Source organism: Malaclemys terrapin, chromosome 9, assembly GCF_027887155.1.
Source record: "Malaclemys terrapin pileata isolate rMalTer1 chromosome 9, rMalTer1.hap1, whole genome shotgun sequence".
NCBI classification, from domain to species: domain Eukaryota; kingdom Metazoa; phylum Chordata; order Testudines; family Emydidae; genus Malaclemys; species Malaclemys terrapin.
The window spans coordinates 44,216,390-44,500,630 of record NC_071513.1 but is presented as its reverse complement, the minus strand read 5'-3'; the positions used below and the strand labels follow the sequence as shown (position 1 = coordinate 44,500,630).

The following is a 284,241-nucleotide window of genomic DNA, read 5'->3' as shown; positions in this document are numbered from 1 at the left end:
TACAGTGAGAGATCTCAGGTGGTGCAGAGTTCTGTAGGATGTGTCAGTAGCAGGCCTAGGGATTGCCAGCAGAGAGGTGAGCTTAACCAGGCTCCATAGATTTAGTGATGGCTAAGTGAAAGTGTTAGATGGCAGCCTGTGCACAAGGGTGATGGGGTTATAGTAAGTTTAAATGCATGAGATAAGATTGATGTCCCATCTGTCCCATCAACCCCTCAACATATAGACCCCCATCAATATTTCCAGCTCACCCTCCCCTTGTCCCTCCTATCACGTTCTGGCGTGAGGGTTGTGTCACCCCATGCCCAGTAACCCCAAGTGCTTCAAAGGCTCTGCTGGTGCAGCCATCTGCCTGGGTTGCTCACAGTCAACAACAAGCATGTGCTCTGCCTGTCCGCGGTGCAGCCCTGATCCAGTACTCTGACATCAGCAGCTTACCTTCTGCAGCAACGCCGTCGCTTCCTGGTTTCCACCAGCTTTGGTGACAAGTGGCCCAGTGACCCCAACACCACCCAGTCCTGAATTTTCCCCAAAATGTGTGCTCTGCAATGTCCAGCACTTTTATGGAACAATCAGAGGAATTATAAGGTCTGTTTGCTCCTCTAAAGAGAAAAATGCACCGCGTATCACTTTAATCGGAGTTAACATTCACCTCCTTTCAAACACAGCACTGGGCTGGTTTACATTAAAAGTAAAACAAGTCTATTAACAAAAGGAGAGAGGCTTTTAAGTGATACCACGTAGAAGGAATACAGTTAGAAAGGGTTACACACAAACAAAAGTAAAACCATGCTTTCTAGTGACTAACCCTTACCAAAACCACAGGCTTGCTTCCAGGTAAGAGTCTCACCACACCTCCTTCCCGCAAGATGGCTGCCCACCACCTCGGTCAGGAACTCCCGCAAAATCCAAAGCGCTCGGTTCCTTTGTCTTCTTAGGTGAATGATCCCTTCGGGTCCTTGCCTCCTGTATTATGGTCCAGGGAGCCTTTGAAAGTCTTATGAAGGTTCCCCCCAAAGTAACGTTAATTCAAGTTGTGAGGAAGGCAACATGGAGTCTGGTGGTGAAGGAGGGTCTGTGCTGGCTTCTTCCCCTGCTATAATGCACACTGATCTGTTCCTGCCCCCTCTCTGCAAATAAAAGGCCACTTGCCATGTGATTGCCAGGCGAATGAGGACATGTGGCTGGAGGCTTGTCCTCTGTCTGGGAGAAACCTGTTTACCACTCCCCAGACTTGTATGGCAAACACATTTTTTAGTCTCATGTTGCCCTCTGGCACTGGGATGCTCTTAGCTTACACATCTCATTAAGCTATTAGCACTTTCGGAAGCTATTATCAGGTAAAATGTTTCTCCTTGCTGTCTGGCGCCCTCTGCTGTTGTGTACATGCACCACAGGTACCAGCTTACTACAGGGTCACACACTTCCTTGGTTACATAGGCCAAACTGACACCCAGCTAGGTTCCCTTCTCTCTTCCTAGCCATGTACCCCCATCCCCACTCAGCCAGGCCTCCCCAGACATGGCCCTGCCCCTGTCCCCAGCCAGCCCCACCCTACACAGGGCTGGAGTGCACTGTAACTCTGTATTTCCAGGTTTTCAGAGGGTTAAGTTTAGCTGCTTTCTGCATTCTGGGGTGCATAAGGCTCCATTGAGCAACCTTAACTCTGTGTTAATGACGTTTTGGAGCATGTCATTTTGTTGGTTTTTAATAGAATAATTTCCTAATACCCCAGCCTCGTTCTCCTCCTCTACTGCCTCTGGCTCCTTGACAATGATAACCCCAGCCACAGAATGCACTGGCTGCATGTTAGTCCCTTCGCTGCCTGTCATTAATGAAGGGGGGTAACTCCCTTTTCTGAACACCCAGCCAGCCAGTTAGCCATAAAGTCCCTCTTGGTAGCTGTTCTCTGCTTGCTTTACCTGTAAAGGGTTAAAAAGTCCCCTATGTAAAGAAAAGGGAGAGGGCACTTGACCAAAAGAGCCAATGGGCAGGCTAGAACTTTTTAAAATGGGGGGAAAAGCTTCACCTTTGCCTCTCTGTTCTCTCTTGGCTGAAGAGATGGGGGCAGCTGCAATGCTGTGTAAAGTTTGGACCATGTATGAAAAATCATCGTCCATACCTAGAAGGATTCATTGGGACAGGGAATGTTTAGATAGACACAATCTTGTGAACTCCTCTGTGCTAACCCCAGATGTTTTTGTTTGCTTGTAACCTTTAAGCTGAACTCCCAATAAAGTTATTTTGGGTGCTTAATTTTTGGAATTGCTCTTTTAAAATCTAGCAAATGCCTAAGTTCCAAGTGTATTTTCTTTATTTTTGTTTTTAATAAAATTTACCCTTTTGAAGAACCTGATTGGTTTTGTGTCCTAAAAGGTCTGTGCATGTTTTTCAATTAGCTGATGGCAACAGCTGGGTTTTGTTTGTTTTCTTTCTTGGCTTCCCGGAGGGAGAATGGAAAAGTCGAGGGGCCTCAGGGAAAACTTCCCAAGTGAGTTTTTCCAGGATTTGCAAAAGGCAGTTTTTCACTTGGGTGGTGGCAGTGTTTACCAAGCCAAGGTCAGAGAAAAGCTCTAACCTTGGGGGTTTAATACAAGCCTGGAGTGGCAAGTATTAATTTTTAAAATCCTTGTGGGCCCCCACTTTCTGCACGCAAAGTGGCAGAGTGGGGAATCAGCCTTGACATGGTGGCAGAGTGGTGGAATCATTTTGAACCGGAAGCACAGACCTCAGGATTTTAAAAGGACACAATTCTCCTTTTTGCAGCCTGCAAAGCTGGGGAGTCCAACAAGCAGTTTATTTTTTTTTCTTTTCTTTTCTATCTTTGTGGCAATGAAATAGTTAGGCTAGAGTAGGGCAGCCTGTGCATGAGGTTGAGGTCAAGCACCGAAATCCTAGAGAAACCAGTCTTCCCAAAGTGGCACGCTATGGAGAAGACAGACCCAGATCAAGCCCAGATATCCAGCTCCATGACAGAAATGCAGGGAGGGGATGGGGGAATAGGGACTTCCCAGGAGGGAAGGGTCAGCCCTTCCCTGACCAAGATCCAGGTGCCAGGATGGAGGGATGCCCTTAACCCAGTCTGAGTTCTAACTGAGGCAGAAAGGAATCTCTTCCTAGAGGCAACCCGCTTGGAGGAGAAGAGAGAAGAGAAGCGCTTGGAAATGGCGCACTTGGAATCAGAGGAGAGGAGAGAGGGGAAGTGCTTGGAAATGAAGCGCTTGGAGTTGGAAGCAGAGGCAAAGTACTTAGAAGCAGAGGCGGAAATGCAGGCGAAGCGCTTGGAGGAGGAGTTAGAGCTGAAGCGCTTAGAGCTGGAAAGGGCTAACCCTAACAGTCCTTCTCCAGGTACCGTTCCCCATTCCAAGAAATTCCCCATACATACAAGATAGATGATGATACTGAGACCTTCTTAGAAAATTTTGAAAGGGCCTACCTTGGGTACAACACCAGTATATGGTGGAGCTGAGGCCACAACTCAGTGGACCCTTAGCAGAGGTGGCAGCTGAAATGCCTAAAGAACACATGAACGAGTATGAACTTTTTAAACAAAAGGCCAGAATTAGAATGGGGCTAACACTGAGGCTGCCCATCGGTGGTTCAGAGCCCTAAGGTGGAAACGAGACGTGGCTTTTCCCGACACGCCTAACACATTGTAAAAAATTGGGATGCCTGGATATCAGGAGCAAGTGTTAAATCTCCGGAAGATCTGTCTCTCCTAATACAAATGAAGCAGTTCTTGAGGGTGTTCCTGAGGAAATAGAAAGGTACACCCCAGATGGGAAGCCCAAAACTATAATCGAGGCGGGGAAAATCGGAACCAAATGGATGGAGATGGCGGAGAAGAAGAAAGCTAGTAGCAGTTGGTGCGGATACCAGAAGGGGCAACCTGAGATGACACCCCACCATCGGAGTCAGCCCAAAGCCTTACCTCACAAGGAGGATCCCTCCACACAGCCAGGGAGATTCCAGACGCCCTCTTGTCCCACCACCCCACTCTCCAACCACCCACCTAGCCCCAGCCCACAGTCAGCTGGGCGATGCTTTAAATGTAATGAGCTGGGGCACGTGAAGGCCAACTGCCCCAAGAGCACCAGTTGACTGCAACTCATCACCCCAGAGTCTCACCGAGAGCCTTCAAGCCCAGATGCCTCACAAATACCCCCAGAGCGAAGGGAAACTATGAGTATGGGCGGGAGGAAGATTACTGCATGGAGAGACACTGGAGCACAGGTGTCAGCTATCCACCAATCCCTGGTGCACCCCAAATTCATCGACCCAGAGGCCCAGCTGATGGTGCAACCCTTTAAGGCCAACTCTTTTAACTTGCCTACAGGCAGGTTGCCTGTCCAGTACAAGGGCTGGTTAGAAATATGGACTTTTGCAGTCTATGATGATTATCCCATTCCCATGCTGCTGGGAGAAGACTTAGCCAACCATGTGAGGCTAACAAAAAGGGTGGGAATGGTCACCTGCAGCCAGGCTAAACAGGCCTCCACACCTAATTCCATTCCTGAGCCTCGTACAGGAACCCAGCCAGAGGTGGTGAACCAGACCCCAGACCAGAGTCGAAGGCAGCAGTTGTAGATCCAGTTCCTGGGACCCAGCCAGAACCAGTCCAAGGATTGGAACTGGCGCAGCAGTCAGCACCAGAGCCCATGCTTGCAACCCCACCAGAGTCAGGGGAGCCAGCACCAAAGGGCACAACAGAGCCTACACCTGCAGCAGCAGCTAAACTGGCACAAGAGGCTGAACCGGAGCCTGAAATACTACCTAGTGTACCAGCGGAGAGAGGTTCACAGTCGACAGAAACAACCTGCATTGCTTCCAGTGGGACCAAGCCCAAGTCCACAACCCAGCGAGGAACTAATGTCTCCAGCATCAAGGGAGCAGTTCCAGGCAGAGCAGGAAACAGATGAGAGACTCAAGGGAGCTTGGACGGTGGCACAGAGCGACCCACATCTTCTCAGCTCTTCTAACAGGTCCAGGTTTGTTATAGAAGGAGGACTCTTATACAAGGAGACCCTTTCTGGTTGGCACAAGGAGGACTGGCATACTCAGAGACAGTTGGTAGTTCCAACTAAGCATAGGAAAAAGCTTTTGAGCTTAGCCCATGATCATCCTAGTGGCCATGCTGAAGTGAATAGGACCAAGGACTGTTTGGGGAAGTCATTCCACTGGGAGGGGATGGGCAAGATGTTTCTACCTATGTCCGGTCTTGAGGTGTGCCAGAGGGTGGAAAAACCCTAAGACCGGATCAAGGCCCCTCTCCAGCCACTCCCCATCATTGAGGTTCCATTTCAGCATGTAGCTGTGGATATTCTGGGTCCTTTCCCTAAGAAGACACCCAGAGGAAAGCTGTACATACTGACTTTCATGGATTTTTGCTACCCGATGGCCGGAAGCAGTAGCTCTAAGTAACACCAGGGCTAAAAGCGTGAACCAGGCATTGGCAGACATTTTTGCCAGGATAGGTTGGCCCTTGGACATCCTTACAGATTCGGGAACTAACTTCCTGGCAGGGACCAGGAAACGTCTTTGGGAAGCTCCTGGGGTGAACCACTTGGTTGCCACCCCTTACCACCATCAAACAAATGGCCTAGTGGAGAAGTTTAATGGGACTTTGGAGGCCATGATACATAAATTCATGAATGAGCACTCTGTAGCGGGGTGGTTACCTGCTCCAGCCCTGACAGGGTAGAAGCCAGCCCTGGGAGAGGGCAAGGGGCTAGGAGAAAAAGCCCAAGCTGATTGGGGAAGGAGCTACACCTGGGCCACGCCCCAATCAGGGTGGCTGGGCCTTATAAGAAGGCCAGGGTAGCCAGAAGCTGGCAGAGTCTCTCCTCTAGCTGTGGAGGCAGACTGGCCTGGCTGCAGGGGAATAAGCGGGTACCTGAGAGTGAAGCAGGGCTGGGGAAGAGCCAGAGGAGCCAGGCCCATAAAGGTACTGGCTGGTAGAAGAGGCTGCAGGTCAAACCCCTTTGCCTGTGATGAGTGGCTTTTATACTGCAGTCTGCCCCAGTGAGTGGGCTAGGTGAGGACTGGCAGTAGCCCAGATTGAGGCGAGGTGGGGGTAGTGGGTGGGGGCTCCCTGGTCAAGGGAGACCCACAGAGATTGTTGGGATATTGCCAGGCAACAGCACCTCAGAGAGAACGGACACTGGGGTCCGGGGGGGACACGGAGCTCAGTTGTGGCAGATCACCATCCTGCAGAGGGTGCTCCGGGCTGGAAATCAAGCTAATCCCCTGAGAGACCAGCAGGAGGCGCTGCAGGGGTGAGTCCACATGCTTAGAAATTCCAATGATTGGGACCTAGTGTTGCAGCAGTTGCTCTTTGCCTACAGAGCTGTACCACATCCCAGTTTGGGATTTTCACCCTTTGAACTCGTTTATGGCCACGAAGTTAAGGGGACATTACAGTTGGTGAAGCAACAATGGGAGGGGGGTTACATCTTCTCCAGGAACTAACATTTTGGACTTTGTAACCAACCTGTAAAACACCCTCAAAGACTCTCTAGCCCTTGCTCGATAAAATCTACAGGATGCTCAACAAAAGCAAAAGGCCTGGTATGATAAACATGCCAGAGAGCGTTCCTTCAAAGTAGGTGACCAAGTCATGGTCCTGAAAGCGCTCCAGGCCAATAAGATGGAAGCATCATGGGAGGGGCCATTTATGGTCCGAGAGCATCTGGGAGCTGTTAATTACCTCATTGCGTTCCCAGACCCTACCCTAAAACCTAAAGTATACCATATTAATTCTCTAAAGCTCTTTTATTCCCAAGAAACTAAGGTTCTCCAGTTTACAACCCAGGAGAAAGATGACTCTGAGTGGCCTGAAGGAGTTTACTATGAAGGAAAAAGCAACGGTGGTGTGGAAGAGGTGAGCCTTTCCATGACCCTTGGGCATAAGCAGCGACAGCAAATCCAGGAGCTGTGCACCAGCTTCACGCCAACGTTTTCAGCCACCCCAGGATGGACAGAACAGGTGTACCAATCCATTGACACAGGTGATGCTTGCCCAATTAGAGCCCAACCCTACCAGATGGCTCCTCAAGCCAAAACTGCAATAGAAGGGTAGATCAAGGACATGTTACCGATGGGTGTAATTCGCCCCTCTGAAAGTGCATGGGCCTCTCCAGTGGTTCTGGTTCCCAAACGAGATGGGGAAATCTACTTTTGTGAGGACTACCATAAGCTAAATGCTTTAACTCTCCCAGAAAACTATCCAATGCCATGCGCAGATGAGCTATTGGAGAAACTGGGACGTGTTCAGTTCATCTCCACCTTAGACCTAAGGCATACTGGCAAGTGCTGCTAGATGACCCAGCCAAGAAAAGGTCAGCCTTCGTCACCCATGTGGGGTTGTATGAATTTAATGTGCTCCTTTTTGGACTGCAAAATGCACCTGCCACCTTCCAGAGACTGGTAGATAACCTTCTAGCTGGATTTCAGGAATTTGCAGTCGCCTACCTGGACAATGTGGCTATATTCTCAGATTCAGGGGCAGAACACCTGGAACACCTCCAAGCTGTCTTCCAGCTCATAAGGGAGGCAGGGTTGACCGTTAAGGCCAAAAAGTGTCAAATAGGCCTAAACAGGGTAATGTACCTTGGACACCAGGTGGGTCAAGGGGATTTCTTGGTGTGGACCCAACCAGGCTGGTCAGCACTGTCTGTGATTTGGGGAGCATGTGATAAATAAAGAGGGGTAGCTCCCTTTTACGAACACCCAATTAGCTATCAAGTCCCTCTTGGTGGCTGTTCTCTGCTTGCTTTACCTGTAAAGGGTTAAAAAGTCCTCTAGGTAAAGAAAAGGGAGTGGGCACTTGACCAAAAGAGCCAATGGGCAGGCTAGAACTCTTTAAAATGGGGGGAAAAGCTTTACCTTTGCCTCTCTGTTGTTCTCTCTTGGCTGAAAAGACGGGGGCAGCTGCAATGTTGTGTAAAGTTTGGACCAGGTATGAAAAATCATCGTCCATACCTAGAAGGATTCATTGGGACAGGGAATGTTTAGATAGACACAATTAGGTTTATTTCTTTTATTTTCTGCAAGGCTTATGGACTCCTCTGTGCTAACCCCAGATGCTTTTGTTTGCTTGTAACCTTTAAGCTGAACCCCCAATAAAGTTATTTTGGGTGCTTAATTTTTGGGATTGCTCTTTTAAAATCTAGCAAAAGCCTAAATTCTAGATGTATTTATTTTCTTTTTGTTTTAATAACATTTACCTTTTTTAAGAACCTAATTGGTTTTCTGTCCTAAAAGGTCTGTGCATATATTTTTCAATTAGCTGGTGGCAAAAGCTGGGTTTCCCTTTTGTTTGTTTTCTTTCTCAGCTTCCCCAAGGGAGGGGTGGAAAAGTCTAGGGGCCTCAGGGAAAACTTCCCAAGTGAGTTTTTCCAGGATTTGCAAGAGGCAGTTTTTCACTTGGGTGTTGGCAGTGTTTACCAAGCCAAGGTCAGAAAAAAGCTGTAACCTTGGGAATTTAATACAAACCTGGAGTAGCACGTATTAATTTTTAAAATCCTTGCAGGCCCCCATCTTCTGCACTTGAAGAGCTAGAGTGGGGAAACAGCCTTGACACTGCCCCTGGAACATCTATTTGTCTCCTGTTTCTCTGCCTGGTTCTCCCTCCTCGGCCCTCAGCCCCAGGAGAGGCAGGCACTAGCATGGAACACACATGGTGGGGAGAGGCTGCAGGAACATTGCAGGCACTGGCATGGAGTCAGTGGGGAGATCTATTGAAGGGGAGACACACCAGCGGCATGAGAGGAAGGATGGCCCAGGGGGTCAGGACCTGGGTCTTGAGAGACTTGGGTTCAATTCCTTGCTATGTGACTTCCTGTGTGACCTTGGGCAAGTCCCTTAGTCTCTCCTTTCCCCAGTGGGATAATAGCACTGCCCTGCCTGATATATATGGGGGGGGGGGTAATTAACCCATTACACACCATGCAGAGCTCAGATATTACAGTGAGTGGGACCAGATAAGTACTTATCCTTCATTGATTGGAGAGGGATAGCTCAGTGGTTTGAGCATTGGCCTACTAAACCTAGGGTTGTGAGTTCAATCCTTGAGGGGGCCATTTAGGGATCTGGGGTAAAAATCTGTCTGGGGATTGGTCCTGCCTTGAGCAGGGGGTTGGACTAGATGACCTCCTGAGGTCCCTTCCAACCCTGATATTCTATGATTGATGGACAGTTCAGAAGAGAGAGCTGTAGCCTCCGCAACCTCTCTCATTGCACAGTTCTGACCCCCTCATGCTGAATGTTTCCATCTTAATTGATCAGAGATCAAACACAGATTTGCCTCTTTGAAAATCCCTCATCAATTTTCCCTTGCCATGAAATTACTGACAGACTCCTGGTCTCTGTCACACATGCTCCCTGGATTAATTTCACCCCATCACTGCAAGTTACAAAACAACTACTTGTTTCCCTAGGGTTCTGCAGCTGCAGCTGCTGTTCTTCCTTATCTGAAATAATTATCCTCTTTGTGACAGGCTAACATAGGGTACGGCTGCATTGCAATGAAACACTCGCGGCTGGCTCACGTCAGCTGCCTTGGGCTTGAAGGGGCTGTAAAATTACAGTGTAAACGTTCAGGCGCAGGCAGGATCCCGAGGTCTGGGACCCTCCCCCTTGTGGGCCTGGGGGCTTAGGTTCCAGCCCAAGCCAAAACTTCTGCACCACAATTTTACAGCCAGATAGCCGGAGCCCTGTGAGCCAATTCAGCAGACTCAGGCCAGCCACGGGTGTTTAATTGCAGTGTAGACATATCCATGTACACATCAAGGGACTCTGACACCATGAGGACAGCAGAGCTGTAATGTCACTTTAGCTGCCCTCATAGATTTCCAGTCTTGGCTTTTATATGGAGAGCACAAATTTTCAGCAAGGCGCCATATTTGTATTAAGATCAGATGCAGAATGCCTCTCTACCCAGAACCCCTCAGCCTGTGCGTTTGCTTTAAGTTTCTGCTTCTTGGATAAATACATAAAACCAAGAGAAAAACAACATCAATGTTTTCTTGACAATTTAATGCCAATTAAAGCACCGGCAGCAGCAGAACATGCCCATATTCACACCATGTCAGCAACAGCAGGGCTGGTCTGTTATTTGTTTCAGGGTTCTGCAGTTGACGCTAGCTATTAAGTCAGGCTTTAGAGCTGGGTTTATAGTTGGCTGGCCTGGGTCAGGTGGGCTGGGTTCAACTCTCACCTGTGTTGCGGGCCAGAAACTCAGCTCATCATCTGTAGAAGGGGGACAATAATCCTTCCGTTGGCCTGGTCTGCACTTCAAACAGATACCACCATAGCTGTGTCAGTTCGGGGGAGGTTTTACCAACAGAGCTATGCTGGTGTAAGCCCTGATGGAGACACACTTATACCAGCATAAAAGTGCATTTGTTTATGCTTATGTCTCTTGGTGAAGTGGGGTAAACTATACCTGTCAAAGTACTATTATGCCAGTATCAGCTGTAGCTACACTAGGAGGGTTTACGCATATAGTGTCACAGGGTATTTGGCCTTTTAAATTAACCAGGTCCAGCTCCCCTGGGCCAGAGCATGTGCTCCCAGTTTGGCCAGTTAAGCGAGTGAAGCAGCCCCTGTGGATATAAAGGATCAAGGAGAAGTAGAGGGGCAAGGGAGGTCTCTGAAAGCAGCTGATTTGCCACGCTGGTAGGCTAGGGCTGGAGGGAACAGTGGGAGTTGACCGTGCACTTCCAAGCCAGAGATGAGGGCTGGAGAAGATTGAATGCCAGGGAACAGCAGATGTCTCCATGCTGGAGAGATGGAGCCATAGGGCCCGAGAGGGCTGAGGGCCAGGGGAATGGAGGCAGGGCCCACCTGCTGATCTGTCTGAAGTGAGCAGTTAACCGAGATGCAGGGCAGTCGTTTCATGTATAACTATACTGGTTGACCTGGCCTTTGTCTGTTTAGACTGTCCGTTCTTTGGGGCAGGGACTGTGTCTCTGTAGGTCTGCGCAGCACCCAGCAGAAGGGGGCCTGATCCCGCTGAGATCTCTAGTGGCTACGGTCAGACAAATGACAGCAATAAGCTGCTGTCTCTTGGGAAGCCCAGTGGTGGCCTGTCCACTTGGTGCCTCGCACTCTGGCAGTGTTTCATAACACAACATTGCAATGCAAAGTCACCACACTGTGTTCGCTGGGGGGCAGGCGAACAGATGCTACAGGCTGCTGCAGGGAACCTGGGAGTCCATCAGCCAGAGCACAAAGCTGGCCTGCTCCCATCAGGTGGCTTGGCAGTCTCTTGGCAGGGTGCTGCGTGGAGTTCAGCACAGCAGCCAGAGGTGTATTTCAGACAGAGGAGAGGCGTGCGTTTCCCGCCCATTAAACCATGCGTTGTTCTAAGTGTAAGTTCTAACCAACATTTACTTAATTTGCTGAGAGTCATTTAACCAGTGACATGGATAGTAATGACATTGTTCCTGATACATTTAATATGCATGGGGGATGCAGGCACCAACTGGCAGAACTTGTCCAATTAGGGAACAGGAGACACATCTTCTTGTAACCAGAACTGACACTGATTGATCACCGTGAGTGACATTCATCTCCCTCCTGGCATGCTAATGAGCTGAAATGAGCTCTTCAAACAGGCTGTGCACTAATGAGCCATACCAGACCCTGGATGTGAAGCTGGGCTGGAACATTAGGGGACTGAATCCCTGTGATGGGAAGATTTTTAACCACCGCATCTCTGCTTTTTTTGCATTGAGATGCTTACAGGGCAAGTCCATTTGGCTCCTAGTGACTGAGGGGTTTTGAAGGGGTCCTGGGTCACTGATGGAGCTGTGGGGGCCTCAGCCCAGAAGCTTTGTGTCATGGCTGCTTGCCTGGATGAAGAGAGCTGGATCATATGCTCTCGATTGTGAGCTGGTCACTGAGCAACTTGAAGTGCTCTGAGGATGTCACACAGTTTAAAGTCAGAAGGGGCCACCAGATCCTCTAGTCTGACCTCCTGCCTGTCACAGGCCATGGAGCAGCTGGCATGCAGCCTCTATGCCATGCATTCTGTTACATCTAACAGTACCCGGTCCCAGCTGCTTTTCAGTCCACGTCTAACAGCTGCACGGTGAAGTCTCAGAGTATCTGGTATTCCATCCAAACTGTCCCCAACTCTGTGCTGCAGACGAGTGGCAAAGGTACAGGCAAATAATATCTCCCTCACCTTGTCTCTCATCTTGGGAGACTCCTTTTCCCTTAGGAGGTGCTGCTTTACTCTCTGACCACCTGTGCTCTGTGTACAAGCTACTGCATAGAATTACAAGCTACTGCCTGAGCATGTTCTCCATTCCCTAACTCCTCACTTATGCAAGGTCTCCCCTGCAACCTGATTATCTTGTCAATAAGGTTGCATCACGCTCCATATAGTGTCATTCTGCAATCCCATCAGAACTGAATGGAGGAACATGCTTTGTACAAAGGCAGGGTCATATCTTAAGTCAGAGTCAATTTCTTGTGAGGCAAACAATGATTTCTATCTCAAATCAAGTGCTCGGACTAGGAAATCCTGAGGTGTCTTTTCTGGCTTTTGTGTTGCACTTGAGGCATCAGTAGGGTGATCAGATGACCCGATTTTATAGGGACAGTCCCAATATTGGGGCCTTTTTCTTATACAGGAGCCTATTACCCCCCCACCTCCTGTCCCAATTTTTCACACTTGCTATCTGGTCACTCTAGGCATCAGGTAAAATTTAGTGGCATCTTTTTCCTAGTAATAGGACCTTAAAACGCTTCTTAGTTTTGGCAGGCTCAGATTAACTTTTCCCTCCAAGTAGTCCCTGAGGCTCAGTCCTGGGCAGACTCCCCAATTACAGTTTCCAGGATCTCTGCCTCAGTGTACCTATTTGGTGTGCTCACTGCACAGAAGAAGGCAAGCACATGTGGTATGGGTTTCAACCAGGTGGCAACATTAGTCAAATTAGAGCCAAAGTTCCTGTTGGGTGCCAGTGACTGTACTGGGCTGTCCCCCCATTGATCCTTTGCCAATTCTTGGCGCTCCCACCACAAGGGGAGCCACTCATCACCCTAGAAGGGTCTCTGGGTACCTCCTCTCAACCACTAGCAGCCCTCTCCCTTTCAGGGGTTGACGTTAGAGAGGACCTCACCCCCTTACCCAACAACACCATCCAGCACATTGGCGGGGAAATCTCCCCCAGGTAGTGCCTCGACCCCTGGTTCACATTTGCCCCCAAGGGGTTAGACATGATACCCCCATCTCATAAGGAGATGCCCACTATGTTACCTTTTTGGATCTGGAGCCTAAATCAGCAAGTTCCTACTGAGTACCTGACAAAACATGCAACAACTCTCACATAGGTCCAAACTGTGACCCAGTCCTCCACTTACCCAAAACACAACCCTTGGGTTTCACTGCAAGGAGGGTGGAAAAACCCAACCAGCCTTGGCCAATACTTCCCAGCCCCAAGTGGCAACTAGCCCACAGAAACCTAGGCCAGGGAGAGAGGGTGGCTGACTGCTGGGCACCAGCAAACGGGAAGTGGCTTTGACCATATGGCTCTTATCTTGGTTCCAGATCTCAAGCCAAATCCTGCAAGATCTTATGGCTCAAATCATGTGCCAAATCCCACAAGACCTCAAGCCTACCCCAAAAGCCCTGTGGGGGCTGGAAATCTTATTGGCCCCAGCCCGTCCTGTTCTTTTTGCCTTCTCCCATCATGATACACCAAAACACAGCCCTCTACTCAGTATAATCTAGTTGGTTGTTGAGTCGTAGGTGCAAGCCTAACTGGAGAAGCAAATTCTTTTGCTAATTACATTCTGAATTTTGCTCCCCCAAAGGTTGCATACCATACACACTCTGGGGGTAACCCTCAGGTGAGTGAGACCCTTATGTCAGGATAAGAACCCTGGTTTGATCCCCAGACCAGGCAAAAAAACGATGCCACAATACAGCAACTTTAAGAAAAGCTGGGATTTGGGGGGACCTGAATCTCAGGAACCCTTTGATCAAGTGACCCCAAATTTGGCTCATTGCCCAAACCCTCTGCCCCCAGGAAGCACACCAAATTTCAAGGCAATCCACATAACCGTGCAGATTTTAGAGCACTTAGAAGTATCAAGCTTTAAACAGAGAGCTGGTCCTGCACTATAATAAGGAAGAAATGTAAAAAGACCCTTCTCTCTGTGGCTGGGTATGGGGTGGAGGTGAACAGACCAGCACTCTTCAGAGTATGAATGATGGGGAGGGCTGAACCAATCCCTCAAAGGGGTGCAGTGTACGGGTGGGTTTGGGGCTGTCTGTACTGGCCCCTCTGCCCCTTCCAAGCCACATGACTGGAGCAGCTGAGAAGGCAGAACTGCTTTAGCAGTAAGTTTGATTTTATTTCTTCATTTAAATTCCTTAAAGTGCAATGACTTGCCACTAGGGTCATCAGCCACCCTCACTGAGAGACATAGCAGGGTGAGGAGCACGCGAGCAGAGCGAGCACTGCAAAACAGGCAGCTCCCTGAATGCCTTGACTGCTGCTTGGCTCCTAAGATTCACTGGGGCAGGGTCTACGCAGCCAGAGTATGCAGGAAGACTCAGCACTTCCCCATAGGCCCTATAGCTCCCCTCAGTAACCTAATTATGAACCAGCCCCAGGCCAAGAAAGGAACTGAACCCAGTGCAGGCCCCACTAGGGCCTGGTTTGGTGAGGTATCTGAATCCAGCCCAGTGTTCCACAGTCAGACTATGCAGCATAGCATTTGTTCCAGCAGCACATGTCCCCAGCACTCCAGCCTCCCCACTGCTACAGCCCCAGTTAGGGTGACCAGATGTCCCGATTTTATTGGGACTGTCCCGATATTTATTTGTTTGTCCCACATCCCGACCGATGTTTGGTCGGGACGCGAATTGTCCCGATATTTTGCACTCAGGCACACAGGCGGAGGGGGCTCGTGCCCCCCCCGCTCCCAACTCAGCCCCAGCCCCGCCCCAACTCCGCCCCCTCTCTGCCCCATTGGATCCCTTCCCAAATCCCCGCCCTGGCCCCACCTTTTCTCCAAGCACGCCGCATTTCTTCTCCTCCCCCTTCCCTCCCAGGCTTGCGCGAATCAGCTGTATGGCGGCGCAAGCGCTGGGAGGGACGGGGGAGAAGCAGGATGTGGCAGCCTGCTCAGGGGAGGCAGAGGAGAGCTGGTGCGGTGGGGGGAGGGGCGGGGAGCTGCTGATGGGTGCTCAACCCCCACCAATTTTTCCTATGCTCCGGCTCTTTTATTTTTTTTTTTTTGCTCCGCTGCTGCCTCTAGTTTTTTTTTCTCCGCTGGCGACCTTCCCCCCGCCCCCTCCCCACCCCGTGTCCCGATATTTCATGTCTCTCATCTGGTCACCCTAGCCCCAGTGCATGATGTGTGGGTTTCCCTGAACAGCTGCCTGGAAAAGAGCTTCGTAACAGGTGCACCAGCTCTTCCACTACCAGCATATGTGCTTTCTAGAACCAACCACGCTTTGGAGCGATGCTCTTTTAGCTGGTGGGGGCACACACTGCCCATCCCCCAGCGTAATTTAGAACAGACTCAGGGCTGCCAAGTCCTGACACTTTCTTCTGCTTTGCATTCACTAGCTGTGATATGTTCACATTTTCTCCTGCTGCAAACTGTACAAATTTGCAATAGGCAAACTGAGGTCCAGGATCTGTAAGAAAAATCTCTGGAATTCTATACTAGGCACACTAGGCTTTGCTGCATTCAGTGATGGAGGCTGCTGTTGTTGTGTATAAGGAATCTGTTTGCCAATAATCAGAATAGACTCAACAGTCACAGGGTATGTTTGATCTCCCATTCTACATAAAGCCATGCCCAGTGTGCTCCATGATTGGTCAGGTATCTTGTGCATCTCTTTGTTGAGATACTGCATGAATGTATGTTTGGCCACTACAGGACATCTTGGGCCTTGCATAGACAAGCTTCAGCATCAGCATGGCTCGTATGTACAGGGGTTATACCATTTCAGGATGCATATCTCTCACTGTCATGCATAGACAACCGGTGCCTGCTGACAGGGGACACAACCCCAGAACAACTCGAGTCACCCTCCTCTTGCAGTCCTCCCCTCCTGGAAAGCAGCAGCCCCTCTGTGCAGCTCCCAGCTGTTCCTCTGCTCCTGCCTCTCCCTGTCTGGTGCAGCTTGCTGGCTCAGCTGCCCCACAGAGAGGGGGCCTTGCCACATCATGTGACTCAGCAATCTGGGGGGCATGTGATCCCTGCCTGCCCCCACACATGCATCACCTCTGCTGTCATGCAAACTTTTCTGGACCTTGAATAATTTTTGTAGCCACTTTTCTGAACCTTCTCCAACTTTTCATCATCTTTTTTGGTGTGGACACCAGAACAGGGCACAGCATTCCAGTCAGTCTCATCAATGCTGTATACAGAGTAGGGTGATCAGACAGCAAGTGTGAAAAATCGGGATGGGAGTGGGGGTAATATGAGCCTATACAAGAAAAAGACCCAAATATCAGGACTGTCCCTATAAAATTGGGACATCTGGTCACCCTAATACAGAGGTAAGTATTGCCTCTCTACCCCTCCCTACCTCTGCTCATATTGCTCTGCTCATACTGTTGCCCCTTGGCCTGAGCAGTTAGCCAGTATTTGAGGTCTTTATTGGGGCTTGCTTCCATGAGGAGGAGAAATTGATTATGAGTCAGGTATGTTCTCTGGAGCAATTCTGTTTATTTTCAAAGAATGCCCACATCAGGGGTCTCAAACTCAATTTACCTTAGGGCCAGTGATAGTCCTCAAATCCTCCCAGCGGGCCAATAATGTCACTGAAGATGGTTTTCAGAAAAGAAGATGTTTGCATTGTATTTTTTATTTTGAATTTCTTTGAAATAATAAAACTGTCATACAACTTTATACAATTCTTCGCCTGCCAGAGAGTTTTTAGTGTTTGCCACACTTCAGTTCTGTCAGTTGTTGATGTTTGACCTCAGTGACTGAGCAGTTGAAACCTTCAGGATTGCAGCAAGGTGTGCATCAGATAGTTGTGTTCAGTATTTTGACTTGTTTATATTCATTGTGGAAAAAAGTGACGCTGCCTCCATAGCTGACTCTGCCTGGTAACTAATGATGCTACCTCCATGGCTGACTCTGCCCTAGTGATGGTATCTCTGTCCCTCTCTGTCCCTCTCCCCCAGCCAATGGGAGCAAGAGAAGTCTGTCTGTGGGCCGCAGTGGGGAGGTTCTCGGGCCGTAGATGGCCCGTGGGCCAGGACTTTGAGACCCCTGGCCCACATAGTCCTGTTCTCCTGAACACAGCAGGAACAAAGCGCAGCAGGCTTCTTGCTCACAATTCCCAAGCCTGCCTTTCCAGCCAGTCCTGTCCCATAAGCTCTCTGCATCTGCTCCCTCCTGGGGCTATGCTACTGATTGCTTCTCTGGCTCTTTCTCCTCTCTTTCTGGTTGTTTTCTGCCTCTGACACATATAACTCCAAACATTCACTGCCTCAGCCTCTGCATTTGCAGTCCCAAGGAAACCCTTCTTATTCTCCCTGAGTTAGTTTGTGCCCAGGCCTTCCCATGAGGTCCATACCTTATGCAGTGACTTCTATTGTTTCAGCTATTTCACACCATAGAAGAGCTTAATTTAGTGGTTCTCTATCTTTTGTATTGGTGACCCCTTTCACACAACAAGACTGAGTGCGACCCCCTCCCTCCCTTATAAATTAAAACCACATTTTTTTTATATTTAACACTATTACACATGATGGAGGTGAAGCAGGGTTTGAGGGTGGAGGATGACAGCTCGCAACCCCCATGTAATAACCTCCTGATCCCCTGAGGGGTCACGACCCCCAGTTTGAGAAGCCCTGACTTAATTGCTACTTCCATTCAGTCTGAATGAAAGGTGGCTAGCACACTCATCATCTTTAATGAGGCCTGGGATCACCCACAGATCAAAGACACACTGGCTGGCAGCCACCAACACTCTCCACCACAACAACACATACCCTGGAACATAGGAATTGCCAGAGCGGATCAGATACATGGTCTCTGGCACTGGCCAGCACCAGCTGCATTAGAGAAAGATGCAAGAAAGTCCGCGCTAGCAGTGGTGGGATAATCTGCCCCCCCAACACACACACACACACACACACACACACACACACACACATAGGTCTCATCCTGATCTCTTTTACTTTAAAACCAGCTTAAGCCCAGAAGCATGAAGTTCAATATCCTTTCCAAAGTGTTTGGCATTGTGTGGATATCACTGTGATCCATATAAAGAGCTAATCCTTTTTTTGACTCATGCTAAAATCTTGGTCTCAACAAAGTCCTGTGGCTATGAAGCCCACAGTCTGTCTTCACATGGGGTGGGGGTTATTTCCTTTTGTCAGGCTTGAATTTGCCACCTTTTAATTTCAGTGAAGGGAATTCTTGTACAAATACAAACACCTACTGTTCATCTATAGAAGAAGCTTGTTCTTTCACCTTGTACATTGAGTTTTGCCTATGGGTTTGACATGAAATGATTATTTTGTGCTTGTTTATTTAGATATTTTCACATAATTGCCGGCACATCAAATAATGACTTGAATCTCCCTGAAGATTAAACAGCTGCATTCTGCAAAATACAGGCTTGGAAATTCAGCAGAGGTTGCAGTGTTTTTAATTAACATTTTATATTGCAAGGGAATGTTTGAAAAATAGATTATGTCTGGAAGCATATCAGTGCTGTGTGAGATGGCATCATCTGTCCTTCCATTAAGGCAGCTAAAAGAACATTCCTCACACCCTAGGTGAAGCCCTGATGATCTCCCTGCCTGTCCATTCTCTGCTGGGCACTAGACAACAGGACTGAGTGTAAAACCTGAGTCTGGTCCTTTCTGGAGCACTAGTGCAGGAGGACCTGCAACTCTCTATTCTCCTTTTCTTTGTCCCCAGCCAGTGCCTCAAGGTTATGTCCTGAGACCAGTATTGTGTAATATATTTATTAAGGATGTCGAAAAGGGTGAACAGAGAAGTGGCAATATTTGCAGATGACCCAAAATTGTTTAGGTTAATCCCAACTTGAAAAGACTGTGAAGACAGACAGACAAGCTTAGACAGCAAGGCTATTGCCCAATACAAATGCAAGTGTAACCCGCAAGGAGTTTACCTACTTCCCTGGGTCTCTGTGTGCTGGTAGCTTAGCATGAGGCACTGCCCCTGGGAGGAAGAGGGCCAAGGGCAGATTCAAAGTCTGCTGGGGAGCCCAGAGGGAGAGAGGAGAGACGCTGTTCAGAGCGACAGGGTCCTCTTGGCATGGGGAGAATTGCAGGGCGCTCGTTCCAGGGAGGCAGGGGCAGCTCTAGCTTTTTTGCCACCCCAAGCAAGGCAGGCAGGCTGCCTTTGGCGGCATGCCTACGGGACGTCTGCCATTCCCTCGGCTTCGGCGTACCTGCCGCTGAATTGCTGCCGAATCCACGGGACCGGCGGACCTCCCGCAGGCAAGCCGCCGAAGGCTGCCTGACTGCCGCCCTCACAGGGACCAGCAGGGTGCCCTCCGCAGCTTGCCGCCTCAGGCACGTGCTTGGAGTGCTGGTGCCTGGAGCCGCGGCTGCAGGGATGGGCAGTGCCTGAGAGAAAGGACAGGGCACAGTCAAATGATCGACAAGGGAAAGCCTGAGAAGAAGAGCTAGCCTGACCAATAGGGAGTGAGATGCCTGCACTGGGAGCTCTGGAGAGGGGAGAAGTCAGTCTGGAGGAGCTGGATCCAGCCAGGGAAAGGGCAGGGCTGGCTGTGGGGGCTGGTGAGGCCCAGGCTTGCCTGCAGGGTTCCCCTGAGAACCGACCTCTGGGGCCAGGCAGCAACATCCCTCAACCTGGATGCTCCCTCTCCAAGGTGACTCCCAGTTTGGATTTGCAGGGTTAGCCCTGCAGCTCCCTAGGTGAGATCAGTCACCACATGGCGAACTCTTCTCTGGCTGTGAGTGTGTCTGAACGCTGGGATGGGAGACTAAGACTAAGATTTTAGTAGTTTTGTAACCTGCACCCTGAGCCCTGCACCACTTTGTTGGGAGGGAAATCCTGGCATCAGAAGCAGCTTGACTCCTCCCAACAGAGATCAGCCCCTCTGCAGTGACTGAGGAGCCCAGAGCCATCTCTGAACCTGAGGATCATTCGCCGAGTTGTGAGTCACCATCCTTCAGTTAGATAGCCTGTTTGGGAGACCCCCCCACACATCGAACTTTGTCCTGAAGCCACGGGTGAGGGTTTGGGGATTTTGTTACCTGCTGCCTATTAAACCTATGGAGTCTCTTGTGCTGTACTGAACCCAGTCACCCACGTCACTAACTGCTGCACAGAAGAGTCATGGTCACAAGCCATCAAGGGCCCCTACAAAGTGCACATACCAGCAGGACACTAATTTTGCATTTGCTATACCAGGTCATGTGACTGGGAAAATTCACAGGTATTATCAGTGTCAGCACCTGAGAGTAGAGTTTTACCCGGTTATGTATCAGAGGGGTAGCCGTGTTAGTCTGAATCTGTAAAAAGCAACAGAGGGTCCTGTGGCACCTTTAAGACTAACGGAAGTATTGGGAGCATAAGCTTTCGTGGGTAAGAACCTCACTTCTTCAGATGCAAGTAATGGGAAATCTCCAGAGGCAGGTATAAATCAGTATGGAGATAACGATTCAATCAGGGAGGGTGAGGTGCTCTGCTAGCAGTTGAGGTGTGAACACCAAGGGAGGAGAAACTGCTTCTGTAGTTGGATAGCCATTCACAGTCTTTGTTTAATCCTGATCTGATGGTGTCAAATTTGCAAATGAACTGGAGCTCAGCAGTTTCTCTTTGGAGTCTGGTCCTGAAGTTTTTTTGCTGTAAGATGGCTACCTTTACATCTGCTATTGTGTGGCCAGGGAGGTTGAAGTGTTCTCCTACAGGTTTTTGTATATTGCCATTCCTGATATCTGACTTGTGTCCATTTATCCTCTTGCGTAGTGACTGTCCAGTTTGGCCAATGTACATAGCAGAGGGGCATTGCTGGCACATGATGGCATATATAACATTGGTGGACGTGCAGGTGAATGAGCCGGTGATGTTGTAGCTGATCTGGTTAGGTCCTGTGATGGTGTTGCTGGTGTAGATATGTGGGCAGAGTTGGCATCGAGGTTTGTTGCATGGGTTGGTTCCTGAGTTAGAGTTGTTATGGTGCGGTGCGTGGTTGCTGGTGAGAATATGCTTAAGATTGGCGGGTTGTCTGTGGGCGAGGACTGGCCTGCCTCCCAGCGTCTGTGAAAGTGAGGGATCATTGTCCAGGATGGGTTGTAGATCACTGATGATGCATTGGAGAGGTTTAAGCTGAGGACTGTAGGTGATGGCCAGTGGAGTTCTGTTGGTTTCTTTTTTGGGCTTGTCTTGTAGCAGGAGGCTTCTGGGTACACATCTGGCTCTGTTGATTTGTTTCTTTATTTCCTTGTGTGGGTATCGTAGTTTTGAGAATGCTTGGTGAAGATCTTGTAGGTGTTGGTCTCTGTCTGAGGGGTTGGAGCAGATGCAGTTATACCTCAGTGCTTGGCTGTAGACAATGGATTGTGTGGTGTGTCCGGGGTGGAAGCTGGAGGCATGAAGGTAGGCGTAGTGGTCGGTGGGTTTTCAGTATAAGGTGGTGTTAACGTGGCCATCGCTTATTTGTTACCCGGTTATATTTATCTCCTGTTTAATATAATGACTCTGTTGAATATATTGTGTGTGTTAGTTATTTCTTGGGAGTCTCCAACTATCTGGCAAGTAAGTGGGGGTTACCCTGTGGTCAGAATTTTCCTCCCAAGCTGCCCTGGCGACCAATCCAGGAAGGAGCGAGGGGCGTGGAGGTACTGCCTAATAAATTAATATGGGAAGAAAATGAGGAAGTTACACCCTGATGAGCTGGAGGCAGGATGCAGAAGTACCTAGCCCTGTCCATCAAAAACCGTAAGGAGATTGGCGCTAAAAGAGGTAACCGGGTGAATACGAACACTATACAAGGTAATTGGAAAGAATGAACTATGCATACACATTGCTAGGATATAAATTAACTGTAACCTCTCATGAAAGAGACTAGGGACCACAGTGTACAGCTCAATGAAAACCTCTTCTCTGTGCAAAGTTATTGCTGTTATTTTCTCCAGTGCCTTAAAATCACACTTGAGTGTGTAGCTTTCCCTACTGTTAGCAACCCTGGGACTGTCCTATTGGCCCACACCAGTGGGTAGGGGGAAGTGGCTGTAGTGCTTGTGAAAGCTGTCAAATTGGCAGACCTGGAAAATGAGGCTTCTCTCCGATACATCCACACAACAGGCACAGTCAGAGGCCTGAACTGACCTGGAAACGATGGGTCCCGTTTATCTTCAGAGCAGGTGTAACCTAGAAGTGGGCTGTAGTCCACGAAAGCTTATGCTCTAATAAATTTGTTAGTCTCTAAGGTGCCACAAGTACTCCTGTTCTTCTTTTTGCGGATACAGACTAACACGGCTGCTACTCTGAAACTAGCCCAGGGTGGCTCTTTGGTCCCAATTTTCAAAGTATTTAGGCCGCTAAAGATGCAAACACATATGTAGTGGGATTTTCAAAATGGACTCCAAGGGGAACTGGGCACCTAACCTGCTTTGGCACTTTTGAAAATCCCATTCAGCACCTGTGTGAATGTTTTGGTGCGCCGCCATCTGTTTGAGAATTGGGCCCCTTATCCTCAGTGGCTATTTCACATAAGAGGATAAGAGTAGAGCTGGGCAAATCATGGATTTTTTGGTTTGCTGGCAATTTTGAAAAATTGAAAGAAAAACTTGTTTCAGGTCCAACTGAAAATGACATTTGTGAAAGTTTTCTGTGAATTGAAAATCTGAAAAAATGGAGTTAAAATGTTTTGGCAACCATTGAAATGAAATGTTTTGACTTTCAGGCAATTTTATTCACAAATGACCAGAGAAGGAACCCCCTCCCTCGTGTGCTTTAGCCCCCACAGTTAGGGCTGTCACTTGGGCTAGGGGAGATCCAGGTTCAGTTACCCCCTCTGCCTGATGTGGAGCATGGATTTGAAATTGCATCTCCCCCCTTACAAAAGAGTGCTTTAGGCACTGGGCTGTGCAATAGTCTGGGCTGATGGTTTCTCACTCTCTTCTTTTAGCTTTTCCAGTCTTGCTCTTGCTCCATTGTCATTCCTAATGGCAATTCCTAGTTATTCATTATGACAATGAATAATTATTGGGCCATATATTTTATATTAAGATTTTCCATGCATTATTATATGATATAAATACACATTAAAAAACAAAGTACAGCATGTCCAAGCAGAACAAATACCAAAAACATGGGCTTATGAGACAAGATCCCCATTTCATCCAATCTTCCAGCACCGACAAGTCAGCATTCAATCTCCATTCAGCTATAAGAAAGGAAAAAGCAAAATAATGTTGCTCTTGTTTACTATCACAGTATCTAGCAAAGGCCCTGTCATAACTATAAAGGGAAGAGTAACAGCCCTGCTGTGTACAGTACTATAAAATCCCTCCTGGCCAGAGACTCCAAAATCCTTTTACCTGTAAAGGGTTAAGAAGCTCAGGTAACCTGGCTGACACCTGACCCAAAGGACCAATATGGGGACAAGATACTTTCAAATCTTGGTGGGAGGAAGGCTTTTGTTTGTGCTGTTTGCTTTAGGGGTTGTTCGCTCTTGGGACTGAGAGGGACCAGACATCAATCCAGGTTCTCCAAATCTTTCTGAACAAGTCTCTCGTATTTCCAACTTGTAAGTAAACAGCCAGGCAAGGCATGTTAGTTTTTATCTTTGTTTTCTCAATTTGTAAATGTACCTTTTTGCTAGAGTGTTTATCTCTGTTTGCTGTAACTTTGAACCTAAGGCTAGAGGGGATTTAAGTTTGATTACCCTGTAAAGTTATTTTCCATCCTGATTTTACAGAGATGATTTTTACCTTTTTCTTTAATTAAAAGCCTTCTTTTAAGAACCTGATTGATTTTTTCCCTTGTTTTTAGATCCAAGGGGGTTGGATCTTGATCCACCAGGAGTTGGTGGGAGAAAGGAGGGGGGATGGTTAATTTCTCCTTGTTTTAAGATCCAAGGGGTTTGGATCTGTATTCACCAGGGAATTGGTGAAGAGTCTCTCAAGGCTACCCTTGGAAGGGAATTAGCACTTTGGGAGTGGTGGCAGCAGACCAGATCTAAGCTGGTAGTTAAGCTTAGAAGTTTTCATGCAGGCCCCCACATTTGTACCCTAAAGTTCAGAGTGGGGAAGCAGCCTTGACAGGCCCTCTCTATATAGAGCAAGGTTATTGTCATTGTCTGAAATCTTCACAATCTGGGTGACAGGCAGACTGGGTTTAACCTTGTTTTTCTCTTTTTAATTCTTTTTATTGTTTTACTGTTTCAATACAGCTGACACTAAGCACCGAGATACATAGACAGAACTGGGGACTGAATTGTCCCCGAAGGATCTGAGGCTATTGGATCACTTTTATATTCACAGCATATTTCACAGATGCCAATAAGTCTAGCTTCATTGTCTGTAGCTTCACATCGGGAAAACCTCCAGATATCTTAAATCTCCATCCACAATGTATTGGGGAGAGAAGCAGAGAGGCAACGACTAGCCAAGCACATCACAACAAATATTGAACAGACTCAGCAAAGATTTATTGCTGAGAGGCTCTTTATTCCTAACCCAATAAGATTTTACAAGCAGGACCTCTCATCAAATTGTAGATATTTACTCCTGGAATTTCCTTCCTCACCAGCTTCATTTTCCTCCCTAAATTCAGCTGGCACACAATTAACTAGTTTTGAGTTCCAAACATTGTAAGCTTTCATCATATACACTGGACTAAGTTAGGAATTGAAAAAGAATTCTGTTACTGGTAATTTGCATATTTTATTTCACATTTATGTCTTTTGAGGGTTTCATTTTCATATTTTATCTTTCAGCACTGATCACCCAGGAAGGTTAAAGACACATCCTTGCCCCTCACATAAAACGCGTGTGTTATTTTGAAAATCCCAAAATACCTTTTAAATTCATAATATTTGCCAAGGGGGTTTTAATGATTTGTCTTTATAGAATTTCCCATCTTCCCGTGCACTAGCTCCCCAGAGTGTAGCTAGGACTCACCAGGGTGGGAGCTGTAGATTGCAGGCATTTGCCTTTGTCTTTCCCCAATAGTTCTGAAGTATCTCCAGGAGTGGGTGTTTAAAGAGCACTGTGCTGAAGGGGACTTTTCAATCCTTCATCTCCCTTATCAGCTGTCCATCATCATAAATGCCTCCAGTGTGGGTTGCGAAGACCTTCCTGAGAACCAACTGTTCATGGTCATTGGCACAAACCAAACTGTACCCAAATGCTCTAGGACTGCAAGCCATCGGACAGAGTCCAACATCCTTTGTGTCTCCCCTCAAAGACCAGATCTCACAGCATGACAGCAATGTTAGCTGCGGCTCAGGGAGATGAGCCACCACCTCTGGCTGGAACTTTCCTACCCTTGTTGAAAAGTGCCTGGAAGCCCAATATTGTGCAGAAATCCCATGACCAAAATATTAGCATATGCTGATTGCTAATTAACATATGCTAACATGTACAGAGGAATGCGAGAGATTTAACAAAGGCTGAGAGTGAGCAGAAGCAGTAGAATGGTGTCCCTAGCAGTCCCTGGGTCAGAGCAGGTGTGGCATGGCAGTGAGAACAGAGAGGAGTGAACAAGAGGGAATCCGTCATCCATGAACTTACTCTGCTCTTTGATGATGTGTATGGGGAACGCTACCCACCCTGGTGAGGCTATAGAGATAGAAGGTGTCTTGGGTGAATGCTATGGATGGCCATGGAAAGAAGATAGAGAATATTAAGAATATTGTTATTATTTATTACTTGATTATAATGAGAGCCCTCATCATGGACCAGGACCCTATTGTGCTAGGCACTGTACAAACACGGATCGAAAATAGCGTGACCTCCCCAACCAATCCTGGGTTGTAGATGGTGACAGTACAGTTTCCCCTCACATTTATAAAGGTGCAGCTGCTGAACATACTGCCTCCTCTAAGAGGAGTCAGCCATTGATGGGTCCTCCAGACAGGGGACACCTCAGACTAGAGGACACCAGAGGCCTGACTTGCAGGTATGCCCTTCCTAGGCTTGGGGTTGGGATGGATGAGGAGAGTTGGGGAATTTAAGACACCTTTGCACTCCCTGTATCCTGGTCCCAGGCATGGACCTGCCCAGTGCCCATGTAAATTAGAGTCCATCCCAGCTAACACTTTGCTTCCTATGTCCCTGGGAAGCAGAGAACACCCATAGCGCAGTGCATCCCAACATCACCCCACAGACCATTCCCTACTCTGGGGGCTGGCAGCAGGGCTGAACTGAGTTAGTTTTTCCAGAAGCAATTTCATATGGGGCATTGAGTATCCCCCAGGAGATAAGGCAACCCTCATATCCATGGTATCTGCACAGAGCTGCAGGCAGAGACTAATCCACTGCAGCCTTTGAGGAGCACTCATTGTCAGTTGCTGTTCATGTAACTACAATGCATCTATGGCACCCTACTCCCAGCCCCTCTGTTTGTGTGATATTATGCTCTGATGGGGAGGGCAGGCAGGCACAGTCCATGCAAACATCTCTGACCCATCCTATTGGTAGCTTCAGATATACCTAGTTCCCAGCCTGAGTTGCAGCCAGACAGTGCATCTGCAGGAGATCTTCAATAACTGAGCCTCCTAGTCTCCCCAAAAAATCCTAGTGAAATCCTACAGTCCCACACAGACCTGATCTGCTTCCCTTCCATTCATATGATGTCTATCAGGCTATTATAACCACTATACCTGAAATGGTATATGGAATATACCCATATACAATATGGAATAATGCACAACAGTCTGTGAAAAGGATTTATTGCATTTGTAAAAGCACTTAACACAACTAGTTAATGTGCAATGAAAAATACCAGAAAACTGGGAAAAGGTAATCACAACTGAAATCCTGGGATGGAGTCTAGACATGATGTGTGAACACTCTGAGGAGGAGCCAATAACTGTTGGAGATGCTGCAGGGAGAAGATGCCAGGGTGTACCCCATCAGGCAGTGTCTGTATATCCTATCTCTCTGTGGGTAGCCACTGCATTTCTGAGTGACCTCTTGGGCTTCACTCGCTTCACATACTTGTGTGTGTGAGGCTATGGACTCCCTGAAGTGATCTCTTCCCTGAGAAAGGGAAAGAGAAGGAACACAGACTGAGGACCACAGTAAAATCCATCAGAACAAATTCACTGAAGTGGCCTGAGCTATCTTGTAAAGTTGGATGGTCATGAACAGTAGTGAATGGGCTGCATATGGAGAAATTAATGAATTCTGCAGGCTGGGAACCAATAACAATGTAACTAGCTCAGTATGAGGCAGTTTGTCTCCCAGATCAAGAGCAAAGGAAAGTCCCAAGACTCTGGCTACGATGGATTATATATTGCTGATTCAGCAGCCACAGAGACAAACTGGAACTTGCCATTTCTACCATCTCTCTCTAAAGATAAGACTGAATCTATTTTGAAAAAAGTACATCTACCTTGTTATCTTGTCACAAGCGGATTCCCTCATCCCTAAATGGTTCAAGGCCCCCAGCACCCATCTCCTTCAATTCTCCCCTCCCATCCCCTACCCAATCCCCAAATAACTGATTCCCATGACCTGTTCTCAGCCTCTTCTTGCCATTCCTCTCTATGGTCCTTAGACAATCAGTTCCAGCACCCACCCTATGGATCACTCTAGGAATGGGATCCACACCCAATCATGCCCCAATCCTCACATAAACAGGGTAGAGACCCACAAGCCTAGTGGAAGAGTCCTCCATGATTTCTATTCCACATGGAGCTACTGATTTCTCCAAGAGGTGAGCTCTGAGTGAAGCTTTTCCCACACTCAGCACAGTGACGGGGTTCACTCCAGAGTGGATTTGCTGGTGTGTAATGAAGTTTGAGCTCATCACACTTTCAGTGCAGTGATGGGGTTTCTCCCTTGTGTAAGGTTTCAGAGTAGCAGCCGTGTTAGTCTGTATCCGCAAAAAGAACAGGAGTACTTGTGGCACCTTAGAGACTAACAAATTTATTAGAGCATAAGCTTTCATGGGCTACTGCCCACTTCTTCGGATGCATGCCCACTTCTTCGGATGCATCCGAAGAAGTGGGCAGTAGCCCACGAAAGCTTATGCTCTAATAAATTTGTTAGTCTCTAAGGTGTCACAAGTACTCCTGTTCCCTTGTGTAAGGTATCTGGTGGACGATGGTCCCACTGCAATCCCTGGGTCTTCTTTCCTTGGGAGTTGATTTATGATTCCTCTTCTATGCAGTGTGTCTTTGCTGCCTACCTGGCCTGCACTGAATCTCACTGGAATTTTCCCAGTCAAAACTCAAGGAACTCTTTCTTTTGGACCTTGCTGCTATCACTCACTGTGGTTCCACTTCCTGCTGAGTATTCTCCTCCTCACAGTTTCTTGTGATCCCAGCACCTGCTGTAATAAAAAGAGAAACAAGACATGATTCTTTCTCTGAGCTTCAGAGAAAAGAATCTCTGACTATGGAAAGGCCACAAAGGACGCAGGCTTCCTCATTGCATGCTGTAGTAGCCCATCACTCATTCCGCCCCCTCCCCAATGCACATTCGCTCCACGGGTCACAGGTCCCTTCTGAATGCCTTCTGAGTAAGGCCCTCCTGTGCACGCTCCCCAATGAATCCTGCATTGGAGAAAGCCCCCTCTCTGTCCTGTGATTAAACAGGGCTGAACTCTTTGAGAGAGTCTCTGGCTAGCAGCTAATCTGGAAGGCAGTTAGAGCTGTTGAGCCAATGAGATGTGAACTTGCACAGTTCTGTCTCATCCCAACAGTTTCATTCAAACTCAAGCTTTTCCTCTGTAGTGTAGGTTATGTCTACACTACCATTTACATTGGTATAACTTATGTCGCTCAGGGGTGTGAATAAAACACCCCCCAGAGGGACATCAGTTACACCGACAGAAGCGCTGGTGTGGACAGCGCTATGTCAGCAGGAGACCTTCTCCCACCAACATAATTACTGTCACTCATTGGGGGTGGATTAGTTACGTCGATGGGAGAGCTCTCTCCCATTGGCATAGAGCAGCTACACTGGAGATCTTACAGCTGTGCCGTTGTAAGCTCGCTAGTGTAGACATAGGCTAGGTCTACACTACAGACCTTACAGTGACACAGTTGTACTGCTACAACTGCGCCGCTGTAAGGTCACCCATAAACCACCCCCAATGAGCAGCAGTAGCTATGTTGGCAGGAGACTGTCTCCTGCCAACATAATGCTGTGCACACTGGCACTTTTGTTGGTGAAACTTATATCACTTAGGGGGGCATATTTTCACACCCCTGACCAATAAAAGTACTAGTGTAGACATAGCCATAGACTAAAACAGCTGAAACCAGACACAGCTCATGGCACTAACTCCGGCTGCCAACTCACACTTCTGAGAGTTGGAGGAGAGGGATGGAGAACAATGGAGCCTGACCAACACTCGGATCCAGGGCTCACCCCAACGTTGCTGCTTGGTTTCTTTGTCTTTGTATTAACTGAGGCAAATGGTGTGACTAACAGAGGATTTACTGTAACTAAACTGAGAAGTGAGCACACATCAGGGTTTCAATGCCAAAGGAAACAAGGACTTAACAGTCAAATAAACAGTACTCAGAGTGCCTTAGAAGCTGTTACAGGATCCACATTTCTTATTCACTTTAATTAAGCTTATTATCCCAACTCCACCCAGCAGGGCCAGGGGACCATGAAGCCCCTTCCAAGGGGCCCAACTCTGAACTCCTCGCTCTTCCCTCACTCAAGCAATGCTCTAATTGAAATCTATGAGAGTTTGGAATGATTAGGGACTAAAGAATTTGACTGAAGGAGAGAAGCACTGAGCCTGCCAGTGGGTCCTGTCTGGAATAGGGGATTTACAGTGATACATAGAAGTCAGTACAGCCACTCTGTTCCCTCCTTCATCCCTGGGTCTTCTAGGGACACCTGCTCCCTACTAATCTCACTATTATGTTTCTGAACCAACTTGTAAATGTAAAATAGTTGGGGGAGGATGAAACATGAGCTAAAAGCAAAGGTGCAAAGCCATCAACAATGTCACGCACATTGCCCAGAGTCATGGTCTGTTGGAGCAGGATGCGATTAATGGCTCTGCAGACTTCTGTCAACACAAGTCCAATGGTCAACTTTCCCACTCAGAACTGGTTAGTGACCATTTGGTAGCAGTCTGGAGTAGCCAGCTTCCACAGTGCAATCACCACATACTTCTCCAATGGGAGGGCAGCTCTCATTCTTATGTCCTTGCGCCGTAGAGCTGGGGCGAGCTTGTCATATAGTCCCATGAATGTGGCTTTCCTCATGCGAAAGTTCTGCAGCCACTGCTCGTCATCCCAGATGTGCATCATGATGTGATCCCACCACTCAGTGCTTGTTTCCCGAGCCAAAAGCAGTGCTCCACTGTGGTCAGCACCTCTGTGAATGCCACAAGCATTCTCGTGTCATAGCTAGTATGTGTGGAGAGATCAATGTCACATTCTTCTTGCCTTTGTAATTTAAAGAATAACTCCACTGCCACTTGTGATGTGTTGGTCAGAGTGAGCAACATACTGGTCAACAGTTCGGGATCCATTCCTGCAGCCCAAAGAGGCAGGGTGTGCAGTACACAAACTGTTGAAAGATGATGCCAAATGCAGATGGAAGCACAGGGATTGCTGGGATGCAAAGCAATGGATCACGGGGCATTGGGACAAGACCCAGGATGCCCTGCGACCCTTCCCACAACTCTTAGCGGCAGAAGAGAAAGAAGTGCTCTGTCGGATAGCTGCCCAGAGTGTACCGTTCCGAATACTGATGCAAGTGCTGCAAGTGTGAACATGCTATTGTGCAGGCAGCTAACAGTGTGAACACACAACAGCGGTTTCCCTTCAACACTCTCTGAGCAGCGCTGTAACTCCTAGTGCTGTAACTCTGCCAGTGTAGACATGCCCTAAGCAAACCCTAGCCCTCTATGCAGTTAGGTACATCAATTCACACTTCAATTCTGTTCTCATATGAGCCCATACTGTGATTCACACACCCCCCCCCCAAGTTCATTATTTAACATGTCATTCATAAGTTAATTCCATGGCAATCAAGCCCACATCCTTCCCAAGCACTGGACTCCTCCACCCCCTATCAATTTGCCCTTTCCCCCCCACAAGCACATTCTTACAGGTACTATTCCCCTTCTTCCATTGGGCCATGAAAATCCATAAGGTGAGAACACAGAGCATCCCTGACTTCTGTTGCCCAGATGCAGCCAGCTCCAGCAGTGGCAGGTGCACTTTCTGTCTGAGCATACTGATTCAACTGCCCCTCACTGTCATAGGTCCCTTAAGGGGGGGAATGGCTCATCTCTGGCTTCACAAAGGTTGGGAAGAGCACAGTGAGCCACCATAATGCAGACAGCATTGATGACAGTGGAATACAAACGGGTCTGTAGACATCTCCAGTGGGATTTTAATCTGTCAAAAGCACATTCAGCAACCAGTCTACACCTGCTGAGAATGTAATTAAACCTTCTTTTGTGAGGGCCTCTGAAATCAGGGTGTGATTTCATAAGCCAAGGCAAAGGGGGCTGTGACAGGTTGGATCACAGAAACCCCTTTGGGACTGCCACCATGTGCCTAGACTACCTCTGAGCCTGTTTTCCCTGTCATCTTGGGACTTCAGTGCCCTGCCTGATTTGAGCCAGACACTTCCCTGTTACAAACACAGACCCAGGTCTGAACCATGTCCCCCCAAAAACTGCAGCCTTAACTGAAAACAGCTTAAGAAGTGTTCCTGTGTCCAGCACTCAGATACCCAGATCCCAATGGGGTCCAAACCCCAAATAAATCCGTTTTACCCTGTATAAAGCTTATACAGAGTAAACTCATAAATTGTTTGCCCTTTATAACACTGATAGAGAGATAAGCACAGCTGTTCCTCCCCCTCCCCTCCAGGTATTAATACATACTCTGGGTTAATTAATACGTAAAAAGTGATTTTATTAAATACAAAAAGTAGGATTTAAGTGGTTCCAAGTAATAACAGACAGAACAAAGTAAATTACCAAGCAAAATAAAATAAAACACATACAAGTCTAAGCCTAATACAGTAAGAAAACTGAATACAGATAAAATCTCACCTTCAGAGATGTTTCAATAAGTTTTTATCACAGACTGGATGCCTTCCTAGTCTGGGCACAATCTTTTCCCCTGATACAGCCCTTGTTCCAACTCAGGTGGTAGCTAGGGGATTTTTCATGACTGCAGCCTGGCTTGTTCTGTTCCACCCCCTTATATATCTTTTGCACAAATGGGAATTCTTTGTCCCTCTCTAGGTTCCCACCCCTCTTTCTAAATGGAAAAGCACCATGTTAAAGATGGATTACAGTTCAGGTGACATGATCACGTCACTGTAAGACTTCATTACCCACTTGCCAGCACACAGGTGTACAGGAAGATTTACAAGTAAACAGAGCCATCTACAGTCAACTGTCTTGGTTAATGGGAGCCATGGAGATTCCAAACCATCATTAATGGCCCATACTTTGCATATTTACAATAGGACCTCAGAGTTATATTTCATATTTCTAGTTTCAGATACAAGAATGATACATACATACAAATAGGATGACCACACTCAGTAGATTATAAGCTTTGTAATGATAACTTACAAGAGACCTTTTGCATGAAGCATATTCCAGATACTCATTAGCATATTTTCATAAAATCATATAGCGTGCAATGTCACAGGGGTACGTGAAGTCCCCCAGAATAACTGTGTGGACAGTCAGAGCCATCCCTTGGGTATGGCCAATCAAGATGACCGCTCTAGGCCCCATGTTTTGGGGGCTCTCGCACTTCAATGGGCGTGTGTTGTGTGGGGGCCGGTAGGCCAGCCCAGAGGGGGTGGGGTTACGGGTGCCTGGAGGGCCAGGCCAGCCTGGGGGGTGGGGTTAGGAATTTGGGGGGCCAAGCCAGGCTGGCCCAGGAGGCTAGCGGAGGGCCTGGCATGGGCAGTGGGAGTCAGGCCTGCACTCACTGATGGGAAATGCTCATTGTATTTCTTTTTCTTGGTCGCCCGCCGCCACACCAACCGCCAGCGTTCTAGTGCCGCCAGAACACACCAGCACCAGGCTGACCCCATCCATTGCCCTTCCGCCCTGGAGCCCTCACTTTTCCAGGGCCCCCCAGCACAGGCGGCTCTCTAGCACAGGTGCCACCCTGTGACTCTCCATTGTCCCTTGCCCTTACCTTAAAAACCTTTAAGGAAGGAGATTCCACCACCTCCCTAAGTAACCAATTCCAGTGCTTCACCATGCTCCTAGTGAAATAGTTTTCTCTAATATCCCACCTAAACCTCCCCCACTGCAACTTGAGACCATTGCTCCTTGTTCTGTCATCTGCCATCACTGAGAACAGCCTAGCTCCATCCTTTTTGGAACCTCCCTTCAGGTAGTTGAAAGCTACCTGAAACCCCATTCTCTCTTTAATGCCTTGCATCTTGGGGTAACCCACACGACTGACTGCCTCAGAAACCTCTACCACTGCTTTACCCACAGTTGACCTTCCAACACCAAACTAGTTGGCAACAGACCTGTAGCAGTCTAGTGTAGCCAGCTTCCAGATGCTTATAGCAATCTACTTCTGGACCAGCAAGGGTAATCTCATGTGTGTCTCTTTATATTGAAGGGTTGGGGAAAGCTGCTCACAAAGCCAGGGACTCTGGGAGATGGTTGGTCTGACTCGGTTCTGCACACTGTAGTATGGATGTCAGAGCTCCAGGTTTGAGCCCGGGTTAGAAAACATAGGGTTAAAAATCAGTATAGACACTCACGCTCAGGGTTCAAGACAAAGGTCAGCTGACTCAAGTCCCACTAACTCTTACATTGCAGTATAGACATATCCTCTGTGTCAGCCCATCACATTACATTACCAAATCCTCAACAGCAGTAGATTTTATTAACTACACTCAGGCAACCTCACTGTGGTATTTTAATCCATTTTCAGCATATAGATACCACACCAGGAAGCACTTTACCGGTGCTGATACACAGATTAGAGTAAATTAGATTACATTTTGATATTAGTTCTTGCAACATGCAGTTTTCCAGAGCAAAAATAATAAAATGTTTAAGAAATTCCTGTAATTTGAAAACGAGACAACTGTCCACCTTGAAGCAGACAGAGGCAAGCAAGAGGTGATGGATGCTATATTCTGTGACAGCCGCTCTCACTTGAGAATTCTTTCAGAGACCAGAGCAAAGTCACTATGTTTGTCTGGGGCCAATAAAAAGTGATTTTGCTGTGATGGAAACCCAGATACTGGGCAAAAGATGCAATTTCTGGCTGGGAAATGACGGCCCATTGTTGAATTCGATTTCTGGTAGTACATCACAGGGAGAGGAGGTTTTGTCAAGCAGAGGGAAGACCCTATGTGAAGCTGTAAATGAAATAAGTGTGAGTATTCAATGATGATAGCCAGGCGATAGCCACCAGAGGGAAGATGGTCCAGAGAAATCACTGCTGATTTCCTCCCAGAGTTCTTTTGACAGGTCAGACATTGGAAGTGGTTGTGTTTTACTTGCAGGAACTTGGCATGGGATGTATGTGAGAAGCATGGGTTGGGCCTACTTGTCAGTGCCTGGGCACCTGATCTGTTCATGAAGGAGCTGTTTAGTCTTGGTACCACAATGATGTTCTTCATGACAAGGCTGGCTCCAGCATTTCTGCCGCCCCAAGCAAAAAAAACAAAACAAAAAAAAAGCCGCGATCAGCGGCGGTAGTTCAGCAGCAGGTCCTTCGCTCCTAGAGGGAGTGAGGGACCTGCCGCCCCCAAATTGCCGCAGGTGCCGCCCCTCTCCCTTGGCCGCCCCAAGCACCTGCTTGTTAGGCTGGTGCCTGGAACTGGCCCTGCTTCATGAGGAAGGGCGTGTGCTTCTGGCGGCAACAAGGTTGGAATTGTGAGCCAGGTGCCTGGTAGTAGTATCCCTTTGAGGTATGTATAGGGCATTCATACACATGCTGTATGAGCCATGCTGATAGACTGAAAGAAAGTATGATAGAAATTTGTGGAACATATGTCCTGGGCTGCTTGTGCTCACTTATTAAGTCCTGGAATGAGATTTGGGTGGGAGAAGGTGAGAGAAACTCATAGATTTTGGACATGGGGGGTACAGTAGGAAGAAGGGGCTGATTGGGTCCAGAAAAGATGCATGTAGGAACTATTGCCACATTGGCAGTTTTCATATGTCATCTCAATACATGCAAGACTATCTCTCAAAGTAGCTACTAGCTAACTGAGTAGAAGGAGTGAGACCTCCAGGGAGGGAGTGAGACCCAGGGCAATGTGTACATGTAGGGGGGTCAGCTTCTACGGGCAGGGTGCAGAAGAGGGCCAGTCACCTATGGGCTGTGTAACTGGGGATGGTGGAGCCCCTGGGTAGATGAAGCATGAGCATGGTTCTAGGGGTATTTACATACAGTGGCTGACGTGTGCCTGTCAGTCACCAGGATTACTTCCCTCTCTCAGTACATGCATCCGACTAAGTGGGTATTCACCCACGAAAGCTCATGCTCCAATAGGTCTGTTAGTCTATAAGGTGCCACAGGACTCTTTGCTGCCTTCCCTCTCTCAGTGGCTTTAACAAAGAAAAGGAAACATTTCCTTGCTTTTCAGTTTCACAAATGTCACTCGCTCCAGCATGTATTTGGTTTCTTTAAATGCTAAATGGCTCTAGCCCATGCTTAACATCGGCTGCAAAAGTGAGAGATCGGGAGACATCCCTGATACAAAGCCTGGCAAAGAGCACCCCCAAGTGGACACAAAGGATACCACTCAGTACTGCAGTCAAGCTGCTGCATTTGGTGCTGGGGGGATTTAGTCTCTCTGGCTCACACACACGACTCCTTAGCACTGATGTGTTTCACGGATGTGTATTGAACGGGGGAGATTAGATGTTCACAAATTCTTCCCTCTAGACTGGTCATTTCCCCCTGTTAGTGATTGTGCTAACAGGACATGAAAAGACTTAAAAATACAGGCTGGAGAGAGCTTGCAAAGCATCTCCCCATTCCTGCACAAAATACCTGACAGCCAGTCACAGTTGCTGTCTCTGGATTCAGGAGAGCACAGGGGCTGCATCCTCATGACCCATCAGGGACTCACATTTTCCCAAATGGGATGGAATTCTTAATCTACTTCTTGCACTGATACAAGAATGTTTGAAGGAGCAAGCCCTGATGCAAGGGGAATTAAGAGGCCCTGCAGAAGGGTATGTCCACACGGAAGCAGCCTGGCGAGGATACTGTGGATGGATAGTGAAGGAAGTCGACATCTGCACTTATTTAGGGGTCCAGGCTGGGACTTCCAGTGAGGGTGGGAGGATGTCCCCCTCTTTTTACCTTCTGCCAACAAGGCAAATGGATGGTGAGCCCAGGCAGGAGGGGTAGAAGAAGAACACTAGCCCAGTAAAGATGAGAGCATGGTGTGGCCTTGGGAGGGTGCACCCTTCTCAGCCAGTGGAGGAAGACAGTCTTGGACTCCCTTTTTACCCCCAGAAGGTGGGAATGGATGTTATGATTTGGCTGGAGGGCTAAATCGTTAAGATTTAGCTTTCTCCTATGGTGCTGCCATTTCTTGGGCCACTGCCACTACCAGAAAAACGTGCATCATCCCTGCTTAACATAGCCCTTCCCATCCCCAAACATGCTGTATCAAGTGCACGACCTGGATAACATCACTGAAGTCCATGCAGTTTCTCCAAGGATGGCTCTGGCCCTTCAGATGTTTGGCAGGAAATGTTGGGCTGCTGGCACTGGGGCCACATGAAAATGGCAATTAATGGCAGCTGCTGCCGCTCTGCTCCATTTTCCAACTCATGAGCAACCAGAGCCATTTGGGAAAGGCTGTGACATCCCCACTTATGCCACTGAGAGACACTGAATAGCCACCAGGTTGACACTGTGATGCTTGGTGCTACTGACCCACCCTGAGTGTGAATGGGGGCTGTATTCAGTCTGACTGAAAGACGCTGTCACAGTAACAGGGCCAGCCACATCTCTGCTTCCTTTCTGGTCTCTCTGAATGCACCCCTCTCAGATGTGCAGTCTTGTCTCACCCTTACCTGACTCATGACAGGATCTCGTGATTCCCCGACACTCAGAGCAGGACCCGGGTACACTGCCCTGTGCATATTCACTGCTTATCACCCTGCAGGCCTGTCTCAGCTGCGACCCTGCTTGACCCTCCGTTCAGGTAGGGTGACCAGACATCCCAATTTTATCGGGACTGTCCCGATATTTGCTTGTTTGTCCCGCGTCCCGACTGATGTTTGGTCAGGACACTGGACAAACAAACAATTTTGCCCTCCGCTCTGGTGCACAGGCGGAGCCCAGAGGGGCTCTCTTCCCCCCCCGACTCCGCCCCCTCCTTTCCCCATTGGATCCCTCCCCAAATCCCCACTCCCAGCCCCGCCCCCTCACTGCCTTATTGGACCCCGAGCCGGGCCTTGGGAGGAGACGCCCCTGTGCAGCAGCCTGCGCACATGGGCCATGGCTGGCCGGGGCCGGGAGCGCTGCAGTGCAGCGTGGAGGCTGCACCAGCCCTGCAGCCTACGGGGCAGTGTGGTGGGTCCGGGGGCAACGCAGAGTGGGGCAGGGACCAAGTGGACGGCACGGCCCAGGGGCGTGGGCCGCCCACCGGAGACACGCGGCGGAGACTTGTTCCAGGCGGGGCGGCCGGCGGACAGGGGCGAGGAGCCGGCCGGGGTCCCCCAAACCACTAAACTTCCCCGCCACTGCCGGGGAGCCCCGCGCCTCTCCCGCTCAGCTGCGCTCCACTGGCTCGCCCCGCCGGGAAGGAGCCGCTGGAGTGCAGCCGAGCAGGAGAGGCGCAGGGCTCCCTGCTGGTGGCGGGACGCGCCGTATGTTCCCAGGGCGGGCCGGGGAGTGGGAGGCTCCACGGGGAAGGCAGCACACGCAACCGGGGAGCTGTGTGCGATCCAGCGGCACGGCTGGGGCCTGCTAATGCCCCCAGCCCCTGCAAAACTTTTTTTTTTTTGCTCCGCCACCATTTTTGGGGGTTTTTTGCTCCGCCCTTCCCTACCCCCTACTGTGTCCCGATATTTCATCCCTGTGATCTGGTCACCCTACCTTCAGGGAACTGTGATCATGACCAACTGCCTTTGCGAAAGTCTGTTTACTTAACAGGTGGAACAAAGTGTTAGAGAACAAGAATTTTAAAACAGCAAACAGTCAACATGCAAACTTAGCCTCATCCGGTCTTATGCTTCCCTCTGAGCTAAGGGAGACAGGCTTCTTCTCCAGAGACAGGAACAGAATTGATCCAACTCGCATTCTCTTAGAAAGCAAAGATGGCAGCCCTGTGATGCATGCTGGTCCCGGCTGACAGCAGCCCTGCTGCTCTTTGTCTGCAGCCTTGTCTTCAATGCTAAAAGTAGTTGTACCTCAGGGTAACCAGCACCTGGGAGCTACACTGCTATGTGAAGGCAAGGCACTTTGGATTTGCTGCCAGGCGAGGGCAGCTGAGCTCTCCACCCCTGCCTGGGGTTCACCGCACCTTGTTTACCACTAAAGTGCCTTGACTTCACACAGTGTTTTTACATCCATGCAGTTCACTCACCTTACTTACCCTGAGGTAAAAACCACACTATTTTTAGCAACAAAGACAAGGCCTTCGTCTCTCTGAAGGCTAAGAGAGGCCCTGCTGCCCCCTGAGCAAATCCATTACCCTAGAGCAGGGGTAGTCAATAGGCAGACCATGGGCCAAATCTGGACCACCAGACACTTTATTTCCCATTATCATTATTATTGTTTTTGTATTATTTTCTCTGGAGTCTGGACCTTGACAATACCTTGACCAAGAAATTTGGATCTTGACAAAAAAATTATTGATTACACCTGTCCTAAGGGCTCAATCCATTTTTGGTATTTTGGTGTTTTTGTTTATGGGACCAGGCGTGAAGTCTCCTGGTGATTTTCCCCCTGGGCCAGCACATCCAGAAGGCCTGTCCAAGAGGCCTGTCCTCCATAAGAGCTGCTCCATTGTTCGGGTGGTTGGACCAGCTTGGCCTTACTGAGCTGCCGTCATTGGCCTGATACCTGTGTCTCGCTGGTGGAACTATTTGAGCAGGTGCCTTCTCCCCCCCCCCTCCCCTTTGCAAGGCTGCAACCCTGCATCTCATTTTGGATACAGATCAAAATATGCCATTAATAGTGAGATACACATGGTCTCCTATTGTCAGATGCTCTAGGCTATTTCCATGGGCCACATGTTCCTCCTGAGCCGTCGCTTTTGACTACAGCTCCATTGTGGCGCTACCACTAGCCCTCTAGAGCCTTTCATTTTTCATATCGGCAACTTTAAAGTAAAAGCAGCTGATTCCTACATGACAAGAAACCCCCCACCCACGTGTGTTAGGCACCCCCAGGATGCTAGTGAGCATGCCCGCTACTGCTAAGCTCCCCTTCTCTGCACATGTGACCCCACACTTTAATCCAGCCCTTCATCTTTATTGTAACACTTTGTCCTCTGAATAAAGTTCAGCTGACTCTTCACACAATTTAGGGGTGTTGCTAGAGCTGCAGTTTCAGGTGGTACCCAGCAGATGGCTGTCAAAGTCCATCCTGTTAAATAGCCATCTTGTCAGCTCGCACTGTCATAGGGATACTCGCTTTGAAGGGACAGGAGCAGGAGGAGTTATTAAAGTGTAGCTGAAATGGGAACCATCAGTCGCCAGGCGATAACTGTCTGTGTGTGATGAGGCCATGCAGAGGCAAAGACTTTCCCAGTTCCTGGGGGCTGCTCAACCCCCACTCCGCCCCAGACTACACCCTCACTCCATCCCTTCCCCCAAACCCTCACCCCACCTATTCCCACCCACCCCTTCCTACCCTGTTCTGCCTCCTCCCCCTATCTCTTCCTGTCCCTGCTCCTCCCCTTCCCACCCAATGCCTCTTGCACACTGCTGAACAGCTGGTCGTGGTAGGTGGGAGGGCTGGAGGGAGGAGGAGAAGGAGCTGATCTGCAGGGCTGCCAATGGGTGGGCGGGGTCCAGGGCGGAAGTGATGAATCCCTCACTTCCAGGACTGCCTGCGCTGGCCAATCATGCCGGCCCACAGGGCCCCCCAAAGCATGAGACCCAGTCCCAGAATGGTCTCGCACGCTTAGGAGCCCTGCAGCCCGCCTGGACAATTTAAAAGGGTCTGGGGCTCTCAGGCGCCACTACTGCAGCAGCAGCCAGGGGCCCCCGAGCCCTTTTAAATTGCCTGGGCCCCTGGACAATTGCCTCCTTTGCCCCACCCCCACCCCATTCACAGGCCTGGATACAGTAAAGAAGGAAAAACATTTGAAATGTAAAGTATTGAGTAAGACTTTCCTTTAACACCATCCCTTGTCCCCTTTCCCTTTCGCTGGAGGGAGTTTGAGAAGGAATAAAACATTAATAAATTATCTGGAAAAGGGGGTTTGAGGGTTTACGCCCCTCATTACAGGGCAGCACAGCCTAGTGGCCAGAGTCCATATAATCGCCCCTGGTTACAGGGTAGCACGAGCTAACTACTGGCTCAGCGGGGTGGGGGCCTACCGAAATACACTGAGGCTTACCGGGGGCCAGGTACCAGTCTGTCACCTCCCCCGGGTCGCTTCCTTCCAGCTTGGGAGTTGGGGTCTCCCACAAATCCCAGGGTTCTCCATGGGTCTCCAGGCCTGTCACCTCCCCTGGTTCCTCCCGCAGTAGGGGTTCGTGCCGGCCTGTAGAAGCCTCCATTCCCAGCAGCGGCAAGAGTATCAGCTGGTCCTCTGCAGGAGCTTCCCAGTTAGGTCCTTCCCCTGCAGCTACCAGCCCAAACTGAGCTGAATTCCCTCCTTTTATACTCACAGAGCACTTGGAGCATGCCCAGTACGAACGGGGCAGGACTTCCTCCATCAGAGCTACTGGTCTGATGCCGCTGGATCTAATGCGGGGCGGGGTTACCCCGTCACAGGGGTAAACACTGAGGTGGGAAAATTTGCAGATGATACAAAACTACTCTAGATAGTTAAGTCCAAAGTAGACTGTGAAGAGTTACAAAGGGATCTCACTAACCTGGGTGACTGGGCAACAAAATGGCAGGTGAAATTCAATGTTGATAAATGCAAAGTAATGCACATTGGAAAACATAATCCCAACTATACATCTAAAATGATGGGGTCTAAATTAGCTGTTACCACTCAAGAAAAAGATCTTGGAGTCGTGGATAGTTGTCTGAAAACATCCACTCAATGTGCAGCGGCAGTCAAAAAAGTGAACAGAATGTTGGTGTCGGAGAATAACAGAGTTCTCACTTTTTGTTTGGGTACAGCAAATCAGATACTTTATTTTCTCTCTATCAATTGCATAGAGGGAGAGAGCTAAACAGGTCTCTCCACAGGTAAACAATTACAGCAAGCATTTATACCTTTTGTTACAGACAATAATGAGCAACATAGCTGCATTTTGTTTATACATAGGTCATTCTGATATCTTGTTTTGCTCACTAATGTAGACTCTTAGTCTACATTCCATATTATCTACACATTATCTACACAAGGTCACATCAACTTCTCACACAGTTCTTTCCCACTCGCCTCACACATTCCTCGCTTCTACAAATCTCGTGTTATTAGGGTTACAGTTAGCATAACTCTTGCTAATGAACTGTCATGCATTGCATCCCCTTCCTGTCAGTTCTTTCTCTGCTTCCACATTGGGAATCATTAAGAAAGTGATAGATAATAAGACAGAAAATATCATAGTGCCTCTATATAAATGGTACACCCACATTTTGAACATTGCAGATCTGGTCACCCCATCTCAAAAAAGATATATTAGATTTGGAAAAGGTACAGAGAAGGGCAGGGCCGGTGCAAGGAAGTTTCACGCCCTAGGCGAAACTTCCACCTTGCGCCGCCCCCCCCTCAGCAGCTACCCCCCTCTGCAGCTAACCCTGCCCGGGGAGCCCCCCTCCACGGCAGCTAACCCCGCCCGCCGCCCCCCCTCACCTGGGGTTCCCCCCCCCCGCGGCAGCTAACCCCGCCCGGGGAGCCCGCCCCAGCTCACCTCCGCTCCGCCTTCTCCGCTGAGCACGTTGGCGCCACTCTAATTCTCCTCCCCTCCCAGGCTTGTGGTGCCGATTGGAGGAGAATTAGAGCGGGGGCTGTGTGCTCAGCGGAGGATGCAGAGTGGAGGTGATCTGGGGAGGAGAGCGGTTCCCCTGTGCGCCCCCCTTGTTACTGTGGGCGGCCCTCCCCGCACCCCCCCCCCCGCCCCAGCTCACCTCCACTCCACCTCCTTGCCTGAGAGGGCTTTTAGGCGCCCTCAACCACTCGACGCCCTAGGCGGCCGCCTAGTTCGCCTAGTGGTTGCACCGGCCCTGGAGAAGGGCAACAAAAATTATTAAGGGTGTGGAACGGCTGCCATATGAGGAGAGGTTAATAAGACTGGGACTTTTCAGCTTGGAAAAGAGATGACTAAGGGTGGATATGATAGAGGTCTATAAAATCATGACTGGTGTGGGGAAAGTAAATAAGGAAGTGTTATTTACTCCTTCTCATAACACAAGAACTAGGGGCCACCAAATTCAATTAATAGGCAACAGGTTTAAAACAAACAAAAGGAAGTATTTTTTCACAGAACGCAGTCAAACCATGGAACTCTTTGCCAGAGGATGTTGTGAAGGCCAAGACTATAACAGGGTTCAACAAAGAATTAGATAAATTCATGGAGGGTAGGTCCATCAATGGCTATTATCCAGGATGGGCAGGGATGGTGTCCCTAGCCTCTGTTTGCCAGAAGCTGGGAATGGGCAACAGGGGATGGATCACTTGATGATTACCTATTCTGTTCATTCCCTCTGAAGCACCTGGCACCGGCCACTGTTGGAAGGCAGGATACTGGGCTACATGGATCTTTGGTCTGACCCAGCATGGCCATTCTGATGACAATCTCTTAGCTACGTATCAAAGATGGTAATAACTGTGCACTTGGGCAAAAAAGAAGCTAGTTGAAATGGGCTGGAGCTGTTGTTAAAATCCGATCCTGCTGCCTTTAAGATAAAACACGATGAAAATGGGGATAGAAAAGAACATCAATGATAGAAAATGCATCATCTGTCTCTGGTGTTGACTCTCATTTGCAATCTCACTGCTGGAGAAACAGAGGCCCAGCCCACAGTCTGATCAGCCGCTCTGAGGCCTGGCAAACGTACCAGCATCAGGCTGTTCAGGGCCTTGCTTTTCACTACCTCTCTGGTCACAGGCTTGCATCAGTGTGGCAGAATATGCAGTCTTGGCCACCTAAGCCAGACTTTCCTTAGACAACAGGGGACTGGAGAGAGAGAGGAAAGAGAAGAAATAAGGTAGGGCAGGAAAAGGACACACCAGGGTGTGGGGGAGACACAGGCTCACATCCCAGGTGGTATTTGGGAATTAGCCAGAGGAGCTGGTGATGCCATCGGGGTCCCTCTCCCTGGCCTAGTCTGGTCAGGACGTCTCTCAGGGTCACGACGACAAAGGCACAATATTGTCACTCTGGATCCCACGTTCCCAAGAGATGGGGGCGGGGGGGGGGGCAGCTGTGATGGTGAGCTCACTCCTCCCCTTCTTTCAGTCAGCCAGCATCATGGCAGCCAGCTGTTTCCTTCAGTCTTTATTTGCAGACCCAAAAAAGGTGTGATGGGCGGAATAATCTATCCCCTCATTATTTTATTTACCAATAAGGCCTAATTGCCAACCCAGCAATTTTGGTCCATTAATTTCCAGTCCCACACTTCTCTTGTTTACCAGGCATGATCTTAACACTGTCCTTGAGTTATCTCAATAGCCTTTTTGTGTGGACTAATTCAGGCTTTCTTTGCACCATTTCCCATCACCATTTATTGTTAGTGGTTACTGAGGGGACACTTTATGAACAGACCGAGCTCACAATTAGGGTACATTGTAGGCTCAGTTATCCCATCAGGGGTGGCTCCAGGCACCAGCGCAGCAAGTGCGTGCCTGGGGCGGCAAGCTGCGAGGTTGCGGCCTGCCGGTCGCTGTGAGGGCAGCAGTCAAGCTGCCTTCGGCGGCATGCCTGCAGGAGGTCCGCCGGTTCCGTGGCTTCGGCGGTAATTCAGCGGCGGGGATGCTGAAGGCGCGGCACCGGTGGACCTCCCGCAGGCGTGCCGCCAAAAGCCACCTGACTGCTGTGATTGGGGCAGCAAAAACCATAGACTCATAGACATTAAGGTCAGAAGGGACCATTATGATCATCTGGTCTGACCCCCTGCATGCTGCAGGCCGCAAGACCCTTCCCTGGACTCTACCGTTGAAGTCCCCAATCCTGTGTTTTAGTGACTTCAATCGGCTGAGACCCTCCTGCTAGTGATCCCTGCCCCATGCTGCGGAGGAAGGCGAAAAACCTCCAGAGGCTCAGCCAATCTACCCTGGAGGAAAATTCCTTCCCGACCCCAAATATGGCGATCAGTAATACCCCGAGCATATAGGCAAGAGTCTCTAGCCTGACCCTTGTTGGCCATTATGCTGTTCATGTACCATTGCTTGGTTTTCCTTGGCTACTATGTTTTATCATTAAACCATTCCCTCCATAAACTTATCCAACTTAATCTTAAAACCAGACAGGTCCGTCGCCCCCACCGTTTCCCTCGGAAGGCTGTTCCAATATTTCACCCCTCTGATGGTCAGAAACCTTCGTCTAATTTCAAGCCTAAACTTCCCCCCGGCCAGTTTGTATCCATTCGTTCTCGTGTCCACATTAGTACTAAACTGGAATAATTCCTCTCCCTCCCTTGTATTAACCCCTCTGATATATTTAAAGATAGCAATCATATCCCCCCTCAGCCTTCGCTTTGTCAGACTAAACAACCCAAGCTCCTCTAATCCATAGAGCCGCCCCTGTATCCCATCACCTCCCCATGTCAGGAAGGGGATGATGATGGACCCATGGCACCAGTTGGCACTCTGCATGCAGGGCCGGCTCTGGCTTTTTTGCCACCCCAGGCAAAAAAGCCTCTTCCCCCCCCCACCCCCCAGCGTGGCAGGGGAGGGCGGCTGGAGCCCCGGGGGGAGGGCAGCGAGCCCCGGCTGGGGCTCCGCTCTCCCCGGCGGCCAGAGCTCCGGGGGGAGGGCGGCGAGCCCCAGCTGGGGCTCCGCTCTCCCCAGCGGCCAGAGCGCCGGGGGGAGGGCGGCGAGTCCCGGTCGGGGCTCCGCTCTCCCCGGCGGCCAGAGTGCCGGGGGGAGGGCGGCGAGCCCGCCGCGGCTCCGCTGTCCCCGGTGGCCAGAGCGCCGGGGGGAGGGCGGCGAGCCCCGGCCGTGGCCCCACTCTCCCCGGCGGCCGGAGCCGGAGCACCACACCGCCCCCCTCCAGGTGCCGCCCCAAGCACAAGCTTGGTGGGCTGGTGCCTGGAGCCAGCCCTGTCTGCATGTGACAGACAGTCATGCTGCCAGCCTTTTCCCATGGACCAGTGGGCATGACTGAGAGCAGTGAGAGCAGGAATGAGTTGAGTGGCCTTGCCAGGCCCTATAGGTCCCTGCACATGCTGGAGAAGAGGAATCAGTATGATTACCACCAGGGCACCACTATTACACCCGTTCCATAGAACTTTTACCTCTCTCATGAATCGCACAACCAGCACCAATGGGCTGCGGGGTGAGCTTTGCTACTAAACGGTGCAGGGGGCATGGAACATGCTGGGTGTGTCCTTTGGAGTAGGAGCCAGCCCAGCCAAAGGCTGTTTGAGGGGACACAAATGTGCATGGTCACTAAAGGGCCTGCTCCCCCATGGTGCTGGGCCCCTGCTGGATGGTGCTGGAGACCCCCACTTTCTGGGGGCATTGAGGGGAATGGAGGAGGTACCACGCAGTGTCAAGCCTTCCATGTGTCGGATGTAGGTTGTAGTCTGTATATACCAATTTGCATCAAGTAGGGTGGGGCCTGGGTTTGTCTGAACATTTTTGTGTCACCAGCATGGGGTGCTAGACAGACAAAACTCACTCTTGTCCACACCACCCAGCATATCTTACTGGCAAGGGGAGTGATCCTGCAAATACTGAGTACTGAACATAGTGCTGGCTCCTGTGAGGCTCCCACTGGCCTTGTCTGCACCAGCTTATTTCTCCAAAAATTGCCCCTGTTGTTACCACTAAATCAGCTGCCCTGGTGGTAGCAACAGTGGCAATTAGACAAGGCTCCAGGCAGCCATGTCATATAGACCTGCTCTGAGCAGAGTTAGACTGCATGGAGCTTAAAACACCTGCAGCTGCATGGAACCCTGTCAACCCCAGCTCTCACCATTGCTATCATGAGGGGACCTGAACTGGTGGTCACAGCGATGGGAAATTGGAGGGAAAAACAAGCCCAGTGCTCACTAAGGCAATGGGAATCTTTGCTGTACTGGACACTAAGCCACCAGGAAGCAATGTAGAACCAATGGGAAGTATAATGAAAGAGAGAATCTATTTTATACCATCGTAGCTAGGCAAGGATTTCATATTTGTTGTCGTTGTTTCTCATAGACCATAACCCAGCTCTTCATTGTTGGCTGACCATGTGACTTCTATAGATGCATTCGTCTGCCAACAGGACCTTTGCAGATTCCCAGTGCCATGTGATACAGACAACTGCACAAGAAAAGGGAATATGCAGAGACGTCTGTGAGAAGGGATGGAGACCTCTTCAGAAGGGATTCCCCCGGGGACCTGTCTCTAGAGGCAGGGGAGACGAGTCAGCTTCTTCCAACAATCCAGTCACTGTCTGGCTGTAGAATTTCCCAGAGTTTTTGCACTTTTGCACATTTCCAGGCTCAGTGTTTGATGAATCATCTTTCTGGCATTGGCTTATCTCTGATATACTTCTGTTTCTAAAGTCCCGGAGAGGCCACGGATAAACATGACCTGCAAAAAGAAAGACACTGGGTTTGTCCCTTCTTTGCTTGTTTTTTAGGGATAAAGTGGGCCTAAGAGGGTTTGTTTTGATCTTATTTAAAGGTTTTTTTTCTGTTTTGTTTTGTTTTTTACAAAAATTCAGGTCATATTAACCCTTTTTATTCTGGAGGACTCTATGGAGGCCTGGAGAACTGTAGGATTAGACTGTCAAAGATGCCATGCAAGTGAAAGCTGAAGTGAGAGGCAAAGTGACCTTTAGTCACACTGTTTAAAACTCTGGGTTTTGTTTGGTTTTGTTAACACTTATTCAGCTGAGATTACTGGGAGAAAAAGTCTCCATTAAAGATTCAGCACGATGGAAAATCCCAAAGGATTGGAGAGCTGCCAGCGTTGTAGTTCCAATATTTCTAAAAGGTAAAAGGGATTGACCAGGCAACTACAGACTAGTTAGTCCAACACTGATCCCAAGTAAAATAATGGAACAGTTACTCTGGCTAAAATTAGAGGCTAAAAATATAATGAATGCCAGTCCGCATGGTTTTGTGGAAAGTAGGTCTTGTCAAACAAACCTGTTGTCTTTTTTAAAAAAAGATTATTGGTCTAGCTGGTAAAGGCAATTATGTTGATACAGACACTCCCCGACTTACGCAAGCGTTCCATTCCGGAACGCCTTGCGTAACTCGAATTTTGTGTAAGTCGGAAACATATACCCGACCATTATGCAAAAAAAAAAAAAACTATTTCTAGCTTACGGAACTTTTTCCGTAAGTGCAGATTTGTGTAAATCGGGTTTGCGTAACCCGGGGGGCGTCTGTATACAATATTTGGATTTCTCCAAGGCATTTGACCAAGTACTATATTACTTTTTGATTAAAAACTTGCATTACATGTAACTAACAGGGCACATATTAGATGGAATAAAAACTGAATGACAGCCAGGTCTCAAAATATAGTTGTTAATGGGGATAAATCAATGAGCCAGGCTGTTTCTAGCAGGGGCACAGTTCTAATTAGAGCAGCTCTCCTAGGAAGGTGTCCTCCCCCAGCCCCATCAGTTGAAGTATTTAAGAGAACATTAGATGCCTTTGTGACGGTGCTGCCCGTGGGAGCTAGCTGAGGTCACTCAATCAGGGTGAACTGCAAACAAAACGGGGCAGACAAACCCCAGAAGCTGGTGAATATTTCAATACTTAGATTTACCAAGCCAGCACAAAACCCAGCTTTTATAGTACCTCACTGGTTACTTAGAAGTTCAAACAACACAGTTCCCTTAAAGTGCCCAGCCTTAGGCCTCTGTCCAGACACACATGTCAGATATGATGATGATTACTGAAAATCTTATCATATAAAAGAAAAGGTTCTTCCACTCCCAAAGGATCGGCCACATACCCAGGTCCAATTATAACTTAGATCTTACCAAAAATACACGCTTATAGTCCATTCTTATTAACTAAACTAAAATTTATTAAAAAAGAAAAGAGAGAGTGTTGGTTAAAAGATCAATATACATACAGACTTGAATTCAACTCTTGAGGTTCAGATACATAGCAGAGATGAGCTTGTAGTTGCCAAAAGTTCTTTTAGAAATAGTCCATAGGTTATAGTCCAATGTCCATGCTCAGGGTGACTCCAGTCAGTGACTAGTCAGGGGGTAGCCGTGTTAGTCTGTATCTACAAAAACAAGGAGTCTGGTGGCACCTTAAAGACTAACAGATTTATTTGGGCATAAGCTTTTGTGGGTAAAAACTTCACTTCTTCAGATGCATCCGAAGCCATGGGACCGGCGGACCTCACGCAGGCATTCCACTGAATCCGCAGGACCAGGGACCTCCTGCAGGCATGCAGCCGAAGGCAGCCTGCCTGCTGTGCTTGGGGCAGCAAAAAAGCCCCTGCATACAGTGGGTACCTACCTTCTCCCTGGTTCTGGCCCTTTGTCTTCCTCTCTCTGCACTGAGCTGAGGGTGGGAGTGCATTGAGCACAGGGCTGGGGGTGAAGGGTCTGGCCAGGACCTAGAATGAGGGAGGGGGCTCAGGGTTGGGGCAAGAGGTTTGGGTGTGGGGCACTTACCTGGGTAGCTCCCATTTGGTGCAAGGGGTGCAGGTGGGAATGTGGGGGGGAGGGTGCAGGAGCTCCCATTTGGTGCTCAGGGTGGGGGTGGGGATGTGGGGGGGTGCAAGAGTCAGGATGTGAAGGATGCATGGGGTGTGGGGTGGCTGGGTATGTGGGGGGTGTAAGAGTCAGGGCAGAGGGCTGGGGGCATGTGAGGGGGGTGCAGGTGTCAGGGCAGGCGGTGGGGGGGGCTTGGTATGTGTGGGGGTGCCAGAGTTAGGGCTGGGGTCGTGGGGGGGGGTGAAGGAGTCAAGCAGAAGGCTGGGTGTGTGTGAGGGGGGTACAGGGCTCAGGGCAGGGGCCTGAGGTGTGTGTGGGGCTGCGGGGCTCAGGGCAGAGGGCTGTGTGTGTGAGGGGGGGGGTCAGGGCTCAGGGCAGAGGGAGGTGTGAGGAGGGGTCAGGGCAGAGGGCTGGGGGGCGTGTGAGGGGGGGTCAGGGCAGGGGGCTGGAGGGGATATGCCCCTATTCCACACACACCCTTCCCCAAGGCCCTGCCCCCGCTTCTTCTCTGCCTCCACCGGGAGCAGCGAGCATGCTGACTCTGCTCCTTACCGACCCCCTCCCTCGCAAGGACCATCAGCTGATCCACCAACAGGGAGAGAGGGACGGAGAGGAGGAGGAGGGGCAGGAAACCAGCACACTACAGGAAAAGGCAGGGGAGCCGGCAGGACCAAGCTTTTGCCCCCTGCCCCTTACCCCCATGGGGGGGAGGCGGGGAGGGCAGAGAAGAGCAGGCCAGGCCAGGCTGGGCAGAATTTTTAATGGCACGCTGCTGCCTGCTGGGACTCCGGCAGGCAGCAGCATGCCATTAAAATCAGCTCACGTGCTGTCTTTGGCACGCGTGCCATAGGTGCCGACCCCTGACCTAGACCATCCCTGACAGGTGTTTATCCAACCTGGTCTTAAAAACCTCCATTGATGGGGATTCCACAACCTCCCTCAGAAGCCTGTTCCTGAGCTTAGTTAGAAAGTTTTCCCTAATATCTAACCTAAATCTCCCTTGCTGCAGACTAAGGCCTCTTGTCCTACCTTTAATGGACATGGAGAACAATTGATCCCTGTCCTCTTTGTACCAGCCCTTAACAAATTTGAAGGCTGTGATCAGGTCCCACCTCAGACTAAAAATGACCAGTTTTTTAACCTTTCCTCATCGATCAGGTTTTCTAAACCTGTAATCATCTTTGTTGCTCTCCTCTGGACTCCCACCAATTTATCCATATCTTTCTTAAGATGGCACCCAGAATTAGACAGTCTTCCTGCTGAGGCCTCACTAGTATCAAGTGGAACGAGATAATTACCTCCCAGGTCTTAGTTACAACACCCCAGAATGATATTAGCCTTTTCCGCAACTGATATCACATTGTTGACTCATATTCAATTTGTGATCCATTATTGCCCCCAAATCCTTCTCAGCAGTATGACCGCCTAGCCAATTATTCCCCATTTGTAGTTGGGCATTTGATTTTTCCTTCCTAAGTGTAGTACTTTGCACTTGTCTTTACTGAATTTCATCATATTGATTTCAAAGCAATTCTCCAATTTGTCAAGGTTGTTTTGAATTCTAATTCTGTCCTCCAGTGTGCTGTCAATCTCTTCCAGCCTGGTGTCATCTGCAAATTTTATAAGCATACTCACCGCTCCATTATCCAAGTCATTAATGAAAATATTGAATAGTACCTGACCCATGTGGGACCCCACTATATACACCCTCCCAGTTTGACAGTGAACCATTGATAACTGCTGTATTCTTTAAATACGGTCTTTCAAGCCGTTGTGCACGCAATTTATAGTAATTTCATCTGGACCACATTTCCCTAGTTTGCTTATGAGAATGCCATGTGGGACTGTGTCAAAAGCCTTATTAAAAACCGAGATATATCATGTCTACTGGTCCTACCCATCCACTAGGCCAGTAACCGAGTCCAGGAAGGAAATTGGGTTGATTTGGCATGATTTGTGCTTGACAAATCCATGCTGCCTATTCCTTAGCACCCCATTATCCTCTAGGTGCTCACAAATTATTTAATAATTTGATCCAGCATTTTTCCAGGTATTGACGTTACACTGGCTCGTCTATAATTCCCTGAGTCCTCTTTGTTCCCCATTTTAAAGATAGGTATATGTTTGCCCTTCTCTAGTCCTCTGGGATCTCATCCACCTTCCATGAGTTCTCAACAATAACTAACTCAATCCTTCCAGAGCTTTTAGCCAGCTGGGTTGATTTTATAGGATCTGAATAGAGCTGGGTGTGAAATGTTTTTTCTGTCTCATGAAACTTTTCAAGATTTTGAAAAAGTTCCCATTCAGCATTGGGATGAAACTGGGGCCTTTTGAAGATTTTTGACAAAAATCTGGGAGAGACCCCTCTTCCTCACTCCTGAATAGCTAATAGGTTGGTGTTTAGGGCACACATCTAGGATGTGGGACACCCAGGTTTAAATCCCTAATCTGCCTGATTCAGATCAGGGACTGTAACCTGTCTCTCCTACACTCCAAATGAATGCCCTGCCCACCCCACTGAAATTCTGTCCAGGACTTGAGAAACCTTCCCTGGAAAGAGTTTAGCCCAAACTGTACATTCCCATGAAATGCTTTCGTATTTTCCAAGGACAACCTGCTCTATTTCTGAGCTAGGCCAAGGGGACATGGCACCTGCTGGCCCAACAGCAGGTAAGAAGGTCTGATGTCCCCACCCTGCTGCTTCCTATGAAGAGCAATCTGCTCCATGCACGTTGTCCTTAGTGGTTTATAATATCAGAGCCAATGGATACATCCTGCCTTCCTATACCCGTTACCCTCTCCTCCTTAGTCCCACCTCCCACTTCTCTGCTGTGCCTTTCCACACTGGGGACAAGCACACACTCTCGCCTGTGGAGGGTGCCAGTGCAACCTGCTGGTGAGTGTGTTAAGCCTGATGTCCTCTCTGAATCCTCCCGAGGCCAGCACAGCTCCCTCCAGTGCAGACTACATCTTAGCAGAGAGATTGTCGCGTGGACATTGGCCTTGGCAATCCTAGACCATCCCCCCAGAACTACAGCAGGCGCTGATATGGCACAGGGGTGGGGGGTGGGTTGCCATCTCTAGCGCATTGAGTGTGGTGTCCTTTGTGAACTGAGCTCTGCTCGCTGTCTCCTTTTGCTCTTCAGCCCTTCCCCCCTCCCATGTGTCCTGCTTCCTCAACTGGAAATGAGGAGAAGCCAGAACCATGTGACCAGTCAGCTGCGTGCATAGACCCCAGCTAGTGCTTCCTAGAGCACCGTGTGGCAGCCACCAGGGAGAGCTGCTGCTGCAGGGGTCATGCTGCTTGTTTAGCATCCAGCATCAGAAGCCTGCAGATTGGATGCAGATGGGGCAGTCAGGGAGGAGGGGGAAGGGCAGTCAGGGAGGAGGGGGAAGGGCAGTGCCCCTGAATGCCCCCTACCGACCGCCCCCTTGGAATCCTGACCATCCCTCCCATCATGTCTCCTCCAAGCCCTAGCACCCTCCTCCCCGCCAGACTCCTGCAGAGCCCTGTCACCCCCTTAGCCAGAGGGGTCACTGCTGCCCTTGAGTTCATCACACCTCCTCCTACGCCTCCCAGGCACTGCTCTCCAGAGACAGGCCCCGAGGAGGGACAGAGCAAGAAAACCTGCACGGCACCATCTGGATGCACTCAGTGTTTATAGCTCTCGCTAAGCTCCTTTCTGGCCAGGAGCCAAGTGAGATGTCTCCCCCAGGCTCCTAAAACATGGCTCTGTGTGCTGGGCTTTTGCGACCAATTGCATCCAGTGAACAGGCCTGAGCCCTGGCCCCCTCCTGTTCATCCAGGTCTGGGCCAGGGGAGGTCTCCTCCCACAGAGACACCAGTGCCAGGAGCACAGTGGGGATTTCCCCTTATCCATATAGGGGGGAGGTTCACCCATGTGAAGCCATGCGATCTGCGATGCAGTCAGCACTGCTGGATGCTGACTGAAGGGAGCTGGCTGCTGGCAGGACTGCGTGGGTTCTGTGTTCAGATCACTCACAAAGGATAACCACCCTCGCCAGGTTGGTTTTGCCATGAGCCAGGCCCAACTTCCACACACGGTCCCCCTAGTGCCCTCAGGTATGTGCTGTGCTTCCATTGTCATGTCAGGGGTGTCGTGCTGTGGGGCAGTCCAGGCCTGCAAGATGATGAACGGAGCCATCCAAACTGGGATGGCTCTCACAGGCCCCTTTACGATTGTGCCCCATTGTGCTGGGTGCTGTATGGCACACCCATTCCTGGCTGAGGTGTCCTGTGCACGGTACCCTTTCATGCATCGCTTGTACACAAAGCATTTTCCCTGGTAGGTCTTTTCCAAAGCTATTTAGGGAATGTGAATGTTGGTTTCCACCATTATGAGCCTGGCTGGCTCTACTGCCACTTTTAATCTGGCAATCATCCTGCCTTGCTAGTTATCTAACATTTTACAAATGGAACCATCATTTACCTGCACTAAGCAGAAAACACTAGATGCGTGGGGGCGGGGGACACACTCCAAAAACTTTAGGATTTTTGGGAGTCTGATTCATGATCTTTGAATGCTTGGGGTTGGCCCTACTGCAAAATGTGGCTACCTATGAATTCATTTACCAGCCCAGCCACTTAAAAGCAAGGAAATAAGTAGTTAAGAGCATCATAAATCTCACATTGCCAGCATAATAAACATAAGTGCATCCTTCCCTAGAACAAAGAAATACACATTTCACCAGAGCGTAACCTTAACTCTGACCCAGACTCTTATGCACAGATGCCTTGGTGTTTTGGGTTGGGCCTGCTGAACAATTCCCTGCACCTACAGCCCTTACACACCAGCATCACCATCCCATGAACAAGGCTGACCTGAGCACTCTGAAGGGCAGTGAGATGGCTCTGAGGGACACACCTCACACCTGACTGACTCATTTTACACTGCGTGTGTGTGCGCGCGTGCACACATGGGTGTGCACGTATGTGTGAATGTGCATGCATGTATGTGTCTGTGAGTGTGTGAATGGGTGTGTACATGTGTGTATGAATATAATTAGGTTTCTCCCCCGAGCCAGGTTCTGCTGCTTCTTCCATTCAGCCTGGCAATCAGTTCCCACTGGCTTCTATCTGATATATTTTCAATATTTTCTTTATTTCTCTGTTTTCACCACCCAAAGTGTGCTAGGGGGTGGATTTTTGATGATCGTTTAAAACAGCCTAGTATCAGAGGGTTGGTCGTGTTAGTCTGGATCTGTAAAAAGCAACAGAGGGTCCTGTGGCACCTTTAAGACTAACAGATATATTGGAGCATAAGCTTTCGTAGGTGAATGCCCACTTCGTCGGATGCAGGTATTAAAACAGCCTAGGTATTAGTCCAAATTTTACAAATGCTGTGCACCCTTCAAGTCACTGGGAGACACGGGTGTAAGTGCGAGCAGAATCTGGTTTGCCTTAAACGGGGAGAATAATCTGTCATGTGGCTGCAAGAAAAATATAAGTTCGACAACCAGGACTTACCTGCCTTCTTCCAGCTTGAATCCCAGAAAACAATTGAAAGAACTGGGGAAAAAACAGATCCTTTTGCAATAGAGGCGTTCTGGTCTACCAGGAAATCACAAGATAATGAGATCTCTGGTTTTGAAAAGCACAAACAGGCCCATTGTATGTGCATATTTTGGTTCTTTGGCAGGAGTTCGAGGGTAATGTTAAGGTCAGTTGGGGAAAGGAACTGAGCTTTCTCTGGGGACCAGTACAGTTAGTTGCCTCTAGCAAAAGCTATTAGACTAATTCTGATCACATCCTGATGGTCGCTACGGGAAATGCCAGCCGCAATCACAGGATACAATATGGGTGGCGAATTGTGCTCTGGAGTCATCCAAGTGTTTGGTTTACATTGCAGTACAGCATAGCGTGAGACCGGGAGTCAGGACTCCTGGGTTCTATTCTTGGCTCTACCACTGACTCCTCCGTGACTTTGGGCATGTCACTTAATCTCTCTGGGGCTCAGTTTCCCCATCTGCAAAAGGAGGCAATGCTAGCTACCTCTCCAGAGTGTTGTTCATTCATTAACGCTTGCAAAGCACTGGGAGATGCTTGTATGGACAGTGTTAGACAAGTGCCCAGTGTTGTTACAGCTGTTGTGTCTGAAAGATTAGTTCACTTTTGTGAATGGGGATGTAACAAAACGCTATTGCCATGTGTCTCAGTTTTATTACTGCATTGACATATTAACTTTGCTCTCTCCTGCTTACAGAAGCTTACAACTGACAGTTGCAGTATAATGACCCAGAAACCTGGAAAACCATACCAATCAGACTAACTGGCAACAAATAATAAATGATGGTAAATGGTCAAGCAGCATGAAAACAACCACTGGTGTAACTGAGACCAGCAATCGTACCGCCTCAGCTGTGCACCAACACCTCTTTCTGATCTGCAGCAGGGTGCGTGAGACACAAATCAGATCCTGCTCAAAGAACTGACTCTTGGTAGATGAAGCTGTGATGCCTTTTCTGTGTGCCCATGGCACCTCCCCATTCCTAAACACTCGCCCCAGGTTTCTCATAAAAGGTTCACATGCTGCGCTCTCTCGAGGGGATTTTACTGCTGGTCTTTCTTCTTGGAGTTTTCCTTCATCTAAAGCCAAAGTCACATTAGGCTGAGAGCAGGTGGTCCCCTCTGGACAGCACACTGAATGGCTAGCAGCAACCCAGGGGAAGGTGTCACTGCTGCATGGCAGCTGGAGCAAAGTAGTTCAATTTGCAGTTAAAATGTCCTTCTGCTCTGATCTTATACCTGTGGGCTGCACTTTGGCCCCTCACTGGGGAGTCTCAATACTTTAGGCCTCCATCTGCCATCCAGCACGGAGGGGAGCCCCCTGCACGTCATGGGAGCTGGACTGTGGGGAAAGCTGCCTGGGAACCACACACACCCTCTATCCTCTCTGCAGGACAGCTGTGTACCCATGGGTTGCGTGGCAAAAGGGACATGACCAGGCAGTGAGAGGAGCTGAGAACAACCACTCCTAGACAGACCAAAAGCCTTGTAGAAAGGACTGATTCACCAATAATTGCTCTGCTTGTCTTGAAGCCACATCAGCCAACCTTCTCACTCCCCCCAGCCCCTCAGAGGGACAGGTCTGCATGGTCAGGGTGTCACTGAGACCACATTTTCTGCTGCTCTGCTTTGGGATGTCCGGTGTTCTCTGGATTCCGGAAGTGCCACTGGGTTCCACATGGGGCCATGGTGACTAGCTGGCCCAGCTCAGATCCCTCACCAGGGAAGCGGAGGTTTGCCCTGCAGGGCTCTCTGGGGCATGACATTCAGCGCCCAGGACCAGGGCAGCGAGGGGCATTTCTGGTTCATTCCCACCGCTCATTCTCTGCTTTGAGGGACAGAGCCGGGATCTGAGTCCCTCCCAGGTGTGATGGGATAAGAACAGCAGGCTTTGAAATCAGGCCAAAGGGGTGGAGACACAAGAAGGGTCACGCACGGGGACCCTGCTGCACCGGGCACTTGCCTGCAGAGATGTGCTTTCCTCCTTCCACTGCACCAAAGGACAGTCCCCTCAGCTAGTGGCAGTGCTTAATGGCTGTAATGATTACTATTACTTATGGCCTGGACAGTCAGTGTTACCACTTGTATTCGTTCTATTCAGTCCTTTTTTCTCCCTCGCCAGTAGACAAAAGGGGAGGTTTTGACCTAGCTTCAGACTGCCCATCCCTTACTCCTTCCCCCTTAGGCCTGGCCTCCCTCCCGTCCCTTAATGAAGCTATGGGATATACAGTGAACACATGCACCCCCCACGCGTGCCTGGCCTCAGTCATTGTTAGAGAACAAGTCTCCCCAGTCCACTGTTCCCCTAACCTGAAGTGGGTCACCTCCCCCATTACCAGGCCCCATTCTTCTGGCCCTGCCTGGCATCTCACTTTTGCACAGCCAAGCCCACACTTCTGACGGTGCTGCTGCATAGGGGCTGCTGGCTGGGACAGGGCCCTTTTGATGCCTCTCCATTTAACAGTCCAGAGGAGGATCATCTCCTGACTGCTTTGCTGTCAGGGCTTTCTAGTTGTTTATTTTTGCATGGCAGTTCTAAAGCCCTCGCCTTGTGCTTAGGAATTTGATTCAGGGGGGACCCAGAAAGCGAAATCCCAGCATGAAGCTACACTACACATTCTTGTTGCACATATTCACTAAATGATGATGCAAAGTTTGCTGCGACTCCTCCATCCTGACCTGCAGCCTCTGCTATTCCAGCCCTGGGCCTCTCCTAAGACAACACTGGGTGTCCTGCCAACCTGAACCTTGCTGTGTGTTGGAAATGCATCTACTGGAAACTGCAGTGAGATGGCAAACTCCATGGCTACAGAATGCCTTTCACAGTCCTACTCTCTGCTTCAGTGCAATCGCTTAACCCTTTGACTCCTCTAGGCTGCACAACATATATCCTGCAATGCAGTGCATGCTGGGGAAAATTCTCCCTTTGGCACCCTGCATGTGACTCTCTGACTTCAAGGTAGGTGCAGGTATTTATTTGAGAGCAGCATCTAGCCCACTGTGTGTGGCACAGGGTGGCATCATGGTCCTTGCCATGCAGGGGGATCTGAGGTGAAAATGGCTTCCACTGAATTTAGAGCTGGGAGCCTAGGGATTGCTGTCAGCAATGTCTATTCATTATTGAAGTATCTGTCTGGACAACAGAGTGCAGAATATCAGGGCCCTGCCAGCCCAAAGCAGAGGGCAAGATGTGAACCCACATGCCCTTGAAGCACTGCTACAGATTGGTGAGGCTGGTGAATGGCACAAGAGATATCAGAGTGGAACACCCCAGCAACACACAGGCAGAGAGGCTAGCAAGTAATCAGTGAAAAGCTGGTGGAAGCAGCACGGTGTGGCTGGAGAAGTGCAGACGCAGGATTGACATGAGATCCATTATCAGCCTGAGGCAGGTATTTACATCGCATTTATCACTGGCATTAGAGCTGGGTGAATAGGTGATTTTTCAATTTGGTGGTCAGGCCAAAAAATTAAAAGTTTCAGATCAACATGAAATTTTCTGCAAACTGAAAAAGTAAAAACAAAAATTAGAGGCATATGAAATGTTTCATTTTCAGGGAGTTAATAAGCTTGCAGTAACATTTGAAAAGGCATTTCAAATTGAAATGTTTAATTTTGAAAGTGTCATAAATAAACTGAAGACTAAAAAAAAAATCTGTCGTTTTTAAAACAATTTGGCAAATTCAACCTAAATTCAAGCATTGTTTTGGTTGACTTGAATCTGCATTTTTGGAAGAAAAAAGGTTTTGCACAACAAATCTCATCCAGCTGTACTGAGAGAAAAGAGCTCAGACTCACACTTGATGAATAGGTAGGCTCAGGATGGCTGGACGCAGGATTGCTCTGTCACCGACCTGCTGCATCAACTTAGGCAAGTGAGGCACAGAACGGTGACATAAGTTTCCCCATCTATGCAGTGGAGTGGAAAGAACTTTGTGAAGCACCTTGAGATTGACAGCAGAGCAGCCCTTCATAAGTGAAAAGTACAGTTACTTCTGGGGTTTAGGACCAGGGCCGGATTAACTTTTTGTGGGCCCGGCGCCAAACATATTTGTGGGTCCCCATTGGGGAAATAGGGCATGTGATGGGGGGTGGTCTGCAGAGTGAGGGGCCAGTTGGGGGTAATGAGGCACAGTGGGAGTGGCCCCACTCAGTCCAGCACAAGGGTACCATTTACAAACCCAAAACTGCTAGACGTACACTGGCCCACCCAGCCCTGTGCTGCCAGCGTGCCCCTTCCACACTGCCCCAGTGCCCTGCCATTATGCCAGCGCCCCCTCATCCAGAGACTTCCCCCACAGATCCCTATGCCCAGCACCCCTTGCCTAGAGACCCCTCCCACTGACCTCCCACCACAACTGCACAGCACCCTGCACACCATACCCCCTGCCCACCTCCCCCACCCACAGATCCCCTACTGTCCAGCACCTCCTTCACAGTCCCACCATCACAGCTGTACAGTGCCCCATATTCCTGAGGGAATTCTGCATCAAATTCTGTGCATAATATTTCAAAATTCTGAATGTTTTTTTATAATAAATAAATGTGGAAGCTCCACCATGGCAGTGGGGAGCACAGGCCACTGGCTGCATGGAAGTGGCAGAATACCCTGTAGCCTCCCCCACCCCCCGGGACAGGGACTTGGTAGTGAGGCTGAACCTGACCCTGACCCAGCACAAGGGCCAGGCCTGCCACAGAAACACCCTGGGGCCCTGCCCCTTTTGTGTCAGGCACGCCAGATGTGGGCAGGGAGGCTCGGCCCAGCAGCAGGATCCAAGTGCAGAGGGACTTAGTGTGGGGGTATCCAGATGGGGGTAAGAGCATTCTGTGTGGGGGGTAAGAGGGTGCTGTGTGGGAGCAGTCCGGGCAGGCAACTCAGTGGGGGATCTGGATGCACAGGGAGGTGCCAGGCACAGGGGCAATGGGAGTCTGCATGGGGGACCAAGTGAAAGTGGTTGAAGCTCAAGGGGGGAGGCAGTCTGAGTGCAGGGGAAGTGGGGTTGTTGTACTTAAAGTACTGCACAAGATCTTTTCAGGGGAAATAAGGCAAACGCCACATTCATTGGGAATACATGCATCAATCAACACTGTATCATATGCATATGATCTATATTACACTCATGCACTCACACTCTGTCTTGTTGTTGTTACCAACTAGTTGCTCCCCTTAACTTCACTGGCCAGGTGAGTTAGACAGGGAAGGGGTGGAGCCGGGCTTCTGCTGATCTGGATCGATGCTCCGATGTTGACAAGACAAGACCCGGGGTCCTCTGCAAGATACCTCACATTTATAGCAGCTTCCCTCTCATGCAAATCTGTACCAGATTCAAAATTTGTCTGTCCGTCCTTTGTGCTGCTTCCTTCTGGGTGTTGTCCCACTGCTATTCAAAGATGGTGTTTCCAAAAGAAGGTGCTTGCTTCTAACCCCTATCTTCCCCCACCCCCGGCCATCAACTCTTCTTTAATGAGCCCACTTGACAAGTTTTATTGTCCTTGGGTCTGGCTTCCATCCCCTTTCCAACTAGCTGTCTGGAGGTGCTTGCCTTCCATGCCTTGCTCATTCATTCAACAGGACAATTGATTTGGGGGGCGGGGGGGGAGGAGGGGAAGGAGAGAGAGATCTTATTCTACTCCTAGCAAAAAGACTATAACATTATACCAAGGCTTAACACAAAGTTTTCTATAAGTTTTTCTACATAGGGATCTGATACAAAGTTCCTATATCAAAGGACTTCATACAAAGTGGTATGAAAATAGCTTAATACAGGGTTATATGAAGAGGCATAATACAAAGTCATATGAAAGTTAGGTTATATATGGTGTGACAAAGTTCCTCCTCTATCATGGTGGGTCCTGCACTTATTGGCGGATTTTCTTGCCTCAGAGATTCACCATGTGGGTTGGGGAACAGCCCAGAGACCTTTGCCTCTGGGAGAACCCACAGTCCAGGTCAATTGGGAGGTTTGGGGGGAACCCAGGCCTGCCCTCTACTCCAGGTTCCAGCCCAGGGCTGTGGACTGCAGCTGTCTATAGTGCCTCCTGTAACAGCTACATGACAGCTACAACTCCCTGGGCTACTTCCCTATGGCCTCCTCCAAACGCCTTCCTTATTCTCACCACAGGACCTTCCTCCTGGTGTCTGATAACACTTGTGCTCCTCTGTCCTCCAGCAGCATGCCCTCTCAGCTCCTTGCACCTCTTGCTCCTAGCTCCTCACACTCCCACCAAAAGCTGGGGTGAGCTCCTTTTTAAAACCCAGGTGCCCTGATTAGCCTGCCTTAATTGATTCTAGAAGCTTTTTCTTAATTGGCTCCAGGTGTCCTAATTAGCCTGCCTGCCTTAACTGGTTCTAGCAGGTTCCTAATTACTCTAGGGCAGCCCCTGCTCTGGTCACTCAGGGAACAGACAACTGTTCAGCCAGTGACCAGTGTGTTTGCCTTCAAACAGACTCTTGTCTAGGGTTACCATACGTCCTCTTTTTCCCGGACATGTATGGCTTTTCGGCACTCAAACCCCCATCCGGGGGGAATTGCCAAAAAGCCGAACATGTCCGGGAAAATGGCAGCTCTGCTCCTCCCTGACTCTTCAGCTCTGTTTAAGAGCCGGGCTGCCCGAGCGCTACCGGCTTCGGGCAGCCCTGTGCCTCCAGACCCTGCGCCGCCGGAATCTGGGAGGGGAAGTGCCCGGCTGGGGGCGCAGGGTCTGGAGGCATAGGGGCTGCCCAAAGCCCGAGCGCTACCAGCTTCACGGTGTGCTGGGCAGCCTCCAGACCCTGTGCCCCCGGCTGGGCGCTTCCCCTCCCGGGCTCCAGCTGCGCTGGGGAAGCGCCGGCTGGGGGCGCAGGGTCTGGGGGCTGCCCGGCAAACCCTGAAGCCGGTAGCACTGGGGCAGCCCTTTCCCCCTGGCTGGGAGTGGAAGGGAGGAGGGGGCGGGGCTAGGGGTGGGGAAATGGGCGGGGCCAGGGCCTGTGGAGGGACCTCTTTTTTTATTTTTGAGATATAGTAACCCTACCTGTACCTCACTAGCCTGGAGGGAGAGAGGTAGAGAGCTGTTCCTCCTGCTTCTAGGCACTGGGTTTTCCCTACAACTGTTGTCTGTTGCTGCTGCTCCAGCTACTCCCCTGGCTGGACTAACCCCCCATCCCCTGCATCTCTGCTACCTGCTTGCTGGCTGGCTGCTAGACCCCCACCCCTCCTTGGTTGTTGCTGCTCAGTCACAGCCCCTTGCGGGGGGGGGGGGCTGCTGGCCCACTCCCCGGAGGAGGGGAGGGAGGGAGCCAGCCATTGCTCCTGCTGCTGAGGACACCACCACCATCGACCACCACCTGAGAGGAATCCTTCCTGCTGGCCCCCAGACTGCCGCCTAAAGCTGCTGTGTTTGCTGCTGGGAGCTGCTGAAGCCCCGAAGAGGAGGAGAAGGAGAAGAGGACCATTGCCAGTAGAGGAGCGCGTAAGAACATACCACCGTGGAGGGGGTTCTCACGGACTAAGTAACTTTTGAACTGTGCTCTTGTGGTGGGGGTCTAGACTGTGTTTGTGGGAAACAGGAGGTCTGGCGTGGAGCCTGTCCCCTGGTCCGTGTCCCCCCCGACCACCACCATCGTCGTTGCCCCTTCCACCACCCCCACTGGCTACTTACCATCTACTTCAAGCTCCTGCCTCTGGGATTTCAGCTGCTCACCTAGGCTTGCTACGCCCTGTTGCCACCATTGGGCCTGATACAGCAGCCAGCTTCCAAGGACTTTCTTTTTGTTGCAAGCGCACGTGGGTGCACGTACCCCCCCCTTTTGACTGACCCCTTCCTCCCTGCTGCCTACCCATTTGCCCCTTGCTGCCTTTTCCCCCTCCCCCTTGCCCCAGCCTCTCGTTAGCTCCAGTTTGCCTGCCCCGCCCTTTCCCTCTGCAGCCTTTGTTTGACCCGCCCCAGCCTCCAAAGCTAGCCCCGTGGTTCCTCTGCCCCATTTCCCGCCTGGTTACTCCCTTCCCCCTGCGGTCCCCTTGCCCTGATTAGCCCCTCCCCTCGTGCGCCCATGTCCCCTCCTATGCGCTTGTGCCACTCCCCGTTTTAGTTTAATTCTATCTCACTGCACCCCCCCCCAATGCTGTTATTTCCTCCCTTCCTTGGTGCAACAAGAGGAGCCGGAAACCTTCCCTGAGTCAGTGACTGACCCCTAGCCCTTCATAGCCCCCCCCATCCACTCCCCCTTTTTTGGCGCCTTCCTCCCCTGCCTACAGCCTAGCGGGGAGGAGTGGTCGACCTGCTTCCCCTTTCCCTACCCCCCCTCCAGTGTTTGCTCTCCCCCCATCCTCATTATGGCAGGGGACGAGGAGAGTGAGACCCCTCGGGAAGACCCTGCTGCCCCTTCTCCACCCGCCCCACCATCATCCCCCCTAGCCTCTACCTCAACCGCCGCTGCCGAACCACCTACTACCATCCCTGCTGGAGCGCCGGCAGCGGTGGGTAACGAGGTGACCTCCGCTGCTGCCATGTCCCTCGCCCCCTCTGACTCTGGGGGAGTCCCTTCCTTCCAAATGCCGCCCTGTTACCTGCCCTCTCTACCCTGGGGAGGCCGATCTCTGTGGTCAGCCCTCTCCCATTGGGCTGCAAAGACCCTGCCCTCCGTCACGTCCTCTTGTTCCGCCGGCAGGTACAGTTACAACTGCCTCCGGCGGCACGTGACGGTGAGGCGCTCGAGGGGTCCTTCTTGGTTCCCTACCAGGGGACCTGCTACCGGGTACATTATTCAACGGGGGAGGCCCGGTGCTACCTCTGCCGGGCGATGGGACACGTCCGGAGGGACTGCCCTTTGGCCCGGCACGAAGGGACATCCGGGACCCCCGAGCCCCGGCAGGGTGCCGGCCCCGTCATCGCCGGCGCCCCTAGCTGCCTGGCGCCCGAAGCCGCCCCTCCTCCTTTCCGGCCCACCAATGCTCCCGCTCGGGCCCAAGGGGTATCTCCCTCAGTGCGCCTAGACGAGCGAGAGGGCCCTGCCTCTGCCACCTGCGATCTGGCGGGGCCTGCGGAGGAGGGTGAGGTAGGGATATCCCCGGGCATAGAAGAGGGCATGCCCCAGAGAGAATCCTCCCTCCTACATGCTGCCCCACCATTGCCTCCCCGAGTCCCTAAGCCTTCGCTCTTGCTCCCTGACCCAACTCCTGTTAGCCAGCCCCCGGATGATGCCATGGAGAGCTGGTCCTTAGTACAGGGGAAGCGGGGCAAGCGGAAGGCTCGAGCTCCGCTCCTTCCATCTGATGCGGTAGCCCCCCGGAAGACCAGGAAGGGGGGAACCGATGCTGAGCCTTCCGCTTTGCCCCCGGGTGGGTTTTGTCCACCATTGCCAGCTAGGGAAGACGTGGCAGCATCGGAGGAAATCACTACCCCTCCTCCGGTGTCCCTTCCTATGGAAACCCCCGATGGAGCCCCTCTCGCCCCCTTACAATCTGAAGCCCCTGCACGCACCAAGGCGAGCGTCGCTTCGGGTGCAGGAGGGGAGAGCCCTGGGGTGGTGGAAGGTGATCTCCCTTCCATTTATGAGGAGATCGAGGCCCTGGGTCTGACCCCGGTTACCCAGGGGGAGGACGACCCTCTGCCAGCGGGCCTCGATCTGAGCGACCTCGCCTCGGCCCCCCTTTCACCGTATTCCGTCCCCTTACCCACTGTTTCCACTCCCGCCTCCGAGGAGCCCCTGGACTCTTCCACCATCCCAGCTGCAGATGGCACCCCTCTAGCGGCCGCCGAACCTCTTGAGGCGACGGCCAGTGCCACGCAACTGGGACCCAAGTCGCCAGGGGACTCCCTCATGGCTGAGGGACAGCCGACCTCCTTTCCGGGTGGGGGCCCCATCGTTGATTCTCCACCTACGGATGCCATGGCCTTACCATCTGCCTTGGAGCACAAGTCTGGCATCGCCGAGGGCCCACCTCCCTCCCTGCAAATCTCTGAGCCCCTTTGTGGGGTGCCACCACCCCCACCCAGTGGCCTGGCTGCTGAGGCCCCCGATCCCACTATCGCCCCTTCCCCTGTCCCTATTCCTGACTCCGACCCTGCCCCTGTCACCGACCCCGTCCCTGTCCCCTCCACTTCCCATGATGCTATTGCCACCCTTGGGGTTGTCTCCTTCCATATCGCAGAGGATGACCCCCAAGGAGCGGCCTTTGTTTTTCCCTGTCCCGACCCACCAGGGGCTGATATTTTCCCTCCGCCGCCCCCCATTGAGCCAGGGTCTGAGGCAGGCCACGTGGCGCCAGCCCATCGGACGCCACGTCGAGGGTCTGCACCCTGCTTGCCCGTCTCGGTGGGCCACGGGGCTGTGACAGGGGCCCTGCTGGGGGATAGCCATAGATCAATAACCCCACCCCCCCATACGCTGAGAGAGGAGCTACGGGACTTCCTTGAGGACGTCCGTGGCTCCCGCAACAAGGTACAGCTTGCACTCCAGCAATGGGGGGATTTCCATCAGATCCTCCGGGCCGCGAGGGCCCTCATGGGGGAGGGTAAGAGGACCAGGAGGCAGGCCGCCGCGGCCTACCAATGGGTCCGCCTCTTCCGTGACTCCTTAATCGCTTATGGGGTAGGTCACGGATTGTTGCGCGGCCCGACGGAGGCCGTGGGTGTCTCTGCTAGTGAGGATCCCCCCCAGCCCTCCTCATGGCACCGATCATCTTCGCAACATTAAACACCCGGGGCTGTAGGATGGGTCTCCGCAGGAGCCAGGTGCTCTCCTTCTTTCAGGAGGGGGGGTACTCTGTGATTTTCCTGCAGGAGACCCATACGGATCCGGCCGCTGAAGCTAGCTGGCGGCTGGAGTGGGGGGACAGGGTCTATTTTAGCCACCTCACAGTGCGTACGGCCCGAGGAGCTGGGGTCACCGAGGCTGTGCCGGGCCGCCTGCTGCACCTCCGGGTCCACATGGAGGGGCTTGTGGTTAATCTCGTCAACATTTACGCCCCGACATTGGGCCCGGAGAGGTTGTGTTTTTATCAGCAGGCGTCCGTCTTCCTCGGCACCTTGGATCCTCGCGAGTGCCTGGTCCTGGGCGGGGACTTTAACGCCACCCTTGAGGAACGGGACCGCTCGGGGACCGAGCAACACCAGGCCGCCGCGGACGTCCTCCGGGAGATCATCAAACATCACTCCCTGGTGGACGTCTGGCGTGACCACCACCCGGATAACGTTTCGACATTCACTTTTGTCCAGGTGGAGGTCCATCGGTCGTACCACTCCCGGTTGGATCGCATCTATATGTCACGCTTCCATCTTTCCCGGGCCCACTCCTCCAGCGTCCGGCCAGACCCTTTTTCAGATCACCATCTAGCCACCGTGACAGCCTCTCTCTCTGCGCGGAGAGGCCGGGGCCGGCCTATTGGCACTTTAATAATAGCTTGTTGGAGGACGTGGGCTTCGTGGCGTCCTTCCGGGAGCTCTGGCTAGCCTGGCGAGGGCAGCGGTGTGCCTTTCCCTCGGCGCGACGGTGGTGGGACCTGGGGAAGGTGCACGCCTGGCTCGTCTGCCGTGACTACACCCGGGGCGCCAGCCGACGGAGGGATGCGGCGATAGGGCAGTTGGAACGGGAGGTCTTAGAGCTGGAGAGGCGTCTGGCCGCCAGCCCCGGTGATCCATCCCTCTGCGGAGCGTGCCGGGAGAAGCGGGAAGAGCTGCGGACCCTTGAGGACCATCGGGCCCGAGGTGCCTTTGTTCGATCCCGCATCCGCCTCCTTCGGGACATGGATCGCGGTTCCCGCTTCTTCTATGCCCTGGAGAAAAAGAGGGGGGCTAAAAAGCACGTCACCTGCCTTCTAGCAGAGGACGGCACCCCCCTCACGGATCCGGCGGAAATGTGCGGGAGGGCCAGGGCCTTCTACGCAGGCCTTTTCTCCCCAGATCCGACCGATCCTAACGCTTGCAGAATGCTCTGGGATGAACTCCCGACGGTCAGTGCGGGCGACCGAGACCGGCTGGAGCTGCCTCTCACTCTGGCCGAGTTCTCGGAAGCCCTCCGCCGCATGCCCACCAATAAATTTCCGGGCTGACCGTGGAGTTCTACCGTGTGTTTTGGGACATCCTCGGCCCGGACCTTGTCACCATCTGGGCCGAGTCCTTGCAGGGCGGGGTCCTCCCTCTTTCGTGCAGGCGAGCCGTGCTGACGTTATTGCCGAAGGGGGACCTCTGCGATTTACGGAATTGGCGTCCCATCTCGCTCCTCAGCACGGACTATAAAATCATAGCGAAGGCCATCTCGCTGCGGCTAGGGTCCGTGTTGGTGGACGTGATCCACCCAGACCAGACCTACACCATCCCGGGCCGCACCATCTTTGACAACTTGTATCTGGTCCGGGACCTCTTAGAACTCGGGTGTAGGGATGGTCTGTCGTTCGCCCTCCTGTCCCTGGATCAGGAGAATGCATTCGACAGGGTGGACCACGGGTATCTCCTGGGCACTCTGCTAGTGTTTGGCTTCGGGCCCCAGTTTGTGGGTTTTCTCCAGGTGCTGTACGCCTCCGCAGAGTGTTTGGTCAGGCTCAACTGGACCCTGACCGAACCGGTCAGCTTCGGGCGAGGAGTACGTCAAGGGTGCCCCCTCTCGGGCCAGCTGTATGCTCTGGCGATCGAGCCCTTCCTCTGTCTCCTCCGTAGGAGGTTGGCAAGGTTGGTGCTGCGGGAGCCGGAGCTGCGGCTGGTCCTGTCGGCGTACGCTGACAACGTGCTCCTCGTGGTCCAGGACCCGGGCGACTTGGTGCGGGTGGAGGCTTGTCAGACTGTCTATTTGGCGGCCTCCTCCGCCCAGGTCAACTGGGTCAAGAGCTCCGGCCTGGTGGTAGGGGATGGATGGCAGGTGAACTCCCTCCCACCCGCGCTTCAGGCCGTCCGGTGGAGCGCGGGTCCGCTGCTGTTTCTCGGCGTTTACCTTTCTGCCACGCATCCGTCTCCACCGGAGAACTGGCTAGGTTTAGAGGGCAGAGTGTCGGAGCGGCTCTGGAAATGGACAGGACTGCTCCGGTGTCTCTCCCTTCGAGGGAGAGCACTGGTGCTCAATCAACTAGTCCTGTCCATGCTCTGGTACCGGCTCAACACCCTGATCCCGGCCCGGGCTTCCTGACCACCCTCCGGACGTTGATTCTGGAGTTCTTTTGGTCAGGACTGCACTGGGTCTCTGCGGGGGTTCTCCATCTACCCCTGGAGGAGGGAGGGCAGGGCCTGAAGTGTCTGCACGCTCAGGTCCACGTCTTCCGCCTCCAGGCCCTGCAGAGGCTCCTTTATGGTGCAGGTAGTCCGGCATGGAGCGTATTGGCGCACGCCTTCCTGCGCCGCTTCCGAGGGCTCCGATATGACCGGCAGCTCCTTTGTCTCCATCCGAGAGGTCTTCCGCGAGGCCTCTCCGAGCTGCCGGTCTTCTACCAGGACCTCCTCCGGACCTGGAAACTGTTTTCAGTGACCAGGTCCGTGGCGGCCACCGTGGGGGCAGATCTCCTCACGGAGCCCCTGCTACACAACCCCCAGCTTCGTGTGCAGGTGGTGGAGTCCCCCATGGTGCACCAGGGGTTGGTCCTAGCAGAAGTCACCAAAGTCGGAGACCTCCTGGACTATGACCGGGGAGACTGGCTGGATCCCCTGACGCTCGCTCAGCGCATGGGGCTCTCCAGACCTCGTACTCCCCGGCGCGTACTTCAGGAGGTGAGGGCCGCTTTGCCGCCCGCTGCTCGGGACTATCTCGACCGGGTCCTGTGAGAGGGCACGCCCCGCCCACCCTCCACTCCGAGGCCTCCAGACTTTTTCTTCGGGCCCCCGCCCCGTGGACCCAACTAGCCCCCTCCCCGTCCATTCGCCATGAGCCGGCTGCACCATCTGCAGTCGGTTCTGTTCCGGACAGCGCCAAGGACACATCTATACACGCTCGTGCTCCATGTTCTTCATGTCCTCACCCTCGTGTCCCGCCCCGATACGAAGTGGCGGGACCTTCTGCCACCTCTGGAGGGTGAGGAGCCCCAGTGGGCCAGCCTTTATTCTGCTCTGATCCCGAAGCCCACCGGGGACATCAGTTGGCGGCTCCTTCACGGAGCCGTGAGCACGGGCGTGTACTCGGCGCAGTTTACCCCTATCCCAGACACCTGCCCCTTTTGCAGCGTGAGGGAGACCCTGGCGCATGTTTACCTGGAGTGCGCCAGGCTGCAGCCCCTATTCCGGCTCCTCATGGATATTTTGTTAAGATTTTGGTTGCACTTTTCTCCTCACCTTTTTATTTATGCACTCCCTATCCGTCGCCCCACAAAGTCACGGGACCTCCTGGTCAACCTCCTTCTGGCCCTAGCGAAACCAGAGTAAGGAGGTTGGCCGATGGAGTTTCCTGTGACTGTGGGGCGTATTTCAGGTCCTCCGTTCTTTCACATATCCAGGCAGAGTTCCTCTGGGCAGTGTCCACTGGCTCCCTTGACGCCTTCGAGGAGCAGTGGTCACTGTCCAAGGTTCTCTGCTCGGTGTCCCCGTCTGGTTCGCTTCATTTGACCCTTTGACCTCACTCCTGTCCCTGTTCTTTTATTAGTTGTCCCCCGTAATTTTTTGGTCTCCAGGTCCTGTGGACCCCCCCTTAGGCTGGGGGGATCCTTTAGCAGTGGACTTCCTGGATCCCAATAGGACTGGTCACTCAGGGAACAGAAAACTACTCATTCAGTGACCAGTATATTTGCCCTCTACCAGACTCCTGTACCCCATTGGTCTGGGTCCGTCACATATCCCTCCCCCCTGCTCAACGCCAATGGGTTGGGCAGCTTGGGACGCCAGACAGTGCACACATGACAAGCCATCAGCATTGCCATGACGGCTCCCTGCTCTGTGTTGCACACGGAACTGGAAAGGTTGGAGGGATAAGAACCATCTGGTCACCCTTGTGTTCTTCTCCTTGTTCCGCTGCATCCATTGAAGAGGGGCATGGTCAGTCACGAGGACAAATCTGCACCCGAGCAGGTAGTAGCGCAATGTTTCCATGGCCCATTTTACAGCAAGGCATTCTCTCTCCAGCACTACATATTTTTGTTCCATTGGAAGAAGTTTCCAACTGAGGTAGAGAATTGGGTGTTCCTCCTCCCCGACCATCTGTAATAGAACAGCCCCCAGCCCTATTTCCGATGCATCCGTCTGCAGGATAAACTCCTTGGTGAAATCAGGGGCTATCAGTACGGGGTTATTGCAGAGGGCACTTCCTCTGCTGCGTCAGACCATCTCACCAGATCAGGTCCACGGGCTTTCACTAGGTCTGTCGGGGGCTTGCCCTTGTGGCAAAGTGGGGGATAAATAGTCGGTAATACCCCACCACACCTAGGAACGCCCGGACTTGTTTCTTGCAACTTGGTTGGGGCCAATTTTGGATGGCCTCTAACTTGTTCACTTGGGGTTTTACCAAACCTTTTCCCACAATGTAGCCAAGATATTTGGCTTCTGTAAACCCTACAGCGCACTTGGCAGGGTTTGCTGTAAGGCCAACTTGCCTGAAGGTATCAAGGACTGCCTCCACCTTCTCCAGGTGGGTTTCCCAGTCTGGGGTATGAATGACCACATCGTCCAAGTAGGCAGCAGCATAACTGTTATGCGGGCGTAATAGCTTGTCCATGAGGCGCTGGAAGGTAGCTGGGGCCCCATGTAGTCCAAAAGGGAGGACTGTATATTGAAAAAGACCCTCTGGTGTAGAGAACGCAGTCTTTTCCTTTGTGTCTTCTGCAAGGGGAATCTGCTAGTACCCCGAAATCTGCTAGTACCCCTTTGTCAAGTCTAAGGTAGTCAAGTACCGGGCATTACCCAGACAGTCCACTAGCTCATCTATGCGAGGTATGGGGTACGCGTCGAACTGGGATACTTCGTTTAGTCGCTGGAAGTCATTGCAAAATCTTGTGGTGCCATCAGGTTTTGGCACTAGCACGATTCGGCTGAACCACTGACTGTGGGATTCTTCAATGATCCCCAACTCCAGCATTTTTTTTTTTTTACTTCTGCTTTTATTTCCTCCCTTTTTGCCGCTGGCACCCAATAGGGCCTCATTGTTACTCTGGCCCCAGTGTTCGTGACGATGTGGTGATATGTCTTGGTTGTTTGACCCAGTTTTGTCGAGAACACATCTTGGTTCCAGAAGATCATCTCAGACACCTCATTCTTCTGGTCTGGTGTTAAATCGGGAGACACTCTCACTTGTTTGGAAGGCTTGTTTTCCTGGGTTAGGTCTTTTTGGACCGTTGTGCATGCCACTTGTGCATCCCAGGGTTTCAGAAGGTTAACGTGATAAATCTGTTCTTGTTTTCTGCGTCCTGGCTGCCGCACCTTGTAGGTTACTTCCCCCACGGGTTCAACCACCTCATAGGGCCCCTGCCATTGGGCCAGAAGCTTGCTTTCTGCCGTGGGTACCAACACCATAACCCGATCCCCTGGTTGGAACTGTTGCACTTTTGCCTGGCAATTGTAATGGGTTCGCTGGGCCTCCTGTGCCTTCTCCAAATGTTCCCGTACAATAGGGGTAACCTGGGCTATCTGGTCTCGCATCCGCATTACATGCTCTATTATATTTCTCCCCTCATTGGGTTCCTCTTCCCAGATCTCTTTGGTGATATCTAGTATGCCACGGGGGTGACGCCCATATAATAACTCGAAGGGGGAAAACCCAGTTGAGGCCTGTGGTACCTCCCGGATAGCGAACATAAGGTAGGATACTAGGGTGTCCCAATCCTTCCCATCCCAACTTACCACCTTCCTTATCATAGCCTTGAGGGTTCAGTTAAACCTTTCTACCCACCCATCAGTCTGTGGATGGTAGACTGAAGTTCTCAAGGTATGTATATGGAGCAGCGTACAGAGATCCTTCATTAGCTTCAACATAAATGGGGTTCCTTGGTCGGTTAATGTCTCGTTCGGTAGCCCCATTCGGGCAAAGATCCCCACCAGCTCTTTGGCTATAGTTTTAGAGGCCATGTTCCACAGGGGGATGGCTTCTGGGTAGCGAGTAGCATAGTCCAAAACAACAAGTATATATTGGTGGCCCCGAGCCGTCTTCTCCAGGGGTCCCACTAGGTCCATGGGTATTTGCTTGAAGGGGACCTCTATGATGGGAAGGGGTACTAAAGGTGCCCTCAAGTGGGGACGGGGACTGTGCAGCTGACACTCCGGGCAGGAGGCACAGTACCTCCGCACTTCTTCATGTACTCCGGGCCAGAAGAACCATCGTAGGACTCGTGCCAGGGTCTTCTCTACCCCCAATTGCCCCCCAAAAAGATGACTATGAGCAAGACTTAATACAGCGTTCTGGTGTTTTTGAGGTACTAGGATCTGCTATACCGTCTGCCCCTGTACGGGTGCAACCTGATATAAGAGATCCTTCTTCATTATGAAGTAGGGTCCTGGTCCCTGGGTTTTTCCTTCCACAGGGACCCCATCTATTTCAGTCACCTCCTTCCTAATGTTGTCATACCTTGGGTCTTCTGCCTGGTCCCGTCCAAAATTTCCTCTCCCGGGGCTAATCTGCCCAAGATCTAGGGGCCCAGTCTCTGTTGCCTCTACTGGTTCAGAAACATTAGGGTGGGGGTCAGACTCAGGTGCTTCTCCCTCCTGCGTGGCCTCTTTTTCAGCTACGCGGGTCCGCCTACCTACAAGAGCGACCCTCTGGCTTTGGATCAGTATTCGGATTCCCAAGGCCTTAGCTGCCCTTCTTTCCCTTTTTGTCTTTCTACCCTGTCTGGGAGTGGAGAACAAATCTGGGGATATTTCAGAGAAGATTGGGGGTTGACAGTCTGCTGTGGATGCCTCACCAATTTTAGGGTCCCCATCTTTCTCCAATCCCCCTACTGGGAGTAAGTTTCCAAACCCTGGGAAGTCCCTCCCTATGAGCACTGGGTATGGGAGTTTAGGGACTACACCTGCTGCTACCTCAGTAGTGTTCCCTTGGATCTCGATTTTTACTGGGATGGTGGGGTAGTAACTAACTGTCCCATGGACACATGTTATCCCCGTACGTTTAGCTTGCAGCAGCTGACTACGCTTCACGAGCTTCCCTGAGATAAGCGTGATAGCACTGCCCAAATCAACCAGTGCCAATGGTCCCTACCACATTTAGTTTCACTGGTCTGGTATACTTATGTGGGGTTAGTGAGACCCCCACAAGGTGGATTAGGGAGCATGGATCTGCCCAGTTCCCCAGGTTACACTGCATAGGCTCCTCAGCATTGGGACACTGTGCAGCTATGTGTCCCCACTCCCCGCAGGCATAACATCTGGATGGAGCCCTAGGCGTTCCCCGGTCTCTTGGTTTGGGCAGTCTAACATCACGATCCTCTTCTCCCTCAGTGCTCCGACTCTTTGTGGCCTCTAATGGGCCTTCAGCCTCTCTCTTTTTCCACCTGGGCCCTCCTGGTGGCCTAGTCACCCAAACTTTAGGGCTTGGTGCTGCTAGTTTAACCCGGGGTGCCTCTTCCTTAACTGGTCGGGTTAGCTCCCTCGCTGTCCTTCGCCTCTCTACCAGGGCGACAACCTCGTCATAGGTGGAGGGTTCGTTCTGGCTTAACCAGGCACGAAGGTCTGGTGGTAGTCCCCTCACGTATCGGTCAATGACCAGAACCGCTAGTATCTCTTCCGGACTCCGGGACTCTGTTTGCAACCACTTTCGTGCGAGATGGATGAGGTCATACAATTGGGACCGCAGGGTTTTGTCTTCCTGGTACCCCTAACCGTGATACTGCTGGGCCCGCACTACTGTCATTACCCCAGATCTGGCCAGGATCTCTGCTTTCAGCTGGGGCTAGTCTGCCACAGCCTCTTCAGGCAGATCATGGTAGGCCTTCTGGGCTTCCCCACACAGGAATGGGGCAAGGATGCCAGACCACTGATCTCGAGGCCAGGCCTCCCGTAGGGTTGTCCTCTCAAAGGCCAGAAGGTATGCCTCTACATCATCCTCCCGTGTCATTTTCTGCAGCCAATGGCTGGCCCGTATGAGCCGCTTCCCATCATGGCCACGATTCAGCTCTGTAAGGGACTTTACCTGGTTTACCAGTTCCCACAACATAGCTCGGTCTTAAGCAGCCTGGTCCATCAGCAGGCGATTAGTCTCTTGCTGCAGACGCACTGCCTTCTGTTGGGCGGCTGCCTGGACACGGGTAGCCTCCTGCTGGGCTGCCGTAGCTTGTATCAGTGCCCGCACTACGTCATCCATTGTGGTGGGAAAAAAAATAAACCCTCTCCCTTTTTATTGTTGTTGTTGTTGTTGTTTAAATCACCCTCCTTCTTCTGCCATGCTGTGCACCCCAAGATCCCACTCCTGACACCAGTGTGACAAAGTTCCTCCTCTATCTTGGTGGGTCCTGCGCTTATTGGCAGATTTTCTTGCCTCACATTCACACCATGTGGGTTGGGGAACAGCCCAGAGACCTTCTCCTCTGGGAGAACTCACAGTCCAGGTCAATTGGGAGGTTTGGGGGGAACCCAGGCCCGCCCTCTACTCCGGGTTCCAGCCCAGGGCCCTGTGGACTGCAGCTGTCTATAGTGCCTCCTGTAACAGCTGCATGACAGCTACAACCCCCGGACTACTTCCCCATGGCCTCCTCCAAACACCTTCCTTATTCACACCACAGGACCTTCCTCCTGGTGTCTGATAACGCTCATGCTCCTCAGTCCTCCAGCAGCACACCCTCTCACTCTCAGCTCCTTGCACCTCTTGCTCCCAGCTCCTCACGCTCCCACCACAAACTGAAGTGAGCTCCTTTTTAAAACCCAGGTACCCTGATTAGCCTGCCTTAATTGATTCTAGAAGCTTCTTCTTAGTTGGCTCCAGGTGTCCTAATTAGCCTGCCTGCCTGCCTTAACTGGTTCTAGCAGGTTCCTAATTACTCTAGTGCAGCCCCTACTCTGGTCACTCAGGGAACAGAAAACTACTCATCCAGTGACCAGTATATTTGCCCTCTACCAGACTCCTGTACCCCACTGGTCTGGGTCTGTCACAATGGATAGGCTTAATACAAGGTTATATAGAGAGGCATAATACAAAGTCATATGAAAGTTATGTGAAGATGCTTAATACAGAGATTTATCTACAGGGTTCATTTGGGTGGGGGTCTAGGTGTAGGTGGTTGGGGCTCAGTGGGGAGGATGTCTGGGGGGTGCTCATCGGGGTGGTACAGATGCAGGGGAGGTGGGGCTTGTCAAGGTGAGGGTTTAATGGGCCTGCTTAACAGGGGAGCCCCAGCTGCTGCCAAGGGGATCCGCATGCTGGGCCCCCATTTCCCATATCCCAGGGATCGGCAACCTTCGGCACGCGGTGTGGGCCGGGACGGTATGTTTACTTGCTGCGTGTGCAGGTTCGGCCGATCGCAGCTCCCACTGGCAGTGGTTTGCTGCTCCAGGCCAATGGGGGCTGCGAGAAGCCGCGGTCAGCACATACTGACCACTGCATGTTTTTATGTGGGGAAGGATCAGGAGAGTGGTAGCCTGTCTGCCTCAGATGCTGGGCCTGGAACTTGATTTTCTCCACTAGCTACAGCAGAGGATCTCAGTGTTTCACGAATGCAGGAGGTTGCTCAACCTTCTTGGACAGTGAATGTTCCTCTGTAGCTTCCTGTGGGAACCCCAGCGCAGCTTGCAGAGCACTGGGAGTGGGCGGGGGGGGGGGGAAGGCCAAGCGGACATAAGAATTTGCTGCCAAAGGGCTTTTATTTAAATCTTGGCAAGAAGAAAAGATCAAATAAAAACATGTTAAAATTAGCCTGCGTCAGGCAGGGGATAAAGTTTCCCAAAGCCCTGTAGGGAGAGCATTGCAAATCTTGAATCTGAACCATCTGCTCCCAGACAGGACCTCGCTGCAAGCTCCCTGCTACAAGGACAGTGAGGCTGCAAGGCGACCAAGGTCCTCCATCACTGCCCTGGCCACTGCATGCTGAACGGAACCCACATCAGAGAAGCCCTCTGGTCCGTGGCCAAACCCTGCAGGAACTATGATTATGCAGCCCAGCCTCACCACTGCATTTGTTTATTTTCCTTTAAGATGGCATGTGCTGTGAGCATTTCAGCCTCCTGAAGCTAAGCAGGGTAGGGGCTCAGCCTGTACTTGGATGGGAGACTTCCAAGCAACATGTAAGTCTGTTACTGATTGGGAGGATCTGAGTCTGCCCCAATCCAGTGCTGCTCCAGGGACCATGGTTGGGAGGAGATATAAATAGCCCAGGTCTTGACCTCATGTCACCATTAAAGCTCCTAAAGCCTGTATTGGAGGAACAGGAGTTTGAACTCCCATGTCTTGGCTAGTTTCCAACTCTAATTCCATTCTGCCTCACCAAATCCCCACTGCAATGGCTGCTGGACACAAGACTCCTCCTTCACTTCCTGCGTTGCTCGATGCCGTCAAAACATCGCCATACTCCACCCCAGAGGTGGCTGCACTTCAGTGGTGGCTTAACTGATTTTTCTTTATAGCTTACAAAATGCTGGGGGGAATCCTTCTCTAGAAATGCCAGAGTTTAGTCACTAATTGGGGTGATGTCCTGGATTTGGCTTGGCCAGTCAGTCCCCTCAATGAGCAATGCAGTGGAGGGCCCACCCATAGTAATGGACTGTACTATTGTCACTCCCAAAATATTCGGAAGGTTTTGGAAAAGGAGGAAGCTGAAAGGCCCATGGAAGCTCCAGAGTCTCTAGTGATGTCTGTGAATCCCAGTGTTAGGTAAAAAGCAAGTCCTTACTCACCTCTCCAGCACCCGAGTTCGTGCGGAGTTGGTATGGGGCTCACAATCTGTCAGAGACCAGACACCAATTCGTTGATCAACCGGCTCACACTATCCTTAGCTTGAAAGGCTTCAGAGTAAGTGTGGCAAGTTTATTAGGAGTGAGCATCAAATATTTATACACAGAAGTAAACAAAGTGATTAACAGATCATAATGGTCATGCATAATCAATCAAGATTCTACAGGATAAAACAGGTTAAAATGTAAATTCAAAAAGGAGAAAAGGGGAGATGGCTACTTAAGGGGAGGGGGGTGTCATGAGTAGTTCGCAGGTCAGAGCTTTGATTAAAAGTTCAGACAGAGACATCAAGTCTGGGTTAAGTTTAAGCTCATCAAAAGTTAAGACTCAACATTCCTCCATTTGTAGCTTTGGGATAACTATTTACCAAAAGCTACACCCCATTTTAAGGAGCCAAGGGCCGCTTGGCAATTTCAGCCTGGGCCAACTCGAAGAGAGTAAGGCCCTTGGCTGAAGTAGGAAAAGAATAAACTGACCCACATGAGTCTATGAGGGAGGGGACACACTGAATACAGCAACACAGTATTATAAGGATTACTATGGCCCCAACAATACCCACCAAGAGTTTTTTAACCCACCCAAATCCAGGCAGCCAATTCCATAAGGCTCCCCACCAATCATAAGGTGGCTGGCCAGAGGAGTAGTTCTTAGCCATTTCCCTTAGATGTTTGGTACGTTGAAAAGTGTCAGAGTAGGTGTCATTTACAAAAACACAGCATTCTTCATTTATGAGGGCGCAAGTTCCTCCCTGGGCTGCTAACATTATGTCTATAGCCATTCGGTTTTGCAAAGCTAACTGGCGCAGCTGGGACATTTCCCCGGCCTGATTCTCAAATAGGGTCGCAGTTTCATTGGTTAAAGATTCTAGTAGTCCCTGTAGACGGATGACACCACCCCTCAAGCTAATAAGACCAGCCCACCGCTGCCACGACAAACCATCACGGATATTAATATCTCTGAAGGTTTCACGGATATTACGAACGTGGGGAAAATGAGGGGGAGTGAGGGAGATGCGAGAAGGCGGTGTTAGCCACGCTAAATAACATGACCCTGCCCAATCAGGGGAGAGAAAGTAATAAGCTTTGGGCCCGCACACCCAGTATGTTCCATACAGTGCGTTTCGGGTATTCCATTTCTCAAAGTAGGAGGTAACCCACCACCCGTTGGACCACTGTTCCCCTGGTAACGCAGAGGGGTCGTTGTGCGAACTGCAGAGGCACAATTTGGTAGTGGTGTTTTCAAAGGGCAGAGTAGTACTGCTTGAGCAGTTGTAGAAGGCAATCGTATGTCCCTTAGCAATTAGTTGGACACCCTCGTGATCCGAGCAGGGCTTCTTAAAAGCTGACTCTGAAGGCTTGCCCACCCATGAAAAAGTTGGATCGGGGTGAGGGATCCACATATGGGATAAGTGGGATACGCAAGGCTTGAAGCCAAGATTTTTACTAAAGGTGGTGCCATTAAAATACATGTTGCATTTACTTGTTCCCACAAAAGTTGACCCCTTTTCTTTAATAAAACACAGTGATCCTGTCTGATTGGTTACCCTGAGATATCTGTTAATTGGCACTCCTGTTTTGTTCCATGTAAGATTGTGTTGGACTGGATCTTTTACTCTAGCCGGTGGCATCCAAGTCATATTAGCAGTTGTCAGGGGAATGGGTGTGAAGGGGAGTCCCTGTTCTGCATTTACTGGAAATTGAGTACATAGCCAGCAATTACTTCTATTTCCTAAAATACGAGTTTTAACCTTGTGGGAATATCTAATAAAAGCATTATCTTCATAAGCAGAAAATAAACTAAAAAGGCATAATAAAAAACATACAGTTGTCAGAATAAAAGGTCCTCTCATTTTTGCCAAGTCAATTTAAGTCTGATGTCTGAAAGAGGTAAGCTGGTCCACTGGTCGGAGGCATTGTCCTCAGTGGTGGCAAGAGCTGCTGGTCCGTCACTGTGGTCCACTACGGCTGGCTTGACGTGGGAGTGGTGGATCCAGGATTTGCGTCCTTCCAGGAACGCTGCAGTTTGGGTTGTTAAAAGAACCTGGTGGGGTCCAGTAAACCTCGGCTGGAGGGTGTCGCCACGAACAAACTTTTTGGCCAGACGAAGTCCCCTGGTTGGAATGGGTGGATCTGTTCTTCCAGCGGCACGGTCTGGGAAAACTGCGAGGCTTTCCAAAGGGTACGGAGGCGAGCCTGTAGGGAGAGAAACTGGCACGCGGTCATATGATCCCCTCCCAATAGTGAAACATCAGCACGTGGTAGTGCCCCGCCTTTGAAAGGGGGGTGTCCATAGAGCAGTTCAAAGGGGGATAATCCCAATACACGGGTTGGGCGAGTACAAAGGTGAAACAGGACCAAGGGAAGTACCTGAGGCCACTTTAACCCTGTTTCCTGACAGTATTTAGCCAATGTAAACTTAAGCTCCCTATTCATACGCTCAACTTTCCCGCTAGACTGGGGGTGGTAGGGTGTATGAAAGGAGTGTGAAATGCCCAATCCTTGTTCTAAACGGCCAAGGACATGACCAGTAAAGTGAGGTCCGCAATCTGAGTCAAGCACGAGAGGGATGCCAAAACGGGGTACAATGTCTCTAAGGAGAATCTTCGCCACTGTGGCAGCAGTACAATTAGCAGTAGGAAAAGCTTTGACCCAGGAAGTCAGAGGGCAAACCAAAACAAGGAGGTGCTTTTCCCCAAAAGCCTTTGGCATATCTGCAAGGTCAATTTGAAGATGTTGAAATGGAGCAGCAGGCTCCATTTAATTTTGTTAAGAGGCGGAGCAGGTCCATTACGCTGACATGTGCTGCATGCTTTCACTATTGACAGACAGTAGGGTTGAATGCCTGGAGCATACCAAAAGCGAGCGATGGTGTCCACAAGGGCGTGCGTGCCGTAGTGACCCCCCTTATCATGGTGCCAGCGAACTGCCACGGGGTATGTGGAGTGAGGGAGGCAGGCTCGGCCATCCGGCATAAGCCAGGTCCCTTTGACCAGGATGGCTCCGAGGCTCTCCCACGACTGTAGTTCAGCAGCGGGTACTGGTACGGGGTGCAGTGGAGTAAAGGAGGAGGCTGCAATAGCCAACGTGGGCATGGCTAAGGATAAGACAGCAGCCGTCTTGGCGGAGGCGTCAGCCAGGGCATTCCCACGGGTGACGGGGCTATCATCTTTAGTATGGGCCCGGCAGTGAACTACAGCCAGGACCGAGGGTTCTTGGAGGGGGTCCAAAAGCTTGTGGATGAGGGGGAGGTGCTGAATAGGTTTACCGGCAGCTGTCTGGAAACCTCGAAACTTCCAGAGGTGGATGTGACAATGCATAACTCCAAAAGCATACTTGCTATCAGTAAAAATGGTAACGGTCTTACCAGCGGCCAACTGGCAAGCTCGGGCCAGGGCATAGAGTTCGGCGGCTTGGGCTCCCCAGTTGCCTGGCAGTGGGGTGGCCTCTTGAATGTCCCATTCAGAGGTGACTGCATAACCGGTGAAACGCTTGCCATCAACATAGAAGGAGCTTCCGTCCGAGAAGAGGATGCAATCAGGGTTGTCCAGTGGCACGTCAAACAGGTTGTCCCTTATCTGTAAGATGCTATAAACTACTTTCACACAGTCGTGCTGATCCTGGAGGACTGGCAGGTCAAGAAGCAAGGTAGCTGGATTAAGGGGCCCACACCTTTCAAAAATTAGGTTAGTGTCTTCTAAGAGTTCGGCCTCTAGCTGTTGCTGATGATGGGCCGAAAAGACTTGGGTTGTGCCCCTACACAGAAGGGCTGACAAGGCATGAGAGGTCCAAACCGTGGTAAAATGACCCAGGGTCAGGCTCTTTGCCTTTGTGATCAGCAGGGCAGCTGCTGCCAGAGTCCGGGTGCAGGATGGGGTTCCCTGAGCGACAGGGTCGATCTGCTGAGAGTAAAAAGCAAGCGGGAAATGGTGGGGCCCGCTCAGCTGGGTAAGGATGCCACTAGCAATTCCACCCCTCTCGTGGACAAAAAGGTGAAAGGGTTTGCTGTAATTGGGGGGGCGGAGAGACATGGAGGAGGCCACACTGTCCTTGAGTAACTGAAAGGCTTGGATTGTGTCCGGGGACCACTGCAAAGGGTCAGGAGCAAGGTTAGCAGTGAGTCGGTGGAGCGGTTTGCTTAACTCCCCGCAGGACGGCAACCAGGGGCGACAGAAGCCAATTAATCCTAAGAAACCTCGAAGCTGTTTCTTGGTGTTTAGCAGAGGGCAGTTTTGGATAGTCTTTATGCGGACTGGGTCCATTTGTCTCCCCTCTGGGGTTAACAGGAAGCCCAGATATCAGACCTTCTGTGAGACCCACTGAATCTTGTTAGGGTCTACCTTGTGGCCTCTGGTGTGTAGGTATAATAAAAGTGCCTTACCATCGATGCGGAGGGCAGCTTCTTCGTGGTTACCTAATAGGATGTCATCTACGTATAGGACTAACGTGGATCCCTGCGGACTGGTGAAGCCTTCCAAGTTGTGGCGGAGGCATTGGCTGAAAATCGTGGGGCTGTCTCTGTAGCCTTGAGGAAGTCGTTGCCAGACATAACTTTGTCCCTCCCAGGTGAAACCAAAGAGATACTGAGAGTCTGGGTGCACAGGAATGCTGAAAAAGGCTGATTTTAAGTCAATAACAGTGAACCACTCAGCATCCCAGGGGATTTGGCTGATGATAGTAGCTGGATCAGGAACTACTGCATGAAGAGGGACCACATACTGATTAACAAGCCGTAGATCCTGTACAAAGCGCCAACGAATAGGGTCTCCGTCCTTTTTAGGAGGCTTTTTGACAGGCAGTATAGGGGTATTACAGGGAGTGCGCTGAGGGCGGACTAGCTTTTGTGCAATGAATCCCTCGATAATGGGGCGGATGCCCTCCCGGGCTTCCAGCGACAGGGGGTATTGAGGGACTGACGGGGGGGTTAAGGAGGCCTTCACTTGAATCCTTACTGGCTCTGCCGAAAGGAGCAGGCCAAAATCAGTGTCAGAAATTCCCCAGAGGGTTAAAGGCAAGTCAGTGAGGTCAGGGGAGAGATGGGGGGGGTTTCCCAATTACCCTGAGTTGGGGCCGAATCTCCTAACACTGTCATCAATAATCCTACCCCTTCAGGAGTGCAGGTTAAAGTAGCCTCAAGCTTACAGAGTAAATCCCGGCCCATCAAAGGGATCAGACAAGCTGGGGAAAAAAGAAAACAGTGAGAAAAACATTTATCAGCATAAATAACATTGAGGCAAAGTGAGTCCCAGAGACTGTGGGTTGCCCTCCACCCCAGTTGCAGTTTTAACCTCAGAGGATAGCCAGGGAGAGGGGGCATGATTTAAAAGAGAGAAAGTAGCTCCAGTATCAATGAGGAAGGAGACAGGCAGTCCTTGGACTGAAAGGGTTAGACGAGGCTCTTTGCTGGGAGGGGAGAAAGTGAGGAAGGAGCCGGCTAAAGACATTAAGGAAATAAGACCATCACATTGTTTGTCTTCGTCCCCGGGGTACCCTCATTGAGGAGGCTGAGTTTGCTGCAGCTGCTGCTGTTGCCCGTAGTTGATCCAGGCCTGGGAAACGGGCTGAGCTGGTGGTGCAGGGGTGTATTCGTCCCTGGTGTAAGTATCTGCGGATGCGACCGGACCCTCTGGGCGTCCCCAGGGGCATTCACGTTTAAAGTGACTGGGCTGTCCGCACTGAAAACAATTTCCTGGTGGCTGGGGTTGCCAGGACCCTCTTCCCCGAGCACCCTGAAATCCCTGGCCACGGCCTCTGCCTCGAACACCGCCGCGAAAAGCTAAAGCCATCAACTTATATTCTTCCTTTTTCTCTTTCTTTTTACTACTTTCCCTTTCTTTCTCCCATGCAAAATCAGCTACGTCCAACACTGAAGTGACTGACTCACCTCCCCAACCAGGGCGAAACTTTAAGAAATAATCCCTTACAGGGGGCACTGACTGATTCACAAAAAACGAAATAAGAGTAGGGTGGTCTGCTTCTCTCTCAGGATCCATCTGAGTGAACATTCGGGCCCCCTCCAATAGCCTTGAGCAGAACTTTCTGGGTGGCTCATCAGATTCCTGCCGAATCTGCATGAACTTAGCCTGATTAGGCGAGCGGCGAGCCATTTCTTTGAGTCTCTCTAACAATCGCTCTCGATCTGTTCGCAGCTGAGTCAGCCTTGGCTGACTCCAGTCTAGGGGATTCCAGCCAGCGGCTTGATCCAGCCTATCCATCCAAGTAGTATTAACCGCATCGCTATCCCCCCATGTCCTTTCTGCCATCCACAATCTACTACGTTCCTCTCCAGTCAAAACTCTACTTAACAACTGATCTACATCCGTATAAGTAGGATTATGACTTGAAAACAATCTTTCTAAAAGTTCTGTGATCTTTCGGGGATTTTCCCCAAAGGACCCTGACAACCGTCCCCACTCTTTCAAGTCCCATTCTAGCCATCCTTTATATTCCACAATATTAGTATGTTGTAACTGGCCATCATTGCCCACAAAAGGTTGGTCGTGCACCTGTAAAGGCATTTCTCTACTTACACCTTTATCACTCACAAAAGGTTTGGCGGAGGCAGCCTCTGGGCTATCCTCAGGGGAGGGGTATGCAACCTGCTGCATCTGCTTGATCTTGTGCCTAGTAATTACTCCTCCCGAGGTGTGCCCTTCCATTTCCCCCTTATCCCTCTGCAGAGATTCCGATCTGGAGTCCTGCAAATTCCCCTCTGCGCCCTGGAGAGAGTCCCCCTGCGGAGGAATAGGGGCAGGGGCAGTGGGGACCAACTGACGAGTCAAAACACGCCGTGGTTTACACCCTTCATCGAAATAACATGGAGGGGGTTCACTCTCAGGAGAATACCTGACTGCCATAATTTTTAAAGATTTCCACAGCTCTGCTGCTGTGTCCCAACAAAACCAGTAACATAACTGTCCCGGATGGTCTTTTTCGATCTGGCTCCTTACTCCTCTTAAGGCAGCCTGTTCGAAAGAGCCATACGAAGGCCACCTCATCTCCGGGTCGGCCAATACCGCGGTATACCCAGTCCAATTCCTTACACACAGTGTGTACAACTTCCTCCTAGACATTCCTGTCTGTACTGGGAGTTTCCCTTCATTCCATAACTTATTTACAATCCCCAACGGACTCTCAAGAGGCACGCTAGTCCCTTGACCCATGGTGTCTGACAGGAGCCCTCCAACTGGCGTTTATCCTGCTGTCCAGTACACGACCCCTCAATATTGAATTGGCTGGGAGAAATCTCCCGTGGCGCCTGCCAATTCGTATATGAGTGGTCTGACCACTGGACAGAGGCACCGCACCAGAAGGAAATCCCGGATGAGCCCCCAAATTTTAGGTAAAAAGCAAGTCCTTACTCACCTCTCCAGCACCCGAGTTCGTGCGGAGTTGGTATGGGGCTCACAATCTGTCAGAGACCAGACACCAATTCGTTGATCAACCGGCTCACACTATCCTTAGCTTGAAAGGCTTCAGAGTAAGTGTGGCAAGTTTATTAGGAGTGAGCATCAATATTTATACACAGAAGTAAACAAAGTGATTAACAGATCATAATGGTCATGCATAATCAATCAAGATTCTACAGGATAAAACAGGTTAAAATGTAAATTCAAAAAGGAGAAAAGGGGAGATGGCTACTTAAGGGGAGGGGGGTGTCATGAGTAGTTCGCAGGTCAGAGCTTTGATTAAAAGTTCAGACAGAGACATCAAGTCTGGGTTAAGTTTAAGCTCATCAAAAGTTAAGACTCAACACCAGCATCCGGCAACATCTCTCTTCTTAGTCTCAGTTTGGGAAGGAGCGACCCTGACCCCTTTCTCCTGGTTCAGGCCAGCCCAAACTGGCACCTCCTCATCATGGCAGGTGTGTGATGCCCCAGCAGGACCCACCCTCGTGCAGGAGCAGATGCTCAACAGTGCATGTCAAGGCTCAGAGAAGGCCAGGATTTTATGTCTCTGTTTCACTGTCTTCTTATGCCAGCAGGAATCATGGGGCGGGGGGGAGGCTTCCAAAGAGGAAAATGTTTGCGGCAGGTCCAGCATAAACATTTACTTTAGCGTACGCTGAGCGGTGGGAGGAGGGCAGAGGCACGCAGCTGCTGGGGGGGCCAGGAACACTCACAGGAGAGGAATGCCAAAAGAATGCAAGCAGAACAGCTCACCATGTTTTCCTTGTTGCAGGCCTCCGTCCCCATGTTCCCATCCTCGGTCAGAGTGAGCAACGAACCCCCATCAGACCTCCCTGGCTCTTCCACCCCGATTTCAGGGGGAACAGGGCCATGGGAAAGCCAGGCCTCCACCCTGCTAGCCAGGTCTGGTGGGTGGCTCCCATACGGCACTGGCAACACAAAGTGTGCAGCTGCCATGGGCTGCTGCCCAGGCCTAGGGCTACCATTCACAACACACACACACACACACACACACACATACACACACACCAGCTGGCCAGTGCAGTGGCAGGAAAAGGACTAAAGAGCCACAGCAATAGCTGAGAATAAATAAACAGCCACTGAGCCAGGTTGTGGGGCCGGGCCTGCCCAGCAATACAGTCTCGTCATTCCACACACCTGGTCACATCTCTGCGTGTCAGTGCCAGGCTGCAGCCGGCAGTCTGACCCTCCTGTGCCTTTCCCAAGAAAGGGGTCAGGGAACAATGTGTACAGTGGCAGTGCTGAGAGCCATTGAACCAAACTGTAAACCCTGCATATGATGGAAACCACTTCAAGCCAGGGGGTGAGGCAGCTCCCCCCACCCCCAGCACCCCTAGTTCCAGCATCTATGGCCTTTCCACCCCTTTGGCCTGCTTTCAAAGCCTGTTGTTCTTATCCCATCACACTGGTGCAAGGCTGCTTCTGGCTCTGTCCCTCAGAAGCAGAAAACGGGTGGTGGGAAAGAACCAGAAATGCCTCTCGCCTCCCCTAGGCTTGGCACACCTAGAGAAGAGCCTATTCACTGGGGGCCAGACCCACCCAGGCCAGTGCAGCAGAAAAGGTGTTTTCCAATAGCTCCTGGCAGCCTGCGCTGTGACTTGGCTAGTAGATGACACCATGGTGATCAGCAGGAGCAAACCTGAGGCTTTCAGGATTAAAAGCCCTGCACCCCCAGAGCTCTCTCCTTCCCATGTCAGTCATGAGCTGCAGAGTCACCACAGCAGTCACTAGAGGGAGACATGATCGCAGGCACCTGGCTAGTGAAGGCAGCCAAGCCCAAGTTCCCACCGGTGTGGATGGGAATTAGGGGTGCTGGAGGGAGCCCGACAGTTTCATCGCTCCTGAGTTTGCTTGCACACCATGTAACGGGGCAGCTCGTTCCCCAATGAGCCAAACAGCCACATCCACAGCATAGTCCCTTCCTCGGAGTGGGCAAGGCCCCTGACTTCTCCCTCTTCAGAGGCTCTGTGGCTCCCTTTAGGACGAGTGAGGCCTAGGTTCTCCGGTTGCCTTTTCCCCATCCCCTCCACAGCATCTGCAGGGAGCAGGGTGAGCCCTACAGAAAGGGAGGATAGCCACAGAGAACTTGAGACGGACAGAAAGAAGGGAAAGGAGCTGTTCAGGAAAGGGAGCCAGGTGGGTTTAACTTAGTGCTGGCTACCTGAGCAGGGCTGCCCAGGGATTTAGGAGCACACTTAGCACATGCCTTCCAGAGTGGAGGGAGGGGAAAGAATTTAGAACATGTGAGGAAGGCTAAAGCCGAAGGCCAGGCATGTCTGCAGGATCAGGCTGTCCTGACAGGATGTGCACTAAGGAGTCCAGGACTGTGGGATCTGAAAGGGAGGACGGGGGTGTTGCTGAGGGTTTTCTAATGTTATTTGTATTGTTTCAGATTCCTTGGTATCATCGCAAAACCCACCCATGCTTGGAAAGGAAACAGCCCTAGGAAGGCGGAAATCACTTACCGCCGAGGAGGGAATCACATGGATACCATGACAGGAGTGCTCTGATTCTGCACCAATCCCTCTTCCTTATGGCACCAGGCCTGACCCTACTCCCCTGGGCCCCTACTCCCTGGGGGTCTGTCCCCAGAGTGAGCTCAGGACAGTGTGAGGAAGGATGGCAGCACATGGCCCTGTACACAGTGCTCCTAGACAGTCAGGGTTACAGAAATCTGATCCCCCTCCCTTCTGGCACCTGGTGTCCAGTTACCCCCATAGCTACTCTTCACTGAGCCCTTCAAGGCAAAAACCCTGTCACCCTCCTGTGTGGTCTTCTAGTAGGGCCCGATGCTGCAGCCACCACCAGGCAAAATCAATAGGACTCATCACAACAATAAGCAGTATGGACGGAGGTATCACAGGATCGGGTCCCTGTAATTTCACTGCGAGGCTGTCTGCATGTAGCATCTGGCACAGCACCAAAGCAATGTTGGAACCAGGGTAGGGGCTCTGGAGAGAGAGTGGTCTGGAGGAGGGGACAGGGACAGCCACCTGGGTCAAGTCCTGGCAAAGCAAACTTCCCCTGCAACCTGGGCCACTGCCTGCTGCGTCCCTGGGCAGGATAGTTGCCTATTGAGGGCCCGATCCTGAAGGCACTTGCACAGACAGGGAGCCTCTCTGGCTTGAGCTCAATGGGAGGGAGTGCTGCTGCGGCAGGGGCTTGCAGGATCGGGCATTTGCCTCCGTCCCAGGCTGGGAAGCGCCTCATCCACCCCACGGCTGGTCCGGAGCGCAGTGGGCACAGCACTCATGTCTCCGCGGATCTCAAAGGGCGGCACAAACACTACCCCCCCCCCCTCCGGCAGAGGGGCTCCCTGGCGCCGCGCCCCCAAGTGTCCCCGCGCCCGGCGCCGGGGGAGGGAGCGGCCTGGCAGGCCCGGCGCTACAGCCAGCCCACACCCCTCCCTCGCCGCGAGGTTGGCTCGGGAAGCCCCGCCGGCCAGAGCAGCCTGGACTCCGCGCTGCGCGCAGAGGCTCGGCCAGGCAGGGCGCTGCGCTGCGCTTCGGCGCCCTGACCATGCCGTTCTACCGGCGCACGGTGCTGCCCCGCAGTCTCTGCCCCAGCCGCGCCACGCTGCAACTGGCCGAGCTGCGGGACGTCTGCAGCCTGGCCTCGCTCACCCTGCTCCGCCAGCTCGCCGACCTGTGCGGCCACTCGCTAGCACTACTAGGCGAGATCGAGGGGCACCTGCTGGCGCTAGGGCGCCGAGCCGGCCGGCTGCGCCACCGCATGAGCCGCCTGCAGGGGCTGCTGCACGGGCGCCCTCACCCACGAGCGCCAGGTAAGAGACTGGGAGGCTCCTGCTGCGCGCCCCCAGCCTTCCGACTGCCCCTCCCCAGCCACCGCCCTGGACCCGAGCCCCCCCTCGCCTTTCCTCCTCTCTCTCGGGAGCTGTTTCCCTTTAAAAGCAACTTCCCTTCTCCTCTCCGCGTCCCCCGCCCCCCGGTTCTCCTTCGGCTGGGGAATGGGTTTCTCTTCCAACTTGGCCGGGCAGAGCTGCCGCCAGCTCGTGTCCCAGCTCGGTCCCTCTCTGCCCCTTGGAGTGCGGGATCCAGCTGGATCCACACGTCCCCTGCCAAGGGGCTATTCTTTGAAGGTTCCCCGGGCTGACGGTGTGGCTGTCCTGAACGCAGGACTCGTGGGCATTGCTGAGCCCTGGTGGTGCTGGGCACGGGGGTGACGCAGGGGTGTGCCTGGGTCCGAAGGGGTACAGCTGCATGCAGCATGGCGGAGGCACCTGTGGCCTCCTGGGGAGGGGCTGGTTGTCATTTCTTCCCTAGACCTAGTACTCAGGGCTTTGGCACTTAGCCCTTTGTGAGGCTTCCTGGCCTGGTCCTGGCTTCACCCATAGTCTCTGTTGGAGCAAAGCTGCCACGTTCTGGTGGCTTTGAGATTTTTTAACCTGCTTTAATTTGTAAAGGGATTAATGTAAAAACTGGAACTGTCTCTGGTGTGGCTAAAAACAACTGCACAATCCAGTTCAGATCTCCAGGAAGGGGCTGCTCCTGATGTCGCCTTCATCTGGATCTGGCTTTATGATTATTTCTGTATACTAACCAGATCCCTGCTGAGCTGCCATGGGCAGCTATCCTGTGGGGAATGGGCTCCTTGAAGTCTCTGTCTGATTGTCCTAAGAATTTACCCTATCACCTGTTGTGGCTGTAGTACAGGGGTGGGCAAACTTTTTGGCCCAAGGGCCACATCTGGGTATGGAAACTGTATAGCAGGCCATGAATACTCACAAAATTGGGGGTTGGGGTGTGGGAGGAGGTGAGGGCTCCTGCTGGGGGTGCAGGCTCTGGGGTGGAGCTGGGTATGAGGGGTTGGAGGTGCAGGAGGGTGCTCTGGGCTGGGACGGAGGGGTTTGGAGGGTGGGAAGGGTTGGGATGCAGGAGTGGGTTGGGGTGCAGGCTCTGGGTGGCGCTTGCCTCAAGCAGGTCCCGGAAGCAGTGGCATGTCCCCCCTCCAGTTCCTATGCGGAGGCGCAGCCAGGCAGCTCTGCGGGCTGCCCCATCTGCAGGCGCCGCCCCTGCAGCTCCTATTGGCCTCAGTTCCCAGCCAATGGGAGCTGCAGGGGTGGTGCTTGGGGCAGAGGCAGCGTGTGGAGCCCCCTGGCTGCCCCCTCATGGAGCCATGGCTCGCGCAGAGCAGGGCAAGCGCCCGATCTCACTCCCTGCCTGGAGCTCGAGGGCCGGATTAAGAGGTCTGAAGGGCCGGATGCGGCCCCCGGGCCATAGTTTGCCCACCCCTGCTGTTGTATCTGAGCACCTTCTGTGTCTGATGTAGCAATAGCAAAGTCTCTAATGGGCTTAGTTGTCTCTCTCACCCTTCCCCTTTTTGTAGTGAAAGCTCAACTATGGTCGGGGTGGGGGGCTTGTTTACGAGGGGTGTTGATGGGTGTTTTTTGAGCAGAGGAAGTGGCAGCGCTGGAGGTAGCAAAACTCCCCATGATTTATGTGGGGGCAGGACTGGACCCTTAGCCCCTGGCTCAGCCCCGCCGGGAAGGAAATCGCCTGAGGGCTCAAGCGTAGCCCTAGTAAAATCTGAGTACAGTGACAGAGCATTGCGCAAGGCAGCTCTGGGGCATCCTAGCCCTTGCAATCAGGCAAAGCTGCTGGTGCTGGGAGCAGAGCGAGCAGTGGGTACAGCCCAGTGTTTCTCTGTTAGTGTGTCGGTTGCCACGTAGATCCGCTGTGTGCTCTGTCACACTGGCACACGCCCAGAACACCCACACACCCTGTTCTGGGAGATTGGCAGGACACCCGCCACTCATCTCCAGGAGGGGCAGGGCCTGCAAAGCCCCATCTGCTCTTTCCCCACCTGCAGTGGAGCTGCGTTGGGCCTTGCACAGGTACATGCTATGCTCAGACTTTGTGCCTGCCTCTCATGCTAGCACCTGGCACCCATCCATCATGCTGGCAACACCATCTCAGTGGGCAACTGCTACACTTACACTGACGATTCCGATTCACGTCTTGGCTTACGCCCGCCAAATCCCCAACCTGCCTTCATGTGATGTCAAGTGTCTCACTACATGGAAGAGAGAGACGCACAGGCGTTCCGTCACTATCCGGCGCCTTGTCCTGCCCCGTAACATACCCAGGACCCCGGGCATGTCTCACCCGGTGCAGAAGCAAGGCCTAGTGAGGGTGGGCTGAGGACAGAGCAACAGCAGCAATCTGAATCCTGCCTTTCTTTGACAGTTGTCCAAATACTGGGCATTTTCCAGGCTGCTGGCCAAATGAATGCAGTACAGGGAGCTCCTTAGATCAAAGCACTGCTAGTGACTCCACACCAAGGTGTGTATTGTAGTTCTGAGTGTTAATACTCTGTCTGCACTGCTGGGCATCCATGCAGCCCATCTTGCCATGCACCGGATGCAGCATAAAGCCTGGGCTGGATTTTGTGGGGCGGGTTGCTTCTCTGGTTGTCCCAAAGCCCTGGTGTGGGATATAGAGATAAACTTCTCCCATAGACAACGCCCAATCTAAATCACTCTCTTTAAAGACTCCCTAAGGTGTGTCCATCTTTAGCTATTCAACCTGTAGCTGAGGGCTCTCTTCTACTAAGGAGGATGGATTTTTGCTGGAGTCTTGTGCTGCTGCTTAAAATGACAAGTTGTACCCTATTTGTCCTGTGTGCCCCCATCTGATCACCTCTGCATTGGAGCTGTACTGGCGGGTTTGTTTTTGTAGTGCTTTTATTTTCACTTTCAAATGGTAAGTTTTGGCATAGATGTCTGTGTTGGGACAGAAATGGGCAGTGTGTTTTGGACAAGTTTAAATACGCTCATTTAAGATTTGCTTGTAAAGGTTTCTTTGAAAATACTTCTTAAAATTGTGTCAAGCGCATTCCCTCTGTAGACTCTGCACTTTCTTCAGGCCCTTTGGCAAAGGTTGTGCATCTTGTGTTTTCCGCATTCTCTTGCATGTGCTCTTTGTTGCTACTTTGGAGGGCTCTGCATGGAGCCAAGGGAAGTAGCTGCCAGGATCCTGCAGCTTGTTTCCTGTATGCAGAGAGCAAACCAAAGTTTTCAGAGTTGGCCTTTGAGACATGTTTGTGTTGCAGACACTAGTATTATAATTAAAAAAGCTACCAGGGCAAGCAGAAACAAAGGCCAAAAATCCTTCATCTCGGGTACAAACTCTGAGGCAAAGCGTTGACAGATTAATAGATTTTAAGGCTAAGGGCCATTATGGTCATCTACTCTGATGTCCTGCTTAGCACAGGTCAGAGAATTTCACTGAGTATTTCTTGCATCAAAACTGTGATACGCTGCATTTAATTCCAGCCAACCAAGTGAGATTGACCTCAGCTGGCAAGGGTGAGCAGAGGATGCCCTGTGAGTTTAGCAGTCTAACCCAGCTTGGGCCAGAGGAGATTCAGAAGTTTCTTCCTATAAAGGCAGGTGACCGGCTTGGAGCAGCCTCAGCAGCTGGGGGCGGGGATGCTGGGTGTGGAGGTTGCCAGTACCGCACAGGAGAGCTGCCTGGCAAGGGAGGGAATGCACCTGCTGCTGTGTCCTTGCCTGCAGGAGGACCAGGGAGATAGGAGGGCTGGGTTCTCATTCACTGGGGCAAGGAGCGGGGAATCAGGCAGGGCTGTGGGAAACTGGAGAGAGAGGAGGAGGGCTGGCAGCTGCACGTGTGTGGCTCTGTCCTTCACTAGTTCTGCGGGTGAATATTCAGACGGCGGTGGAGTCATGACCAGGATGTCTCTGGATTGGCTCTGATCACCACACTTGGCTTTGCAGTCAGCGTCAAGTCACCGCTGCTCCATGTCAAAATCGCACAGTGTGTCAGTTGTGAGGCCAAGCCACTTGCAAGCATAGGCGCAATGTCACTTTCTGCATACATGTGTGCATGGTGGTGGATCCTCTGCTGCTGGCGGATGATCACATTGTAGCCATGACCAGTTCGGCTTATACCACCTGTGTCCCTCCAGGAGGTTGCGACCATTTCTTATGGATGGGGCTTGCTCCCATGACCCAAGCCTTTATCACCTGGAGACGAATTAGTGCAATGCTTAACATAAGAACAGAACATACTGGGTCAGACCAAAGGTCCATCTAGCCCAGTATCCTGTCTTCCGACAATGGCCAATGCCAGGTACCCCAGAGGGAATGAACAGAACAGGTAATCATCAAGTGCTCCAACCCATCGCCCATTCCCAGCTTCTGGCAAACAGAGGCTAGGGACACCATCTCTGCCCATCCTGAATAATAGCCATTGATGGACCTATCCTCCATGAATGCATCTAGTTCTTTTTTGAACCCTGTTATAGTCTTGGCCTTCACAACATCCTCTGTCAAGGAGTTCCACAGGTTGACTGTGCGTTCTGTGAAAAAATACTTCCTTTTGTTTGTTTTAAACCTGTTGCCTATTAATTGAAATTGGTGGCCCCTAGTTCTTGTGTTACGAGGAGTAAATAACATTTCCTTATTTACTTTCCCCACACCAGTCATGATTTTATAGACCTCTATCATATCCACCCTTAGTCATCTCTTTTCCAAGCTGAAAAGTCCCAGGCTTATTAATCTCTCCTCATGCTTCTGGGTGGGGCTGCTTTTGGGGTCAATCCAGCAACCTTGAACTCATAGAATCATAGAAAATCAGGGTTGGAAGGGACCTCAGGAGGTCATCTAGTCCAACCACCTGCTCAAAGCAGGACCAATTCCCAACTAAATCATCCCAGCCATGGCTTTGTCAAGCCTGACCTTAAAAACCTCTAAGGAAGGAGATTCCACCACCTCCCTAGGTAACCCATTCCAGTGCTTCACCTAGTGAAAAAGTATTTCCTAATATCCAACCTAAACCTCCCCAACAGCAACTTGAGACCATTACTCCTTGTTCTGTCATCAGGTATCACTGAGAACAGTCTAAATCCATCCTCAACTGGTGTGGAATGCAGCACCTTCGTGCTATGCGGCACCTCTCAGGGCTGCATGTGTTATTAAAGCTCCTTAATCCTCACTGGGCTGCCTCCCGGCTTCTGGCTGGAGATTAAGTTGCTGGGTTTGATCCTTGAAGCCCTAGGTGGCCTGGGACTGGCCTAGTGGAGCTGCCTCCCTGCCCGAGCAGTTCGGTCAGCAGCAGAGGCCATTGAACTCAATCCCCTTGTTGTAACAGGCAGGGTCTGCAGGCAGAGTACTCTCTGCCAGGGTCCCCTCCTTTGGAATTCTCCGGCTCCCAGGGTCTGAAATAGCCTCAGTCTGTAGGTCTGTCAGGCTCACTGCCAAGCCCATCTGTTTGAGCAGGTGTTTGGGGAGGGGGCAGGGAAGGTGGGTTTCGGGGGGGAAAGCGGAGTGTGCTGGGGGTGTTGCACTGTATGAGTCACATAGCTTGGAAGGAGCAGGGTGAGGGGGCAGGGAGGAGAATGCTGCTGCTTTACAGGGTTTATGCTCTAACTCCTGCCTTGTTGTGGTTTTAAATGTGGTGTCGCAGCGCCCAGGGCGTCAGACGGGGTCCTCGGGGCGGAGTTTCTTTTGCAACAAACTTGTAATATAAAAGCCCTGTGTCAGTCCTGTGTATGATGTAATCAGAAAGTACAGTGGGGCCCAGGCAGCTGCTCCTCTTTAGGGTGGGGTTAATATCCCTTGTCTGCAGATGTGAAGTGCTTGCTTTCTTAAGGCTGGCAATCAAGACAAAGAGTATAGATCTGAACTAGTCCAATCTCCTTGCCGTTGTTACTAACTCAGTCTTTTCAAACGGAAGGGGTCCAAGTCACTGTGCACATTCCCCGATCTCCATTGTTTATTTCTAAACCCTCTGTCACTTTTACCACTGAGGCTGTTTGCTTGGTTTTTGTACCTCACTCAGCCCGGAGAGGGAATCTGAGTGGTGAGTTTCTCTGTCTGTTCCTAGTCAATCTGGTGTAACTCCTTCCTACTCTCTGGAAGGATGCTAAGGTATCTGGGAATTTATGTCACCCGAAAGGAGCACTGAAATCCCAACCTCTTTCCCACTGTCTTTATTTCAGTAAAAACCCTAAATCGTGAAAACATTTCTATTGATGTTAGTTTGGGCAGTTTTGTTTTTCTAAAGCTCAAGCGTTTGGTATCTAGTTGCTGGATGCTTTCCAGAGAGGAGGAAGGCGGCCTGTAACTCTGCTAGCATCCCAGCAGTGCAGTAGGAACAGGCGAGAGCTCCAGCATGTCCAGAAATGCTTTACACAAGACAGTGTTGCTGTCTGCAAGTTGCCTGAATTAGTAACGAGTCCACGGGCCAAGGTGTTTGATTGCAATGCAAAACCTTCCATCTTCAAAGCGTGCCTCTTGCTTTTATACCCCAGTGTCCCATCTTGAGGAGGAAGCACTGGGTGGGAAATGAGGGGTTCTCTTTTCAAAACAGAGTAGAAAGAACATGTGTTGCTTCCAAAAAACACAGGAAACAATCTCCCTAGGCCACGTTCTGATACACTTGAATAGCACCAGGGATTTCAATAGGACTGTGCCAAGGCATGTACTGTGGACACTTAATCTATTTGATAAGTAATTTTCCTGGAACTCTCTTAGGAAGCAGGAGCCTTGCAGCTAAGGAACATGCCCTTCGGCTTTTGCTCCATTGTGCTGAAGAGCAGATTTTGCGCCCCACTCGGCCCTACAGCCCCAACAGATGGGGTTTTAGGAGAACTTTGTTCTCTGCATCCTGGCCCACCGAAGGCTTTATGCACTGGAGGCCGAAACAGCTGGCTTTTTATCTTTGCATATGATGCACCAATGTGCACCTCTGCTTTGCCTGTGCACTATTGCCAAAAGGGGAAACATTTGGGAAATAAGTTTAGAAGCTCATTGTATGTGCCCTGTCCTGCATGGACTAAGGGCATGAGGGGGGCACTGGTGTGAGCTGCTGATTGACAGTTGTGGTGAATGAAGTACTCCATGCACAGCGTAGATACAGTAAGGCAGGCATCCCACTAAGCTTCCTGGCCACACTCCCAGCACATGTACACTCCCACTCACTCCGGGAAAGAACCACCTCTAGGAGAGGCAGGGGAGTTCATACAACTTGCCCTGTATACACTCAGTTCCGTGCTCAGTCAGGCATTTTCTCCACTTCTAGTTTCTGGGAGAATCTCCAGAGATCTCTAGTGGTCAGTTTTTGTCACATCCTCTGGTTTTTATCTGATCCCGTATGGGAACAATCAGATATTTCTGTGGTGTTATACAGTGTGTGTTTCTATCCAGATGCCGCAGAACTCTAACTGTAAACAACAGTCCCCAAGTACTTGTGAAAAAGCAGGTTGTTTATCAGCCATGCAGAGATTTAACAATGGTGCTCCCTCTCTTTTCCACTTGATCAGTTTCATACTAAACTTTATCTTCTTCACTTCCCCTAAAGATACTTCCATCTCTTTCCTGTGAGGCCACTTGGCTCTCTGGGTCCTTCTCATAATTCGGATTCCCCATTAGCAGCCATATATGGCAGATCAGAGAGATTCCAGAGGTCGTTTCCAGCAATCTGGGCAATTTCATGTTCTTAGCCATGGGATCCAGTCCTCTTGTTACCCTGGTCCAGAATGGAAGTGCATGTGTGTTTCTGAAACTGCACTTAAGATTTCATTTGTGTGCCTCAATTGTCATTCCATCATGACTGTTCAAATGGGAGAGCAAGGTTCTGCTGCAGAGCTTGAATTCAACCTACTAGTTAAGAGACTGAAATGACAGAATAGATACATGGTTGCAGGAGGAAAGAATTGTGCTGCTGAAGGCCAAGCATTTAATCAGAACCAAAGACTCCGAAAAGGCAGGTGCTGGTTCCACTGTAGGGTTGAAGACACTGACTTTGTTTTTACTGTCACTGTTGCTTAGTAATGAGACTTCGCACTGCTTACCCAATGCTCTCAAAGCACTTTACAGACATTTGTTATCTCAGCTGCCCTGTCAATCTACCCACTTTACAGGCAGGGAAGAGAAGGCTCGGATAAGCTAACAGGCTTGCCCAGGGTCATGCTAGTTGGTGGCAGAGCTGGGAACAGAACCCAGGAGTTCTGGCTCCCAGTGCTATGCTCTTGAGCCCTAGACAAAGCCTGCTAGATGTGGAACTAGAACTCAGGACTTCTGACTCTGCCTCCAACCAGTTTGTCTGATGGAGGCTGTTGTAACGTAATGAGTGCTGTGCACTGGCTGAGTTGAAAAGCTGCAATCTGATTGACAGCCCTTCAGCCTGAACTCACCCTTTCAGAAAAGCAAGGTACCTTTAAGCTCTCGTGCTTTTACTGCGGGTTCCTGCACTGAGGTTCTGGTCTGGAGGCTGAGACGCGAGTCCCTTGGCATTGGCCGTATAACAGCAGCAGAGCAAGGCACCCGTTTTTTCCTCTCTCCCCACGCCCATTGAAGTGACTGGGCACACAGATTGTCAAAGACAAGCTGTCACGGAGTCCCCGGGCGATGCTCTGGAGCTGCTCCCCACAAAGCCAGTCAGGACTTTGGGGAGCCTCCTCTCCCATGGAGCAGACTGTCCTCAGGGCAAGAAGCTTACACAGCTTCACCTCCTGGGTCTGACCTTGGAGCATTCAGCATCCTCTGCCCCTCCATGCACTTCCCACAGCGAGTCTGCCCAGGCGGGGTCCTGGGGAAGCCAGAGGGTCGTGCACGCACCCCCACTTCGCAGTCAGACGTGACTCTGAGCCAGCCAGTAAAACAGAGGTTTATTAGATGACAGGAACATGGTCTAAAACAGAGCTTGTAGGTCCAGAGAACTGGATCCCTCCGCCGGGTCCATTCTGGAGTCCCGCAAGCCAGTCTGTACTCACTCCCCGTCCCCAGCCAGCTCCAAACTGAAACCCCCTCCAGCCGCTCCTTCTCTTCTGAGTTCCTTTCCCGGGCCAGGAGATCACCTGACTTCTTTGTTCTCCCACCCCTTTAGCATCCCCTTGCAGGGGGGAAGGACCTGGCCATTAGTTGCTAGGCGACAGAAGGTTGGCCAGAAACTGAGGCACCCACACAGTATTCAGAGGAAACATTAAGATAGGGCTACCATACGTCCGGATTTCCCTGGACATGTCCAGCTTTTCGCTCTTTAAATAGCAGTCCGGGGGGGATTTCTAAAAATCTAAAAATGTCCGGGATTTCCCCCTGGTCGGCTATTTATCGACCGAAAAGTGGCTGACAGGGCAGCCGAGCGCCGCTCGCATTGGGGCCTCGGCAGCCAAAACCCCTTCCCAGCTCCCACCATCCCCTGCAGCCTTAGCACACCGCCCGGCAGCACTGGGGGGCGGGGCTGTGCGCCGGTGAGGGAACACGGCGACGAGGCTGGCAGCGGCGGCCAGAGCCCCTCCCCCGCTTCCTCCCTCCTCCACAGCCTTTGCACGCCACCCAGCAGCGCTGGGGGTCGGGGCTGTGCGCCTGTGAGGGAACGCGGCGGCAGGGCTGGCAGCGGTGGCCAGAGCCCCTCCCCCGCTTCTCCCCTCCTCCACAGCCTCAGCACGCCGCTCAGCAGCGCTCAGGCAGGGCGGGGCGCTCCTTGGGGCACGGAGCCAGACACCTGCTCTAAGCCGAGCGGCACGGTAAGGGGGTCAGGAAGTTGGAGAAGTGGGGGCAGTCAGGGGACAGGGAGCGGGGGGGGTTGGATGGGTCGGGAGTTCGGGAGGGGTTGTCAGGGGGGCAGGGGTGTGGAGAGGGTTGGGACAGGGAGCAGGGGGGGTTAGATGGGTTGGGGGTTCTGGGGGGGTTGTCAGGGGGGCAGGGGTGTGGAGAGGGGTCGAGGCAGGCAGGGAGCAGAGGGGGTTGGATGGGTCAGGAGTTCTGGGGGTCCTGTCAGGGGGCGGGGAGCAGTTGGATAGGGCGTGGGAGTCCCGGGGGTTTGTCTGGGGGCGGGGGTGTGAATATGGAGTGGGGGTGTGGATAAGGGTCGGGGCAGTAAGGGGACAGGTAGGGTCCTAGGGGGGCAGTTAGGGAGGGGGGTTCTCAGGAGGGGGCAGTCAGGGGACAAGAAGCAGGGAGGCTTAGATAGGGGGTGGGATCCTAGGGGGCAGTCAGTGGCAGGGGTCCCAGGAGGGGGCAGTCAGGGGACAAGGAGCGGGGGGGGGTTGGGGGTTCTGAGGGGGGCAGTCAGGGGGTGGAAAGTGGGAGGGAGTGGATGGGGGCGGGGCAGGGTGGGGGCGGGGCTAGAGCGGGGCTCCCCCCCCGCACATGTCCTCTTTTTTCATTGTGGAAATATGGTAAATGTGACGTTGTGCAGTCTATATGGTTTTATAAAAACATGATAATAAGTGAATATAATGTAACTGGGATAGCTTTAGAAAAATATGGTAAAAAGTGAATATAATGTAACTGATATGCTTCATGCAAAAGGTCTCTTGTAAGGTATCATTACAAAGCTTATAATCTACTGAGTGTGATCATCCAATAAATGTACCACTCTTGTATCTAAAACTAGAAATATAAAATATAACTCTGAGGGCCTATTGTAATTATGTAAAGTGTGGGCCATTAATGATGGTTTGGAATCTTGATGACTCCCATTGTCTGCAGATGGCTGTCTTTACCTGTGAGTCTTCCTGTATATGTGTGTGCTGGCAAGTGAGTAACGAAGTCTTGCAGTGACATGTGATCATGTCACCTGAACTGGAATCCATCTTTAACCTGGTGCTTTTCCAGTGAGGGGGGGGTGGAAACCCAGAGGGACAAAGGGTTCCCGCCTTACGCAAAAGATATATAAAGGGGTGGAAGAGAACAGAGAGGAGAGAGGAGCCATCATGAAGAATCCCCTAGCTATCACCTGAGCTGCAACAAGAGCTGTACCAGGGGAAAGAATTGTGCCCAGGCCTGGAAGGTGTCCAGTCTGAGAAAAAACTTACTGAAGCATCTCTGAGGGTGAGATTATCTGTATTCAGTTTGATTAGGCATAGATTTGCGCATTTTATTTTATTTTGCTTGGTGACTTACTTTGTTCTGTCTGTTACTACTTTGAACCACTTAGATCCTACTGTCTGTATTTAATAAAATCACTTTTTATTTAGTAATTTACTCAGAGTATGTATTAATACCTGATGGAGCAAACAACTGTGCATATCTCTCTATGAGTGTTATAGAGGGCGAACAATTTATGAGTTTGCCCTGCATAAGCTTTATGCAGGGTAAAACGGATTTATCTGGGTTTAGACCCCATTGGGAGTTGGGCATCTGAGTGCTAAAGACAAGCACACTACTGTGAGCTGTTTTCAGGTAAACCTGCAGCTTTGGGACAAGTGATTCAGACCCTGGATCTGTGTTAGAGCCAGACAGGAGTGGCTGGCTCAGCAAGACAGGGTGCTGGAGTCCTGAGCTGACAGGGAAAACAGAAGCAGAGGTAGTCTTTGCACATCTGGTGGCAGCTCCCAAGGGGGTTTCTGTGATCCAACCCATCACAGTAACCTTACATTAAGAACAGTCCCACTTCATCACACAAGCGCTTTAAACGTAAAGGCAGCCAGTCCCTAGGAGCCGTAGGGGAGCAGACCCCAGTCTGTGCTCGCAGAGATGAGCTGCTTACCGTAGGGTGACCAGATCACCCAAGACAAATATCGGGACGCGGGGGCAGGAAGCGGCCATGGCGCTCCGCGGCTGCAGCTCTGGCACCCCTGAACCCTCCGAGCCGGGGCCTGCTGCGGGGACCCAGCAGCGCGCACGCTGGGCCCAACCCCTGGCCAGTCGCGTCTGGGCTGCTGCCCAGCTGGTGCTATCCCGCGGCGGCCCCGGAGTGGGGGCAGCAGGCCCCAGCCCCCCCGTCCCGCAGGGGAACTAACAGGGCTGGGCGGCCGATGCCTCTGCCCCGGGGCCGCCGCGGGATAGCACCAGCTGGGCAGCAGCCCAGACGCTGGCCAGGGGCTGGGCCCAGCGTACGCGCTGCTGGGTCCCTGCAGCAGGCCCGGGGGGTTGGGGGCGCCAGATCCGCAGCCGAACGCCATGGCCGCTTCCTCCCCCCGCGGCAGTGGGAGCTGCAGCAGCGGCTGCTCCCGAGTCCCGCTGCCCGGGGGGACAACAACAGCCGCCGCCTAGCCCCGCGGGCTGCCCCCCTCCTCTCCCAACCACCCAACTGGGTCCTGCCTGCTCGGGGCCAGGCCGGACTGTTACTCACCCCGGCCCTGCGCTTCCCCTGCGTCTCCCGGGCCTCCCTCCAGCGCTTGCGAAGGGAGGGGGAATGGTGAGCCCGGGGAAGAGGTGGGGATTCGGGGCGGGAGCCAATCGGGGGAGGAGGGTGCGGAGTCGGGGCGGCGGTGTGTGTGCGAGCACTTCCAGGCTCGGGGCATTTCCTTGTTTGTCCAGTGTCCCGACCGCACGTCGGTCGGGACGCGGGACAAACAAGGAAATATCAGGACAGTCCCGATAAAATCGGGATGTCTGGTCACCCTAGCTTACCGGTTTTGTAGAAAATATGTGATGTGTTGGCTGCCCTCTGACCTCCCAGCCTGGGCCTCGAAGCAAACATTTAAACAAGCAGAGCAAGAACAAGAGGTCAGCTCCAATGCCCCAAAATGGCTGGAATATCCTCCAGCAGCCGTGCGATACAGCCTCCCCCTGCCCTGCGGGGTGTGCGCCCCCAGGCCAGGGAAAGTCAGGATGGGTTTCCATTGGCACTCCTGGCTGGAACCCAGGTGGCTGGTAAATGTGCAGCTGTGGAGGTTCTTCCCCAAAAACGCTGTCATTGTCTTTTCTTTAAAAAAAGAAATGGGGTGAGTGTAGTGAATGAATGACATGGAATAACTAACAACAGAGCCAAATACACCCCAGGCAAACACCATGCCAACTTCCCCATACACTGTTATCTGGGGGGAGGGATAGCTCAGTGGTTTGAGCATTGGCTTGCTAAACCCACAGTTGTGAGCTCAGTCCTTGAGGGGGGTACTTAGGGATGTGGGGCAAAATCAGTACTTGGTCCTGCTTGTGAAGGCAGGGGGCTGGACTTGATGACCTTTCAAGGTGCCTTCCAGTTCTAGGAGATAGGATATCTCCATTAATTTATTTATTTTATCTCACCGCACAGCTCCCCTGCTGGTCTGCTCCTGCCCAACCGAGCTCTGCCGATGTTCCTCAGTCCTGGCTTGAAGCGTCCCTGCATTCCAGACCTGTCCCCTGCCCTCAACTCTGCCTGTGCTGCTCACTTCCCCCTGCTAGTCCAGTCCTGCCCCCCCAGCTCTGCCTGTGCCGCTCACTTACCCCTGCTATTCCAGTCCTGCCCCCCAGCTCTGCCTGTGCTCCTCACTTCCACCTGCTATTCCAGTCCTGCCCCCCAGTTCTGCCTGTACTCCTCACTTCCCACCACCCCTCTGCGGAAGGAATGTTCCCGGACGCCGGCCTCATGGGGTTAATTTTCCCTGCCTCTCCATTATGGGAAAGCCAAAGCCCGTTCTCTGGTGCTGTGAGGGAGAGGCCAGTGGGAGGGGGGCTGAAAGCAGCTGTCCAGCCCAGTCCCATGTGCAGATGAGTCAGTGCACTGCAAGCTCAGCATGCTCAAAGAAAAGCAAAGGAACCAGGAGCGGAGCCCTGGCTGCTCCAGCTGCTTTGCTGAGCTGGCCCCAGCCAAGTCTGCCCTGCTACTGCTATCACTGATTGTCCCTGGGCCAGGACCCTGCCTGCTTTCGGATGCCCCTCCCTTCCTGTCCTCTCGCAGGAGGCGGTGAAGGGCAATCTCAGGTGCTCTTCTGCACACACAAGTTCAAGGAAGCCCACTCCCAGCTGCAGTGTAGACATACCTTAGAGGCACACCATCAGGGTAAAGATCAGATGATATCAAACTAGTTCCTACATACAGTGTTGCAGATAACACCTCCTAGAGCAGGCCTGCACAACATGCAGCCTGGGAGCCGCATGCGGCCCGCGTGGGCTCACTGTGCGGCCCGCGGGGGTTGAGTAGATGGGTTCACTGTGCAGCCCGCGTGGGGGTGAGTAGGCAAGTGGCGGGTGAGGGAGGGGGGCTGAGTAGGCGAGCGGGCGGGCAGTGGCGGGGAATGAGTAGGCGAGCCGGCCGGGTGGAGGGCTGAGGAGGCGAGTGGGCGGACAGTGGCGGGGGGTAAATAGGAGAGCCGGGGTGGGTGGGGGGCTGAGGAGGCGAGCAAGCAGGCAGTGGCGGGGGGTGAGTAGGCGAGCCGGGGGAGGGGGGCTGAGGAGGCGGGCGGCGAATTGGTGACTGACCTGTTCTACTGATCAGGTCTGGCTCCCATCCCCTCTCCCAGGGCTGGCTCCAGGCACCAGCAAAACAAGCAGGTGCTTGGGGCAGTACATTTCTAGGGGCGGCATTCTGGCACCGGCCATCTTAGGTGCTGACTCCAGGGCATGGGGAAAAAGTGCCCTCACCGCCCCAGCTTGCCTCCGTTCCACCTCCGCCTGCCCCCCTGAGCGCACCGCCGCTGCTCCGCTTCTCCCCCTTCCCTCCCAGGCTTGCTGCACGCAAAACAGCTGTTTAGCGCAGCAAGGCTGGGAGGGAGGAAAAGCCAAGCGGCGGGGCACTCGGGGGAGGCGGCGGAGGTGAGCTGGAGCAAGGAGTGGTTGCTCTACCCCCCCCCCGTTACTTCCTGCACCCCCCCACCCTAGCTCACCTCTGTTCCGCCTGATCCCCTGAACGTGCTGCTGCTCCGCTTCTCCGCCCTCCCTCGCTGGGGGGGGAGAAGCAGAGCGGCGGCACGCCTGGGGGAGCAGGCGGAGCGTAGGTGAGCTAGGACGGGAGGTCACGGGGGGGCCGCAGGAAGCAATGGGGGGGAGAAATGTGGCACGCCGGGGGAGGAGGCGGTGCTGGGGATTTGGGGAAGGGGTTCGGAAGGGGTGGAGTTGGGGTGGGGCCGAGGGCAGAAGGGCACAAAAAAGAAAGGGGAGGCGGCCACATTTTTTTTTGCTTGGGGAAGCAAAAATCCTAGAGCCGGCCCAGCCCTCTCCAAGGGTTGCAGATGTCTGGAAGTGCCTGCCTTCCACGCCTTCCTTATTCACACCTCATTCATTCAACAGGGCAATTGATTACAAAGTGGGGGGAAGATCTTATTCTACTTCTAGCAAAAAGACATTTTTCTTTTACCTTAATTATACTATCTTAGGGGCCTGCTATAACATATTTCCGAGGTTCAATACTGCTGTTTCAGTGGAGCGGCGCTGGGGAAGGAGGGTTTGTTTCCGTGGGGCAGGTGGCGCGGAGTCTGTGTGTGTGTTTCGGCGGCGCTGGGGTGTGTGTGTTGTGTTTCAGGGGGGCTGGGTGGCACTGGGGGGGGGTTGGCGGCGCTCAGGGGGTTTCGGCCCTCACCTGTTTTCTTTGGAGTAATATGGCCCTCGCCGCTTTACGAGTTGTGCAGGCCTGTCCTAGAGAATTATCCCTGACAGGCAGTTAAACAGTTACTCTACTTGTATTGAACTCTATTTATTCTGGTTTTTAAATGATTCAAACCTGTAATCCCAGCAAGCATTCAAAGCAGGGAAATTGAAAAAGAGCAGATGTGAGACCTCGCAAGTGTGAGTTGTTCAAACTATTAGACTGAAACATGCCTGCACTTTGGGGAAGGTCCCTGCTAAGTGGGTTTCCTGGGGAATCCCTGGGGAGTGGGTAATGCAAATTACACAACCCCAATTATGCAAAACCCCAGCCTTTTGAAGCTATGCCCTGAGGAGAGGGCCACTGATTGGTGATTACTTGCGCCAAGAGCCTGGAGATCAAAGAGCCAAGCTGGATAAAGAACCAGCTGTATTGTCCAGGTCAAATTGTTCCTGATCTATAAGTTGCATCCGAAGAAGTGAGAAGCTTATGCCCAAATAAATCTGTTAGTCTTTAAGGTGCCACCAGACTCCTTGTTGTTTTTGTAGATACAGACTAACACGGCTACCCCCTGATACTATAAGCTGACATGAACTTGTAACCAAGGGGGCAAACCCTTTTGAAAGACTGACTCATACCCGAGCCCTGTGGTGGCGTTGGGGGTGAAAATAGATGTAAGCAGAGTCAGGATGAGCTCTACCCTGACATCTGGTGGTGAATTATGGCGAGTGTGGAAAAGAACTCCAGGGGCTGATCTTGTTTGCATAGGCACACCCACTCGCCTGGCATGAAACAACAGCAACTCAAAGTGGGTACTTTGGCTGGTGTGGGATCCCCAGTCTTCTCTGTTATTGGGGCAGGAAGAATAAAGTTTTGTTACCCTGATTCTGTGAATCAAGGGCAGTGAAACTGTTGTATGACAGAAGGACTGAGTGAGTCCTTCACCATTACCTAAGTAGCACTTGCTTGACAAGGGGCATGGGTTACAACCCCCCAGTGAATGGAGAGAGGATGGGGATAGGTATTTGTATCTTATGGTATGGGCTTCTCTCTGAGGGGTTGAAACACCAATTGCACTACCTCTTCTCTCCACTGTTGAATATGAGAGCTGACTTTGATTCCATTAGAAGTCTAGTTACAGACTGCTAAGCTGAATTCACTTTGGGCCAATGGTGCAGTAGCACTAGCAGTGGGACTCCCCTACTACGAGCTGAAATCACAAAAGAACTGAGATCACTGAGGCTGTGTTAACTAGTGGGGGAGCCTGAAGCTATATTGCTAAGCGGCTGGCAGAGCAGCTAGCACAGTGGAGCCTTGCGGGACGGTTGGAGTGGAGCTGCGCGACTCACAGGTCGGTGAGCGGAGTGGAGTGGCTGGAGGAGCAGCTAGCAGAGCGGAGCCTTGTGGGAGCGGCCCAAGGGATGGTTGAAGTGGAGCAGAGCTGAGCGGCTCACAGGTCGGTGAGCAGAGTGGAGCAGCTGCCAGAGCAGTTCGTGGGGTGGCGGGAGCAGCTCACGGGACAGCTGGTGGAGTAGAGCGGCTCGTGGTGAAGGCTGCGGCGGAACCCCATCAGCCTCGGATCACATAAGGTGCCCCTTAACACCCTATGTGCCCCCCCCCCCGAACTCTGGGGCTGCACTGACCAGGGACAGAGACTTTGGGGGGTTGTTGGACTTTTGGGACTTTGGTGATCCTTGGGTTGCTGGTTTCAAGAACCCAAGGGAAAGGACACAGCTCAACTTGCTGGGGTGGGTTTTTTGCTCATGGTTTGTGTTATGACTCCTGTTTGTGGTGTTTTTCCAGTTTAATGCTGATGTCGTTTACCTCATGTTATTAAACATTTTCTGTTACACTCAGACTCCGTGCTTGCGAGAGGGGAAGTATTGCCTCTTAGAGGCACCCAGGGGGTGGTATGTAATTGTCCCAGGTCACTGGGTGGGGGCTCGAGCCGGTTTTGCATTGTGATATTGAAACGGAACCCCTAGATACAGAACCCGGCCCTTGTTGCTGCCAACTTAGATGGGCAGAAGGGTTACATAGGAAAAACTTTTTCACCAGGAGGGTGGTGAAGCACTGGAATGGGTTACCTAGGGAGGTGGTGGAATCTCCATCCTGAGAGGTTTTTAAGGCCCGGTTTGACAAAGCCCTGGCTGGGATGATTTAGTTGGGGTTAGTCCTGCTTTGAGCAGGGGGTTGGGCTAGATGACCTCCTGAAGTCCCTTCCAACCCTGATAGTCTATGATTCTATAAAACCTCTGGTAAGCTTTTAGCATGCACGGAGGTTCTCTTCTTGTTTTTAAATGTTGTCTCTATAATGCTTTTGACCTAAGAATGAAGGCAGTGTGCTCTGTGAAGGCTGGTTGGTAGCTGGTGTGCACTGTGGTAGCCCATGGGCCTGGAGAAAGTTAATCACAGGGGCTGGACCCTGCTCCAACCTGCTGGCAAGTCACAGTGATGCGCAGAGGCACTGCAAGTCTAAAGGAAGTGAGACCTGGGAAGCCTCAAGCAGGTGCCCTCAAAGGAGACCAGGGGGAGAGGGGTCAAAGATGCAGTGAACCCTGAAACTGTGACAAGCTCCTCCTCATTACAGATCCTAATCCATCTACCTTATCTTCAGTGCTTTAGATGACCCCCCGTCAGCCTCACAGCCACACACACCCGTGCTTCAGGGTATGGCTGTTATGGGGATGGGGAAACGGAGGCCCAGAAAGACTCAGGCCTAGATCCCCAAAGGTATTTAGGGACCTAACTCCCAGTGAAATCAATAGAAGTTCAGTGCCCCTGTACCTTCCAGGGTCTGGTCCTGGGACCTGTGGAGGAGCCAGGAATTGTCATAGGCTAGTGCTCTAACCGCAAGGCACCTGTTAGCAGGTGCCCTACTGCTAGTCGGTGTGGAGGGACGTGTGCATGCCTCACGTGTGTAGAAGGGCAGGGCACGCAGGTGGGGATGGAGGGGGCATTGACCTTTCACCGCTAAGGCGGTTTGCTGCCTTTTTGCATTCCACCTGAAGGGAGAAAATAGTCCAATCAGTGCACTTGGTATTCTGGCCAGTTTCACTTCAGGGGGCCCAGTCTAGGCCTGCAATGGGAGAGTTGTGGGGGAAGGTCTGGTTAGTAAAATTTCCATTGCAGTTACATCCCCTTGCCCCCATAGAAACAGGGTTTGTTCTGAGGTTCTGCAAAAGCTGCTTCTGCCAGAACTTTGGACCAACTTTTTCGTGAAATCACCCCTTCAACAACCTTCCCACTGATCCCGATCGACTCCCCCTGGATCAACATGGGCAGATGTCCTTTGTTCCACCTCTGTGGCGCTGTCTCCCTTCTCCACTCTATGCTGGGATCCCAGGGGGGCGAGGAGAGGGGCAGTCAGAGCCAATTCACAGCAGCAAGTGAAGTGATTAGTCAGTTCCATGGGGTAGTCCCTGCCCCCGCCCATCCCTGCGGAGCTGGGAGATAGCTGCTGCCTCCTGATGGTGGTGTGAGCTCTTCACTCAGCAGAGAGATCCCTGGATGGGCGCAGTGCTGGGAAGCTCCCGGTGGGCCTTGCATGCGTGGCAGGTACAGGAAAGATTTGTGGCACTTGGCCCTACCAGCATTGGTTTCCCTGATAGCAGCTGGGGAGCAAGTCCAATGGAGAGGGACCCACTGGCCCTGTTGTTCCAGTGCCTGGACAGAGCAGTGCTTCTTGGCGGCAGGGGCAGAAGGAGGAGCATGTGGGCTGGTTCTGCAGAGCTAGGGGGGCTCAGGAGCTTTGGCTGGCCCAGCATACGGCTGGGAGGGATGATGCAAAGCCAGAGCCTTTGGAAGGAGAGGAGCTGCCCAGCCACAGACTGTGTGGGGTGTTAGTTAGTGGGGGCTGAAGGGCTCGGGTGCTCCAAGCTCCGGAGAGTTGTGTGCTGGGCCAGGCCTGAATTGGATCCAAATTGCAGGCTGTCGCTCCAGCATCCCCAGCAAGTGGGCCCCCAGCTTTCTGTGTTCTTGGCCTAGGGGCAGGCCCATGGAGAGCGTGAGCCTGAGTCAAGAGTCTCCCACCTCCTGGCAGTGGCTGCATCACGGGCCAGTGAAACGGTGGCCCGGGGTTGTAAGGGCTGTGGGTCACTGGCTAGGCCACGTATAGCTCAGTGTTTTGAGCATTGGCCTGCTAAACCCAGGGTTGTGAGTTCAGCCCTTGAGGGGGCCATTGAGGGAACTGGGGTAAAAATCTGTCTGGGGATTAGTCCTGCCTTGAGCAGGGGGTTGGACTAGATTACCTCCTGAGGTCCCTTCCAACCCTGATATTCTATGGAAAAAAAAAAAAAAGATGGGGAGAGTTGGAAGCTGGGCTACTGGTAGCACATGCTGCCCCAGTGTCGTCCCAGGGACACTAACTCCAGAGGTCATGGGCCTCCTGGCCCAGGGAGCAGAGCAGCTCCATGCAGGAGAGGGAGGCTGACTGCTGCGCTGAAGCCTCTCCAGGACCCATGCTGGGTGTGGGCCCAGGGCTCACTTAGAACCGGGCAGGGACTCTGCCGCAGTGGGGAATGGGCTGCAGGTCAGCTTGCAGGCTCAGGTCCCCAGACTTGCTGGTTGCTGGCAGATCAGCCGAGGAACTCACTGCACTGCAGGGTCAGCGGCCAGGCATCAGGAGAACGCAGCCGTAGACGTCTGGAGACCTCTCTGCTTGTTGGTAGACACTAACGAGGTTGTGGTGATCCCTGTGAATAGCTGGGCCCCCTGGAAAAACACATGCATCAGCAGTAATTGCACCTGCCATGGATGAGGCAGAGAGCTGGTATCTGCAGAGCCTGAGCCTGGGCCTGGTACTGTGCACCTGCGGCTCCTCCGCTTGCAGGGGCAGCTATGCCTGGGGCTCTGGGAGCTCACCCTGCTCTGCTGTGGGACATGGAGACGGACTGGCCCCGACCTCCTGCCTTCTGTGCAGCTAGAATCCCAGCTGTTTCAGCGGGCGGGCGCCGCTCCCCGCCCCCCCGGCACACACTGTGCCCACCCCAGCTCTCCAGCTTCTGCTACATAGCCATGGGCCCCACCTCCTGTCTGGATCAGGGTGCAGCTGTGCAGAGTGCAGCTCCCAGCGTGCACGTCGGCCCGACTGCTGCATGTTGGGAGCTGTGCTCTCCGGAGACTGCGTCCTACTCCGGGTTAAAGATGGGGCTGGTAGCAGGCTCTGTGGAGAAGCTGGCAAGCAGGGTTTGGGGCATAGCATATGGAGGGGGGCTGTACCTCCCTGTAAGGAAGGGGATCTGGGCCCCCTCCCGACTTCTGCCTGACCTGGAGCAGGTCCCCTCCCCGCTTGGTGCCTCAGTTTCCCATTGGATACTGACCCCGTTCCAGGGGTGTTGTGTGGCCTGGCTGTCTGATATCGGTAACGTGGGGTGAAGTATCAGAGGAATAGCGGTGTTAGTCTGTATCCACAAAAACAACGAGAAGTCCGGTGGCACCTTAAAGACTAGAAGTGGGTTTTTTTACCCACAAAAGCTTATGCCCAAATAAATCTGTTAGTCTTTAAGGTGCCATCGGGCTCCTTGATGTTTTGTGGGGTGAAGTGTAGATTCTTCTCTGCCCCCCCCCCCACCGCCCGCTGCCTCCTGTGCCACTCAGAGCACTTGGCTCGCTTGCCCTCCGAGGGAAGGGGCTGCTGACAGGGCAGTGTGCTCAGGGGCCAGGAACGTTTGCCGGGTTATGCTCACAGAGCCAGTGTGGGCCAGCAGTACCCGTGGCCTGGGGTATTCATCTCTCCAGCGGCCATGGTGCTATCAGTGCCATGGCTCCAGCCAGCAGCAGGGTTAGCGCAGGAGGAGGGTACCCCGTCTCGCCTGTGTGGGGGGGGAGCCTCGCTCTGACCTCGCCGTCTGTGCCATGGCTCATCCCAGGAGGGGGAATCAGTTCTGCTTGGACAAGGGTCCCTGGGCCTCTCACCAGCCTCTCAGCGCCCAGCCCCAGACCTGCCAAAGGGAGGGAGCCTGGCCTCAGTACAAACACCAGAAGAGCATCCAGACTGGTCTCTCCCTAGCTTGATTCCCCCCATGTACCCAGGGCCAGGTAGCATCTGCAGCACAGGTGCCAGCCCGGCAGCAAGGGAGGGGCCGTGAGCACACACAGCAGGCTCATAACTCCGGACAGCGCGGATGGGGTGTCTGCGCCAGGTGCTGCGGAGGAGAAGGCTCTTGCACCACCTGCAGCGGGGGAGGGGGAGAGTGGAGGCCAGTGCTAGGTGTGCTGAGGGCAGCGAGGCAGGGGACAGTTTTGAACTGGACCTTGAAATGAATGGGGGCAAGTGGAGCTGCAGGGCTGGTGGCTGCATATAAGGGTAGTGAGCAGGCTGTGATTGTTACAGTTAACCCTGTAGATTGCAGCAGGGCCAGGGGCACCGTCCAGGCCCAGATCCCGTTGAGCTGGGCATGTGCCATGGTGGCTGTGTGGGGGGCCAGGGCAGCCTGCAGAAAAGGGGTGCGATGGGAGAAGGTGTGGCTGAGGCCCTGGGGGTCACAGGCAAATTGTGGGGGACAGGGCTGGCCTGGCTCCCATGCACAGGAGTTAGCAGGTGCCTGGCTTCCAACTTGCTGCCCAGGTCCCTAGAGCAGAGCAGAAGGGAGAGGCCAGCTAAGCACAATGACCCACTGACCTAGGGAGGGAGCCAAGCCTGTGTTCTCCCAGGACTGGAGCTAAGAGTCCGGGAGTGGGAGCAGCCGTGGGCCCCTCGGGGCTGGGCATGGCTGGAGGCTGGAGGCTGCAGCTGGGTGCGGGGGATTCCCCTGGCAGCCTTACGTGCCTCGTGGTTGCGGGACCCAGCAAGGAGAAAGGAAGAAACGCCATGTGAATGATCTGCAGCTCCCGGGAGGCCTCCCTGGCTGCTCACGGGGAGGGGGCTGCCCAGCTCCTGGCACTGGGGGCTGAGCTGACACCCCTGCCAGTGCCAAGCAAACGAGAGGTGGGGTCACTGGACCCACAAATATCTGTGGGAGGTGGCACAAGGGGGCAGGACTTGGCAGAAGGGGGTTAAACTGCTGGGCGAAATGCAGGCTGCCAGCATGGCGAGTGTCCAGCAGCGAGGTCTGTGGAGCAGCGTCCCCGGGGGAGGGCTGGGAGCCCCATTGCTTGGGGCTGTGCAGAGCCCTGGGCATGACCCCAAGGGAGCAACTCTGCCCTGTTTGGACCTTCCTGTCTGGGATGCTCAGTGAGGCTGTCCCAGCCCAGAGCCCATGAGGCAAGGGGGCAGCTGGCACAGAGCCCTGCATGGCATGGAGAGGGCAAGGGTGCCCCAACAGGGAGGTTGCAGCAAGGGCCGAGTCCAACAGGGTTTGTGTTCAGGGACAGGGCAGTAACCGCGGAGCCATGACAAAAATACAGCCTCTGCCACCCAGGAGGGGCATGTGGCTGGGGCACTCCGGCGGCTCCGCTGGGCGAGGGCAGGCAGATGGGTATGGGGCAGAGTTCAGGGCAGTGTTTGCAGCAGACACATCTGGAGTGGGGAGAGCCGGGGGGGTTATTTTGTGAGAAGGGCAGGGGCGTCGGCACACATGGAGTGGGCATGTGCAGTCTGGGCAGCACTGGGGGTATGGGCAGAGATGCATGGTCAGGGCAGTGCCAGGAAAGATGGGCATATGTGGTCTGGCCAGTGCTAGGAGGGTGGGCTCACGGGTGCAGTCTGGGCAGCACTGGAGCAGGGGGGTGGGCAGAGACACACAGTCTGGGAAGTGCCAGGGGTGGGCATGTGAGCAATCATGGAGGCACCTTTGCTGGAGGTTTTCGAGAAGTGGCTGGAGCCATCTGTCGGGGTGGTTTAGACACAACAAATCCTGCATCTTGGAAGGGGCTAGACTAGATGACCCCTGCAGTGCCTTCTAACCCTCTCATTCTGTGATTCTCCATACAGTCTGGGTGGTGCCAGGGCGGGTGGGCAGGGATGTACGGTCTGGGCAGTGCCTGGGATGGGCAGAGACACGTGAGCTGGACGCGATCTGGGTGGTGCTGTGGAGGATGGGCAGGGACACGCTGTCTGGGTGGACTTGGGGGGATGGGCAGGGACACGTGATCTGGGCAGTGTTGGCGGGAGATAGGCAGGTATACGCGGTCTGGGCGGACCTGGGGGGTAGGCAGGAACACACAATCTGGGTGGTGCCGGGGGGATGGGCAGGGACACGCAGTCTGAGTGGTGCCGGGGCTGAGCACACTTGGGCTGGGCGGTGCCGGGGCACATCAGAAACCATGCATGTTGATGCCATGAACTAGCCAGAGAGAGGAGCATTTAATCACTAAGCTAGGTCACCCTGTGCACACTCCCATTCCCACTAGCCAGGTCCCCCGTGAGGCAGCTGGGCTTGGCCCCCAGGCCCCGCATGGGCTGGCAGGGCATCCCTGGGCAGAGTCCTGTCCCCGCAGGCCACGATGTTGCCCCCTCCCGCTGCCATGGAGCCTGCTGCTTGGAGCAGCCTTGGGAAGAGCTAGCAGCAGGTTGCCATGGCACCCAGTCTGCGGGCCCCACGTGCTGAGGCTGGGCAGGTAAACATGGGAGAGTGGCTGGAAGGGGCTGGGGCTGTGTAGCCCTTCCTCTCGCTGCCACCTGCTGCTCACGCCCCCTCACAAGAGGGCAGTGCTGGTTGTGATGGGCAGGAGGCAGAGAGGTGCCACCCACAGCTGATGCTCCCAGGGCGACAGAAGCTCTGGTGGTATTGGACATCCCCTGGGCGGGGGTGGACATAGCCACCTGCACAAGGATGGTATGAGAAGAGGTCTGGATGAGTCCTGGGCTTCTCCTCCCCCAGCTCTGCCCCTCAGGTGCCCCTCAGTCCTGACCCATAGTCCCCTTCATGCTATTCCAGCCTTGTTCCTCTTCAGAGAAGGTGCACATCTGTGCTGAGCTGCATGTTTGTTTTTTGATGTGGATAAAGGATTTCTAAAACTCACAGCGAGCTCATCACCCTGGTATTACTGGTGACACAAGCCTCTGAGCCCAGGCTTGTGCCACCTATCTGACCAACCCCGCACACCAGACGCTGTCCCTCCACAGTCACTCATGGCTGAGCTGCAGCCGCTCCACCAGGGCTGGGCTACGCACAAGCAGCAAAGGTGACTGATTGAGACCTGGCTCTCCCCATTCCCTGGCTAACCAGATCTCTCCCACCAGCACAGAGACAGCTCCCTGCCTGATCCCCACCCTCCTGTTCATGCTGCCAGCCCTGGGCAAGGGCGAGGGTCCCTGGGGTCACCCAGTCTCCCTGTGGTGCTGCAGAATGAGTGTGAATGTCTCCATCCTTGGGCAGAATGTTTCTTCACCTGCCGTTATTTCCTGCTCCTCGTGTGGGCGTCTGCAGTTCCCGCTGTGCAACGCTGGGGAAGCGCAGCATGTGTTTGCCAGGGGCTCCAACAGCCGAGCCGCTGCAGCCGCCCCCCATGCCACCCCCAGCCCAACTGTCTCACCACCCCCTCGTCTCCTCTCCGTGTGCAGAGCCAGGCTCCGCTCGTCTGTGCTGTGAGCAGCAGGTGAATGGAGCCGCAACACTGAGCCAAGCTGCTCCTTCCTTTTGCTGCCAATCCCCCGAGCAGCAGTGCGGAACCGGGAACTGGATCCATGCGCCAGACCAAAGGTAACGCCATGGGCCTGGGGCTGGCAGCCAGGCTGTGGGGCCATGCTGGGAGGACACATGCCACCTGTGGCACACACCACTCTAGCCCCAGGGATTCAGTGGGCACCTGTATACTGGCTAGTCCCTTTCCTCCCTGGCAGATGCATCTCTGGGCTCTCTTGCTGCGGTGATCTGCAGTTCGCTGGGTGGCACTCGCCTGTCAGGGGCAGAAGGGCACATGGTACTGGTAGAACAGGCTCCCAATGCAGTGCTGGCAAAGCCGGGAGCTCTGCACGGTTCCTGTCTGTGTCAGCAGCACCCAGTGGTGTCGTATCTGGGCGCTCAGTGCCAGGTGTGCTACAGTAGCCCAGCAGGGAGCACTCGCCCTGCTCCTCCTGCGGCAGGGCTCTGTGTGCGGAGCCCTCTGTGCTGTTTGTTACAGGGAGCAGGCCAAGGCAGAGTATCATCTCTGCAGTAGAATCACGGGGGTGCTGGCCTACGGCATCGTGGTGGCCCAGCTATCTCTGGGATGAGCCCCAGGGGCCCACTCTCCACAGCCAGGCTCCAGGCTGAGGTCTCTGACCGGCGGGAGAGCTGGTGTGGTTAGACATGGTGGCTTTGTAAAGTCTCTGCAGGACAGTTGCCGAGGATTCAGGCCAAGGTCTTGACACCAGTTGAATCTCCTGGACAGTCACTGTGCTCTGACAACAAAGAGTCTGGTGGCACCTTAAAGACTAACAGATTTATTTGGGCATAAGCTTTGACAGGGCGCGTGCCCTGGCCTCTGCCATTCAGGAGCGTGATGTTCGCCATCTGGACCTTTAGAATAAAGACACCATGTAGGAGGGGCGCAGAACAAGGTGTGTGCCCCCCCAGAGGCTCTGGCAGAAGCATTAGAGTAACTCCCTGTGCCTCGATCGCTGGGCGGCCTCGCTAACTGACGCGTTGGGCTGGTATGAGAAGGTGCTAGCCGGGTCCGTGAGGATGTCCAAAGCAGCGCGTCAATTTCAACTTCATCCTGCTGTGCAGGGTGGCGTATGCACTGGCCAACTGGAAAAGGAGACACTCTGGAGGACGGGAGGCCTGGCTCTGCTCCCTCCTGTGGATGCAATCGGGAGAAGTGATGCTGCCAGTGATGGTCGCACTGGGGGAGGTGAAAGCCAACTCCGCTCTGTGGGCGTCACAGTCGGTAGGGACTGGCGCACACCCTGAAATGGGAAGCCAAAGGATTTGCCTGTTGTAGACTCCAAGGGCAAAATTTTGGTTTCATCAAGTAAACCCTCTGTTCCTGTGCAGTGAACGGCTGCAGGGTGGTGGGGTTACTTTGCATTGCAGCACATAGATTATATGGGTCTGTTCACCTGGGCGATGGGCCCTGGGCACCAGCATGTGAGAGTCTGCAGCAAACCAGCCTGGAAACAGAAATTGAAATTGATACCTTCCTCTTCCCGCCCAGCAGGGAAGGGCAGGAACTGAGCAGCCTGGTGGGTAAGGATTCACTTGATTGTCTGGGGGAGGGGGGGTCAGTCACATGGGAACTAGATGGTTCATGTGGAAGATGCTGGGGTAGGGCAGCCTTGGCAGGCTGTGAGGTGTGAGACCTGTTTCTTCCCTGTGTCTCGTTAACAAGGCATCCGGCCGTCTGGAACTCAGGCAAAAGCCAAGCTGGTCTCTGCCATTGCACTTTATATTAATAATGGACGGTGCCCAGTGTCTGGACTAGGGTCCTCCAGCCCCTTTGCCATGGGCACTTGGGGGCTCCCACCTGCTGTAAGCCCTGCCCTGGGAGTGCCTCTGATGGAGGGGGCTCCCGGGAAGGTGCCGAGCTAGGGTTGCTGGTTCCTCTGGCACCAGGGATGTGACAGAGTGGGAGAGTGCATTGCCAGGATGTGCCAGAGCCCTGGCAGTCAGTCTGGGGCACATTGCCTCCCCTCTCAGGCCCCAGACTGGCCTGGGCATTGGTACAGCCATGAAGCAGGGGCTGGTCTCTGCTCTGGGGGTGAATTCCTGAGAGCAGCGAGAGCATTAGCACCCGGCGCTCGCAGAAACCCAGCTCACTCCTGGGGACATTTCTCTCTCGTTCATCCTTTGCTCAGGAGAGTGTGCCAGTCCTGTGCCATGCATAAAGCTCTGGTGTCGCCCCAGCATGTGTGTGTGTGTGCACTCGCACTCCCTGTATACACACCCTGCTGTGCCTTTAAGAGACCATGCTAAAGTTGTGGTGCTTTGTCTTGAGGGAGCACCTGAAGGCCTCAGTGGGGGATGGCTCCAGGTAACATAATGGCAGCGGTCCCAGCACACCAGCTGCCCAGCCAGTGCCAAGCGCTGTGAAGGCAGAGGGCACGAGGACGGGAACAAGGCAGTGGCTTTGCTGGATTTTGCAGGGAGCATGAGGCCATGGCGGGAGGGAGTAGGGGTGTGTCACAGAGTGTGGGGGGACACAAGGCACTGCACCCCCGGCTTCCTGCAATTCACCATGACTCTCAGCCAGCCAATAAAGCAGAAGGTTTATTTAGATGACAGGAACACAGTCCAAGACAGATCTTGCAGGTACAGACAACAGGACCCCCCCACCCCAATTAGGTGCATCTCAGGGTCCCAGGGCACCACAGCCCCCTTGGGAGGTCAGAGTCCCATCTGCCTCCCAGCCATTCCCCCAGCCAGCCCTGAAATTCTCTCTCCCCTTTCTTCAGTTTCCCGGGCAAAGGTGTCACCTGGCCTCTAATCCCTTACATGCTCAGGTATTCTCCCTCACGGCCAGTCTCCCATCCCCCAATGCAGACCATCCTAGCCACGCTCCCCTCTCAGCATTCAAAGATCACATTAAGAACAGTCCCAGTTCGTCATGTCTCTCCCCCTTTGAGACCGAATTGAGCGGGGTCACTTCAGCCCATGACCTGGGGAAGTTCGAACCTACCCCCGTTCCCGTGGATGCCCCAGCATCCCTCCCATTCCTTGGTGAGAATTACACCAGGCCCTTCCAGTTTCACGCCCCCCATTAGGTCGGGTGTGCTCGATGGCACTCATAGTTCGCATGTGGGAAGGTTTATGCGGCCCGTGCCCTTTTCCCACCCCAATACCCCTGGGGTTCCAACTGGGCTGGGGTCTTTTCCCAGCGTTCCAGTCTGGAGGTCTGTGATTCGGGCTCTCTTGGTTCAGAGCCCCCCTTTTTACCCTGGCCCCCTCTGGAAAGGTTCCTCTATGATGGGCAAGGGTTCTAAAGCCGTTTTCCCCTTGTCCCGGGCCTTCCTCACCCTCTGACAGGGGTCACAGGATTGGCAGTACTGTCGGACAGTAATAAAGACCCCAGACCAGTAAAAGTTCCATAGCAGCCTCCGTTGGGTACGCCAGGTTCCCTGGTGCCCTGAGAGGGGAATGTCATGGGCCCAGTACAGCAGCTGGCGGTGATACTTCTGGGGTACCACCAGCTGCCTCCTGATTCCCCCTGACTCCATTTTCCCTGGGAGAGCCCATTCTCGGTACAGGAACCCCTTCTCCCACAGGAACCTTTTCCAGCAACCTCTCCCCATGGTCTGTACCACACTGAGATCAGCCAGGTCCCTTATCTTCCGCAAGGAGGGATCTTTCTGCAACTCGGCCTGGAACTCAGCGGCTGGGACAGGGATGGCCACCTGCTCTCTCTCGCCAGCTGGGACTGAAGCCGCAGCCTCCCTGAGCCGTGTCCCTGGGCGTTCCCTCCCCACCAGGTTAGGGTCCTGCGCCTCAGGCAAGGCACCCTCCCCAAGGTCAGGGCGCAGTGCCCCTCGCTGGCTCTGGCTACGGGTCACAACCAGGGCACCCTGGGGTTTGCTTGGCCAGTCCTCCAGGTCCCCCCCCCCCCCCCGTCAACACCTCAGTGGGCAAATATGGGTATACCGCCACATCCTTGAGGCCCTCCTTGGCCCCCCACTTCAGGTGTACCCTCGCCATGGGCACCTTGAATCAAGTCCCGCCCACCCCCGTCAGGGTCAGGTAGGTGTTGGGCACCACCCGATCTGGGGCCACCACCTTGGGCCGGGCCAGCGTCACCTCTGCGCCTGTATCCCAGTATCCATTGACCTTCCTCCCGTCCACCTCCAGGGGAACAAGGTACTCTCTCCGGAGGGACATCCCCGTGCCCACCCTGTAAACCAAAAACTCAAGAGTTTGGAGCATCCAGCGCCCCAGAGGAGCTGGCCTGAAGCTTTCCTCCCTCCTTAGCAGCTGGTATGCTGCCAGCCCCCCTTTCCTGGGAACACTGCTTCTCGCCCGGCTGGATCTCTACCCAGTCAACCCTCTGTGGGTTGGGTCCGCTCAGTCTGTCCCAGAGCCTGAGGCACTGGGCCCTTATGTGGCCTCTTTGGCCACAGTGATAGCAGCCCATGTCCCGTGGGTCTCCTCGAGCGGGTCGGACGGACCTGACACTGGATGTTCCCCCTTGGTGGGGGTTCTCCGTATTTCCCCGCTGGGAGGTCCCCTGGTGACTCTCTCTCTGCGTTGTGGTGGGACTGTTCCTTTGGGAGTCCTCCCTGTTATCCCCTACCCGGTGGTTCACAAACTCGTTGGCTAGCTGGCCTGGGTGCTGCGGGTTCTCTGGTTTTTGGTCCATCAACCATCGCCTCAGGTCAGATGGGCATTGCTCATACACGTGCTCCAGTACACATAGGTCAAGCAGGTCTTCTTTAGTTTGGGCCCCAGCTGTCCACTTGCGGGCATACCCCTGCGCCCGGTTGGCCAGTTGTAGGTATGTGACCTCACGGGTTTTACGCTGACTCCAGAACCTTTTCCAGTACATCTCAGGAGTCAGCCCAAATTCACGGAGCAGGGCCTTTTTGAACAGTTCGTAGTCCCCTGTCTCCGCCCCTTTCAGTCGGCTGTACACCTCCCTGGCTGTGGAGTCCAGTGAGGAGCCTGTCTGCAGGGTCAACCTGGTGCAGCTCGCAGATATTCTCAAAGGCCGTCAGGAAGGTATCCATGTCCTCCCCCTCCTTACACTGGGCCAGGAAGCACTTATCAAAGCTCTTTGCAGTCTTGGGTCCCCCCTCACTCACCGCAGCTGGGGCCCCACTGCTCCTCAGCCTGGCCAGTTCCAGCTCATGCTGACGCTGGTTCTCCTCATGTTGACGTCGTTTCTCCTTCTCCTCCCGCTCCTGCTTCAGTTCTTGCTTCCTTAACTCAAGCTCTTCCCGTCTCATCTCCCATTCATATTCCAGCCGCATCCGTTCCAGGGACGGGGAGCTCCGCCGGGACGATCCCCTGCTGGCCGCCAGGGTCAGGGTGCCCTTGGTATTCGCTGGGCTTTCCCCAACCCCTCCCCTAGGTATAGGTAGGCAGGGTCTCGGGATGTCCTCGACAGCAGTCTGCCCCCTCCCAGCCATGTCATGCCCCGGGGCCCCCGCTGCATCTGCCGGGCGGCTTCCCTCAGGGACAAGGCTGTTCATCCAAGCGATCCTTCTCCTCCAGCTGGGCAATTAGCTGTTCTTTGGTGGACCTCCCAATGCGCAGCTCCCTCTGCCTGCACAGCTCCACCAGGTCACTCTTGAGGCGTTTAGCATACATCCTCCTGCTGGCCACTCACCAGCCTGTGCTCTCCGCTTTCCACCATTCCAGGGAGACCCCTAGTGTGCCAGCCTTTTTTCAGGTCACCACCTCTCTGCCAGGGTTGAGCTGCAGACTCCTCCGCCCCTGGGACCGCTCGCTGCGATCCCCCGTGGGACCCTGTTACTGCAAAAGTCCTTCTCTCTGGTCACACATTCCCAGGGGTTAATCGCCCCCTGAAACAGTCTCTCTCTGACTCTTCAACCCACCTGGTCCCCGTCGATCCCCCTTCGTTTTACTGCTCCCCAGACACTTACTGCAGGAAGCGCCGTCCACGGGGTGCAGTAGATCCCACCTCTCCCACCAGTTGTCACGAAGTGTGGGGGGACACAAGGCCCTGCACTCCCGGCTTCCTGCAATTCACCATGACTCTCAGCCAGCCAGTAAAGCAGAAGGTTTATTTAGATGACAGGAACAGAGTCCAAGACAGGTCTTGCAGGTACAGACAACAGGACCCCCCCCCAATTAGGTGCATCTCGGGGTCCCAGGGCACCACAGCCCCCTTGGGAGGTCAGAGTCCTGTCTGCCTCCCAGCCATTCCCCCAGCCAGCCCTGAAACTCTCTCTCCCCTTTCTTCAGTTTCCAGGGCAAAGGTGTCACCTGGCCTCTAACCCCTTCCTGAGTTCTCATGTTACATGCTCAGGTATTCTCCCTCACAGCCAGTCTCCCATCCCCCAGTGCAGACCATCCTAGTCACACTCCCCTCTCAGCATTCAAAGACCACATTAAGAACAGTCCCAGTTCGTCACAGGGTGCCCAGGGGTATTGGTTGGTGGGTGGGGAAGGGGGCCCAGAGGGAGCAGAGGAGGGATGCACCATGGCCAAAGCGGTCAGCTGGCAGGGTGGGCACTGCAGCAGCGGATCCCCCACCCCCATGGGCCTAGTGTTGTCAGTGCCACCTCTGCAAAGATGGTGTGAAATGCTGCCAAGCCAGTGCCCTCCACCCACACCGTGGGTGTGTTGCTCGCCTGCTCTGCACAGGTGTGAATGGTGTCACAGGGTGCCTGGTGGGGCAGGATTGGGCCTCAGGGTGGGGGAGGGTTGGGCCCGCCATGTACCATCGTGCTCTGCGGGCTTAGAGGATGAACCAATTACACCCACCCTGTCACCTCACACTAGCTCTTGACTATGGTTTCAGCTCTTTTTTTTAAAAGGAACAAATGCCCTTTTCTCCCCCACCAGCTAATCCCTGCCCCCATTGTCCCTTCCTGACCTGCCTTGCTCTCCTGCAGCTAATAAATAACGTAGCAATAAAGCCCTCTAATTCACTCCTAAAGCCGCCTTCCCCCAACCCCTTCATGTGCTGTGTGCTGTTGCTGCCTTCCTCCCCAGAAGTGGCTGCATTTCACTCACACTGAGTGTATGCAGTGCAATCCTTACTCAGGTGAAACTCCCCTGGGGTTTGGCCAGTTCTGCATGTAATCCTGGGGTTGGCAGGGATGACCACGAATGCAGCAGTTCTTGTGCTAGCCGATTGGTACTACAGTTCCCAGCATGCCCCTGGGCCCTGTCACTACCCGGTCTGTTCTACAGGAGACCCTGGCCTGATGGGTGAGAGATAGCAGAGCTACACATTCACTGACCTGGGGGCTGAATGGATCTGTGCCCCATTCCTGCAGCTCCGAGCCGAGGGATCTCAGTGGGCGTCTCTTCAGCTGCACTGGGGTCTCTCTGGGAGTTCAGCAGCGATGGAAGAGGCAGGGCAGGTGTTGGAGAACCCTGGCTTGGAAAGGGTGTGTTGGGGGGTTCTGTTTCCCACACCCCCAGGAGGTGCCCAGATGTGACCCACAGTGACAGAGAGCAGCATGCTGCGTCCGCATGTGGAAAATCAAGGATTTAGAGTAGGCGAGCTCACAGCTAATGTTCTGTGAGTGCAGCCAGGAGGGGAGACCATGCCAAGCCTCTGCCACCCGCCTCATCCTCCATACAGACACGGTTAAAGCAGGTTCTTTGCATCCCGAGCCCCATGCAGGCAGAGCGGGCCTGGGAGTGCACTCTCTAGGGAGCTCTGGCAATTCTGCAAGACAAAGGCTTCCTCTGCGGGCTGTGCTGGGCAGGGGCTTGGCTCGGGGGCTCTGGTTTGGGGGGCTGGGAATGAGAACCCCCGCTCCCAAAACATCGATCAGAGGGACCTTCTGGGCACGTCTCTGCTTGGCCTGGGATCACTGGTGTAGCTGGGGTGTCATTGAGCGACCAGATGGTGCAGGGTGGCCGGCTAGGTGGGAATCACATGGGAGCTATAGGCCATGGGCAAGGAATGGCTCAGCCCATGTGTGCACACGTCAGATGGATGGCTGCACCCTGCCCACCCTCCCCTCAGCTCCCTGGCACAAAGCCCTTTCCCAGGTCACTGGATTATCATCACATGTGGGGAGAGCGATGGAGGGCTTGTCTCCGTTCCGAAGGGAACCCGAGTTAGGGTAGGGTGTGAGTTTAAAGAACTGTAGCTGTTCCTGATGTGCATGTGTGTGTGTGTGTATTCCAGATGTGTGTGTAGCTATTCCAGATGCGGAGGGGTGTGTGTTTGTGTCTGTCTGTGTAGCTATTCTGTGTGTGTGTGCGCGTGTGTAGCTATTCTGGATGCAGGGAGGGGGTGTATGTGTGTGTATAATACAGATGCAGGTGTGTGCATGGGTATAGCTATTGTGTGTGTGCGTGCGTGCGTGCATGTAGCTATTCCGGATATGGAGGAAGATGTGTGTGTGTAGCTATTCCGGATGCGGAGGGGTGTGTGTTGGTGTGTGTGTGTGTATTCCAGATGCGGGTGCGTGCATGGGTATAGCTATTCCATGTGTGTGTGTAGAGCTATTCTGGATGTGGAGAGAGTGTGTGTGTGTATTCTGGGTGCGATTGTGTGTGTGGGTATAGCTGTTCCCTATGTGTGTGAGAGAGAGACACACCATGTGGATCAGGCAGTGCTGGGAGGCAAAGGGCCCTGCCAGAAGCTGCTTCCAATCCAGCTTCTGGCAGGGCTCCAGCTGGGTGATCTGTCTCTCCCCCGGGTGTCTCTCTCTCCCCATGCCTGGCTCCTGGAGTGGAGGGAGACTTGTGGGGCTTGCCTGGTTGATTGTCAGGGCCATGGCGCTGTCAGCCAGGCACAGGCTTCCAAATGCACCTGGCTGGAGGGGAGCTGGGCTGGTCTGTGGTTGGGGGGCTGGGGGGAGGGGAGGCCTGGCCATCACACTGCCCAGGGAAAGGAGATCAGTGAGTCTGCGACATCCATGTTTGTGGTTCCAAGGGAAGAGGTGAGCAAAGACCCCTCCACTCTCCGAACACCTACTGAGGATACAGCGGGTTGGCAGTGCTTGGTATTGTGCCAGGCTCACCAGGGACCTGTCACTGGGTAGCCTCCCCCCATGCTAGACCAGACACTGCAGTCACCAGTTCGCCGTGCTGCCTGTGCCTGTGCCTGTCTCCCCAGTGACAGGCAGGGCCAAGGCTGGACCCTGGGATCAGGGGCATAATTAGCCGTGGGAACAGTATACCCAGGAGCGCCGGCGATGCTCCAGCACTGTCAATGGTTCTGTCCAGCTCTGCTGTTTTTCTGCAAGATCTGCTCCAGGGGCAGCAGGATCACAATGGGCCCTCCTGGCCTTGGCCTCTCTGAGGGAGCCAGCAAGTGAGCCAGAGACTCTCCTGTCTAGGGCCAGCCCAGCCCACCCGGGGGCGCTACAGCCTGGACGCGGTTTGTGCGGCACCAGGATACAGCATCTTCCAGCATCTGGTGAAACTGTCGGTCTCACTGACTCGCCCGCTGTGACCTGCACTGCCCTCCCCCACACCTCCCAGCCCAGCGGACACTCGTCTCCTTTGCCACAGGACCCTCCGGGGCAGGCCCCTCTTGTGATGCTTGTAAAGCCCCAAGCACCAGGCCCTGCTCCGAGCACAGCTCCACCGGGGAAATGTGGAGCCATACCAGCGAGTCCAGAGGAGGCTTGAATCACCCTCCAGGGATGAGCTGCAGCCCTACTGGCTGCAGGGGCAGCGGTCCAGGGAGCGATGTGCCCACCTATTGCACCAGACACAGGCCTCCTGCAGGAGGATGTCTCCAGAGAGACTGCCGTGGTGGGGGCTCTGAGTGTAACTAAGGGCTGTGCTGCATCAGGACCCTGCTCCCAGAGGGCAGAGTTAATAATGACTCAATTCAAACCTTCAGGACTCTGACCTGACTCTATTTACCAGTGTCCTGAAGCAAGGGGCATTTCTCCACAGAGTACCAAGCACAGTGTGCCCACTGGCCCTGTGCCAGGCAGCAGGCCCGCTTGGGCGTGCATACAGAGGGCATTGGCTGGCAGCACAAAGTGGGGATTAAGCAGGAGTTGGCTGGCAGGCTCCACTAGCAGCAACACGCTGAATGGGAGCGAGTATGTGCTCCAGAAGAATTGGCTCTTCTTCTCGCATGTGCGTGTGTCGGGGTTGGGTCCCCTCCTCCGGAGCAGCTCCAGGGGGACTGAATGGGTGGTTGTCAGACAGAGCAGCCTGGCCACTGGAGACCTGGTCGAGCCAAGACACAGCACATGGGGTGATAGAGAGGACACCTGTCTGCATAGATTTACCAGGCTCGCTGCCTGGCCAGCCTGGGATGCATATATCAGGGGAGCAGACTGGCCATGTGTGCTCAGGTGGATCCTGGACTAAAGGTAATTGTGTTTGTGTGCAGATCTCTGTGTATGTGCAAGCACATGTGCGGGTCTGTGTGTGTGTGTGTGTGTGTGTAGATCTGGGTGTGCAAGTGCATGTGTGGGTCATTGTGTGTGTGTGCAGGGGCAGGTGTGTGTGTGTGTGTGTGCAAGCGCATGTGTGTGTGTGTGTTTGTGTGCAGATCTCTCTGTGTGTATGTGTTCATTGCCAAGAGACTTTAACCCAAGTGCCTGTTGTGGGTACAAACCTGGCCCGTTGCTTTGCGGTGCCAGGTGAGAGTCCCCTGCACTCTGGTGAGTGTGAGCAGAGCAGCCCCACAGCAGCCTGGTAACTCTGAGGAACTTGAACAATAAGGAGATTGCACGAGCAGGGGCCCGACCCGCAGCATGGCTGGGTGGGAGTCTAATGAAGGTGGAACGGAGCCACTAGCGGGAATGAGCTAACTCCCTCCGTTAACCCAGCAACGCAGTTGCCGGTCTCACAACTCCATGAGACACTGAATTACTGAATTGCTTTACACGGCGCTAGCAGGGTCCTGGGTGAACGCATATGCAGTGTGCCGACTGCCCTGGGACCAGGAGAGCAAGACTGCTGGTGGCACCCTAGGGGGATTTTCAAATCAAGAGAACACTGCAGCAGGTCAGCAGGAGTGTATGCTGCTGGGACATGACCAGCGATGGCAGGAGCCCAAAGGCCAAGTTTCCCTAATTCATAAATGGTAACAAGTTAGCAAATGACCCAGGCACATGTTATTTCCCACCCCAGGAAGCAGAAAGGGTTTCTGTAATAGCCACTGATGGACAGTTCTTCTCCCCTCCCTGGACCTGCGGTTGTCTTTGCAAATGAGCATCAGACCCGACTGCCAGGGGAAGTGCAGAAGTCTATGTGTCCGTTCAGCATGCTCAGGGGGAAAAGACACCCAGCCAGGGGCATCCGGCGCAACGAGTGTAATGGAGCTGTGCCAAAGTCATCATCCTGATTTGTGAACTAAATGCAGATTCCGCACATGCATGAACACACATGTGAACACACACGCACACACCCTGTGTTCGTGGAGCAGGACAGGGGAGATTCTCCCAGCATTGAAGTCTGGGAGGGGAGAGTTGTGGCAGCCCCTGTTCTGTGTCCCTCATGTACAGATATCTGTGTGGTGCTAGGTAGGGTCACTATGTCCTTTCTTGATGCAGGGGGCTGGACTTGGGGACTTGTCAAGGAGCCTCCCGGTCCCGCGTTTCTGTAGCTCTGTGTGCGTAAGGGAGTGGAAGCAGCAATGTGTGTGTGTGTATATGTGTACCGGAGGGTTGTGTGCACAGAGGTGCAGAGTGGAGGAGTTCTTTGCTGGGGGTGTACGGAGTTGTGTACTGGGTGCTGGGTGTTGTGTGTGTGCAAGCTTTGTTCCCCTTTCACCTTGATGGCTCCCCTTGCTCCTGTGCACACTGCAGTCTGGGGGAGAGGCTGGGGGCACACAAAGGGGGGCAGGTACTGATTGGCCACCTGTGTCTCGGACACAATGCTGCGCACACTCTCCCTCGGGCTCTCTGGACAGCCCTGGCCCCCTTCCCCAGCCCAGCCCCTGGGTTCTTCCCATTCTCCCTGTATTTCCCTGGCACTCGTTTTCAGTGACAAAGGCCACCCTGCAGGAGGGGCCAGGCAGTCTTGTGCTGGGGGGAGCTCCTACCTCAGCTCAGCTGCACCTGCAGCCATTGGGAGCAGCTGCAGTGGGGTGGCTCCCACGGACCCTGCTATGACTGGGACTGGAGCTGGGACAGGAACCACGCAGGGCAGTGGCAGCTCTTCCTTGCAGGCAGGCGGATGGGGCGAGGTTGCTTTGGGTGAAGCCAGGTGCCCCTAACGCATCGCAGCTCTCACTTCATGCTGGCGGGGTCAGATCTCACCAGCTAGGTGGGGTTTGGGCCTAGTTCATGCCTAAGGGCAGGCAGTGGGATGGGTGTCCAACAGGGGGCATTTCTCCACGTTGGTGCTGCCCCACCCTGGTGCTTGGGGTGCTGTGCTGCAGGAGATGCCGGGCATGAGGTAAGAGGTGGAATCAAGGGCCTGTCTGCCCATGATCATTAAAGATCCCGGGGCATTTGCACAAGAGCTGGGGCTGTTTGTCCTCGGCAAACCCCAGCGCTGGTTATTATGTTCTGTCCCCCTGAAGTCTGCTGCAGCATCAGCTGGGTACAGTCTCAAACTGGTGCTGTGTTATTGTGTGCTGCTGAACAGCTGCCATGTGGTGCCCCAGAGGCAGCTGCATTTCAGTGGTGCATGGCGTGATCCCAGTCCCTCCAGAAGTCCTTTGGGGTCCTGTGGGGTGACAGGTGCGAGGGAAAGGGCAGGTGATGTTGTTCTTGAGAATATGCTGCCCTGGGGCTGTAGAAAGGGCAGCATCTGCAGGCAGATGCCATGGCCCAAGGCTGGTGCCATGGGACTGAGGAGCTGTGTGTAGCAAGTAGGCACCTGCCCCATGGCTGCACCCCAGGCTCCCACCTAGCTGGGTCCCCGGGGAAGCTGAGTTTGGAGTGTTTCCTATTTGGGGCTGGATGGACCCTCCCTCTCTGGGCAGGAAGTTAGTATCTCCTTCCAAGGATTGCAAAGTGCTGAGAGTGAGTCAGCTTCTCCTTGCTAGTGGCCGGGAGCCAGCACTGCCTCTCCCCCAGCCTGGCAACAGGAGGGACCGTGCATCATGGGGCGGTCCAAGGGCAGTGCACCGAGTGGGAGAGGGATCAGACTGAACATGTGGGGCTGAGCCTGATGGACAGGCACCGGGGACAACCAGTTGGGTTGGTTTAGTGCATTTCGAAGGGACTCACGGAGCCAGGTCCTGTTGCGCTGGTGTCACTCCATGTGTCAGCGGCTCACCATACTATCCTGCAGTACTCAGATCTCAGGGAGCGCCCTGGAGATCTGAGAGACCGTCCCCAAGGGCTGGGCTATTTGGGCCGGGGGCATGGATAATGCCCATTACTCGATACCATGCCTAGATAGCAAACCATGGATTGCCCCAGCATTGTGTCTGTTGTGGGGCACCTCAGCTTAAGAAATATGCGGGATTGCTGAGACTGAGAAGGGCCAGAGGGTTGGTCCGGCCTCCGAGCCACAGTTATTTGGCACTCAGGAGGAGACATGGAGAATTCAAGGTTGCTTGGCAATGCAGGGGAGCTCAAGGGGTGTTCAGTGTTATGAGTTGGCAGAACAAGCGCTGCTCAGCGTCTCCTCCCTGTCATCCCCTGCCCATGAGAACAAGAGACCACAGGATGAAATGAATGGTGGGGACACTTAGACCAGATCAAAGGAAGTGCTGTTTTAAGTGGGGGTAGTAGTCAGAGCTATGGAACTCACTGCTGCAGGGGGGATCAAGTCAAAGGACTCCACTGGAGCGAGACTATTTCCTCTCAGCTGGCTTTGAAAAGGGACTGGATAATGGTGTGGTTAGTCATGGCTTTGGTAGCTGAACAAATCTCATGCTTCAGAACAGCAGGGTGATTGCAGCAGGGATCAGGAAGGAGTCTTTACTGAGGCAACAGAGGGTCCTGTGGTACCTTTAAGACTAACAGAAGTATTGGGAGCATAAGCTTTCATGGGTAAAAACCTCACTTCTTCAGATGCAAGAAGTGAGGTTCTTACCCATGAAAGCTTATGCTCCCAATACTTCTGTTAGTCTTAAAGGTGCCACAGGACCCTCTGTTGCTTTTTACAGATTCAGACTAACACGGCTACCCCTCTGATACTTTACTGAGGCAGTTACCCCTTCCCTCCAATGGAACCAGGATTCTAGACTCAATGAGCCAGTGTCTGATGCAATGTGTGTGCGTGCTGCCGTGCTGTGTGGTGGCTCCCAGGTCTGAACTGGGGTGGCACAGCCCACTGCTTTGTTCCCTGAGGGAGGTCAGAGGAAGAACTTGTGTTCCCCCACCCTAGGGCTGGCAGCTGGACCCAGCCCTGATCACATATCCCCAGCCCATACGGAGAGACCCGGATGGTTAACTCACACTCCTGGGGCCAAGCCTCCTGCTGATGTAAATCAGCCCAGCCCCATAGACCTGTGCCCGCTTACACCAGCACCTTTGTGGATGTGGCTGAGGAGCAGCTGCCTCATACATTAGGTCCAGTCGGTTGTGCAAAGGCACGTGTGACAGTGACACATGCACGGCCAGCCCAATCCCAGCACTGCCTGATGGGCATGGCAGGCATCGTGTGTACAGCACCGCAGGTGTGCATTGCGCTGTGCGCACCATCAGCCTGAGGGTTGGACAATATGCACGAGGCACAGCTCAGGCGAGCACGTTGTGGGTCCAGCAGGGGAAGCTTGGGAGGGGCAGCCCGTGGGCTTTAGACTTCCTCTTTGCCTGGGCAATGTTACATGTTACTGAGGTCTATTGAAATATCTGGCTGGGCTGGGTCTGTCCGTGGCCTGGAGCAAGTGGCGTGAGATGGGTTGGAGCTGGGCTTGCTGTGCTGCTGATATGCAGCCGGCGTTTATTGTAACGTGGCTTGGAGCCTTCCCAGGCCATGTGCAACAGAGTGTCTAGTTCCCCGCTCTTGGCTGCGCAGTGCTGGGACCAAGGCTGCTGCAGGGGTACAGGCAGATGCTTGTGATTAGAGCCCCAGTGCAAAGGCAGGGAGGGAGGGAGCTGGCAGCTCCCGGTGTGTGAAATCTGCCTGCCTGTGCTAGTGAATATCTGCCATGCAATTGAATCAGGCCGATGGCGTGGGGAGGGTTTGTTTGCCAGATGTTCCTCACCCCTCCCCAGGCAAGGCTGAGCTCTTGGGGCCAGGGCAGAGGGCCAGGAGAATATTCAGTGCTCAGCTGAGTCCTCACTGGGGGTTTGTCACCGGTCCTGCTGCCGCTGCCCTCCTCCTTCCCCCTGGTACCTTGCCCCTTAGCCAGAGATGTGGGAGTAGGAAGGCCCATGCAGTAGCATTAGGGTGTCTTGCAGCTCCATAGTAACTCGCCTGGCGCCATCCCAAGAGAAGCTGCTGTCTCCTTGAACAGTCAGTAAACAGAGGCTCCCTGTGAGCCCTGGACAGGGTCTGGCTGGGAAGGGGTTAATCTGAGCCTGCCCCCGACTGCCTCTCCACAGCAGGCACCTGATGCCAGGGCTGGGACAGCTTAGCTCCCAGCTGGGCTGCAGCTCTCCGTGCAGGAACCCCGGCTCCAGGGCAAGGCAGGTGGGCAGCTGGGGCGCTGTGCAAACTGGGTACGCTCCCCCCAGGGTCCAATACCAGCTGGCACCACCCAGCACATTAAGGGCTGCAGGGTGGGTATCAGCCCCTCCAGCCCCACCTTGGAAAATACCCCCAGCCTGAGCATCCCTCTGCAGGAGACAGGTCCATGCAGAGTGAGTCCAGGGCAGCTGAGTCCCCACTTTTGTATCACAATCCTGAGGGAGAGCTGCCAGCTTCCAGTTCAGTTCCCTGAAGTGTCACTGTCAGCACACGAGCGCTGGCCAAGGGTACAAGAGACTCTGCAGAGAAGGCTTCTCTCAGTCTCCTCTGTCCTCCTGGCTCCTCGCTGGGCTCAGACCGGCATTGCACCTCCCAGCTGGCACCTCTGCTCGCTGGTGGTGCTGGGAAGAGTCAGCGATGGCTTTGCCTGTGGCACTGCAGGGAGGCTGTCTGAAAGTGGGACAGTTCAGTGCAGGGAACCGGACCAGAGGAGCCGCACTCGGCAGGCCCACAGGAGTGAAGGTGTCAGCTACGTCCCTTCTGTGCCAGTGCTGTCCTCAGCGCCAGCCCTGCGGTGAGTCTGGCCCCAGCAGAGTCAGGGAGGGTCCCTGAGATCCCAGGAAAAACCTCCCCCAGCCACCCCCATGTCAGCTCCATCCCCCTGTGACCACTCCCCCTCCCCCACAATGTGGGGACACTCAAACCCCTGTCAGTAGCCGGGTGGTGGTGACATGTGTGAAGTGCCCCCGTCACACTGACTGCCCTGCACATGCTGCCAGCAGTCACTGATTGTGCCGGGCTGCACCCACAGGTCTGCAACAGGGCAAGCTGCCAGGGCTGGCTTGGGGGAGCTCTCTGTGGGCCGGGGGAGGGCCCAGCCTTCTTGCCCTTGTTGCTGTGAGTGCCAGTCAGATGCCAATCTGTGTCTGCTGCGTGTTTGGTGACATGGGCACCTGCCTGCTGGGATGTGGGGTCATTTGGCTGGCAGCTGTCCCATGCTGCGTGAGGGGTGGTCCCTGGCTCAGGTGGGAAAAGGGAGTCTCCTGCCCCGTTGAAGTAGAAGTGCTGCTCGGTGAGGGATTGGGGACTTTTGTGTCCAAAGTGGGTGCTTGGGGTTCTTGCTCCTGGGCTGGGAAATGAAACCTGGCAGGACCCTCGTAAGGGCAGCCATTTCTGTCACTGACCAGCTTTGCTGGCTGTGAAGTGGGTGTTGTGCCTGCACATTGCATGGGTCACATGTCCCGCTGTGGGCTTTGCTCCGCACTTCACCAGGGAGGCTCGGTGTATCTGATCATGATGGGGGAGGATAGCTCAGTGGTTTGAGCATTGGCCTGCTAAACCCAGGGTTATGAGTTCAATCCTTGAGGGGGCCACTTAGGGATATGGGGCAAAAATCTGTTGGATGATTTAGTTGGGGATTGGTCCTGCTTTGAGCAAGGGGTTGGACTAGATGATCTCCTGAGGTCCCTTCCAACCCTGATATTCTATGATTCTATTTCAGACCACCACCAATCGGCCCTGCTGTGGTGAGCTCGAGCCCAGAGCCCCAGTCCGACCCCTCTGAACTCCGGGTCGGGCAGAGACAGACCCCAGGGCTGCAGCTGGCCCGGTCCAGTGTGGCCCCATTGCACCCAGTGACACACTGCCAGGAGTGTGATCAGCTGCTGCCACCTACAGGAGAGGATCTGAAGTACAGCTCTTTGGCACCAGCTGTTCTGTTGTGGGGACAGTTCCATTCCTTGGCATTCGCTTGCCTGTGTCTTGCATGGAGGGCATGATGGATGGCTGGGAGGCAGGCACAGGAGAGTACTGGCTTGGGGAACTGGGCTGTTAGATGCACGCACACACCTTGACAGTGCTTGGTTTGTGGGGGGAGGGCGAGCTAGACTTACTTAGCACGGAAGGCAGGACGTATTCCCATTAGCTCAGGCCTCGCCTCGGGGATTGGTGCTGCTTATCTGGGCAGGGGGACTCCTCACCCCCATAGGTGCAACTCAGGGCATAAGAGGCTGCCTGATCTCCTGGAGAAGCACCAGTCTCCTGGGAGGAAAGGCCTGCTCTAGAGAGAAGACCCAGGGGAGCCAATGAGCAAGGGTGAAACAAAACTACTGTTCTCTCCAGCTGATCACTTGCTGGAGTTCCTGTCTAAGAACATGAGAATGGTCCATCTAGCCCAGTGTCCTGCCTTCTGACAGTGGCCAATGCCAGGCACTTCAGAGGGAGTGAACAGAACAGGGCAATTATTGAATGATCCATCCCCTGCCCCAGCTTCTAGCAGTCAGAGGTTTAGGGACACCCAGAACATGAGGTTGCATCCCTGACCATCCTGGCTAATAGCCATTGATAAATATATCCTCCATGGACTTACTAATTCTTTTTTCAACCCAGTTATACTTTTGGCCCTCACAACATCCCTGCCAACAAGTTCCACAGGTTGACTGTGCATCGTGTGAAGAAATACTTCCTTTTGTTTGTTTGAAACCTGCTGCCTGTAAATTTCCTTGGGTGAGCCTTGGTTCCTGTGTTATGTGAAGGGGGAAATAACACTTTCTTATTCGTTTTCTCCACACCAGTAATGATTTTATAGACCTCTGTCATAACCTTCTTAATAATCTCTTTTCTAAGCTGAACAGTCAGAGTCTCTTTAATCTCTCCTCCTATGGAAGCTGTTCCATATGCCAGATCATATTTGTTGCCCTTCTCTGCACCTTTTCCAATTCTAACATACCTTTTTTGAGATGGCGTGACCAGAACTGCATGCAGTATTCAAAATGTGGGCGTAACATGGGTTTATATAGTGGCATTGATATTTTCTGTCTTATTATCTATCCCTTTGTCTGCCTGGCCAATGTTCGCCCTGCCACTCCCGGCCTTCCCACCAGCCTGATCCCCTCTTAGTGACACTAGTGTAAATTAGGAGTCACTGCTCTGGAGTCCCACTTGGGTAAAGTCTTTGTGAGAAAAGACTAGGTGCTAAGCCCGATCCTCTGTGCCCCTCTGCACTTTCTCTTGTACGCCACACACCTAGACCAGCGACAGTAGGCAGCCCAGTCTGGGGAGGTGAATGACCTTACACTAATGCACAGTCCAGGACGCACCCTGTGTGTGAGTGCCCAGCAACTCTACACACTGCCCCAGCGTGCACTTCCTTGCTGCTGCTAGTGCCAATACACAGAGCTGGTCCTGGGCCAGCCAACAGTGCCTGACACTGCTGTGGGGAAGGGAGGCCACTAGAGGGTGCAGTATACACAGCTAATAGTGTCAGAGGAACAGCTGGCCTGACTCATAGATTCCAGGCCAGAAGGGAGCACTGTGATCACATTTATGCCTTTTTTACAGTCTGAATTTATCTAGCTTCAACTTCCAGCCATTGGATCAAGTTAAACCTTTCTCTGCTAGACTGAAGAGCCCATTATTAAATATTTGTTCCCCATGTAGGTACTTACAGACTCTGATCACGTCTCCCCTTAACCTTCTCTTTGTTATGCGAAATAGATTGAGCTCCTTGAGTCTATCACTGTAAAGCCTAATTCTGTAGTTGTTCTTGTGGCTCTTGGCTGACCCCTCGCCAATTTATCACCATCCTTCTTGAATTGTGGGCCCCAGAACTGGACACGGGATTCCAGCAGTGGTTGCATCAGTGCCAAAGACAGAGGTAAAATAACCTCTCTGCTCCTACTTGAGATTCCCCTGTTTATGCATCCCAGGATCGCATTCGCTCTTTTGGCCACAGCATCTCTCTGGGAGCTCATGTGCAGCTGATTATCCACTCCTACCCCCACCCTCCCCAAAATCTTTTTCAATCCTGGCTTCCCAGGATAGAGTACCCCACTCTATAAGTATGGTCGAAATTCTTTGTTCCCAGAGGTACACATTTACATTTAGCTGTATTTAAACACATATTGTTGCTTCCACTCAGTTTTCCAAAAAAAGAAGAACAGGAGTACTTGTGGCACCTTAGAGACTAATAAATTTATTAGAGCATAAGCTTTCGTGGACTACAGCCCACTTCTTCGGATGCATCCGAAGAAGTGGGCTGTAGTCCACGAAAGCTTATGCTCTAATAAATTTGTTAGTCTCTAAGGTGCCACAAGTACTCCTGTTCTTCTTTTTGCGGATACAGACTAACACGGCTGTTACTCTGAAACTTGTCAGTTTTCCAAGCAAGCTACATCGCTCTCTATCAGCGACCTGTCCTCTTCGTTATCTATCAAACCCCTGATTTTTATGTAATCTGCAAACTCCATCAGTGAGGATTTATGTTTTCTCTGTTTTATGACTAAATGAATGTGAAGCCGGTTCCTTAGTGTGATTTGGTCTGTAGCAGACGCCAACCAATACCCAGTCTTGTGCTTTCTCTAGTAGGACATTGACCCATAAGCATTCAGGATCCTTTTCTTCTGAGTTGTCAGACACTCAGAAACAGGTAATGCCATTTTTGACACAGAGTACCCCTCCCCGTTCCCTTTTGTCTTCGATCCTTCCTAAATAGGTTGTAACCATTGATTTTAACACTCCAGTCAGGGGAATCCTCCCACCAGGTTTCAGAAGCACTAAGTTATTGAGTGCCTGCAAGGACCTTCCCCAGGGCTGGTTGAACTTTGAACTATGCTCTCAGATCTCCAGGCATCCCCTGTGCTGCTGCCCTGTCCTCCAACAGGAGTTGGCAGCTCCATGCTGATAGGAACCTCCTGACCCTGAACTTTCCTTCTAAACCAGGAGCTGGGATTTGAAAAGATGTATCCCAGGCTTTGCCCTCACTCTATGACTGCATGGCATGTCCATTCCGAGGATGTACCTGGGACACCAAGTCACAAGAGGGTCTACATGGACCTGCTGTGTCCAGTGGCCTTTAAGGAGGCCAAAGGTCCCGTCAGTTGCCTTCTCCTGGCCATGAATGGCAGGCTCAGTACTGGCACGGGCAGACTGCCACAGCCCTTGGATCTGAACTTGTTTGTTCCCAGGCTGTGTTGCTCTGAGAGGCTGGGCGGTGTGCATCTCTGCTAGGCAGGGAGGGCCGCACCTGTCTGCAGCTCAGAGAAGGCTGGACATGATCCAGATATAACGTGTTGAAAGAAAATCAGTCAGATACTGATCTACCATGGCAGCACACAACAGCCAGCTCTGGCCTGAGTTGGAGTCTTCCCATATACACCCAGCTTCCCCCGGGATTGGTAGTAAGGGTGAAGTCGCACAAGGTGGTTGCTCAGGCTGGAGGCCTAGAGGCATTAGCACAGGCACTGATGGCCTGCAGCATCTCCTCAATGATGCATTTAGTAGGCACAGGAGACGTGGGCATTTCAGTGTGGCCAAACGGGACATTCCAGGGGGTCTCCAGTTGTGCCAGGACTTCGGTGTTACAATTCCCTTTGGGCTGAGGTGAGTGAGCTGCACCTTCTTGGGGATGCGCTCCATGTCTTCATTTCCTCCCAATAACACTTATGGCGAGCACCTTTCATCACAAGGGCTGCCAACAACATCCCCCACCAAAATGCTCCCACCTCTGTGTTGGTAACTGCTGCTTGGGACGCAAGGACCTCTTGGTGCCAACTGGGAGAGGGCACAGGGGGATACAGGGATACCCTTGAGTTCAGGACTTTGGAGCGGAGCCCGGAGCTGGAGCGCGGAGCAGCTCTGGAGCAGCGGAGCTGCAGGTTTTTGCCTGGAGCAGGAGCAGAGCCGGAGCACAGCTCCAAAGCCCTGCTTGAGTTCACCAGAAGGGACGTGCAAGGTCTCTGCTGAAAGCTTGTGTAACACTGGTCATCATAAACATTGTGAGACGTCTGTATGTGAATACATGAGGGGTTCTGTATATATGCTGGACATTATGTTCTCTAGGCCTTGTAGTTAAAGGCAGAGCACTCGAAGGCAGCATGCTTTGAGAGAAACCTCTCCAGACAGGAAATGGGAGACACCTTTCTCCCTGTGGACCTTTGTGTATTGGGGCAGTCTATTAGCATGCTGAGTTACATGCTAATGAAGAGCTTGAAGTGACTTCAGAAGGAAATGAACAGGCACAGATGACCAGCAGGAGGTAGTGGAGGAAGAAGCTAATTTTCAGGTGAAGCTCAGTGGTCTGGTCTGGTCTGGTCTATCTAGGGTGCATATGAAACCCCAGGTATCCTTCAGTCTGTGAAGGCAAGCCACCAGCGGGCTTGATCTTACGAAAGGGGGATCTCAACCTTCCTGGCTGGAAAATGCTGGGAAAAAGACTTGGGTGAAGTATCCTGTAGGACAGGTTTCAGAGTAGCAGCCGTGTTAGTCTGTATCCGCAAAAAGAACAGGAGTACTTGTGGCACCTTAGAGACTAACAAATTTATTAGAGCATAAGCTTTCATGGACTACAGCCCACTTCTTCGGATGCATATAGAATGGAACATATATTGAGGAGATATATATACACACATACAGAGAGCATGAACAGGTGGGAGTTGTCTTACCAACTCTGAGAGGCCAATTAAGTAAGAGAAAAAAACTTTTGAAGTGATAATCAAGCTAGCCCAGTACAGAGAGGTTGATAAGAAGTGTGAGGATACTTACAAGGGGAGATAGATTCAATGTTTGTAATGGCTCAGCCATTCCCAGTCCTTATTCAATCCGGAGTTGATTGTGTCTAGTTTGCATATCAATTCCAGCTCAGCAGTCTCTCATTGGAGTCTGTTTTTGAAGTTTTTCTGTTGTAATATAGATATAACCGCATTTGCTCCAATCCCTCAGATAGAGACAAGCACCTACAAGATCTCTATCAAGCATTCTTAAAACTACAATACCCACCTGCTGAAGTGAAAAAACAGATTGACAGAGCCAGACGAGTACCCAGAAGTCACCTCCTACAAGACAGGCCCAACAAAGAAAATAACAGAACACCACTAGCTGTCACCTTCAGCCCCCAACTAAAACCTCTCAGCGCATCATCAGAGATCTACAACCTATCCTGAAAGATGATCCTTTACTCTCACAGATCTTGGGAGACAGACCTGTCCTCGCTTACAGACAACCCCCCAACCTAAAGCAAATACTCACCAGCAACCACACATCACTGAACAAAACCACTAACCTAGGAACCTATCCTTGTAACAAACCCCGATGCCAACTCTGTCCACATATCTATTCAAATGACATCATCATAGGACCTAATCACATCAGCCATACCATCAGGGGCTCGTTCACCTGCACATCTACCAATGTGATATATGCCATCATGTGCCAGCAATGCCCCTCTGCCATGTACATTGGCCAAACTGGACAGTCTCTAGGCAAAAGAATTAATGGACACAAATCTGACATCAGGAATCATAATACTCAAAAACCAGTGGGAGAACACTTTAACCTGTCTGGTCATTCAGTGACAGACCTGCGGGTGGCTATATTACAACAGAAAAACTTCAAAAACAGACTCTAACGAGAGACTGCTGAGCTGGAATTGATATGCAAACTAGACACAATCAACTCCGGATTGAATAAGGACTGGGAATGGCTGAGCCATTACAAACATTGAATCTATCTCCCCTTGTAAGTATCCTCACACTTCTTATCAACCTGTCTGTACTGGGCTAGCTTGATTATCACTTCAAAAGTTTTTTTCTCTTACTTAATTGGCCTCTCAGAGTTGGTAAGACAACTCCCACCTGTTCATGCTCTCTGTATGTGTGTATATATATCTCCTCAATATATGTTCCATTCTATATGCATCCGAAGAAGTGGGCTGTAGTCCATGAAAGCTTATGCTCTAATAAATTTGTTAGTCTCTAAGGTGCCACAAGTACTCCTGTTCTTTATCCTGTAGGAGACAGGGGAGAGTCTTGTGAGTATAGCCCTTCTGCCAGGTGCAGTCGGCAGTGACAAGGGCCAGGTTCAGTATCTAGGGGTTCCTTTTCAACAATACAACACAAAACCGGCTCGAGCCCCCACCCACCCTTGGGCACCTCTGAGAGGCAATATTTCCCCTCCCGCAAGCACAAAGTCTAAGTGGAGAAAAGAAAGAAACACTCCCCCTGTGTAATGCTGACAGCCCCCAGGTGGTGGTGGTAGACAGGATCAAACCTGGTACCTTTGGCGCTTAATGCCTGAACTGCTACTGCATGAGCTACAAGACACATCTCTCTTAGCTAAAGCTGTTAACAGGCTCATCAATCATTATCTGGTCAAGCTGCCACTAGAAGGGGAAAGAGCGCCACACTGAGCAGGCATGGGGGACACGAGTTAAGTTTATGCTGTAGAAAGAAAACATGTTATGATTTTTTTTATATGTGACCGTTTGTTTCCAACATTCTCACTTACTCTCATTTGCTCTTTGATAACAACCTCAGGCTTGTTTTCCTAGTGGTGTGTCTAAGTGTTGTGTGCTAAGGGGAGTGGGGATACTGGGGTGTACTGTACCCAAAGGAGTAGAAAATTGGTGAGTTCTGTGTGTGCCCAGTGGGCCAGGGGCTGGGCACTCCAGGGGGATGCTGGAGGCTGGCGTGTGCCTATCGCTACTTGTGCAGAGAGTGAGGCCGGTGAGGCACAGCAGGCAGCACTTGTGCCAAAGGCTGGTGGTGTCAGGGAGATGACCCCCCTAGCAGGCACAGACAAGGGCAGGTGCTGGCGTGGTGCCCCACAGCCCTGGGGGCCCCAGGAAGTGCCACCTTGCTCTTTGATCTGCGGCAGGTCCAGACTGGGAGTGCAGGGGACTGTCAGGGCCTGAATCTGAATCTGGCCAGATGTTGGAGCTAACATCCCCATTCCCAAAGACAGCGCCATGGTATCATTAGTGGCCACGGCCTTGGCTGTAGGTCTCCTCTGAAGAAGGCCCATGCTGGATGATGTCAGGGTGTTGTCTCCTGGCTGGTTTTACCTGCAGTGTTTTCTCACTTGTCCTGCCCCTCTCCTTGCCAGTTGCTCTCCCTCCATTGCTCCCCCTCTGGGCAGTGCCAGAGTCCTGGCACTACAGTGGCACCAAACCCCTGCAGGGTCATAGTGTGCTGGGTGAAGCACATGACAGCAGATTTGCAGCATCCCCCATGGATGCGAGGAGCTAATCAAGCGAGCTCAGCTGGCAGCTCTCTCCTGTGCACTGCTGGCTGCAGGGCCTGCACCACTGCTTTGGGCACCCCACGTGCAGGCTGCAGGGTGGCAGACGGGAGGGTACTGAGGCACGGACAGGGTCCAGCTGGCTGCCCAGGTGGGGAGTTGTGAGGAGAGGGTGGACAATGGTGGTGGCCCAGCATTATCCCCTCTGGCAGCACAATATGCCTCAGTCGGTGGGTGTGACCTGCCATGTCCAGCTGTCACACTCATCCAACAGCCCCTGAGCTGCAGGGCCAGGCTCAGTGACAGCGTGTACTCATGCAGGCTCTGCAGGCCCAGGGCTGAACCAGGACCACACCATGCTGGGAGGCCCCTGCAGTGCTGGAGGAAGCCCAGCTTGTGCGCCATCGAGGCAGACGCGGCTTGACTGACCTTGGCACTGTACAGGAGCCACTGTGAGGTCAGACTGCGAGGAGATGGCAGCATCTTACCCCCCACCCTGCTCCTCCAAGTGAGGTAGGGCACGGTGTGCAGGCAGCCTCCGTGCGGGGAGCCGAGGGCTTGCGGGAAGGACTGCGGAGGAAATTGCCGAGCAGCCGGGGTGCCTGGAGTTGTTCTCAGTAAAGTGCTTTGAAGCCAGCCAGGAGTGAAGGCCCTGTGTGGGGGCAGAGCTGAGTGGGGGAATGACAGGATGTGCCCCTGCAGGGAGATCATTGCTGGCATGGCCCCCAGAGGGTTAACCCCTCGTGCATGGGAGGCATTCTGAGAAACAGGAATGGAAGTGCTAAGGAGAGGCTGAGAACCCAGCATGGGCCCTTCTCAACTCCAGCTCCCTGGGTGCCATGGTTCCCTAGGTTCTTTCCCTTCCTCCTCTTGCAGGACGAGTTTCACCTGCTTTTCTGCTGTCCTGGTCCATCCTTAGTCCCTGCCAGCTCACCCCTGGCATCCTGTGGTGTCAGGGCCAGCAGTCCAGTCCCCTTAGGGCACCAAAGAAACCAGCCCACGTGTCCCGCGCCTCCTTTCCTCTCAGCCTGGTTCCCATGGGCCCCACGGACACCGGAGAGTCATGCAGGGTCACGATGGGCTAGAGGGCTCTGAACCTCCCAGTGTGAAGCTGGGGCCTCTCAGTGGCTGCTGCTGTCAGGAGAGGATGCCCACCCCTCCACCCCCCACTAGCCTTCTGTTAACCTGGCTCTGTCTGAGCAGTGTGTCCTCATCCCGGTAGGGTAGATGGGGGACCCTGCTGTCTCTCTGGGTGGTCCCTCCAACAGGGAAGCTGTGCATGGGGGTCTGTTTGTGTGGGCCCAGCTAGGTTACGGCATGCGCAGGGAGGCCAGCCAAAGTGGCCCCTGACAGCTGGAGTGGTGTTCTAAGAATGGCCTGTCTGGCGGCTGTGTAGCGGTGGCGGGGTGCAATGGGCTGGGGGCAGCTAGGGGATCAGACAGCTGCGATCCATGTCATTTCTGGAAGGTCAGGCAGGAGAGCAGCAACTCTGGCCAAAGCTTCTCCCTGGAGGGCACAGCCCCTGCCCCTAGGTGAGAGACCTTGGCAGTCAGCCGTGGGGATTGGGTCCTTCTGCGACAGGGGCTGGGGCTGGCTTTCCCTGCCCTTTGGGAAGGAGACACAACCCCGACTGCTTCAGGTGTGGGGGGAAGGCAGGTTATAGCCGAAAAGAAGTGGGGGGTCAAACAGAGGGACGAAAGCACGGCACCCAGCAGCTATAGCCCATTGTCGGAGGGGCATCGCAGCTCATAGCCTGGGGAAGGCCTTATACCAGCATGTCCAGAAGTGGGCACTGACACTGGGTGCCCGGGGTAGGGCAGGCTGCAGAGGGCTGAGCCTGAGGGCGCAGAGACTGCTCCTCGTCTCTGATTTGTCAGGCCTCTGAAGGTGTCTCAGGCTGGGCACCTAAAATCTGACCTGCTGAGAACCCTGTTGGAGAACACTGGCTTTGCCACCCTGCTCAAGGGCCAAGAGGGCCCAGAGCCAGAGCCTGAGCCCACACTGGAGCAGAGATGTCCTGGCTCCCAGCTCTGTGCTAAGCAACCACCACTCAGAGACATTCACTGGGGCAGCAGGCATGTTCTTTGTAGGATGGTCCTGTTTATAAAGGGTTAATGAATACTGAGTAGCCAGTAGGCACGTTGCAGCCAGGAGCAGAGTGTGGGCAGGCGGCGTACATGTGCATAGAGTGCAAACAGCTCTTGGCCCTCCGGGACACAGTCTGGGCTTTTCACAGCAGAGTGGCTAAGCTAGAGGAGCGAAGGGAGAGAGGTGCATAGACCAGACTTTCTGGGACACAGTAATGCGGCCCCAATCCAATTCAGGCTGTTGAGGAGGAGGGATTTAACAGTGGCGTGGTGAAGCTGGAATGCAGTTCCAATACTATCCGCTTCCGTGTGAGGTGAGATTAAAAAGACTGGGACTGCTCAGCTTGGAAAAGAGATGACTGAGAGGGGGTATGATAGAGCAGTCCTTAAGTTGTAACAAACGCAATTTTTTTACATTCGTAACTGATGCAGCAAGCCCATATGTGCTGGGGCTCTGAACTGCCAAGCCCAGAGGTGCCTAATTAGGCACTAGGATAGAGGTCTATAAAATTATGACTGGTGTGAAGAAAGTGAATAGGCAGGTGTTATTTACCCCTTCACATAACACACAAACTGAGGATCACCTGACGAAATTAACAGGCAGCAGGTTTCAAACAAACAAAAGGAAGTATTTCTTCATACAAGGCACAGTCAACCTGTGGAACTCATTGGCAGGGGATGTTGTGAAGGTCAAAAGTCTAACTGTGTTAAAAAAAAGAATTAGATAAGTTCATGGAGGATGGGTCCATCAATAGCTGTTAGCCAAGACGATCAGGGATGCAACCCCCATGCTATGGATGTCCCTAAACTTCTGACACTGCCAGAAGCACCTGGCACTGGTCACTGTCAGAGACAGGACAATGGGCTAGCTGAACCATTGGTGTGACCCAGTATAGCCATTCTTATGCTGGATGTTATAAGGACATCAGCAGAAGGGCTTAGAGATGGTTGCAAGTGACCTATTGATTCTTCCCCTTATCTTGGTCGACACTGTCCCTAGCTCTTTGATTGGAGTAAGGGAGGGCTCTTGTTCTCCATGTTCCCACCAGGCTGGTGCATGTTACAGTTTGCAGAGCACAGGGTTGTCTTTGTAAATGGTTAAAACTAGCAGCTGGAGGGCCATGTGCAAAAAATGTGTGTGCAAAAGGCCATGCACACCCTGCATGAGCAACAAGATTATGTGTGTGCAGATGACTGCTCAGGCATCAGGGAGTTTGTCCATACAATGCGGTTTTGCACTCACCTTTTTTTTTTTTTTTGGCCTTCAGAACTGGGCTTTGTTTTTCTAAACATGTTTCTAAACATCACTGCCAGTGTCTAGGTAACAGAGCCAGCTGGGGTCAGTGGCCTTTATCATCACATGCACTTTCCTGGGGCTCTTCTGACTCATTCACAATTTTGCTTCCATCTCATTGATCACCTATCAGGTGTCTCTAGCCTCCAATAGAATTATCCAATGAAACCTGCCCCAGGGATCCACCGGGATCCGGCAAAGGGCGCACCTGGTGGTGTCTGTAGTACAAATGACTCGGGACCTGCAGTTGTGATCAGATTAAAGGAAGGATCAAACCAGTGATTGTGGAAATGGTTCTTCCCAGCATGGCCACCCACACTGGGGACTTCTGAGCCAGGCAGATTTGGGGGTTGGGCTAAAATGCCCCCCCTCCCCGATTGGGAACTTGCCGGAGGGATCTCATTGCAGACTAGCAGTGAGGGCTTTTCCAGCTCAGCTGGCAGGGGAGTTGGTATTTGCATTCAAAATAACTGAAATAGCAAAGCATGTATTTAAAATCTTCCCTTCTGTTTCCTCTCTCTCAATGTAAAGGCTGATTTCAGTCTCTAAGCCAAATGTATATGTTTGGGAACTGATCTTCGGGCTGGGGTGTTAGTGACCTTTCCTGACCATTCCCAGCTGGTCCCTTTGGAGGAACAAAGACAGGAGGTTGGTCCTAGCTCAGTGAGCAGCATTATAAGAGAGAACAGTGACCTCTTAGAAAGCCTCTGCCTTTGCTGGAGAATGCTGCACTGCTGGGCAATAACAGATGCTAAATAAATGGCTGATTATTATTATTTATTATGTGTATTACCATAGCGCCTAGGTCATGGGCCAGGACCCTGCTGTGCCAGGCACTGTACAAACACAGAACTAAAAGACGTGCCCTGGCCCAGAGTTTACAGTATATAAGACCAGGGGCGGTTCTAGCTTTTTTGCCGCCCCAAGCACGGCAGGCAGGCTGCCTTCGGCGGCATGCCTGCGGGAGGTCCCCGGTCCTGCGGATTCGGTGGCATGCCTGCAGGAGATCTGCCAGTCCCGCGGCTTCGGCATACTTGCCACCGAATCCACGGGACCGGCGGACCTCCCGCAGGCAAGCCGTCGAAGGCTGCCTGATTGCCGCCCTCGCAGGGACTGGCAGGGCGCCCCCCACAGCTTGCCGCCCCAGGCATACGCTTGGAGCGCTGGTGCCTGGAGCTGCCGCTGTATAAGACAAGAGATAACAGATGGAGATAGACAGACGGTTGGGGGAGTACAAGGAAACAATGAGGCAATATTGGCAGTCTCCGCACAGCAGCAGCCTAGCCATGAGCAGCTCTCACGGCAAAGGAAACTTTCCAGGAGGGAGTTGAAGGAGAGTAATGAGGTGGTTTTGCAGATGCTTACAGCAAGCTCCTCCCAAGCGGGAGGGTCAGGAGGGGAGAAAGCACGCAGGGGCTTGTTGGAGAATTTAAGAAGTGGGCAATGGAGGCTGGTGTCATGGGCGGGAGCGAATGAGAGATGGTCGTTCGGGTGGGGATTGGTTGTGAAGTGCCTTGGAAGTGAAGAGACATGGCTCGCATGTGATGCAATGGTGCAGGGGGAGCCAGCGGAGGGATGGACAGAGAAGCATGGCAGTGCCATTCTGAATGGATCTGAGTGGGACAGGGTGCCTTTGTCAAGGTCCTTAATGGAGACATGAGTTGAGAGACGCTCTGCAGGAAGTCAGCAAGGAGTCCCATGGCTCTTGGAGGTGAGGACCTGGAGAGGGCCCAGTTGAGGATGAGGCCCAGGTTGCAGGCCTGAGCGGTGGTGTCCAGTGATCAAGGCAGGAGGCGAGAGAGCCAGTGGATCATTGATGGGCATCCCCAACATACGTGTCTGTCCCTGCCCCGTGTGACTTTCTGCAATGCTGTCATCAGCCTCAGTCACAGGCCTGCTACCCTCAGCAGAGTGAGGCTCCCACCCTCACCTCAAAGGGCAGCACCCCCGGCAGAGGCCAGCCCAGCCGGATCACGCCGGGCTCTATGGGCTGCCCCCATGGCTTATGCTGAGGTGCCACCTTTGGGCACTACAGCAGCCAGCCTGTGATGCTTCATGTGGACGTCAGGCACCCGCTGGCAACCAGGTGGTGCAGCCTGGTGGTCAGTGTGCAGTGGGAGGGGAGATGCCATCATTGCCTCATGAAATCTAGGGATGGAGTAAGGGCAGCATGCACTGAAACCGGCACTGCTCACCTACTTGGGTTGTATGTTTTATAAGGGTGGGCAACACTGTGCAGACTGCGCTGTTTCCTAAGCCTCCCGTGTCCCCAGATCCCCGCACTGCTAATGAGGTCTGTGGATGTGCCATGTGCCACTACCATCGTCCATGGCTGGGCTGGGCTGGGACATGCACTGCATGGAATTTGCAGCCCATTCCATCCAGGTCATTATAGCTTGGACGGGCAGGACAGTAAACACAACAATACTGTGCAAGGAAATTGCTCCTTTCCTGTTTACATGGGGCTCTTGGCTAGATGGATGCAGCCTCGGCAGCTGCTGCTGTGCTGAAAGGAGGCAATGTGCTGGGGAAAAGTGCCGGACAGCTGGAGGCCTCTGGTCATCCCCAGCAGAGCAGAGTTCATGTAGCAGCATGCCAGCCCTGACTGGCAGGGATACGGGTAGGGGGAGAAGGCAGGATGGTCTCCTGGGTCTGTTCAGGCCTTGCTGGCCAGGGAGACTGCCACTGCAATCATGTGCAGAGGCTTTTTCTCCACCAGCAGGGCAGCCTTGTGGGGCTGTTTGAACACATCTGAGGGGCACTCAAACGGGTTTTCAGGCTAGTGAGCATGGGCTCAAACTGTGCGAGGCGGGTGTTCAACAAACATGCTCCAGTCTCTGTCCCCACCCAGCTGCTGTAAGGCAGCTTGGGCCCATCTCCACGGCCAGGCCAGCCTGGGTTGGAGCCTTCTTTGCCAGCACAGATTTTAAAGCTGTGCTTCAGGCAGGTGTGAAAGTGCAGGTGGGGCTGTAAATGGGGCCTGAGCCCTGTGGTGGCAGAAGCAGGTGTGCTCTCACCCTTTCCCAGGCTAGACTAGACTGTGACAAGAAATGCATGGGAGATCACAGCTTTCAGCCACTGCTGCCCAGTGTCGATTCACTGTGGTGTCCTCGGGCCTGATTCTCCTGCCCCATCTTACCCCTTGTGTTGTCACTTCCACCAGTGCAGAGTGGGTGTGAACTGTAACCTCCAGGGTGAGTGGAGAATTCTGCTGCAATTTGCCCTTCCCTGTGCCCTGCATACAACACTGCATGCAACCCACAGGGGAGAGCCAGTCTGCTAGAATCTGAAGGCTGAGTAGCCTGTGCCCAATCCCAGACACAGACAGACCGGCAGGACGCCCTGTGAAATAAGGCCACTTCTGCTCTCAATGTTGTCCTGTTTTCAGATACCATTGTCACAATTCTGGAGTTCTTCAGGAGCCCTGTATCCGCTGGTGTGGACAGGTTGTTGCTTTGGGGGGATGATGTGTGGTGCCATTATAAAAGAAAGCCCTTTCTCTACAAGCTATTACAGTGGAGTGACCTGGTGATCTGGAGCAGATCTCAAGACCTGATCTCAAATGCTCTGTCAGGACATAGGAATGCTGTGGGGAGCAGGGGGTAGGGGAGATCGAAAGGGGCTCAAAGGTGTTTTTAAACTCTGTAAGCTGCCAGCTGCCTATCACCTTGGTCAGGCAACACAAGTGTAATGAACCAATGTGCAGAGACCACAGACATAATTACCAGATTAGCCACCGATGCACATCCACCCACCCCTCTACTGGGAGCCGGCACTCAAATGCTGATCCTTCACTTGCCAAAGCACAGGCCACTAACACGCAAATTAGAGATTAGCACTGCCCTGAGCTGAGAGCAAAAGCAGAACCCCAGACCTTTCAGTGGGCCGAGCGACATCACTCATGCAGACATCCAGAGCTACTGTGCACCCCAGGCTGTTTTTTCTTCCCAAGCAGGACTAAGATGCTCTGAGTCTATACAAGGACTGCTCTTCATGTGTGTGCATGCACACAGGTGTACAGCATGGAATGTGCATATGGCTGTGTACACATGTGCATGGGAATGTGCGTGCATTCCCCTGCGTGCACTCATACAATAAACTTGCATGCAGCTGTCATGTTGCAGTTGCAGGAGCACTGCTGTGTTAAAGCTCCTGGGAAGTCTCTCTCCCACCCACAAACTGCTGGCATTTTATTCCTACAGCACCATGGGGTGCATGTCTCCCCCTGGAAGCCCAGTGCCCCCAGCAGAGGTAGCTCTGCCGTGTGCCAGGCTGCATTAGCCACTCCTGGAGGTGGTAGGTGGAAACCCCCAAGACACTCCCTGACTGTTTGCATAGATGACTTGTTGGGCAATTGTTTTTGCACTTCTCCCTTCGCCCCAGAGCCCCCTGGACAGGAAGATTTCCCAAGGCATCAGTGTGGTACCCCAAGTGCTGGAGTCTGGGCCTGATGGGTCTGAGGCGATTGTGTATCATGTCATGAGAACAGTGGCCCTGCCTGCGAGGCTCCCTTCCAAGCACAGGCTCCGAGCACATTAACCCAGCGATGTGGGGGGATGTGTGGGGGTTGGATGTGGGGTGTGTGTGGAGTGGATGTGATGGCTGTGTGGATGCAATGTGTGAGTGTGTGACGCATATATGTGGAGGGTAGGTAAGTGGGCAGTGTGGGGGGAAACGTGGATATGGCGTGGTGTGGGGGGGTGATGTGTTTGTGGATGTGGGGGAGAGGATGGTGTGGCTGAAAGGGGGGATGATGTGGGGGGAAGTTGTGGTGTGGGGGGGAGGATGTGGTGTGTGTGGTGTAGGGGGGAGGATGTGGTGTTGTTGTACTTAAAGTACTGCACAGGATCTTTTTAGGGGAATAAGGCAGAACGCCACATTTATTAGTAGTACATGTATTTATTAACACTGTATTATATGCATATAATATATTACACTTACGCTCACACACACACACAAACCCATTCTGTCTTGTTGTTACCAATTAGTTGCTCCCCTTAACTTCACTGGCCAGGTGAGTTAGATGGGGGAGGGGGTGGAGCCGGGCTTCTGCCGATCCGGATCGATGCTCCCATGTTGACAAGACGAGACCCGGGGTCCTCTGCAAGACACCTCACTTTTATAGCAGCTTTCCTCTTATGCAAATCTATACCAGATTCAAACTCTGTGTCTGTGTCCATTGGTCCTTTGTGCTGCTTTCTTTTGAGTGTTGTCCCAATGCTGCAAAGAGGGTGTTTCCAAAAGAAGGTGCTTGCTTCTAACCCCCGAGGCCGTCAGTATGTCTGCTTGTCTTTAATGAGCCCACTTGACACGTTTTATTGTCCTTGGGTCTGGCTCCCAGCCCCTCTCCAACAGTTGAGGCTGTCTGGAGGTGCTGCCTTCCATGCCTTCCTCATTCACACCTCATTCATTCAACAGGGCAATTGATTAAGAGTGGGGGGTGGGGGGAGAGCTCTTGTTCTACTGCTAGCAAACAGAAATTTTTCTTCTATCTTATTCTATCCTTAGGGGCTATAATATTATACCAAGGGCAATGCAAAGTTTCTAAATGAAGCTTTGATATAAAATCCCATGAAAACAGAGGTCACACGTGGGTAGACCCACCACAAGGTTACATGAAGAGGCACAATGTAAAGTCATGTGAAAATTATCAAAGATTTATCTACATTGTCCCCCTTTTGACCTCTCAAGAACAATTCTTGAGTGGTCACCATATAAATCTTTTGTATTTGTTGCAAACAAACCAAACAATTATAACCAGGTGAATATAACTAAAACCATTACAATTGACTAAACACCAGATATAACATAAACACAAATGCAAACAATTATAATTATAATAATTGGAAATACAACAAAACCATTACCATTACAATAATTGGGTACATTGACAAACAAAATGAGGCCCAAGTTTGATGCTGCAATAGCCATCAAACAATAAAAATCACTGAGGTCAGGACCTTTTTAAGCACACACAACAAATAAGATTTTGTAGGAGTACCACAGTTGTTATGTAAGGTTAAGCTGATTTGGACTTAAACTAACGTTTAGTTGCCAAAATGTTGCAGAATTTCCTATTTTTAACAGTTGTTTTCAAGAGGTTTCTGGGGACCTGAAAGATGGTGCCCTACAATCATGGGCCAAGGTTTTACAGGTTATGGGGGCCCAAGAACTATCCTTCAGGGCTTGGGGAAATAGAACTAGAGTGCATAGAGGAAAGTGTGGAATTAACAAAAAAGCAAATGTAACTAACAATACAAATGTATCAAGAACAAAAATTAACAACAAAATGATTATTAGAGAACCTGACAAAACAAACAAAATAACCCTGATGCACTGGGGACTAAAGTTTTTTGGACACAAGGGGTGATTGATAAGTTGGATGGACATGGGGGAAGTAGAGAGAGGAAAAGACATTTGCCCTGTCTAGTGTAGTATCCCCTCTTTTTCTAGACCCAATGCTAGCACAGGACACCACTAGAGACAGACACAGAACATGCAACACAGAACACTGAACACAGACTTTGTCATGACACTATAACCATGGTATTTTATAACTCTTCAGCTGGTGCCAGCTCTCCTGATGTTCTGGTTCAGAGCCTGAAAGACAGAAGCTTGGAAACAAATTAGCACAGTGCTTTCACCATGGCAGAACCTGCTTGGTCTCTGCCACAGTGTGTTTGGTACTTGGGGCTGCACAAATGCTAATTAAGTGGTGCATTTTTTGTGAGTGTAAATTTTCCCTTTCTCTCAGTAAAAGGGCGTTAACACTCCATCTAGAAAAAAATTTCTGTTTTAAAATCTCCAGCCATTTTGCCATGGCCTGGAGATCTGAGGCAGAAGCAGGCACTGTTGTTAACTGTTTCAATGGCATTTTGGCCCTGGGAGGAGAAATTTACCCAAATATCCCCCTTCCCAATCTCCAGAGGGGTCCCAAAGGTCTGCCCCCTTCTGGGGTCTCAAATGTTTCTTCTCCTGATCTCACTGCTGCTTTAAGATTTGAGAGTGCTGTTTTAACTCTCTGTACCCAACCTGTTTTTCAGTTTCTTTATCTGTTGCTTGCCTGGGCCCGATCCTGCTTTTTTCAATAAACAGTTTTTTTCCGTGGGCACAAGCCTTGTTTCACTACTAATTTAGCAAGGAGGGTGGGCTTTTCAACTAGCCCCCACCCTTCCTGGTCCTGTTTCTTAAACATTTTTTTTAAATTGTGAAATTACCACAATATTACTTACAAAAAACAAACAAACATAAACCACACTACACTGCCCAAACTCCTATATCCTTCAGAGTTTGGTTTAACAGAACAAGATCTGCATCTTATGATTTTAACCCACTCTGGGCCAGAGGGAGAGACGCTAAGCTTCCCTCTGTATTACTCGGTCTGCTACCACCGAGGGTTCATACACCAATTATACAAATCCTTCCCCGGATCAGAGTGAGAAACACTAAGTTCTCCTCTTTAGCTCAGCCTTCCTATGGCTGAGGGTGTATGTACCTCTACAACACAATTGAAACCTAAACTCCTATATCCTTCAGAGTTTGGTTAGATCCTTCCCCGGATCACAGTGAGAAACACAATTTAAACCTAAACTCCTATATCCTTCAGAGTTTGGTTAATTAACTGAAAGTTTACACTCTTTTTCCTATAGTGCCAGGCTTGCTAAAGCTGGCGGTGTGCACACCAGTTTTATAATAACTGTGGATTCTATGCTTGCTCCCCCTTTCGCATTCTCCACCAAAATGTTGTACTTAAAGTACTGCACAGGATCTTTTTAGGGGAATAAGGCAGAACGCCACATTTATTAGTAGTACATGTATTTATTAACACTGTATTATATGCATATAATATATTACACTTACGCTCACACACACACACACACACACACAAACCCATTCCGTCTTCTTGTTACCAATTAGTTGCTCCCCTTAACTTCACTGGCCAGGTGAGTTAGATGGGGGAGGGGGTGGAGCCGGGCTTCTGCCGATCCGGATCGATGCTCCCATGTTGACAAGACGAGACCCGGGGTCCTCTGCAAGACACCTCACTTTTATAGCAGCTTTCCTCTTATGCAAATCTATACCAGATTCAAACTCTGTGTCTGTGTCCATTGGTCCTTTGTGCTGCTTTCTTTTGAGTGTTGTCCCAATGCTGCAAAGAGGGTGTTTCCAAAAGAAGGTGCTTGCTTCTAACCCCCGAGGCCGTCAGTATGTCTGCTTGTCTTTAATGAGCCCACTTGACACGTTTTATTGTCCTTGGGTCTGGCTCCCAGCCCCTCTCCAACAGTTGAGGCTGTCTGGAGGTGCTGCCTTCCATGCCTTCCTCATTCACACCTCATTCATTCAACAGGGCAATTGATTAAGAGTGGGGGGTGGGGGGAGAGCTCTTGTTCTACTGCTAGCAAACAGAAATTTTTCTTCTATCTTATTCTATCCTTAGGGGCTATAATATTATACCAAGGGCAATGCAAAGTTTCTAAATGAAGCTTTGATATAAAGTCCCATGAAAACAGAGGTCACACGTGGGTAGACCCACCACAAGGTTACATGAAGAGGCACAATGTAAAGTCATGTGAAAATTATCAAAGATTTATCTACAGTGTGAGTAGGGAGACCAGATGTCCCGATTTTATAGGGACAGTCCCGATTTTTGGGTCTTTTCCATATATAGGCTCCTATTACCCTCCCACCCCCTGTCCCGATTTTTCACACTTGCTGTCTGGTCACCCTAGGTGTGGGAGGAGCATGTGGTGTGTGTGGTGGTGGGGAGGACGTGGTGTGTGTGGTGAGGTGGGGAGGATGAGGGGTATGTGTATGTGGGGGGAGGGTCTGGGGTGGTTGGGGAGGATGTGTGTGTGTGGTGGGGGAGGATATGGGGTTGTGGGGGAGGATGTGGGGTATGTGTATGTGTGGGGGAGGGTGTGGTGGGTGGGGGAGGATGTGGTGTGTGTGTGGGGGAGTGTATTTGGAGGGAAGGGGGGATGTGGCATCTGGCTGATCTCCTGGTGTCTGACTCTGGTCTGTGTGGTGATGGCAGCTGGCTGGCGTGTGACCCTGGAGGGCGTCTCTGTTCCATGTCAGCCGTAGCTTTTGTATTGTCCTGTTTGCAGCCCCAAGGTAGGCGGGTAACATGACACTCCCTGCGGTGGGGCTGTGCCACACCAGGATATCCCCCCAAACTCATTGCCTGGCAGCGTTGGTAAGGGCATGCTACAGGGCAGAACTCAGCCTTGCTTTCAAGAGCAGGGCCCCAATCCAGTAGCACCAGCGCCTGTGGGGCTGCTGCTATGCACAGAGCAAAGCAGACACGGAACCGCATCCCCAGAGCTCCTGCGCGTGCATGCCTGTGCCCGGTTCTGATGTCCTTGGAGCCAGCTCTTCCAGGGCCCCCCAGGGAACTCGTGTAGGCAGGGCATGGTCACCATGCAGGGATACTCAGAGGCCTCCAAAGTGCCAGCCACAGAGTGCATCTGCTTGGAGAGAGCCCCACTGCCCCAGGACAGCTGCTGGGGGCTCTGAGACTGTGGGTTGGGGGACGGGACTCTGAGGGGGTCACTCTGTGGTCAAATCCACACTGATGCTGGGCTGCAACCTGGCCATTCCCTTGAGCCCGAGCGGCTTAGGCACGGCCACTCCTCAAGGCGAACACAGTGGCCCGGCCCAAGTTGAACAGAGAGAGAATCCATTCCACACCCAAGCACTTCTCTGCAGGAAGGATTTTGGCACTGCAATAATGAGGGGGAATGGGGGGGCTGTGGGTCTAGATTGAGGGGCAACGGCAGAGCTGGGGGAGGAACCCAGCATTAGACTAGCAGGGGACTGCGGGTCAGGGTTGAGAGGCAGCAGCAGACCTGGGGCAGGCGGGGAGCTATAGATCAGGACTGCAACAGGGCATTGATGGAACAATAGGGGATCCCAGGAATGGGGGACCTGCAGTCAAAATGAGCAGCACTGCAGCTGTGAGTAGGGCCCCAGGATGGGAGCAGCAGGGGGAAGGCACATTGCCCTGGCAGAGCTGGGGGGGATACCAGGGAGCAGCCTGTCCATCTCCTGCCAGCCCTTACCAGGCAGTGATCAAAGCAGCCAGCCCCTCCTGCTCCTGGTCACTGAAACACCGCAGAACAAGGGCCAGGAATGATGATACAGGGGCAGGTTCATCTCTCCCATTGTGCCCTGGGGAGCTGCACTGAGTCAGCTGGAGTGTTGGGCTCCTCTGCAAGTGGCTCACGTGTGACCAGCCCCTGCTAGCATGGATGGGGGCCAGGCTGGCATGGAGAGGCCGCTGGTGGCTGGGCTCACTGCTGCTGCCAGGCAGTTCAATACCTTGTGAGAGCTTCGCTGGGATCTCGCCTGTCCCTCTGCCCTCAGCCTAGAGGGCTGGCTTTAGTGCAGCAGCAGGGCCAGGACCAGGCTGGGCTCTGTGCAGCCCCGTCTCTGGCCTCCCACAGTGCCTGGCCCTTGCTGCTCAGAGGAAGGCTCTAGAGCAGGGGTCTCAAACTCAAATGACCATGAGGGCCACATGAGGACTAGTACATTGGCCCAAGGGTCACAGAACTGACACTTCCCCCCACCGCTGCCCTTGGCCCCGCCCCCACTCCACCCCTTCCACGAGGCCCCCCACCGCCCTGCCTCTTCCCACCTGTTCCTCACCCCCATTCCAACCCCTTCCCCGAAATCCCCACCCCAACTCTGCCCCCTTCCTGCCCCCAGGGGGTGCAGGAGGGGTGTGGGGGGGCTCAGGGCAGGGATTTGGGGTGTGGGGTGTAGGAGGGGTGAGGGGTACAGCAAGGAGTCAGGGTGCAGGGTGCTCAGGGCAGGGGGTTGGGGTGCAAGAGGGGTGCAGGGTGCGGCAGGGGGTCAGGGTACAGGAGGGGTGCGGCATGGGGCTCAAAGCAATGGGTTGGGATGCAGGAGGAGTGCAGGGTGAGGCAAGGGGTCGGGGTGCAGGGTGTGACAGGGGGCTCAGGGCAGGGAGCAGGACAGGCTATCTGCCTGTCTGCCCTGCCCCCGCAAGAGGCTGGAACGTGGGGAAGGGGGGGCGGAGGGGTTGTGCCTTTCTGTTGCTTGAGACACTGCCTCCAGCAGCTCCCATTGGCCGCGGTTCCCCGTTCCCGGCCAATGGGAGCTGCTGGGGGCGCTGCCTAAAGTAACAGCCTCTTCCCGGAGCTGCGCAGCGCAGGCAGGGAGTCTGTCCTGCTTGCGGTGCTCGTCCGGCCACTCTGGCAAACACTGGGGGGGCTGCGAGGGGCTTGCGGGCCACAGAAAATCACCCCGCATCCCATGTGTTTGAGACCCCTGCTCTAGAGGCCATCGGGTCAGTTCTGGAATTACCTGCCCTGGAGAGTGTCCTCCTGTCCCCTCCCCCAAGTGTGGGACAAGGGACTGTGTTCCCTGGGTGGGGCCTGGGACCAAAAGCCAGGACCCTGCCTGCTCCTCCCCCCATGCCAGCAGGGGCTGGGGCTGTGTCTGAGCTTTGGAAGCTGCCCCCACTCAGTGCCCAGGACAGGAACTGCAGTGCTGGCCTGGCTGAGCTGTGGTTCTCAGGCCTGGCCCTTGTGGGAGGCATCCACATGGCTATAAGCCCACACTCACTGACTTGGCCCCCTGGCCTGCAGCATTGGCCCAGGGAGGGGCCTAGGTGTGAATGGGCCATGGAGCCTGAGCTGGCCTCGTCCCTCGGTGGCCAAGTCGCTGCCCTGTGCCACAGAGAGAAGCCATCAGCAGCACTGAACTGGCTGATCAAGGGGAAGGGGGACATCCACTTCCCTGCCCCCGGGGTCTCTTTCAGGAAGGGCTGGGCCCTGTCAGCCCCCTGCCCTGGGCTGTGTGGGTGAGGGTGTGGACCTTGGCTGACTGCTGCTGGCCTACTGGCTCCTGCTGAGGCCGGGTGCTCTGTGTTGGGGGGAGGCAGGTGCAGGGGGCTGTAATGACAGACTCAGTGGCACTGGCTCTTCCCCCTATGGCATCCCCAGCCACAGATGCCAGTGGGGACCACCTGAGTGTGGGAAGCAGGGCTAACAGGGGGAGAGAGGATGCTGCAGTTTGGTGTGAGCCACATGGGGGTGTGTTGCAGGATGCTAGCTCAGCCTCCTGGCTGGATATGGAGCCCGGCATCAGGCCCTGGCAGGGAGAGGTTCTGGCGGGGGCAAAAGTCCCCTCTCTGGTCCTGTTACTGGGTCCGGTTTCCTGGGATGCTAGGCCAAACCCTCAGCAGGGCACCGGGCTTGCGGGCTTGCTCGGGTCTCCCCCCCCAGATGGAGGTCAGGGCTGGATGAGCATGCAGCTCTCACGGAAATGCTGCCTCTGGGCTCCAGTCACAAGAGCTGGGCAAAGTCCCAAGTAAATAACTGGATCCTGCTGCCTGATCCCAGTTTATTAAAGGCGATGGGGGAGGGACACTTCATGCTCCCAGGGGGAGGGTGCAGTATGACGCTCCTCAAGCTGGCATGGTATTGCCCTGCATGGACTGGTCTGTGCAATCTCTGGCAACCTTCCACTTGCCCTCATCCCCTCCCCTCCTCTCTCTCCTGAGCACAGGCCTGCTCAACCTCATGAGACATTGCCAAGGGCACAACATTCAACTATTCACACATTTTTTCCATTTCACTAGTATCTCTGCAGGATGTTAAACAGAAGCTGCTAAAGTCAGACACTTGTATATCAGCAGGTTTAAAAAACTTGAATCCAAGAGTTTTAAAAGAGCTGCCCAAGGTGCTTGCCAGACCATTGATGTTGATTTTCAATGTGTCTTGGAGCACCGGGGAAGTTTCAGAAGACTGGAAGAAAACAAATGTTGTGCTGGTACTTATAATGGATAAATAGGATGACTGGGGTTATTATCGGCCTGTCAGCTGGAAGTTGAAACTAGACAAATTTAGTCTAGAAATAAGCAGTACATTTGTAACAGTGAGAGTAATTAACCATTGGAACAACTTACCAAGGTTCATAGTGGATTCTCCATCACTGACAATGTTTTAAATTAAGTTTGGATTTTTTTTCTAAAATACCTGCTGTAGGGATTATTTTGGGGCAGGTCTCTGTGTTATCCAGGAGGTCAGACTGGATGATCACAGTGGGCCCTTTTGGTCTTAGAATCTATTGGAATAGTATCAAAAGGCTGATAACAAGGACTCCAAGCTGCTCTCCCTCTTTGGCTTTAGACATTTTGGCCCTACTAGGCCCTGAGCACACTTGCTATAAAATCCATGGAAAAAGTCCCAGATACCTCACTGGGAGCAGCCTGGAGTCCCTGGCCAAAGCATTTCCCCAGTCGAGCTTGTCCAAGAAAATTCAGGCATATTTTCTGCATGCGGCCAGTGCAGAAATACATTCCTGAGTTCCGAGCGGCACCCTCCAGGGACGTGCTCACCAGCAGCAGGCACCATTGAAGCTGGTGACCGGCAAAGGGTAAACATCTCTGTGCTGGCTGCTCCCTGCAGCAACGTCCATTTCACCTCAGCAGATCCCCTTCTGGCTCTGGGTGTGGCTCATAGTGCTCGTATGGCCCGTGCAGGCCTGTGGCACGGTGCATGGAGTGGGCCGTCGTGACAGAGCATGGCCCGACGCTGTCTCTGGCGGTATGTGTCTATGCTGGCGGAAATGCAGAGGCTATATCTTTAAGAAGGGCCCGGGCTAGGGGGTGGGGGAATCAATTTCATGCAGTTTCCCTTAAAGCAAATCTGGATTGAGTTTAGGAAGTGAGCAGAGGGGATAGAGGCGCTCTGGCCGCTCCCCCGCCCTGCGCTCAGGCATGGTGAGCAGCAGCCTGCTGCTTCTTTGCATAGCCTCGGTACATGGCCCGGGGTCAGATGGTAGGTTACATGAACCAGCTGGGCACAGGACAGCCTCTTCCCCCTGCTGCCACTTGCTGCCTGTGCCGGGTTCCTGGAGGGGAAGGAGCTCCAGAAGCTGGGTATGTACAAGTTTTCTCCTCCTCCCCTGCCTTCTGAGACTTGGTCTGCCAGATCTGTGAAAGGATTCCGGCCATGACAGAGCGGCTGGCATGGGCATAGGGCAGAACTGCTGTGCCTCACACCTATGGGCACAGGGGTGAGACCTGTCAGCCAGTCACCCTTACAGAGGGGAGGGGGCACCACGCCCTGGCTTTGTGGCTCCATGGCGGGGTCTGGGTGTGTGTGGAGCCGCTTACTCTGGTTTCTTGCATGTTTCCTGTGTGCTTCTCACAGAACTAGCATGTGTGAGAGAGCTGAGTACTCGTGAGTGGGGATGGAGGCTGGCGTTGAGGGGCTGTGCGGGACTCTGGTAGTGTTGGGGCTCACGTAGGGTGCAGTGGGGACTAGTGAGGGGAATTTGAGGACCTGTTGTAAAGCGCTGGGTTGGAGAGGAATAGCTGGTTGTCAGGATTGTGGACGTGGGAGGATTCTTACCTAGCTGCTGTGGCGGCTGGAATCTCCATACAACAGAGGCTCCCAGGCTGGGCTGGGCTGCACAGGGACCTAAGTGAGATGGAGCTTGGGAGTGATCATAGAGGGGTCAGGTCTGTCATGTAAACTCAGCTGCTGCTGCTCAGGGCGAGCTGTGCGGCAACATGCACACACCTCGTGCCAGAGATCAGATCCACCACCACATGTGTCACGGGGAGCACCCTGCGCCGCATGTTCCTGTTTCAGGAACAATCCTGCTGCACGATCTCCGCTGCCACGGGCAGCGGCATCAGCCCGTTGCACTGGTGTGATCCCCAGGGGGGGGAAGGGACTTGCCTTAGGTCACACAGCATGTCACTGGCAAAGATGGGAACAGAACCCAGGAGTCCTGACTCCCAGGTCTATGGTCTAACCAGTAGAGCCAACTTCTGTGATGAGAGGTGGGAGATCCTCTGCATTCCCATGGCACTTTCAGTGTAACATCCCCTGGCACCCTCAGGCCTGTAATGGGTTTGTGCCATGCTGCTTTGCAGATCCTAGTCTGTAATAGGCGACTCTCATGAATCCTCTGCAAGACTGGCTCAATCTGGGCTCCCCCACCCCCATGCCCTGTCCTAGCTGGGGATCCTTTTCTGACCCATCCCTGGGAGGGGACATGAAGCCCCTCAGTACACTTGCTGGCATTGCTGCCTCCCCTCCCTGTGGCTTCAGCGAGCACGAGGCTAGCTCCTGGCACGCATCCTCCATTTCCAGATGCTCATCACGGGGGTCTTTCAGCAGTGCTGGGCTTCCACCAAGAATGCAGCACATTCCTGCATTTCTCACTCACTGCAGAGGGGCCCTGTGTGAGTCCTGGAGACCTGCATGCTGGGAATCCAGGGGACTCAGGCACTAACACCAGCCCCAGAACTGGCATGCCTCTGGCCTGCCCTGGCACCTGCAGCAGGATCGGCTTGGCCGTGGGTACTGGCCTCCTGGTGCATGTTCTGCGGGTCAGGGCTGAGGCTCGTTGGCAGGGGACACTGTGAGGAAGCTGGTGGACAGAGGGCCCAACTCTTGGTGGTTGGGAGTGGCTCCCAGCCCTGGTGCTGAAGTCCCAGTTGCTCTCTTGCAATCCCCCAGGCTGGTGGAATCAGGCTGTGTTTCCTGTTGTTCAGACGCTGGATGCAGGTGACCTGCACGGGTGCTGTCTTGCAGGGGGTCACAGGGTGAGGTACTGCATTCCTCACATCCCAATGGCCATCCAAGGTGTGCCCCTCCCCAGATGGGGAAGGTACAGCTGCACCCAGTCAGCAGCTCAGGGGATCTATGCACTACCCCACCAGAGAGAAGCTTATCAAGGGGGCGTGTAGAGTAGGTCTCAGTGCAGGGAGGGGGCCGCATTATCACAGCTTTATGCCTAAGGGGCTGAGTGCCTCCATCCCCCAATGGGGGTTGTGGGCAGCTGTCTCTGGGGAGTGCGTGGGTGGCTGAGTATGGCATGGCCCTGTAGCTGCGAGTCCAATGGTGATTCCTAGTGCCAGCCCTTGTCACTGGGCTGTGAAGCCTGTCACCATCAAAACAAGCTGGGATTCCCATTAGTGTCATGCCCTGCAACAGCTGGCGGGTCAGTGCCTCCCCCTTCCATGGTTACAGACACCGCTCACCACGCAATGGGCCCATAAACCCCAGCCTGACTGGTGATCAGATCGCGGTAAGCTGTGGGAGTCGGGGTCTGTAATTATTTTATTTGCCTCAGATTTCACAGTACATTCATTATTCCCTGGCAAGTGGCAGCTTTAGCTGAATGGTTGGATCAGATGCAGGGTTATTAGCAACCTGGCATAGCAGAGACAATTGACAGCTCTGCCTGCGCCTAGTCTTAGCTGTGCTTTATTTACAGAGTAAGGATTGTGCCTCCGGGTACACTAGTTAGGAGACAGGCTACAGGGGCTCTGGAGCCTCATGCATCAGTCCACAGACCATTGTGCCAGGCAGAGCGACCACGGCTGACGGCGTTGCACCAGGCATTGTGTAGTAAGGTTCCCAGCTCTGGCTCAATCCTGTGACTCTCTTCTCTGGGGTGGCCCTGCAGGCGGCCCCAGACAGAGTCAGGGCATGTGCCCTTTTGCGTGCTGATGGAGCGTTTGAGAGCACGGTGTGCTGGGTATGCAATGTCACTTTTGAATATGATGAGCGATTGAAGGAAGGCCAGAGCTCTGCAAGACTAACATTTTTCACAGTCAAACCACTTTATGTTCAGGATTTGGTGCTGACAGCTCCTCTGGAGTCATGCCAAGTCTGCCTGTAAGAGGATCCACGTTTCTGACTCATATAGCAATATAGGAGCCTGGCTTTGGGGTGTAAATAGATCATCAGCCAGGGTCAGGGAGGAACCCCCTCCTTGTATACTGCACATATGTGGGGCTTCTCCATACACAAGAGCAGCCGGATGATTTCAGCATGAATGACTTTTATTTTACATTAAAAGAATGTCAGTCAAGTCTGGCTGAGAGGGAGCACAGTGTGTGCGTCAACTCAGGAACAATCTGTGCTGAACTCAATGCAGTGGGGCTGCCTGTCTGCAGACAGCAGAGGCCTTAGAGATTAAAAGGCCACAAACAAAAAAATAATGAAACCAATCACAGGGTTAAATAGACATGAACTATGGGAAGCTGACAGCATCAGACACTGGCCACTGTCACATCTACACTACAGCGGGGAGTCGATTTAAGATACGCAAATTCAGCTACGTGAATAGCGTAGCTGAATTCGACGTATTGCAGCCGACTTACCCCGTTGTGAGGACGGCGGCAAAATCGACTTCTGCCGCTTTTTGTCGGCAGCGCTTACTACCACCTCTGCTGGTGGAGTTAGAGCGCCGATTCGGGGATCGATTGTCGCGTCCCGATGGGACGCGATAAATCGATCCCCGAGAGGTCGATTTCTACCCGCCGATTCAGGCGGGTAGTATAGACCAGACCTCAGTGTGGATGACTCTGGTCTGCTCTGAGGTGAGTCTACATTTCCTTTTATCCCAAATACCCAGCGACCTAACAGCAGGGCTGTCCCTACAGACAGCTGTCAGCAGAAAAGCTGAGCCTGGGGAAGTTCTCTCCACGTTACAGAAACAACTCTCTTACTGGTCCCTGTTACTGGCTCCAGCTGTGCATGCTGTCCACCTGGTCATGGGGTCTTGGACACAAGTATAAATGGCCACTCAGGGGTCTCTGAAGTGTCAGAGCCCTAATTCAACTGCAGTGAACCCCAGAGTATATGCCTGTAGGCTCTCTCAAGCAGGGGCTGGCCAGTGATACTGATCAGGGCTTCTAGGTACTATTGTAGTCATCAGCATTCTTATTACTGACGATCATAAAATTCCAAAGCATTTGCCAGCTGGGTCAGTGGCTCAGTCCATATCACAGACAAGCAAAGAAAGGCAGGAGAACAGCTCATTCCTGGGAAACCGCCTCCAGATTTCTGGCCTGAAACCTGAGTTTTCCCCCGTAATAAATACTCTGTCATGTGATAATTCAGTGAGGTTGTTCCTGAAATGGATGCAGCCTGTAGCCGCATGTTTGGAACACGGATATTTTCCTCCTCTTGCTAGGATCTTGTCTAGTAAAAACCAAAACAAATTGGAAACAGCTGCAGTTTGCAAACTCCTTCAGAGATGCTTAAAGCAGGACTGGTCTTGGGGCAGGGGAACAAGGGGCTGGCAGGAGAGGGCCCATGGAGGAGTGGCCTCAGAAACATGAGGTGAGATCCCATTTCAGATCACAAGTGAAGCAAGTTTGGCAGTGTCGGTCTAGTCACTAGTGGAACTGTGTCCATGTCATTAAAGCAGCATGCCATCTGGTGTGAATAGGGACTGGGAGTGGCTGGCTCATTACAGAAGCAGCTTTTCCTCTCCTGGAATTGACACCTCGTCATCTATTATTGGGAGTGGACTACATCCACCCTGATTGAATTGACCCTGTCAACACTGGTTCTCCACTTGCGAAGTAACTCCCTGCTCTCCATGTGTCAGTATATAATGCCTGCATCTGTAACTTTCACTCTATGCATCCGAAGAAGTGAGGTTTTTATTCACGAAAGCTTATGCCCAAATAAATGTTAGTCTTTAAGGTGCCACCAGACTCCTTGTTGTTTTCCTAGCTCATGAGACACCCAGCGTCAACCAGAGCGCCCCAGCTCCTCAGACACCTGGCGTCAACCAGAACAGCCCCAGCTCCTCAGGCACCCGGCATAAACCAGAGTGCCCCTAGCTCCTGAGAACCTGGCATCAACCAGAGTGGCCCCAGCTCCTCAGACACCCGGCATTAATGAGAGCACTCCTGAGACACCCTGTGATGGTGTGTTCACCCCACACACACCCTGGAGAGGTTAAAATGGCTCAGGAGCAGTGACTTGACAGGATGGGCTGCCCCTGGGTGAAGTGTGGGCTGGGTATTCAGCCCCAGCTGGGCAGTTAGAAGCCAGGGAGAGGAGAGCAGAAGGGGGCGGTGGGGGAGAGCGTCAGCCCTCACTCTCACTAGGAAGGAGCAGAGGGAAAACAGCAGCAAAGGTGAGGCCGCAGGGGTGTTAGCTACTGATTGTAGGGTCCCCAGTGCACAGGGCAGGTCTCAGTTCCCTCCAGCCATGGGGGCTGGCATGGGACAGGCCAGTGGACTTTGCAGGCTGCTTCTTGAGGCAGTTTATTTAGAGAGACTTTGATACCCCACCGGGGGAAACTCTAGTGACCCACTGGGGGGCCAAGCCCTGGAGAAGAAGTGCTGCAACTCATGGGCAGGAGAGAGGTGCCCATGGAGAGATTGGGACAAGGTGCAGAGAAATGCAAGAGACTGTGTCAAAGCAGCGGTGAGCTAATCCCCAGATGTGCCACAAGGAGGTGCCACGGTGGGGAATGGTGTGAACCCTGTGACACGCCCCCCGTACTACACCACGCCGAGAGACAGATGCCTGGGGACAGCCCGGGAAGCAGCTGCTTCAGTTGCTGTGTCCCCAGCCGCACACAGACCCTGCTGCAGCTCAGGGTGCCCGGGCAACCTGCTCTTTGCTCACTCTTGTCCCCTGGGAATCCCAGAGGCTCCATTGAACCTGGCCAGCAATTGGGGCTGCTGGTGGAATAAAGCTGGGGCTGGGGACTGACTGGCTAAGCAATAGTTCTGCAGAAAAGAACTTGGAGATTACAGTGGACAAGAAGCTGGATATGAGTCAATAGTGTGCCCTTGTTGACAAGAAGGCTAACGGTATATTGTGCTACATTAGTAGGAGCATTGCAAGCAGATTGAGGGAAGTGATTATTCCCCTCTATTCAGCATTGGTGAGGCCACATCTGGAGTATTGCATCCAGTTTTGGGCCCCACACTACAGAAAGGATGTGAACAAACTGGAAAGAGTCCAGCGGAGGACAACGAAAATGATTAGGTGGCTGGGGCACATGATTTACGAGGACAGGCTGAGGGAACTGGGATTATTTAGTCTGCAGAAGAGAAGAGTGAGTGGGGATTTGATAGCAGCCTTCAACTACCTGAAGGGGGGTTCCAAAGAGGATGGAGCTCGGCTGTTCTCAGTGGTGGCAGATGACAGAACAAGGAGCAATGGTCTCAAGTTGCAGTGGGGGAGGTCCAGGTTGGATATTAGGAAAAACTATTTCACTAGGAGGGTGGTGAAGCACTGGAATGGGTTACCTAGGGAGGTGGTGGAATCTCCATCCTTAGAGGTTTTTAAGGTCAGGCTTGACAAAACCCTGGCTGGGATGATTTAGTTGGTGTTGGTCCTGCTTTGAGCAGGGGGTTGGACTAGATGATCTCCTGAGGTCTCTTCCAACCCTAATCTTTATGATTCTATGATAATCCAGGAGTGCAGAACCCCAAGGTGGCAGAGCAGCCTCTGCCTTTGGCTGCAGCTTCTCCTTCACCCAGCTGGTCCCCTGCAGACTGCGCCGGATTTAGGGGCAGGTGACCTCCTGGGGTGCTGGGTTTGGGGGGCACCAGGCTCGGAGTGCTGTTTTTGTTGTACAGACCCTAGTGTGCAAATTTATCATCTTATATGACGGATAAAATTGACATGCATGCAAATTGTGCATTGAAGTTGTGAAGTGGGCTACAGATGCAATATTTAGGTATTTGAAAGTTTAATAAATGGAGCGGGGGCACCAAAGAGGCTCCTTGCCTAGGGTGCCATTTAGTCTAGGGCCGGCACTGTGTGCAGAGCAGGTACAAGAGAGGATGGATGTACAGCTCTGTCTGTTCCTGCTACGTCGGGGCAGGGGAACGGGGAGGCTGCTCTGTGGCTAAGCCACAGGACCCGGAGTCTGGAGTGCTGGTTCCATTCAAAGCTCTGCCACTGATTCACTGCATGACCCTGGGCAAGTCCAGTCCCCCCTGTGTGCCTCAGTTTCCTCCTCTCTAATACAGATAATATTTGAGATGGGCTAACTGGAATGGGGTGGGCATGGCCCGGGTTAGGCCCGGGGAGGAGGGTGGGGTACGGCCCTGAGGGGTAGTGTGGAGCATGGGGTGGCCTCAGGGAGATGGGGTGGCGCTCAGCCTGGTGGAGCAGGGTAGGGTTCCACCAGGCTGCTCCGGGTAGGTGCAGTCCAGGGAGGTGGTCTCTGGTGGGGATAGCAGGGCATGGCAGGGCACAGCCTGGGGAAGCAGGGCAGGTCACAGCCCAGGGAGGTGGGCTCTGGGGGCAGTGGCTGGGAGAGGCAGATTCTGGAGGAAACAGGTCTGCCTATCACTTCCCAGTCTCCACTCCCTCCCCTCCACCCTCCGGGGTGATGCCGGGTCTTGCATCTCAGCCCCAAAGGCCGGAGCACGCTGGAGCACGGTCCTTTCCCTTTCAGGAACGTGTGTGGAATTCTGCTTTCCAGGCTCTTTCTCTGCAGCGCTTGGCTCACACCCCAGCCCATTGTTCTCCAAATGAGCTCATTTCACTCTCTGTTCGTTTTTAACATAGTTTCTTGGCAGAAAATTCTGCTTGTGCACATAGAGGGTGTTTATGACTTCTTCAAAGACATGGCTTTCTCCATCAGCTCAGAAGTCTGCAAGGCTGCTTTCGACACGGAGGTGTGTGTGTGTGGCGTGGCTCCTCTGGGCCTACTGACATACAGAGTCAGACCCACCCACTCTCGCTCTATCTCGGCCTGGGGGTCCGGCTGTCTGCAGGGGAGAGGGGCTCTGCATATCTCCAAGCTGCCAGGTGGGAGCTGTACAGGGGATGATCTCTGCACATTCAGTGCAGCGCTGAAGTTAATACGACCTTAGGTCAAGATCAAGCGCTCAGATGTCAGGTAAGGTCAGGCCGCACCAGCCCTGTTCATTCAGGCCTGTTGCAGAGAACAGCTCCCTCCAGCCAGGACTTGAAGTAGAGAGGGATGTCTGCCAGATGCTGGGTCACATGACCAAGAGTCTAACTCCAGCCCCTGCCTGACAGCACTTCTCTCCTGAGCTGTGGGAATCCCCCGGCCTGCACCTGTCTCAGAGCACCCAGCTGCCGAGTTCGCCCAGCAGCTTCTGCCTGCCAGAGAGCCAAGAGCCTGGCCAGCTGCGAGGGGCTCCCCAGTCCTTCATGCACATGTCCCCTCACTCCAGCCGCTCTTATTTTTCTGTGCAATGATTGTATCATGCACAGTGCATGTTACATCCGAACAGCCTGGAGACGTACTGGGTCTAGTCAGATCCCCACGTCAGGAGCCTGCAGTGCACGTTTCAGGGCTGGCCTCCTGTTTCCCTGCAGCGACAGCACTTTGGCTCCCTGCTGGCCCTCCCCATCGCTTCTGCACTGCCGGGAGCCTGGCAGGATGCTGCTGCCCACCTGCTCTCCAGCCTTGTCTCATCTCAGACACCAAGGCTGAGATTCAGGCCACCCGTGATCCCAAGCACAGGGCCTCTGGAGGTAGGGGCTTATCTGCAATCCCGTCTGCTGCCAATAAATGGCCAAGGCAACCTGCCAGGAGACAGGGTGAGGACATGCTGACCCAGAGCGTCTCCCTAGCAGCTTCTGCCAGCCGGGCCGCTTCCTTGGTTCAAACTCCTGTGCAAGGGGCCAGGCCTGTACAGTAAAGGTGACTGGGCTGGACGGGCAGATGGGAGCTGCCTGCGTCTCATTCTCTGCAGTGCCTCTTGGCTCCCATGCACATGGGCAGCTGGATAGATGGAGGCTGGGAGGAAATCTATTTTCAGATCAAGCAAACAGCCCCTCTGCAGACCTATCCCGGCAGAGGGCCCATCTCCTGGCAGAGAACCAATGGCTCAGGGACACCAGGGGAGGCTGGCTAGGTCAGGGTCATCTGAACAGCAAGTGCCCCTTCCTGCAGGCAGTAAACGCCGATCTGTTGTGATCCGATTGTCCTTCCAGCAACTGGTCTCTAAGCCCCAGGATAAGCAGACAGCTGAAGGCAGTAGGGTTTCCTGACCCAGTGGGACTCAGACACGATCTTGGCACATTGCAGGCAGGAGCTGTGTAAACACTGCACAGTCTGTGACAATCTGAAACAAGGCTAGAAAGCTGTGGGTGGGCAGCCCTTTGCCTCCCAAACGCCGTCCCGCATTCTCCTGCAGCCGCTAGAATGCAGGTGCACGCAGAGGGAATCACTCTGCCCTGTGGAGCGTTCCCAAGCACCACCAAACGTGGACTGAGCTGCAGGCCTGTGAAAATGGTGGATCAGTGCCATTCCCCCCCCCCCCATGAAATGGGCACAGATGGGTGGAGTGACCGGGCTGAGGCTGCATGAGTCCTTGGCAGAGCTGGAGTTAAAGCAGGATCTTCTGACTCCCAGTCTTGTGCTCTGATCACTGGGCATTTGAAACAAATTGCTTGGCCTTACAGTGGGGTCATCTCTGGTGTGGGTCCCGCCTCCCTCTCATCCCTAGGCATTGCTGCACCAGTGCAGGCCCGCAGGGGCTTTGCTGCCAGTCCCCAGAGGTGCTCTCCTGGGGCTGGCAGCGGGGCATCATCAGCAGGAAGCCCTCGGTCCAGAATTCCCTTCCCCTCTTGTTCCCCAGAGATGGTTTGTCTGTTTCAGGTCATGGGCTGAGGCATGTCCATTCATGCAAGCTTGTGCCCCAAAGGGTGCCACGGGGTGATGTGCTGGGTCAAACTGGGGTGGACACGGCTCCTCGGATTCATGTCCTGCCAGCGCGTTGTGTGCATCACAGAATTCTCCTCCAGGTGGGGGGCATCGCACAGTCAGGGTTCAGGAGAGGGAGGGGCTAAGCTCAGACCCTAATCACATGTGGTATGTGATCTCCAACCTGTATGGCCTGAAGGACCCAGGGAGCTGGTCTTGGGCAAGCATGTGGCTAAATAGCACCGAAGTGCTGAGTTTACCTACGTCACAGGGCAGGGAGGGCCAAGGGCTGCATCTGAACCAAAGAATCTTTATTATCAGAGAGGATGCATGAGCCCAAAATAACCCACCTCGGCTCTGATCCAAGCAGCGTTTGCACTTGTACGCTGAGTGCGTCTGATCTGGAGTCACTGGGAGGTGAGAAACTGGGAGGCCACAAGGATGACATTTATAGAGTTACTTATCAGAGAGCAGCACGTGCCTCAGAGCTTGTTGTGGAGGGGAATCAGGAGAAAGACATTTCCACACGGTTCAGGTCCCTGGTTCTAAATGAACCATCCCAGGTGTGTCCAGGTTGCTCATCCTCCTGGAAGCCAAGAGCACGCTGCGGGGTTCCAATGACCAACCAATTTTTGTTTTTCCCTGCTCCACCACCCATGGAGATTGATCGATCCAAGTCACTTTCTGATGTTCCTATAGTCAGCGAGTCCTAGTCTGTTCTATAGAGGTTCTCATACCGTGCTCATCACTGTAGTATCCGAGCCCCTTTCAGCCATGCATTAAGCAATATGACTAATATCTGGCTGGTCTCTCATCCTCTGCCCAGTGGAATGTTTCGGTTTGGAATTTGTTTTTATAATGTAGAGCCACACAGAGACTCTCACACGCGGAGAATCACACGCATATTGCTATGTGTTTAGATTAGAGGAGGCAAGGTCAAGGAAATATGCCTAGATCTTGGAGTGGAAGGTGGGGAGGTTTAGGGTGGCCCTTGCTTCCTGGGGGAGGTTGTTTCCCAGGCTTGGACTGATTCCCAAGAAAGTTATTGTAGAGAGTTCCATCAGATGAGCGGAGTTAGTGACCACAGTCTTCATCCTGGAGCTTGAGGCTCATTTAGATCCCCTGGGCCTAGGCAAGGAGTCCCTTGAAGATCAGGACCGAGACCTTGACTTGCTATTCTATGGGGAGTCAGGGTTAGTCTATGGGAGGACAGCTCGGAGGAAGCTTGTGCTGCTGAGGAGATGCTCTGCAGCGCTTTGTATTAGTTGGTGTTTCCTAAGTACTGATGGCTTCCTGCCCAGGTGCCCCGCATTGCTGTAGCCCAGCCCAGTGGGGATGAAGGCATGAATGACTGAGGCTGGGTCAACATCCGACAGGACGGGCTGGAGCGTCCTAGCCAACCAGAAGTGACAGAAAGCGTTCCTCACAGGTGCTGCTATGTGAGAGCTCAGCACCAGCGAGGAGTCCAGAAGCCTCCTGAACTGCAGACTGAATTGCCTAATTGTGTGGGCGGTGAACCTTCGACAGGACACTGCACCATGGCTACAAACTCCTCAACATGCTGATGACCTCGCAGGGTAGCGCGACTCTTTGCTCCTAGACTCTCCACAATGGTTCCCTTGTGCCCTCTCCCATGTACATTGCCCCCAAGGGTAGAAACCTGTAACAGAAGAAGTGTACAGGCCAGAGGGGAGAGCTCCAGTGGCGGCTGCTTCCGAAGGCTGATCAGTCATGGCCTAGAGCAATTGTCAAACTCTGATGATATGGGAGAGGCAGAAGCAGCTTCCTCTCCTCCACGCAAGCATCTGCGCAGGTTTGTCTGGGTGGAGTCCCCCAGATGCTGGACAGCCTGGGGAGTTGTGCTGCCCTCGACTGGAAGCAGATCTGAGTGTTCCTTGCTGTAAGGAGTGGCCAACTGGCTTGGGCTGAGATTGGCCTTGATTGGGACTCGTCTGAGCCTGCCTCCAGGCTCTCTGGTTGAGTGTTGCTCAGTCTCAAGGCCTGAGTGTTTAAATGGGACATACAGACTGTCTAGCCCCAGTGCCGCCTTCTTTCTGGGGGAGGGAGAAGGTTCCTGCAAAGATGGGCAATCGTTGTTGAAATCAAGCTGCAAATTGCTGTACTGAAGTATCCTGTGGGGCAGAGGGTTGGTGCAGCATGTCCTGTGGCTGGGTGACACTGCCGCACCCATGCTCGGGTGCAGGGCTGCCATGCACACCTGCAGCCATTCACGCCCACCTGTGCCCACGTCAGTCAAAGAGGAAATTTCTTTTGCCAACTTATGCTAAGTACTGATTCAATTTGTTCCTGTTTCCATAACAACCCTCCCAGTGCTTTCTGGTCCTTTCTGTTGTTACAGAGACGCTGAGATTTGGCGTCTAAGTGCTCCACAAAATTCATCACGTTGGGAAAGAGAGTCAGGCTCTGATAACAAATAATAATTCCCAGACCCTGCAGGCTGGGAATGGGCCCAACCTCTGCCAGTGAGCCCCCCATCTCCTTGCCCTGTGGGGCGGTGCCGGTGAGTTCAGATCATTCTGGCTCAGCTGCTGCTGCACCGCCCACCTGGAAGGCATTAGTCTAGTTTTCTTCCCTGCATGCCTGAGTGGAGCTGACGAGTTTTAGAGATTGTGAAGATGAGAGGCTAATAGCAGTGATTAGTGCCCAGTTTTCCGGGGGCAGGGGCAATGGGAGCTTCCCCACCAACACGGCACCCGTCGTCCTTACCTGCAGGCCCTTGGGCTCTCCGCAGCCCCTAGCTTTGTCGGTGCCCCTCAGTCCCAAACCACAGCCCCTGCTATTCCAGCACTGACCTCCCTCCCCCCAGCTGTGTGAGTGCTCCTCAGTCTTGCCTGCAGCCCACCGCCCCTCCAGTTGGAGGGGCTGAGGGCAGAGTTTTGTCTGGTGTATTTTAACTCTGTAACTGCCACCTAGGGGGTTGGACAGCTATTGGAAGTGGTCAGGGGAAAGTTAAACCCACTGATGTTTGCATAGGCCTCCAGAGTTCCTCTGAGCGTGGGGTGTTTCTGTCTATGAGGGGGGGGCTGTGGGGTGAACTATCAAATACACGAGTCCCAGGCAGTGACCGGGCTCCCCAGAGAGGCAAGTGATGTCTCCTGGGCTCTGTGCCCAGCTCACTGCATAACCCAGAACCCCCCTCTGTCTGCATGCCCCTATCTCTGAAGGGGGTGCCGATGCAGATCTTCCCAAGGGACACTAGGAGGGTGCGCTCAAGAGCACTAAGGATTTCCATGCTCCGCAAGGCTCCTGTGCTCAGTGATCTGCGCTGGCTGCCTTCTCCTAGCCCAGGTAGAAGCTGAGCTCTTGGCTCACATCAGGTCCAGGCCGGGCAGCCTTGGCCATGCCTCTGACCAGTGACCCTGCTACAGTGAGGAGCTGATGGGGGTGCTGGCTGGGCATGCTCAGCACCAGGCAGGCTGGATGGCAGGAGACTGGCACCTTTGAATGTATTTCCATTGATCCTGCAGCATGTGCTGGGCCTGCCCCTGACATCCACTGAGCTACCAGGGCACCCAGCAACGGCACTAGTGTTGGGAGGAATAGCCCCCAGGTGCAGTTCTTAGGGACCCTGGCACCCTGTGATTCTCCCCAGCACAGGCCCACCATTAACTCAACACCCACACAGATGCAGGGGTGTCCATTCTTATTTGCATGGTATTTGCTCCCACAGGGAGAGAAGACCCCAGTGACCTCCAAACCCACCCACTGCCTTATCCCTGGGCTCATGGCCTCAGCTCTTCCCCATGCCAGTGGCAGTACATCTTCAGGATGGGCTCCCCAACACAAGGGGTAAAACTCCAGAGAGCCATCCCTTTGCTCTCTAGCTGATGATGCCCCTTGGCATGGGCTGGCCACAGAACAATCCTGCCATGCTGGAGCACTAGACTGGGTCTCATGACACCGAGCTCTATATCCAGGTCACTTCCTGTCTCCATTTCCCCTCCTCCTCTTTGTCTGTTAAAGTGGAAGCTCTTTGGGGCAGGAGCCCTGGCTGGGTGCCTGTGCTGGGCCCTGGTCTCACCTGGCTGCTGCTAGACAAATGATAAACATGGATAGAGTGGTTTCTGTTCAGTCCCTAGAGGCTGGGCAGCTTGATCCCTGTTCAATTCAGTTGTGCCTTTGCCCTGGGGGGGAGCAGCAGGTGGGGCCATGGGACTTGCTGTAGGGTCACCATTTCCCAGTGCGGCACAGGTATCTCCAAGACCAAAGTCTGGAAGTGTTGGGGAGCAGCCCAGGCTCGGGTCCTGCCCCCCCCAGCAGATCTGCCAGGGCAGGGAGTAGCCGAACCTCCCAGCCCCCCGAGCCTACAAAGCCCGCAGCGGCCCCGGGGGAGCAGCGCTCGGTGTGGGGGTGTGCACACACTCTCACACGTTTACATTCCTAATGGGGCTGCTGAACGGAGCCATGCCATTGGCTGCCAGCGATGCAGCTCCTGGGTATCCGGCTTCGCAGCTCCACGAACAGTAGAGACTCCCTCGGCACAGCAGTGACCGGCCTGGCTCCCCGGAGAGGGGCAGGGTCTGATTCCGATCTCACTCCAGTTCCACACCTGATTCCCCTGGGGCTCCTCCCAGGTGTCCCTGGCCGGAGCGTGGCCATGGGGTGTCAGTCCGGAGCTACTGCTCCGGCGCCAAGTGGCGAGTCCCCGGCGCCGTGGGCGTGAGCGCTGCAGAGACCCTCGCTCTCGGCGCGAGTCCGGCTCGGCGGCAGGTCCCCATGGTGTGAACGTGCCGCGGCTGGGGAGCCGCAGTCTGGCGGGCCCCCTGCCTGGGTCCGGTGCTGGGCCGCCGACGTGCCGGAGCGCGGCGCGGGGGCCGGGGAGCGCGCCGCGGGCCACCCTGGTCCGGCCTAGCCTGGGGCGGCATGAAGGCCGGCTGCCCGCTCCGCGCCCCGGCTCCCGCCCGCCCCCGAGGCCGCTCCCCTCAGCCCGGCGCGGCGCTACTGGACCCCCGAGCTGGGGAATGATGCAGCCGGGGCACTGCGGCGCCGAGGCGCGGTGACCCCCCCGGGCGGAGCCACCGGCGCCCAGGGATGGGCAACTCTCAGCGCAAGCCGCCGCGGAGCCCCCGGCCCTGCAAGATGGACTCGGCAACAGGTACCGCCGCGGCGCCCGGGTTGGGGGGGAGCGGGGGCCCCTCTCCGTGTCCGGCTCCCCGGGACCCTGCCTGGGCGCGCTCCGCAACCCCTGCCCCCCATCACACCCTCGCTTTCTGGCTGTGTCGCCCCCAGCACTCAGTAGCCTCCCCCCCCACCCTGCCCCGTGCTGCGGGTGCAGGGTAAGCCCCTGCTCTCCCCCCTCCCTCTGGCATGAGCCATGCAGGTGGGATCCTGCACCTGCCTGGGGGAGGGTGTGAGCAGCACCACAATCCACCTCCCATATTGCCTCTGCCACGGTGTGTTACCCAGCCCAGCACCAGTGCCGGGTGAGGCTGCCCCAGCCTTGGCAGCCCAGGCACCGGGCTCCTATCAGGCTGCTCCTTGCCTGCCGTGCGCTCCGTGCCCTGCGCCCTAATCCTCCTCCTACAACCTAGTTTGCCGTCCTGTTGCTGTCACCTCACACATGCTCCTGCCAGGTCACAGGCGAAGCACTTCCTCCCCTTGTTTGGCGCCCTCCCTGGAGACCCCTCCTCCTCCTCCACCTCCTCCTCAGGCCAGACAGGGACAGGTGGGGAGGCTGCCTAGCTGGGCTGCAGGCTCTGTTCCCTGGAGTGCTCTGAGTTGCAGTGGTGAGGGGCGGCTGACAATACATGCTGAGTATCTGCAGGTGCTCTGGGGTTTGCTATAGCAACAGGAATGACATTGGGCTGTGTGCTCCAGGTTCCCCAGGGAGCTTTCATTCCCTCTTGCTGTTGAGCCTGCTGCATGCAGCCCCCTGTTCTAGCTGTGTCACATCTGGAGAAAGGTCTAAGGGACTTGCTCAATGTCACGCAGTGAGTCAGAACCAGGTCACCTGGGTTCTGCTCTTGGCCCAATCGCTAACTAGAATGTCACCTCCAGGTTGTGTGTGCGCAAGTGCTGGCTTGCTGCTGCCCTCTATTGGCTGGAATATGGGTGACCTGCTTCAGTGGCCCGGGGTCACCCATAACCAGCCCAGCTATGTTAGGAGGGAGGAAGGCTTCTCTGTGTTGTGCTGTAACACCGTGTGTGGGAGAGAGAGATGCACTGCTGATGCCCTCTGGTGTTTGGGCTTGCAGAGAAGATAAGGCACTGCTGTTGCTGCCTGCTCAGGGAGCTCTCCTACATGTTTGGAGCTGACCAAGACTCGTGTGCTGGGGCAGTGACGATTCGGGGAGGAGTTGGGCCGTCTGCGGCACTTGAATTTGTTGCACATGTGCAGTGTGATGTGGGGTCCATATCTCAGCACTGGTCATTTGCAGGGAAACTCCAGCTGGAGGGCCTGGGATCTGTTGTTCTCTCCCCCCACTGTAAAAAGAACAGGAGTACTTGTGGCACCTTAGAGACTAACAAATTTATTAGAGCATAAGCTTTCATGGACTACAGCCCACTTCTTCGGATGCTGTAGGGCTGTAGTCCATGAAAGCTTATGCTCTAATAAATTTGTTAGTCTCTAAGGTGCCACAAGTACTCCTGTTCTTTTTGCGGATACAGACTAACACGGGCTGCTACTCTGAATCCCCCCACTGTGTGAGTGCAAGTCTCTTGCCGACTCCTGGGCTTGAGTCAAGCACCGTAGAGGGTATGTTACGACTCACTGTGTCACTGGAGAGGCCCACAGGCAAGGAGGCAGTGACAGAACCTACCCCCAAGGGGCCTGTGTACAGGTTACCGGGATTCACTGCAGAGCTCTTGGACTAGCACAGTAGTCCAACCTCATCTAGCCCTGACCTTACTTCACACAGGGCTGTATGAAATGAGGGGAGGGATAGCTCAGTGGTTTGAGCATTGGCCTGCTAAACCGAGGGTTGTGAGTTCAATCCTTGAGGGGGCCACTTGGGAATCTGGGGCAAAATCAGTACTTGGTCCTGCTACTGAAGGCAGGGGACTGGACTCAATGACCTTTCAAGGTCCCTTCCAGTTCTAGGAGATGGGATATCTCCATTAATTATTATAAACAAGTAGCACCTGTCTATTCACTTCTCTGCCTTCCCCTGGGCTGATCTCGGCAGTTCAGCAACTTGGGAATCCTGCCTCCACCTCTTTCTGATCCCTGGCTCCAGGAGATGTGAGGAGGAGCTCTGCACATGCTCAGATCTTGCTGGTTTTCCAGTGCTTGGGCTAACCTTGGTCAGGTCTCCTCAGACTGTTCCGCATTCAGCTTAGACCATCCTTAGAGTTCGAAATGCTGCCCTGTCTCTTACGGATACCTAGTGAATGGGAATATGACGGCTCAGGAAGAACCCCATGCCTAGGAGTCCTGGCTGGTGCTAGCCCTGCAGAGCCTATACAGCTGAGAGAGGGGGAGCTGGAGGCTAGTCTGGCTAGATGCAGGAGAAGGGAAGGGCCTGGCTTGCCTCAGATCCCTGGGGAGCGTGCAGGGCCAGCTATTTAGAAAACAAACCTGTATCTCTTTACTTGTTAACTGAGCACATGTATCCCATGGAGTCATCCCCACTAACATGACCCCTCCCCAGTGCTGTGGTTTAATTTTGGGTAACTTCTCACAGCAAAGCTGCCCTTGGATCCTGGTCGATGTGCTATGCTGAGGGTTTTAGCTAAGTCGTAATTGTGAATTTGCCTGCTGGACCCTAGAGAATTTTCACACTCATCTCATATGTAAAGTGGGGACAACTGAGGCACACACAGTCCTGTTAGTGCTAGAAGGCTGTTCTCTGATGGCCCAGGCATTCCTCCTAGAAAGGTACTGCCCTAAAACCTAGGCTGAAGGCAAAGCTTTATCTGCTGAGTAAGAAGCCATTGAAACTCGATAGCCCTTAGTGCCTCACGTCCCCAGCAGAAAGCAGGACTTTGGTGAGTCCCCTCCCCAGACAGGTCAGAATCAGATCAAGTGATTGCAACACCTTAATCACAGGGCTGAGCAGTGGGACTGCAACCAGTCTCAGATGGGCTGTGGAAGCTTCCATGGACCGGTTGGGTGGGGACATGTTTCCTGACCTAGGAGGGGTTTTTCCAGCAGTGTGGGCAAAGCCCTAAACCAGCCCCTGGGAGCAGAGGAGAAAGGATCCATCTTGGGAGCAGCAGGGCAGGATGCATGGCTGGAGTCCGACCTGCAGCTGACCACTACCCAGGAAAAGTCCTGGCTAAGGGTAGGAAATGTCTTGGCTGGCCTCCCCTATCCAGTGAAGTCTAGTGCTCACACAAGCAGCCTGTGCTGTGTGCTGTGCTTGCTCCTTGTTATCTCCTTAAACAGCTCTTTGTTCTCATCAAATATGCATTGGTTCTGACTCTTCTATCCCCCAGAGAGCTTGTCAGTCACCTGCCTCCTTTTCAGCAGAGGTGGGGACGGAAGGGGCTAAGGCCTGTTGGCTGAGGGGAACCCAGGTCAGAACTGACCCCCCCACCACCCAAGATACTGTCGCAGGCTGAGTTCTGACCACGTGGACAACAGCAAGTATGTGGTCTGACCCAGTATGGCAGGGGTGGACTGCACTGATGTTCTGTCTGGTCCAGTGCGGCAGGGGGTGGCCGTGCCGATGTTCTGACCCGGTGCAGCAGGGGGTGGCCATGCCGATATTCTGACCCGGTGCGGCAGGGGATAGCTGTGGAAATGACTGTGCCGAACTTCTGACCCAGTACAGCAGGGGGTGGCTGTGCCAGTGTTCTGACTCAGTGTGGAATTTCCTATGTCCTTATAAAGACGAAGTGACTGGCAGGGAAAGGCCAAAGCTTTGAAGGGGAGGGGCTCTGTAGTGAGCAGATCTGTCTGTTGTAACTGGTCACAGTAATATGGTCTGTGGGAGTTACTAACCACAGCTCCAGAACTCTCAGTAACGTGCAGCCCCCCCCCCAGTACTGTGCAGTGACCGCCTGTCCACCAGCGTGAGGGCAGGGAAATGCTGGTGACATGTCCCCCAGGTTGTTTCATGGCTGAGATGAATGGCTGGGACATCCAGCACTGGGGGTCTGATCTCAGCCCCTCAGGAGGTCAGTGCTGCAATTCAGGTTGCATCGTGACACTGCATTCCTGCATATATGCTGTGGCCTCATTGCAGAGCGACACAGCATGCATGGACAGTGACTGCACACTCCAGGCATCTTTGTGCAGTGTCTGTGTAATCCAGTGCTGCACAGAGTGACCCTGGTTACCATGTGTCACCTTGGGGACCTAGGGCTTTAAGGGCATGTCTGCACTGCAGCTGGAAGTGTAATTCCCATCTCAGGCACATGTGCATGTGCTAACTCTGCTCACGCTAGCGCACTAAAATCAGCAGTGTAGCTGCGGCAGCCTGGACTAGCCACCGGAGTCCAATCCACCCGATCCGTGGGGTATGTACTTGGGAGGCTAGCCTGAATCACCTGTGCTGCTGCGGCCACGCTGCTATTTTCAGCACTCGAGCAGAGCTACTGCGGGTATGGCTACCCAAGCTGGGAATCCCACCTCCAGCTGTTGTGTAGGCAGGCCGTAACTGTCCTTAGAGCCCCCAAAGTGAGACAGACCCATGGAGACTGGTGGGATGGGTGGAGGCCTCAAGTCTCTGGCCCTGATGGGTGAGTGAGTGAAGCAGAGCCATTTTTTGACTGTGAGGCTGTCATTTGCAGCTGAAGCTCTGGGCCACAGTTCACTGCCTAGCCTTGAGATGTCTTGGCTGAGCAGGCTGGAGATTGCTGACCTGACAGTGCATGGGGCTGGCTGCTCGGCTGAATGATAGACTTTGGGGCGGAACTATACCACTGCAGTCAGTGGAGGTACACTGGTGGAACTGAGCAGAATCGGGCCATCTGTATCTAGCCACGGCTTAATCCCTTACATTTAAAGTCCTTTATGTGGGGGGGGGGGAGTGGAAGTGCACAACAGCCTCTGCAGACAGCTCCTCTGTGCATGCCTCAGTCCAGGACAGAGAGCAATGCAGGAAGGAGTCTTTTAAACTATTCATATTGCCACTCACATTTACAGCTATTCCCCAGTAATGGCTGGCTTAGCCAGGAATACATGCTCAGACACAGCCTCCGCAAGGTGGAGCTAACGTTGTTAAATACATATCCTAACTAAAGGTAAAGCATAGGCCTTACAAGAATGCATTGGGGTTAAAAACCTACGTTGGAAAGCCAGGACACTCTAAATTAGCATAACACCTTAAACAAACGTCACTGTTTGGGACCCTCTGGTAACCTTAACTCTGCCCTTCTCCATTCTCCACCTCCCCGTGTGTCCTCAGTATCCGGTAGAGAGAGGTCTGTAACAAGCATCACAGATTGGTGCAGGGCCTGGTGGCCTAGTACACTCACAGCTCCTCCCCACTTCACCAGGAAGGGTGTGTGTGTAAGTCTCCTTAAATTTCTTAGTGGATGGTTCCTAGGGTGGCTTTGTGAAGCGGGGGTGCCAAAGGACAGTCCTTGTAAGGGATTTAGCGTTACCAGGGATGCTGTGTGGATCTGCAGGAGTCCTTGTATCAGCTTGACTCTGCATCAGCTCTGCAGGAACCCTCCCTTTGAGGTTCCACACACTGATCTGTTGTATTGCAGAGGCTCCCTCTCCTTCCCACTTCTCCTGTACGAACCTGGAACTTCTCTCCTGTGTCAGGGTCCTGGACGGCACAGCTTCTGCAAACAGCCTGGAACAGAGATTATAGCGTATGCCCGAGAGCCAAACCCAATCAAATAATTTACGTGCATCACTGCCGTCCACTGGACTCAGTTCTGCTCGTTCTGGATAGAATCTGTCTCCCTCTAGTCACTGGAGGCCTGCAAAGAGGAAGAGGCTGAGTGAGAAGCTATTGGTTTTGGAGCTTGTGGCTTGGTTCTATGGCTGATGTCATGCATGCTGTTTGTTTGTGGATGTGCTAGTGTGTGCCGGGGCTGATTAGGGAAAGCTGCCTTTCTCCCAGACTGTTTGCAGTGAGCAGTTCATGGGATGAATTAGCCCCTCTCCCTGTTTGTGGATTAGCCCCAAACAGGCTTTGGTTTCATGGATGTGTTGATTAATCCACAAGTGGCTGTGAAAACCTATTTCAGCCTGTGGAATGCTTGTGAATGCTTCACTGCCACTATTGCTGAATATTTGTGCGGTGAGGTTAGTCACAGAGTTGCATGGTATTGTTTCAACTTCCCAATTTGAGTGTTGCCAGGCCTGCTAAGAACTTTAAGATGGCCAGAGGAACACGGCCATTGTGAATAATGATGCACACACCCTCATGTGCAAGTATGCCCAATGCTTTTAGTTTCCACAGGCTTCCTTGAGGACAATGTTTTGCTCACGCAAATGTGTGCAAAAAGTGACCGAAGAAGGTGGTGGCGCCCGGGAGGTGGTGTGTGTGTGTGTGTTCTGCCTGATTGTCTGAGGACATGTTGCAGCGTTCGCCTGCTGCCTGGGCGCAGGGTCGCTCGATTCTAAGAGATTGATTGCAAAGGTAAGCCATGCAGCTGTGGAGCATGAGGGCTCGTGCAGGGTTGGAAATGGAATTCCGGCACTGCATTGTGAGCCCTGCACAGAGGTCGCATCCAGGGAGCTGCTTCCCTTCTCTGTATTTTTGACATTTTGCTTGTCATGTTAGTTGGTTCAGAGAAAAACAAAGAACAGCGAGGAAGATTCAGTCCTGCAGCTACGTGGCATGCTAGGCCTGCCGTAACCTGTGGAAGGATGCTGGGGACATGGCAGCAAACACTAGCTCAGCAACACCAAGTCAGCAGCAAGCAGGGTATGTGCTGAGAATCAATTCCAGGTGGGCAAAGGAATCCAGTTCCAGTCCCTAGTCTATGTCCAGATGAATTGCAGGACAAGAGCCCCCCTTCCTGTCCCACACTGGTGCAGATCCTGCTAGCTAAACTGTTTGAGCTGTGATGGTCACATGTAAACTACGGCCTGGATAACTTGTGTCAATGGGAAATGGGTTCTGCTCGTATTTCCCCACACCTCAGCCACTACACTGGTATTTCTTTGTATTACCGTAGCACCTAGGAGCCCCAGTGATGGGGCAGGACCCCATTACGCTAGGTGCTGTGCAAACAGAACAGAAAGATGTTGTCTACCCCTGAGAGCTTCGAGTAGGCATCATGGCAAAGGAAAGCTGGGAGGCAGGATCTGAAGGAAGAGAAGGGGTCACTTTTGCAGATGTTTACAGCGAACTCCTCCCAGATGTGGGCACAGCAGGGGGGAAAGCATGAAGGGCTTGTTTGAACATGTAACCCGTGAGCGATGGAGGCTGGATTCATGGCTCGGCTGGAGGTGAGCCTTGTCATGATGAGAGGTTGGGTGGGAATTGTCTGTGGAGGTGCTTGGAAATGAAAACAAGTAGCATCCTGTCTGATGTAGTGGAGAAGGGGGAGCCCATGGAGGGATGCAGAGAGAGTCTGACATGGTGAAAGCTGCAGGCTAGGAGAAGGAACCTTGCAGCAGCGTTCTGAATGGGCATGAGTGGGACGAGTGGGCGTCATTGGTCAAGGATGGAGAGATGGCTGTTGCAGTGGGTGAGATGCAAGATGAGAGCCTGGGCGAGGGTTTTAGCTGTGCGGATGGCTAGGAAAAGATGTAGGTGTTGCAGTGCCCAAGTCTCTTTGGAAACAGGCCTTAGACACCTGAATCACTTAGGTGCTTTCAGAAATGTCGCCTGTTGGCCTCACAGCTGGGAGATTGGTCTGTGGCTGAGGCAGGATCAGGGGTGATTGGTTTTGTGCAGCCTAAAGATAGAGGAGTTGGTCAGAGTTCAAAACTCCTTCTCCTGTGTTTTTTGCCTCTTGGTAGCAAAAAGCCCCATGAGAAGGCGGCTCCCTGGTCTGTCCCCGCTGGGACCGAGCACCTGGCCCCAGCGATCGGGGACTAGGCACTTACTGCCCAAGTTATGAAATGGGAGCATCATCCCAGGCAGCAGGAGCTGGTGATGTTGGCAGGACTGGAAGCAGGAGTCAGCCCTACGTGGGGGCACCACTGAAATTAGCAAAGGAAAAGGCCCATTTGGTTCCTGACCCTGCCAGTGCAGGAGGATCCCTGACTGTACCAGGGGACTGCATTGTCCAGCCTAGTTTGAACTGTCTCAAGCATTGGAGCTCCTGGAGAGACTGCCCCTCGGCTGGATAGGACTTCTCCAATATTTGGCCTAAATTTCCCTTTAGTTCCACCCTCCTGACCCGCCCCAAATAATTTCTCTCCAATTCTGCAGCTCGCATCTTTCAGCATATGCAGCCTGTTCCCATGTCTCCACCTAGCTGTGGGTCCTCCAAGCTTGTATTGCCTGTACACACACAGAGCTAAGCATGCACACTGCCTGGCGGGGATGTGTAGTAGCCAAGAAAGAACAAATACAAAGTTTTCAGAAGAGTGATTGAGAGCACAGTGTGTGTGTCACCCTTCCTGCACCCCCTCCCAACCGGCTGTCATCTCACATTTAAAGGGGAATGACACTAAAAAGTACACGTGCCCCGTGAAAGGATCTGAGTCTGCATCGCTTAACCTACACCCATTTATCAGTCCCTCTGGATCCCAGTCACATGTGAGTGATGTGCTCCATGCCCATCCTCCACATTTCTGCTATGAAAGTGATTGACAGATACAGAGCTGGCAAGGTCCATGCCCCTCTCTTCTCACTGCACAGAGCAGAGCGGGAAGCAGATTACCCCAAATGAAAGAGGGGGGAGGGGAGGGGGAACCTTTTTACTGGGTGCAGCTAAACCCCAGGTCTGACTCTGTCTGGCTGCAGCAAGCTGGAATCCTGACCCAACTCAGCACCCCTCCAAGGGAGACTTTTGAGCTGTGTGTTTGGATTCAGTCCCCTCTCTACTAATGAGCCACAGCTGGAGCTCAGATCCTGGCCCAGGGCTTGGACCCAGGCCTAGCTGCTGTGGGATGTGGCTGTTTTTTTTGCTGGGAAGTGAGCTGCGGTTCCCCAGCTCCTCCAGCAAGAAAGCCCCAGGCTCATTCCTAATTCCCCCCCCACCCCCCAAGCTGAGGGGCTGTAGGAGGAGGAAGTGCAAAGAGAGCTTGGGAATGGGCTCTGGGCCTCTCACTGCTCTGGGCCTGGTCTGGAGTGACTGGCTGGCTTCCACTGGAAGGCTGTTCTGAGCTCTGTGGGAGCTGCGCTGGAGCAGTCTCCAGCCACACCTCATGCCGGCATTAATCAGGGGTAGCATCAACAGAGAGACCAAGGACTGAACGTGCTCCAGAGCTGGGACTCCTACTTCCCCAGGCGTGATTCCTAGGCGGAAAAGCCATGGAGGGAGGCAGAGTGTTCCCTGCCTGTGCTGTCCGTGCCCTAGGGATTCACAGGCTTCCCTCTCCAGGGCTGGCAGTCTGGCTCCCGCCCTGGTGCTCAGTGCCCCTTGCAGTGCAGTCACTCTGGGGTGAGGGGCCTGCAGGCTGGGTGCTGCTGGTAGGTGAATGCGGGTAGGGAGCCAGCTGAACACCCCGTCTGGCTGGCTGGGGGGTGGCAAATGAGCCATGTGATGTGGGGCTAATGAAGAGTGAGGGCTTGGTTCACTGCCCCACGGAGCTCTGGGTCCTTCTCCTCTGAGAGCTGCACGCTTCTCCAACCGCTTCCTCCCTGGGCCGGATTACACCTAGGACAGGGTCATTTGGGTCATGGCTTTGCTAGCCGGGCTCTGCTGCGCCCTGCGTTTGCAGCATGCCTTTGGAGTGACTGGAGGGGGGCTGTGACTGCCACCCTGTGTGGAGGGACAGCCTGGCTGACAGAGGCCCTGGGGTTCTCCCAAGTGGGCAAGTTGCCAGCACCAGCAGTGCTAGGGGTTCGGCAGGGATCAACCTCCCAGTAGCACGCTCCAGGCAGAGGCCTAACGCTTTGGCAGGTCTCTGAACTTCCCAACTCCAGAGCTGCATGGAGCGCCCCCCACCCCCGCTCACCCAGGGTCGAAGGTGGTGCCTGCATCTCTCTAGGGCAGGGGTGGCCAACCTGTGGCTCGGAGCCACATGCGGCTCTTCAGAAGTTAATATGTGGCTTCTTGTATATGCACCGACTCCGGGACTGGGAGCTACAGGCCCCCAACTTTCCAATGTGTCGGGGGGTAGGTGGGGGTGCTCACTGCTCAACCCCTGGCTTTGCCACAGACCCTGCCCCCACTCCACCCCCTCTCCTGACCTGATGTGCCCTCGCTCCTTCCCCACCCCTACCCCACCAGAGCCTCCTGCATGCCACAGCTGATCGGGAGGTGGGGGAGGGAGCAGGAGGCACTGATCGAAGGGGCTGCTGGTGGGTGGGAGGCTCTGGGAGCGGGGTGGTGGGAGCTGCTGTGGGGGCTGCTGATGTATTACTGTGGCTCTTTGGCAATGTACACTGGTAAATTCTGGCTCCTTCTCAGGCTCAGGTTGGCCATCCCCGCTCTATGGGCTGCCTCATGCTCTGCAGGCCAACAACCCACAGAGCAGGAGCCCTGAGGCAGCCTGGCCAAGCGAGTGCTGTGGTGCTCCCTGCTCCCTCCTGCGCCATGGATAGCCCACAAGGAGGTCAGGCATGTGCAGATAGGATGGGACAAACTGGGGTGGCCAACAGGGCTGAACCTCTGGGAAGAGAAGGGGTGGTTGCGCTGCCGTGCGACTCCCCACATTGGCCCAGAAGTCTTTGCGCCAGTCATGCAGTCACCTGACTGCCGTTCCCCACCCCATCCCCTGCACACACAGTGCTGAGCAGCCTTCTCTCCCACTGACTTTTGGGGTTGAGGGTGCTCAGCACCCATCCCCTGCCTAGGGCACCCATCGCTGTGGCAGCTGGGTGCAGAGAAATGGCCCTGGGAGTCGACAGGAGCATTTTGGGGCACTAGGAGGGCTCCAGTTCCAAGGGCTGGCATTAACCTATGGCTCTGGGAGCTGGCAATGGGCTCCTTGGGGGAGAGCCGCAGGCCAGGAAGCATTGCCCAGCAGCCGGGAGGGGGAGGGTAACGGTTACTCTGTGGGACTTTGACCTAGACTCAAGGAGGGGGTAAAGCATTTCCTGTATCTCCCTCCCCCGACCAAACTCCTGCCGCATAAGACAGCACCCGGAGCCTGGTGCCTGAGTTGCAGGGAGTTGCCCCTCCATGCAAGGGTCCTGCTCCAGTCTTCTGAGAGTAGAGTGACCAGATAGCAAGTGTAAACAATCAGGACACTTTTTTGGGGGTGGGTGGGGGAGGAGGGGAATAATTGCCTATATAAGACAAAGCCTCTAATATTGGGACCTTTGGTCACCCTAAGCCCAGGGCTCCCTAACACAGCTCAGCTAACTCAAGTCCCACTAACCCTGCGCTTAAACTGTGGTGCAGACTCACCCAAAGTGGCAACTGACTCTCCCGCCTGGCTTTATAATCACCCCCACGCCTGCTGCGGGAGATAGTTGTGGGGGGAGGGGCGCACATGGGAAACTGCCCCACATCGAGGCACCACCCACCCCTGCTCTCTGCCACGGACGCCTCGGTGCCCTCCCTGCCTCCAGCTGCTACAGGCTGCAATCCCCGGCCACACGTCCTTGTTGGGTCATGGCTGCTGGCAGGCAGCGGCCTGGGCAGGGTGGCTGCGTGGGGGTGGCATGGCAGGGGCCGGGGAGCTATTTACCCCGCTGGCTGGTGCGCACGGCGCCCAACACTGAACAGAACCTGCACGCCGCAGGGAGCTGTCTGCATGGTGAGTGGGGAGCAGAGCTACACGGTCTGCGGGGTGGTGCCAGGGCCCCCTCCAGCCGCCCAGAGCCAGGCAGCGGCGGCTCCCACAGTGGCACTTTGCCGCCTCTTTGGGGTGGGCTTCTCCCCCATCTCGCAGCTGCGCTGGCTCGCTGTGCTTCCCGGGATGGCAGGAGCCCGGGGAGGTGCTCTTCGGTGCTCTGCGCTGCGCATGGGGCCCTGACCCTAAGAGCCAGAGGGACCTGCCGGGGGGCAAGATGGGGAGTCTCGGCGGTGCTTAACTGGGGCGGCTCCTGGGAAGCATCCGGCATGTCCCTCTGGCTCCTAGGGTCGGGTGGGGAGGATGGGGGGGCAGAGGGCTCTCTGCCTGCTGCCAGTGCCTGCAAGCCCCGCCCCCGCAGCTCTGATTGGGCAGGAGGGAGCCGGTGCAGCATGCGGAGACCCCCTCTGCCTCTGTGCCTAGGGGCCGCCAGCACTGCAGGCTTCTGCCAGCGGACGGGCCCACCACTGGGAGCTGCCCCAGGAAGCGCCGTCACACCAACCCCTGGACTTTGGCAGTGATGGTGAGCGGTCCCCGATATCGGGACAAAGGGCGTCCCGACCGATGTGCGGTCGGGATGTGGGACAAATGTGTTAAAATCAGGACTGTCCTGATAATATTGGGACGTCTGGTCACCCTACCTGAGAGCATCTTTTCACTGCAGAGCCTCAGATGAGCTTGGAGCCATAGGACAGAGGAGGGAAAGGGGGGTCCTGACTGAGGCACAAGTAGGGGTGTGAGGAGTCCTGGGTTCTAGTCCCAGTTCTGCCTGTGTGGCCTTGTGCAGGTCCCTGCCCCTCTTGGTGCCTCGGTTTCCCCATCTGCAACATGGGGACCCATGTCCCAGGGCACGGTACTGCTCAATCCAGGGTGTTTGACATGTGAACCCCTCTGCTGACATTGCTAGGGAAGTGCATAGTGCCAACAAGATGGTGCCGGGGTCCAAAGTGCTCCGGCTCATTATGCTGCAGCGGGGTGGTGCTGTCCATGGCGCCGGGGATCTCAGGGGCATGCTCCTTGTTCTGTGGGCACTGGCCCTAGGGGCAGCCCTGGGGTGAGCAGAGCAGGCTGCATCCCTGATCCTCTGCTGCGGGCCGGGCCAGCCCCTTGGTGCTGCTTGGGATGGGAGGTTTGATGTGGCTGTGGCAGGGGAGCAGGTGAGGGGCAGCTCTGCTGCCGTGGGTGGAGCTTCCCTGATTCCCAGTGGCTGGGCATCTGGCCATCAGTGTAGGACTATGGACAGGCCCAGCCTCGCACAGGGGCTGGCTCCAGCTAGGGACCCTGGGAGGGATTTCTCTGCCCGGGGGTAACAGCCCAAAGCAGGGTCCAGATGTGTCTGAGGAGGGAGGACTAGGGGAGGGAGGGAGAGACTGCAAAGCAAGGCCCCTCCCCCAGCCTCCTGTGCACTTGGGAAGGAAGAGGGGCCGGGGCCAGGACAATGGGCTGCAGGGAACTGACTCCAACAGCCAGTTCCTGGCCATTTCCTCCCTCTGTCGCTGGGGAGGGGCGGGGAGACAGAGGAAGTTCACCCCTCGTGGTGTTTATGACACAGGACCCTGTGGGCACCAGAGGCAAGCGCCCTCCAGCCTGTGAGCGGAGCTGTGGGGACCCCCAGCCAGAGGAGCCTTGGCTGCCGGGGCCGGCTGGGGGACCCCCCCTCCTCTCCGTGCCTGGCTGGAGCGAAGTTGACCCGAGCTGTGGGGTGTGGCCAGGGGTCTCCGGTGCAGACTCTTCTGTCATGCTGGATCGTATGTTCCCATAATCCCTGCTCTGCCGCAGGGCGTCAGCACTTTATGTGGAGTCATGGGCAGCTGCCGTGCGACCATGGACTGGTCCGAGTCGCTGGTCCTTTCCCGGCACAGGGCAGGTAGGATGGCATCGCGGTGAGCCCCATGCCAGTGGGGTGGAGGCCAGCTCGGCGTTTGGTGAGGAGTACGGGTAGGGCACCAGAGAAACCCTGGAGCGTTGGGGATGGTTTGGTTAGGTGCCTGTGATGAGCTTGGCACTGGACATGGCACATACAGGGGCATCTTGCTCTCCAGTGGGGCAGCATGGACTTGGGGCCCCTCCAAAGATTCTGGGGTAGACTCTGAATCTGGTGGGGTGTCCCCCTGTCTGGACTGGGCCCAGGCAGAAATCACTGAACTTGGCCTGCGTATTGGAGGCAGTTTCGAAGCCATCAGGCTGGTTCCGACTGCTGGTGTGGGGGATGCAGCACAGGGAGGCAGCTGTCTCCCTGCCTTTGCCAACAGTTTTTGGGGTTTGTGACATGGCACTGGGTCCTAATCCAGGGGTTCCCTTGGCAGGGCAAGGGGGGCATTGGTGTGCACAAACTAGCCCCTCTCTATAAAGCTGTTCTGGGGCGTGCTCAGCACTGGGCTGGAGTCCTGGGCAGGATGGTGCTCACTGTGTGCTGAGGGCTGCACCTGGTGGCGAGTATCTGGGATAGCGAGGTGAACTTGATGCCAGAGGCAGCTTTGGAGCCAGGCATGGCACCCAGCACGTCACCCCGCTGCAGGGCAACAGGTAAACGACACTGGAAGCCCCCACTCCCAGGGACACTGCGGAGCTGCCGGGTAGACAGAGTAATAATGGCCCGTTGCCTTGGGTGTTCCTCTGTCGGGGGAAGTGGGGAGAGTCCTGGATCCAGGTGCAGTGAGTGAGTCACACACCCAGAATGCAAACTGCCTCTGCTTCCTCCTGCCCCTCTAATCATTTCCAGACTCCACAAATAGCCCTCACTTCACTGGCAGCCAGGGCGGGGAAGCCACCTGCCCTCAGCCTGTCTCGCCTCCATCTCTCCAATGGGCTGCTGTCTCCAGAGTGGCCTCTGCAATGGGGGCTGTGGCTATGCTGACACACCATAACTTGTGTTCATTCTGCCCCACTGATCCTAGCGGGTGGGGACAGTGCCGAGATGTGGTGTGAGCAGCAAGCAAGTGCAGCAAAGCACCACTTGGAGAGTGTCCTGTCTGGCTGGGAACTGGCAGCTGCTCCCAGAGCCCCTCTCCTGCATATGCAATGGGAAGATCTCAGGGCCAGATGGTTGGTGGGGCGGGGCATAATACAGGCTGCTTAGAACCAGAGTTAGAAATGGGATGGTTGAACCTGCCAGAGCCCAGCCAGGTCCATTCAGCTCCAGCGTTGCCCTGTCAATGGGCAGTTGGTCTGGCTAGTTAACTTTAGTTACTGTGGGTGGCACTGTGCTGTGGACACTCAGGATTTTGGATATTCCAGTTAAATGAGGGTTCATATTTAGGGTCCTGCTGCTCTGGATTCTATGGGGCGTTCCTTCATGTTCTGGTACAGGCCAGAGGCAGAACGTTGGGCTACGTGGACCGGGGGTCCGGTCTGACGTGGCAGCTGGCGGGGTGCAGGGCGGATGGACCAGGGGTCTGACCAGGGCTAGACCACATGGAGTCTGGTCACTTGGCAGGAGGCAGGTTTCCAGTCCAGCTGTGTCAGTGATCTGATTGGGAATGGTTGGAGTTGGCTACTGGGCTGGATGGGCCAGGGGTCTGATCTGTGCAGGAGCTGAGAGATCAGTGGGTATGGAGCAGCAATTAGTACTTCATGCAGCTGCTATGGTGCATCCCCTGGGTTGTCCATTGTGCCTTGGGGACGTATTTGGCGCCCAGGGCTCGCACTGATGGATGGTGCAGGGTTTTCATAGATTCATAGGCTCTAGGACTGGAAGGGACCTCGAGAGGTCATCGAGTCCAGTCCCCTGCCCGCATGGCAGGACCAAATACTGTCTAGACCATCCCTGATAGACATTTATCTAACCTACTCTTAAATATCTCCAGAGATGGAGATTCCACAACCTCCCTAGGCAATTTATTCCAGTGTTTAACCACCCTGACAGTTAGGAACTTTTTCCTAATGTCCAACCTAGACCTCCCTTGCTGCAGTTTAAACCCGTTGCTTCTTGTTCTATCCTTAGAGGCTAAGGTGAACAAGTTTTCTCCCTCCTCCTTATGACACCCTTTTAAATACCTGAAAACTGCTATCATATCCCCTCTCAGTCTTCTTTTTCCAAACTAAACAAACCCAATTCTTTCAGCCTTCCTTCATAGGTCATGTTCTCAAGACCTTTAATCATTCTTGTTGCTCTTCTCTGGACCCTTTCCAATTTCTCCACATCTTTTTTAAAATGCGGTGCCCAGAACTGAACACAATACTCCAGCTGAGGCCTAACCAGAGCAGAGTAGAGCGGAAGTATGACTTCTCGTGTCTTGCTCACAACACACCTGTTAATACATCCCAGAATCATGTTTGCTTTTTTTGCAACAGCATCACACTGTTGACTCATATTTAGCTTGTGGTCCACTATAACCCATAGATCCCTTTCTGCCGTACTCCTTCCTAGACAGTCTCTTCCCATTCTGTATGTGTGAAACTGATTTTTTCTTCCTAAGTGGAGTACTTTGCATTTGTCTTTGTTAAACTTCATCCCGTTTAACTCAGACCATTTCTCCAATTTGTCCAGATCATTTTGAATTATGACCCTGTCCTCCAAAGCAGTTGCAATCCCTCCCAGATTAGTATCATCCGCAAACTTAATAAGCGTACTTTCTATGCCAATATCTAAGTCGTTGATGAAGATATTGAACAGAGCCGGTCCCAAAACAGACCCCTGCAGTACCCCACTCGTTATGCCTTTCCAGCAGGATTGAGAACCATTAATAACAACTCTCTGAGTACGGTTATCCAGCCAGTTATGCACCCACCTTATAGTAGCCCCATCTAAATTGTATTTGCCTAGCTTATCGATAAGAATATCATGCGAGACCGTATCAAATGCCTTACTAAAGTCTAGGTATACCACATCCACAGCTTCACCCTTATCCACAAGGCTCATTATCCTATCAAAGAAAGCTATCAGATTGGTTTGACATGATTTGTTCTTCACAAATCCATGCTGGCTGTTCCCTATCACCTTACCACCTTCCAAGTGTTTTGCAGATGATTTCCTTAATTACTTGCTCCATTATCTTCCCTGGCACAGAAGTTAAACTAACTGGTCTGTAATGTCCTGGGTTGTTTTTATTTCCCTTTTTATAGATGGGCACTATATTTGCCCTTTTCCAGTCTTCTGGAATCTCTCCCGTCTCCCATGATTTTCCAAAGATAATAGCTAGAGGCTCAGATACCTCCTCTATTAGCTTCTTGAGTATTCTGGGATGCATTTCATCAGGCCCTGGTGACTTGCAGGCATCTAACTTTTCTAAGTGATTTTTAACTTGTTCTTTTTTAATTTTATCTGCTAAACCTACCCCCTTCCCATTAGCATTCACTATGTTAGGCATTCCTTCAGACTTCTCGGTGAAGACCGAAACAAAGAAGTCATTAAGCATCTCTGCCATTTCCAAGTTTCCTGTTACTGTTTCTCCCTCTTCACTAAGCAGTGGGCCTACCCTGTCTTTGGTCTTCCTCTTGCTTCTAATGTATTGATAAAAAGTCTTCTTGTTTCCCTTTATTCCCGTAGCTAGTTTGAGCTCATTTTGTGCCTTTGCCTTTCTAATCTTGCCCCTTCATTCCTGTGTTGTTTGCCTATATTCATCCTTTGTAATCTGTCCTAGTTTCCATTTTTTATATGACTCCTTTTTATTTTTTAGATCATGCAAGATCTTGTGGTTAAGCCAAGGTGGTCTTTTGCCACATTTTCTATCTTTCCTAACCAGCGGAATAGCTTGCTTTTGGGCCCTTAATAGTGTCCCTTTGAAAAACTGCCAACTCTCCTCAGTTGTTTTTCCCCTCAGTCTTGATTCCCATGGGACCTTACCTATCAGCTCTCTGAGCTTACCAAAATCTGCCTTCCTGAAATCCATTGTCTCTATTTTGCTGTTCTCCCTTCTACCCTTCCTTAGAATTGCAAACACTATGATTTCATGATCACTTTCACCCAGGCTGCCTTCTACTTTCAAATTCTCAACGAGTTCCTCCCTATTTGTTAAAATCAAGTCTAGAACAGCTTCCCCCCTAGTAGCTTTTTCAACCTTCTGAAATAAAAAGTTGTCTGCAATGCAGTCCAAGAATTTGTTGGATAGTCTGTGCCCCGCTGTGTTATTTTCCCAACATATATCCGGATAGTTGAAGTCCCCCATCACCACCAAATCTTGGGCTTTGGATGATTTTGTTAGTTGCTTAAAAAAAGCCTCATCCACCTCTTCCACCTGGTTAGGTGGCCTGTAGTAGACTCCTAGCATGACATCTCCCTTGTTTTTTACCCCTTTTAGCCTAACCCAGGGACTCTCAACACTTTCGTCTCCTATGTCCATCTCTACCTCAGTCCAAGTGTGTACATTTTTAATATATAAGGCAACATCTCCTCCCTTTTTCCCCTGTCTATCCTTCCTGAGCAAGCTGTACCCATCCACACCAACATTCCAATCATGTGTATTATCCCACAAAGTTTCAGTGATGCCAACAATGTCATAGTTGTATTTATTTATTAGCACTTCCAGTTCTTCCTGCTTATTCCCCGTACTTCTTGCATTTGTATATAGGCATCTAAGATACTGATTTGATCTTGCCTCCCAGTTTTGCCCTGACCCTCCTTTCTCTCTGTTAATATAGCCCACACTCCCTCTCGTTTCCGACCCATCTCCCAGGTCTCCATGTTCCCCACTTACCTGTGGGCTTTGCTCACCTGTCCCCATCGAACCTAGTTTAAAGCCCTCCTCACTAGGTTAGCCAGTCTGTGTCCAAATAGGGTCTTTCCCCTCCTCGAAAGGTGAACGCCATCTCTGCCTAGCAGTCCTTCCTCGAATAGCATCCCGTGGTCTAGGAAGCCAAAGCCCTCCTGGCGACACCATCTTCGCAGCCAGGCATTCACCTCCATGATGCATCTGTCTCTGCCCAGGCCCCTACCTTTGACAGGAAGAATCGAAGAGAATACCACCTGCGCTCCAAACTCCTTCCCCCCTACTCCCAGAGCCTTGTAGTCACTCTTGATCCGCTCAGTGTCACACCACGCAGGATCATTTGTGCCCACATGGATGAGTAGCATGGGGTAGTAGTCAGAGGGCTGGATAATCCTCGACAATGCCTCCGTAACGTCTCGGATACGGGCTCCCGGCAGGCAGCATACCTCCCGAGATGAAATGTCAGGATGACAGATGGGCGCCTCCATCCCCCTCAGCAGAGAGTCTCCGACCACCACTACCCTACGTTTCCTATTCGCAGTGGTGGCAGCAGACCTCCCAGCCTTAGGGGTACGAGGCTTCTCCTCCTTTACTGTAGGGGGTGATTCCTTCTTTCCTGTATCAAGAAGAGCATAACGGTTACCTATTACCACAGCAGGAGGGTTCGGAGCAGGGGTGGAGCACTGCCTGCTGCCAGTAGTAACCAGCTGCCAGCTCTCCAGCTGTGCTGTCCTCTGGGCCTGTGGAACTATCCTCCTCAGCCAGGTGATGGGGCTGGTGCTTGGCTGTGCAGGCCAGCCCTGCTGTAGTCCTTGCCCTGCTTTCTAGTGCTGCCCCCATGCCCCAGGGTTGTAGCTCAGTGCTGCCTTGCTGAACCTGGCCAGGAGCATGAAGTTTTTCCTTCTCCTTCAAGTGCTTGTTTGTGTTTCCCAGCCCCATGGGATGTAATTATTCTGCTGGAGGCTGTGAAAATGGCATGGAGCCCTGCCGAGCATGCATTTCCACCCATCCGCTAGCACTACAGCAGGCTCACAGGTGGGGGTCTGAGAGCTCTGAATCAGGGACTGGCTCCCTCCTGCACTCGTGGCTTGTGCCATTGCACTGTCAATACTGTGTGGATGTGCAGTAAAGTACATGGCAGCACCTTGACCGGGAGAGCAACAGTGACCGACTCAGGGACTTCTGCGTCCAGATGAATGGGAGCACAGGGTGGTCTCTGTGCCGCGACCCATGGTCTGTGGGGCACGAGGAGGAGGGGGATACAGAGTGGAGGAGGATATGGAGCAGTCAGAGGGGATGGAGTGGGAGTCAGAGCTGAAATCGTGTTGGGAGGATCCAGAGCTGGGAGGCGAGAGAAGGAAGCTCTTTATAGCTATGGGAATGTGCCCCCTTGCTGCTGAGAGGAGGGTGGCACTATTGGCATTCAGGGCACGTGAGCAAGGAGGTTCTTGGGACTCTGGGCTTCTGCCCTGAAACAGCTTACACAATAAACTGAAGAAAAGGGAGAATATGGCTCCATGAAAGAGACCCAAATGTCACTGAAAGGCAAGTGCGTTCCTGCTGGGTATGTGGGACCTGCACTGGGGAGTGCAAGGGCTGAGCAAGGAGTTTGTGTGATCACCAGTGGTGGGGGTGCTTGTGTGATGGCCAATTGGAAAGGCATGTGTGCATTGTGAGTGGGGTGTCCTAGGCTGGGTGTCATCTGGCTTACCGGACAGGTGTATGTGTCTGAGGCGCTGGCTGGCTGCCTGGCCTGTGGGAGGTAAATGCTGGGGTCCCAGAGCACAGAGTTTGCAGCCCCTGTGTCCCGGCTCCCCTCCTGGGCTGGGCTGGGCTGGGAGTGCAGGGCTGTGTTATTTGGGGTGGGGAGGGGGTGCTGGGAAGGTGCAGGCAGTAGAGCGTCTGCCCTGGGTGCTCTGGATGACTGAGTGCTGGGCATTGCTAATGGCTTCCAGCCGATTGTCCTTACAGCTGGGTGCTAACACTGCGTGCTCTTCCACACAGGCCCCACTTCTCTTTCTGTTGGGTAATGGCGTTCTCTTCCTGTCCTGTGCTGTGTGCTGCTAACAGCCATTGCATCCCCCAGAGGCAGCTGCAGGGCTGGGGAGAGGATGGGGGGCAGGACCTTCAGGCAGAGCCCTTTGCTATAGACTTGGGGATTGATGTTATTGCAGCAGCTGCTTGCGGGGTCAGGTGTCTGCCCTGCCCTCCTAAGCCCTTTCTGATCCCACGTGTTGCGCCCCTTGGTCCGATTGCCCAGCCTCATTCCTCTAATACACAGAACTTCTTTATGCTGCCCTTGGGGACGGACGAGCCTGCATTGCCGTGAGGGTAGCAAGGTTCACGGGGAAGCACCATCTTCCTGGAGCCTCGGGTTCCCCGCAGCGTGTTAGCGCCCAGGAGCTGCAGCTCCCACAGTCAGCAGCAGCCAGCACCTCTGCAAGGGCAGAGCTCAGCAGTGACTGTGGTCGCAGCGCTTTTTTGGGGGATCCTTCCTTTGTGGCAGGGCAGATACAGTGCTGCCCACGAGAGCAGCTGTCCAGTGATGGGGGTGCACCCCCATCGTGCCCGCACACTGCCCTGCCAGTGCGCCTCAGCCATGACTGGGGGCATCTCTAGGGGGAGAGGAGAGTCCAGCCTCAGCAAAGACTGATAAAACAGCCAATGGTGGTTTTGTGCCATGGACACCTGCCATCTAGGATCTGCACTGAGCCCTCCCATCCCACAGGGCACTGGGAACCTGAGCAGTGACTCCAGCCTGAGCTCCATGCCATACGCCCAGCCCCAGGAGTCCCTCACCCAAGTCCCTGCCCATGAGCCTAGGTCTCCAGCATGGCAGTGTAGAGCCTGTGCTGCTGCTAGGCCATGAGGCTGGCATGTGGCCCATGCCCAACACAGCTGTCAGCCTCCCCTATTCCATCATGACAGGAGAAGCCAGGCTTTCACTGCTGGCCAGTTTGGTACTGGCATGGTGGGGTACGTGCTGCTTGGGAACTGGGAAGTGCAGCCTGCGGGCAGCTCCCACATCCTCTCCTTCCCCTGTCCGCCCTCTATGGACGAGTTGACAAGCAGCCCTTTTGGCGGCTCCCTCCCCACCAGTATGCTTCCACTTTCCTCTACACGAAGCTATTTGGGGATTCTGTGCACGGGAGAGACTCTTCTGTCTTCTCTGTGCACTTGAGACACAGACAGCGTTGCTGGCCACTGGGGAGGGGGGTGCAAAGGGGAGATCTAGGAAGAGCCTCCTCCTCACAATAATAAACCCAGGCCTAGGACAGCGAGGCCTGGCTGGGACAGCCTGAGTCGCTCTGTGCTGTGTGACCGTAAAAGCATGATGTGGTGAGTTAGAAATACAACAGCTGTCTTTTTATTATGTGCTACATGCAACTGAGGCCTGGTCTCTGTGCAGAGTTGTACCAGTTTCCCAATGAACTGGTTTTTATAGAAAGCAATCAAGTGAAGCTAAGTCGATAGGAGCCAGATTTAAATTGAATTTGAGTGTCCACACAGGGCTTTGCACCATGGTACCGAAACCAGTTGAAAATCCTGGCATTAGTGAAAGCAGTGCCATGGGGATTGCAGGCGAGGCCTGAGATGTGCCCAGGCAGAGTTCAGATCTAGATCCAGACCTGCCCTGAGCGGGTCACATCTCCCTCTAGGGGCTGGGCCCTGGCCCTGTGACAGTACGCTGCAGCTAGAAGGCTCTCCTATGACAAAGTGGTAGGGCTCTGTAGGCTTCCCTGGAGCTCTCAGGTTCAACCCTGGGGTGACTGTGTGTACCTGGCCATGTGCTCTTACCTTTGGCCTGGGGTTTGGTTGTGGTCTGTTTTGAGAAGTTGGTGTAAATAGATTGCTGTTGGTTGCAGGGGGGTGGCTGCAGCGCCCAAAGGCCCCCTGGGGAAGGCGGAGGGCAGTGACCGCCGGGTTCCCTGGAGGAGATGGGAACCTCTTGGTGGTGCCAAACCAGCTGGAAGTGTGGGTGTCGGTTTTTTGTTTTAAATTAATAAAATTAGTTACTCCCACTGCCCCCCTGGGGCTGATCTGGGGGGATCCCTGGAGCCTGATCTGGCGGAGTGGGGACCTGAGCTTGGGGGCAGGGTGCAGACTGACCCTTTTATCTCATTCAGTTTCCAATAAATTCAACCCCTAGAGCTGCTGCAGGGTGTGAAGTGACAACGCCCTCAGACAATGAGAATGCAAGCTGGCCTCACTGCCATTGGCCCAGCCCTGACCCTGGGGGCTAGTAAGCTCCTTCCTGGGGCTAGTCTGGGGCTCCCAGGCAGGCCCTTCGGCCCAGGTCACCCCTCGCTGCATGCCTTGCCCTGGCTCGCTGTTGGCTGGATGGCAGTCACTGTGCCAGTGTTTGTGGGCAAGAGCTGAATGGGGCTGCCTGTGCCCACAGGGGCGGGAGCTGCCACCAGCCCTGTGCACGGGCTGCAACTCAGCAAGGTGCCCCAGGCGGGATGGCCAGCAGGGTGCCCACCGCTGCTCTGTGCTGGGCACTGTCCAGCACTTCATGCAAAGCTCTGGAGCCCCCTGGTGCACTGCTGCCTGGGAGGACATGTTATCCCCCTACCCCCAGGGGTTGTTCCCCAGGGGCTCATGGCAAAGGGTTGTTCCGTATCCCTTACAGGGGATTGGCTGCAGTGGGACAGGTGCCTTCCCTGTGGACGGAAAAGGGGGCTGCTTGGCGCTGGAGATACCAGGGTGACCTGTCCTGCCTTGCCTGTTTCTGCTGGAGCTGTCCTTGGAGGATCAGGGGTCTGAGGAGGTACTTTCCTTGCCGTCCAAGGGCTGGGAGGTGGAATCTGTCCCAAAGAGCTTTTCTCCCAAGGGAGGAGTTGTAGGCAACAAACCTTCTAATAATGAAACAAACAGCTTGAAGCAGCCTGAATAAAACTACTCCCCCTCTGCAGTGCTCAGTGAGATCCTGCAGCTCTCTGATTGTCCACAGGGTCCTTCAGCAAAGTCCTGCTTTTTCTTATGTAAAATCAGGTTGAAAAACAGGCCTAAAGCCTCCAGGAGTTAAAAGGGCACAGCCCTCGTTCTTTTCCTTTCCTAGTGATCCTTCAAGCCTTGGGTCTGTGGATCCAGGGGGTAGCAGGAGAGGGTACAGGAGATGAGTGGCTCGATTTGGCTTTCCTGTCTTGGGGGATTGCAGCACCTGGTACCTGCCCAGGGGACGGGGAGGATGAGAAACCAGGGGACAGAAGTGGGAGCTCCCTGCATACACAGCCTTCCTTTGCACTCGGAATGAGAGCGGCACAGAACTGCCCTGTCCCAGCACTGGTAATACCCGGTGTGCAGCTTGATCTTGCCCAGTACTTGTGAGCTGCAGTGCCATCAGCAGCCCTGCACCCGGCTATTCCGGTTCTGGCTGGACGTGGGACAGAATCAGGCCCCCTCCTCGTAGCTTTTGGCCGTTGCTCCCTTGAAGGGGCTGAATGAGGTAATTTGATTAATGGCCGCAGTACTAGGTCAGGATGCATGCCACTTCCATTTCGCACAGCAAGAGCACAAGACATGCTGGGCGTGATCCTGTGCCATTGGCTGACTGGGCCAGCTGCTCGGATTGGGTGAAGCCATGGATCAGTGGCAGTTCACCCCAGCCAGGGTCTGTGGCTCCAGACTCAGATAAGCCAACTGTGGCATTTCAGTAAGCTACAGGGACTCTTAACAGGATCTGAGCAGCAGGCAAATTAATGCCCAACTTGTTCGCGCAAGCAGAGGGGGGCGTATTCCCAAGCTGCACCCAGCCTACTCCCTGCCTAGGCTCAGCCCCTTACCAGCTCCAGCTGCTAAGTGATTCTTCATACTCTACCTACAACACTCCCCTTAAAGGGGCAGTGACCATACAGCCACCAAAGTTCCCTGCTCCCCACCCAGTAGCACATCCTCACTGCGCATCACTCCTGTTACGGGTTAAGGTGCACTAATTTGCCTATGGCCAAATCTCCTGTTAACCCAGGAGGGTTATGGCTGGCTTCTGCCCTACAGCATGAAGCTTCTGGTTGAAAGTTGTTCAGATCTAGGGGTGAGGTCTGGCTAAGGTTGCCAACTGTCTAATCATACAAACCCAAACACCTTTGCTCCGCCCCCTGCCCCTTCTCTGAGGCCCCGTCCTATTCACTCCATCCCCCCTCCCTCCTTTGCTCACTCTCCCCCACCCTCACTCACTTTCACCAGGCTGGGGCAGGAGGTTGGGGTGCGGGAGGGAGTGTGGGCTCTGGGAGGGAGTTTGCATGCAGGAGGGGGCTCAGGGCTGTGGCAGGAGATTGGCGTGTGGGGGTGGGTTTGGGGTGCTGGCTCTGGGAAGGGGCTCAGGGCAATGTCAGGGGGTTGGGGTGCAGGCTCCGGCTGGGAGGTGCGTACCTCGGTCAGCGATGCAGCAGGGCTAAGGCAGGCTCCCTGCCTGCCTGCCTGCCTTGGCCCCAGGCCACTCCCGGAAGGAGCTGGCATATCCCTGCGGCCCCTAGGGGAGGGGCCAGGGAGGCTCTGCGTGCTGCCCGTGCCCACAGGCACTGCCCCTGCAGCTCCCATTGGCTGCAGTTGCCGGCCAATGGGAGCTGCGGAGTCAACGTTCGGAGGGAGGGCAGCGCACGGAGACTCCCTATCACTCTTCCTCCTCTCCCCCCTCCCAGGAGCTACAGGGACGAGCCAGTTGCTTCCAGGAGTGAGGCCAGGGCAGTCAGGGAGCCTGCCTTAGCCCCGCTGCGCTGCCAGACTTTTAGTGGCTTAAAATCTCCCAGTTTGGCTTCATTAGCCTCCGGGAGATAGAGCCCGATTCTGGGAGACTCCTGGCGAAACTGGAAGGGTTGGCAACCCTAGCTCTGGCTCATTTACAGAGATCACGGTCATCGTAAAGTCTGGGCTGAAGGTCAAACATGGGAGGTCTCTAGAGCTGGGGTTTTGCTGGGCCAATCTGTGGTGGAAACACCTGGGCTGGGGAGAGCCTCCAGTTCCCAGAGTATGCCGGGCTGCTTAGCTACATACGGATCCCTGAAAGTGGGGTCAGCTTACAGCTATTCTCTGCCAAGCGGGGGTGTCAGTGGTGGGAGCAGGCAGGGGCGTGCTGAGTTCTTTCCTACACTGTGCTGTGTGAGCACCCGGAGAGGATGGCATTGTGGTTAAAGTACTCTTAGGTTCTAGTCCTGGCTCTGATACTGATTTGCTTGTGGCCTTCAGCAGGTCCCAGTGCCGTCTTGTGCCTCAGTTTCCCCACCTGTAAAATACAGCATGCACTGGGACATTACAAGGCTCATTGAGGACTAATGTTTGTGAAGCACGAGGATGGTACTGTTGGGAGCACAATTCAAATGCCTAGAAGTAAAATACTGTTTTCCTTGTGTTGGCTTCCAGTTTCTTACTGGGGTGGGTGCAGCGTCCAGCAACCCAGGTTGCAGGGCAGGCAGAGAGAAGACCGTTTGTGGCTTGCTGTCCCACACATCCCCCATACTGGAGCGAATCATCCAGCCTGGCATGTGAACAGAATCTGGAGTCCCATTTCCTCTGCTCTCCAGATTCGGGAGGGTGGGTGTGAGAAAGTGCATGACTTCACCTCCTTCCCCTCCCCTGGGGAGCAGGGGAGCTGCAGGAGGGGTTTGGACAATGTCAGAAGGCAATGCTCTGAGTCAGGCCAGTCGCTGCCCTCCCTAATCCAACTGCTGAGCAGAGAGTGGTGGAAGAAGTGCTCACAGCAAGCAGCAGTGAGGATGGTGGGGCTTTGCCACAGTCCACACAGGGCCCGTGAGCTTTGCCAGGCGTTACATTTTGTAAAAATGCCGCGTTTGACAAGGAGGACAACCAGATTTCCCCTCTCTAATGGTGACCATGGAGCGTCTGGAGCTCTACAGAATGGACCATTTTGAGACCCAAGCAGGATCTGGGTCCTTTAAAAGAGCTACCTCATATGGAGCACCCTCAGGATGGAAACCTGCCTTGGTCTGTTCCGATTTCCTGACAGGAATGAATTAATTCTCCTGACTCTGTGAGATAGGACGGAATCACGAACACCATGTTACAGGTGGAGAAACTGAGGCACTGAGTGGGCAAGGGACTCACCCAAGATCACCCAGGGAGTCAGTGGTGGAGCTGCAGATAGAATCTGGGCCTCCTGATTCACTCATTCCAGCTCTAACTACGAGACCCCCCTCCTCTCCCAGAGCTAGGGATAGAACCCAGGAGTCCTTACTCCCAGCTCCCCCAGCTCTAACCACTAGACCCCCCTTCCTGTTAAAGAAATCAATCTTTATTGTCTCCTTTATGATAATCTCCTCTCCCACCCTCCATACCCCACACTGCGCCTCCCCTGGGCAGTCGCCCAGCTGGCCTGTGTGGGGCCATGTCCAGCTGCACTGTGCCATGTGGTCTCTAAAACTGTATCCCAGGAGGCTCCCAGCTCCTTGACTGGCAGCGTCTCTTTGGCTGTCGCTGTTTTCACCTTTTATGGCTGTTCTGTCCCTGAGAAAGTGACAGTGCTCCCATTGCCATGGTGACCGCTCCCGAGTATTGGGGAGCCTCCGGGCATCCATTGCTCCTGCCAGGGCTCTGGGAAGGAGGGCTGAGCTGGCGCGGGTTTCAGGCCAGCCCAGTGGAGCCTGAACATAGGGCACCTGCCATTGGAGGTCCGGATGGCTTGGGGCATTGGGAATGCACAGGGGGCCGGGTCGCAGGCTAGTACAGCTGGTCAGGGATTGCTGGAGATAGTTTAGGGGTCAGTGGAGGAGGCACTTGGTGACCCCGTGTCAGCAGAGAGGCCAAGGACTCACCAGGCCATGGAGACCGAAGTCCTAGCTGAGGCTCACGGGTAGGGTGGAAGCTGTCCCTGGCCCATGGATAAAGACAGACTCTATGTCTCCCCACCACTGAGCTGAATCAAAGCTTTCATTGAAAAAAATGTTGTGTGTCTAGCACAAAGGAGACACTGAAAAATATGAGTTTGCTTACAAATCAAAATAACGGTCTCTCCCCCTTCCCAGGCTTGAGAGGAAACAGTGGGATGACCCTCTGCAGAGTGGGGGGTGCAAAGGAGTTAGTGAGGGAAAGCTAAATCAGAGAACAAGGTCAGCATAGATTTCTGGGATCTGTTAACTGAGTGTAACTGCTACCATGTCACCTTCATGAATTTGCAGCTTGAGAGGGGTGAATTGCCCCATTCGTCTCAATGATATGTTAATTCTGAACCCTAACGATGCTGTAAATACTAACCTTAACTATTGATGAAAATTTTAGCAGAAACAACAACTAATATGCTTATTTCACAATCCCAATTTGTCTCCCACCTGCTAAATGCCACAAATGTCCCTTACTCAGCTGCCCAAACCGTTCACTTCTCCCACGACAGCTTCGCCAATGCAGTTACCTCCTGCAAGGAAAAAATCAGCTGCATAGTGAACAGTGGAAATGTAGGACCGGTGTAAAATCCAGTTGTCACGGAGTCCCCGGGCGATGCTCTGGGACTGCTCCCTACAAAGCCAGTCAGGACTCCCCCCACCTAGATACCTAAGAAATGTATAGGGGAAACTGAGGCACCCACACAGTACTCAGAGAAAACATTAAGAACAATCCCACTTTGTCACATCTCTCTCCCCTTCGAGACTGAACTGAGCGGGGTCACTTTAGCCGGTGACCTGGGGAAGTTCGAACCCACCAACGGTTCCCATGGATGCCTCAGCATCTCTCCCCTTCCTTGGTGGGAGTTACACCAGGCCCTTCCTGTTTCACTCCCTTCCTGAGGTCGAGTGTGCTTGATGGCACCTGCAGGCTGCATTTGGGAAGGTTTATGTGGCCCGTACCCTTTTTCCACCCCAATACCCCTGGGGTTCAAACTGAGAATGGGTCTTTTCCCAGCGCTCTGGTCTGGAGGGCTGTGATTTGGGCTCTGTTGGTTAAGAGCCCCCATCTTGACCTTGGCCACCCTCTGAACAGGTGTCTCTGTCACCAGCAGCTCGGCATCAGCCCCTTTCATTTCATGCAGCCACGTCAGAGGAGAGGGGTAGGTATACACAGTAAAGCGTTGCCCAAATAGATACAGCTGCAGCTTTGTAAGGGCCTGCACCATGGCCAGGAATTTTTTCTCTTAGGCCTCGTAGTTCTACTCCCGGGACAGCAGTTTCTTGCTCAGGTACCCGATGGGGTGTATCTCCCCCTTAGCATCAGCTTGCATCAGCACCGTGCCCAGCCCTGCGTCTGAGGCGTCGGTGAACACTGCAAAAGGCTTGGCAAAGTCTGGGTTTACCAGATTTACTGGGCCCTGGATTAGAGCCTCCTTCAGTATACAGAGAGCCCTCTGGAACTGCTCGGTCCAGACCACCTCGTCTGGCTTACCCTTCCCATATAGCTCAGGCATGGGGGTAGCTAGGGGGCTAATGTGGGGTACAAACCTCCAGTAGCACCCCGCCATCCTGATAAAGGCCTGGACTTGTTTCTTGCTCTGGGGAATGGGCCAATCTTTGATCATCTCCACCTTGCACTTTTCAGCTTTTACTGTCAGTCCTGCCTCCTTGAGGCAGCCCAGCACCCTCTTCACCTGGGACACATGTTACTCCCAGGTCTGGCTAAAGACACACGTCATCGATGTACGCCAGGGCCAAGTTCTCCATCCCCCTCAGCTTGTCTAGAATCTCCCCAGGCCTAGGCATGGGGTAGACATCAGACATGGTGATGGCTTTAAGCTTCCGATAGTCCCCACAGAACCAGATCGTCCTGTCTTCCTTGGGGACCAGCCCCACGGGTGAGGCCCATGGGTTGGTGAATGGCTGGATCACCTCTAAAGCCAGCATATCCTTGACCTCTCTCTCCAGGTTCTGGGCTGGTTTCCCAGTGACTCTGAATGGGGAACACCTGATGGGGAGATTGGCTCCCACCTTAGGGAAGAGATCCACCAGGGGATCTTCCCCCTTCTCCTCCCAGTCTTCCCTTTCCAGGTCCAGGGGTCCCCTCACTCTCCTCCCATACAGCAGCTTGAAAGGGAAGAACCCTGTGGATTCCTAGGGCACCACCAGCTGCCTCCCGATTCCCCACAGTTCTACTTCCCCTTGGGGAGCCCATTCCCAGTACAGGAATCCTTTCTCCCACAGAACTCTGTCCCTGCAGCCTTCCCCAAGGGGGTTTGCAGTGCTGTGGCCAGCAAGTTCCCTCAGCTTCTCCAAGGAGGGATCCTTCTGCAGCTCTGTCTGGAATTCAGTTGCTGGGGAAGGGAGTGGGACCTGTTCCCTCTCGCTAGCTGGGCCTGGGGTCACAGCCCCCCTGAGCCCTGTGTCTGGTAACTCCCGCCCTGCTGTGGAATCACTTCCCAGCAGCATGTCTGGACCAGGCAAACCTGGTTGGCAGCCGACCTGCCCTGCCTGCGTGTCCCCCCACTCACCTGGGGTCTCAGCTCCCACCATACTCAGCACTGCCCTTGCTGTCCCAGTGGGGGCAGGCAGCAAGTCCTCTGCTCTCCTTACAGCATCAGAGCCAGCAGGGCCGGCTTTAGGCCGATTCACCTGATTCCCCGGAATCAGGCCCCACGCCTAAGAGGGCCCCGCGCACTCACCCCGGCGGCGGTCATCTTTGGGGGCCCCTCTTCCCTAGCCAGAGCGCCGGCCGGAGTGCGGCAAGCCCTGCGGCCCCACTCTCCCAACTGGAGCTCCAGCCAGAGCGCAGCAGTCCCGTGGCCCTGCAACGCCGACCGGAGTGTGGCTGCCCCATGGCCCCGCAACCCCATCCGGAATGCGGCAAGCCCTGCGGCCCCGTGACCCCGGCTGGAGCTCCGGTGGAGCACGGCAGCCCCGCAGCTCCACAACCCTGGCCGGACTGCTGGCCGGAGCATGGCAGCCCCATGGCCCCGCAACCCCGGCCGGAGCGCGGCCAGCCCCGTGACCCCGGCTGGAGCTCCAGCGGAGCGCGGCCAGCCCCGCGGCCCCGCTCTCCCAGCTGGAGCTCCGGCTGGAGCACAGCAGCCCCGCAGCCCCACGACCCCAGCCGGAGCGTGGCAGCCCCGCAACCCCGGCTGGAGCGCCGGCCGGAGCAATCCAAAGTGCCGCCCCAGGAATTGGGCCCCGCACTTGCTAAAGCCTGCCCTGAGAGCCAGCGCGTGAGCCTCTTCTCCCATGTGCAGCGGGGCGGGGACCATCTCTCCTTCCCACTCAGCCCCAGGGGTCTGGTTACAGGTAGGCAGGAGTCCTGATCCTAGGAGCTCCTTCCCCCTGCCAGCCAGGTCATTTGCATTTTCACTGACCATTTCCACCTTAGCCAATTGATTCCCTGGATTCAAATTCAAATCCTTGGCCTTTACAGGAGCAGGGCCTGGATCCTGTCTCAAAGAGACACAGTCACCCCCCAACAGGACCTCACAGCTGATATCCTGGAGAGCCCCAACTACCAGCCAGCCCAACCCCTCTTGGGTCTGCCCAGGGATCCGGGCCATAGGCAGGGCAAGGGGCTTCATCCCGGGGACCTTCACTCAGGTTACACAGTCCTTCAGCACCTGGTGAGGCTGCATCACCCAGGGCCTGACAACCATTCTCTCTGTCCCAGGATCTCCCCATCCCAGGAATGTCTCCCCATTGACCACCACCTTCCGCTCCCACTGGAGGTCCGAGGGGCCTGAGCCCAGGAGACTCCACGCAGACATATAAGCCGGGGCCAGGAGTGGAAGGAAGCCTGTCCACCACCCCACCCATCTGGCTGACAGCGTCTATGGCCTTGGGTCCCAGCAAGGGTCCCCCTGATTCAAATCACCAGCCTGCTCGACGGCAGTGCAGTGGGCACCCACATCCCTTCCCTCCTTAACCGGGGCAGCAATTTAGTATCGAGGTTCTCTGTGGAACTGGCAGCCCAGCGTCTATCCTCACTCACCCCTGGGAAGTCCCCTATGCCTCTCTGCTCCACCATTGCTAGTCCATGCTGCTGCTGCTTCTTCTGCAGCTCTTTCTCGGGCTCCTGCTGTCTCTCACGGTCCTCTCACTCTCTTGGACTCAGCTCCAGTCCCATCTGTCTCCGATTCCCTGATGGGGAACCCGATTGTGAAGACCCCTGTCTGGTTGGGGGCCAGACTCTTGGGGATGCCTGGCTACTGCTCCAGCTGCTCCCAGATCCTCTTGTAGTCCCATCTGGGTCAGGAATCTGCTCCTTAGAGCGGTCCTTGTCCTCTAGCTGCACGATTAACTGGGCCTTGGTGAACTTCCCAATGTGTAACCCTCTCTTTTTGCATAGGATTACAATGTCCTTCTTAAGGAGATGGTGATAGGCTGTCATTTCACTGTTCCCAAGTTGCTTTGGACTCACAGGCCTGTGTGCTCTTAGCTCCCCCACGGTTTCCAGGAAGACCCCTAGGGTGCCAGCCCTTCTCGAGGTCATCACCTCTTTGCCAGGGTCGAGCTCAGACTCCTCCACCCCTGGGACCACTCGCTACAATCCCCAGGGGAACCCTGTTACTGCAAAAGTCCTTCTCTCTCCCAGGGTCAAGCTGCAGGCTCCTCCGCCCCTGAGATTGCTCGCCACAGTCCTCAGGGGGACCCTGTTACTCCAACAGTCCTTCTCGGTGGTCACACATTCCCAGGGGTTAAGCGTAGCTCCTTTGCCCCCTGAAACTGCCCCTCTCTGAGCCTTCAGCACGCCTGGTCCTCGTCAGTCCCCCTTCGTTTTACTGCTCCCTAGTCACTTACTGCAAGAAGCGCCATTCACAGGCTGCAGTACATCCCACCGCTCCCACCAGTTGTCACGGAGTTCCCGGGCGATGCTCTGGAACTGCTCCCTACAAAGCCAGTCAGGACTCTGGTGAAGTCTCCTCTCTGTGAGCAGACTGTCTTCAGGGCAAGGAGCTCACACGGCTTCCACCTTCCTGGGTCTGACCGTTGGAGCATTCAGCCTCCTCTGCCCCTCCGTGCGCTTCCCACAGCGGGTCTGCCCTGGTGGGGTCCTGGGGAAGCCACAGGGTCCTGCACCCCCACTTCGCAGTCAGACGTGACTCTTAACCAGCCAGCAAAACAGAGGTTTATTAGATGACAGGACCATGGTCTAAAACAGAGCTTGTAGGTACAGAGAACAGGACCCCTCATCCGGGTCCATCCTGGGGGGCAGCGAGTCAGACACCCACCTCTGCACTCACTCCTCATCCCCAGCTAGCTCCAAAACTAACTCCCCAGCCCCGCCTCCTCTGGGCTTTGTCCCTTTCCCGGGCCAGGAGGTCACCTGATCTCTTTGTTCTCCAACACCTTCAGTTGGCATCTTTGCAGAGGAGGGGCCCCGGCCATTAGTTGCCAGGAGACAGAGAGCCGACCATTCTCTGTGCAGACAGTATCACAGGGGCCTTCTTCGGCTCTGCAACAAAATTACACCCTGATCCCCCCACCTAGATACCTAAGAAATGCATAGGGGAAACTGAGGCACTCACACAGTATTCAGAGAAAACATTAAGAACATTCCAACTTCGTCACACCATTGAACTGAACAGTAGATTAAATAGCACAGGGCCCACTGTCTGGATTGTATTAATATTGTCATTGAATTGCATCAGAAGCTCCATTGTTTAATTGAAATGAAGCCGGTGCAGAAGTTCCAGCCCACTGCATCGGAGTCCTACAGCATGCAGTAATTTTGCCATGGAATTATCGGTGCTCCTGGTTGTCCCACTGGTTGCTGCCTGATACTTTCTAAGCCCTTGTTTTCAGTTGCTTATACCTTTGCAAGACTTTAACCAGACAGGCTGAAATGTCCCATGCCAGGGGTCTAACTTAGGCTGGCTGAGTTTCAGCTCAAACAGTGCAGCTGTTTCTGAGATTAGGGGGAAATATGCTGTTTTGTCTGTGCTAAACCATTCTTCCAAATTTCATGGGGAACGTCTAGCACCTCCATGCTGTTGAGCAGGGGCTTGAAATTTGGTGAAGAAGTTTCCTTTGTGTCAGGGATGTGCATTAACTATCCCCTTGGGGAAATGCCCAAACTAAGCCAAGCCTTTGAAAAATCTCAATTTTCACATGCTCAGTAGAAATTTGTTAAGAGTTTGGTAGCTAAATTCTCCCAAGAGTCTACCTGTGATGAGCGTGCTCTAGCCCCTCCCAGCTCCTAGTGCTGATCAGACTGTGCAGGCCTGCTCCATCCCCAGATCGGGTCAGAGCATGCTCCAGCCTAGGGATGCAGGGGCTGAGTGGGACTACTCTGCAGTTGCTGTCCTGGACTGTTGAACTAAGAGCAGGGAGTCTGTGTCCTGTGCTCTGAGACTCCCCGACTGGCACCTTTGATAGCTTTGACGGGGATGCGGAGGGGCGAGGAATGGAGGGGAAAAGATGAAGGGGACGGGGGAATAGGAGCCTGAAGAGGAGAGGGGTTAAGTGAAGGAGTGCGGGGGGAGCAGAGGGGGGCAGAAGCTTGGATAGGGGTTGGGGAGAGGTGGGGCAGGATCTGGGGGTGGGGAAAGGATAGGAGTAGGGGAAGAAAGGAAGGATAGGTTGGTGATGGGGCAGGAGTCAGGGAGAAGGAGATGGGAAGGGTAGGAGTTGGGCATGAGCTAGTGGGGAGAGCAGCAGTGAAGGGGCAGGAGCAGAGGGAGAGCCTGATGTGCAGGGGCAAAAGGGTCTGTAACCACCAGAATGCACTTTCCTACCCAGTCTGGAATTGAATGTAACGTTTGAGTCTCACCAGTCCTCTGCTGTCAGCAACTAGCAGTGAAACCCCACAGCAGTGTGTCTCTCATTCCACTCTAGTGGCAGGTCCCAGCCTTCTCCTGCTACCCGTCACTCCCTTAGCTCAAGTCATGGATCTAAAGATCCTCGCCCTGTCTGTATGGTTCACAGAATGACAATTTGGGGGTTAAAAAAACCTTGGAATTTGCATCCAAAACATTTACATTAAAGAACATTATTAAGGTTGCAAAGCCACGCACTGAAAACGTAGGAAATGCCAAAATGAAGGTTGCCCTACAGCCTTAATTTGGTCCCTTTGTGCATGTGCATTATGATACAATCTTCAGCATCCAGGGCTGGTAACCTGGCACATTTCAGTGGGGCAGCTGCACCAGCCTGTGTATGAGTTCAGCATGAGCCAGGCTTCAGATGAGAAGCGTTCTGTAAAATCCCTTCCAAATCCTGTTGGTTCCTATTTTCTGCTGCTCTCCCACTGGGCACTGCAGTGTGTGCGTTTCAGCTCAGGTATCTCAGTGAATGTAGTCCAGCTCTGCTGATGGAGTGCTGGGGCTGCTTCTCTTCTCGCTTATGCTGGAGGAAGCTGAAATCAGTGGGGCATACCGGAGGAAGAGAAGGCCTGTTATTGCCTTGGCGTGCCCAGTGGGAGCGAGTGGCAGGAAGGGGGTGAGCGTAATGGCTTGCCATTTTGGTGCCTTTTATTTCCATTACTTGAATTCAGATTGAGGTATGGGCAACGACTGTAGAGTGACACCATCAAATGTTAACATTACTCAGAATGAAAATGACCCTCAAGAACTCTGCTGAGCTTTTCTTTAGGAACTGGTGATGCCCAGGCACTAGGGAAAGGCTTGGAGAGTCCCGTGGGTGTGATTCCCAGGGGAACCCTCGCGGGGGGGGGGTACACACTGTGACGAAGTGGGACTGTTCTTAATGTTTCCTCTGAATATTGTGTGGGTGCCTCAATTTGCCCTATGCATTTCTTAAGGCTCTAGGGGGTGAGATTGTTGCAGAGCAAAGGGCCAGTGCACATAAATGGCCAACACTCTATCTCCTGGCAACTAATGGCTGGGGCCCTTCCCCCATGTAAGGAGATAGCTAAAGGCGTTGGAGAACAAAGAGATCAGGTGACGACCTGGCCCGGGAAAGGAACAAAGCCCAGAGGAGGAGGGGCTGGAGGGTGAGTTAGTTTGGAGCTAGCTGGGGACGAGGAGTGAGTGCAGACGTGGGTGTCTGGCTCACTGCCCCCCATGATGGACCTGGATGAGGGATCCTGTTCTCTGTACCTACAAGCTCTGTTTTAGACCATGGTCCTGTCATCTAATAAACCTCTGTTTTACTGGCTGGCTAACAGTCACGTCTGACTGCGAAGTGGGGGTGCAGGACCCTGTGGCTTCCCCAGGACCCCGCCAGTGTGGACTCGCTGTGTGAAGCGCACGGAGGGGCAGAGGATGCTGAATACTCCAAAGGTCAGACCCAGGAAGGTGGAAGCCATGTGAGCTCCTTGCCCAGAAGACAGTCTGCTCATAGAGAGGAGACTTCACCAGAGTCCTGACTGGCTTTGTAGGGAGCAGTTCCAGAGCATCACCCGGGAACTCCATGGCACACACATACACCAGTCCAGGAATGAGATGGTCACCCAGCCTTCAGGGCATGCCCTTCTCCCAGGAATCTCAGCCCAGCACCAGTGCCTAGCTCCAGGCACCAATGCCTCCTCAAGGATTGACACTAATCACAGCCCAAGGCAGAGAGCACACACACCTGTTGCTAACACAGCTCCCCCTGCCCAAAGCCTCACAAACCACAGTGCAGTGCATCTTCCAAAGACTGAACATTTGCTTGAACACTGCAATAAAAAACTTGGAAGACTATGTTTTGCAGCACCATCTGGTGACACCTGTCATGCCAGTGTTAGGTAAAAAAGCAAGTCCTCACTCACCTCTCCAGCACCCGAGTTTGTGCGGAGTTGGTATGGGGCTCACAATCTGTCAGAGACCAGACACCAATTCGTTGATCAACGGGCTCACACTATCCTTAGCTTGAAAGGCTTCAGAGTAAGTGTGGCAAGTTTATTAGGGGTGAGCATCAATATTTATACACAGAAGTAAACAAAGTGATTAACAGATCATAATGGTCATGCATAATCAATCAAGATTCTACAGGATAAAACAGGTTAAAATGTAAATTCAAAAAGAGAAAAGGGGAGATGGCTTAAGGGGAGGGGGGTGTCATGAGTAGTTCGCAGGTCAGAGCTTTGATTAAAAGTTCAGACAGAGATATCAAGTCTGGGTTAAGTTTAAGCTCATCAAAAGTTCAGACTCAACATTCCTCCATTTGTAGCTTTGGGATAACTATTTACCAAAAGCTACACCCCATTTTAAGGAGCCAAGGGCCGCTTGGCAATTTCAGCCTGGGCCAACTCGAAGAGAGTAAGGCCCTTGGCTGAAGTAGGAAAAGAATAAACTGACCCACATGAGTCTATGAGGGAGGGGACACACTGAATACAGCAACACAGTATTATAAGGATTACTATGGCCCCAACAATACCCACCAAGAGTTTTTTAACCCACCCAAATCCAGGCAGCCAATTCCATAAGGCTCCCCACCAATCATAAGGTGGCTGGCCAGAGGAGTAGTTCTTAGCCATTTCCCTTAGATGTTTGGTACGTTGAAAAGTGTCAGAGTAGGTGTCATTTACAAAAACACAGCATTCTTCATTTATGAGGGCGCAAGTTCCTCCCATTGCTGCTAACATTATGTCTAAAGCCATTCGGTTTTGCAAAGCTAACTGGCGCAGCTGGGACATTTCCCCGGCCTGATTCTCAAATAGGGTCGCAGTTCATTGGTTAAAGATTCTAGTAGTCCCTGTAGACGGATGACACCACCCCTCAAGCTAATGAGACCAGCCCACCGCTGCCACGACAAACCATCACGGATATTAATATCTCTGAAGGTTTCACGGATGTTACGAACGTGGGGAAAATGAGGGGGAGTGAGGGAGATGCGAGAAGGCGGTGTTAGCCACGCTAAATAACATGACCCTGCCCAATCAGGGGAGAGAAAGTAATAAGCTTTGGGCCCGCACACCCAGTATGTTCCATACAATGCGTTTCGGGTATTCCATTTCTCAAAGTAGGAGGTAACCCACCACCCGTTGGACCACTGTTCCCCTGGTAACGCAAAGGGGTCATTGTGCGAACTGCAGAGGCACAATTTGGTAGTGGTGTTTTCAAAGGGCAGTGTAGTACTGCTTGAGCAGTTGTAGAAGGCAATTGTATGTCCCTTAGCAATTAGTTGGACACCCTCGTGATCTGAGCAGGGCTTCTTAAAAGCTGACTCTGAAGGCTTGCCCACCCATGAAAAAGTTGGATCGGGGTGAGGATCCACATATGGGATAAGTGGGATGCGCAAGGCTTGAAGCCAAGATTTTTACTAAAGGCGGTGCCATTAAAATACATGTTGCATTTACTTGTTCCCACAAAAGTTGACCCCTTTTCTTTAACAAAACACAGTGATCCTGTCTGATTGGTTACCCTGAGATATCTGTTAATTGGCACTCCTGTTTTGTTCCATTTAAGATTGTGTTGGACTGGATCTTTTACTCTAGCCGGTGGCATCCAAGTCATATTAGCAGTGGTCAGGGGAATGGGTGTGAAGGGGAGTCCCTGTTCTGCATTTACTGGAAATTGAGTACATACCCAGCAATTACTTCTATTTCCTAAAATACGAGTTTTAACCTCGTGGGAATATCTAATAAAAGCATTCTCTTCATAGGCAGAAAATAAACTAAAAAGGCATAATAAAAAACATACAGTTGTCAGAATAAAAGGTCCTCTCATTTTTGCCGAGTCAATTTAAGTCTGATGTCTGAAAGAGGTAAGCTGGTCCACTGGTCGGAGGCAGTGTCCTCAGTGGTGGCAAGAGCTGCTGGTCCGTTACTGTGGTCCACTACAGCTGGCTTGACGTGGGAGTGGTGGATCCAGGATTTGCGTCCTTCCAGGAACAGTGCAGTCTGGGTTGTTAAAAGAACCTGGTGGGGTCCAGTAAACCTCGGCTGGAGGGTGTCGCCACGAACGAACTTTTTGGCCCAGACGAAGTCCCCTGGTTGGAACGGGTGGATCTGTTCTTCCAGCGGCACGGTCTGGGAAAACTGCGAGGCTTTCCAAAGGGTACGGAGGCGAGCCTGTAGGGAGAGAAACTGGCACGTGGTCATATGATCCCCTCCCAATAGTGAAACATCAGCACGTGGTAGCGCCCCGCCTTTGAAAGGGGGGTGTCCATAGAGCAGTTTAAAGGGGGATAATCCAAATACACAGGTTGGGCGAGTACGAAGGTGAAACAGGACCAAGGGAAGTACCTGAGGCCACTTTAACCCTGTTTCCTGACAGTATTTAGCCAATGTAAACTTAAGCTCCCTATTCATACGCTCAAGTTTCCCGCTAGACTCGGGGTGGTAGGGTGTATGAAAGGAGTGTGAAATGCCCAGTTCTTGTTCTAAACGGCCAAGGACATGACCAGTAAAGTGAGGTCCGCGATCTGAGTCAAGCATGAGAGGGATGCCAAAACGGGGTACAATGTCTCTAAGGAGAATCTTCGCCACTGTGGCAGCAGTACAATTAGCAGTAGGAAAAGCTTCGACCCAGGAAGTTAGAGGGCAAACCAAAACAAGGAGGTGCTTTTTCCCAAAAGCCTTTGGCATATCTGCAAAGTCAATTTGAAGATGTTGAAATGGAGCAGCAGGCAGAGGTCTTTCACCCTTAATTTTGTTAAGAGGCGGAGCAGGTCCATTACGCTGACATGTGCTGCATGCTTTCACTATTGACAGACAGTAGGGTTGAATGCCTGGAGCATACCAAAAGCGAGCGATGGTGTCCACAAGGGCGTGCGTGCCGTAGTGACCCCCCTTATCATGGTGCCAGCGAACTACCATGGGGTATGTGGAGCGAGGGAGGCAGGCTCGGCCATCCGGCATAAGCCAGGTCCCTTTGACCAGAGTGGCTCCGAGGCTCTCCCACAACTGTAGTTCAGCAGCGGGTACTGGTACGGGGTGCGGTGGAGTAAAGGAGGAGGCTGCAATAGCCAACGTGGGCATGGCTAAGGGTAAGACGGCAGCCGTCTTGGCGGAGGCGTCAGCCAGGGCATTCCCACGGGTGACGGGGCTATCATCTTTAGTATGGGCCCGGCAGTGAACTACAGCCAGGACCGAGGGTTCTTGGAGGGCGTCCAAAAGCTTGTGGATGAGGGGGAGGTGCTGAATGGGTTTACCGGCAGCTGTCTGGAAACCTCGAAACTTCCAGAGGTGGATGTGACAGTGCACAACTCCAAAAGCATACTTGCTATCAGTAAAAATGGTAACGGTCTTACCAGCGGCCAACTGGCAAGCTCGGGCCAGGGCATAGAGTTTGGCAGCTTGGGCTCCCCAGTTGCCTGGTAGTGAGGCGGCCTCTTGAATGTCCCATTCAGAGGTGACTGCATAACCGGTGAAACGCTTGCCATCAACATAGAAGGAGCTTCCGTCCGAGAAGAGGATGCAATCAGGGTTGTCCAGTGGCACGTCAAACAGGTTGTCCCTTATCTGTAAGATGCTATAAACTACTTCCACACAGTTGTGCTGATCCTGGAGGACTGGCAGGTCAGGAAGCAAGGTAGCTGGATTAAGGGGCCCACACCTTTCAAAAATTAGGTTAGTGTCTTCTAAGAGTTCGGCCTCTAGCTGTTGCTGACGATGGGCCGAAAAGACTTGGGTTGTGCCCCTACGCAGAAGGGCTGACAAGGCATGAGAGGTCCAAACCATGGTAAAATGACCCAGGGTCAGGCTCTTTGCCTTTGTGATCAGCAGGGCAGCTGCTGCCAGAGTCCGGGTGCAGGATGGGGTTCCCTGAGCGACAGGGTCGATCTGCTGAGAGTAAAAAGCAAGCGGCAAATGGTGGGGCCCGCTCAGCTGGGTAAGGACGCCACTAGCAATTCCGCCCCTCTCGTGGACAAAAAGGTGAAAGGGTTTGCTGTAATTGGGGGGGCAGAGACACATGGAGGAGGCCACACTGTCCTTGAGTAACTGAAAGGCTTGGATTGTGTCCGGGGACCACTGCAAAGGGTCAGGAGCAAGGTTAGCAGTGAGTCGGTGGAGCGGTTTGCTTAACTCCCCGCAGGACGGCAACCAGGGGCGACAGAAGCCAATTAATCCTAAGAAACCTCGAAGTTGTTTCTTGGTGTTTGGCAGAGGGCAGTTTTGGATAGTCTTTATGCGGACTGGGTCCATTTGTCTCCCCTCTGGGGTTAACAGGAAGCCCAGATATCGGACCTTCTGTGAGACCCACTGAATCTTGTTAGGGTCTACCTTGTGGCCTCTGGTGTGTAGGTATAATAAAAGTGCCTTACCATCGATGCGGAGGGCAGCTTCTTCGCGGTTACCTAATAGGATGTCATCTACGTATAGGACTAACGTGGATCCCTGCGGACTGGTGAAGCCTTCCAAGTCGTGGCGGAGGCATTGGCTGAAAATCGTGGGGCTGTCTCTGTAGCCTTGAGGAAGTCGTTGCCAGACATAACTTTGTCCCTCCCAGGTGAAGCCAAAGAGATACTGAGAATCTGGGTGCACAGGAATGCTGAAAAAGGCTGATTTTAAGTCAATAACAGTGAACCACTCAGCATCTCAGGGGATTTGGCTGATGATAGTAGCTGGATCAGGAACTACTGCATGAAGAGGGACCACATACTGATTAACAACCCGTAGATCCTGTACAAAGCGCCAACGAATAGGGTCTCCGTCCTTTTTAGGAGGCTTATTGACAGGCAGTATAGGGGTGTTACAGGGAGTGCGCTGAGGGCGGACTAGCTTTTGTGCAATGAATCCCTCGATAATGGGGCGGATGCCCTCCCGGGCTTCCAGCGACAGGGGGTATTGAGAGACTGACGGGGGGGTTAAGGAGGGCTTCACTTGAATCCTTACTGGCTCTGCCGAAAGGAGCAGGCCAACATCAGTGTCAGAAATTCCCCAGAGGGTTAAAGGCAAGTCAGTGAGGTCAGGGGAGAGAGATGGGGGGGTTTCCCAATTACCCTGAGTTGGGGCCGAATCTCCTAACACTGTCATCAATAATCCTACCCCTTCAGGAGTGCAGGTTAAAGTAGCCTCAAGCTTACAGAGTAAATCCCGGCCCATCAAAGGGATCGGACAAGCTGGGGAAAAAAGAAAATGGTGAGAAAAACATTTATCAGCATAAATAACATTTAGAGGCAAAGGGAGTCCCAGAGACTGTGGGTTGCCCTCCACCCCAGTTGCAGTTTTAACCTCAGAGGATAGCCAGGGAGAGGGGGCATGATTTAAAAGAGAGAAAGTAGCTCCAGTATCAATGAGGAAGGAGACAGGCAGTCCCTGGACTGAAAGGGTTAGACGAGGCTCTTTGCTGGGAGGGGAGAAAGTGAGGAAGGAGCCGGCTAAAGACATTAAGGAAATAAGACCATCACATTGTTTGCCTTCGCCCCCGGGGTACTGTCATTGAGGAGGCTGAGTTTGCTGCAGCTGCTGCTGTTGCCCGTAGTTGATCCAGGCCTGGGGAACGGGCTGAGCTGGTGGTGCAGGGGTGTATTCGTCCCTGCTGTAAGTATCTGCGGATGCGACCGGACCCTCTGGGCGTCCCCAGGGGAGGAGTATGCAACCTGCTGCATCTGCTTGATTTTTTTTGCCTAGTAATTACTTCTCCCAAGGTGTGCCCTTCCATTTCCCCCTTATCCCTCTGCAGAGATTCCGATCTGGAGTCCTGCAGATTCCCCTCTGCGCCCTGGAGAGAGTCCCCCTGCGGAGGAATAGGGGCAGGTGCAGTGGGGACCAACTGACGAGTCAAAACACGCCGTGGTTTACACCCTTCATCGAAATAACATGGAGGGGGTTCACTCTCGGGAGAATACCTGACTGCCATAATTTTTAAAGATTTCCACAGCTCTGCTGCTGTGTCCCAACAAAACCAGTAACATAACTGTCCCGGATGGTCTTTTTCGATCTGGCGCCTTACTCCTCTTAAGGCAGCCTGTTCGAAAGAGCCATACGAAGGCCACCTCATCTCCGGGTCGGCCAATACCGCGGTATACCCAGTCCAATTCCTTACACACAGTGTGTACAACTTCTTCCTAGACATTCTTGTCTGTACTGGGAGTTTCCCTTCATTCCATAACTTATTTACAATCCCCAACGGACTCTCAAGAGGCACGCTAGTCCCTTGACCCATGGTGTCTGACAGGAGCCCTCCAACTGGCGTTTACCCTGCTGTCCAGTACACGACCCCTCAATATTGAATTGGCTGGGAGAAATCTCCCGTGGCGCCTGCCAATTCGTATATGATAGGGTTACCATATCTCATAAATAAAAAAAGAGGACCCTCCACGGGCCATGGCCCCGCCCATTTCCCCACCCCTAGCCCCGCCCCAACTCCGCCCCTTCCCCCACCCTAACTCCGCCCCCTCCTCCCTCCCACTCCCAGCCAGGGGGAAAGGGCTGCCCCAGTGCTACCAGCATCACGGTTTCCCGGGCAGCCCCCAGACCCTGCGCCCCCAGCCGGCGCTTCCCCAGCGCAGCTGGTGCCCGGGAGGGGAAGCGCCCAGCTGGGGGCGCAGGGTCTGGAGGCTGCCCAGCAAACCGTGAAGCCGGTAGCGCTCTGGCCTTGGGCAGCCCCCATGCCTCCAGACCCTGTGCCCCCAGCCGGGCACTTCCCCTCCGGGGCTTCAGCGGCTCTGCGTAACTTACACTGTATAAGTTACACAGAGCCGAAGAGGAGCAGAGCCCCCGCAGCTGGAGGCTCTGCTCCTCTTAGGCTCTGTTTAAGAGCCGGGCTGCCCCAGCGCTACCGGCTTTGGGCAGCCCCCGTGCCTCCGGACCCTGCGCCGCCGGAGCCCGGGAGGGGAAGTGCCCGGCTGGGGGCGCAGGGTCCGGAGGCAAGGGGGCTGCCCGAAGCCGGTAGCTCTGGGGCAGCCCGGTTCTTAAACAGAGCCTCCAGCAGCTGGGGCTCTGTGTAACTGACCCTGTGTCAGTTACACAGAGCCCCGGGGGCTGGAGGCTTTTCTCCTCTTTGGCTCTGTGTAACTGACACTGGGTCAGTTACACAGAGCCCCGGGGGCTGGAGGCTTTTCTCCTCTTTGGCTCTGTGTAACTGACACTGGGTCAGTTACACAGAGCCCCGGGGGCTGGAGGCTCCAGCCGCCTCCGCTCTGTTTAAGAGCTGGGCTGCCCAAGCGCTACCGGCTTCGGGCAGCCCCGTGCCTGGAGACCCTGCGCCGCCGGAGCCCGGGAGGGGAAGTGCCCGGCTGGGGGCGCAGGGTCCGGAGGCAAGGGGGCTGCCCGAAGCCGGTAGCGCTCCGGCAGCCCGGCTCTTAAACAGAGCCTCCAGCGGCTGGGGCTCTGTGTAACTGACACTGTGTCAGTTACACACAGCCCCGGCGGCTGGAGGCTCCAGTCCCCGCGGCTCTATTTAAGAGCCGGGCTGCCGGAGCGCTACCGGCTTCGGGCAGCCCCGTGCCTCCAGACCCTGCGCCCCCAGCCGGGCACTTCCCCTCCCGGGCTCCAGCGGCGCAGGGTCTCCAGGCACGGGGCTGCCCGAAGCTGGTAGCGTTCAGGCAGCCAGGCTCTTAAACAGAGCCGCCATTTTCCTGGACATGTTCCGCTTTTTGGCAATTCCCCCCGGACGGGGGTTTGACTGCCGAAAAGCCGGACATGTCCGGGAAAAAGAGGACGTATGGTAACCCTAGTATATGAGTGGTCTGACCACTGGACAGAGGCACCGCACCAGAAGGAAATCCCGGACGAGCCCCCAAATTGTTAGGTAAAAAAGCAAGTCCTCACTCACCTCTCCAGCACCCGAGTTTGTGCGGAGTTGGTATGGGGCTCACAATCTGTCAGAGACCAGACACCAATTCGTTGATCAACGGGCTCACACTATCCTTAGCTTGAAAGGCTTCAGAGTAAGTGTGGCAAGTTTATTAGGGGTGAGCATCAATATTTATACACAGAAGTAAACAAAGTGATTAACAGATCATAATGGTCATGCATAATCAATCAAGATTCTACAGGATAAAACAGGTTAAAATGTAAATTCAAAAAGAGAAAAGGGGAGATGGCTACTTAAGGGGAGGGGGGTGTCATGAGTAGTTCGCAGGTCAGAGCTTTGATTAAAAGTTCAGACAGAGATATCAAGTCTGGGTTAAGTTTAAGCTCATCAAAAGTTCAGACTCAACACCAGTACCTATTAAGCAAAGCAGTGCATGCTGGACTGTTAGCCTGGTAACCCATTTAATGATAGCGACATCAGTGCAAGACCCCTGAGTCTATGTTTGTGGTTGGTACCTCTAGCATGGCTTTATCCTTAGCTGCATGCATGCGGGTGTGCGTGCAGAGACCCCCTTGTATGCACATTTTGGGTTGTCTCTGGAGACGTCTTCCATTTAACCATGTGGAGCCAAGTCCATCCCTGGTACAAATGTTGATGAAAGTGGGTGTAACTTGTACTAATGATGGATTTTTTAACCAATATGGAAAACTTCCTCAATTGTGGGATTGTGGCTTTTTGGATGTATAGTAAAGTATTCTTAAACAATTCCCAATTATCATTCACATTTTCTGATTAACTTCTTCCTTGCAGTTGTCTCATAATTGTTTTCAGCTTTGTGAAATTGCCCCTTTTAAAGCACCGAGTACATATATCACTGGTCTGGAATTTATTCTGTTTGCACATTATAAATGTGATCACATCATGGTCACTTGTTCCTAAGGGCATGGCTACACTTGCAGATGTAGAGCGCTGTGAGTTAAACCCGCCTTTGGAGAGCGCAGTAGGGAAAGCTCTGCAGTCTGTCCACACTGACAGCTGCAAGCGCACTGGCGTGGCCACATTTGCAGCACTTGCAGCAGCATTGGGAGCGATCCATTATGGGCAGCTATCCTACAGAGCACCTCTTCCCATTCTGGTGCTGTGGCTTGTGGGAAGGGGGCGTGGAGTGCCGGGCATTCTGGATCCTGTCCCAATGCCCCATGATGCATCGGTTTGCATCCCAGCATTCCCTTTGCTTCCATCCACATTTGGCACCATCTTTCAACATTTTTTGTACTGTGTGCTCTGTCTTCTCTTTCGGTCTGTGGAAATGCCTGAACTGCTGAGGAGTATGCTGATGAGTCTCGCCAGCACGTCACATTTGACAGTCGAGTTATTCCTGATGATCCAAAGTGACAGTGAGAGCTCCGACGATGATATTGACTCGAGTAACGCATATGACACGAGTTTGCTTCTTGCATTCGCGGACATGCTCACCACTGTGGAACGTCGCTTTTGGGTTTGGGAAACAAGCACTGAGTGGTGGGATCACCTCGTCATGCAAGTCTGGGATGACAAGCAGTGGCTGCAGAACTTTCAGATGAGAAAAGCCACTTTCATGGGACTGTGTGAGGAGCTTGCCCCCACCCTGAGGCACAAGGACACAAGATTGAGAGCTGCCCTGCCTGTGGAGAAGCGGGTGGCTATTGCAATCTGGAAGCTGGCAACTCCAGACAGCTACCGATCAGTCGCTAACCAGTTTGGAGTGGGAAAGTCAACTGTTGGAATCGTGTTGATGCAAGTTTGCAGGGCCATTAATTGCATCCTGCTCAGAAGAACCGTGACTCCGGGTAATGTGCATGACATTGTGGCTGGCTTTGCACAAATGGGTTTCCCTAACTGTGGAGGGGCGATAGATGGCACGCACATTCTAAATCTGGCACCAGCCCACCTAGCCTCTGAGTACGTTAATCGGAAGGGGTATTTCTCGATGGTTCTCCAGGCGCTTGTGGATCACCGTGGGCGTTTCATTGACATTAATGCAGGCTGGCCCAGAAAGGTGCATGATGCATGCATCTTTCAGAACACTGGCCTGTTCAGGAAGCTGCAAGCCGGGACTTTTTTCCCAGACCAGAAGATCACCGTAGGGGAAGTCGAAATGCCAGTTGTGATCCTTGGCGATCCCACTTACCCTTTAATGCCATGAAACCCTACATAGGGGGCCTTGACAGCGGTGCAGAATGACTGTGGAGTGTGCTTTTGGCTGTTTAAAGGGCTGCTGGTGCTGTCTGTATGGGAAGCGGGACCTGGCTGATGACAGCATCCTCGCGGTTATATCTGCGTGCTGTACCCTCCATAATATTTGTGAAGGGATGGGTGAAAGCTTCACTCAGGCATGGAACTTGGAGGTTCAACACCTGGAGGCTGAATTTGAACAGCCAGAGAGCAGGGCTGTTAGAGGAGCCCAGCGCGGGGCTGTAAGGATTAGGGATGCCTTGAGGGAGCAATTTGAGGCTGAAAGCCACCAGTAATGTCTGGTGCCTTGCACGGGAGTGAAGTGCAGTGGTTTCAATATTAGTAGGAATCTGTTTGCTACACTGACTTGCAGTGCCTGTTTCTTTCCTGGGCTAAGGTATCTTTTACTTTATGCAATAATAAAAAATGTTTTCAAAGCCAAAAAAATCCATTTATTGAAAAGAAACACAACTGCTTGGGAAACAGAAAGGGCAAGGGGGTGGGGAATGGTACAATCACAGATTTGCGTATGTCCTTTTATCATACTCAGCCTTCCTGTCTGGAGTGCTGTGCAATGAGTACTGCACTTCAGGAAGGCTATAATTCATGGTGATGGTGGTTGAGTGCAGTGGGTAAGGGTCGTAGTTTTCAGGGCTGGGTGATGAAGCTACAGGTGTTGGAGGCAGCTGGTGGCGGTAAGAACCTGGATGTTGGGGAAAGTGGGTTGGCGGTGATATCGAGGCACAAGGCAAAGAGTTTTGGGACAAGGGTTGCAAGGTGGGGGGCGCGGTAGTGCTCCGCCTGCATTGCTACGAGCGCCTGTATCGAGTCTGCTTGGCTCTCTATGATGCTTAGCAGCCACTCTGTGCTTTGGTGCCGGCGATCTGCATTCTGCAGGCGGACCCTCCTTTCACTCTCCCGCCACTCCTGGACTTTTTGATTTTCATTACTTGAATGCTGCATTACTTCATGAAACATGTCTTCCTTGCTTCTATGTGGCCTCTTTCTGATTCTTTGGAGTCTTTCGGCTGGTGATAACATGGACGGCTGAGATCTCAAGGTTGCATCTGTAAAGGCAAAATTCAACACTTAACAGAGGCAGCATTGTTCACACCAGACAGAGCAATAATTCCCCCATACTTAAGGGCAAGCACAGTCTACACAATAGCATAATTTGCCCATCCCAAAGCGAGTGCACATAACCCACGGGAGCCCCAAAATGGTGAGTAAGCACAGGGTCAAGCGTGACTGATTGTTTCACAGCCGTACTGTCCTCTGGGTTTCTGTGCCTTGGGGAGAGCCAACAGCAGCAGGGGGCCCCTATACTGAACACTGTCCCCACATTTTCCACAGGAGTTTGTCCTAGAAGATATCTTGCTGCTGAAGGTGACCCTGGGAGGGTCTTTTACTGCAGAGCGGCTTCCGCCCTGGCCCATATGCAGCTTGCTTGTGTGCAGCAATGGTCCCCTCACCCCTCATGGCACAGTGGCAAGGACAAGTTAGCCTGGCTGGGACAAGGACCACAGTGCCTCTCCCAAGAAACATGCGCAAGTGCATTGCCCAAGTTCTGGATGAGACCTTTGAAGAGATCACTGAGGCTGATTACCGCAATGTGAGAAAGCACATAAATGCCCTATTCCGCATCTAAGCATGCATGCAGACCTAACCCTCCTTGCCCCAAGAGCCCACACTGAATAACTTCCTTCCCAAAATAAAAGCCGCTTACCGGGAACCGCCTCTGGTGTTTGTCCTTCTCCAAGCACCGGCCACAGCGACTGGCTACCTTCCTCCTGGCTTGACAACAGCTCCTGGCTGCATGCATCTAGGGATTCCGGGGTGTCTTCCTCCGCCTCAGCACTCTAGCTCCCGCTTTGCCCCTCCTCTTCCTGCCTTGTTGGACTGGACTCTGAAGTGTCCATGGTGGTCCCTGGAGTGGAGGTAGGGTCACCCCCAAGTATCGCATCCAGCTCTTTGTAAAAATGGCAGGTCATGGAGTGGCAGTTTGCCTCACGGACTTTATGGTAGGCATTCCGCAGCTCCTTCACTTTAACCCTGCACTGCAGTGCATCCTGATCATGGCCCCTTTCCATCATGTCCCTTGATATCTGCCTGAAGGTATCGTAATTCCTACGGCTGGAGCACAGCTGGGACTGGATAGCTTCCTCCCCCCAAACACTGATGAGGTCCAGCACCTCGCCATTGCTCCATACTGGGGATCGCCTGGCGCGTGGAGACATGGTCACCTGGAAAGATTCGCTGAGAGCACTCCACGCCTTGCTGAGAAAACAGGAAGGGATTTTTCAAAATTCCCAGAGAATTTAAAGGGCGGGTCTGACAGTTGGTCACCTGAGGGCAGGGCAGTAGAGTTCAAAGTGATGACCAGAGTGGCTAGCACAGGCATTGTGGGACACTTCTGGAGGCTGATCAGAGCGCACTATAGGACCAGGGCGCAGCAAACATTATTTCACTCACCGAGGTAGAGTACCAGCAGCGCTGTAGCCACAGACTCAGAGTGCTCCACGTGCCTTGCCAGTGTGGGCAGGGAGTGAGTTAGAGTGCAGTGGGCGGCTTTAGTGCGCTCTAACTTGCAAGTGTAGCCAAGCCCTCAGTTACTCTTAACTTTTAGTTCTGTGATTAATTCCAGACTGCGATCTGTATTTGAATTCTCCCATGTTGGATACACCCTTTGGAGGTAGGAAATAGAAAATGGCTGCTGGCTGTAGCGTTTCAGCACCTCCTGCCCTATCTCCAGCTGCGTTGCCCCTTCTAATCGTCACACCCTGCAGAGCGAGGGGGGCTGTCCGAATCCAAGCGGAGGAATGAACAGGAGCTGCCTCCACAGCGGGAGGCAGCCCTGAGCCCTGTCCTGCTTCCGAGGATGGGGTCAGCAGGGTGGGGCTGAAGAGACAGTTGCAAGCCTGTTTTGCTAACGCTGCAGCTGTCGGATGCCTCCCTGCATCCTGTGCAGTGCCCTACTTCCCCCTTCTCCTTGCACAAGAAGGACTGTGGCTCAGCGCTGCGGTTTGCACACATGACCAGCTCTGAGGGTGGGGCTGGAGGGAGCCCACTGCCCTGCAGCACTTGCCACCCCTGCTCCAGAGTTGCCTGGAGCGGCTAGGGCTCGCAGGGAGTCCGGGATCGGGGGCCAGTGGACACGTAAGCAATACCCCTAGAACTTTCACACCCTGCTTCCTGTGGTGGAGGGTAGTTGCTTGCACATCCCAGCTGAGGTAGCTGCAGCTTCCTTGCTTGTGTCTAGGTGTTTGAAGGTACCGGGGTCCCAAGAGGACATGGGAGGTGAGTACCCCTACCAGCTGGCAGGGAGCTCTGAGGGTTCAAGCAGTGCCAGGCTGCTGCTCTCGGCCAATGAGGGGTTCGTTTCTGGAATGCGGTCCTGTGTCTGGGCACTGGTAAATGCCGGTTTCCGGCCCATAGGCCAGTGTCACCGATTTGGGCTCCCTGTGCTCAGCCTGGGTCATCAGTGTGCCTAGCTGCAGAGAGCTTAGCGCAGAATGACCGGGTATTGCCATCCTGGGGGGTGCCCTGGGCCAGGAATGTACTGCCAGTCTGCCACTGCTCTCCCCTTGTTCCATGTGGGCTCCCAGCCCTGCCTCGACCTCAGCATGCTCCCTGCTACCCCTGTCCAGGGAGCGTTTCTTTGGAAAACCCTGCTTGCCTAGATTTGCTGGAGAAAACTCTGTAAGTAATGCTGTGTCACTGGGGGAATGTAAGACAACGCTTCCATCCGTGTTCAAATTGCAGGGAGCCAGACTTCAGCTAGTCTGTGCCGACTGGGAGGAGAGGCAGAGCCATGGGCCCTCTGTCCCCAGGATAGCATTTGATGCTGCTGCATCACAGCTGCAGACCCTACCATCACCCCTCTCGAAGTTGCCACAGGTGCCAGGGCTGCAACCCTGGACTCCACCCCATTCTGTGTCCCACTTGCTAGAATCAACCCCGCTCTTTGGGCTCCTAGAGGGTGGGGTTTCTGTTGTGATGCTGAAGCAAACCAGTCATGGCAGACAGCATTTCCCATGTGACCTGAACCACAAGGGATGATTTGGGTGGAGCCCAACAGTGCGGGTTAAACAGCAGAGCCACCCAGAGACCCCCCAGAGGGGCTGGTTGCAGAGATTTGCCTGAGTAGGCAGGGCTCAGCACCACTGCTGCCGGACTACCTGGGAAAGCTGGAGCCAGTGGCATTTAGAGTGATGGTAGCTATATGGTTAAGCTAGCAAGCAGGGCAGCTGGGCCCACGCTCGTGACGTGCTGCTCAAGCTCTCGCTGACCCGTAGAGACACGTGCCCAGGTGTGATCTGTTCAGCAGAGGCAGGGAGCACATACACACTAGCCAGTGCAGGGCTAGTGCAAGCAGGGCCAGGGCCATGTTAGTGCTGCGCACGCACCGGCCAGCATGCCATGGGGCTGTAGCGTGTCCCCTTGCAAAGTACCTGCAGCCCTTTCCCCTGACCTACCAGGAGCTGCTGTTCACCTGCCTGTGGGCCGCAACCTGCCTCCTAAACGGTTTGATCCCCCTCTGCAGTGCAGCAGCCTCACACATGCCCGATGCCCAGCCATGCTGCTGGCCCAGCGGGAGAATGTGGCAGCCCTACCCCTGCTTTAATCCATCACTGGGAGCAGCACTGCGCAGACACACACTGCTCCTCACAAACCCGCAGGCGATGCTCCGTGAGTCTCCTCGCCCTCGTCCTGAGATGGTTCGGTTCCCAGGGTGGGACCCCACCAGCTGGCACTGACCAAAGAAGGAACATGCCTACCAAGTACTTTCACAGAACCTTACTGCTCCCTGGCACCTTCCCCTGCATTCTGTGGGCACCAGCTCTCCCACTGGAGTGAAAGGCTATGGGGCCGGGTAGGGGATGCAAGATCAGGTGCTATGGGGCAGATGGGAAGTGCAGGAGCAGGCGCTGGGGGGGCGGGTGGGGAGTGCAGGACCGAGCGCCAGGGGGAGGGTGGGGAGTGCAGGGGCGGGGCGGGAGGGCAGGCAGGTGGGCAGTGCAGGTGCCGGGGGGTGGGCGGGAAGGGAGTGCAGAAGTGGGCGCTGGGGGAGCGGGCGGTGAGTGCAGGAGCGAGCATCGGGGGCAGGTAATTAGTGCAGGAGTGGGCACCAGGGAGTGGGCAGGGAGTGCAGGAGCGGGCACCGGAGGGTGGGTGGGCAGGACAGGAGTGGGTGCTGGGGGGCGGGCAGGGAGTGCAGGAGTGGGCAGGGAGTGCAGGAGTGGGGGCAGGTGGGCAGTGCAGGAGCGGCCGCCGGAGGGCTGGCGGGCGGACAGTACAGGAGCTGGCAACGGAAGGTGGGTGGAGAGTGCAGGAGCGGGTAACGGGGGCGGGCGTGTGGGGAGTGCAGGAGTGGGCACCGGAGGGCAGGCGGGCAGTGCAGGAGCTGGCACGGAGGGGGGGGGCAGGAGTGTGGGAAATGCAGGGGCAGATGGGGACTGCAGGACCCATCCAACCCTGATATTCTGTGATTCTGTGACCAGGCACCAGGGGTCGGGTAGTTAGTGCAGGAGCGGGCGCCAGGGGGGCGGGCGGGGAGTGCCGGAGCAGGTGCTGGGGGAGTGCAGGAGTGGGTGCCAGTGGGGTGGGTGGGGAGTGCAGGAGCGGGCGCTGGCAGGCGGGTGTGCAGGAGCAGGCACCAGGGGGGCAGGCGGGGAGTGCAGGAATGGGCGCCAGGGGGGCGGGCAGGTGTGCAGGAGCCAGCGCTGGCAGGCGAGCTTGCAAGACTGATGGGGGGCAGGTGGGGAATGCAGGAGCGGGTGCCAGGGGGGCGGCCGGGTGTGCAGGAGGGGGCACTGGCAGGCGGGCGTGCAGGAGTGGGTGCCGGGGGCAGGCGGGGAGTGCAGGCGCAGGCGCCAGGGGGGCGGGCGGGTGTGCAGGAGCAGGCGCTGGCAGGCGGGCATGCAGAAGTCAGTGCCAGGGGGCAGGCGTGGAGTGCAGGAGTAGGCGCCAGGGGGCGGGCGGGCAGGCAGGAGGGGGTGCTAGCAGGCGGGCGTGCAGGAATGGGTGCCGGGGGCAGGCCATGAGTGCAGGAACAGGTGCCAGGGGGGCGGGTGGGTGTGCAGGAGCAGGCGCTGGCAGGTGGGCATGCAGGAGTGGGTGCTGGGGGGCAGGCGCGGAGTGCAGGAGCAGGAGCCAGGGGGGCGGACGGGTGTGCAGGAGGGGGTGCGGACAGGCAGGTGTGCAGGAGTGGGTGCTGGGGGGCAGGCGCGGAGTGCAGGAACGGATGCCGGGGGGCAGCCGGGTGTGCAGGAGGGGGCGCTGGCAGGCGGGCGTGCAGGAGCAGGCGCCAGGAGGCAGGAGCAAGTTAATGGGGTTTGGTCACAGATGTGTCAGCAGTTTCCATCATCGCCAGCAGGCAGCTCTGGTTTTGCCCCAAGCGGATGTTTGCAGAGCTACGCCCTTGCCTGGGGTGGTTCTAACCCTAGCGCAATGCTCTGTGGATGCCTTGACACAGTCCCAGGAGCCGTCGCAGGCAGAGGCTCAGCCCTGCTCCCCCTTTCTCTCCCCCCACTCCCCGCACACCATCTCTCTCCCACGTGAGCGGAAAGGATTTCCTGTCGGTTGGTGCCACCGCGCATCTTGTCCTCTCGCCACAGTGCTGAGAGGGCAGCCTCGCATGCTGCCCAGAGCCAGTAGCTCACTGTGTGAGGCAGAAGGTCTCTACGTGTCCCGTGAGAAACCACGTTCCTGGCAGAAATGCAGGAGGCCCATATTGAACTATACAGAGCACGTTCTGCCCTTCCCACTTTACCCCTGGCCAAACACTCGTGACACGAAATCCGGGTCGCACAACTCTGCTCTGCGGGGCAAGAGCACTCGCTCCCCTGCGTGGGTCTCATGGACATGTCCCGACTGGGGAAAGGCCATTCTGCTCCGTGTTTTTTTTACACACGTGTATGCGCACACATATGCACGTGCACACATGCACACACATGCACATGTGCACACATGCATGCACACACACGTACACCTACATGTGCACCCATCTCACTGTTGATATGGAAACGAGTCAAATTATTTAAAGAATAAAAAGTCATCTGCTAGGTGCCGTCGTCATGGGAACATGAATTGTGGCAGTAGCTAGGCGCAGGAGATGGCATGTTGCTTTTTGATCCCAAGTTTTATACATACTCCATGGCTCAGCAAAGCCCCCACAGAAGTGGCAGGGAGAGGGCTTTAGGCCGATTCCCCAGAATCAGGCCCCTTAGGCGCCTTTTTAATTTTTTTTTACTCACGGGGCGACAGTCCGCTCTGCGTCTTTGGCAGCACTTCAGCGGCGGGGGTCCGCTCCAGGTCTTCGGTGGCATTTCGGTAGCGGGGGGCTCTGCTCCGGGGCTTTGGCGGCACTTCGGCAGTGGGTGGTCCACTCCAGGTCTTCGGCAGCACTTCGGCGGCGGGGGGTCCGCTCTGGGACTTCGGTGGCATTTCAGCAGTGGGGGGTCCTTGAGTGCCATGGAAGACCTGGAGCGGACCACACGCCACCGCCGCCACCGCCCCCGCCGCCAAAGTGCCACTGAAACCCCAGAGCGGACCCCCCGCCGCTGAAGCCCCAGACCGCTGCCGGGTATTCGAATCAGGCCCCGCAGTTCATAAAGCCAGCCCTGCGGCCTGGTGGGGACAAGGGGAGGAAGGGCCGGGGAGGCCTGGATGGTCTCTGGAGCACAGAGCTTCTGATGCTGATTCTCATGTCCACTGTGCCCAGTGCTGGTGTGGCAGTGCTTTGAGGATATGCTCCCACCCTGCTGTGGGTCCTGTGCCCCCCGGGAAGCAGGGATAGAGCCCAGGTGAAGCACCTGTGTATGTAACAGATATGACCCATGATGGGCCTGCACTTGTTCCCAGTGTCAGCCCAGCCCCCCTTTCACCCCCAACTCCAGTGGGAGCTGAGGCAGGTGTTAGTGATGTCAAATGCTTTGGGGCCACTGCGGGAGGATGAACCATATGTATCAGTACAACCTGTGGGTCTGTGTGTCAGGGTGTGTGCGTGCACCTGTATCAGTGTGTGATTCTGTGCATCTGTTTCTGGGTGTGTCCCTGTCTCTGTGTCTCCCTCTTTGTGTGTGTTTGTCCTGTCTCTGACTGTCTGTCCCTGTCTCGGTGTCTCTGTGTCCCGTCTTGGGTGTGTCCCTGTCTCTGGGTGTCCCTGTGTAGTTGTGTGTTTGTCCCTGTCTCTGGGTGTGTCCTTGTCTCTTAGGTGTCTCTGTCTCTGGGTGTCCCTGTTTGTGTGTCTGTCCCTGTCCCTGTCCCTGGCCAGGCCTGGGTGTCCCTGCAGCCAAGCAGAATAGCACTTTTGTGAAAACCATGCCCAGGCCGGCAGCTCAAGGTGTCACTCTCTCTCTCCCAGCAAAGGGGTCTGGGAGGCGCTGGGCACTCAGAGAAGGAGGTTCCTCACGTTGCTGTCTAGCGACCCCCTCTGGCCACTGTAGGAACAGGATGGCCAGGCTGTGGAGGAACCGTGCCCTGTCTAGACTAGTCAGGTCAGAGGATGGTCGCTACAGGGTGGGGCTCTGGGTGAAGCGAATTAGCAGGGGGAATGTGGAGGAGGGGATTCTGAGACTGGGGGACCCAAGGGTTCCAGGGTTGGGGTTCATCCATTGTAGAAACAGGGCCAGCCCTCCTGGAGTTTGGGCATACCCCAGTCTGCCTGGGGCTGACACATACCCAAGCAGAGGGTCGAGGGGGGCCGGCACTGACAGAGCAGGGTTGGGCCGACTGGGTTTTATCCATCTCAGTGCTCAGAAGCCAGTCTGCCTCCCCTGGGGCGCCCGGCCTGGGGGAGCGGGGCCTGGGCCATACGATAGCACCAGTAGCCATTCTTTGGAACTGCCTCCCACAAGTGAGTTCTGCTCCACAGCAGCCACATGTGGAATTGCTTTCCCACATTTCCTCTCCAGAACCCTCCCAGGGGGTGTGCCCTTACCCAGCTGTTGCGTTCCACCCCAAAGGCGGCTGCCTTTCATCCATGGGGACAGTGACATGATCACCTCATTGGAGTGAGGCTGTAACTCTGCACCTTACTCTGAGGCCTGCGGAGGGTGCGCTGTCAGTCTGTGAATAGGACTGGTGGGCTCTCTTCCCTATTGCCATTGGCACTAATTAGGGTCAGGCATGCGGGGCAGGGAAGGGCTCCCCGCAGGCAGCACAAAGCAGTAGGCTGCCTAATTCTGCTTGCAGTCAGGTGGCTGCATCTGAACTCATTGGTTTCGGGTCAGGGAGTCTGGAAAATACCAGCAGGGTGGGAGCTGGAGTGGGCTGGGTTAGTGACTGGGCCTGGCTGTGTCTGCCAAGGCCACACAGGGAAAGATGAGACCATCTGTCTTCCTTTAGGCTTGCTTAAGAGGCCACTCGGGCCACTTCCCATCTCCATGCTCTGTCAGGCCTGCGTCCTTCTAGGGCTACTGCAAAGTCCTTGGCAGTGAGGTGGGGACTTGCTCTGTCCCCTGGGGGCACTGTTCTCATGGCCCCTGCCAGCACCACACCTCCATAATCAGTAACTCGTGTGAGCTTGGTTGCCCATGTGGCTCACTGCAGAGTTCGCTGGCTGCCACGGTTGAGTAGTGTGTTTCAGGGGAAGGGTTAGTGGTAGGAGCTCTGCTTTCTGCCGAAGAGGGGTTTCCTGCACTGACGCTGAGTGACCCGGGGCCTGATCCTGCCTTCTGTGTGAACCCAAACCTCCCGCTGCCACCTCTGAGACACTGGCTAGGAGCGGTGCAGGGCCCGATTCTAGGTTTGGGGGAAGGACCCAGGTCAGGCGCTGAACCAGACTCTGCAAAAAGGCAGGCCTGATCCTGTTTGATACCTCTTCAACAGGGGTCTGAGCACCCCCAATTCCCATTGACATCAGTGGGAGCCAAGGGTGCTCAGCACTCACAGGATCAGCCTCTCTGGAACAGGCTTCTTGGATAGTTTTCCAGACTCCTTGCTCCTGCTCAGCAAGGTGTGGGTGGCTGGTAGGACAGGGAGCCAGCACACCCAGGACTGCTGCATCCCGGCTAGTGCAGGCTGGGACCTGGACAGCCAGTGAGCCCCACAGGTGTGTCTGTGTCCAACAGCCCCTGGACAGTGCTCCCTTTCTCTTCACTGCAGCCCGCCCCTGCTCTACCATGAGGACACTTCGCGTTGGATGGGGTTTCAGCCTGATACCTCTGGGGTGGGGGAGAGGCAGGACAGTCCCTGCGGAGGGAGCTGGCTCCCAAAAGTGCAGGGGCTCATGACAATGGAACATTACAAGGGGAGGGGGTGGGGGAATAAACGCAGGAGTTTCGGGTTTCCAAGGGTGCTGTGATTTGGGGCAGTTTCCTGGCACTTCCTATTTATCAAAAGCACCTGCTCCCCCTTACCCAGACCAGTCCGCCCATGTCTGGCCCCTGTAGGCTTCCTCCACATGGCAGGAGGGCTGGCTTGGGAGCTGCTAAATATTGCTTGGAGATGGGCTCAGAACTGCCAACCCCAAGTGTGCAAAAATCATGAGTCAGGGCCCCCAGCTCCCAAGATTTGCTTAAAAGTCAGGAGATTTTAACAATAATCAAGGCTGGGTTTTTGTATTGGTCAGACCCGAATGGGGTTCTGTGCAGCCAGAGGGCTAGGAACGTACCCTTCTTGGTGCAATTGAAATTCTCACCTAATCACAGGACTCCCAGAGCTGCGGCTTTCATTAAATACCACATCCTGCGAGCCATGTGATAAGATTGTGAGAAGTGGCCATGCTGCTGAACTGATCAGCAACCAGGGTGCAGGGGAGCAGTCGATGTGGGCTTTTGTTCTGGAGATGGTGAGCCTGGCTCAGCATTTGGATTTAGCTCAGAGTTCAAGTGTGGACATCGTTTACATTCTGCTGCACCACAACTGAAAGGTGGGGCCTGTTTTCTGCATCAGCTGGCCCTGGGCTCGCCCTGCTCTCTCCTGGCCCATGCCCCAGGCTGGCAGGGCCGCGCACTGAGTGCGGCTTTGGTTTGTTTTGTTTAATGCTCACTTGGGTGTCTGTGCCATTAAGATGACAGTGCCCTGGTTAACTCAGCAGTGGAGCAGGTTCCCGGACAGCCAGTGACTCGTTGAATGCCCGGCTTTACCCACAGCTAAGTGGTCTGACATGGAATGGGAGGGGAATTGTCCAGGCCCTGCTGCCGTGGGCTGTGCGTGGGCTGTAGGGGGCTGCCAAGGGCTCCCAAGCATCTCTCACTGTTGTGTTTGTGGCCCTGGCTTGCTAGTGCAGCTTGGGCTTCTTTTCCCCCTTGCCTCTTAGCCTTTGTGGGCTACATGGGGAAGTGAGGCCAGCATGTGGAATCCAGCCCCAGCTGCCCCTGTGCTGCTGTCAGGAGCCCTGCATCCCTTGGGCATCCCACGACAGCCAGCCCTAGGGTAGACAAGGCCTTAGTGAGCAGAGCCATACCGAAGGGGCTCGTTTGTGGGAGACACTTACACAAACACACACACATCCACGATTTGCATGTGTGTGCACGTGTATCTTTGTGTGTACCTCTGTGTGAATGTGTGTGTATACCTCTGTGTGAATGAGTATGTATACCTGTGTGTCTGTATACCTGTGTGTGTGAATACATGTCTCTGGGTGTGATTATACCTCTGTGTGAATGGGTGTGTGTGTGTGCACTTGCACACGCATGTGTGTTCTGTGCATGCATTTCCATGTACACGTGTCTCAGGACAAGCCTGTCGTGTGTGTGTGTGCAGGGTACATTGCGTGGAGGTGCGTGTGGTGAAGACCTGAGGGCAAAGGAAGGGTCCTTAGAGACTGTCCTGTTCCCCCTAAGGGCAGCTCTGTGCCCGGGCCCGGTGCATTGTGGGCAGGAACAACACCCTTTCCTTCCCACTCTTGACTGGGCAGGGTGCAGACCAGGTCATTTCCAGGTGGCCTCATGTGACCCTGCTTGCGACTGTGAGTATCCCGGTGGGGCAAGGCCTGTTGCTCCATGCGCCGGTGGTGCGGCAGCTGTAAACAGACTGGGTGGTCATTAGGGGAGCCATGCATGGCAGCCCGGTGCTGGGCTTCCTGCAGTGACAATGAGCCAGGAGCCCTCCCACAACAGCTGGCACCATGCCTCTGCCCTGCAGAGCTCAGAGCCCACGCAGAACAGGAAGAGAGTGGCAGGGACCAGCTCCCAGCTGAGGGACTCGGCATCCTTGGACCAGGCTGGGAGAGGGGGCAGGGACCCCCAGATACACGTGTCAGCCCCCAGCACCCCCTAAAGTCAGGGTTCTGGGGGACAGAGACTGGCCACAGGGGGCCAGTGCAGGCTCTGAGCCACTGGAGCTTGCCAGGTGGGATGGGGGATGGGTCTCCCAGGCTCAGGGCATTGGGCTCTGCTTTGGCTGTCTCGGAGCAATCGGACTGGGATCAGGGCAGCCAGCAGCCACAGCAAGCCTCGGCCAAGCTGGGGTGTAACTCAGGCAAGCCCACCCAGAGAAGTGTGCTGAGTGTGGCAGTGCTCATACCCCACCCCCCGTTCCTGTTAGTGCAGAGCCCCCGTTTCCCCCCCAGCGAGCGCACAGAGATGTGATAGCCCAGGAGCTGTGGGGCAGCCTCAGGCTGAGAGCTGGGGGTGGTCCCCAAAGAGCATGCCTTGGAGAAATGTGCTGGGTTGTGCCAGGTCAGTGGCCACATTTGCAGAGAGGCTGTGATCTGCACACATGGCACGGGTGCAGACTGGTCTGGGTTTACCTGGCAGAGGATGCAGGAGGGGGCTGTGCATGCCTGGCAGAGGGACCTGGGCGTACCTGGCAGAGGAGCCCAGCAGCATGTGCAGAGGGGCATTGGCCTGCCTGGCAGAGGAGCCTGGGTGCATGCTGTTAAGATGGGGCCTCTGGCACAGGGTCCCCAAGGTGGTAGATGACGGGGCTGTTCTTGACACCAGCGGGTGCCACTTTCCAAGTTCCCTCTCTCCGGCCCCAGCCATGCGTGTGGTGGGGCTAGAGTCCTGGACAACTCTGCTGGCTCCGATAAGTGAGGATCAAGGGGGAGCTCGCCCCCCACCCATGGGGGCACTGGGATTCGGTGGCATGTGAGTGCCCTGGCTGTCACTCCCATCCCTGCTCTGACCTGAGGGTGCGGGTGGGACCACTGAGCCCTGTCAGCCCCGCCTCCTTTTTAATCGATCAAACCAATGGCGCACAACACTCTCACCTGCCTCTAGCCCTCTCCAGCTGCACCACTGACTTGCTTCAAACTTGGCTTGTTTTGTAGATCTCCTTAAGACCCAAGAACCCTGGCAGGACAGCTTGGGCTGGGCTGGGCCTTACTGGACCTAAGGGTGAGGGGGAGATTCTGGCTGGCACAACAGATTAATGAACAATTTCTCCTGCTGTAAAAGAGGCCATGTTTTAAGGCACAAGCGCAGGAAGCAGAGCTGGGGCTGAGCTTTCCCCTTGCCTTCAGCTCCTGACTCCTGAGCACTCAGTGTCTCAGGGCGGTGGGTTTTGTACACAAATCCTGTGGATTGCACAGCACTTTGGGAGCTGACTGTTTTTACTGGAGTTCTACTGTCCGGGGGCCACCCAGGCTAGTGGAAGCAAAGCAAGCAACGAATCTCCTCCGGGTCTGGGCTGCCGGGGTCAGAGGGATAGCCTCCCTTGGGCTCACTGGGCCCAGAGACCGCTGGGCAGGGTTCTCATGCCCTCCCCCTGGCCATCCCTGTGCTAATCACACTGGCAGGAAAACATTCTCACCAGGAAATCCGCTTCCCCTTCTGTCCAGCCGCTTCCCTGCAAAGAGAACTCTGTGCATGGCCCCGTCCTCTTCCTGGGGCGAAGTCAGTCCCAGGAGTCACTCCCTGCAGGGGGCAGGGCACCGACGCTGCTACGGAGCATATCTAGCATGCCAGGGGTCCCAGGGACATGCACCCACCTCGGGGCGGCACGCAGCAGCTTGGAACAGCCACGCACACAACATGAGAAAGACTCTGGTATCCTGCTGAACCTGCAGGAGGGATTAATGGAGGCAGGACACAGCCATGCCTGCAGGCACTGAGTGGGTGTCACACGGGGTCACTGCTGATGTCAGCTGCAGCCTGTCTGTGCACTGCCCTCCTCTACTTTGCCTGGAGCAGCCCTGGGGGCAGGAGATTGGTGTTTGTGATGCCCTGAGCCAGAAGATTATGGCACTTCTGAGAGCACCCTGTAGCCCCTTGCTGCTCCAGGGAGGCTTGGGCTGCCTGGCGCCCCCTGGTGGAATGTCTGATCCACTGGCGCAACTCACCTGCCTTTGCCCTTCACCCCGCGGGAGCAGCGATGGCCTGGACCATTAATGTTGATTTTCAAATGTCTTGGAGCACTGGGCAAGTTCCAGAAGACTGGAAGAAAGCTAAGGTTGTGCCAATATTTAAAGAGGGTAAACGGGATGACCAGGCTAATTATAAGCCTGTCAGCCTGACATCAATCCTGGGCAAGATAATGGAGCAGCTGATATGGGACTCAATTAGTAAAGAACTAAAAGTAATTCATGCAAATCAACATGGGTTTATGGAAAATAGATCCTGTCAAACTAACTTGATAGCTTTTTTGATGAGATTACAAGTTTTGTTGAAAAAGGTAATAGTATTGGTGTCATATCCTTAGACTTCGTAAGATACTGACTTGGTACTGCACAACATTTTGATTAAAAAACTAGAACAATATAAAATGAACATGGCATCCATTAAATGGATTAAAAACTGGCTAACTAGTAGGTCTCAAAATATAAATGTATACAACTAATTGCCATTGAATGGGTCTGTTTCCAATGGGGTTCTACAGGGATTGGTTCTTGGCTGTAGACTATTTAACATCTGTATCAATGACCTGGAAGAAAACATAAAATCATTACTGATAAAGTTTGCAGATGACACAAATACTGGAGGAGTGGTAAATAATGAAGAGGACAGGTCACTGATACAGAGCGATGTAGATCTCTTGGTAAACAGGTTGCAAGCAAACAATATGCGTTTTAATACAACTAAATGTAAATGTACACACCTGGGAACAAAGAATGTAGATCATACTTATTGCATGGGGGACTCTATCCCGGGAAACAGGGACTCTGAAAAGGATTTGAGGGTCATGATGGATAATCAGTTGAACATGAGCTCCCTATGCGACGTTGTGGCCAAAAGAGCTATTGCAATCCTGGGATCCATAAACAGGGGAATCTCACAGAGAGGTTATTTTACTCTGTATTTGGTATTGGTGCAACCGCTGCTGGAATCCTGTGTCTGGTTCTGCAGTCCACAGTTCAAGAAGAATGTTGATCAACTGGAGAGTGTTCAGAGAAGAGCCATGAGAATAATTAAAGGATTTAAAACGTGTCTTGTAGTGATAGACTCAGGGAGTTCAACCTGTTTAGCTTAACAAAGAGAAGGTTAAGGAGTGACTTAATCCCAGGCTATAAATACCTATACGAACAAATATTTAATAATGGGCTATTTAGTCTAGCAGATTCAATGGCTGGAAGTTGAAGCTAGACAAATTCAGACTGGAAATAAGGCATACGTTTATAATCATGAGAGTAACTGACAATTGGAACAACTGACCAACGGTTGTGATGGATTCTCCATCACTGGAAATTTTAAATCAAGATTGGATTTGTTTCTAAAAGATCTGCTCTGCGATTTCTTTGGGGGCAGGTCTTTGGCCTGTGTCATGCAGGAGATCAGACTAGATGATCACAGTGGTCCCTTCTGACCTTGGAATCTATGAAACCTATGAATGCACGGTGCTGTGGTATTCAGTGGTGGTGTAGCCATGCTGGTTCCAGGATATCAGAGACAGCGCGGCAGGGGAGGGCGCCGAGCCCGCCGCGGCTCCGCTCTCCCCGGCGGCCAGAGCACCGGGAGGAGGGCGGAGAGCCCGGCCGGGGCTCTCTGCTCTCCCCGGCGGCCAGAGTGCCAGGAGCAGGGTGGAAAGCCCGACCGGGGCTCTCCGCTCTCCCCAGTGGCCAGAGCGCCGCAACTGGGCTCGCCGCTCTCCCCGGCGGCGAGTGCCTGGCGGCCAGAGTGCCGGGAGCAGGGCGGCGAGCCCGGCCGGGGCTCTCTGCTCTTCCCGGTGGCCGGAGCGCCGCGGGGAGGGCGGCGAGCCCAGTTGCGGCCCGCTCTCGGGCCGGAGCGCCCCGCCGCGCCGCCCCCCTCCAGGCGCCGCCCCAAGCACATGCTTGGTGGGCTGGTGTCTGGAGCCAGCCCTGATCAGAGAGAGAAGGTGGATGAGGTAATGTCTTTTATTGGACCAACTTCTGTTGGTGAGAGAGACAAGCTTTCGAGCTACACCGAGTTCTTCATGTATGGGAAATGTATTCAGAGTGTCACAGCTAAATACAAGATAGAACACATTGTTTAGCATAAGTAGTTAGTACATATTTCAAGGGACCATTCCAGGAGAAGTGGCCTGTAAACACCCCTCCAGACACAGGGAAGAAAGGAACAGAGAGAAGAAACATAAGAAATGAAAAAGGCAGTTGTTAGTGGGCGGATATCTGATTGTTGTAATAAGCCATGAATCCACTGTGTCTGTTGAGTCTATGATTTTTAGTGTTTAGTTATGAATTTAAGCTCCCAGGCTTGTCTTTTGAAGGTGTTGTTCAGGTTTCCTTGGTGAATGAGTACTGAGAGTGATACAGTGGTTGTTTTGTGAGAAGTGTTGGCCCATGGGTGATAGGGTGTTTTTGTCTGTGTGAGTTAATTTGAGAGCGCAGTGATTGTCCGGCTTCACCCACCTAGTTGTTTTTGTTTGGGACAGTCAGTGACTAGCTGAGGTACATCACACGTTGTGACAGGCATGGATAGGTAGGACCTATTGATCTTGAAAGGTGTGTTGTGGGAAATTATAATCGCAGCAATGGAGCTACATTTGCAGGTTTTGCATCTGTTGTTCTGACAGGGTTTGGTGCGGCTTTGAGTTGGTGGGTCCTGGTCTGTGGGGAGCTTGCTTCTGATGATGAGCGTGGCAAGGTTGGGGGGTTGTTTGAAGGCCAGAATAGGGGGTTCAGGAAAGATTTATTTCAGGATGGGGTCCCCATTGAGTATGGGTTGTAATTGTTTAATGATACCCCCTCTGGGTTCCAGTGTGGAGTGGTAGGTGACCATTAGGGGTGTGTGGTCAGAAGGGGTTTTATTTCCGTATTGAAGGTTCTCTCTGGGTATGTGGGTGGCCCGTTCCATGATGCGATCTTCTCATGATGGAGTCTCCTTGTTTGGTGAAGGCGATTTTAAGTGTGTTAAAGTGTATATTTGTGACTTTGTCCTCCAAGCATAATCTATGATATGAATGCCTGGCTGTGGCTAAAAGATTTCTTGATGTGTTTGGGTTGGTTACCAGATCTGCGTGATGATCTATGGGTTTCTTGTATATGGTTATCTGTAGGGTTGCATTGTTGAAGCTGACTGTGGTGTCCAGGAAGTTGAGGCTAGTGTGGGAGTGTTCCAGAGAGAGTTTAATGGATGCAGGGTGGTAGTTGAAGTTGTGGTAGAAATCTATGAGGGAGTTCAGATGTTCTGTCCAGAGCATGAAAATATCATTGATGTATTTCGGGTTTCATGGTGCATTTGTCCAGGAGATGCATTCTTCCTCAAGGTGGCCCATGAAAAGTGTGGCGTATTGGGGAGCCATCCTAGTACTGATGGCTGTTCCTATGGTTTGGACAAAGTGCTGTTGTTGAATGTAAAATGGTTATGGGTGAGGATGAAATGGATGAGTCTGGCGCAGTGTTTGAGGTGCTTTCTGAGGGGTGTCTATTGTTTTGTAGATAGTTGAGGCAGGAAACAATGCCGTCATTGTGAGGGCTGTTGGTGTATAGGGAGGTGACATGCATGGTAGCGAGGATGGTGTTCTGAGGAGGGTTATTAATGTTGCAGAGTTTCTGGAGGAAGTCAGTTGTGTCCTGGACAGGGTGGATTTGATTTAAATCACTAGTCCAAAAGGCTTGATTTAATCATGGTTTTCTACATAAAAGTGCATTCTTGTTGGTTGTTATAACCTTAATATATATTCTTCACAACTCAGAGATGGATGTAGGCTTTCATTTTTAGAAGGTAAACACTATACATTATTAAACAGTAATTTATTTTGAAAACTTTTCAGATTCGTTTTACAGCTATATCAGAAAACGAATGATTGTTTGGTTATTTCATTTACCAAAGGTAATAGAAGCAGATATTTTTGATGTGATTGAGAGGTGAACTATCTCCAATTCAACAGGTTAATCATTAATATTTGGAGGATTTTCTTGCCATGTTGTATTAGGAGGAGAACATCACCAGACAGACATTTAAATAGTTTTATTTAACTAAAACAACAACATTAAGTATTCTGGACTTTTGTCTTCAACAGCAAACATATAATATTTTAACAAAACAAGCATATGTCCCTCGCGTCTCACATTTATCTCCTGACTTCTTCTCCTTGGTATTGCCTCTGTGTACACAAATTTGCAGCGGGACAATAGAGTTGAGGTCTGTTTTTTCTCACCTCTATATATTATTTGTTTATTTAAATACATTTTTGCTGTTAACAAGCATGTTACTTCTGGAGACACAAATCCACAGTTTGAGAACTGCAAAACTAAGCATCTCTGATGGTATCTTCTAGTCTGAGCACTGAGTCCCATTGGGTAGATAGAAAGATTAACCTAAATAATCTATACAGAAGCCTGTGGAACCCCATAAAATTGGGTCCCTAATCCATGAACTATTGGAACTCATTTACAAAACTTTTCTTAAATGTTACATGAATATATTGTCTCATACTAGAGAATTAGAATTTATAATCCCTATTCCATGATGAGATATCTTTGAGCTATAATGTATCTTAAGTTTTTTTCCTCAAAAAGCATTTTATAAAAAAAAATCCGATTTAAATAAAAAAAATCATTGATTTTTATCCACCCTAGTCCTGGAGGAACTCACCCTTTGTGTGGTGAGTGGTCCGAGGATGGTTCTATGAGTCCCCATATCCCTTCAGCAAGGGTTCCATGGCCAGATATGATGGGTCTGCCTGGGGGTCCTTTGTCTATAGAAGGTCTCTGGGGATGAGGTTGTCGAGTTTCTCTTGGAGTTGTTTGGGGAAGGATTCGATGATATCCCTTAAATTCCTGGGTGGACTGTGGCGTGGGGTCTCTGAGTTCTTTATAGTAGGCAGTGTCGGAGACTTGTTGGTTGGCCTTGTTGCCGTAGTCATCGTGGTTGAGGACTGTGATGGCACCCCTTTGTCTGCTGATTTGTTCACTGTGTGGTGGTTGAATTTCAGGGGCTGTGTAGCTGTCCTCTCCGCGGTGGAGAGATTGTGGCTGCAGTTTGGTCTGCTGCTATTTAGTGCCATCTAGTGGCGTCAGGGTGAAAAGCAGGCAGGAAACCCCAAAGCAAGCTCCGATACCATTGTGGTGTAGGGTCAAACTGGGGTGTCGGGGGGAGGCTGTTTGTTTGCTAGCGAGAGTCCGTATGTGCGTTATTTATTACAGCCAGTGCCTGGCTGGTGTGACTGCCTCAAATCCTTTGCAGTTCTTTTCTGTTGACATGAGGCCCGACCCTGCACTCTGGGAGGGGGCTGGATAATAACAGCTGGCACTGTCCATCCCTAAAGCCCAAAGTGCCTTGCAAAGCCAGGACAGCCCAGAATTTCCATGCTACAGAGGGGAAACTGAGGCACCCAGTGAGCGGTAACAGAGCTGGGAACAGAACCCAGCTCTCCTGGCTCATAGTCTGGTGCCCAGTGTCAGGTCATGCTGCTGCTTCAGGTGCTGGGTTAGAGGCTTGTTGGTGCACAGGGAGGGATGGGGTGTGGGCTGGAGCCAGGGTCCGTGACTCAGGGCACTGGGGTTTTGTTCCCAGCTGAATCATCCGTGGGCAGGTCCCAACCCCTCGCTGCCTCAGTTTCCCTCTCCAAGCATGGGGATAACACCACTGCCAGGCTTAACTTGCCCTTGATGAAGGGCTGTGTCCCAAGTGTGCACGTTGGGGCCTCGGGCTTCGGGCTTGCAGCTCACCCTTGGCTGGGGAGGGATGAGAGGGTTTGGGGAGCTGCAGCCCATGTCTCACCCCTCCTCTCCTCTCTGCAGCCACCTCTAACCTGGACCTGGAGAGCAAGAAAACGCCCCACTCCAAATTGCCATGGCAACAACCCGTGAACGTGTTCCTGGCCGCGGGCAGGTCGCCCTGCGTGGAGGAGCTGCACCAGGAGGCCCAGTTCAATCTCCAGAGCTTGCTGCAAGGTACCCCACGCTGAAGGGAGGGCTGGGCCGCAGAAGGAACGCTGCCTGCCTGGCTCTCGGGGCATGACACACCCATGGGATGGGGTGGGGGGCAGGCTGTTTCCACAGCTCCTGGTACATGGGGCAGCAGAGAGCAGACTGTCCCATTGCTGCCAGGAGGGGAGGGGAGAGCAGGGAGCAGAGTGATCCATGGGGAGGAAGGAGCAGATTGACCCATCGCATGTGGGGGGGAGGGAGAAGCAGTGAGCAGACTGACCCATTGCTGACAGGAGAGCAGGGAGCAGAGTGACCCATGGGGAGGGGGACAGGAAGCAGATTGACCCATTGCACACAGGGGTGGAGGGGGGAGCAGGGAACAGACTGACCCATTGCTGACTGGAGGGGGCGGAGTGCTCTCTTCCCCCTGTCCCCTTGTGAAATTGGCGTCAGCTGCTCCCTTCTCTTATCCTCCCCACACACACACCCTCATGCAGGGTGTGGGGCCATGTGGGTCTGTTAAAGTATGGATTGAATGAATGGACTATAAGGTGGATAGAAAGCTGGCAAGATAGTCGGGCTCAACAGGTAGTGATCAATGGCTCCATGTCTAGTTGGCAGCCGGTATCAAGTGGAGTGCCCCAAGGGTCGGTCATGGGGCCTGTTTTGTTCAATATCTTCATTAATGATCTGGAGAATGGTGTGGATTGCACCCTCAGCAAGTTTGCAGATGTGACACTAAACTGGGAGGCGTGGTAGATACTCTGGAGGGTAGGGATAGGATACAGAGGGACCTGGACAAATTAGAGGATTGAATCAAAAGAAATCTGATGAGGTTCAACAAGGACAAGTGCAGAGTCCTGCTCTTAGGACGGAAGAATCCCATGCACTGCTACAGACTAGGGACCGAGTGGCTAGGCAGCAGTTCTGCAGAAAAGGACCTAGGGGTTACGGTGGACGAGAAGCTGGATATGAGTCAACAGTGTGCCCTTGTTGCCAAGAAAGCTAATGGCATTTTGGACTGTATAAGTAGGAGCATTGCCAGCAGATGGAGGGACATGATCATTCCCCTCTATTTGACATTGATGAGGCCTCATCTGGAGTACTGTGTCCAGTTTTGGGCCCCACACTACAAGAAGGATGTGGAATAATTGAAAAGAGTCCAGCGGAGGGCAACAAAAATGATTAGGGGGCTGGAGCACATGACATATGAGGAGAGGCTGAGGGAACTGGGATTGTTTAGTCTGCAGAAGCGAAGAATGAGGAGGGGGTTGATAGCTGCTTTCAACTACCTGAAAGGGGGTTCCAAAGAGCATGGATCTAGACTGTTCTCCGTGGTAGCAGATGACAGAACAAGGAGTAATGGTCTCCTAGCCAGGCTGGGCAGCTCCAGTGGGGGAGGTTTAGGTTGGATATTAGGAAAAACTTTTTCACTAGGAGGGTGGTGAAGCACTGGAATGGGTTACCTAGGGAAGTGGTGGAATCTCCTTCCTTAGAGGTTTTTAAGGTCAGGCTTGACAAAGCCCTGGCTGGGATGATTTAGTTGGGGATTGGTCCTGCTTTGAGCAGGGGGTTGGACTAGATGACCTCCTGAGGTCCCTTCCAACCCTGATATTCTATGATTCTAAAGACATGTGGGTCCCAGCGAGAGCTGCTTCCTCCAGCCAGGGCAGTTGTCTGGTTCCTCTGCCTGCTAAAGCACGTAGCTTACTAGCCGAGGAGGAAGAATACCCACATGGGGCCAGTGCCCAGAGGCCAGAAGCCATGTCCAGGCGCTGGCACTCCCCCCATGCAGCTGCACGAGGCCAGCACAAGGCTGCTGTGCCCAGTGATCCTCGGGAGCTGCTGCTGCCCCCAGAGAGACCTGGGAGCACTTGGAGCAGTGGCTCCCATGTGCATCGCAGCAGGCACCTGTCCAGCGCCTAGGGCAGCCAGGCAGCACTAGGCCGGGCCCTACCCCACACAGCTCCAACAGTGACACAAATACAGGCCGGGGGAGGGGAAGATGAGGTGTCCAGCACAGGCAGCGAGCAGAGGTTTGCCCGCAGCAGGGCTGCCAACTAGCCAGGCTGGGCAGCGCTTTGTGGAGTGCTTGGAAGCAGCTGGGAGCTCCTCTGGGCTCTTTTCTCCATGTGCAAGGGGGGGCAGAGAGCAGGGCCCCATTGCTGTGAGAGGGGCCCAGAGAGTGCATATTTGGCATATGCCCAGTGCATGTCCCACTAGCCTTTGGCTCAGCACTGGGGTGGGGAGGGCACAGCGCATCCGAATCCACCAGCTATGGAAATGCCCTGGCTGCTTGTATTTCAGAGGAGTATGAGGAGCAGTACACAGAGGCTAGGGTCACTGGTCAGACCTTCCGCTACGCCAGCCACCTGCCCCTGGACACGCCCCCTGAGCCCTCTCCCAGGTCCCTGCCTGCCAAGCGCCTGGAGTTCGTGTTTATGGTGAGTCCATCTCTGTACAGAGGCAACCCCAAGGCGCTGTGTCTCAGCAGCCTTCCTACGGTCATGGGCTCAGGGATAGAGGGTATAAGTTCTGCCTGATGTCACCCAGAGAGGTTACTGCAGAGCAGTAGGTGGGGGCGGGGGGGAGCTGTGAGTCATCGGCAGAGCTGATGGTAGGGGAGAGCGACTGGCTGGGGTAGTGGGGGGCTGTGGGTCGGGAGTGAGGGGCATCGCAGAGCTGGCCCTGTGCTGGGATTGCCAGGGACTACGGGTCGGGAGTGGCACAGGAGGGAAGGGGATAATCCTACCTACAAGGTTTTTGACTCAAACCATCACTCAGTCCCTTGTTCTGAGCACTAGATTCCTGCCCACACACACAGTCACCTCCTGCTCCCCACATGCCCCCTTCTTCCCCCACACTCCCACAATCCCTCCCTTCCCCACACTTATTATCGCCCCATCAGGACACTGGTGTCTCAATCCATTTCCTTTGTTCCCTGGCAGCCCGCAGCCCGGCGCGTGAATGAGGACGAGGCCACCACACTGGGGGTGAGGCCCCCAGAGCCATTCCTGAGCCTGCCCACCACCCCAGACAAGCAGCCGGCCTGGACCCGAGCCTTCCCTTTGCCCACCGTGGAGGAGAAGAGGTGGCACCAATCTTGCTCCTTCCAAGCCAACATTGTCCCCATCAATGTCTCTGGTAGGGCTGTGCCCCTTCCAGGCCCCCCTGGGAGTGTGTGTAGAAGCATGGGGGGCAAGGAGTTAAATCTTTTCAGTCAGCTCCCAGCAGCGGCGCTGGGGTTCTGTGGCCTGCGCGGGGCGGCTTTGGGCACAGCAAGTGCCGCTGGCTCTGAGCCCCAGGCGCTGTGATGCCACCGCCAGGGAAAGTGCATAGATCCTGTAAAACCGAAATGCAGCAATGTGGGGAGGCGGGGCCAGGCACAGGGAGACCTGCAGCGATGTGGGGAGGTGGGGCCAGGCACAGGGAGGTGGGGCTGGCCTGAAGGGATGCTATTGGCCCATATGTGCTGTGGGTTATAAAGAGGCTGGGATCACGCTCAGTAGCCGGGCCAAGGGGAGCGCTCAGGGGGCAGTTTGCAGGGCAGCATTTCTGTGCTTTGTTTTTGCCCATGTATTTTACCGCCTGTAACATCACCCTTCATTTTTGAGCTGCTAGCCACTCTCATTAAGTTAATCCAGTCTCATCTGCATCAGCTAACGAGTGTCTCCGAGCCAACTGGTTGGTGTGTTCTGTGGTCACCTTGGTTCTTCCAGTGGTTGGGACCCATCCATCCGTGCAGGGGAACTCGTGTGTTCGGCAGGAACGGGAGGCTGCAGGGCACTGGCTGCGGGCAGCAGCTCTGCTCAGCATGGGGCCTTCAGCAGCACCAAACTACCTGGGTTCTGGAGGAAACTAGCTCCGCCCGCCCATGCCCTCCCTCCCCAGGCACTGCATGAGCACCCTGCTCCACCGCTGGCTGGGAGGGCACATACCCCTGTGTAACGATGCGGTTCTGGCGGGACCCAACTGAGAGTGCCAATTCATAACTTCAACTACAAAATTGATACACACATATAGACAGCATAATCATAACCAGCAAACCATAACCTTGTCTTAGACACCTCATTTGACCCCCCTTTATGCAAGATTTGGTGCCACTACAGGACTTTGGTTGCAACCATGTTCTATATGGTCCCACTTCAAATCAATAACGTGACACCCCCAACGCAAAATGGATGCAGGAAGGGATGACACAAACATCACTGACTGCATCCCAAGAGCTCCCCATCCTTGGGTCTGTCTCACTACAGCTAGTATTGGGTTAGAAGCCGCACCAGTGTATAACAGAAATGGTTCATCAAAGTCATGTTCAATAACATGATTGAATTTCTTTACAAACTCAAGGTAAAACTTAGTTAGAACAATAGTGGATTGGATCTGCTCTTGCAGCATGGTTCCTGTATGTCTTATGTGATCTTGCCAAGAACTAAAGAAAACAGCTACTTTATCCATACAAGCTCTGGCAAATGTTTGGAACCCAATTAACATCAAATCAATGTAGATATTAACATTGTTTATAGCATAGGAATTTTGACATTTAGCCATGAAAGCACTATGGTAGTGTGCCTCAGTTTCCCTTTTCAAACATCACATTAGGTCTGGAATGTCTTTTCCCCTGTGAAAAGTTCCAATACTGTTTACAGGCATTAACTGTGAAACATCAGTATAACAAGGCCTTTTAACATGAAGTGTGTTTTCATGTACTCCTTTTAACATGTTCAAGGGATTTTCCAAAAGATTAGGCACATTGTATATTTTTACAGTTTTTGGTAATAGCAACACATTAGTTACAAAAATTACCATTAGCAATAACAACAAATTCATTGCAAGTGTCCATTTACAATCATGTTTGTCATACCACACCTTTGGCTCATTACCATTGGGATTTGGGCCTTTTAGGGTTACTCTGTGACTTCCCTTAGCAACCTTTGCTTCCAAGGGGTTAGATGTTAAGTTCACTGAAAGACCACAAGTCATATCCAAAGTGTCTAGAGATGAGAGTACACTTACCATCCCCTGCATTCTCAAGAGATTAACTACACAGCTGTTCTGCTCTGCAGATGCAGCTACCCAGTTTTCCCTTTGAACCAGAGACACAATCTGTTCACTTACAGAATCAGCATGGAGACATTCCTCTCCCAACAACCTTGTCTCCCTGACAAGCTGGCCAAACACAGCCACTTGGTTATAGGACTGTTTAACTTTCTTAATAGCTTTTACTCCATCTGAGACCTTTTCAAAGCTACCCTCACTGGATCTTTCAAAAGGAATGTCAGTGGATCCATTCACAACAGAAAATTTCTGGCTGTTAGGAACTGACACTTTCTTGATTAAATCACTTTCACACCCTTCAGTTGCAGTAAACTGCTTGCACAGATTACCATGAAGGTTCCTTTCCCCAGGAGCTTTTCTAAGCAACAGTTCAGCCTTCACAGAAATTTTGCCCTTACCCTCTTCACCTAGGGCTTGCTCTAAAGGAACACTTCTCTGCTTGCTCCACAGACAAAGAAGAGCTGGAGACACCTTCTTCCTTACCAGACACACAGCTACTCCTAACAGATAAACTGCTGCTCTTTTCACTACACTGAGCTACTTTTAGCAAATCACAGTTACCTTTTTCAGGTTCACTTTTACAAGCTGTGCTAGCCCCCAATATTTCACCCATCAAAAATCTACTCTTTCCTTCCTCAGTTAGGGCTTCCACCTGACAATTTACTTTAATCTGCTCCTGAGAAACATTTTCCTGACCAATTATTTCTTTCTGTGCTTGATCTAATTCCAGATTCACTTCTGAGACATTAGATAGACATTCAGAAACTCCATTCACAGACACACTGCTTTCTTGCACAGACAAACAGCTATTACCCACCAGGTTAGAATCCCCCTCTCCGTGGCCATAGCAAAACTGGTTAAACACAGAAAACTGCCCAGAGTAATACCACATATCAACATAGTTATAAACTGGATTTTCAAAAGGATACGGTTTCTGCTGTTCTTCCATTGCTTTTTTGACTTGGAGCTGGAGTCTAGCTGTCTCCTGTTGCATCTGTTGAGCTTTCTTCTCAGCAGCCAGAAGCTCCTTACGTGCTTTTTCTTCTCTTTTAGCAGCTTCTTTCTTTCTCTCATCAGCTTCTTTCTCCAGCTGGGCCAAGGCTTGCTTCTCTTCCATTCGAATTTCTGCCAGTTTTTGTTCATGTTCAAATTGCAGGCTGTCCATTAGGGCTTGCAGTTTCATTGCTTTTGCTGGTGCTTTCTGGCTCATGGTCATTGATCTTTAACCAACAAAGCTCTCAATACCAAAATTCAAATTTGGATAGCGTGGGGTTCTGACCCAAAGCTAAATTGACCTGGTTCTGTGGATCCAAGCACGACTACGCCACTGTAACGATGCGGTTCTGGCGGGACCCATCTGAGAGTGCCAACTCATAACTTCAACTACAAAATTAATACACACATATAGACAGCATAATCATAACCAGCAAACCATAACCTTGTCTTAGACACCTCATTTGACCCCCCCTTTTTGCAAGATTTGGTGCCACTACAGGACTTTGGTTGCAACCATGTTCTATATGGTCCCACTTCAAATCAATAACGTGACACCCTGCACCCTCCTGCTGGCCTGCTGAGGCGCCTGCCCCTCCCTAGCAGCAGGGCCGGCTTTAGGAAGTACGGGGCCCGATTCGAACAGTTTCGACGGGGCCCCGACAGGGATGACTAAAAAAAAAATAAAAAAACATGTTAAAAAAAACATGTGGGGCTTGTACACAACGGGCCGTGCTCCTAGTCTTTGGCGGCGGGTCCTTCACTTGCTCCAGGTCTTCGGCGGCACTGAAGGACCCGCCGCCAAAGACCCAGAGCGAGTGAAGGACCCGCTGCCAAAGACCTGGAGCGCCGCTGGGTGAGTAAAAATTAAAAAGGTGCCTCTAGCCAGGGAAGGGATTCTCTGCCACTTGCCCCCCACTCTGGGCAACCCTGCCACTGGGCACGGGGCCCTCTTAAGCGCGGGGCCCGATTCGGGGGAATTGGTGGAATTGGCCTAAAGCCGGCCCTGCCTAGCAGTGTTCAGGCTGCCATAAGGCCCTGTTGGAGATCAGGGCTGGAGCCACACGAGACCTGTATGGAGCCCCAGAGGAGCCTGCTCGGCCCCTTGACTCCTCCCTTCACACCCCATCAGACTCCTGGAGCCAGGCCCTCAGCCCTGCCCAGGGGGCTCTGAGCCATGTGGCCAGAGCCCCTCTTGTGGGGAGAACCTGCCGAGCATGTCTCTGGCCCTTTGTCCCTGGACTGCCCCTGAGCCCTCCTGCCCAGCACCAGGGTCTCCAAGCAGGGTGGGGACGGGTCTCGGTGGTTTCCGATACATCGTGTCTCCATCAGCACATCTCCATTGTCTCCGTGTTCCCCCTGGCTGGCTTGCCCAGCAGCATGTGTGAGGCCCCACGGGAGTCATTCACCCATCCATCACTCCATCTCTCTCCAAAGGCCTGCGTCTCACTGCTAACTAGCCCCTCTCCCTGAGCGCCAACCTGATCCTGGCATCGAGCCCTCAGCCTCCTGGACAGCCACGGGCAGGCAGGGGGGATGCAACACGGCTGCACGCCAGGGGTGACCTACTTCTCTGGCGCTGCCATTGCTGGCCCTTGGCAGCCACAGCCCCCTCAGGCAGCACTGCCTAGCCATGGCCAAGAGTGACCCTCCCCCGCCCAGTGGGGCCTGCCGTGGGCCACCAGGGCTGGCTCCCAGAGCAAAGAGCAGGGACTGGCCTGACCGCCTTCTCCCTTGTCCAGCAGGCAATTATAAAATGGACATTGACTTGCCACCAGGAGGTGTGGTGTGATCCCTGGGGAGATGGGGTGAGGGCGCCTGCCCCAAAGTCCAGCGCTCCGAACCAGCAATGGGTGTGAGGGCCGCTCGCCAACACACACCTGAGCTCTATGCCGTAGGGAGCCAGCAGTGCCCTTTCCAGTGGGACAAGGCCTTGGTTTCTAGCCCTGCAGCTTGTGACCTGGTGTCTGCCCCGTCAGCGCCTTTCTGGGGGTCTTCATATTCCTCTCCTGAGGCCATGCAGTGGGGCCCATGAGAGTCCGGCACCTCCAGATAATGCCCATAAACACACTCTGGCTGAGTGACAGGTCTGCAGAGCGGCTTGTCTGGAGTTCCTGGCGAAAGCAGAGTGGGGGTGGGCAGACAGTATGTGGGTGACCCGTAGGATTCCCCTGGAGTATGTCACTCATAACTGAGGCATGCGTCCCAAGCACATGCCCAAAACGCTGTACCCAGCAGCATGTGTCTACCTCACACTCACACACGTGTAAATATGTACATATGTGACCACACGCCTTGTTCTGTGCGTGTCCCCACACCTTGCCACATGTGCTGCCCTGCAGCCTGGCTGGCTCCAGGACAGTGGCTCACCATCTGTGTTGCTGTGCTGGTGCTTGCAGTTTCCTAGTGTGACTCCCCTCTTCCCCCCCAACTCCCCCGCACATGCCTGGTACCTCCCCAAACACCACTCATGAACCCTGGCACCCCCTCCCTGCCCAGCCCTTGCCCCACGGCTGCCTGCATGCTCCAGCAGAGAGCCCTCGAGCTCACGTAGGAATGGGAACAACACAGGGGAAAGGGCAGAGCCCTTTGTTATAAATCCCAAGAGCCAAATTCACCCCAGTGCAACGCAGGCTTATGCAAGTGAGTTGGGGTGTTAACGCAGGGAGAACGTGGCCTGAGCAGCCAGGCCAGGGCCGGGCTGGGCGTTCTCCATACCCCCTGCTTGCTGCCACGTACAGTGTGTTTGTTTTGGCTACAGGACAGCACTTTGATAGGCACGCGAGTGTGCGGCACTCCTTGTTTAACACAGAGACCGCGGTGAACCCCAAGTCCACGCTGCGGCGGAGACGGACCATTATCGGATTCCCTAACCTCACGCTGCGAGACCAAGGTGACAACAACAACTGTATGGCTGCTCTCCCCCTGTCCCAGGCTAGAGAGCACTCCGAGACCGCCAGGAACGTGGCTCCTACGGGCAGGTGTCCCCAGGCCATGCTAGGGGCCGTGCAGCCAGAGCCGAACGCAGGCTGCCCTCATTTGCAGGCGGGGCCACTCCCGCTGCCAGAGATGTGCTGGCTGAAGAAGCAGCCTGGGACTCCACACAGAGCCTTGGTTTAACACCCTAGGGAGCTCAGGCCAGGCTGGACAACTCAGAGATCTGATCAGCCTTCTCCAGCTCTGAGGCCAGGCAGCCAGAACCCCTCTTCCAGGGGCATGTCCTACATTCCCCTGGCTGCCCCAGCCCAGGAGCTACAGCCTGACACCCTGAGCTGGGGAGCAGGGCTGGCTGGTCCATCGTGAAGGAGGCTGGAACAGGTGCCCAGGGTGGGATTCCTGACCTCACTTGGGCCTTGCCGTGTGACCGTTTTCTGAAGTGCTCACTAGTTCTGAGGGCCCTGGGTGCGGGTGCCCCGGGTGAGCACCAGGGGCCTGGCTGGAGGTGTGCTGAGCACCAGGAGAGGTGGGTGTGCAGCTCCTCTCGGATCTGAGCCCTGGGGAGCCCAGGCTGAGGACAGAGTTCAGGGTCTGCTGCCCTGATGGCCCTTGGTTTGCAGCACTGGCTCCCTGCTGGATTTGGCAGTGCAGTTGCTGGGAGTGTGAGGGGAGCTGTTGCCAGGAAGCCAGTCTTTTTTGTTATGGGCTCACGCTCCTGACAGCTCCTCTGTGAAATGCTCTCTTGACAAGCGATTAGGGATAATTTGGGCTCTGTTCACACTGGCTCTTGGAAGGGAGTGGAGGTAAAATGACAGCTAGATCTCTGGTGCACAAGCAGCTTCTTCCCCAGAGAGTTGCACCTCACAGCCCTGGAGTCCAGCCTCTTCCATGACTCCAGAGCAGGATGTCGGGAGCCACCCAGCAGCACTGGCTGGTTCTAGGGAGCCCAAGGGAACCTCATGGGGTGAGTCCTGCAGCCTGGACACAGAGAATTCCCTTTCGCTGCAGCCCAGCCCAGTCCTGGCTCTGCTCACCACCAGGGCTGGTGCTGCTGGCTGGGCTGGGCTGGGCAGCAGTTAGCAGGCGGGAGGGTTCCTCTGGGATGGGAGATCACTCACGGCTGGCCTGTACTCCAGCTCAGAGGGGAGAGGCCTTGGCACCACCCTCCAGAGAGGCCAGAGGGAGCTGCTAGCTGTGGGCTGCAGGGCAGGAGTCACCCGGCAGGTCAGGAGTGAGGAGGCATGCTGCAAGCCATGGGAAGGGAGGCTCCTTGGGTCTCGGGACCTGTCCTGCTCCCCACACCCCTCATGATAACACCATCACCCCACTCACATTGGGCTCTGTGTGGGCCAGGCCAGGCCCGGCCCCAGAGGAAGCTGTGGCTGGGATTGGGATCCATCTCAGAGACAGGAACCTGGGGAGACAGCAATCAGACTTCCCCACCCCACGGCTCAGGATGCATTGAGAAGAGCATTGGAGCTGGATTTGGCCAGAACCTGGTGAGAACAGCTTATGAGACTTCAGCCCAGCCAGATCCTGCCCCTAACCTGACTGCAGCTGTAAACCCCCACCCCCCACAACCAGTCCAGGGCAGGAGAAGCTGGGAGAGCAGCAGTTACATGGCTCCGTGTGCTTGACCCAGGGAACCCGGTCCTGCGAGGTGCTGCATGCACAGCTGTCACTGGGAGCAGAGGCTGCTCCACGCTTCTCAGGCCTGGCCCCTCGTTAGCCCAGGTGCTGTTGTGCTGTGCAGGGAGCTCTGCCCTGAAAGCTCTAGGGATGAGCGGGGAGCAGAGCACAGGAGGGTGTCTCGCTTTGCCAGGAGCTCTGAACAGCTAACTCAGGAGGGAGGGCAACTCTGAGGCTGGTCTCACCAGTGGGGTGAAGTACCTCCCACCTTAGGAGTGGGGCAGAAAGTGAGGGCTGATGCCTTTATCAGGGCTCCTGCCCTCCCTCACCCCCGTTGGAAAGGCCCCTGCTTTGGCCCGGCTGGGGGGAGCCCCTCTGGCACTTGCAGACCTGCGTGGATTCACCGCGGGGGACCGCAAGGCCCAGCAGACAGTACTGGACAATGGGTGCTCTCCCATCCCTGGGGTAGGGAAGCGATGCCAAAGCCTGCGCCCAGGAAGGGGGCTTGCATCCAGCCATGTTAAATCTGCAATGTTGGGGGCATCTGGGGGGTTCATTCCTGTGCCCCTTCCTAATGCTCAGGGATAAGCTGCAGGTGCCAGTGCAGGGCCCTTGGCTTTCCCCAGCATTCGCTTTCTCTGCCCCTGGTGGATTTGGGGCACTTCTGTTCCCCACCACCTCCAGCAGTGGCTCTGATTCCCTGGGAGTCAGCAGTCCCCAGCCACACATTCTGCTGCAAGGCAAGGGCTGGGCACAGCTCTAGACCAGCTATGCCTTTAGACCCGCATAGCCAGGTTGTCCAGACTGGAACCCGCCGGTCAGATCCTCCCTAGGGGAACCCTCTATGCAGGCTCCCAAAGCTGGTGCATCCCTAAGGGTCTGCCTGGACCCCAGGGAACAGGGTCATTCCTACAGGAACCCTGGCCTTCCACACTGGCTCCACTGCAGCTGACCTAGCAGGGCCAGGGTCTCTGCTCCACTATTGGGACAGGAGGACAGAGAAGTTCCCAGGCCGATTTCTGCAGAGCCTCTGCCCTGACCCCAGCTCATCCATCCCCCTGCCTGCTCTGTCCCACCCCTCCCGTACATGAACACAGGACTGTGGAGAGTGGGGCACTGATGCTGCAGATGGCTGAGCCCGCCTTGCATGGCAAGAAGGAGATTGTCGCGTGGAGGGTCCCCTCTGTTCAGGGCGGGCCCAGCTCTCGCTCTGTTCAGAGGCCAGGCAGAGCTCAGCACCACGCTGACACCCGGTAGCGGGTCAGAGTGCAGGCCAGCCGGGGCTCTGGGTGCCGTGCAGACCCGCGCCTGCCGAGTGGTGCGGATAGGTGTGAATGTCGTTCCCAGGGCTCTCTGTGGGCAGTGGGTGAGTGTGCAGTTTGCTAGCCCATCCTGCGGCCAGAGCTCCACTAGCCATTCACTCAGCGCTGATCTGTCCTTGTGTCTGTCCCTGCAGGCAGCAGCAACGGCCCCACATTCACGCCGCACGCAACCATCGGGGAGTCAGTCTCCTGCAGCTTTGTCCCCGAGGCTGCAAATGGGAAAAGCGTGCCCCGGCAGCCCTGCACCCCACCGCCCCCAGCAGCGCCACTGAGAAAGACATTCAGTGACCTTGGGGGAGGCCTGCAGGCACGCTGCTACCAGCCTCCTGCCAGGATGGAGAACACAACCACGGCTTACACCAGCCCTGCCTGCAACGGGCCAAAGGACACCACCTTCTCTCCTTCCTGGAACACAGCTTCCTTCAACTGCTTGAGCCCGGCTGAGGAGGACGCAGCGTATCCCTCGCCCGGCGGCTCCCCGAGGTCCCCAGCCCTGGGTTCGCCTGAGCACTGCGACGGTGTGGCCTCCTTCTTCATCGCGAAAGATGAGCAGCCAGGAAGCAATGGGCCCCATGCGTTCTCCTGCACTGCTCCAGAGTCCCCACTGAATGCTGCCAGCAGCCAGACGCCTGAGGGGAGAGAGGCCAAGGTGACCTTCTTGGCCGGTGGCGCAGAGGAGGCTGCACCCTCCCGGCTGGAGCTGGGGGGCAGGGCCTGCCCGTTCCGCGAGAGGTCGCTGTCTGTGCCCACAGACTCAGGCTCGCTCTGCTCCGTGGACATCACTTACCCTGAGAACAGAAGAGGCAGCGGGACCTACGCCCTGAGCTACCCCAGCGTCAGCTCCGAGGGCAGCACCAGCACGGAGAATGTCTCCCTGGGGGTGGAGCAGGATGCCCAGCAGAGGCGCCGCTCCAAGAGCATCTCTCTCAAGAAGGCGAAGAAGAAACCGTCTCCCCCCATGCGCAGCGTCTCACTGATTAAAGACGGGCAGGGGCTCAGTGCAGAGCCTGGCACAGCGCTGCCGAAGGAGCTGCGGCCCAAGAGCCTTTGTCTCCCCTTAGATCCTCAGGGCCGTGGCATGGTGCCCACGGACACCCAGGGTAACACAGCAGTGCCTCCTGCCAGGGACCTGGACGGCGGGCATTTTTCCCAGCACTGGTGCCTCGCAGACTGGAAAGCCAGCGATCCCTACCGGTCCCTGTCCGGTTCCAGTACTGCCACGGGTACCACAGTGATCGAACGCATGAAGGCCCAGGGCAGCTCCGAGTCCCTCCCCTCCCCTTCCATTTCCAGGGCCACTACGCCCTCCCAGCTCTCCACGGAAGTGGAGCTAAAAATCTCCTCCCCAGGGCGGCCCGTGAGGCTGATGTCCCCCTCCAGTGGCTACTCCAGCCAGTCAGAGACCCCGACACCCACCATCCCCACCTCGGCGATTCTCGGGCACTCCCCCCACCAGACTGTCAGGGTGAGGCCGCTGGTGCCCGAAAGGAAGTCGTCCCTGCCCCCCCCATCGCCCATGGAAAAAAGCCCCAAGTCCCGGCTCTCCTTCGACCTGCACGTCACACCCCTGACGCACCTGGACCTTTCTGGGCTGAAGATCTCACTCAAGGGGAAGACCAAGGTGAGCAGGCATCATTCAGACTCCACCTTCGGGACCAAGCTTGGCCCAAAGACGAGCCCGATCCAGCCCGTCATGCCCGTGGTCACCCAGTCAGACCTGAGGTCCGTGCGCCTGCGCTCCATCAGCAGGTCCGAGCCAGAGGATGACCTGGACAGCCCAGACCACGCCGAGGAGCATGGGGGCGACGCCATACTACTTCCAGGAAGGAAAGCGAAGCCGCCCGTTGCAGAGAAGCCACCACTGGCCAAACGTCCCCCAAACATCATAGCCAAGCCCCCGCCTCTGCAGGAGGAGTCTCCCCTGGTGTCTCCCACCTCCCCGCCCACGCCACAGGGCATCTCTGCCCAGGAGAGGGGGCTGCAGGACATCTACATGGTCATTCGGAAACCCAAGCCTAAGAGGAGCCCAGAGGCCAGGAGCCCCGGAGAGCCCCCCTCTCTGCTGGAGCCCTCCCAGGGCTGCCCAGGGATCTTTTTCTCAGGACTGCGGCGACTGTCCCAGAGCAACCTGGAGGAGGAGCCCAGAGCCCAGCCGGAGAGGAGTGGCGCCCCCCGTGGGCCCGAGGGGGAGAAGAGGAAAGCCAAAGTTCCACCCCCTGTCCCCAAGAAGCCCAGTGTGCTGTACCTGCCACTCACCCCTCCTCCACCCCACCTAGGAACTTGCCCGGGGGATCCCAGGCTAACGCCCAGCCCCATCATCACCTTGCACGAGGACACCAGCTGCTGCGACCCAGACGCAGACTACCTGCCATCACCCGAGGCCATGGGGAAGAACTCGATCCCCCCAGCTGCTGCCATGTCCAGGGAGATTCCTGCAGGTCAGTGTCACAGCTGCTCTGCCTCCCCCCCAGCAGCCTGGGCATGGCTTGGGAATCACTGCCATGTGCAGCTAGCCGGGGCATCTGGCTGCTGCCTCTGCATGGCTCACTGCACACCCGGGCATACAGCCTTGGCCACGCAGCTCCTTGCGGCATGGCCAGACACCATTCGACAGCGTTGGTGTTAGACCCCAGAGCTCCACCCACACCGCTGCACAGGGATCGCCCCACCCAGCCCTGAAAAGCAGCCATCTCTGTGGCAGAGCATGGCTGCTGCTGACTAACCCAGAGATGTAACAGACCCAGTAGAGAGAGGAATGTGTCTGCAAGGGAAGTGGGCTGCCCCAAAGGGCAGGGTGGAGTAAGCGCCGGCAGGCAGGTAGCAGCTGACTAATCTAGCCCTGGTCCTGGCTTGCTGGGCTCCTGTCAGCAGGTCTCTCCTGGCCTGCCCGCCCCAGGGGCACTGGAAGGCTCCCTCGGCTGAGGAGGGGAAGGGGGTTTTATTAGCTAACATGTCCATTGCAATGGTGCCGACGGGCCCTGCTGTGCTAGGCGCTGTACAGCCACAGCATTGCAGACAGTTCTCATGGTCCATTAGCCAGGGCAGACATGGGGAAGGGGTAGAACACCCCAGCAGAGTGACCCATGGCAGGGCAGCAAGTGGGGCGGCACTCAAGAAGGGTTCAGCTACTTGGGTGGGAGAGGAAGGGTAAGAGGGCGGATGTGGAGTGAGGCTGAGGGAGGAAGGGGGGGTTAGACAAACAGTCAGTGAGCACAGGGCAGAGAATGTCCAGCCGCGCCGCAGCTGGTTCTGTGCACGTGAGGAGCCCGGGCTTTGGCTGCAGCGACTGGCTCCTCTCTGCCGCGTTTCCCCACAGCCCACGCAGGGTGGGGTGCGTTCCCCTAGGGGGTATAAAGGTGGGAAGCTACCAATGCCAGGATGTGACCAGGGCACCCTGGGACGCCCAGCCTGAGACCTCCCATGGCCAGCAGCCAGAGCTGTCTGTGCGAGGACTGCAGGATCAGAGCCCTGCCTGCTCATTGCCTGAGTCTCACTGTAGCCCAGGTGTCTCCCAGGCGGTGCGTGTGTGCAGGAAGCGGAGCTACACACTCATGCCATTTGGTCAGTCGCAGCGCTCAGGGAGGCGGGCAGGACAGGTGCTGCTGTTACTAACTCTGGGATTCTGCTCCTGTTGAGCCACAGGAATGTGCAGAGCCAGGTACACATATGGATACAGGTATCCTCAGCTTGCTCCAACGGGCTGACTCCACGCATCTCCTGGGAAAGGCCACCGCCACGCTGGGGACATTCCCCTCCATCCTGCTCTCAGCAAGCCCAGCTCACAGCTCTTCTTCCCTCTGTCTAGGCAATTCCGTGGAGCTCAGCGCTGATGAGAGGAATTTTGTAAGTGACAAAACAGCTGAGTCGATAGTGGAAGAGGATGATGATGTATTTGTGACGACCCGTACGACAGAGGATCTATTTACCGTCATCCACAGGTACCAGCCCACGTTGTGAATGGAAAACCCACACCCCCGTCGCGTTTACCCACCATAGAATCATAGAATATCAGGGTTGGAAGGGACCTCAGGAGGTAATCTAGTCCAACCCCCTGCTCAAAGCAGGACCAATCCCCAGACAGATTTTTACTCCAGTTCCCTAAATGGCCCCCTCAAGGATTAAACTCACAACCCCGTGGTTTAGCAGGCCAATGCTCAAACCACTGAGCTATCCTTCCCCGCCCCCAACTGTTGGCCTCTGGGAGTCTCCAGCCCAATTATTGGGGGCTGGTCTCTGCAGAGCCAAGGACTGAGCAAGCCTGAATACAGATAAACTCATCTGGGTGAGGCCAGTCCCGGCTCCAAGGATAAACAAGGCCCCTCTGTCTCCAGGGCTACTGGCCTGACCCCCACCCCAAGCACTGAGTGCCCTGAGCAGACCAGGGCAAGAGAGATGGCCATGGCACCCCGGTTCTAGTTGTGTGTCTCAGGGCACTTGGGGTCTTCTGCAGCAAGCCCTAGCCACTTTGGTGGTGCTGGGCCTGTTGCTCATCGAGAGGCCGGTGTGACGGGTTGGATCACAGAAACCCCCTTGGGAACTGCCAACTGATGTGCCAAGACTACTTTTGCCCCTGCTTTCCCTGCCAGCTTGGGACTCCAGCACCCTGTCTTGTTGAGCCAGACATGCCAGTTGAGCCAGACTTAACTGAAAGCAACTTAAGAAGTGTTCCTGTCTTTAACATTCAGATGCCCAACTCCCAATGGGGTCCAAACCCCAAATTAATCCATTTTACCCTGTATAAAGCTTATAAATTGTTTACCCTCTATAACACTGATAGAGAGATATGCACAGCTGTTTGCCCCCCCAGTATTAATACATACTCTGGGTTAATTAATAAGTAAAAGGTGATTTTAATAAATACCGAGAGTAGGATTTAAGTGGTTCCAAGTAATAGCAGACAGAACAAAGTGAATTACCAGCAAAATAAAATAGAACATGCAAGTCTATACCTAATACAGTAAGAAACCTCAATACAGATAAAATCTCACCCTAAGAGATGTTTCAATAAGTTTCTTTCACAGACTGGACGCCTTCCTAGTCTGGGCACAGTCCTTTCCCCTGGTACAGCCCTTGTTCCAGCTCAGGTGGTAGCTAGGGGATTTCTCATGATGGCCACCCCCCTGTGTTCTGTTCCACCCACTTATATAGCTTTTGCATAATGCAGGAATCCTTTTTCCCTCTGGGTTCCCACACCTCCTTCTCAATGGAAAAACACCAGGTTAAAGATGGATTCCAGTTCAGGTGACATGATCACATGTCACTGTAAGACCCTAAGCCTTCATTCCTCCCAGCCTGACTCACGGGAAAGCCTGCAAACAGCCATCCACAGTTAATTGTCCTGGTTGATGGGAACCATCAAGATTCCAAACCACCATTAATGGCCCACATCTTGCATAATTACAATAGGCCCTCAGAGTTATATTTCATATTTCTAGTTTCAGATACAAGAATGATACAGACATACAAATAGGATGACCACACTCAGTAGATTATAAGCTTTGTAATGATACCTTACAAGAGACCTTTTGCATGAAGCATATTTTAGTTACATTATATTCACACTCATCAGCATACTTTCATAAAACCATATAGAGTGCACTGTCACACAGCTCAAAAGCCTGGACAGATTTCTCTCTAGGACGCTGGGCGGCGCTCCACGAAGAGCCCTGGGCAGCCAGCTGCCTTTATTTCAGAGCTTGTGTTCCTGGCCCGCTCTCAGCACAGGACCAAACATGGAACCTGAGTCTCACCCTGTGCCCCCAGGAGCCCTTTGTGCCTGGGACTGGCCCAGCCACAGAGATGACCCTGGGAATGGCACCAGGCCAGGGCTCCCGTCTGTCTGCACTGGCTGAGGCAGCAGCCCTTTGGCCAGGCCCCATTCAGTTCTGCCAGGGAGCCAGGGCTTGTCACAGGAGCTGGACGGCTCTGTGCTGGCGGGATTGTGGGGCACTCGGAGACTGGGGAGTCTGTAGCTCCTCGCTGGTCATCACCACCTGCTGGCTGCTCTGTGGCCTCTTGGAAGGGAAGTGGGTGTGTTCAATGCAGTTCCTGCTATCCACAGCGCATCCCTCCCATCACCAGTGGCACCAGTTGTCTCCCTTGCTGGCCAAACACTGGATGTGCCAAGTGACCTAGAGGCTGAACTCCCCTCCCCTCCTGGTCCGGGCACTGAGTCAAGCAGGAGGGTAGCACCATGGCAGAATTTAGCACTCCCTGCTTCTGCCTCTGCTCTCTGCATCCAGGGGGAAGAGGGTCAGGGTCCAGAGCTGCCAGGCCAGGACCTCTCACCGGCCTGAGAGTCCTTTGCAGGCAGTGTTGGGCCAGATTCATACTTAAAGCAGCACCACTGACTTCAAGGGCTGGCACCAGGGGTGAATTTGGCCTATTCTCGGTGATGTATATATATTCTCTATGATTCTGTGATTCTATGTTATGCCATGGAGCTCAGTGAAGTAACTGGGTTCTGCATTTTTCGGCACTGATTGGCCATGCTGGATTTGCTGTTATACGTAAGTTTCCAGTGGATGGAACATTTCCGGGTTGCAGTGAGGGCACGGCCACATGTCTGGGGGTCAGGCATAAACCACAGTTATGGGTGGGATGCAGCCACCTGCCTGTGGGTTGTGGGGAATGCCCCTTTGTGAGCGCCCCCACCTCAGGAGCTGGCACACACCGCCACAGCCACACCAACCACAGGCTTCTTTTGTCTTTAGGTCGAAGAGGAAGCTGCTGGGCTGGAAGGAGCCAGGAGACGCCTTTGGCAGCAGGCAGAATTCTCACTCCCCAGTGAAGAACCCAGCCGGGCTCCCGGCCTGCGAGTCCCCCCCAGCGGGGGGTGGCCCCGGCAGAGCCTCCAGTCGGAATGAAGACTTCAAGGCCCTGCTACAGAAGAAAGGCAGCAAGGCCAGTCCCGGGACTCGCACCTCCGCAGCAGAGCTTCTCAAGAGCACAAATCCACTGGCTCGGCGGGTCATGATGGAGTTTGTCCCCGAGTTAGACAACCCAAGTGGTGCCAGAACCCAGCCCTGACCACCCCGAGTTCATCCTGGCCAGGGAGGGGTGGAGACAGCATTGCTGGGAGTTTTATGCTGGCTCTTCAAAGCCCAGCTCCAGCTGCAGGGGCTGCACCCTCCCAGGCTGGGTGCTGTGAGGACATCCTGCTGGGATTTGTATAATTTTTTCCTTTCTTTATTGGCAATTTACGAATCTTTTTTGTGTCTCCCTGGGGACTCCAGCAGATGGAAGGTAAATGTCTTAACTACAGAGCCCGCCCCCCTGTGCAGTCAGCTCCTGGCATTGTTTCCGGTGGAGATACAGTGGAAGGAGATGGCTGTGGAATGGAGAAGGCAGACATCGGTCATCATGAGCAGGGCCATCATCAGATGATAGTGGGCTTCCCATTCATTCCCAGGGTCTGATGACAAGTGTGGACTTCCCTCCTGCTCTTTGGGGCTCTGCAAACCGACTCCAGTTCAGCCCCAGTTGTAACCCAGTGTCCACGACGAAGCTAGCTTGAAACAGTTCAGTCGCTTCGGCAAGTGGTACTTTAAATGGCTTTGATCATGCAAAATGTTGATGATGTTTTTTCTCTTTCATTTGATCTTGTAATTTTCATTCCCTGGGCAAAGTCCCCAGTGTTGAGTTGAGCTGAACAGATGGAAATTCCCGGTAGCAGAGACGGAAGGGCCAGTTAGAATGTAGGTTGCTTTGGAAAAACTGAGATGCTTCAGACCCATTGTTCAACCAAATTGACCCTCAGTCACTCACTGGCCAGGTTCTAACGCTCTTCTGAGAGCTTCCACCGGTGCTGTCAACTCGATGCCAGCTGCCAGCCCCTGGTGATGCTGCAGGGAGAGAACTGGGCCTGTTGTCAGCCAAAAGGAAGGAACATCCAGCACTGATGCTCAGAGAGGGAGCAAGCCCAGGCCAGGCCCAGCTCTGCCATGAGTGCTGTATACTCAGCCCAGTGGGAATCTGTCTGGGCACAAGGGGCCACATGCTCTTAGCAGGACCAAGGCCTGAAATGGCAAGTGCCTGGGGCAAACTGATCCTTGGTGTAGCCTGGCTACCCTTGGGATTCTGTTCAGGATGACTTTGGCCCAGCCCACCTACGAAAGGAGGTGCTTTTCTGCAAAGGAAATGTGAAGGCTGAAGCAACTTGCTGAAGACCGACTTAGCTAGAGACACTTGGTGAATCATTGGCAAAATGGCTTGTCTCCCCTCCGCTGGCTCTGTGTGTCTCATAGGATTGAAGGGCATCATAGGAGGCCATGGACTCAGCCTCACCAGGAATCTTCACAGCCTGGTTCCTCCTGCCCCTGCTGGAAACAGTCTAGAGAGTCTAGGGTCCTACTGAGAAAGGCATGGAGCACGGGAGGGACTCACGGCATGGCCCTCCCTGCCCAGACACCAAGCATCCCAGGGACCAGCCCCGGGAGTTCTGCCCAAACCATATTGTAGCTGGCCTTGAGGAATGAGACAACTCCTCTCCTGTGAATCAGATGAGAGTCGTGTCTCAGGAGGTGCTAGGCATGGCTTATTTTCCTTCATAAGACAAACTCTTACCTATCAATCTGATCTGACCTCAGCTATCTCCCACCGGCCCGCCCGCTTCCCTCTAGGATATCTGAGGAGTCCGTCACTTTGCTCACTAAACGCACTTTACCCATGCTCTGGTGTGTCCCTCCGACGCAGGCAGGCTGCCGTTCGGTGGAGTTATGCCTGGGCTGAGCCAGGCGCCATGTTCCTGCGACACAGGAGCATTGTATGTGCGCACAGCTGGGCCATCCTGCTCCGTGCAAACTTGTCACACGCACAGTGGGTGCTGCTGATGTGACAAGGATGCACAAATCCTGGCCAAGTCGTGTACAGGCTACTTGGCAGCAGCCCAACCCCCCTTGAATGCCGTGACAATCACTGAAGAGCCGAGGCCCCAGCCTGCTTCCATCCCCAGCCCCAAACACACACTCAGACAGTGCCCTACTCCCCATTAGCACTTGCACTGCAAGCCCCCGGGCTGGCTGGCCTGCTCCCTGCTAGACAGCTTTGGGTTGTCTGAGAGGTGCCTGAGCCATAACTGGATTTCAGACCCCTCCGAGGTGAGGGGTGTTGGGTCAGGGGTTTGCTCTCGCCCCATTCTTGACTTTCAGATAACAGATTCCCCTCTCCTGAGCTTCCTCCTGCTGTGCAGACCTGGGTCGGATACAAAATGCCCCCAAATCACAACGGGCTTTCACAAGTCCGATTTCTGTGAATGCATTGGTCCCCCCCTTCACACGCATAGCTCTGTGAGCTCCCTCGCGCGCAGCCCCTGTGCTCTCGCGGAAGTGAATCAGCAGTGGGTTTGGGGAATTGCTCGCTTTAAAGCAAAGCTACTGAAATGTTCTCAGCACCAAGTGCGGTCTTTGTATTGCTGAGTCGGGGCCCAATCCTGGGAGCGCCCTGCACTCCTGGTGACTCAGCCCCTTACAGAGTCCCAAGGGCCTGTATTGATATTTTACCAAATGAGATGCTTTCCCCAGCCTGCTTTCCCCTCACTCCCTGTCAGTCCTGAGAGCTGCTACCGAAGGAACATACTGATCAGAGACACCCAGCCTGCTCACTTAATATTTTTAACATGATAATAATAAAAGTGGGGGGAAACAACCTGCCAGTGCTGTGATCAAAGGTGCAGCTGTCTGCTTCCCATCAGCCCCCCCGCCAGGCTCTGGCATGCTCCATGCAAGGAGCACACAGCAGGAGACGGGGTGATGGCAGCAATGAAGGAGCTGGCAGCATGGAAGGAGCCAGCAGCACATTCATCTGAGGGCAGCCCCCAATCCTCAGCATGCCCCCAGAACTAGCTGCTGGGTCTGATTCCCTAGGCAGCCCTTCTGCAGCAGCTGGGAGATCCAGGCCCTGGGGAGACGCCCGGAAGGAGTGGGCAGCAATGAGTAATCGTGTCCCTGTTCTGGTTATATAGCACTTGCTATGCATGATGCTTTGCAGAGAGGCAGAGACAGTGGACATGTGTGTGAGGCTACAGGGGTGCAGAGAGAACTCCCTGCTGATAGGCCAGGATGCTGCCACACCACCGAGAAAGAGCTTCTAGTAGCCAGGGTCAGCGCGAGCAGTGAATTGTTCTGGCTACACCTAGTGGCAAAAGGAAGGAAAAGCAGACATAATTGGCAAATCCATGAGTTGTTAGGAAAGGCTCAGAGACTGAGCCCTCTACAGACCAGAGCTGGGTCTGCCACTTAGGGTTACCATTCGTCCGGATTCCCCCAGACATGTCCGGCTTTTAGAGTTAAAAATAGCGTCCGGGGGGAATTTGTAAATGTCTGGACTCCCCCCCCCCCCCCCATGCAGAGCGCGTGCGGCTGACAGGGCAGCTGGCCGGATGGTGCCACTTACATGGGGCTCTGACAGCCAGAGAGAGCCCCTCCTCCACTTCCCCCTCCTCTCCCCTGCAGCTGAGAGCACTCCCTCCCTCCCTGCATTCACAGATCACCAGCCGGCCGGCCGTTCGCACCGGCAGTCTGGAGCTCCTCCCCCTGCTCCTCCTCCCCAGCACGCTGGTCTGAGCGGCAGAGTAAGGGGGCCAGGGGTCGGAGAAGGGCAGAGAAGTTCTGGAGGGGGCAGTCAAGAGACAGGGAGTGGGGGGGGGCTTTCTGGGGGTGTGTGGAGAAGGTTTTGGGCAATCAGGGTACAGGTAGGGGGTAGGGTCCGGGGGGGCAGTTAGGGTGGGGGGGGTCTCAGGAGGGGGCAGTTAGGGGACAAGGAACAGGGAGGCTTAGGTCGGGGGTGGGGTTCTGGAGGGCAGTTAAGAGCAGGGGTCCCAGGAGGGGTGGTCAGGGGACAAGGAGCGGGGGGGGGTTGGGAGTTCTGGGGGACGCTGTCAGGGGGCAGGGGTGGGGAGAGGGATCGGAGCAGTCATGGGACAAGGAGCAGAGGGGTTTAGATGGGTCGAGAGTTCTGGGGGGGGGCTGTCAGGGGGTGGGGAGTGGTTGGATGGGGCGTGGGAGTCCCAGGGCTCTGTCTGGGGGTGTGGATAAGGGTTGGGGCAGTCAAGAGACAGGTAGGGGGTAGGGTCCTAGGGGGCCAGTTAGGATGGGGGGAGGGTCTCGGGAGGGGGCAGTCAGGGGACAAGAGGCAGGGAGGCTTAGGTAGGGGGTGGAGTCCTGGGGGGCAGTTAGGGGCAGGGGTCCCAGGAGGGGTCAGTCAGGGGACAAGGAGCGGGGGGAGGGTTGGGGGTTCTGAGGGGGGGTGGGAAGTGGGAGGGGCAGGGGCGGGGCTAGGGCAGGACAGGGGCGGGGCTCCTCCCGTCCTCTTTTTTGCTTGCTGAAATATGGTAACCCTACTGCCACTGAACTAAACATCACAGCTAGGTCAAGTACACCTCTACCCCGATATAACACAAATTCGGATATAACGTGGTAAAGGAGCACTCCGGGGGGGGGGCTGCACACTCTGGTGGATCAAAGCAAGTTTGATATAACGCAGTTTCACCTATAACGCGGTAAGATTTTTTGGCTCCTGAGAACAGCGTTATATCGGGGTAGAGGTGTAATAACTAAAAACAAGGCAGGTGAATGTAGTGGGAGCCAGGATTCTGCTGAGATCCACGCACTTTCCTGTGACTGCGCGCAGGCCAGACTTGTGAGGAACGGGAAATCAGTGGGGCAACGAAGTCAGAGCTGACCTGCTGTGATAGGGTTATTTATTCTGGTGCAGCACAACTCTGCCTGGTAATTTCAAGGCTGCTGTTTGTGTAAGCAAAGCTGTCACAAGGGGGGCGTTGTTGGTAGGCATTTGGCAATGGCCAGGCATTCGGGAAATGCCTCACGGATACAATGTCCCAGAGATTGAAGCACCAAGGTTTATTCACCCTGCAAATGGTGTGATTCCTGAGTCGCCTGCTTAAATAGTTTGTCATCCAAAAACACTGCCATGTGCCCAGTCTCACAAACGAGGTCAAGCCAAGTTAGGTAGCCTAGGAGTGACCTCCGGTTTGGGCATTGTCACAAGCAACAAACCAGCTCCTAGAATAGGGCTCAGGGCTCGCAAACCAGAGAGCCAGTTCCAGGGATCCCCACACTCAGCCAGCTCAGCCCAGCATTTCAGGGGCGCTTGTGCAAACCTATTGTTGGTTCAATTCCCACGAGGAGGGCCGTGCACGCGCCTTGTGCTGTCCCTGCACTGCAGCTCTGGAGAGGACGGAGTCACAGCAGTAACTTTCATGTCTATGTTGTGTGCAATGTCCGTGCCTGGCACCTTCCCACTAGCAGCCCCAGCAACATGGGGGAGACAGTCCTAACAGGCGCATTACAGCTGTGCTAATGGGATGGGAAGTGCTCCAGGCTTTGACCCTATCCAGGCTTTTCTTTGGAATCTCTCCTTCCATTTCTAAGAATTAAACCCCCAAAACCTAGCCAGGTTAGCCAATTGTACTGTAAATCCTAAAACCTACTGCCAGGAGCTCCCCACAGCCAGGCCCCGGGCACGTCAGGAGGTGTTAGTGACCAAATTAGTGCCTATGTGTAGCCGCAGTGTCAAGTGGGGGCCAGGCACTGAAGCCCGGCCTAGGGTTCAGATGGCAGTGCACTCAAAATAGCTGGCCCCTCCTGCCAGGCCCGGTGCTATGGCTACACCACTATTTTTAGCGTGCCTGCTCGATTCCAGCTAGCGCAGGTCTGGCTGCCTGAGCTAGAAATTCCCTCTCCAGCTCCAGTGTAGATGTACCCACAAAGACACCATCCACAATCCACACACAGCACAGTGTGGGCCAGCTGCGGGTGGGGGAAGGCAGGCAGACAGTCACATTACAAACATCCCCATTCAGAGTCCAGCATTCACCAAAGGGGAAAACTAGAGACCTGCTCAAAAGCAAAGTCCAGATTCACCAGGCCCAGACCCCTGAGGTGGCCCTGGCCTCTCAGGCCCTGCTCTAGACAAAACATAGACACAGTGTTTGAAAGTGGGTCTCACAAACTGTGGGGCGCAAACCACAGCATGAATAACTGGCTTGACCAGGGGGTTCCCAACCCCTGCTAGGCAAACTGGTAGCAGCAAGACTTGCCTTGCTCATTTACCTGTCCCAGTTTGCAGGGTCTCCACTGAAATCCAGGGGTTCTCTATCTAAACATTTCCTTGCTTGACTTCAGGGCCAAACGTCCATTGGCTCAGAGCTTGCATCACACACGATCCCTGGAGGACAGGACATTTCAGCTGGAAGCCCCCAGAGTGTGAGGCACCAATAAGAACCTTGCATGGCCCATACACATCTACCTGATCCCTAATGATCAAACCGTGACTTGAGGGACACAGGGTAGTTAGTAGTTGCTGTCTGATGACTAACGGGTGGACAAGAACTTGACATTTAATGGAGGATTTTGGGGGGGGGGACTGGAGTTTGCTTCCTTCTGTATTTTTCTAAATACCAATGTGCTGTTGTGTATGACCCTTTGCACGTGGTGAAAGGAACTCATCGCAGCAAGTGAGCACATGTCCAGCAGCTCCCCCACCTCATCCAGGACCGGCTGAGGCAAAACAGGTGCGGGGTATCCGAGAGGGATGCCCTACCATGAGTGGCCTTCCCTTTGGAATGTGATGGTACAAGGAGGACCCTGCAGCAGATCAGTGACTCAAGGTCCTGATCTTGTCACGCTGATTCCAGCAGGAGCACTGGCACTTAGAACCAGAGCTGGCTGTATAATGCAAAGAGCTGTGATATTTTCACAGACAAAAATGCTGGGTTTGTGGGGCCATTATTGCCAGCTGGTGAAGATTTGGATTCCAGTGGGGTATGCGGGAAGACACCAGTCCTGGTGGCACCATGCATTTTGGCACAGGTGGGGGGTTTGTCTGGATAGTCATGCAGGTGAAGGACACGTTAGGTGGTGGGTGCTGTTCTTCTGTTTTAAGTTTCAGGTATCCAATCAGAGTCAAAATGATGCCATGTGACTTCAAGGACCAGTCACACCCCACGAATAACAGCTAGTGGCCAGTCACAGTAAAGAGCTCACAACCCAGCTGGAAATCTTTGGTCCAAACTAATCAGCAAATATTTGTGAAGGCCAGAAACCCAGGAACCGCTTGTGAACCGGTAAAAGGCTAAATTCACAATGAATCATTCGACCCACTTCCCTCAGGATCTGTTCAGAATCGTGCCCTTTCCATGAGTTCTTAGGCTACTCACCTATCAGCCAGCCCAGGGGATAGCAGATGTTTCCATCTTCATAGCATGCACCATGGGCAAGGCCCTGTGGAGTGGACGCTCCATGGACACTCTGCAGTGAGCATGGGCGTTAGCTTTATGGCAGCCCTCAGTCCATGAACAACTATGGATTGTAACATGATGCTAAAAGCCCTGCTGGGAGATTTCATGCTGAAGGGTTTCCTGGCTCACCAGTCACCGGTTGCTACCTCTCCTTGCTGTACCTGACCATGCAAGGTGCTGCTCCTGTCACCAGCACAGCAGCTGCCCTGAACTGAGCTCTGGTGATGTGGTATGTCTCTGGAAAAGCAACCAAGCTGGTGTCACAGGCTCCTGTGTTGAAATGAATGAACAGTCCCTCTCTGGCACAGGGTGTGGTACATGATTGACACAATGGGCCTGTTTCTGTTCTCTCTCTAATGGATTGTACTCAGCTGACTGTGCTAGCCTGGTGGCTGTGTGAGGAGAATCAGGCCCCTGCGGCTCTGTCAGGAAAACAGGCTCCAAACTCAGTGCAGGGGGAGCTGGGATTGTGCCCATTCAGCAGGGAGGAAGTGGGGGAGTCAGGCTGTGAAAATGGCAGGGCCATGTGTCCTTAGCAACAGGTGGGTTCCTGCAGCCTGGGAAGATGACATGGGGGTGGGGCTGTGATCAGGCTCAGTTTTCACTGCCACTCTCAGGTGAATAGGCTGCTGAATCCAGCACTGGCAAGAGTTCTGAGCTCCAATCCCCAGCAACAGCCCCACTGCATCTTACAAGTTCCAGTCCCCTGCAAGCTGAGGGGTCCACACAGCATGGTGATGGTGTCCATCTTTGCAGTGCTCCTGGCGGGCACTCACATGGCCTACGCCTGCGGCTGGTTCTGAGCCCTGGGGGTGCAGACAGAGGATTGGTGCCTAACCCATCATTCTGGGGAAGGGAATAACCCACGTGAGTGGCTGTAGCAGAACCTGAACTGGATTCCGGGAAGAGTGTGGGGGGGTGCCCCTGTTCCAGATGAGACCTGACAAAACCTGGGTGTCTTGCATTTGGTGTTGGACAGTTTCCTCCCCACTCTGATTTGACTGAAGCAGCACTAGACAGTTATCTTTGGGGGACCAGTCTGTAGAGCAAAATTATACTCTTAGACCCTGTCCTAGAACCTCCACTGCTTTCCTGGGAACGCAGCTCACCCAGAGCAGAGAGCCGGCTCTTCTCCCTCAGCAGGGAAGTCCTGCTGGAGAAGCACCAGGCTTTCTTGTGTTTACACTTCGCTCTGTCTTTATCCCAGGGGAAGCATTGCTGGCCCATTTTTACCAAGATGACTTTGTACTTTGCTCTAAAGGAGGCTCAGCTCTTCATGCTGCCAGTTCTGTTCTCTTTAATTACATGTTATTCCTTCCATTGTCATGGAATTGCAGAATTTCAGCCTGTAATTAACATCCAGACTGAGAAACTCAGGAAAAATAGATCATAAAAATTTCTAAGCTTCACTGTTGTTTCTTCTGCCTCTGCCACCAATAGTCTTCAACCTGCTGTCTCCAGTAGAAAGACTTCAGATGCCGCTGAGGCTGAAGATTCTCCCAGCTGCATGGTAGTATCTGTCTCCCATCGCAGACCTCCTCTCTCTGGAGTTCACATCCCACATGTTCCTGGAGATGGATTCAGTGGCCCAGAAGGACTTTCCCATCTCTGTCCCCTGTGTATCTGAGACATGGAATGTGACTCACAAAGTTGCTTACGTCACATGAAGCGAGGCAAGCCAATCACTGTGCTCTGTTGAATAAGCGCACCTGCCTCAAGGTTATAAAGTGCCACATGTAATCACAGCCATGTTGAGAAGGCAGGCGAAGAGTCACTACACACACATCAGTCAGCTGGGTCTGTCACCATGGCATGGGCTCCTGCTGTTCACATGGTTGCTGACTCCAGTGCCAAGGAGCTAGCTTATTTACCTGGTCTCATTTGTGTTGACTGGGTCCAAGCATCATGGGTTGGGGCTTGAAATGTGGCCCAGCAATTGGTCTATGCCTAATATCTCCACCTTAAAAGGAAGGCAAAAGACACAGCACTGGAGCTTCCTGTTAGATTTGCCAGATGGCTCCTCCAGGGCAGAGTTTAGAATCGCTGCTCTTCATTTCAATTTCATGCACTGAACTGTGGCATTTTGCAGGATTTTGGCAGCAGATCAGCATCCTGCTGAGGCCCATGTCTGCCCCCAATTAAGGCCCCAATTTTATTTTGGTTTTGCCCAAACAGGACCTCCGAAATGGTGTCTGGCGTAGGAAGAACAGGTGAGATGAGAACCCAGATTTCTCTTGGAACTGCTACCCACCTGGGAATGTGCCATAGCCCGTCTGCTGCCAGCGTCCCCTCACTCGGTCAGTGGAACAAATGAAGAATGATTCCTTCGCCCTATTAACATGCTGTTGACCAATTAGAATGTAGTCTGAGGTCATCTGATATTCCTGCTCGGTTCCAGTACCTGGATTTGTGGCTGCGAAAACCAGCACCACCTGGGTTCCAGTCCTTGAACAACTCGAACAGTTTGTGCAAAGTTGTTATACAATGAGCTTCATAGATGCCTCAGCATTTCCATAGACATTTATTCCTCAATTGGCTTTTGGCCAGGCAGAAACGTAAGCCTTAGTAGAAGCAACATGTCCTTAGGGAAGTGTTGCATATTGCAGGGTAAAATCTGAATGCTTAACAAATAACATGTTTAGTTGCATAAAGTTAAAGAGAAGCTACTGCTGGAATTTATGTCCAAGAAAAAATGCCAATAACCATGTAAAGTATTGCACACGATTGCTCAGGAAAAAGATGCTACACACAGCAGTTAGCAATGGCTTTGTATGACGTGACTGAGGTGTGATTTTTAGCACTTGGATTGTAAATGTCCTGCAAGAAAGGGACTTTGCAAAGCGATTCTAATGAAAATAGCTGCTTCAGAAAAAGAATCTTCCCTTGATTTTCTTCACTATCAAAAACTCACTTTTTTTAAAACAAAAAAATAAAAGTTTGAATCACCACATCCCAGCCTTAAAAACCTGTGGGTGAAATCCTGGCTCTTGTGAAGTCACTAGGAGGTCTGCCCTAGACTTCAGTGGGGCCAGGGCATCCCCCACACAATGCTTTAACAGAGAACGCGGCTCTTGTTTTGCCAAGTTCAACACCTGCACCTAGGATAGAACTGTCACTCTGCAGATCTGGAGCACTACAGGGAATTAATTGGATTGCTAGGGATGGGTTTCCTTATGTACCACCCAACTGAACTTAAGATGAAATTCTCAGACTGGTTCTGTGCAGCAAAGACTGAAGTAAGCCCTATAGATATATAGGACTTGTTTGTCCTAAGTGGGCCAGCCATGGGCGAGATGAAAGAATGTGAACTATTTTTGTGTGTTATGCAAACATTTCCTCCCCTCTCCTCTCCTCTTCTCCCCACCCCCCGCGTAAGTGGCCTCTTTTGCAATGTCAGCCCAATCCCTGCCCCCGACAGCCCTCAGAGATGGGGAAACCACATTTTTATATTTCTGAATGTTGTACTTTTTAACTATTGCAAGCTTGGTAAACTCCAATAACTGTCAGATCCACTGGCTGTGTGTGTGCTTTTCTTCCTCAGAGCCCTTGCATGCAAAGGTCCTAGAGTCGAGCTCTGAGAGGGCAGGGTAGAGGGGGTTCAGACATTTTAAACACAGTGGAAATATTAAAACCCTATTGACTACACAGTTCCTATCCCAAGCCTTGTCAGGTGCACTTGTGTGAAGTGTAAACTATGGTGTGTGTGTGTGTGTGTGTGTGTGTGTGTGTGTGTGTGTGTGTAAAAGCAGTTATAGTGTGCACTTAGCTAGCACTGTCCAGCCAAAAGACCTCACAGAGCTTTCCAAAGCTGGTGTCATTAGCTCCATTTTACAGATGGAGAAACAGATCCAGCGAGGTAAAGCAGCTTGGCCAAGACCACTTAGGGTATGTCTGCACAGCCAGGTAAGCCCAGTTCTGAGCCTGAGCTCAAGGCAAATCCCCCCTTGCATCTGGGCTGTAATTGTGCTAACCTAGGCCTCGGTCCCAGGTCCCTGTAGGGCTGGAGGGACTGAGCCTGAGTTAAGCTGGGACCTAGGGTCTGAGCCCTAGTGCTTTCCTGTGCGCACAGCCCTGGCTTGACTCAGATCCCGGGTGTCGTCCGGATGTATCGCACAGCTCCTGGGGGCAGAGTGCACTGCAGGCAGCCAACGCAGCGGCCAAAAGTGCCATTGCTGCCTGGCTGAGCCTGCTCTCCCTTCCTGCTCCAACTTGCTGTTGCCTGGAGTTTGCCTGGAGCAGAGATCAAAGTTGCCAGGCGCTAGCCCCAAAACTTCCTTGCAACCTCCTGGGGTGCAGTGGGGGCAGGGATAAGAGAGTGGGGCAGAGGTGCTGGAGCACACTGCACCCCAATCCTTGGGGGTGCACTTCACCACTCCGCAGCTGGCAGCAGCCAGGCTGGGTGTGTGTTTAAGGGACGGGATCTTTAGAAGGAGTGCAGCGATCCCCCAGCTGTGTCATGTGGGCTGGGGCCACACATCCTGGGCAGAGTGGAGCAGGAAGGAAGTAGCTAGTTCTGGGGCTCCCGGGGGGGAGTGCCAAGCACTGAAGACCTTGATTATTAGGCAGACCCATGGGTCAACCATGTTGCTGCTTCAGGAGACTTGTCAGTAAAGTGGGAGTCAGAAGGCACACTAGGGGCTGCTTCTGCACCAATGTCCAGCTGGGCCAGGCTACAGGACATTAGTCAGATGCGGTGTTTCTGATGCAGTGTATGTCCCACTTGGGGCATTCCTCTGCAGTGGGGGTGAGCTGTGGTTGGCACACGCACACTCAGAGCCTCCAGGGTTTCAGTGCAAACCGATAAGCTTGAGCCATTTTGTAAAGCCATTGTGCCCCCCTCCACCCCACCCCCAACCATACATTTATTTTCCATCATGTCATTCTGTCGTACACTACATGGCACTCAAGACCCACTCCCCTCCTCCCCCCAGCACTGCCCTCCTGCCAAAAATGAGCCATCTTCTCCCCCGCCCCCCCCCAGCTCATAACACCATTTATTTCAATGGCATTTGGTGGGAATAGTGGCCCAGCTGGCCCATGAACATAGACAGTAGAGTTTTCCCACAGTGCGCCACATTCCTAGGCCTAGAGTGTCAATGGGGGGAGGGGTGAGCACTAGGCATGCTGGGATATGGTTACTTTGCCCGGGGTATGTGCACTGCAGTGTGGCTGCCAGACCCTAGGTTCAAGCATGGGTCAGGAAATTCTTAATCTAGGGTTAAAAGCCAGTGTAGACACTCCAGCCCAGGATTCCCTGACATGGGTCAGCTGACCCAAGTCCCACTAACCTTAGGCTTACATTGCTATGTACACACAGCCTTAGTGAGTCAGTAGCCAAGTTAGGCATCCTGCATGCACCCAGGGCCTACAAATTACCGGGGCCTGGCAGTCCGGAATGGGGCCCGGCCAGTCCGCCCTTGCTGGGGGGCCCGAAAAAAATTTTTCACCGGGGCCCGAACCCGCTCTCGGCGGCCCTGCATGCACCTGACACATCATAGGAGTCCAATCTGATTACGCATCTATAATGGCCCACACGGGGTAGGTCCTGGGCATGCTGGTATGGCCTGGGGCAGGACAGAGCTATGTCTGTGGAGGCCAGGCCTGCTGGGTTAGGAACCCATCCCATGCACTGCCTGGGGGGAGCAGCACCGCTGCCACTGGGAGAGACTTCCATCACCTCTGATGGGCAAGAGCAGCCCCCAAGTGCACTGAACTGGCTGCCTCCTGGGAGACCCAGAGTAAGCAGTGACCCTGTGGCAGATTCTCCCCTGCGCCACCCTTGAGCTTCCAGTGGTTAGCCACATACTGTCGGCAGCAAGCTGGGGCTCCAGGGGCAGGGAGTACGAGCCACCGTGCTTCTCGGGCAGTGGTGCCCAAACTTTTCCTGTTGGTCCAGTAATGGAATCTGTCCACAAACCACCCCCCACCCCTCATTACTGCATAGTTGGCTCAGCAGAGGAGCTGGAGCTGGGGGCTGAACTGGGGATGAGGGAGTAACTGGCCTGGGGGCGGAGAGGAATAAGGGCAGAGCTGGGCTCAGGGTGGAGTGAGGGGGATCTTCCTCCGCACCCTTTGGGGGGGCTGGCCCAGCCCACCTGTGAGCCCCCAAAATGTCCCTCTGCCCCCCCCCCCGGCTTAGGGGAAGCGCACCCCACCGTTGCGGGACCGCTGTTCTAGGCAGTGTGGCTGAAGAGGCTGGTGTGTGCAGGTACATGCTGCCCTCTGCTGGACAGAATCAGACCTGCTCAACTATGACTGGGAGCCTGAGCTGAAGCTACTGACTCCTATGGAGATGCTCTTTGAAGTCCCGACCCCATTTAAGCCAGTGGGCGTTTTTCCATTTACCTCAGGAATTGCCCTTCCTTGCTCGCCAGTGTCCTGGCATTTGGCAACACAGAGCCCTCGCTTCTCATGTGTTGCTCAAGATAGCAGATATACTGGGGAGGGGACTATTTAATCACTGGGCTGATATTCCCCTAGCCAGCACAACCATAAGTGGCATCTAGACCAGAGAGTTCAGTGGCAGCTGGAAACATCTGCTGGGAGGAGATGCAGGGACACTGCAGAGGGTGACTAGAAAGCAAGGGGTAGGAGCAGAGAGGAAAAGTGCAAGAGTCAGCAGCACCTTTCCCATGAATGACCCAACAGCAGGGGAAACGTAAAGACCCATTGAATCCGAGCCTGGGAATTGGTGTGAACAGAGGACACGACCCTGTTGTCTCTGAGAGCAGCCCCTCTGGGCTCCCACAGTGAGATCAGAGCTGGGAGCAGCAGCCAGCCTGGCCCATCAGCATCTGGCCAAGGACATTGGGAACGTCTCAGAGACCCAGCTGGGCAAAACTGGGACATAGGCTGATCTCAGTGAGGTGAGGAGATGATCAAGCACTTTATGAGGCGCTGCTGGGATGGGAGGGAAGAGGAGAGAGGATCATGAGGGGCAGCTCTAGGAGACAGCAGGGTCCCTTCCTCACACCAATTCAGAGGTTCAGATTCAATCAGTCTTTAGGCTTCCTCTCATTTGTGTCTTTCCTGGGAAATCGCTAACCAATAACTACTAAAAATGTTTTTTCCCTTTCCCTAATATGTGTTCTCCTACTCTGTACAGATAGATCAGCCTAGCGCTGTCTTTTCACTGCACAACTCCACAGGGTCATAGCTGGGAATGCAGCTTTTTTTTTTTCCCCCAGGCTTTTAAAACTCCAAGAAACAGAAGTGCAAACATCTAGCTCAGTGCAACTCCAAGGCTGCCCAACTCAAAAAATACATACATACATAGAACAATCAGGAAAAGTAAAGGTGGGTTTTTTTTCCAGGCAACAGGAACTCAACCACTTCCTGCAGAGGGAGCATTTTATATGATTGGTTAGAATACTATATATGCTGTAAATCAGTTTTCATTAGGTACAATCTGGCTGAGTTAATATTGCTATAGCAACTTTTGTTTGTGCATTTTCTGACCACTGTGCTACAATTTTCACTCTTCCCACTGGATTAGTGGAGGTTTTATCAACAAACGAGTAGATGAAGAACCAGTTGACATAATTCACTTGGAGTTTTCAAAAAGCCTGAAGCAACGTCCCTCAGAAGAAGCTATGAAGGAAACTAAGCAATCTGGGGTGAGAGGCAAAGTTCTGTCTGGGTCAGAAATTGACCAAGAAACAAAAGAATAAGAATAGGTGGTGGAATCTCCATCCTTAGAGATTTTTAAGGCCCGGCTTGACAAAGCCCTGGCTGGGATGATTTAGTTAGTGTTGGTCCTGCTTTGAGCTGGGTATTGGACTAGATGACCTCCTGAGGTCTCTTTCAATCCTAATATTCTATGATTCTATGAATAAATGATGGATTTTCAACATGGCAAAAGGCTCAGACTGGGGTCCTAAGGTTCTGGAGTTGTGAAGAGTAGTGTAAAGTCAGCTCTAGTGTGATAAATCGGAACTGTATGGAATAGGAGAATGTGCATTTCATTGTCAGTCTGAGCCACCCAGAAACAGGGATCTGGGAAAAGGAGAGAATGGGGAGGTGGCCACATTTGCAGTTGACATAATTATTTAGATTAGTCAAGACTGGAGAAGACTCAGAGGAACTTCAGAAGGATCTAACCAAGGTAGGAGAATCGGAAGCGCTGGCAGATGAAGTTCAATAGCAACAGATGCAAGGCAGAAGGAATCATTTGAACTATGCATCCACGATTCTGAGAGCTACATTGACTGACCATTCAGAGAAATGAGCTGGGAGTCACTGTGGGCAGTTCAGTTCAGAATTCTGCTCAACGCGCACCAGCAGTCACAAAGGCAAACAAAATGTTGGTATATTATATCAAATAATGGGACAAAGTACTGAGAATGTTCTAATGCCATTCCATGTACACTAGTGGAATGGCCTCAGCTGGAATACTCCCTTCAGTTCTGGTCAGCCTCGCTAAAAATAACCCACCAGACACAGAGTGGGGTTCTGAGATAGGGACAAATCAGCAGGAATGTCCATGGGAAGATAGATAGATAAGGCCTCCATTTCAGGAGTCAGGTGAGCTGAGCAGAAATTCCACTCACTGAAAGTCCCCTATATACACCACTACATACCTAGATAGTTACATAGCTGCTTTCTCTCCTTCCCTCAGCAGCACCTAAAAGCAAGATATCAATAGTGAAAGCATGGCAATAATTTTACCCAATAGCACATCCTTTACAGGTGCGGTACACATGTTGCAACATGGCAAACAAGTCTCTAAATTTAAAAAAAAGGAAGTAAAGAAGGGAAAAAGGCACGTAAATATAAAGAATGTCCCTGAGATTGTAAGGTGCCCTTGTAGTAAGTGTGATAAAAATGTGAATGCTTAAGATTATTTTTTTAGTTATTGAAAAGTAAAGCTTGACAAAATACAGTTCTCCCAAGGTGAGGAAGAGGAATGATTATATAAGGAATCACTTGTTATAAAATGTTAGTTGTTGTATCAACCAGGCAAGGTACTAACAAACTTCAACAGGACTTTTATTTTTACAGTGGAAACCTCTTTACCAAGCTGCTGCAGTTGCAGCCTCTGTAACTCTCACTCAGCCTCAACTTCTCCCCCCTCCTTCCTCTCCTTTCAGACTCCCAACAGCCAGTGCTCCCAGTTCTAATAATCACATGCAGCATCTAAACACCACACTAGTCATGCTTATTGTTTTTATTTCTAGAACACCTAGATGTGTGTTAAGTGCTCTACAGCCTCCTAATGAGTTGAGGCACTCAGGCGTTAGAGGACTGGCAAGGCGCAGACTCAGGATACAATACAACGCCATACAAGAGATCAGGAAACATTTTCTTCTCATTGTCTCATCACCCTGCCCAGATAATCTGTACAGTTGGGCAGTGAGAGCCATTGAACCACTTCAATCCAGGCATTGCAACAGCCCATTGTGGGGGGCCGGGCCCAGTCCCATGGGGGGGCAGAGCGGGGAAGGGCGCTGGTCGGGGTCGAGTCCCATGGGGGGCAGCGGGCGGGGGCCTCCGCGGGCGCTCCCCGCGCTGAGGGCGGGGGAGTCTGTGCCGGGATCCGCGCTCCCAGCCGGCAAGCGGCCGTTCCCAGCGGGCCACGAGGCGAGCCGCCGTGTCCCCGCCAGGCATTTAGCGCGGACAGCCCGGGCTCGGGGTGCGCCGCGCTAGGCCGCCGGCTGGGTCCTGAGTGGGGCCCTCTAGCTCTCAGCGGCGTCACGTGCGCGACTCCTGGCTGAGAAGATGCCCCCCAAAGGGAAAAGCGGCGGCAAAAGTGGGAAGGGTGAGGGCAGGCGGGCTGTAGTGCCCTGGGTCGGGGAAGGAGGGAGGGATGGGTGCGCGGGCGGGCTGTAGCGCCCCGGGTCGGAGCAAGGGGGGATGGGCGGGCTGTAGTGCCCCGGGTCGGGGAAGGGGAGATGGATGGGTGGGCGGGCTGTAGCGCCCTGGGTCGGAGAAGGGGGGAGGTGCGCCCCGGGTTGGAGGAAGGGGGGGGGGGTTGTAGCGCCCCGGGTCGGAGCAAGGGTGGGCGGGCGGGCTGTAGCGCCCGGGTCAGGGGAGGGATAGAGGAAGATGGGCAGTCGCCTTGATGGGGTGACCATAGTCCATTCCCCCAGCCCAGGACAGTCTGTGTCCTCTCCAGGCTGGCCCTGGTCTGTGGCAAACCATGGTGCCACCCCAGGAGCCAAGCCCTGTTAACGATGGTCTGGTTTGTTTCTAAGGAGGAACTGCTGGCGGCGGGGGCAGGGCTGAGAGGCAGGCCCCGGCCCTGAAGGGTGGGGGCAGCTCTGTGAAGGTGAGTGTGGACATGGAGGGGTAGCAGGGCTATAGGCTCATCTTCCCAGCTGCAGCCTTCAGCCAAGCACCTGGTGTGCACAGGTGGCACAAGGCCAGCTATGAAGGATACCACAGTTTGTGTGCCCCCAGCCAGGGGCTGGAGTTTGGTCTGGCTCTGGAGTTGAGGGGTGTGTTCCGGCCCACATGGCAGCAACCCTTGACTGCTCAGTAAGATCCAGAGGGATGAAGGTGCCTCTCAGAGGCAGCTGCTAAGTGCAGTCTGTCTCTGGGACTGGGTGCAATGCTTGGGACTGGGCCACTGCCAAGCTGGTATGCCACTTGCAGCAGCAGGAGGCATGCTGGGCAGAGGACTCACCCGCTCTGCTCTGGCTGCTGTTTGGGACAGCAATTGAACGGAATGTCCTGGGCTGGAGGTGGGAAGCCCTCCAATGGACTCAGTTTTACTGTGTTGAGAAACACGCTGACGGGAACCTATTCAGTTAACTGCAATAAAATGACTGTTTTGTAGGGAGCCAAGCCCCCAAAATGTAACTTCCCTCTGTTTTTGCATTCTAGGTTAGACACATCCTATGTGAAAAGCACAGCAAAATCATGGAGGCCATGGAGAAGCTGAAGTCTGGAGTGCGCTTCAGTGAAGTAGCCTCACAGTACAGTGAAGATAAAGCCAGACAAGGGGTACATATCACTGATTGTCAGGCTTGTGCTGACAGCTCTTAGGTGGACTACCTGATGTCCGGGAGGCACTATTGGCTAGTATAGAGGTGGCCACACTGCGGCACGTGAGCCACATGTGGCTTTTTTACAGTTAAAGTGTGGCTTGCGAAGCCTCCCCACCCCCACCCACTCCCTCCATTCTCCACCTACCAGACTGGGGCAGGGGGAGCTCAGGGCTTCTGCCTGTGGCAGAGTTGTGGGGCTAGAGGCTTCTGCCCTACTGGGGGGCAGGGGGAGGTCTTGGGGCTTCAGCCTTACAGGAGGAGCCTGCTGGGGCTGAAGCCCTGAGCACCAGCAGGCACGTCCAGCTCTTGAACTTCTGAAGAGGGTCAGTAAGTTTGGCCACCCTCATCTAGTCGTTAGCAGGAGACTGGGACTCTGGGAAATCTACCAAGTTCCCTAGTACTTATCAGTGGTGTCATAGCACTTAGCAGATAAATGAGATTGCATTGGGAAGTCTCATAGACTCATAGACTTTAAGGTCAGAAGGGACCATTATGATCATCTAGTCTGACCTCCCGCATGATGCAGGCCACAAAAGCTGACCCACCCACTCCTGGAATAATTCTCTCCCTTGACTCAGCTGTTTGAAGTCCCCAAATCATGATTTAAAGACTTCAAGTTGCAGAGAATTCTCCAGCAAGCGACCCCTGCCCCATGCTGCGGAGGAAGGCGGAAGAAGTCTCTTATTGACTTCTTGGATCTCCTGCTCTTTCCCCTTCCTTGAAATAAGTCTTTGCCTGGGCCATATTTCTCCACCTGCCCCATCAATCTAGTTTTGCAGGGAAATGCTCTGTCACAGAGGAGGGTGTTACAGTATGCACTCAAAGTACTTCGACTTCACATTAATCTGATCCTCTCAGGAAACTCAATCCATAGCCAGACCCCCTTGACAGAACACTATCTCTAGCTCTTTACTTCTAGGGGAATTCATCACCAAAAAAATTAAAATTCTGCTCACATTTTAAAATTCTGCATATTTTATTTGTCAAAATAACACAATATAATCACACCAGTTTCAATTATTTTAGTAATTTATTTCAAAATACCTGTCAGCAAGTATGTCTAGCAATACACAAAAACAATGAGGAGTCCGGTGGCACCTTAAAGACTAACATTTATTTGGGCATAAGCTTTCGTGGGTAAAAAAACCCCACTTTTCAGATGCATGGAGTGAAAATTACAGATACAGGAATAAATATATATTGGCACATGAAGAGAAGGGAGTTACCGTACAAGTGGAGAACCAATGTTGAAGGCCAATTTAGTCAGGGTGGATGTTGTCCACTCCCAATAATTAATGAGGAGGTGTCAATACTAAGAGAGGGAAAACCGCTTTTGTAGTGAGCCAGCCATTTCCAATCCCTATTCAAGTCCAAATTGATGGCGTTAAGTTTGCAAATGAATTGTAGCTCAGCAGTTTCTCTTTGAAGTCTGTTTTTGAAGTTTTTTTTGTTGAATGGCTACTTTTAAATCTGTTGTTGTGTGTCCAGGGAGACTGAAGTGTTCTCCTACTGGCTTTCTACCATTCCTGATGTCTGATTTGTGTCCATTTATCCTTTTACGTAGAGACTGTCCGGTTTGGCCAATGTACATGGCAGAGGGGCATTGCTGACACATGATGGCATATATCACATTAGTAGATGTGCAGGTGAATGAGCTTCTGATTGTGTGGCTGGTGTGGTTGGGTCCTATGATGGTGTTGCTAGAGTAGATATGGGGACAGAGAAGGCTACGGGGTTTGTTACAGGAATTGGTTCCTGGGTTAGTGTTTGTGTGGTGTGGTGTGTAGTTACTGGTTATTTGCTTCAGGTTGAGGGGCTATCTGTAAGCGAGGATTGGCCTGCCTCCCAAGGCCTGTGAGAGTGGGGGATTGTTTTCCAGAATAGATCGTTGATATGCGCTGGAGAGGTTTTAGCTGGGGGCTGTACATGATGGCCAGTGGTGTTCTCTTATTTTCCTTGTTGGGCCTGTGCTGTAGTAGGTGACTTCTGGGTACCCGTCTCGCTCTGTCAATCTGTTTCCTCACTTCCCCAGGTGGGTATTGTAGTTTTAAGAATGCTTGATAGAGATCTTGTAGGTCTTTGTCTCTGACTGAGGAATTGGAGCAAATGCAGTTGTATCTTAGGGCTTGGCTGTAGACAATGGATTGTGTGATGTGTCCTGGATGGAAGCTGGAGGCATGTAGGTAAGTATAGCGGTCAGTAGGTTTCCGGTATAGGGTGGTGTTTATGTGACAATCACTTATTTGCACTGTAGTGTCCAGGAAGTAGATCTCTTGAGTGGCCTGGTCCAGGCTGAGGTTGATGGTGGGGTGGAAATTGTTGAAATCCTGGTGGAATTTTTCAAGGGCCTCCTTCCCGTGGATTCATATGATGAAGATGTCATCAATGTAGCAAAAGTAGAGATGGGGTGCTAGGGGACTAGAGCTGAGGAAGCATTGTTCTAAGTCAACCATAAGAATGTTGGCATACTGTGGGGCCATGTGGGTACCCATAGCAGTGCCACTGACTTGAAGATACAAGTTGTCCCCAAATCTGAAATGTTTGTGGGTGAGAACAAAGTCACAAAGTTCAGCCACCAGGTGTGCCGTGGCCTCATCAGGGATACTGTTCCTGATAGCTTGTAGTCCATCCTTGTGTGGAATATTGGTGTAAAGAGCTTCTGCATCCATGGTGGCCAGGATGGTGTTTTCAGGAAGATCACCAATGCATTGTAGTTTCCTCAGGAAGTCAGTGGTGTCTCGAAGATAGCTAGGAGTGCTGGTAGTGTAGGGTCTGAGGAGAGAGTCCAAATAGCCAGATAATCCAGATAAGAGTGCCAATGCCTGAGATGATGGGGCATCCAGGATTTCCAGGGTTATGGATCTTGGGTAGTAGATAGAATACCCCTGGTTGGGGCTCTAGGGGTGTGTTTGTGTAGATTTGTTCCCATGCTGTAGCAGGGAGTTTCTTGAGCAGATGGTGTTTCTTTTGGTACTCCTCAGTGGGATCGGAGGATAGTGGCCTGTAGAATGTGGTTTTGGAGAGTTGTCTGGCAGCCTCCTGTTCATAATCCGACCTGTTCATGATGACTACAGCACCTCCTTTGTCATCCACTTTGATTATAATGTCAGAGATGTTTCTGAGGCTGTGGATTGCGTTCTGTACAGCTGAGGTTATGGGGCAAGTAATGCTGTTTGTTTACAATTTCAGCCTGTGCACATCTGCAGAAGCACTCTATGTAGAAGTCCAGTCTGTCATTTTGACCACCAGGATAAGTCCACACAGAATTCTTCTTCTTGTAGTGTTGGTAAGACGGTTCCTGTAGGTCAGTGCTCTGTTCAGTGGTGTATTGAAAATATTCTTTGAGTCGGAGATGGTGAAAGATCACCATCAGATCACCACAGAAATGTATCATGTGAGTGGGGGTGGTGGGGCAGAAAGAGAGTCCCCAAGATGTTTTTATGGCTGACTTAGAACTTCCTCAGTTCTTGTCCCCTAGCATCCCTCCTCTGCTTATGCTACATTGATGACATCTTCATCATATGGCCCCACGGGAAGGAGGCCCTTGAAGAATTCCACCCGGACTCCTCGTTGTTTTTGTGGATACAGACTAACACGGCTGCCCCTCTGTATTCTAACAATACAGACAACAAAGATTCAGGAAATGTTTTTGGTGGGGTTAAATAAGCTGTTACTACTCAAGGAAGACATCTTGGAGTCGTGGATAGTTTTCTGAAAACATCCGCTTGATATGCAGCAGCAGTCAAAAAAGCTAACAATGTAGGACCCCTTAGGAAAGGGATAAATAATAAGATAGTAAATATCATAATACCACAATATAAATCCATGGTACGCCTACACCTTGAATACTGCATGCAATCCTGGTCACCCTATCTCAAAAAAGATAATTAGAAATGGAAAAGGTCCAAACAACAAATATGATTAAGGGTATGAAACAGCTTTCATATGAAGAGAGATTAAAAAGATAGACTGTACAGCTTGGAAAAGAGATACTCCTGGGGGAATTCTGCACGCTGCGCATGTGCAGAACTCATGTTCCCTGCGGATTTCTTTGCTTCCCCGCAGAAAAATGACTTCTGATGCGGAAACAAAGGGAAGCCCACAAGAGCGGTCATGTACCCTTCCCTGGCAGCGTAGGCAGGTTGGTTCGGGCGCCCAGAGCAGCCAGTAGAGACGTAAATAACCACTGGGATGGGGTCGGAAGGCTGGGCAGTCATGCATGTGAGAGGGAGAGAGACACTGTCCCTCTTGCTCGCTATTGCGGCACGTTCACTGTGGAGAGTTTTGGCTGTGGGGTGTTTCTGAGGAGGTGGGCATGGGGCAGAACAGAATGTAGCAGCCTGCCTGCTTAGTGAATTGTTCTCAATGTCTTTGTGAATTCCCCCAGGAGTATAAAACAGGTGTAAAAGTTTTAAGGCTCCTTTACATTGCCAGAGTGGTGTAAAGGACAGCATGGCCTTATAAAGTCTTATGGTGCTTTAGTGACTAGAACTGGTCTAAATTTTTGGACTGAAAAAAATTCCTATCAAAACGTGCTCCATTAACTGTTTGGTACTTACCTTCCTGGAGATGGTCAGTAGCCAATATAAATTGTGAGTTTCATCCCCCAGTCCTCACTTGCTCTTCAGTTGCCTATGATGCAACACTGACCATATGGCTGCATATATTTGTTGATTAATAACTAGAAATAAAGGGTCAACCTGTCTACATTACTATCAGACAAAGGGGGTTTGGGGATTTCCTCCAGTGCTCCCCACTCCCATTCTCCACCCATTGTATTGTAGTTTAAATAAATCACCAAAATAATTGAAACTGGCATGATTATATTGCATTATTTTGACAAAATGTGCAGAATTTTAATTTCTTTGGTGTAGAATTTTTAATACTTTGACACAGAATTCCCCCAGGAGTAAAGAGATAATTAAGGGGGGGATATGATAAAGGCCTATAAAATCATAAATGGTATGGAGTATTAAATGCCCCTTCACTTAAGAAGCAGGGTCACCCTATGAAATTAACAGGTAGCAGGTTTAAAACAAAAGGAAATACTTCTTGACACACTGCACAGTCAACCTGTGCCACTTGTTGCCAGGGGATGTGGTGAAGACCATAACTAAATTTAAAAAAATAACTAGATAAGTTCATGGAGCATAGGTCCATCAGTGGCTATTAGCCAAGATGGCCAGGGATGCACCCATTCTGTAGGTGTCCCTAAGACTTTGATGCTGGGACTGGATGACGGGATGGATCGTTGATAATTGCCCTGTTCTGTTCATTTCCTTTGAAGCATCTGACATTGGCCACTGTTGGAAGACAGGATGCTGGGCTAGATGGACCATTGGTCTGACTCAGTTTGGCCATTCTTATGCTCTGTTTTATATAGGATTTTATACTGCGCACATTGCCATAGTATCTGATGATACTGTCATTCCACGCACATCTGTGCAGTAGTAGACAGCTGCAAAGTTTAAGGTTCCAAGCACTGAATGGAAAAAGGTCATTTGTTCTTAAAAACCCTGTTTGTTGGATTTTTCTCTCTGCTTTATAGAAATGTTACCCACTCTGTCTCACAATGCAGCTCTGGGCATGTTTTGAAATGGGTTTTTCAGACCTGGCCATTTTTGTTGGCTCTCTTTCAGGGAGACTTGGGCTGGATGACCAGAGGTTCTATGGTGGGACCTTTCCAGGAAGCAGCATTCGCCTTGGCTGTCAGCAGTATGGATAAGCCAGTGTACACAGACCCTCCTGTCAAAACGAAGTTTGGATACCACATAATTATGATTGAAGGGAGAAAATAAAATACAAAAAAGGGTGAAGCTGACACTTACTGTTCTATTCACTGATTAGGAACTTCCCAGCAGATTTGTTGTGAGAGTTGTTAGGGTTGGGGATCTATAGGACTCAGGTGTGTATGTGCATGCATGCAGCATGTTTGGTGATGGTGTCCACACCATTTCTTTTGTACAATTTTACCCCAGTTTACAGATTATAGATGTGGCAGGGTGGGAGCCAACAGAAAGAAGTTGGAAGTACCTAGCAAAGCACTTCCACGTAATGTCTTCAGGCAGTTATTGAAATCTCCTTTGTTGTGTGGGGCATGTGAGATTCTTACTTCATGAGAACTGGAGCAGTTGAGTAGCCCTTGCTTTTCCTGGACTGCTGACGTGGATGGGTTGACCTATTGGAATAGTATTAGTAGACTTCATATAAAATCCATGGAAAAAATCTCCTTGCAGTTGCAACTTTGGGTCCATGGAGAAAGCCATTTTACCAGCCTAGTTTATCCAGGAAAATCCAGAAGTCTAATTCAGCCTCAGTTTGTAAACCTAGATGGTCTAAAGTAGTAAAGGTTTCCCTACAGTGGATTTATCAGCTGTATGACAGTTGTGCAGTAGTTTCACATTCCATTTCCATGCAAGGGATTTGGCAAATCAGAGGCACCACAATGCAAAGCAGTCAGATTGGAAGGAGATTTCACTGGGAGCAATTAATGAACATAGGGAGAAACAGTCACACTCACTCCATTATATAAACTGGCTTCCTTCTTTTCCAGCAAAGGGGGAAGTATTAAACTCAAGAACTCAAAACCAACAGTCCTTGCATACATCAGGAAACAGAATTAAAAAGGAGCCCTGTCTCAGCACTTCCCTGTGGTTCCCAACCATTTCTCTCCAGGACAGAGAGAGGGGAACATGATGACCCCAGCATTCCTGCTGAGAATCCCCTCTTCTTAGAAATTAAAACTAAAAGCACTGGACTTTAAGGAGCCCATCATATCACTGGAGCTTCTCTTGCCAGTGGGGAGTGCTCTGGATTTATTCTGAAAAGGAGGATTCTGGACTGGCTTTGTAAATGGTTTGCAGTGAGAGGTGCCCTAAATACCCAAGTATAGATCAGCTTGAGAGATTTGTGTTAAACATCCTTTGGGTGAAGTGTCTGTGAGCCAGTGTTGCTATGATCACTAACTAGCCAGCTAAACTGAGGCCCTACATTCTGTTTAATGGCATTTGTCTATAAGGTGATAACTTTTGAAAACCACATCTGATCAATTCCAAGCATTAATAGGCAAAATCCTATTGATTTGGATGAAAACCAAAAAAGCCTGATTTCAAGTCAAGTCCACAGAGTGCCTGTTTGGTACTGCAGGCAGAGGAAGCGCTCTGGCACCCTCTGCTGCTGCTGCCCACATACATCACAGGCAGCAGTAACTAGAGCATCACACACTTAATTGCTTATGTAGGTAAAGCTGTATATCCTTTCCCTCAACTCCCACCAATCCCCTTCAGACCCTCCAGAGCGCACTCTCCTCCGCCCCACACCTGCATGCACTTAGAGCTCAGCCTCCAGGAGCAATTAAATGTGCAACCCTCTTGTAACACATTTGTAATCTGTTTCCTATCTCTTGAATCTAATACATAGGATTACTTTATTAGTGTGTTGGCGGCTGCTTTCGCAACGTGCAAATGAGAAGCCAGCCACGTAGATGTTGGTGCTGAGAATAGAAGCATATTTAAAGTGGTCACTTTGGCTTTGTGCATTACTGGAGGCAAGGGCTTAGCCACATGAGCAGGAACTGTGAAAGGAGGGAAGACTGCCTTTCCAAAGGTTACATATAGCAAAATATGTTAGACCCAGGCAGTCTATCTTCCCCAACATTGGTTTCTCAGGGGGAATTGAAATCTGGCCTCCCCTGAATTCAACCCCCTGAGATTCCACCACCAGCACTGTTCTTAAGAATAGAATAAGTTAGCACCTTTTGCATTCAGTATGACCCATTCCAGATGGGAAGTAATCTCAGGGCCCCACCTCCGCACTGATGAGTTTACAAAATATTTCACTTGATTGCTCAAGCTAGGAGGCCTAGCTGTGTACATGCCTAAGAGTCCTTGCTATTCACATCAATAATGTTGTGAAGTAGTATGGCCACAATACTTCTCACTAAGGTCATTGTCAGTGAGACAGGTGGTTCAGAAATGAGTAACACCACAAATTAACGTAAAAACTATACAACTCTAGTTAACCAAGCTTAACTGAACATAGTGCTGAAATGCTGTGGAAGGCCCCCTTTGCATCTAGTTTGGCCTTTGAACTAGTTCTAATAGGGTAGATAGTAGCTGTTGATTAATGGTACTCCAAGAGATTTTTCAGCTGTTGAAGAACCATCTACAGCTAAGTGTTCTGCAGTGGACCTGGGGAACACTTGCTGCATCACTGTCTTGTCACCATTCCCTCAGCAGAATAGGTGACTAGAGCAAAGCCACTGAAGAATGGGAAGGACAGAGGATGGGCAGAGAGAACAGTTTTGGCAACTGGAGTAGGGGTGTGATGGAAGCACATCAGATGCCCATGGAAGAGTTTGGCAATTGGAGGCAGAGAAGTTTGGTTAATGTACTTCTGCCACATGGTGCTTGACTCCTGTGTCCCACTGCCACAATGAACTTTCTCCATAACAATAAGGGAAAGTGACCCTTTGCAATGTGGGACATCATTTTCCTCACACTGGCATCTCTGCATTGCCCCTTGATGTCCCTTCACTCCTTAGCACAAAGGAAATAAACCAAGCATAGTTGGGCAGAGATGGCCTGGAGTGGTAGGAGAGTACCAGAGTGGAACAGTGCAATTCATTGCTGTCAGGGCACAGGGGCCCTGCTCAGTGCTTAGATGGCATAAAAAAGATCATCCTTGAAGGGTTAAAGTCCTTGTGCATTTTATGTAACAACCTGGTATGTGGATTGTGCTAGCTCTTTTCCAGACCCAAAGTCCAGAGTTTGGTCAAGAGACCAGAGGCCTAGCAAATAGTGATTAGCTAAGAGAAAAGCACAATAAACAAGATAACATTGCCTTTGCTAAGATATACTTGGTCAGTAGAAATGCCAGATGTTGAAGCAATAACTGAATAATTATGTTTCATCCAATGTTTCAAATTGAACAAAGGATCCCTGTTCCTATTGTGTTTCTCCTGAAGGGAAAACAGCCTTCCCACAAATCCCACCTTGAGTTTATGAAAATTGGCACGTCAGTATAAGATATGGCATCCTTCCACCTCCCTTCCAAGGAACCAATGCCCTGCCTTAAGACATAAAGGAGACAATCTGTATTACCATATCCTTTCACTGTTTCTTTGCTTTAACCCCTAGGAATGTACCTGTTGGACAATCAAAGGAGTTGCTCCTTTCCTATGGACCCCAAATCAGAATTCAACATATATATATTTTATACTAATAACCTTTTATCAAAGTATTAATTAAACATTAACTTGCTAACTTGAGACCATGGGTGGAGACATTATGTAACCTTTTAACCATTGGCTAATGTGCTATCTTGTCTTGCTGCAAAACCTACCCCGGGGTGTGGAACTGCCTACCCTGTCACTTTCCCCCGCCCATGGAAAATCTATATATTCTATTGTAATCAATTGATTGACAGTGTCTCTGAGCCTAATAAGCCAGGTGACACTCCGCCAGTGCTGCGTGTAATAAACTCCTATGCTTGACCTCTACACGGTGTGGATTTATGTCCTTCATCCTCGTCAACGTCATGGTCTCCTTTGAGAACAGGACCCCGGCATTTTGCGAAGCCAGAGCTCATAAGCTGGAAAAGTACGCCCCCCTGGCTGATACCCTGAGAGCGAAGGGCTACGAGGTGCAGATGGACGCCCTGATTGTCGGAGCCCTGGGGCCCTGCAACGAGTGCGTGCTGCGGACCTGCAGGATCGGTCAACGCTACGCACGGCTCATGTGGCACCTCATGGTCTCAGACACCATCCGATGGTCCAGGGACATCTACATCGAGCACATCACCGGCCACCGACAGTACCAGGAGGCATGAGCCAGAGTGACATTGTTCTCCCACTACGAGAAAGGGACCAAGAGACCTTCTCCGTTGGATCATATGAACTGGAACCATAAACTCCCTGAACATTAAATCTCACCAAATGAGGGTCAATCCATCCTCATCATCGTATCCACTCATTATACACCACACCCGAACATAGCCACTCTATGAACTTCATATCCTCATATCTCAATGCCTGTACTTTGACCCATCAACATTTTACCCCAAATCGGGGATATTGCAGATTATGTATTCTTTATGCCACCTGATGTTAAACCAAACTTTGCACCCTTGATAATCTGTATGTTATTCCCTGATAACCAGAAACTTCTATGCTCAAACTCTGTTCATTTTTTTTATCATCTTAATAAAATTTTTAAATCTATTATCTTGGATTGCATGGACTAGACACAGCCATCTCAAGCCAGAAGAGCATGGATGAGTGAGAGGTAGCTAGCACCTGCCCCCACAACCACAGGCCAGATTTTGATCTCAAACCCCCACCCTTAACTTCCACTGAAGGCACAGGAATTGTCCACATGTCCCAGAGCAGAATTTGGGTCACATTATCTAATATGGGAGATGAGTTAGATAAGCACACAGGTACTATGATACAGTGGACTAACTGAGCCGCTAGCTGGCTCTACCACTGATTTGTGTAGCTATGACAAGCTATTTGTGCACCTGTAAGAACCAGGATGGTTATACTTACCACAGCCATGCAGGAAGCAGGGCTGTACAGCAGTGGTTCTCCACCAGGGATACACATACCCTGGAGGTACACAGGTCTTCCAGGGCGTACATCAACTCATCTAGATATTTGCCTAGTTTTACAACAGGCTACATAAGACGCACTAGCAAAATCAGTGCAAACAAATTTCATCTAGACAATGACTTGTTTGTACTGCTCTATACACTGAAATGTAAGTACAATATTTATATTCCAATTACATTGATTTATAATTATATGGTGGAAATGAGAAAGTCAGCAATTTTTCAGTAGCACCATTCTGTGACACTTTTGTCTTTTTATGTCTGATTTTGTAAGCAAGTACTTTTTAAGTGAGGTGAAACTTGGGGTATGCAAAACAAATCAGATTCCTGAAAAGGGTACAGTAGTCTGGAAAGGTTGAGAACCACTGCTGTACAACACTTCTGTTAGGAAACCAAGACACCCAGAACCCAGCTAAATTTCCTTGTCAAGTCAGAAACTTGTTGAGACTGGAAATAAGGTGTAATTTTTAGCCATTGGAACAATTTACCAAGGGTCATGGATTCTCCATCACTGACAATATTTAAATCAACATTGGATGTTTTTCCTAGATCTGCTCTAGGAATTATTTTGGGGAAGGTCTGTGGCCTGTGTTACACAGGAGATCAGAGCAGATCATCATAATGGTCCCTGCTGGCCTTGGAATCTATGAAACTGGCAACCAAGTTTAGGATATCCTTGTGCCTAATTTTCAGAGACTCTGATCATCAAGATGCATGGCTGCTCACTACCTCTGGCAAAAGTCACACACCTATTGTCTCATAGCACAAGACAACTACAAATGCAGTCCACACAAGTGAAATTTAAGTTAATTCCTGCTTGGATGTTGCACTGGTCTGTCTAAGCAAAGGCTGAAAACTGGGCTATGGCCCATGCCCAAATAAATGTGTTAGTCTCTAAGGTGCCACAAGGACTCCTCGTTGTTTTTATTCAGTAAACATATGAATTACTTCAGTAACTATGCTCAGGCAGATGCCCCCCTTAATGTGGTATGTGGAGAAGGCACATCTGCTCTTCCAAACAGACCGCAAGAGGGCACAGCAGCCAGAAGGCTTGTTCTCATTTGAGCCTCTTATGGGAGAGGACATGCTGATTGTTGCCTAGTCCCACATTTGAATTCATGTCAGAGCATGAGCCTAACCCTGGAAAGAGATGTAGCTTAGTTACAACAAACATTGTGTATTTTGGTTACAAGGATTTAGGAAAAGAACCCTTGTCCCACATCGCCCTTCCCCAATAGCTAGAGAGGTAGCCATAGGACAAGGCAGCATCTACCAAGACAGTGTACCAGCCTGATCCCACCACCAGATACTCCCAACTTGGCAGTGCTTTGCTCTCTCCCATCTTCCCAGGGAAGGCAAGTTAAATCCACAGCATAGCTGGATGGGTTGAAGCTACTCGACTGTTCTGAAGATGTCTGTGCCAAGATGAAAAGTTCAG

The 284,241-nt window shown here is 53.3% G+C and overlaps 2 protein-coding genes across 8 annotated transcripts; both read left to right on the top strand.

The window, feature by feature from the left end:
- The first annotated feature begins 87,277 nt into the window (after window positions 1-87,277).
- NHSL2 (NHS like 2) lies at window positions 87,278-254,529 on the top strand. Of its 4 annotated transcripts, none has more exons than XM_054039559.1 (8): window positions 87,278-87,586; window positions 234,883-235,035; window positions 237,319-237,455; window positions 237,960-238,155; window positions 243,824-243,955; window positions 247,085-249,388; window positions 250,756-250,888; window positions 253,664-254,529. In XM_054039559.1, exons 1-8 carry the CDS (start codon window positions 87,322-87,324, stop codon window positions 253,977-253,979), a joined length of 3,636 nt encoding a protein of 1,211 aa, XP_053895534.1. In that variant the 5' UTR covers window positions 87,278-87,321; the 3' UTR covers window positions 253,980-254,529. The 4 variants fall into 4 exon arrangements, with proteins under 4 accessions (XP_053895534.1, XP_053895532.1, XP_053895531.1 ...); XM_054039557.1 differs by lacking the exon at window positions 87,278-87,586 and adding an exon at window positions 168,790-168,917; XM_054039556.1 differs by lacking the exon at window positions 87,278-87,586 and adding an exon at window positions 182,119-182,400.
- Window positions 254,530-270,714: 16,185 nt separating this feature from the next.
- PIN4 (peptidylprolyl cis/trans isomerase, NIMA-interacting 4) lies at window positions 270,715-282,414 on the top strand. Of its 4 annotated transcripts, XM_054039373.1 has the most exons (5): window positions 270,725-270,964; window positions 271,401-271,474; window positions 272,032-272,151; window positions 277,835-278,006; window positions 281,333-281,421. In XM_054039373.1, the coding sequence occupies exons 1-4, from the start codon at window positions 270,925-270,927 to the stop codon at window positions 277,991-277,993; spliced, it is 393 nt and encodes a 130-aa protein (XP_053895348.1). In that variant the 5' UTR covers window positions 270,725-270,924; the 3' UTR covers window positions 277,994-278,006; window positions 281,333-281,421. The 4 variants fall into 4 exon arrangements, with proteins under 4 accessions (XP_053895350.1, XP_053895349.1, XP_053895348.1 ...); XM_054039375.1 differs by lacking the exon at window positions 277,835-278,006 and having other exon boundaries at window positions 270,715-270,964; window positions 281,333-282,414; XM_054039374.1 differs by lacking the exon at window positions 281,333-281,421 and having other exon boundaries at window positions 270,722-270,955; window positions 277,835-278,016.
- Window positions 282,415-284,241: the final 1,827 nt, after the last annotated feature.

Coding starts and splice junctions, on each gene's coding strand:
- NHSL2 (XM_054039559.1), top strand. CDS start 87,322: ATGCCGTTCTACCGGCGCACGGTGCTGCCCCGCAGTCTCTGCCCCAGC. Junction 87,587..234,882: donor CCCTCACCCACGAGCGCCAG/GTAAGAGACTGG, acceptor TCCTCTCTGCAG/CCACCTCTAACCTGGACCTG. Junction 243,956..247,084: donor CCTCACGCTGCGAGACCAAG/GTGACAACAACA, acceptor CTGTCCCTGCAG/GCAGCAGCAACGGCCCCACA.
- PIN4 (XM_054039373.1), top strand. CDS start 270,925: ATGCCCCCCAAAGGGAAAAGCGGCGGCAAAAGTGGGAAGG. Junction 270,965..271,400: donor CGGCGGCAAAAGTGGGAAGG/GTGAGGGCAGGC, acceptor TTTGTTTCTAAG/GAGGAACTGCTGGCGGCGGG. Junction 271,475..272,031: donor GTGGGGGCAGCTCTGTGAAG/GTGAGTGTGGAC, acceptor TTTGCATTCTAG/GTTAGACACATCCTATGTGA.